Source organism: Calypte anna, chromosome 2 (genome assembly GCF_003957555.1).
Source record: "Calypte anna isolate BGI_N300 chromosome 2, bCalAnn1_v1.p, whole genome shotgun sequence".
NCBI classification, from domain to species: Eukaryota; Metazoa; Chordata; class Aves; order Apodiformes; family Trochilidae; genus Calypte; species Calypte anna.
In genome coordinates, this window is record NC_044245.1 from 97,564,408 (window position 1) to 97,852,765 (window position 288,358).

General features: G+C 40.6%; 3 protein-coding genes across 14 annotated transcripts; 1 reads left to right on the forward strand and 2 right to left on the reverse strand.

Moving 5' to 3' along the window:
* Positions 1-904: 904 nt before the first annotated feature.
* RNMT (RNA guanine-7 methyltransferase) lies at positions 905-20,364 on the reverse strand. Of its 9 annotated transcripts, none has more exons than XM_030444237.1 (11): positions 19,909-19,971; positions 18,061-18,349; positions 15,810-15,942; positions 14,213-14,335; positions 12,810-12,925; positions 10,780-10,961; positions 10,029-10,193; positions 8,725-8,842; positions 6,812-6,913; positions 4,552-4,585; positions 905-2,710 (listed from the first exon to the last, which is right to left on the reverse strand). In XM_030444237.1, the coding sequence occupies exons 2-11, from the start codon at positions 18,331-18,333 to the stop codon at positions 2,673-2,675; spliced, it is 1,284 nt and encodes a 427-aa protein (XP_030300097.1). In that variant the 5' UTR covers positions 18,334-18,349; positions 19,909-19,971; the 3' UTR covers positions 905-2,672. The 9 variants fall into 9 exon arrangements, with proteins under 9 accessions (XP_030300097.1, XP_030300099.1, XP_030300098.1 ...); XM_030444239.1 differs by lacking the exon at positions 19,909-19,971 and adding an exon at positions 19,485-19,607 and having other exon boundaries at positions 1,140-2,710; XM_030444238.1 differs by lacking the exon at positions 19,909-19,971 and adding an exon at positions 19,014-19,204 and having other exon boundaries at positions 1,140-2,710.
* Positions 19,921-38,440, forward strand: FAM210A (family with sequence similarity 210 member A). 4 transcript variants are annotated; one of them, XM_030444247.1, is made up of 5 exons: positions 20,104-20,142; positions 31,089-31,198; positions 32,538-33,004; positions 35,143-35,254; positions 36,560-36,948. In XM_030444247.1, the coding sequence occupies exons 3-5, from the start codon at positions 32,562-32,564 to the stop codon at positions 36,824-36,826; spliced, it is 822 nt and encodes a 273-aa protein (XP_030300107.1). In that variant the 5' UTR covers positions 20,104-20,142; positions 31,089-31,198; positions 32,538-32,561; the 3' UTR covers positions 36,827-36,948. The 4 variants fall into 4 exon arrangements, with proteins under 4 accessions (XP_030300109.1, XP_030300107.1, XP_030300106.1 ...); XM_030444246.1 differs by having other exon boundaries at positions 20,111-20,289; positions 36,560-38,440; XM_030444249.1 differs by lacking the exons at positions 20,104-20,142; positions 31,089-31,198 and adding an exon at positions 19,921-19,998.
* An 8,823-nt stretch (positions 38,441-47,263) lies between these two features.
* Positions 47,264-236,366, reverse strand: LDLRAD4 (low density lipoprotein receptor class A domain containing 4). Its single transcript, XM_030445600.1, is given in 6 exon segments — positions 47,264-57,346; positions 58,527-58,555; positions 58,558-58,579; positions 69,724-69,878; positions 199,465-199,605; positions 235,931-236,366. Coding segments are annotated over 6 exon segments (933 nt in total). The 5' UTR covers positions 235,971-236,366; the 3' UTR covers positions 47,264-56,800.
* Positions 236,367-288,358: the final 51,992 nt, after the last annotated feature.

The window sequence follows — 288,358 nt, forward strand, 5'->3', positions numbered from 1 at the left end:
ACCTTTCTAGAAGAGGTGCCTCAGTCCTCTGATCATCTCAGTGGGTCCTCCTCTGGACTCACTCCAGAAGCTCCATGTCCTTTTTATGTTGGAAGTCCCAGACCAGACACAATACTCCCGGTGGGGTCTCCTAACAGCAGAAGGGGAGAAGCACCTCCCTTGGCCTGTTGGCCACGCTAAGTCCATTCACTGAAGGGAAGTCGTGCTTGAACAACCCAATAAACTTCTGATTAAATAAATGTCTGGCTTGGCATATGAGGGGAGAGCAGTGGATATAGGACATATGTGACTTCAGGGAGGCTTTTTACATCACCTTGGATGGGCACACAGTGGCGTGGATTGACAACTGGCTGAGCAGCTGGTCACAGAGTGGTGATCAGTGAAACAAAGGCTATCTGTAGGCCACTACCTAGCCCTGTAAACCCTGTCAATATTGGGTCCTAACACGTTCAAAATCCAGCAGCGTCTCACAGGGAAAGGCTGATGGAACTGGGACTGTTTAGCCTGGAGGGGAGAGGGCTCAGGGTGGATATTTTACCAAAGGGTACAAACACCTGCAGGGGGTGGTGGTGTACAGATGGAACAAGAGTGTCCAGTCATGTCCAGTGAGAGGAGCAGTGGCAGTGAGCATGAACTGACACGCAGCACATTCCCTGTGAACATCAGGAAACGCTTTTGTACTGCAAGAGTCACCTAACATCACAGATTGCCCAGGGAGACTGCAGAGTCTGTCCTGGGAAACAGTCCAAATCCACCTGACATTGGTCCTGAACAACTGGTTCTAAGTGACCCTGCTTGAGCCCAAGAGTTAGACTAGATGACCTCCACAGGTTCTTTTCAATCTCAACTATTATGTGATTCTGTGATATGATAAAATTTGCTTGAAAGAGGAAAGAGACTTCACTGTATTTCCCTGCTTTTTATTGTTCTGACTTCTTCCAAAAATAGCATAACAATGTACTTGAATGAAACTTGATACAAGAAAACTAACAAAACTAGCTTTGACACACACAAATTTCAATGAAACGTGGCAGTGCTTCTATAGTGTTGGCATTTTCCAGCTGGTTTAATGAGTACTGATTCTAGCAGACAAGACTGTTGTTTTCTTAATTTAAACAGCAGGACTGTGATTCTATTGCTTTGGTGAAGGGTTTAGGTGTTCTTCTATACAACAACAACAACAACAAAAATAATCAGGAGTCATGGAGCAAAGATAATGACCTAACTACAGAGGAAAGGTAATACAACTACAGACTCAAATCATCTGAACATTTAACTCTGTAACAGACATGTTATTTCCAAGGCTTAGCATAGCTTTTCAAAATACTCATCAACATTTCATTATTTCATCTCTGTGTAAACTATGCTAAGCAACAGCAGGAAACAGCTGCCGTAAGCCCAAGAAGAGAGGGAAAATATGAAGTACTCAGGCCTTCAAGTAGTGGTTGGCACATTAAAAGCACAGCAAACACCATGTCAGAAATTTCTAGGCCACCTTTAAAACAGGTTAGGAACTGTTCTGCCTGTAGGTATCATCAGATTACACTCCCAAATAAATTACTTGGCTCTAATTAGGGATTTGCTGTCCACATGCACTGGGGTGTGTTCACACATACAAAGCCCTCCCTCCCAGAGTGAACTTCAAGTCTCCTCAAACGTAACACAGACTCCCCTTTTAGATTATGATCTAAAAAGCATCATGTGATGATGTTCCTGATGCCTTAAAGACTGTAGTGAGGTCCCCATCGTCACTAATAGCTCACCCTTCTGCCGATCCCTTTGGAATTTTATGTAACAAGTAAAAAACACATCCTAAGATTTGTCTAGGAAGTTTCAGGAGACATTAAAACTACTAAAAAGTCAGAACAGTCTTTAATACAATAGAAAATTATTAGTAATTAAGTTCAGCAGCTGTTATTGATCACCACATAGTCATACTCGGAAAAACAATGTAAAGGTTTAAAACTTTAGAAATTCAGTTCTTTCAGGGCAGTTCTGTTCAGAACAAACTCATTTAATCTTGAAAGCACCATCAACTGACACTACATATCAGCAAGCACGAAAAACAAGAACATCATGGGACCTACCCACGCAAACTAAATCTTGAATACCACACTAAGGTAGATTTACACTGCAGGCTTGAGTACAGCAGCACAGAGGTACTCAAAATGAATCAGGTATTGCTACTTAGCTCTGCATGCAATGTAGACATACCCTATATGTTTGAATGTATCTCAGTAATTAATTGAGCTCTGCACTACAATTTTTAGGCCCTCATTCTGCACTACCAATATCAGCAGTCCTTTTTCCATCAACTTCACAAAGTGCAGGGTCAGGCTTGTAATCACAAACATATTTCTACTAACAAAACATTTTTTCTAACATAAAGTTGTGTCAAGTTTAAACATGAGTTTTGAGAGCATGCAGACCGCTTACAAATGTTTCAAAAGACTGGTTCGGAATCTTTCTTATATATACACACACAAGTCCATCTGTCACAGACAGGCAATGTAATTCAGAATCATGAGCTTGCTCTAGTTTTTGGTAGTGTCCTGCACACTTCTGATAATTAAAAAATAAAAAATAAAAAAATAGTTGCCACAATGGATTTCTGACCATTCCAACTTGCACACGGGTATGATCTCTTCTTGCTGCATTCATTACATCAAGTTTCACTGTTGCTTCTCAAATGCAAATACCAAGTAAATACCTAAGAAAGAAAATGAAGTAAAGCTTCAGCTTCCTTTGTCACTCCATACAAATCTTCAAAAGGTAAACAAGTTCATACTCTGTCCAAACAACCAGTTAGCAGGTTTCTGAAATTCTAAAAACTGCTCTAGTTTCCAGTGAATAGCTCTAGCATTCAATTCCAGCACAGTTTTAAACATTTTTTTCACAACAAAGCTAAGAAAGCACAGAAGTAAAATATTTTAAATACTGTTAATATGTTTAATGCAACACTAACTTCAGTAAGAGTATTACTGAAATGTTGTTCATAAATTAGTATGCTGCATATAATTAACCTCCACTGGTACATAAAATGTCATATGCAGCTAAATTTAAAGACTACTTCACGCATGCATTAATGGACACTTAAGGGTGAAATTATCAACTTCATTTTTAATTAAAAAGTGAATAAACTCGCAGTACAAAAGTATTAATGTTGCTTTCTTAAAATATCAAAGGCAAAGATATATTTACAAGCACTAGATGGCATTTCCCCAGTTCCAGAACAGATGATTCTAGAAATGCATATTCATATAGTCTACACCAGCATCCTTGGGAATACTTATTTGGTATAAAACCAATGCCAGCTACATCAGAAATTCTTATGATTCATACCAAACAGACAAAATACACCAGTTTCCTGGTGTAATTTATGGATTTCCACTTTTACTCAGCTTTTGTTTTCATGGATGAGGTGCCACAGCTATACTGCAAATAAGTCAAGACAAGGCTCAGAGATAAAGCAAAGTGAAGTTCCATGTAATAAGCAAGCTGTGCTTATACCCTAATTATTTTAAGTTCTGTAATCCAAATCTCTCTGAAAAAAAAGAGACTACTTAGAAAATACAGCCACCACTGAAATTTTAAAGCTATAATTAAAAAAAACCCTTCTCAATTACATTATCATTTTACATAATACTTGTACATTACTGGAATCAATGTCTACCTTACAATTCATACCTTCAAAAAATAAATAATTTTAAAAATAAAAAACCTTAGCTAAATATTTTTATTCACTAATTAATGCATTAATTTTTTAAAAAAACCCTTTTTTTTTTCATTTTTAAACCAATAACACAACAATGGCCTGCAAAAATGTAAATGCTGGTTGGCTGCAGATACACAGAAGTAGTAATCTCTCTGAGAATCAATTTTTATCTTTAGAATTTCCAGTTCCTTGTATCTGAGTTTCACTAAACTCAATATTGGAAAAAAAACGATGTAAAAACTTCTCCATGGCACACAGTTCACAAAACCTTAAAACATGTTTAATAACAGCACATCCTTTTCCATGTCTGAGACATTGTTTTCTCCTCTCCTTAGAAAACATTCAACTACTTACTCCACCACCCATGCTTTAATTGTTTCTTCCTTAAACACCTACTGCCACAAGCAAAGAGTAAAAGCTTCAGTGTCTATGTTCCAGCTGGAGCTTGTTTTCTAGTGGACTGGTAGGAATAGAATATCCAAGTGCAACAAACAGAAGTATAGTATTTAATCCTCTAAGACTAAGAAAATAACCCTTTAACACTTGCATCCCCTCTTTATACATGCTAAGTAGGTTGTCACCTAAGTATTGTAGTCCAAAAGTTTGTGTGCTAGAAGCTACTTAAATCAAGCACAAATTCCACATATTTTACGCATTACCCTTCCAACTTCTTCACATTCATGCACATCATAATCTACACACAGGCATTTGAATCACACAAATAATAAAATCTTGTTATATTTAAAATTCAGACTTTCTTCTTTAACCAACAGATTATTTATACACTTCTCATATCAGTCATTCAGTCAATACTGAGTTTTCAAAACAATACTTACTTGTTGCTTCCCATTCAGATTTACTCAAGGTTCCCTAGAAGGGGAGACAAAAAAAAGAAAACAAAAAACAATTTCAATAATAAAACACTGAATTAACTCAGAATTAGAAATGTTTCCCAGACCAACTTCTAGGCACCCACACTGGCTGGCTATTTAGGGACAAGAAGAGCATTCTTGTAGATCACAGATACTTGTAACTCCAATAGGAAGGATGTTAGGTAATTGGAACACCCCAGGTAACAGAACACACCTGAATTACACAGGTATAGAGGAATGAGCCAACAGTCTGTTGGACTGGATACCTCTGCAATGCAGAGTGTGCTGGGTCCATCAGTGTCCACAGCAGTGTGACCTGACCTGGCTCAAGCTGCTAGCCAGCTGGAGATGCCCAACACTGTGAGCAAGTCAAAAAGAGGCACTGTATTGCAGTGCTGCCACCTTCCCCAGGAATACTGCCTGGCTCCACCTAACATCTCCCTGCAGCTCAGAAAAATTCTATCCATAGGAGACATATAACTCCCAACCCAGCTCAAACTGTGAGAAACAGGCTCCCTCAGAGTCCAAGAAACCTACTCCTAGTTCAGCCTTTCAGATGAAAACAGAGAAAGTGTGCAACTGAAAAGCTGCTGCCATCTACCTTACCAGTTAAGAAGCATGAGGCAAAAAGCACCTGTTTTTTTGCTCTACCCACTCTATCCATGTCCAGCTAATCCTCACTGGGAAGAGGCATGATTTACCCATACACTACCCACTGACCAAATGCTTGACCTTTTAAAGCCCTAGTAAAAAAATTCCTGTTCAAGATTTTGTCTTTGCCAGGTGACATGTCCCCTGACAAAAACAGTCTTTGATCTGACCTGACCATTCTCATGTTGTTAAGCTTATTTCTTCAAATAAGCATTTTTCTTCTTAAACTGTTTAGATTTCAAACACAGGACACAGGTTCCTTTTCCCTCTTGATGTAGGATTTACATGTATATACAGTAAAAGGAATATATCTTCAAGAATTCAGAACACAAACTGTAGATATACCAATGGTTAAAAGAAAAATCCAAACAAAAAAACTTCAAGCTGATCAGCCTCATGCTGTATCTGCAACTATGAAGTAGGGTGCCTTCTGTAACTGCATATGATTGTACTAAAACTGAATTCTTTATTCAAACTAGCCTTCAATTTTGGCTCTCTCTTGCCAAAAAGCCTCAACACATGAAACAAGCCTAATGTTTAGACTGAAATAGCCAATATTGTTTATCAGGAGCACAGTTCAGTTAAACCAAGCCTTTGCAAGTTTTCCATCCAGCTCAGTTCCCCAAACGCACATATGGAAGCAAACACAAAGCTATACATTACTAGCCTGAATAACCAGCCTGCCTACAGATGGCGAGGCAATAGCCAAATGGCAGCAGTTCCTGGGGAAAAGTGACAGCAGACATTGCCTGTCCTCCTGCAGACTTCTCAGGAACAGCAGCTGTGTGGGCTCCTGTCCATCATTCACACAACTCTTAAGACGAATACAGAAGAACACAAGGCTGGGAGGGGAGCAGCTGCAGACAATTCAGCATTGTCATGTACTGCTAAGGACAATGGAAGACAGAAAAATCCTTTGTAAAAACATGAGATGGACAGCAAGGCCAGAAAGGTGGCATGTGAATTAGAAGACTGGACAGGAAGTAGAAAAACATATTTAAAAATATCACATTTCTTTTAATTACAGAATTTGAACAGCATGTCATATTTAATAAAATTAAGGGCAGAAATACATGGATTTTGTTTTAAGAACTTAGTACTAGTCCAATTCTAGGAGCTCTCTTCAAAAATAGAGAAGACACAGCAGATTTTTACAAATAGCATTTAAAGAACTTTAATAATATTGGCTGAGAAGGGAGCTGGATTTTCTTCACCCAGAAAAAAGACAACAGAAAATCAGTGTTTAAGGTTTGAAATACATACATTTCTATGAAGAAAGTTTACAACTCTCCTATCAAAAGATTAAAGGAACAAAACTAAAGATGTCAAATGATAGTGTGCAGATTCAAAAATTCTTCAAATTAAGAAGAGTTTAATTAAGTGTATTTGATTCTTTGAATATGGGGTATAGATTAGATTAAGTCCTTAGCTCTGACTCTACAATTTTTCACATACACAGAGACATTCATGGCAATTTCAGTGCAGTTGAAATGAAGAAGGCACCACATGTCCACAAGATCAGGACCTCAATTTTTAGAGACCATTTGCTCTAGGGAAGTAAGAAGATGCTTACCAATGGTAACTTTGCCTTGCCATCTCTGATGAACTCTTTTGCATGCTCATAATCATCAGGTTTATCAGAAACAAGCCTGGAGTCACCAAATGCAGAATATGGCTGCAGAACATAGGAAAAACAAAGGACAAAATATTAATTGTGTAGTAACATATATTAATCACATCAATCAAGGGTTTTTCACAACAGACCAGAACTCAGGTCAGTACATACTAAGAGGATCTTGAATTTAGGTCTCTCCTTCATAGCACTTACAAGACCACATCTGATATTCCCCCTACTTTCCAGAAAATTAAACACCCAGGATTTATAAATTAACTTCCAATGTGTCTCCAAACCAGGGGAAACAGAATAACTACAAAAATTCTCTGTATACATGTCAGGCTGAACATTGCCTAGATACACTTTCCTTTACAACAGCATCTGAACAAACCAGCAACGCTTAAGCAGAAGCACTAACAAAGTAGCAGAATGCTTAAAATTCTTCAATAACACCCAGAAGCTGTAACAGAAGTTTACAACTGATTTTTCAAAATGAACATATACTTATTAAGGATTCCAGTTACTGCATAATGGTCTGTACTTAACAATGCAGTCCTCAGTTTCAAGTGGCCACTAATTTAAGACAACTCTAAGGACAAAGCTGATTTGTCAAAGGCTGTCACCATGATACTGTCAATGAGCCCATGCAAAAGCACTGTTCCTTTCAAGGGCAACAAGGACGGTCAAGACCACTTGCTGCCCACGTAACTCAGCTTAATAAATCACTGTATTGATAGTTGACTTGATAGTTTTATGCTGAAAAATTCTATTGTTTGATGGAGGAGGGAAGCATTGAGAACTGTGAGTAAAACCAAAGCCTCAGAGATGGCATTGAAAAGCTTCTCTGAAGATAATAAAGCAGAGAAAAAAAAAAAAACAACTGCACAACAGCTGTGAGAGACAGCAGCGAGGAAAACCATCAAACTACCCTGCAGACAGCAAGGCCAGGGAAAGAGGTGGAGGAGCTCCTCCAGGCACTAAAGACTCCCCTGCAGTCCCTGAAGAAGACTGTAGTGATGCAGACGGTTTCCTTGCAGCCTATAAAGGACTACAGTGGAGCAGATATCCACACTGCAGCCCGTGGAGGACACCACGGTGCAACAGGTAGACATGCACTAAAGCAAGCTGCAGCCTGTAGAGAGCTGTTCCTGGAGCAAGCTCCTGGCAGGAACCATGGCCCATGGAGAGGAGCCCAACCAGCACCAAGTTCCCTGGCAGAAGCTGCAACACTGTGACAAACCAACTGATGCTGGAGCAGTCTGTTCCTGAAGGACTGTACCCCATGGAGACGATGCACTCACAGTTGGTGAACAACTGCCTCTCAAGGGAGGAACTCCTGCCGGAGCAGGGGAAAAGTGTGAGGAGAAAGTAATAGCAGAGACAAAGTGTTAGGGAGTGATCACAACCCCTATTTCCCATCCCCCTGTGCTGCAAGGAAGGGAGAGGCAGTGGAAAGATTAGGAGTGAAGTTGAGCCTGGGAAGAATGAAAGGCTAGGGGCAAAGGTGTTTTTAGTTTTGTTTTTGTCTCTCACAATCCTACCCTTTTTCTTTTTTTACTTCTCTGAAATAAATTCATCTTCAAGTTTAGTTTATCCTGTGATAGTAACTGCTAAGCAATTTCCCTGTTTTCATCTTCACTCTTAATTTCTTTTTCCTATTTTCTCCACCCATCCTGTTGGAAAGGGGCAATGAGAAAGCAGGTTGGTGGGTATCAGGCACCCACGCAAGGCCAATCCCACCACACCAGCCACAGGAGTTTTAGTTCTTCTTCTGGTAGCCCTTAATGAACTGCACAATGTTCACAACAAAAATATCTGTTGCACTCATAATAAGTAAGATGTAAAATATTATTTAAAAAAACTATGTTTACCTCCAAAGCCTGCATTCTTCTTAGCAGCATTTTATGCTCTTCGTTCTTTATTTTTTCTTCATAGAATTCCCGAAATGTCATTTTATAGACTAGTTTCATGCCATGCTTCTTTGCCATTCTGTAAAAACAGTCTTAATTAGGGAAGCTGCAAAATAAATACGGTTTTATTTTCAAAGGAACAATTTCAGGCTACAGTGACATCTTATGGTACTCACTAGAATTACAGCCTTCCTAGAATTCTTTTTTTTTTCTAATGAAGAAATTTAGATTTAAAAAAACACACTACCACCATACAGTACTTTTTTGAATTAGGACAACACCACCTACACAGAAGGCACTCATTACAAACACTTCAATAAAAAAATAGCTCTTCTGTCATGACAGAGAAGTTATTAAGTTCCACTTGAACTCCCAGATGGACATTCTTCCTACAATATCATCACCCTGACACATTAGCTGTTACAGATGTATTTACAGAACCTATTTGTACTCAATTTTATGCCTTACATGTCAATTATATGTAGACACTGTGGTCATACAACACCAGAGGTCTGCCAGTGATGTATGTTGCTATGGTTCAGAGAGAACTACAAACAAAGTATGTGAAAATATTCATGGGAAGGGAAAGCTTTATCATAGAATAATAGAATCATCATGGTTGGGAAGGGCCTTCAAGATCATCAAGTCCAGGCATCAGCCCTACACCATCTTAGATACTAAATCATCTCCCAAAGCACCATGTCTACCCATTTCTTCTAATACTCCAAGGGATGACAACTCCAACACCTCCCTGGACAACTGGTTCCAATGCCTCACCACTCTTTCAGTGAAAAAATTTTTCCTAATATCTAATCTGAACCTCCCCTGGTGCAACTTGAACCCATTTCACTCTAGTCCTAATATTGTTTAACAATCATGCCAAGCTTGAAGGCCAGAAAAAAAAAACAACATGAAAACGTGTATACTTCAGGAGACATGCTGGGAAAGAGAAATTTGAATTCACACAGAGGTAACAGCAAAATAGGAAACTAAAGGTTTGCACACACAACCAACATATCAGTAGAGACGTTGTTCTTTGAGACCTAGCTTAAGTCTCCACAGCTGCTGACCAGAGCACCTTCAAAGCAGTGCAATGGACAGCTGTGGATGGAAATGCAAATCTCTTCAGTTCAAGCAACAATAAGAACTGAAAAATACAGGAAGAAAGCCTAAGTATAATTTTCTGTAAGTATTAGGTAACGACAAACAAAAGTTTATTATGTTTCACAGCTTTCATTGTACAACTAATTAAAAAATTAACTTACTCTTCCAGTAATGGAAAATAAACCAAGAACTCGGGAACATCAACCACTTCTTCTAAGTGGAAATCATACTTGCAGCCAAACAAGGGATATTCTCCCTTCTTTTCAAATTTAACATTATACACCTCATTCCCAAATGAATTTGTTTCAGAAGCTTCCAGACGCTTTCTATAAAATGATATAAATAAACATTAATTGACCAGTGTATAATTTATCAGGCATATAAAATGATGAGTAAGAAGTCTGAAAGTGTTTCTCCCTGTATTCAGTGATTTCTGTAGTTTCCCAGGTCCCTTATCTAATAAGGCAATGAAACAATGAAATTAAGAGAAGAAGAGTAATAGGTTTTAATAGTTTATCATTCCTACACAACATACCAAGGACTAAACAGACCCAGAAAATTAACCTTTAGTCCAGACACAGTCTACATGGACAACTTGCACTTCTTGGAAAAAACACAGCAAAACCCTGACAGTTGTTTCACAGGCTGTAGCTACTCTACCACTATTTGAGTTTCTTCAGAAGGTTTATAACATGAAGATCTACATAGCAGGAGAGCTGAAGGTGGAAGACAACAATTGGTAAAAATTTAGCTGTTTGAATAAAGTTTGTGAGATTTTCCTGACTAGAATCCAAAATCATTGCAAAAAACTTGCTTTTTTATCCACAAACATATTGGAGCACAGTAGGAATGACTATCACTAAATAATGCTTCACACTTCTGAAAGACTAACAGGAATATAAAAGTACTTACACAAGTTCAAAGCTATTTGGAGTTGTTCCAATGAAATATCCTCCAGGAGAGAGGTTCCCACAAGCATTTTTAAGCATCATGTCAGCCTGCTCATATGTCTCAAATGAGTAATGGTAAACAAATTGACAGCTGCAAATGTCAAAGCGCATATCTGGATCATTGTATTTGGAAGATAAGAGATCCTGAAACAGATTTTAAAAAGTTTGTAACAAAAGCTACAAAACCAAGCATGATTCACTGAAATCTTCCAAGAAATAAGCTACTCCCATAATTCTCTTAGCTTTTCCTTTCATGCCTCCATCCCTTCACAAGTTCCACAACAAGATAAAAAAGGTAAGAAAAAGTTCTCTGCTACACAGAAAACCATACACAACATTTAGAAACAAGAATACACATCCACATTTCAAAATTACTATGTCCTCAAATTCTACTCATATTAAGTAACACCACTGCATATGAAAGGCCAAAACCCAAAGCTAGTTACCTAACAGTATCCAGAGATATTTTACTGCTGAGGTTTTATAACTGGCCACTGTTTAGCTGGAAACAATTATTATAGTAAAATGAATTTTCAGTTTACCAAGTCTCTGTAATGAGAACTGACCCCTGAACATGTAATTGAAAGGAGATGGGGCTGCTTTAAATACAAAAATTTGCCCACCAACCAAGCTGTGCTGGTCTTTATTCTCACACACGTGTATATGCACACCAACATACTCCTCCCCACTCCAGACCAAGTTACAAGTACCTCTGAAGGACCTGGAGCCCTTGGATATATCAGGTTGAAGCTTGCCACAGTTTGGCCCTGTACTCAGCTCCTGTGTTATTTATGATGGCTACTAGTATTGTATAAAAGGAGCCTGATCAAGAAGAGTAACAGAGCTGCTAAGTTCTCCACAAGAAAAATTATATGCATTCCATACTTAAAATATTTCATATTAACAGTTCTCCCAGACTTCCCACCCACCCACTCCGGCCTCTACCAGTTCATGCCACATGCTGCCAACGTTCTTTATGTGGCAAGACAAAAATGGACATGTACCCATAGCAATTTTATCGCTTCGTTTACTCCACCTCCACCTTTTGAGAGATAGAGGAAACTGAGAAACAAAGGTGGGTGGAACTGGACAAGCTGTGAGGAGATTTTCCATTATGTACACAATGATGATAGAAATACAAAGTCAGGGAGATGAACTCCTGTGTGCATGTAAGACTGAACTGTAATAGCAACACGAAAATATCCCTGGCTATGGTTCTCTTCTCTCTATCTATCATGACTGTACTTTTGAGCCAAGAGGGGTGACCTGGAGCCTGCAACTGACTGCATTCCTCAGAAAACTCAACAAAGAATTCAAGACAAAACCCTACAAGGCTGGGAAGAACAGTTTCAGCCCTTCCACAGATATACTTGGAATCAGGCAGGCTCTGTTCCTCAGCCTTCATCAACAGGGCACTCTCAAGACTGAATTTCCAGGAACCAAAAGCAGTATTCGTGACAAGATGATCTCCTAAGGCTCAACAATGTTGCCAGTACCATCTCAGACAGTCTCAGAAATCTCTTCTATCACACAAGATTTAAAGATAGGCATTACAGTAATTAAAATGCTGCTACAAAAAAATACTGGGATAAGCAGAACACACAAGTCAGATCGGAAAATGTGCCTTATTCATTACATCATAAAAAAACACTTTCAGCAAGACTGTTTCCACTATCCCATCCTGGCTCCCAGAACTCCAGAAAGAAGTGGTCATTCCCTTCCCCTTATCAAGTGAAACAATCTGAAAGAACCAGAACTATTATCTGAAAAGGACATTCAGTCTTCAGACATTCAGAATGCTACATTGCAAATAAGTAACAAAACACATTTAACTTTATCTCAGTAACCAGTATGGTTCATTCTTCTGATAATATAACAGTCTGATCTTAAAAATATATGTTCCCTAAAAATTAAGCACTAGCATCACTTCCTATACTTGCTTAACACGAGAATATCAAATCTCCAAAGTATTATAAAGCATATGAACTGTACCTTGGTACTATCTGCTTGTATAAATTCTGCATCAAAAATATGTTCATTATAACGACATCGAGCTTTCATGTCTTCATATCGCTGCTTGCACTGCTGCACTGAAATGTCAGCAATATCTACATATAGAAAGAAATGTTTTGGTTTAAAAAGCATGCAAACTGCTCCCCAGACAAGAAAATTGAAACGATTACTAGAGTGCAGTGGATCCATTATGACATGGATAAAAGTTCATCTTCAGTTACTTTAATTTCCAATTTGTAGCAAAAGAATTTAATTTGCAGGAGGTTTTTGGGATTGTAACTCTGGCATTTCAGGTTTCACTTCAGACAAAAGCTGCAACCTGAAGACTTTATAAAGCTCCCATCCTCCCAAGTGCAGAGCAAGCCTCCAAAATTTCAGGTCATCAGTACTAAGTGCTGTTAGGATTAAGTGTCTAGTATGCATTAGCTAAACCAGTTCAGCTCTCAGAGTTTCATGAACAGTACTGTTCTCTTCTTACAAACATAAAAGGTGTTGAAATGCAATTATTTGTGAAATAAGCTGATATACTGCATTTTGGTTTAAAGGCTGTTCCTCTCAGGCATAGAATGAATAATCTTTAAAATAACAATATGCAATAATTTTATATAACATTGTAAGCAAATTCATTAACTGTTTTTGACACCTGTGAATGGAAGAAGAAAGATGAGACAGAACTGTAAAATCCCAGAATATCCAGAATAATTACTACTAAAGCAATTTTAGAAAATTATAGTATTTATTAAATCCAAAGGCAAGTAATGCTTCCTGTAATTATACCTGGGATGCTTTTTGGGAGAAGGAAGATACCATTCCCAACATCTAAGCAAACTATTTAAAAGACAAATGATTTAATCAGCTTTCAGCTCATCTGTTTCCTGAGTCTGGAAGTCTTTGGCTGCCTCTAACATCCAAGACCATTTTTTTCAAACCACTTTGGGGTTTAATTTTATAATGCAACTTTTAAGTGCATATTTTCAGAAGATTTAAAAACACTACAAGAGAAATAGGAAAAAATATATAAAATTTTAAAATTCAGTCTTCTACCCAGTATTACACTTGCCCTAAGTCAATCTATGTTAAATGTGTTTCTTTACTGACAGTAGCTTTTACTGAGTTGTTGTTTGGTTTTTTTTTTTACTTTTTTTTTCAGTTCACAGAGGTGAACTGAAAGCTCTTTACACAGAATATCAATAGTTCTTATATTTATACTGGCAATCAAGTGGATGTCCTCAGGTTACAAGACAAAAGAAAACTTTTTGACAAAAGATGCATCAATACATTCTTGAGCCTACTGAAAAAGGAAATAAGAGACTGGAGATGTGCTTGGTTTGCCTCGCAAAACACTGGTGTACTTTCACGGGAGAGTTACTGTATCTTCTTACCAGTACAGACAAGTTTCTTAATTCTTCCTTTTTTCCATTTCAGTAAGTCTCCACCTTTGCCACATCCTAGATCTAAAACAGCTATATCATTCTTTTTCCGTCGTACCCGGTCTATAAATTCACCTAGAAAAAAGAAAACAGAAAATATATACAGAGATCTCTGTAATTCATTTGTATTGTAAATCACTTGTATTGATTCCCAAAGGACCAAAATTATTTGAGAATTTTAAAACACCTCAGAACTTATTTTGCCTGTAAGTCTTCTTGACATTACAGACTTAAACCACTAATGATGAAAGGAGCCACCAACTCCTAAAACTATGGAGAACATGGGAAGGTAATTATTATTTTGTGTGTTTAATGTGCTTTGCATGTGATGTGACTGGAGCTCTGAACTGTCTCCCTGAGAGACAAAGGCAAAACTGCAGATCACTAAACAAGCAGCCAAGTAAATGGGGAAACAGGGTTCCCTTTCATTACCGTAATAATGAAGGCAGATGTTATTTCACAGCATGGGAAAGTCTTTTGCAAGAGTAAAAGTGAATTAAATTAATCAGCAACTTTTCCTTGCAATCACCTTACAAACAAGCATAACACATTTCACTCAGCCTCTCCTAGGCCTTGCAATAACACAAGCTACTTTTTTGCTGCCTTTTTACCCTACATACACCAATTTCATTTTCACTTCTATCTCCACTCTGTCTAGGTTATCTCTGTTCTGACTGATGTTGGCATAGTACGCAAAACGTATCAGCATGCTAGCAACTTTTCTTCACAGTAAGAGACCTGAAAAATGGATACAGCTGCTATGGAATTTATGATGAGTGAAGAGCTTCAATGGAGGATCTAGGAACAGCTTTAAAAAAATATATAAATATTGCTTCTAGCTGCTTTGCCACAACACAAAAAGCAGCACATTAAGATAAATAGTGCCAATGCCTCCTGGCACAGATCCCTGTTCATTAATCTGTGGTGCTGTGCTGATAATTCTTTTCCTTGTTTGTAGAAATCTCACAGTTTTGTTTCCTCACTTTGGAACTGATTTGTGAGATAGCAGACCTTGCCTTTTATAAAAAGCTGCTGATTCTTCAAAAACTACACCCTCTAGTTTTTCATCTTTTTAAACTGGTGACTATGGGTAATACAGAAATCATTTGTGCGTTCCAGTTTCCTACAGAATTGCTTAATCTAGACCCAAGGACACAGTGCTTTGGGAAAACAGATATGAAATTATTTAAAATAGATCTGAATAACAAGAACAGTTCAATCTTACAAGTACAGATAGATTCTTTATGATTTAAAGCTATAACTTTCTCTTTAGAAATGTCATGAAGAACAGGTTCCAGTATGACCTTTTAGGATTTTTCAGGCCAGATGGTCATTAAAACTTTAGCCTATATTGTGCACTACAACAACATAAAATACTATCACAAAGGTTCAAAATAAAAATATAGATATTTTATTACACTTGAAAATCTTACTAAATATTCAGAGACAAAGTGTCATATTCAATATCAGGAAGCAGAAAAAAGTCACATTTTTATTTTAAAATTATTACGTTTTATTAAACTCTACGTATTCAACTAAGAAAACTTACCAATGAGAACACTTTTTGTCCAATTATTAAAGTTTCGGAGGTAGAATATGCGAGACTGGCTACGTTTTTCCAATCCAACTTCTTGAAGTTCATTATAATGTGCAGCTACAGCTTGCCCGTGGCCTATCACATGCTGTAGAAATGAGGGGAAAAATAGATTCATGCAGTGAATGCTTTTTATTAGTTATTCATTTCATCAAAAGACATGTTTTCACTTTAAGGATTTAAGAAAGTAAACAAGTAATCCTATGAAAATCTCTATTACTATATATAATTAAAACATTTCAAGATCTGTCCTGGTACAGATGTCTGTATTTCAATTATTACAGAGACAACTCCCTTAAAAATTTAATCCCCTTTTCAGCTAATCCAAGTAATTTCTGATGGATGATGCCCAACACCTTTCCTTCACAGAAATACTTAGTTCTTTGATGCTGCAACCACTCTCAGAGTAAGTTTAAATCCCCTTAAGCCTGGGACTAAAGAGGAGGATATTCCTCCTGGGTGAGTATTCTTTTATCTCTAAACTTCTTCAAACACCCTGTTTCAGAAATTCAGTTTATATCCAAAAGAAATGTATAAACTGACAATTTTAAGAAAAATGACAGCTAGCTGATGTCACATAAAGCCCTTAGCTGGTAATCACACTGCCAGAGCTTCAAACAGGCCATGGTAAAAAGAGAGTCATGATTTGACAACAGTCATTTAATGCTTAGCAGTAAGGTAAATAAATGTCTCTGTTTCAGCCTTAAATAGTTAAAGATTTCCAACCCCATGTGACACAGAGAAGCAGTCTACATGCAAGTATTATGCTCTGCTCCACCTTGAAAATAATCTTCAATTATATACATAAAATTAAATTATAAATAAAAAGCAACAGAACACAGAGAACAAACACAACTTCTATGAGGCCCAAAAGTGTTTGAAACAACAGTACAAACCAGAATGTAGAATTCTCAGTTCTAACTCAAACATGACAAAGCCTTAGTCAGTAGGAGTTCACACAGCAACTAAAAGCACTCCCAACAGCTGACCACAAAAGCCAACATCTCATTATTCCAATAGCAGTTCCTCAAGGGAAATGAAGGTTTGACTGATTTCCATATACTACCTGAAGTCTTCAGCGTTTCCAGTAATTTTGGTAACCTTCAGAATGAACAAAGACACACTTGTCTGGAATTGTTATGACCCTATCGTCTGTTTAGTACCACACTCAGCTGACTTGATACAAACAAGTATTTCTACCATTTCTAGTCTTTTTTTTTTAGGGTAAGCACAGATGGCTCCCTGAATGGCCACTAAAGGTGATGCAGGCTATAATGGCTGATGTGCTGTGTATGTGGGACACTGGTACAGCCCATTAAAGCATTTCAGCTGCTGCAAGCACAGCTGAAAAGAGCCACCAGCAGTAACATCTACATTGCAGCTGTGTTGAATTCAATCACTGCTTGACAGCCTTAAGCTATACAAAACCAATGTATTTTTTGTCCATCGAAACCTTATCCTAGGGCTACCTTATTAAAAAGGGTTAAAAGTTTTTCTACCACAACAAAGGGCCCTCCTTAGTTTACCAGATTGCTTAGCCACAGATTAACATCCTGGAAAAACTGTGAACAGAGAAATAAACGACATTTTCAAATTACACTTAAATATCCAAAAACGTCAAAATCAGACTGGATATTACAGCATCAGTATCTACATGCTCTCACATAATAATCAGCATCATCTAAAATATTACCCCTTTCATATTGGAATTATATCACAGAGGATTCAGTTTGTAGCATTTTCTCACTTATACAAAACCTTACTGAGGAATTAGAAGACATAACTACCTTATGCAATATATATACATATATAGGGAAGAATTATCTCATGCACAGATAACTATACAACCACACAGAACACCACCACAGAAAGCATCCCAAACCAAGACATGTGACTTGGACTAATGCCAGCAGATCCTGCACTACACCACCAGCTTGCTACCGTGTAGGCAATGGAACGACAATCTTAGACCTAGACTAAGCGTGAGCTGAGACCAGTTTTCTTAACATTCTAATTACTACACCCCTTTAATTACTAGCCAACATAACTTCTGCAGCTGTTATATTGCTAGGAAGCTAACACTAAAGTTTGATATTTGGTGTTTCATGATGATTCTTACATGTTTACCATCAATATTTTCAACCTTTTCTTTAGCTGAGGCTTTGAAACAAATATTGGAACAGAACTCAAAATAAATAACACTTACTAGTTTCTGAGGAGGTTCATCTTCATCATCTAACTTCTTCCTTTTTAATCGGCCACCCTGATTACCATTATCAACTTCTTTGTCATTTTCAGTGGAGTGCACTGTACCTGAAGTTGAACTATCACCTTCTCCACCTGAATATAACTGATTATCTGAATCTGCCTCTAAAGTATGTGGGGTTTTTTCCACTTCTTCATCCAAACTCTTCTCTTCTTGCCGTTCTTCTGTCTTGGTTAAATCAGCCATTTTTGACAAGTTAGTCTCCTTGTCCATTGATCAGAATGGAAACCTATAGAAGGGAAAAAAAATTCCAATTAATTGTAGCGTTGAATTTCACTTACTCATATTTATGCTCATGACTTTCAACCATAATACTGCCATTATAATAACACGCCTTTTCCCTAGAGAACAGATAGATTTCACATTTTACTAGCTATTACATAAAAAACGTATAATAAAACATGAGGAATATGAACATACTCTCATTATACCATCAAGTTAAAAGTTTCCTTTTCATGTTTGAGTCTCTTAGCTGTCTTTACTGACTGGACTACAAAGTATTACTGGTTTTGATCCTGTAATCTCCCTTTTTCCCCTCTCCATAAAAAGTAAGCTAGAAATCACTTTATGTTTAGAAATACAAGCTGACAGAGTTCATCAAGTCAGTAACTTCAGTATTTAAACTCTTATGTTTTCAAATGGATGCCCTCAAAGAAAAAAATCAAGGTGGTTCTTAAGTGCAAATTTTCACATCAGCTGAAGAGTTTCAGGTTTGCCCAGAATATCCACTATGCCTCAAGCCTAACCTAACACTAGGAGTCTTCAGCTCTACTTGGCTATGTCTCCACAAACATCTATACATGCTGTAGAACGGTAAATCACAGCTATAAGGCTCATCAGTCTCCAGCACATCCCAGTCTTCTCTACACCATCATCAGAAGTAGGGTACATACTTTTTACTGAGGTAAAGGAGAGAATAATTTGTCGCAACTTCTTCTAAAAGTGGCCTATTTCAGGGTAACAAGTGCGCTCCACCGTGGCCAGGCTTCACTCGCCTAAGGGCCAAAAAATACACAGAACAGCTCTCCTCAAAACCGACAGTCTCAAACTATAACTTATAGCAATAACTTTTCCACCACCATGCAACAGCCTCTGACTCACGCCTCCAAAGAACTCCCTTTCTCATTCTCCCTCGGCTGCTCCCAGCACTTCACCAGCTGCTTTTAAGGCCTAAATTGAGAAACCGCAGCCAGCTGCGGCGCAGGAGGGGGAGCTGGGGTGGAGGGGTGGCAGCGCCTTCGGCAGAAGGAGCGGAGAATTCAAAGGGCTCGCGGACCAGGAAGGGCGAAGAACCGACAGAGGCTGCGGCGACGCCGCCCGCCCCGGTAACGGCCTGGGCCCCTCAGGACTTCCAACTGACTTACGCCGGGCTGCGATGCGGGAGGCAGCGCGTCCCGAGGCCGGCAGGCAGGGACCCCGCGGCAGGGCGCCGCTGGGGCCGCAGGAGCCCACGAGGCCCGACCCTACCGCACCGAGGGGCGAATCCCGCGCCACCGCGCAGCCGCCCGCCGGGTCCCCGGCGCAGCCGTTACCGATTGGCGACGGCCATTGGAGCACCGCGCGCCGCCGCCGCCGCCGCCCCCCTCTCCTCTCTCAGCCCCTCCCACCCGCGAGGCCGAGGTCCCGAGGCCCGCCTCCCGCAGCACGCGCAGGGGAGAGCCCCACGCCACCCGCCCGCTCCCGCGTCTCCCGGTGGTCCCTATATCCCCTCCCCCGGACCCTTCATTCCGGCCCGGCCCGCGACCCCGCCGCCGCGCCGGGCCGCCCGGGAAGGCGCACGGCACTCACCGAGCCGAAGCCTGCGCCATCCTGTTTGCGGAAGTGACGCCACGGCGGCACGCACGCCGTTAGGAGAGGAAAGCGTCACGTCCGGGGAAGGTGAAGGCGGAGGGCAGGGCGCTGCGCTCGCGTGAAACGTGACGGGGCTCGGCTAGAGGCGGGGGAAGACTACAAGCCCCAGAAGGCCCCGCGGCGGGGCGGGGGTGCCCGCGCCTGCCCAGTGGGGTCCTGCCGGGCCTCAAGGTGATGGTGGGGACGGGCGGCGCTGCACGTTGCCCTCCCGCGCACACAGGGCGGGTAGGGGGGAGGTGAGGAGAGCGGGGACCGTTGGTCAACCGGCGGTCGGCGCCTCTCCGGGCCCGTGAGGAGGAGCGGTGGCTTGGCCACAAGGTACCTGCTGGGTGTGGACGAATCGGGGGTTGTCGGTGGGGCGGACTCCTCCCGGAGCTCCCCTGGACGGGATGTGGTGGGGAGGGGGCGCGGCCGCTGACGTTCAAGGGACGGCGGTGGCGCCTGGTGGACAGCGGCAGAACCTCTGGGCGCCGGGCAGGGTCGCCCGCCGCCTTTAATTGCCCCCCACCCCCGGCTTCTTTTGCTGCCGCGGTCCTGGGCGATTGGGTCGTGATAGACCCGCGGCAGTCGGTGGCCGGGAAGGACGGTCCGCACAGAGGCGCCGGGGCGGAATGCCTTCTTGGGGCTCCCTGCCGCCTTCTGGGCTGTTTTGTCTAACGCCAGTTCTGCCGCCGTCTCGTCTGAGGGGAAAAATGTCGGCCGCGCGTCTCCTGACAGTTACGCTGTTGAAGGGCCGTGGTTCGGGCATGTTCCTTACCATGTTTCTTTCCCGGGACAACTGATTTTCTGCACGTCTTGACTTTTAAGACTACTTACAGTGTCTCTACAGATATTTTCTTGCCTAATGGACGTTTTGTACGGTTTTTGGTGACCCGCCTGTGGCACGTGACAAATGCGAGCAATGTGCTGGCTCCCCTCAGGAGGGGAATCTCAGAACCGAGAAATCCGGTTTTTGCTCCTCTTATCTTTGCGCTGGTACAATTACATTTTCTTGATCCTGAGCTTTCAGCCCCCTTTTTCGCTTCCACTAGCCCTTTTTTTCATATGGACTGGTTTTGCAGGCCCATGAATTCACAAGGGGCAGTGGCTGGCTGAATGAAGCACAAACCTCTTAACAAGGTTGCATATAGTTACGATTCTTGTTAGTAATCTCCTTCTGGTAATTATCTCTGAGAGTTATCCAGGGAGTCAGACTATGGAAAGTTGTAAATGGTTTAGATAAGGCTGTTAGATCATGTAGGACATTTATACTTTCAAGTCAAATGTGGGTTTATATCAGATACTATAAAATACAAGTTCAGCCTTGTTCATCTCCATATCTGAAATCCCTACTACAAGCTGGCCCACAAGAGGAAACATGAATTTGGACACAATGAAGTGTCCTAGAATTCTTTACCAAATCTAATTCTTAAGCAGGCTCCACCTGAAAGTGTTCCTCAGTTTACCTAAACCCCACTGTATTACTGCTGTTACAAGTATAATCATAAAATGCTTTTCCAAAGTTTTGGTGCTTTAGGATGAGAGGTTAAGGAACGGATTTCTAATTTGGAATGTGTCGTGCTGCCTGTGCCATTAGTTTATGTGACTTGCAGCAGCTGCTGTGTGGGAAATGCATGCAAAGAGGGTATGTCTCCCCCGATGGGACTGACAGCAAATGTTTATGTCCTTTTCTGTTCAAAGGCTGCTTGAGGTAAAAGGGGTATGACTGGCCTCTGTGGCTACATTATTGAATTGCACTAGCAGCTCGAGAAGCACTTCCATCAGGGAGGAAAAAAAAAAACGTTGGATGGTTTGGGTAGGTGGATATCAGATGGCTTGCACATGGCAAAAACTGAGTAGGCAAATTCAGACTGTTAAGGGCATGTTAGGTATGTGAGAAGTTAAAGATTGGTCTAGCACGACTGTCTGCAGATCTACTTATCAGACTATAGCAGCTGGTTAGAACAGGTTCAATCTGCTTTTTTTTTTTTTAAAGGATCTCTGTCATTATCATAGAATAATTTGGGTTGGAAAGGACCTCTGAAGGTTATCTAGTCCAACCCCCCTGCAGTAAGCAGGAGCACCCTCACCTAGATCAGGTTGCTCAGAGCCTCATCAAGCCTTACCTTGAATATCTCCGGGGATGAGGCCTCAGATACTACCCTGGGCAACCTCTTCCGTTTTTCCACCACCCTCGTGGCATGGTAAAGAATTTTTTCTTAACATCTAATCTAAATCTGTTCTTCTCTAATTTAAAACAATTGCCCCCTCATCCTATCACTACAAGCCCTTATCAACGATCCATCTCCAGCCTTCCTGTAGGCCCCCTTCAGGTACTGGAAGGATTACCCTGCTTAAATGATCTTTTCTCTTGGTAAACTGACTTAGCTCTGTGTGTGTGCTTAGAGGCATTGCTAAGGAATTGAAGTGTGTTTTTCCAAGACAGAGAGTTCTCAATGTCTCCTTATCTCAAATAACAGCCCTCAGTTTACATCTTGACACATTTCTGGATTTGTAAGGCATTCTGACTGGCCTTGAAGATAAGGCCGTAACAAATTCAATTACAGAAGCAGAAAGAGCACTGATTTTTAAAATTTAAAACTACTAGCTTAACCCATAACATTCCCTGAATTAATTTAGTTTTGCAGATTGGGAAGAAGATCCAACATAGTTTTTGTTGCTGTTGGTACGCTGTGAGCACAGATCTTAGAGGATGAACTTCGAAAATCGGATACTGAAGCAAGTTCAACATCAGTCACCAATATTTCATTATTAAGAATGGAATAAAACAACTAGAAGAACTGTAGTCTGGGCCCAAAACATGATTGAAGTTTTCCAGAACAGTAAAGTATCATCACAATAGATCATAAGGATTTTACCTTGATACTCTGATAGGTGGCTACCTAGTTCTATCACTTGAGGTCAAGGATCAGCCTCAGGGGCAAGGATTATTAATGACTACAGTACATCTAGCACATTATTTGACTTGAGACAAATAGCTTGTGTGGTATGGCAATAATAAGGAAAAAAGGATATGGGTCAGGTTACAGGACTCTTTCTTAATTTTTAAATATTGTATTGTGATACCTCAAAAAACTACAGTCCCTAACAGGACTAAATGTCCCTGCCATTATGGTACCATTACAGTAAGAGTAGAAAGTTACTATTCAGTTAAAAAATCCTTATTATCTATTGTGATACTTTCCTAAATTTCATTGGTCTTATGACTACACTACAAGTGTGTTAAGTCAAATATATTCTGCTCATATTAAGACTTTGTCACTTCAAACTCTAAGGAAAATTACGGTTTAGTCAGGTGTTGGTAGCCAGGGTGGTGTGCCTAGTTATGTCAGTCCTCCCACCTTTTGTCTGTCTTGGTAAGTAAGCAGTCAGTTCTTCTTGAAGGCACTGGATTATGCAATAGGGCTTTACCCTCATAGATGTCTAGACTTCTGCAGAGCAAGAAGCCGTGATCTAAACAGGTCTGGTCCTTTCTAGACCATTTACTTCCATCACTCAATTCTCCCTGCATCATCCTCAAACTAGCTACCCATTGCATGCCATGACATTGATCCTTCTAAACAAAGACATCTGAATGGTAAAACTCAAACTTACTCTGTGCACATTGGAAAATGAAGGTGCTGCTTAGCTGGCATGTAGATTTTAATGTCATGGATCTACTGAGCTTTTCCAAAACCTAACCTTGACTAACTTTATATAAAAAACAAAACAAGAAGTTGTGTGACTGTGATTGTCTTTGTAGGGCATCATAGCAGATGATCCTCTACAACTCTGGGAACTTGTGTAGCCTATGCATGTGGAGTGGGATGAGGGGGGGGAATGGGGGTTAATACAGTCAGGTGCTCATGAACAAATTATGTAACAGCAGTAGTTTTTTCAAATTGATTGGATTTTTGTTCTAAATAAAAAGATTAGATAGAGTGGCTTTAAGATCCTATAAGTTTGTTCCAAAAGTGGTTGTGGAACAGTTGAAGAGGATGTTGAGTTGGATCTTGTAATTGTAGTGGTAGCACCTAAACTCAGTGTGTACCAGCCAGTTAAGTATTGATATTTTGTGTATTTAAACGCATATTTTGCTGGTCTTAAAATTTGATGGCATCTTTTACTTCCCACTCTCTCAGGCCATAGGATAGTACTTTCTGATGGTGCGGTGTTTCTGTGCTGTTTGTCACATTTCATAGAATGCAGTGTGCTTTCCGAGGTGGCAGTGTTGTAGTCACAGGATTCCTTTCTCCATTTGACTACAGCAGTCTAGCAAATCTGCTACTTCAGACTGAGCAGGAGTATTATTAAGGTGCTATTACTGAAGTCCTGTCAGAGTTGCTTCTGCTGTAAAGAGACAGCTACCAGGGTCTGATGCTCTTTCAGACACTTGGAGATGGTGTCATTTTGTTGTTACCATGGCTGTCAACATTAGCAATCATGTCCTCTATGCAGAAGATTCTATGTAAGGCATTAAATTGAATAGTGGGCAAGAAAGTTTATCCACTCCTGTATCAAGACTTGACAAAAATAATACTTCTTGTGTAAGAACAGTTCACATTCATTTGTAGGGATGTAGAGAAGAGCATTTACTAAAAACTAGATGAAAAGTGTGGTTTTGAGCATGTGTGTGTTCTGTAAATGTTATGATCATCCTCTTCACACATAATTTTTCAATATATTCTGATTGATACTACACATATTTCCCCATATGGACAAGTTTCAATTCACAACAGAGAATTCAACGCTTACTTTGAATATTTAGAAAAGAATTCTACTGAAAGTGAATGTCTGCCAATAGTAATTCTGCTGAAAAATGAACGCTCAGTATTTTTGCTGGGAAAAATGTCAGCTTTTCAGTGTTTGAAAATGTAAAATAAATGTGATGGGAGAATAAAAAAAAACTCAAACTTAATTTTTCCACTGTAAAATCTGTGAATTATTTTATTTCAAATTATTTTGGTTGGGGTTTTGGACATTTTTTTTTCAGTTTATGATTGGTTTACATTTATTCCTACTTTGTAAGGCTTCAGAGCTTTTCCTTGAATGTGTTTGGTGTTGGTTTTTTTTTAAAGTCTTATGAGCAGTTTGGGTGAACTGATGGGTGAAAGACTTGTTACTTGGTTAAGATTAAGTGTTTTGTAATATTTTGACTTAACATAATTTGCATTTAAGATACAATTTCCAGTACTGTCCATTACAGTTGGGTTACAGAATCCAAATCATGAATAGCGGGCAGTCTTGAGTAAGCTCAAGTTCAGTTTTGTCTGCAGCCTTCTTTTGTTTTTGATCACTCTGGTAGTGAAGAGAGATGTGCGCATCTGCTCTAACCTCTGAAGACAGGCAGCAGAACCTGATGAAAGAAATACCTGAATCCTGAACATAGAATTACTAGTCATGTTTCTAATCCTTTCCAGCATGTGTAAAAATGTAGTTAAAACTTTTGAGATGCTCAGTGAAAGCTGAAAGAGGTGAGCAGTCTGACAGAAGTTCAGTGAACTATCAGGAGTGGAGATCCTAAGAGATTCTCAAACAATATTTTGGTTAAGTTAAGAAAGCCTATCCATGTTTTTATTTATTTGTTGGTGTTTAATATCTAACCCCTCAGCAGTTCAGTTGTGGGTTTTTTGTTGTTTTGTTTTGTGTTATTTTTCTGAGGGTGTTCAAAGCCACGTGGAAGAAACTACTCACTTGAGTCTTGCTTATGTGAGTTACCTTTTACAGCCCCTTTTAGTTATTTAGCAGAAGTTTCCTACTGCTTTGTATACCACACCACTGCACACCCACATCCACACACCTCCATCTTAACAGCCCTCTGGCTGAAAACCCTCTGACAGAAAACCACAGCTGTTTTGAGAGGAGTGAACTAATGATCCATTGGGAAATACAGGACAACACAGGCTCCTAGGGGTTGCTTGGCAAAGTTATGTAATGAGTGGAATAGAAAGCACCAAAAATTAGATCCCATGTTGATGATTAACTTGAAATGTAACATTCAGAAAGACAAAATTATAATCGGGACTACAGCCCATGCTTTACATGAATAAAGGGCTTTCTTAACCCTTTTAGTATAGGTGTATATGCCTGTTTTATAGATAACATCTAAAAGCATAACTTCCTAACTTACTGCAGAAGTGACAAATGACCAAAAAATAAAATTGGTACTTTAAAGGACATTTTTCCCCCTCCCTTGACATGTGCCTGTTATAGAAGAGGCAGGGGTGCTGTGGGACCAACACAGAAAATGATCCAGCAAATTCACACTTGTCAAAAAAAAAATCTTTGGAGAGTGAAAATCTTCAGTAATATTGAGTAAATAAGAGGTGTACTTACGTGAAAATTCAGTAGGGGGCACAAGGAAACTTTAAATTCCAAGAACGAGAGGTAGCTGTTCAGCACTGCAAACTAGGTAAATAGTTTAAAGATGGAATAGAATTATTAAGGTTGGAAAAGGCCTCCTAGATCATCAACCATCAGCCCAACACCACCAGCCAACTAAACCATGTCCTCAAGTGCTACGTCCACGTCTTTTTAATAGCATCGGTTATTAAAGCCACAGTTCTGAAGAGCAGAATGCACTATCCATAATTGTGATGCTTTGTTTTAGACGAATTAAAGAGAGAACATTCACGCTTTCGTGTAATGCCTCTCTGTGTGCAAGCTTAAGATCTAATGCCTTCCAAAACAGGAAAATGGGGATACCAGTGTCATGTTGACTGGATGCAGATGAGCTGTCAAGCCTTCTGTTTAGCCTTCCAAATCTATAACTTAACACATTGGCACTATATTACGTTCTTCTGCTTTATTTGCCTACTGAACCAATGTTCAGACTTACTAATCTCTACAAGAACTTTTTTTTCTTCCTAAAGCTACTTTTTGTTGTGCTTTCTAGTACTTAAGTATCAGAAGATTGTGGTAGTGAAGATTGCTGCATTTGTAAGGACCCTGTGAGAGTTTATTTTACTTTCTTGACTTAACAAAATTTGTTTCAGCTAAAGTAGTTAAGATAAAATAAGGGTTAAAAAGTTGTTGGCTTGTCTCCACTTACATCAGTATTGAACTGCAGTAATATGATCATTTTAAAAATAATAGCATTTACTAAATGAAGATGTAGAGATTAATGGAGGTGCAAAAGGGTTAATGTTTTAGGATAGTTTGTCTACAAGAATTTCCTCTTTATAATGTAATGATTTTTTAACCAAGATTTTAATAAATTTCACAATGACTTACTTTGCTATGCTGCCTTTAACCTAAAATGTGGTGTTAGTTTTTTTAGACAGCTCTGGATGGTAGGTAAGATTAAACAGCTAGTGATGCCCAAACTTCAAATTATAACTGAGTTTCTTAGTTATATATGAATAGCAGATTGTATTTGGGACACTGCAAAAGTCAAAATATGAATTCTAAATGCTCATCTATACACTCTGAAAGTACTAATACATAGAATGAAAAGTCCCTATAAACTGTCTTTTTCCTGCCCATAGGTAGAAACTACATGCTATGCTGAACCATTTCAGTTACTAAGGTTTCTAGTTATATTTTACATTGAGTTTAGGAAAAACAGTGATACTTTGTGTGAATAGTACTATTATTTAAATTATTTTCAAATGGGGTTTTGTTTATTAGCTTGGCAAGGTGCTTTTTTTGAAAGTATGCTGTCAGTAAGTCCTTGAAAAGAACAATTTAAATCTGAAAACAATTTTTCATAATTTTAAATTATATTTAGTAAAAATGTAAGCAATACAGGGGGGGGGTTATTAGTGTGAGCTGTTTGGATGAGATGTACTGCTTTTTATGTACTCTGAAAGCTGAGCTGGAAAGGATTTCTGAAAACTTGTCCTTTCAAAATTCTTCTGTAGTTTGTTTTTTTTTTTTTAACAGTAACGGAACAAGTAAAAATACTTTAAATTAATCCATATTTACAGACTGTCTTGAGTGAAAATAAGCCATTATAGTCTACCTATACTAAACCTGCAATTCCCTCCGGTGCTTTCCGACCTCTTTCACAAAAGAATTTATATTAACATTTTTGCCATCCTCTATACACCTTCATTTTTAAATCTAATTTATGTGGTAGCTCAAAAAAAGGCAATTGTAGCAGAGTAATTGTTTCTATACAAATGACCCTGATGAAAGTTTCATTTGGCAGCCTCTCTGCCATGATTTCTCTTCCTAACAAGACATCTAGAGCAGCCTTTGCTGTACCTGTATTGGTCTAGGTTGTTACTTTTTTGTTCCCATCATCCTGTTTTTCTTTTTGCATAAAATATTAGCACACATCCAAAAACCATGAATTCGTGCTAGTCACACAGACCAACTGTGACATGAAAAGCATCTGAACCTTTGTTGTCCTGGGGAACAAAAGCAAGTCTGATCTCTACTTCCTAGTAATTATTTGAAGGCAAATTTATCAGGGCAATGCAAGAGTTAGGGTACTCTTGCAGTACATCAGGTTTATGCCAAAGCTGATCTAAATTATATCAGAACTACAAAAGTTTCCTAAAAAAAAAACCCCTCTAGCACTGTAACTGGAAGCTGATCTATACTTTTCCTCCAGAGGCCACTAGAGCACTCCATTTATGTCATAGGGATTATTTAATAGCTTGTTGCAGGACAGACGTGCCCTCATGAACTGAAGGGATGTCCAAGAATCCTAACCAGGAGTATGTCCTGAATAGCCAAACTCTCTCTGCTCAGTTTACAGCCAGCTGGAGATACTACTAAATGGTTAGCCAGCATATGACAGCACTGAAGAGTACACCTTATTCCAGAAGTGTTTGTAGATTGTTTCATAGTTTCTTACTTGCATTCTGTTCAGTTACTGACCACATGCAGAGAACTGCTGTATTTATCCTGACAGCTGCACTTTTATCCTTGAAGTATTTTTAAGAGAAAGCTAATGTAGAAATCTAAGATGCTTTAAAGCACCTTCTGCCCTAGCCCACCTCCTACTCCACCTGCAAAATTCTCATGCCACAGACCATCTGCTTGGTATCTGAAGCTTCTAGCTTCTGTCCTTTTTTATGCCTTTGCAGCATTGTGCAGCAGCACAAAAAGAAGGAAATACACTAAAATGAAGAAAAAACTTTTAAAAAATATTTACATTTGATAATATTTAGGTTTACTGTCCTTACTTCCTTAAAATGTTAGTGGTTTTAACAACCAAAGTTACAGGGATAATTGTAAAGCCTGTATAGTTCCAGTATTTCCGTAACAAAAGTATTTTACTTAGAGAATAAAACTGTGTCTTGAAACCATCAGCTTTCTCCTGTTGCCTCTTGAGTACACAGGGTACTAGGAACTTGTTTTCACTGACTGCATGTTAAAGGGCAGATTTCTCTGCTCATCTTATGTTTTAAAGAGATCAAACAAACTACTTGCAGTTTTGTATTTGTTTTGATCTCCATCTGCACTTTCAGTTGTCTGTCCTGTTTAAGATTTGTTTGCAATGTTGAGCCAAGTTATTAAAATACTACAATTGGGCAGCTCCACCCATCATTCCTTTAACATAACTCATTTCTTTAAAATTAATTTACAGAGAGTATGTCATATTAATCTTATTTTATTGATTTGCCTTGAGAAAAGCCCATTAGCTAATGAGTTCCGAGTCCATGTGAGGATAAAGGAACAATAAAATTGTGGCAGGTCTAATCAGTGGACCTGGTGATTCCTCTGCTTTAAAGCCATTGGTGAGATTCAATTTTTGTTTCATAGGGTGCACCTAACTGTGCACAGAGGCCTTGAAAGTAATGTTCTGATCACAGCTATGTTGGTTACTGACTGACGAGTGCTGAACACACAGTAGCGACCCATTGCTTCTTCACACCCCCTGAGAAGCCATTTCATACCCCAGTGTTCTGCAGCCGTTGCAATGAATCAAAGGTGTGGTACTGGTGTTACTGTTGTGCTGTCAGTAGGTGCTGTAAGACAGCAAAACCTACTGAAAAATGCCACTATATATTCACTATATAGAATGGGAAAATTCAGAAAGACTTGTTCAGTTTCTTCTTTCTCTGTACAGAAGAATGAACTCCTATCAAGGCTGTTGAAATGCAGATTCCTGTTAATACTAATGAAGCAAAATCAAAGTGCTGAGTATGTTTTTTCCCCTGTCTGTATGATAACAATTTTCAAACCTTGTTTGGAACAGGTATTTTCAGTAGGGTACCATGCACTGAAAACATATGAACAGTGCAAGTCTGACTCAAGAGCTTTCAAATTCCCACAGATGGATAGGTATCCTTTGCTGAGTCTGCTGCCTGTTGTGAAAATCTATTTATGGTAGATAATCAGTATTGTGTATTGGTGAGATGAGAAAACAGTCCTATCTCTCAGGGAAGAAGTAAGTGGCAATAGACCAGCAATGCAGTTGTCTTCTTCCAGTTTGTTGTTACAATGTCTATAAATCAGTAGTATATGACAGTGCTGTCTTAACACTTGATAGTTGCTGAGTATTTTCACTACTTTTTGACAATCAGTTGCATTTGGATCTAAGACGTCAGCAAGAACCTTTGCTTCGCGTAAAACCAGAAATATGCAAGCAGTTGCTGCTTCCAGTGAATTCCTAGAGAAGATTGAGTGGTTGAGAGGAAGTACCTGTAGCTGATTTACTGCTCTTGTAAGCATCAGTACTTCCACTAAGTTTGTAACTCAATGGGAGTGAGTAACTTCTTGCTTATATCAAGACAAGGGTTCCTTTTTCCCTATTGATACAATACCTCTTCTTCTTGTGGAGTTCAACAAAAGTGTCTGCTTCACATGCAAGGCAGAGATTCCCAGGGAGTTTAAAAACATTCCTTCAGTATTTCTTCCATATCAAACACTGTAATTCCAGTAATTGAAGTTAATTAAAGCACCTTAATGTAAAAATGTCTAGAAAACATACAGGCAGGAATATCCCAACAGATGCATTTGGGCTATGAAACTTTTTTTTAAGGAGAGAAACAGTAATTCATAGTTCATGAATTTCTGAGTTACAAGGATAAATATCTCCCATTAACATGTCAGTATCCAAAGGGGAATTTATATCAATAATTTCTTCAACCAGCAAGGGTTCAGGCTGACCAAAAATCTTCATACTGTCAGTTTTCTGTTGTGGCTGTTTCTCTAAATATGTCTTTTTTCTACTTTGGCAGAGTTATCAGTATGTTTGAAAGGTGGAGAACTAGTGTGAGAGTTGCAGCTTTTTGAAGATACAAAGCTTGTACTTTTTTTTTTTCTCCCATATCTGGAAATTAATAAGAGGGTACGTATGGCTTGTTTTAAATTCTGCCTGTGTTATGAATTATTACTAATTTTTCAGCAGCTTAGACAATTTCACTATCAAAAAGCCTGATTTAAATATATCTGAAGCTATAGGTGAAAGGGAAGCAGACATAAAGACAGCAGTGGCGTTTCAATTAAACTTGCATGATTTCTACTTTGGATCAAGAATTGTTAAGAAAATTAAAAACATAAAATCATCAGACTCAGAAGTTGGCATTTAACTGAATTAGCTGGCACTTGTTACGTAAAATCAGTTGGTGACACTTTTTTCAGAGGGAAGGGAAATCAGTTCTGTAACTTGTAGTCATTGTATAAAGGAAGGGATAGAGTATTTCATTCAGTAGTTCAAAGCATGTACTTGAGATCTGGTAGTGGTGTGGGAATTACTTCTGGAGGTCTATATGTGCCAAACAAGATTGCTGTCTTGTGGGGAGTCGTTCTGTAATTCTTCTGAACTGTCAGGAGTAACTGTTAATCATAAGCTGTAAAATCATAAAGTTAACAAAGTTGTCCACAGTTTTAAACATTCTTTGCATTGTAATATTTCTGAAATTGCAGTTCAGTTTTGCTTCTGCTAATACATGACATTAAACAGTACCATTGCCCTTTATAACAGATATAAGCTGGCAGGCTTTTATAGGTTGCCTTGTTACTATTAAGCTTACTGAATATTGATTGATTATGTATTATTATTGAATTTGTTTTTACTGTAAAAACTTTGATCCTCAGCTCAAAATAGTATAGAACATGAAAAATTATACCAAAATGAAGAATATATTTACACCAAAAATTAATTTTAATTGCACCTCTGAGTTCATACTACATTTATATAGGCTCAAAGGAGCACTCAAACTATCAGTTGCTACTAGAAGTGAAGTTTCAGGGGTAACTTTTTAACACTTGTGCCATATGATGCAGATAAAAGCAGGAGATAGCACTAAACATATAAAATGTTTTTAGAGAATAGAATGAGCGTTTTAGCTGTGAGGAGCAGAGTGTGTTAACTAAAGGGCCCATTTTAGTTCAGTGTTAAAAAAATGAGATCTAAAATCAATTGTTTAATTTTAGAAGGTAACAGTTTCTGCAAAGTGAGATAAGGAGAACCTTTTAAAGTAAAAGGATATAAATCAATTTAAAATTTGAGCATTCCAGATGTCATTGGAGCAGACAGAAATTAGATTCTTGAAATGGACTGCCCAGAGAATCACGATGTAGATGAGACTTCAGATGTTTACAGTTGGATGTGGTGATCTTAGAGGTCTTCCTGCGTTTCTTGAAATCAGTTTGTTTATTCTTTTCTTCTTGTTTCTTCTCTACAGAAATTTCAGCCACACTTCATCAAAATGCAGCGGAGTCTGCTACATACTGCATCTCAGCTGGCGCATGGGACATGTTTGGTTTTTCCTCACTCTAGTATCTTCCAGTGCTTAAGAGGACAGTCCTTGTCTGATGTTGGATGCAAAGTGATTTTGGCACTGGACACTCCTAAACGATGTCTTCATGCAGGTGCAGTGCACTTTGCCTCAAAGAAAAGTACTTCATCACAACCAGCAGACACTCCTCACAAAGCACCAGAAGAGAGAAATCCTTTGACTTTGGCAACTGATACACCCAAGCAGGGCCCTGTAGAGTCACTTTCTTCAGAACCTGATCCATTAGAAGACAAATCAATTAGTCTCGTTCAGAGATTCAAGAAAACTTTTAAACAGTATGGAAAAGTCATGATTCCAGTGCATCTTCTGACTTCCACTGTATGGTTTGGATCCTTTTACTATGCAGCCATGAAGTAAGTTGGTATTTTGCTGGAGTGCCCGATACTGCTGCTAAATTGAGACTGCCCTTCAGAAGTCAGATAAATTATTACATGTTAAAAAGTGCCTCTATATGTAATAGGGAAATGAGGCTACATTCTTAACTGAAGCATAAGATGAATATTGAAAGTATATAGAATTAATGAGTGTCAGGTACATACTGCTATCATGTAGTTATTGCTGTGTATGAGATAGGTTGCTAACATTTCAAGGAATGCTCATCTCAAAATATGCATGGATGTAAACATGCATATTAATTGAAATCAATAGTAACAAGGTAGTGATAAGGATTTGGAATCCTGATTATGATTTTTTAGGTGAGATCTCTGTAGACCTGTTCTTTTTTCACTGTTGTACTTCAGGAGTATTTCACCACTTCCTCTCCCCCTTCCATCCCCAATCCTCCATCACTGGCCTTTAATGTTACTCACTTCATTCTGAGCTCCTCGCAAGTCATGTGTACGTTTTCCTTTTTTAATTCCTTTTTCCTGTCTTTCCTGCTATTGACTGAAAAAAATTGCTACTTTAGGCCAGACTTTCTAAATGGAAATCAAATATTTTTGTGGCTAAAAAAAGAGATAAATTAAGTATTCTAATTTTAGGGGTTTTGCAGCTATAGCGTGTGCCGGATGTTGTAATGGAAAATGGTATTAGAGAAAAAAACCCAAAACTTCATACCAACTATGACTTGCTAGTTCAGATGGAAGAGGTTTTGCCTGTCTGCAAGTGGTTTGCTAAATATGAGTAAATATTTATCCATGGCTTGCTAGTGTTGTATATTTAGTAGTAGAAAGCTTGAAACAACCATGTTTGTGGCAGCAAGGATGGGGCTTTGACATCAGAATGCCTTGCCACACAAGTGTTTGTTTTAGTTACTCTAACCAGCTGGCATCATTGCCCTTTCTAGTAGCTATAGATCCAAATGTCACTCTATATTTAGCTGGTGTCAGAGGAATAAAGGTCTTGAGCTATAAAAATATTTTGCTTTGGATTAATTCAGGTTGATGCTTACATCGAGATATTTCAGAACGAGTGAAGATTACTTTTCTTGAAACACTGAAGTTAGCTGCTAAAATAGGTATTTGACTGATAAAAACAACTGAAATATTCAACTAGAAACTAATTATAACAAAGCTTCAGTTTCTCATGCAACAGGAGCATCAACCTCTTGAAGCAGAAAAATAATTTCCAGAATGACTGCTCATGATACAAGACTGAGCAGTTGTGGTTTATGAAATAACAGTTAATGCTGTCTTTCGGATCTTACTAGTTCTCCATTTTCTGCTCAGGGGAGAGGCCATCAAATTGTAGGTTCTAGTGACTGTTGGTAAATGAGAGCCTGTTATTGTTCCTCATGCTAAAGTGATCACATGCGTAGAAGAATGCTTTAAATATTAGGTAGAAATGGGTAATGATACTAATAATACAACTTCTCTAAATAGAAGTCACATCTTCTATAACTGCATGTAGCTTTCTCCTGTCATATAAAGACAGGCTGTCTTTTAATTTGGTGCTGATGTTAGCTTCCCTGGCTTTCAAAGAGAAAGAGCTTGTGATAGGAGTTCTCCCCACCCATTTTGCCACCTTACTTTGACAAGGTACAACAACTGGATACAAAACCCCTGAAGTCTTGTCCGTATGGCATGTTGCTTCCTTTTCTTTTGCCACATTCCATTTGTTTGGTATATGAATGGAGGACACTGAAGTACGTATTCTGTGTTTCTGGGCATGTTGCAGATTAATTCAAAATTTTAAAAAGAAAAAAATAATAATTTTAGGCAAAACAGAATATGAAGTTGAACCTGCGTAACTGGAACCTGAGTAGCTGTCTTACCACCATTGTATCTGTTTACCTCCAAACATAATAAACTGAGGCACAGGTAAGTTAGTAGCTACTCAGCTGAACAGGGATCAGATAAATGGGTCACCTCTTGGAATGGTGAAAAGAACAGTATTTTCCTGTATGTACAGAAGTATAAATCCTGTAAGTATATTTTTTAGATTAAGAAATACTTTGCAATGAAAGTACAAAGTTGATGTAGTAGCGTACACAGAAATCACTGTTCAGGTTTCAAGGTCCAATTCACGTTGCCAATTCTTTTCTCTTTTATAGAGGAGTGAATGTTGTTCCATTCCTAGAGCTGATTGGCTTACCAGACAGCATAACAGACATCCTGAAAAATTCTCAGAGTGGAAATGCACTAACTGCATATGCACTGTATAAAGTAAGTATAATTACAGGTTGTAAATAAGATTTAAATCTTGCTTGGTGAACTAAACAAGATTTATTTTTTTGCAGCAGAAAGAATTAATGTTGTTTTTTCTTTGTTAGCTACGTGGGCATTTGTTTGTGTTGTAAAAATACTCACGTGAAAGTTGATATGAGCTCAGTGTTCCATTACGGAGTCTATCTGCATTTCTCAATTAACTTTTGTTTGCTGCAGAACTATGGTCTACCTGAGAGATTTAATTACAATTAAGTTATTCCTCTGTATCGCTGACATAATTAATAGGTATAAAGAGGTAGAGTCTAAACACCTCATGATTTCCAGATAGAAGTACAGTTATTTTTATCCTAGAGGATTCAGTAGTCTGTCTTCCTACCGTAATTCTCCATCATAGCCAAATACTTCATTGTCTGTTTGAAACAATTACTTACATTCTGGTTTGGACCTCTTTTTATTGCTTTGTATGTATACCATCTATGTTTGGAAAACTTCAAAACATGTCGGATCTTGTATAGCAAAGTACTGTATTTACTTCAGATGCCACTCATCTGTGTTTTTCCCAAATGTGATGTGCTTATCTGTTATTTAAAAGGGTTCTTTTCCTAAATAAAATGTGAAAGCACTTCTCTTACCAATTATTCCCATGTCTAAAGGAGACCAGTAAATAAATATGGTTAAATACAAAGATTTGTACAAAGCTTTGTACAAATACAAAGCCTTTATCAAAGCTGGGAGATCTAGCAGTGTTGGAAGAATCTTTCAAGATGTGAAAATACTAGAATAGCTTGCAAAGGTTGTGCAGGCTTTATCCTTGCAGATCTGAAAGGAAAGGTTAGAATATCAAACTTGGTTTGTTGTGTCTTAGGTTAGGTGACCTCTTAAGATCTCCTTCAGCTCTCGTTTTTTACATGTGAGTTCCAGTTTTGGACTGAACAATGTCAACACTCTTGTAAATTTTAGAATTTAAAGCATATCTTGTCAGTATTTCCTCTTTGTTTATATGGCTCAGTGTTCACATACTGCTTGTTCTTAATTGAATTGGATGCCCAATGCTCATCCCACTAGCTGCACAGGGATGTGTCTGTTTTTAATGGAGGTCTTAACACCTTTGGCTTTGTCAAAAGGGAGCTTGAAGTAAAGGGGATAAATTTCTGGGGTTTAGCTTATTTTTTTATAAATAGAAGACTTTTTAATATCTGATACTGGTTAGAATTAATTTTCAATATTAAAAATACCTTTTGCTAGATAGTATTGTCCTGTTTTATTTATTATTGATGTGGTGTGTTCTTTGGTTTCTTTAAGATTGCAACTCCTGCCAGATACACTGTGACTCTGGGAGGAACATCCTTCGCTGTACAGTATCTACGTAAGCATGGCTACATGTCCACACCACCACCAGTAAAGGAGTATATACAAGATAGGATGGAGGAAACTAAGGATAAAATTACAGAGAAGATGGAGGAAACTAAGGATAAAATTACAGAGAAGATGGAGGAAACTAAGGATAAAATTACAGAGAAGATACAAGAAACCAAAGATAAAGTTTCATTTAAAAAGATAAAGGACTAGGAGAGATGTTTAATTTTTGGATATATAAAACTTAGCACTTTAACCCTTTGTGAGGCAGGATATACAAAGTGCACTTCCAAGCATTTTTCCTTTTTTTTCTTCTTCTTTGTCTGGAGACTACACCACTTGCTCTGTGGATTTAAAAATTCTGTATACCAAGGTCAAAGTGCCCTGGGAGCGAGATTGTGACAAAATTTCAGTTTACAGAAGGAAAAGTCTCCGATAAGAAGTTCACATGTCCATTGGTAACAGTGTTAACAGTAACTCTTCCCCCTTTCTTTTTTAATCCTCCCAAATCCTTAAAATGAAGATTGCTTCTTCCAAAAGCCTCTACTTTATTCTTCTTCTATTGTAGTGCACAGCCATTATTCCATTAGACTGAATCCTCCATTACATGAGAATGAAGATTTATCTACTGGGAAAGGTAACATATTTTGGTTTACAGAGTATGTGGACCTGGGCCTGTTGAATCGTGATCATCTCAACTTGGAGGCAGACCATTGTCCCTGGTACTGCACATAAAGGAATCAATGTATGAGCTACTTAGGCTGAGTGAATTGATGATGGCTGCATTGACATCAGCTGAGCTGGGATACTTGACAGGCTGAGGCTATGAATCTTCCTTGGACTGTTTATCTTTTCAGAAATCTAAACTGAAAGATATAGTTAGTAGCTTGAGTACTATGGAGTATGAGTTAATCAGAGTAGCCATACGGGCAAGTATACTTCATTTCCTAAAGCTGATTTATAGTAGACCGTTATTAAATGAAATTAATCAATAATTGTATATTAAAAACTAAGGTTTTTTTAACATTATGTTAATGTTTACACAGCTGTTCTATTTCATTTTTCGAACAACAAAACTGAAAGAGAAGTTTACTTGAGAAATCAGTATACTAATAGGCTTTTTAAATATGTGCAAAGTTAAACACAAGTTCTTCCTCCTATTCTGGAATCCCTCAGACTTCAGTATAGAAAAATTTAACTAAAATAAAAGTAACTCTGAGACAATGATCACAGACTACCAAACTTTTTTCCCCTGTAGATTTTCCTATGCCAAGCAGATACTTATGCATAGCTGAAGACTGAAATGCTGTCTCGGAGATGTCATAAAGGACTAAACTTGGAACTGGTCTATTTGACTGGGCAGGCAAACATCTCTCATGGTTTTATTCAAGTGTAGGGTAAATTGAAGTGTTGGCTTTTTTTCCCATTTCCATTACTGACCTCACTTTGTAGCAACTCTGCATGTGTATCTTACAGGTGTTTTATTTCAGGGAGTTATGGGAAGCAACAGAGTTGGACCCTGAGCATTGTAATTGACTGGAGTAAAAGAATATAGTTGGTAAAAGTATCAGCTCTGCCCCATTCTTACGTTTTCAGTCAAGTCACTGAGGGCCTCTCCATGTTTGAGTTGTACTTCATCAGCTTAATTGTACAGGGTTGATTACATACTTGTCTGCCTCTGTCCACGTGTCAAGTAGTAATTACAGTCTTATGCCTACCTCACAGGGATGTTGTGAGGAATAATCATTGTATATTCAGTGCCCTCAAGACATAAAGTGCCATATTTCTGATAGATATTATTAAAAAATAATTCTGTGATGAACACTACTCTAGGGTTGAAGTTAATAGATGATATTCTTTTTCTCTGCTTTAGCACACTTTCCCTTACTGTCCCTGTGCACGTGTTCTTCTGATGCTGACATTTGGTTTCCTATTTTCACAGGGAGCAGTGCCTTACAGAAGATTCCTGTAATCTTCTCAGTCTGGGGCCAGATGTGGGAACCTCTGGGTGCAGCTCAGAGGATCCATCTTTTCTTTGTATATGGCAGGGGTGTGTTGGTATCCCAGGGTGAATCGGTAGCCCCAAGGTGTGTTAGAACTTCTTTGTTAGTCACACACACCCTGTTAGTGGCCCCATCTTTTTGCCCTTCCTGGTGTCTGGTTGGCATGTGGTTCATTGCCACCAACGCTAAGTACAGAAGCTCTCTCTGAACTGTGTGTAGCAGACTGTTCTATGGAGCCATTTCTGCATCTGCAGGAGCAGATCATGGTGGCAATTGGCAAACGCCTCACCTCTATGCTGTTTGGCCAATTTAGCAGCATGAACAACCTTGGCTGGTTTCTAGGGCTTCTGCATCCTCCACCCAGCAAGCAAAGCACACAATTATGTGCACTGCTTTACACAGAGCAGGAGGGGAAATTGTCAAAGCTTTGAAAATCCAGTGTGGAGAGGCAAATATGTGGTTGTTCTGATGACCTTGTCTCAGGTTTGCATCATCTGCAATTAATACGTTGTCTCATTAGTGCAGAGACCAGCTGAGGAGTTCCTGGGCCACCCAGGGAATGAATAGCTTTAGTCCACTGGGTGCCCAGCACGTAGCCAGCCAACACTGCAAATTAACACTGTAGGATGAAGTTGACTTTCATTCTTGTATCTGATAACTTAATTGCCAGAGCTTTTGCCTCAATACCCGGCTGCAGTTCCCAGTGCTGATGGGTCCCTGTGGCTGGAAGCTGATGTCCATACCCCTGGGGTGAGGCAGTGCATCCAGGCTGCACTCACAGGCTGGGTGCTTGCATCAAGGAAGTGCCTCTGGCCAACACCGGGTCTCCTCTCACTGGTGCCCAAGCCACCATAGTTGCCACAACCCATGTGGCAAGGGGAGCCTTTGGCAGCACAGAAGGAGCAGAGGAGCTGGTGCCACGGCCTGGGAAAATGAGCAGTTTGTCTGCAGCGGGCTTTGAGTTTGTCAAGAAGAGATCCAACTGAGGGAGTGCTCAGCAGAGCTCCTCCCAGGGGCATGCTGAGAGTCCTGGGTGAGGTGAAGATCCCAGGCAGAAGCCCTAGAGTACATTTCATTGCATACAGGACAATCCAGTCAGTGCTAGCTGTGGAGTCTCATCCCTCCTTTCCCTGGCAGCTCAGTCTCCTCATGGAAAAGTGCTGTCTCTTTACCTCTCGTTTAGGCCCTGGGGGGGGTGGTTCCCTCTATCTCTTTGCAAAGCCATCAGAAATCCAGTGACACCAGGACCAAGGCATCTGCCACCACACAGACAGCAAAGGAATGGCTGCTTTGGTGACTTATGCCACTTCTCTCTGCCTCAAACCCTCCACCACTGCAGAGCATCACATCCTCCCCCCAGGATAGGTGCCTGCCAAAGCAGAAGCTGAAGTAGCAGCCAAGCAAGACCTGGAGCTAAGGATGGTGCTGGAGCCAGAACCAAAGCAGCAATGTGAAAAGATTCCAGAGCAGAAGTAGTGGTTTGGGATGGGGCTGAAGATGCAGCTTGTGTAAGGGCCTGTGCCAAGTGACCACTGAAGCAGGGGTTCAAGGCAAAGTCATGATGCAAGGTGACACCAGAGCTGAAGTGGTAGTTGGAACAAGAGCTGGAGGCAAAGTCTGGCTGGAGGCAAAATAATGCCCCAATGAGGAGCAGAACCAAAGACAAGACCCAGTCAGGGTCAAGGACAAAGTTTTCAGGCCAAACACTGTTAGGAGCTGAAGTCACAGCTGAAGATGCCTCAAGAACCCAAGCAGAAACTTGAGGTTGTGCCAGAGCAAAATCATTGCCCAAGATGGGAGAGGACCTGAAGATTTATTCCAATATCTTGACAAAGTTAAGGCTTGATTGGGTACTAGTTCCAAAGCTGCATCCTGACCATAAAGCACAGATGGCACTGCTGCTGATGTTCAATTCATGATGGATTTGGAGTTGAAATCATAGCCTGACAGAAGTCTGGAATTGAATTGGTAGCACAGTCTAGAATAGGACAGGACCTGAAGTCATTTCCCAAACAGGGGCAGGAGCTGGGACCAGAGCTGAAGCCCTGATCCAGTACTGGGCCAGAGGCAGAGTCATGGCCTGATATTGGACAGTAGCTGAAAATGTGGCTTCCAAGGCAGTCGCTGCTGGTCCAAACATGGAAGAGGGATGAAATCACTGTCCAAGAAGGAGAGAGGGCCAAAGCTGCAGCCTGGTAACAGGCTAGAGCCAAAGCTGCAGCCTGAAATGGGGTGGAACAAAAGTCATGATCCAAGCAAAGGCCACAGCTGAACTGGTCTCAAACTAGAGAGAAAGATGTGGGCAGTGAGATGGCCAGAGCCATAGCTTCATAAAGGCCTGGAGCTGAAATAGCAGCCAAAACATCTGCCAGTCACAATAGTCTCCCTAGCAGGGAGCCAAAGATGTGATCTGGTAGCAAGCCAGTGGCAAAGTAGCTGCCTCAAGTGGAACCAGAACTGAAGTGCACCCTGAGCAGGGACCAACATCAAGCCAGAGGTTGTCATAGCCCAACAGAGGGGCAGAACTAAAACTGCAATCAGGTATCAGGCTGGAGTCACATTGGCCCAAAACAGGGATGAACCCAAATCTGTGGCCTGAGTAATGACTGGAGCCAGAGTTGTGGAGTAAGATGTGGCTGGAGATGAAGTCACAACCCAAGATGGGCCCAGAGCCAAAGCCAAATCACAGAAGCCTCCTGAGGAGAGTCCAGAGCCTAAGTCTGGCCAGGGCCAAAGTAGCCACCTGAGCAATGGCCAAAACCAAAGTTGTGGCCAAAGATGAGACCAGAGCCAAATTTCAGAGCAAGATGGGGCCAAGGAAAAGTCTTTGCCCAATATTGGGTAATACCAGGCAGAAGCCAGAGTCACAGACTGAGATGGGGCGGAGCAGAAGTCGAGGATCAAACAGAGGTCAAAGTAGGCATAAAAGCAATGGCTGCATCTGAAGAAAAGTTCAAAGCCAGGGCCACTAAAAATAATGGCATGAACAAGGGCCAGAGCCACTTGCAGTCAAGTTTCTGCCAGAGCTGAAGGTGCAGCCTAGATAGGGGTTGAAGCCACACTTTTCCCACAAGAAGGGCTGGAGCCAAAGTCAAAAAAACACATTTTTTCTGATTGTGTTGCCTTCAGGGTGTCAGCTTAGAGCATTGTGCTGCATTTGTCCTTGTTCATTACTTACCATCAGCAACAATAATAATTAGAGAATCATAATTATCCCCTGGCAATTATCTGGCTATTTTCATGAAGAAGATCTTAAGAGGAACACATCCTGATTCCATAAGCCCTCAGGGCAATATGCAACGTTAAGTTTGGGCCTGAGGTTGATGAATTGATTGGACAATCCCAGAGAAGGGACCACAGTGGAGGATATACAGACTTGTTTAGGAATAGAAAAAAAAGAAAAAAAAAGCCAGGCCTGATGCAGCAGGGGAAGAGTTTCATGAATGGATGTAATTAGAGATTTTTAGCTGTTTCTCAGTGTGACCAAGTAGCCAAGAAGAGCTGAAACTGCAGTGAGAGGAAACCCTTAGTGCTTTTAAAAAGTTTTTCTTTATGTTTTATTTTTTAAAAGGTGCTGTTTAAAAAACAAAACCAAGCAAACAGAAGTCAGCAAATCTTGTACTTCTTCTATGCAGACCTGGTAAAACTGACAGCTGCCCAGGTGCCAGATGGAGACTTCCCTGTAACTTGGTGCAGCTCTGTGGGTGCTCAGAGGGAATTTGCTCCTCACAGACACAGCCACAGGGGTACTGACTGTCTCAACACTGCTCACCTCTGAAGATGAAGCATCATTTCTCTAAACCTCATTCAGTACCTTAAAGAGCAGTCCTGCACGGGAAAACAGAGGCTCAGGCAATCCCCTGTGTCTGGGAAAGCAGAACATGGATGAGCTGAGGCAGACAGCTCTGGGTGCTGCTGGCAAGATCTCATTTGCAGCCTCTGGGCCTCAGCAGCCCTGTGTGGCAATGGACCAGCCCATAGAAGGGCTCAGCTGCTGCCAGCCACTGGTGTGATCATGTTGGGTCACCAGTGGAATAAATCCAGGTTCAGCATAGCTGGGACCTGATTACATGTGCCACGGTGTACTAACATAAGTAAACTATGTTAGTTTACTAACAAAGTATGTAGTAACATTCTCATGTTTCTCAATCATCCTGAAGTTTTGGAGGCAACTCTATTGGCAGTCTGGCTTGTTGCAGAATCAGATAGTCTGTGTCCTCCTCCTTTTAAGCTTGTGCTGAATAAAGCAGGCCATGCTCTTTTGCCATCAGAATAGAGTCATGAAGCTGAAGTAATTTTCACTTGAGATGCTGCCTTGACTTCATTAGAATTGCAGTTGCCATCCTACTCCTAATCTAAACAGCCTGTACTAAATACACAAGCTGCAATTCTACAATTCTACCACATGCTCTTTTTTTTTTTTTTTAATTCCTTCATATGGGTTTGCTCATAAATGCCAAAAGAGTTGCTGGAGAGCTCATAAGGATGTGGATCCTGAAGAGTAAAAGAGAAGATGGGAGATGGGAAGTGATGCTGTACTTGCTCTTCATGCTGAATAGGATGTGTGGTGAGTGGTGCTGAGTGCCACCAGCTGCCACCAAGAGCAAATGAGAGCTGATTCAGAGCTTCTGTCCCACCAAAGCAGGTGTCTGCACACAGCCTTCAGTGACTTCCTAGATGTGGCTGCTTTAATGCAGAAGAAAGAATTTTAGTCAGGGAATAGAAAATTTGCAGCCTTGGCTGACTGATGGCTGATGCTTCAGTTCACCACTTACCTGAGTTTAATGTTTATCCTAGATTAGCTTGGAAAAGCCATGAATATAAAGACAACACACCATGACTTTGTATAAGGAGAACCCCCAAGTTCTGCCTAATGTCACTATCAGTATATTTTATATTGCTGGGTTGTTGTGCAGCAGTCATCTATCTGAACAATATATACATCTCTGCACACTGCATACAGTCTGCTTTAAAAAACCCATAATTGCCAGTGTGCAAGCATCACTTAAATTACAGCTGCACAATTCACCTGAGAACAGTTTTACCACAGCCAGGTATTTTACTTCTTCTGTGTTACTGTGAGATGCTGATCTTTGTGTACCCGATACCATTTTCCTGACAGAGGGTAATTTTACAGTGAAATGGCTCTCTCTCTCCCCTAGCTTATGGTCAGAGTGAGCATGCATATTTTCTTATCTGCAGGTCTAATATGAGCAGAATATACAGCACATTTTCTTCAGGTGAGAGGGCTTGCATGTTGGGTAGCTAATGGGGTTATCACTCAGCCATAGGGCTTTTAACATGCGCCAGAGCACCTCTCACTGAGAAGCTGTGACACCTCACACTGCACCAGCACCCACCCAAAACAAATACGGGCAAAGTAATTCTCGGTGCTTTTGATCTGCAGAAGGAAGGGGCCAGAGGAACCAGACTGACTTTGCAGTCAGTCAGTCAAGCCTTACCTGTTGGGCTTTTCCTGACAAAACATCAGTGAAAGTCACCAGATCATCAGCTTTTTCCCCGAGAGCTATAAAGTTTGCAGCTGTAAGCAAATTTTATAGCAATTAACAATCCTAACCCCATTGTCTGGGAAGAGCCACCTCCTATAGGATTTGCTGTTGCCATAAACCCTGCTGAATGACTATGCAAGCACAATCCTGTTTTTATATTCAACTTATATGGCTTCTTCACCAAGTAAAGCCAACTAGGGCAATCTTGCCTCAGCTTATGAAATATTCACAGCATTGTAACACAGTTTTGGCTGGATGCATAGACACAGGGACATGAAATAAGCTGGAACATTCTCACTGCTTCCTGATAAAAAAGGATTTTTTTATTTATTTTTTTTTTCTCCTAAGAGATTCTTGCTGCCCAGGGTTAAATGTAGGTCAAGCTGTCTGAGCCCATGTCTGTGGCACGGAGTGGGATTAAACCGGAATTTTCCACTTGACTGTCAATCACTGTAATGTCTGCAAATGTTAAATTAATCTGAAGTGATCTGATGTTGGCATCTAAAGGAGTTTCTGGGGCTCAAGGATGGCATTTTGGCCTCCATGAAAAAGATGCCCTCTTTCTCTGGAAGAGGGATGGCTGCATCCTGGCCGTTTGCTGAAATCCCTGTATGAGACAGTAGAACCTGAGTGTGAGAAGTGAGCAGGGACTGGACCTGCAACTCCCAAGTGGAGGGACACAGAAGGGTGGCAGCAGGAAGGTTCCTCCCAGCACAGACTGCGCTGTGACCGACCGTGTCCTTCTTAACATCTTTCTTCATCCTGAAAATATTAAAGGGTATAAAATATATTACAGTAAGCATTTTACGGTTTACATATTAGTCCCTTTTCATTCAGGAGAACAAGCCTCCAACATGCTACCCCTCCGGATGTAGTTAGAACATCCAGCAGGATCCCAGCAGAGCTGCCTTTGGCATAGCACATGATGGACATCAGTGAGAGATGATGCAGTCCTGCCAATTTAAGTAATGTACTCAGGGCAGCTTGGAGCACCAAACGTAAGCAGTAACAGGCAGTTTGATAGCAGCAAGTACAGCACAGAGTTTTTCCCTTGGGTTTTGAAACATTCTGAGGACAAGTAATGTTACTGACAATACAGGATACTGAGAAATTCAGCTCATCCGTTTCTCCACATGCGAAAGAGAATTCCGTATCTCAGCTCTAATACCTCTTCTCAGCAGCAATCCTCTGGCAGTCAGTCTGGAAAAAATAACGTAGAAAACAAGAAACAATAACAAAAATCATGCAAGTTTTTATCTTCTGTGCAATGCAGACTGCACAAAAGCAGGGCAGCACCACAGTAGAAGTGAGCTCTTAGGACAGGATTCAGCAGTAAGGTTTTTAAAATGTGCATTTTAATTAGAGCTCCTTTAAAGCACAACTGATCAAAACAGTGATAATGAGAGAAGCCTAATTAATTTCTGTCTAAGTAAAGTCTCATTACAGAGTGGTCTTAGGAAAAAAAGGGCTTGGGTTGTTAAAAACAGGGTGTTTGTAATGAGACGCAATACTGCTGGGAGCCTGGAAGCCAGACCCAGAGGTTTCACAGGACTGCAGCAGCCACTGTATTAATCTTTTAACAGGAAAAAGTAACCCTACTGAGATGAGACATCCCATTTGTAGCTGAGTTCTGAGTTGCAACCATTGGCAGAGATATTAAAACACAATCAAACAGAATGGCATATTACAAAACAAATATAAATACAATTAAAACCAGATTAAGTAAAAGATCAAAAGAAAATGCGGCTTCCAGGGAGTTCAGGGTTCAGGCAGCAGAGGAGGAGCGGCAGCTTGGAGATTTGGAGCACTTCTAAGGACTAAAGAACTAGTGGTTTTCTAAGTACTAAAGAATTAAAATGCTGTAGATGGGGAACAGCTAACTCAGGGTGGTTATAGGAAAAGAAAATGGCTGCATTTGATCCAAAAATAAGTATTGCAAAACTTAAAGGGCCAAGCCATTTGAAAAGGACAGCAGCAAAGGGAACAACCCCTGGTTGCTGTCTGAGGCTGATGTAAAGGCTGCTTTCTAACCAGAGGACCAGAACTGGGCTGGGACTGCTGTGGTTCCACAACAGACCCTCTCCTTCTTGAAAAGATCTCTGAGAAAGCCCCCGGCTGGAATGAAATGAAATAAAAACCTCCCTCTAAGCATCGCATCTCCACTCTGGAGGGATCAAGCTCCAGCAAGCACAGGGACAGGTACAAAATGAAGTACAGGAGAACGGTTTTATTAATAGTCATGCTAAATAAAGCACCACTTTATACTTAAATGGAAATTAACTGCTAAGAAATTACAGAATTAACTGCGTTTAAGAAAAAAACAAATCTTTCCTAGTTTTGTTAAGCTTTATTACAGCAAAGTGACAGGTACCAACCACAGATAGTTTGATCTACCTTGCAAAGATGAGTATTACCAAAGACAAGTGTCTTTCATGGGACCCTTTTGTCTAGTTTCTCACTAACTGCAGCATCCCTCTCTTCCACCCCAATACTGGACCACAACTGCTCTTGTTCTAAGTGCTGGCCCAAGCATGCCTCAGGTTTCTTAAGCCAGGCTGTGCTTCCTCCTCCCACAAGCCACATCTTGAATCTTCCTCTTTTTTAACCAATTTTTGCAACGCAATGATGTGAGGCCACTGCTCATCCCCCTGCTGCCCAGGCAGCACTGCTGTGCCAGAGGCAGTCACCAGCGCCCAGTGCTTTAAATGGGATTGAGGGGGTTGTTACCTTCGAAGAACTGGGATCAAGAGCCACTGAGTTGAAGTGCTTGGGCTTAACTCCAGTGTGTGACAGGCAGGTGCTGTAACAGCCTCCTCCTTCTCCAGACCATCCCATGGCATAGGTAGGGCAGGAACACCTCAGATCATCCCAGTATTCATCACCAAAGGGTGAGGGTCAGAACACTGATATAAAATCCTCATCAGACATCTGTTTCCCGGGGCCCTCTCACATCTTTTAAGGAATCAGAGGATGGACACAATCCTTAATGATCAGCTACCTGGTGCCTAGCAGCAAACCAGCATGGGAAAATTACAAGTCTTTGTTTTACATAAGGCCACTCTAGTGTTTGACCTTTCTCATTGTTGGTTTGGTTTTTTTTTCACTTCAAAGAGAAAATAAATTCAACAGGAGACAAATGCATTTCATGATTTTTAATAATTTTGTGCCATGGTTTAACCACAGCATATTAAGAACAAGCATAAAATCTGTATTTAAAACTAACAACAGCACTTAGAGCAACATCTTCCTTTAAAAGTATTGCAATAAACAGACCTTAGGTCTAAAAACTAGGACATCACCATTTGCTCAATTAAAAGAGTCAGATACACAACAGTTGAAATATTTTCTTGTATATAACTGGGAGTTACTGTGGAAAATTAAACAACAAATTAATTGTCTTAAAAGGAAAGTAAAATTTAAAAATAAAATAGTAAAGCAAGCCAGGTTTGTCATAGCATCACATGAACAGCTATTGAGAAGTTCCAATACAGTTGTAAAAAGACTTACTGTTTTTAATAGGTTTTGTGGGTTTTTTAGCAACAATAAAATTTAAAAGAAAGATTAAATACTGTTGATAGTGCTGTACATATTTCAGGATAGCTTGAAACAAACCGGACAAAAATAAAAGATGTGTCAAAAACGTGATCTTGAAAGCCACAAAGTTGGAAATACAAAAAGATCCATACAGCAATAAAGCATTTTACACTGTAAAATAACTAGCAAGAAACAACAAAGAAAGGGTCAACACTCTGAAAACAGGCATTTGATGGTTAATTTTAAGTGTAACAGCCTGACTGATGTACATACCATGGTGAAACGCTCTGAGCACAGCAGCACTGGGCAGTTTGTAGCTTTACAAAGATAAAACCCCCTATCAACACTTATGTAGTATTTGTACTGTAAGTAGAAAAACTTTGCTAAAGAATATTAAAGTGAAGTACTTGTTGTTTTTATTAGTAGTATTTTTGCTGTCCAGGTCTACAATGTCTGAGGCTCTCATAACTTCTGCTTAGACTTCTTCTAAAACTCTTGGCTGCCTGCTGTGCTTTGTGGGCAATGTGAGCACAGCTCTGGACACACTGGGTAAGCCAGGCTGCTCTCCCCACTCACTGCAGCTTCAAAGCAAGTCAGTGCCTCTCAAAGGAGACGTGCTTGTGTTTGGTCCACTCAATATGCAAGTTTTGTTCTGATAAATCCTACCCTGGATTCCTCCAGCAGGAGGTTTGCTCTGTACAGGCTTCCTAGTCAAGGCCTGGGGTTTTTTTTTTGTTTGTTTTCCTTCCTCCCTTCATGCACAGAAGTGGTACTGCAGTGCAAACCAAAACGTGAAGGTGGCCAGGCAAGGCAGACATCCAAAAACAATTCCTTATGCCTGGACAAACAATAAATGAGTTAAGAAATGAGAGTCAGGGAACATGTGTATTTCCTAATGGTACATGCTGACCGATGGAACAGCTCAATATATAGTGGGATGGACACAAGTTACCTGGGCCTGATGATGCAGAACTGGCCATAAAAAATTACACACATCTGAAAACAGGAAATAAAAGCAAAACCCAGAACAACCATGATCAACATTCAGATACAGGACTCCTGTGAGGGATTTTAAAAAATGTTTACAGACAAGCATGTAGCTGATATTTCAGGCTGACAGAAGTCGAGGACTGTGCTGCAAGGCACAATCCTTGTGTGTGATGGACCAGACCAGGAGTTCCCTCAAACCAGAGGAGGCCTCACCATTGACTTCACTGGGCCTCAGATAAAGACCCTTGAGTTTTATCATAGCCTTTAGCTAGTCATCTGAAAACAAAACCAACCAAAAATGCCATCTCAAATGTATCTCAACATGCTGCTACCTTACATCTGTGGTTAAAGCCTGACAAATATAAAAAAAGCTACATATAGACATGAATATCTACGAAAGATTAGTCGGTATCCGTCTGTGAGAGGAGCAGTTTGTCTGGGACCAATAAACTTCTGTATCACCCACCATCCTGGGAGAGTTAGAACAAACAGTTTAGAAAAATAAGTACAGCATCTGCAAGTCTCTACACTAGAACTTCATGTTGAGTTTTCCTGAGGTATTTTCTTTACCAAAGAGCCCGTGCCGAGAGCACAGGGGGGCACGGGGACGGACAGCCTAACGCGTGGAGATGTCCAGGCAGAATCACACTGCTGGGGGAGCCTGGCAAAAAGTTCCAGTGTCGAACAACTTTCCACACTGGTTCCTGCACTGGTTCTGCACAGGTTTTTCTCCATAATCCCAAATAAGAGCCTGGGTTAAGCCACTGTGCTGCCAGGGGCCAACGCAGCAGCAGCAGCAGCAGCGCTGCCGACTCAAAAGCTCCCGCTCAAACCCTGCACTTCGCTCGCTACCAACTCAAGGCTTTCCTTGTCTGCCTTCAAGGTTTGCACCCCTGCAGCCACAGAGGTCACCAGCACCAGAACCAGCACCAGCACCAGTGTGCACCCGCAGGATCAAGTACCAGCAGTGGGCATAGAGCAAGGGCTGGCTGGTGTCACAGAACTCTCCTTAGCCTAGCTTTGATCTGGCAGGGACAGTTTGGGCCACTTGCCACATGTCTGAGCTTCACTTCAAATCTAGGATGTGGATAAAGAGATTCCAAAGGTTTCAGACCATTTCTAAGTTTGTTTGTTTGTTTGTTTCAAAAAAGGTAATAAAGGATAATAATAAATAACGTATCTGCTGGAGATGTAGTAAATAATACTGGTCCAACTCAGCAATAGTGAGCCAGCAACCAAAAAGCATCTAGTTGCAAGGTTAAAGCTGTGCAGGTTTGAATGTTTTATGTTTTTATCTTTTTCCTAAAGTGACACATTTTTAAAAAAAACCAAACAACAAACAAAACAGATCTTCACAGCAAAGATGCATCAAACGACCAATTGCTATACAGGGGGCAGTCGAAAAGGATTTGTTCAAATTTTTTCCCTTATGGTATTATATTGATATTTAATAGGAAAATAAAATACATAGACTTTTTGTCATTTGTATGCATTCATTTGCAAATTCTTTTACAAAAAAAGGACCAAGCACAGGAGCTGGCATTCACAAAGTCTATGCCATTTTTTTGTGTGTGTTAAAACTGGTATAATCTATACATTATCTTACAGTATTAACATCTATTTGTTTCTGTATGTTTGTTTGTTCTACCCATTGGGTAGGATATGTGCATAATATATTCAAGTTATACACAGCACCGTACAAAGAAAAAACAAAACAAAACAAAACAGGAAAAGAGACAGACAACTGAAAAAGCACCATTTTAAGTGAGGCACAACAAAGGTGGGGGTGTAAGGCCTGATCCAAAGCCCCCTGAAGTGGACAAGAGCCTTCCTACTAACTTCACCAGGCTTTGGATCAGGCCCTCTCAAGTGCAAGGGGATTCCTATCTGCTCAGACCTGAACATGAGGCACCTTAGTTGCTTGCAAACTACCTACATGCAAACCTCCTCCAAATTATATCTAATATGGACAAATACAATTCATTAATAAAACTACCACAGCAGACAGACGAGCACAAGCCAAGGAGAGAAAGGAAGGAGAAAGGAGACAGCTCTGTCCCCAGTGAGGTTCTACACATAGGTTGTTTCAGAAAGCTCACACACCAAACCATTTAAAACAGCAGCAGCAGCAGCAGCGAAGAGATGACAGTCATCTCTAGCAGTAAATCACAGGAGAGAGAAGGGGGGGAGCATCTGGGTTATGAGTTTGTTTGCTTATTGTTAACCAACACAAAAAGGTAATCTCTTTTACAGCAAGAAAGCGGTGCTAGCAATGCCCAGGTTGCTTGTGTTCAGTCTGAAAAGTGAAGAGGCAAGGCAGAAGTAAGAGCCAGGTGAGACTTTGCAAAACTTCTCAACACAACCCCGTGCTCAGCTTTCCTTTCTGAAAGCAGCAGAAATACAGCAAGTGGTTACAAAAATGGCATTGGCGGCCTTGAAATTCATTTAATGTAAGTAGCTGGGATTTCAAGGGAACCCCAGCAGACTCCTCCACTGCATGTCTGGGGTACTGACTAGTGCAGGAAAACTCTTCATCCAAACTGAGCCATCACCTACACTTGGGTTGGCTGGGAAGAGGCAGTGCAGGTCTGATGCAGTTTTTGGAGGCTGAACTTAGGCTGAACTTCTGCCAATTCCCCAAGCAGAGCCTTATTAAGGAAATGATATTTTGCTGGTGCAAGTGTGCCCACTGGGGCTTTTGCCAGCATAGCAATGGCAACCACAGGTTGGTCAAAAGGTAATTTACACCTCTGATTAATGAGCACAGACCGGCAAACAATATATTAGGTATGAAAAAAAAGTTATTAAATCTTATCAACATTTTCAGCTGGGCAACTCTCAAACTTTAAACTCAATTTCCTGACAAAACATACAGAAAAGAGTCCTCCACCAGGACACCTCTATGTCCAACAAGTTCTCATCACAAGGAACTTGACCATACTCTGAAAGCCCTGAACAGGTCTCAAACCACCAGGAGTTCCTCTTTCCAGGGATTTAAACAATCAACACATTTAGAGCTAATTTAGGAGAAAAAATTAAATTGTGCTGGTTGGCAAACTGGCAACACAGTGCAGGAAAAGATCAGATATGTCTAAGTAAACTGTCTGCAACAACCTTTGTCTAAAAAGCAAAGATGTAATCAAAAGCCAGCCTTCATCTGAACCCACTGCATGAATGAACCACTTGGTTCTCAGCATCGGCTAGGTTTGAAAAAACATTCTTCTGAGATTCAGAGTACTGAGCTACCTTTCCTCTCTGTACATCAGAACACCAGGTCTACATTAGGGTTGCCCCAAAACCACGAGGATTTTTCAAAGTTCACCCAAAAGGACAGAGCTGTTGGATGGAGGATGTGCTAACGCACCAGGTCACAGGCAGCAAGAAACTTCCCTACTGATAAAACCAGAGCCATGACATCTACAGGACTGAAAAGTAAATATTCCTCATGCATCCAGCTGTTTGACAAATGAGCTGTCATCATTCCTGAGAGCACAATACAACAGCCATTTAGCACTTCTGGAAGGTGACTATGGAATAGTAACTAATATATAGATAATCAAGGATCCAGGAAGAAGTTTGGATGCAGGTATAGACACACATGTGCATGGACATGAGTGAATGGTAATGACCAAAGAGAACTTGTGAATAATCCTAAATACCTTCATATGTACCAGCAGGCCTATTGTCTCTACTTGGAGGAAGGAAAAAAAAGCAGGAGAAGTTTATCTATTTTCTTTGCCTATGAAGTCAGGTTACCTTAGCTACCATGAGTGTACAGGGCTCAGAGTCAGAGAAAGGTCAGGCATCAGTGTGCTCCAAACCATTCCTTACAGATCAAAGAGTCAGTTTTAAGTCCCAATATCTCACTACCTGGCAGGGCTAGAAACCAATTCTTCAGACAGTGCTGCTCCAGACAGCCTACACATGGGACTCTCCAGCAGGACAAGGCTTTCTTCCCTACTGCAAAGAAAGTGCATTCTTTCAGAAACAATGTCATCTCCTTTCCTGAAACACATTCACAGAAAAAAAAATAAAATCGCATATTAGAAAGAATGTATTCCTGCAACACAAAAAATTCAGAGATTTGGCATAACAGAAGCAGCTTCCAGCTAGGAAAAATGGGTGGGAGAATTGGGTAAGCAGTAATAAAAAGCCAAATGAAGCACAGCTTGACCCATAGTTCCTGCAGATTGCATGACTGCAGAAACACAAATGCCTTCCTTACTAGCCATCAAGAGCTTGCACATGGGACACGCATCCGAGTTTTAAAACTTAAAAAGGAAAAAGCCTACTCTAACAGTCACATCAGGCTGAAACTGGGTTAAGTTCATCAGTGACAAGAGTAGGAGTAGACTAAGAAAGTCTTTCCTGACAAAAACAACCTCTTAGGCAAAATACCGTGAATTCTGCACATGCCACACGTGAGAGGAAAGGGATCTGAACGCTGTTCTGGTGCCTGGGTGCTCTGCTTTCATGCCCTCACATCTTTCAAGCAGTGCCACACACGCAGAACCTGCTTGTACAGCAGGAAGGTGAACCCAGCCACAACCAGGCTAAATGCACATCCAGAATTAGATCCAAGTGCTCCGTCAGGAATCTGGGACAGAAACTTCTTTTCTGTTGCTAAACCCCCCTGCCTTTGCCTTATCCAGCCCTGCAAGATCACAGCAAAACACCAAAGATAGGGCATATTTAGCACCAACAAGAGAGCCATGCCAAGCCACATAAGGGGAGAGGAAACCTTTGCAGCAGGATAGAGGTCACAACGCTTTATCTCCTAAAGGTACATTTTTTAAAAAATTATCTTTTAACTCGAAAATTTCTGAAGCAGGGACATCACTAGACTGAATTTTGAGAAGACGGCTTACTGGGTAAAGGTCAGGAGATGCAACCAGAATTCAGGTTAATATGATCTATTAATACACTTATTTATATGATCAGTTTCTAAACCTGTATAGATTGCTAGTTCTAGCTAACGCTGATATTCCTTCTTTAAGCATCCTGCTCTGTAAGCAAGGGCACATTTCTCACTGCAACAAAAGCAGGAAAACATGCACGGTTGCAACATTGTACTACTGACGGCACCTCCATCAGGAATCACTGATACTCATCAGAAAATACCTCCTTGAAGACAGGCTCCCAAAACAAAAGTAGCAGACTGCAAGCCACCTACAGCAAGCAACAGGTGACCACACTTTCAGAGCTGAGAGGGATGCTGGCTGCAGGCTGGGTAGGAGAACAGGATGAGAGGGTGAAGAGGCAAGAGGAAATGCAACCATTAGGTGAGCAAATACTAAGTTCTTTTTAAACAAATCTTTTCTACAGAACTGGAACAGGCTACGTTTTCCATGCAAAGAAAAACTTCCTCAGTTAAGAAAAACTGTGAGAGAACAGTGTACATACAGCTCACACTGGGCAACGTTAATGGGAAATGTACAAATTCACTGGCATGCAGAGATGGCAAAAGCTGGCGATGAGCTGCCTGCAAACAAAGCATTTCCCAAGAGGTGACTTTGAAGGCAACTTCAAGGCTCCCTTTGCTGAGATCTGTGCATGGGGAAAAGTTGGTTATCAAGCAGCCCAAGCCCAGGGCCCAGCTGTTCTTGCCTGAAGGCTTCTTGGCTAAATAATCCTCATTTAGGCAACAACACAGTATCTGTGTAGGCACACACATTCTCCAACTTAAAAACTCATTTCTGAAGGACAAGAAGTCACTGAAGACCAAACCAAACAATTTCTGGTTTTGTCTTCTGTTTGGTTTTTTCTTTTCTTTTTTTTTCTTTTATTTTTTTTTAACAAAGAATTATGTTCGTAGGTTGTTTGTAAAAATCTAAATTCACAGCTTTTATTACCAGGAACCAGACACGACAAGAACCCTAGCTGACTGACAGCCACTTAGTCATCTCCTAAACACCTGTCCTGTGAGTCAGAGTGGGGAAAAAAAACAATGTTAATCCCATCATACAATCTCTATCTCTCCCTTCAAATACCACATAAATTAAAAGGCAGCTTTACTCTGCATTACCAGCATGACTCAGACAAAAAAAAAAAAATTACAGAGGCAAATGAGGCTGCAAACTCAGACTAAGAGTTACACAAACATCTTCTAAACCAGAATAAAGCCAAATTACTTTATGAAGAAAATAATCTACACTGAGGCCCATAAAACACACACACAGTCACACATACTGTTTTGGCATTAAAACTCTGCATAGATCAAAGATGCACTTCAGTTATCAGAGCCCCTGGTGTACAGAAGTCCTGCAGAAATCCAACCTCCAGCCACGGGATCGGGCGCCAGGGCACGGCGCTCCTCTACAGTGCACTCAGGGCACTCAGTGGCTGCTGCCCATAATTAAGCACAAGGCTTCAGAAAAGAGAAAAAAACCCCAAAAGATCCTTAAGTGAAAAGGTCTAGGACGCCCACCCACACGCACACACATATATATTAGGAACTGCTCAAGCTAAGACTCTAAAGGTTCTTACTTTAAGTCTGTTTCCAAAATGCATTTTAAGTGCAAGTTGTGCTTTTTCATGTGCTTGTGATGCCACTACCACCATCTGCAGACTGCCTTCCAGCCCCTGCGTGTGCTTTCACAGGGACACAGCCAGGGGAGAAACACCCCACGAGCCATCTGACAGGATGGGGAACGTTTCCCAACCACTCCTCAGACCAGCACAGCGAAACGAGGGCTTACAGACACTCCAGCTAACACAGGAGTCATCTCTACACACAAGCACGGTCCTGCTGGTACCAACACAGGGAGGGAGGGAGGGAAGGAAGAGGATTTCTGCAACAGGGCCCAGAGCAAAAATGTTTGCAGTGGGAATTACTGATGCTGCTGCCGTGCTGCTGCCAGGGAGGGCACAGAACGCAGCATCGGGGTCGCTCAGGGCGCTGCTGCGGAAACTTGCATGGGGCAGGGGGGTGATGGCTACGACAGCCCCTTGGCTGCAACAGGGTGAATCTCCAGGGCTGAACCCCAATATCTGAAGGGTGAAAAAGGGTGAAAAAAGCACAACCGTGTCTCACGTATCTTTAACAGCACTGCAGGGGAAAAAAACCCACCTTGCATTTTTAAACGATTTATTGCATAACGTCATGATATGTGACTAAATACATTTCAGGCTACAGTGAGGACAAAAATCTCTAAAACCATAAGTACTGGAGATACTGCAGTATGAAAAGAATCAGTAAAAATGAATGCATCTGGAATTCTGTTTTGCCGTTTACGAAACAAGTAAGTCTGTGCTGCAAAATAGCTAAACCATAAGTGATGGAAAATGCTGGGATTTCGTATTTGCCTTCTTCCGTCCAAAAGTCTCCAAGACACTTCATCGATGCACTGTTACTCAAATGCAAATTATTGCAAAGACAAGTTAAGTGTCCCTGTATTTCTTGATTTGTAGAAGTCTAGAGATGTTAGGCTAAGTCCTGTCCCCTTTTTCTAGCAAACCCGGGGGGAGGGGGGAAAACTCCTCCAGATTACTTCTGGGGCTCTATCATTATTCCACAGGTGAAAAGACAACATATAGAAGAACTTCACATAAAACAGTTCCCTCATATATATTTTTTTAAAAACATTAAGATAGTGCAACTTTTTAAAACACATTTATCACAACACAAATTAATTCCTTGCATTCATCTAAGTTCTCAACTTTATACCTTGGCACACAAAACAGGAATTTTGTTTCATATTAAAAAAAATCCACACACTGGGAAAAAAAAAAAAAAAAAAAAAGCAAACTGGCCAATCCTTCCCCCATTTATCTAGCAAAATCACGTTCCTCCTTCTGCCATTCAGTGAGTATAAAACAGGCTGTACAAGCCTCAATTCTGTGCTAAGTTAACTTTTAGAATTAAATAATTGAAATAGTTTATTAAAAAAAAAATAATATATTTCCCCCCCTCCCCCCGAAACACTGCTTGTAGACAAACTGAATGGAAGTTTGTATGTCTTTCAATCTGCTTTGCATGCAATCCCCCTGAAAGGAATCAGAAACAAAGAACTGGTTTGCACGTTTGGTTTTACTCGGTTGTACCACGTGAAACGTAACAACATTGTGCACCGGAGCAGGGGGTCGGTTCCTCCTCCAACGCTCTGCTCCCATCTCTTCTCTTCAGTTCACACACCTGGGCAGGTGGTGACTCACACCAGGTTCCCCCCTTTCCGGTCTTGGCCTTTGCTGGGGACTATTGTGCTCTCTGAATTGTTCTGCTGAAACTGATGAAGTCTGCTCCCCCTCTGCGAGGAAGGAGGCGTGTTGCTGTGCTGGTGATGGAAAAAAGAGGAGCCTGGGTAATGCCCCATGACCTCGCTGTACGTCGGGGGTGGTCCTTCCATCCTTCCATTACTGCTGTAGTTGGTTGCACTTATGCCCGAATTGCTGCTTGGTGGGCAGGGGCCCCCATTGTACATCGAGATGTCTATCAAGTCGCTATCAAAAATGGTTCGGTTGGGTGGTGCCCTGACAGACTCCCGGTTGAGTTCCATCTGCTGTTCTGGGTCCCGGAGCTGCAGGGTGCAGGGGCCTTGGTAGGGTGGTGGCTCTTCCCCATCGGAGAGGGAGATGGTTGGAGGAAGGTCAATCTCATGCTGCATGTAAGGGTAAGTGGGCTGGAAGCGACTGAAACGGTCCCGCTGCATAAAAGATGGGGCGGTAAACCTGTCCCTGGACCTTGGAGCATACATGATCTGAAATGGGAAGAGAGAGACAGGTGACTCCACACCTGAGCAAAAGCCCTGTGGCTGCTCCGTATTTACGAGGAGGGGATTAAACAGAGAAGGCTTCTCTTTGCCATCCAACTTAACAGATTAAAACCAGCAGATCTCGTGCACGCATGCTCACGCACACGTGGAAAGAAGAGGTGGGAGTTGGGGGAAGGGATCTAACAGGGTACCCTCAATAACAGCTTCACAAAGGGAGACCAAGACCTCACACAATTCCTTCTGACTTTAAAATATGCAGAGCTGAGAGAAAGCAAGTCTGCCTCTGTACACAGGAAACGTTTGCCATCCTGACAGTTAACTCGTCCTACAAAAATGCCCTGATGCTGAATTTCATCTGCAGCCCACTCAGAGTTAATGTTTTGTAAAGGCCTGGCATATCTTATGCCTTCACTACCAGGGTGTATCAGGTGTCCTCCTCCCTCCTCAATTCTCATCCAGAATTCATCCAGTCAGGACCTACAAAGCTTCTGCACTGCAAGTGCAAAAAAATGTCCCCAGCATATTAAGCCCTGCAAAAGATCAAGACTTTTTTAAGGGGAAGAGACACTCTGTGAGAAGCTATTGCTCCTCACTTGGGTCTATCCCAGAGACACACCAGCTTCTTAGATCTAGATGGATCAAAATGCTCTTCTCATTTTTTGATGTAGGCAGAGTCTTTAGCCCTGGCCCCTCACAGATCTAAGATCAACCAGCAGGCAGATTCCCTGTTGGACACAGGTGAGCTGGGACACTTGGAGCAACACACCCACAAATCATCACTGAGCTCAGGGATCTGTCAGGTTGGAAGACAGGAAACACTGGTGACGGGATATGTGTTGCAAATCCAGGAGAAACACAGGGAGAAGAGCAACTGGTCTTGCAGATTTCACTGGATAGTCAAATTACAGAGCCATCCCATGAGAAAGACACCTTCAGCCCTCACCTGTGATACAGGGAGCTGCAGCTGGACTTTTAATGAAAAATTTTCAAGCATTTAAGGAACAGCAGTTCAGGCAGGCCCAGATGTCCACATGAACCTGACTTTTGGGCTTCACCGGAAAAGCTTTACTTACTAAATTGATGCATGTTTTTGAGGTAAGCCAAACATACATTAACAGGAAAGAGAAAAGCTTATTCATGAAGATAGTAAGAAATCTAATTGTACCTCTGAAGCACCCTGGCGCGAAACTGAGCTTCTGAAGGCCACAAGCACCCTTCCTAGAATGTAGAAAAACACAACAAAAGAGAAAAAAAATTAATAGATAACATCACCATCCTACCTCAAGTACCACAACTTCTAAGGGCTGCTCCTGCCTAGGAAAAGGTGATAAACAAGTAATGTCCCACCCCTTGCTTTCCAGAACTAGAGCAACCAGCAGCTCTGTGCCCAGGAAAGTCAAGCTTGGTGCATTTTACAAGTGCTGGGGCAGCAGCCACAGCACCTGGGGTCACAGGCTGTGAGGGCAGAGGGAGCAGCTCACAGGTAGGAAAGCATGGCAGGAGTCAGAGAGGAGAGGAGACAGCCCAACACTGGCACACTGAGCAGGCACCATTCGCCTCTCAACCCAGGACAAGGCCATGCCAGCACAGTTGGCAGGTTCGATGGAGCTGACCTCCCAGCCAGGGTCCTGGTAATACACCAGAGACAAAACAGTTTGCAAAGAAACCTGGTGCCTGTAATCTCAGAGAAGTGACAGTCAAGCTAAACCCAAGTAGATTCTGGTCAAAAGTGTCAGTTGCCCAATTCTCCCCATAAACATTAATTAAACATCTCAGGTTTTGGTGACCGGTTCTCCTCTTCAGCTGCTTCCCCAAACACCTTCTCAGGCCAAAGTATTTTCTCTGTCATGCCTTGAAAGGTTGCTCTGACAGTGTACCAGCACTCAGGGCAGAATTAAAGGACGAAAAACAACATGTCTGTGTCAATTATTTTTCTTCTCAATTAACTGGCTTAGAGTAGCAGTAACTACTGCAATGGATTTATTTTATTGGGAAAAACCAACGCTGAAAAGGACATATCAGAGCAGCTATAAAGCACAGAACTTCAATCTTGGCACTGAAAGAAAAATCAAAACATCATATGGTCATGACCATTTCCTTGGTTTTATGATTTGAGACACAAGAAATTTCAGGATCAGGAAGGCAAATGCATGCTGTCCCCAAAAGCATGACCCTACATTTACTACTTTCATATCTTACTGGACTGGTTCTTCTCTGCATAGTGTATTTTTTAAGCATATTTCAGATATAAAAGGAGACCTAACTAGATGCCGACATCATGCCACTTGGAAACCAAAAGTAGTCAGTGATCTTGTCAGGACAGTCCACTACAGAGGAAAGCTGCTTTAAGAGGAATCTTCACACAGGATTCAGCTGTTAAAGGGAAACACTTTGAATAACAAAGATGGTCAATCACTTCTGTAACTTTACAGAGCAATGTATGCCCACCTGCAAAGGCTTGATACAACAGACACATCTTACATAGATTTATGTACTTCAGTGCCTATGTAAGGTTTTGTCCGTGGAAGAAACTAACTGCATATATACATGCATATACATATGTTCACTCACCTTGCCTTCCTTTCCACCCCTCCATCACCCAGATGCCTTCATTTTGAAATATCTGAGGGTGTATTTGCACAATTAGACAACCAGTTTTATCAGCAGCCAACCCAGAAGGCTCCAAGCCTGTTGCAATTGTTAACTAAAACATACTAGCCAAAGCTAAAGTGCTCAATTCACTGCCAGTAATCTACAGGCCATACACAACCCCATAGCAGGTTCCTGAGTGATGGTTTGAAAAATATGTCAGTGTGTAGCTTTATGCTTAATGCAACCACCTCAGCCTCCAGAAGTGAGGAAAAAAAAAAAAAAGGCAAAACCAATGACCTAATCCAGAAAGGAATCCAATCTACCACCTCCACTCATGTTACTTCTTCAACTCCCTTATGAAAAAGAGAGTTTCTGTTGTGGAAGTGGAAATGACAACTCCTACCCTGGGGCCTGTGGGCCCTAAGCCAGGAGAGTAAAAAGAGCTGAAGGAGATGATGCAGTATATGGAGAAAAACTCCCCATGCTGAGATGGTGCTGGACCTGCATGCCAGATGGAGCCTGGGCATGCATGCAGCCATATCCAAGAGGAACAGCTTGCTGGAAGAGCAGAGTCACCCCTGACTTCTACTGCTGATGCCTGAACCCCAGTACAGTAACAGACCCTGCCTGGAGGCACTGCAGGTACCAGGACCTCACTGAGTGTCACCAGGGTGCTGGGACAGTCGGGTCAGGACAATGAGAGCAAAGGATCCCAAAGCTCTCACCACTCTGGGCTAACTGCTTGGGGTGGTAAACAGCTTGGGATGCAAGTGAACTCCAAAGCTGTAAGATCCTTAGGATGCAAGAATGTGTAATAACATGGCCTCTGCAACAGTATGTCCTACAGCCCACCAGCAGCTACTCCCTTGCCTAAGGTTTCCTCTGGAGACAGCAGCAGGCTGAATAAATCATTTGGCAGCTGCCAACCCCCAGTAAGATCTCTATCCCAAGAGCCAAAGGAACTCCCCAAACAGATGGCCAGCAACATGTGCTCAGCATGCCCACGCTTGGAAAATACCATGTTCACACACCACGTGCAGACCAACCTCACCACACATACGCAGTCGGTCCAGTGCCACAGTACAGGATTCTCTCATCACCACTGAAATAAGCCCAGACTAACTGGGCCAATGTAGGAAAAGGCACTATACTCTGACTTAGTGCACAGGCAAGCCTTAAAACGGACAGCAAGAGAGGCAAGGAGAAAGGGTAGAAGCTGACAGAAAACTAGGTTTCCTGCACTCAGCTATAAAGGAACCCTTGAATCCCTCTAGTACACAAACTTATTGTACAGTGATCTGCAATGACAAATAAAACCGTGTAGAAGGGCCTCCTAAACTTTAGGAGAAGAGCAGTATGACAGCATGGGAAGATGAGTACAGAGAGGAAGAACAGCAAGACAGAAGGAAATTATGTACAACATGCCAGTGCTTAATTATGAATGGCTTCATGGAGTTTATAGATATTTAAGGTACACGACAGAACAGGAAAATCACTTATGCTTAGTATCAGACACTAGATAACCCTTATCCTTTTACATAGCACATATTTGATTAGGTGCCTCTGAGCCAGGTGCAGTAGTTCACTACTGAGCTGTGAAACTCTCCCTTCAGGCCTGGTCTGGGACCTGCTACCCCAGAGCAAAGGCAGACTCTGCTCAGGTCTGCTTGCAACCATGTACTCTTATGTACCCTTCTGCTAACATCCCCGTGCTACCAGAAACATTAGGAAATTAATAAAAATTTCACAACACTGAAGTGCTTTGCTGAAATGCTACAGGGTTTTTCTGCACCTTGCCTCCATTAGATAAACCCCATCTCTTCTATTGAAGGTGGCATCTGCCTGGAACAAGAGAACTTCAGCCCAACAAGTGCCTGCCTCATCTTCCCAAATTTGGCCTCTAAGCCATTCTGCCTTCCTGAAATTGCTGCATCAGTCACTGGAAACTTACTATCTGCCTTTCTCAAGTCTTTGTATCAGGGAAATGCCCCCTCCCCTGCACTGGGTAGATAGAACCTAACCTCAGAGTTGGTGCCCACCTACTACCACCCTTCTTGGGGTGATGGCAAGGGGTTGAGAGAAGAAGAAAGGAAAAACCTCAGTGTTGCAAAAGGAAAACAGGCCTGTAACTTTTTTTTCCCTGAAATGTCAATGCAAGTGATAATGTGCTGGGATTGCTGTGAACTATCTGGGGGTGACTCAGACTGCAGGAAAGTGTTATTTCTTGCCTTCTCTTTGTCCTTCTACTTACAGACCTTTGTCCGACAGCTGTTTCCCTGTGCTCAGATCAGTGAAAAGCAGGTAAGAACTGACAACATTGTATTTAGATTCCCCAATATAATTTCTCCCTTTATTATTCAAAACACCAGGGTAGATTTGCTTAACGATTAAAAAAAAAAAAGCCCAAACCCTTTCAACTTCATTTCACTCAGTGACTACTTGCCTTACAAGAGAGATATTACCAGGCACAGGCAGTACAGCTCAGCAGGACAGTGACCCAGCTGCCAGGCCTGGCACAGGCTCACAGCCCCAGTACCACACCCACTGGCACCCCGCAGACAGACGGCAAACCCAGCATTGGCAGCCCTGCTTGATGCCCCCTCCCACCAAATGCCTGGGGATTTGGACAAGTAGTTATCAGGTGTGTACAATCAAGGCTAAGCCTGAGCCAATGCAATCTACCTTTTTTTTTTTTTTTCCCAGTGGGCAATGTATCATTTACCTGCTTCTTGCACTGTTCTGAACACCGAGCCACCTCAACTTGCTCCTTCTTAGACTATGGGTCTTCAACCATGAGCATCACTACTTAAAAGTATCAGGGAGAGAAAGCTTAGACATTCATTCCCTATTATTATATTCAGTTCTCACATCATTAAGTTTTCAAATGAAAAAGGATAAGTCTTGATGATAAATCCCAGCTCCCACAAATAATACCCAAGCAAGAATAATCTTAGAGATCCAGATTTGTCTTTTGCTGACCTCAGCCATTCCTAGGTTTCACAATAATTTACAGAAATTACTTTTGTGATTAGGTTTTGAAATAACAGTACCATTTAATAAACCCAGCTGGGTGATTACTTAATTATCTTATGGTGATGATTATTTAGCTCAATATTCAGAGCTTAGAGGAGACTGGTTAAGCCGAAGATAACTTACCTAATTTGTATTTTACAAAGGTTAAACAGACTCTAGAATTGAACAGGTTAGGAATATGACTTTTTGAAGCCATTTTTAAACACTGTGCTTCCTGGAGCACTCAGTGTCATCCAATTACCTCAGCTGAGCATCAGGACATTGACACAGCAGGGAAGAAATTTACTGGAAGAACTTTTGCAGGTAAGAATCTACAGTGAAAAAGAAAAATTCCTCAAAATGTAATGAAGCAAATGCAACACTGTGCTGGCTTTGACCAGGATAGAGCTAATTTTCTTCACAACAGTTAGTATGAGGTTATGTTTTGGATCTGTGCTGAAAAGAGAGTTGATAATGCAGAGATGTTCTGGTTCTTTCTGATCAGTCCTTACACAGAGCCAAGGCCTTTTCTGCTTCTCACCCCACCCCACCAGGGAGCAGGCTGGGGGTGCACCAGAAGCTGGGGGGGGGGGACACAGTGGGGACAGCTGACTCCAACTATCCACAGGGATATCCCCCAGCATATGATGTCATGCCTAACAATAAGAGCCAGGGAAAAGAGAAGCAAGGATGTTGAGAGTGATGGTGTCTGTCTTCCCACATTACCCTTAGGCACGGAGCCCTGCTTGCCTGGGGCTGGCTGAACACCTGCCTCTTGATGGGAAGTGGTGAATGAATTCCTTGTTTTGTTTTGCTTTGCTTGTGTGTGTGGCTTTTGCTTTACCTATTAATCTGTCTTTAGCTCAACCCACAAGTTTTCTTACTTTTCTTACCCTTCAGATTCTCTCCCCCGTCCCATTGAGAAGAGAGTGAGCAAGAGGCTGGGTGGGCCTTAGAATCATACAGGGTTTAAACACAAGCAATCCCATATAATTCAAACTTTGCTTTTATTTATTGACTCTTCAGGAGATCTTTAGGTTTACTCCACTTTTCAGTTCCTAAGAATTAGAGTTCTGCCTGAACTGTGTTTCCTGAGAAACAGAAGTCCATTTTTCACTTTCTGAAATGCATTACAGACATTAAAAAAGGTCCCTTCCTTTTTTTTTCCCCTCGAATAAATGCAGATTATTATTATATTTTTAGGTATTTTTAATATATTTTCTATTTTTTATTTTCATGTATATGCATATATTTACACACACACCCCTGGAAACTGAAGTGTGTTCCGGATACCGGTGCAGTTTCCCATTTTGGCCCTAGGTGGCAGCGATACCTTACACCACATGGGAGCTGCTCTCTCAAAACGCTGCGGGAAGGCAGAGGGGCTCGTCCCTCCCTCTCTGGGTTGGTTCCTCCGGGCCTGGGTGACAAGAGGCCACCGCAGCTCCTTAGGATTGCAACATTTTCCTTGCCGAACACAAGCAAAGCAAAACTCTTGCGCTGTCCCCACCAGGATGACGAGTATTCCAGCAGGACTGCTCTTCCCTTTAAAAGCAGCGTTTCCCAAGGGCAGGAAAGGTTACAGCATCGGGCAGAGAGGTGCAGGGACTGCTAGAGAGAGATAATTATGGAGAGCACCAAACCTCTCACTTGCAGTCCGCCTCCCTACACTTAGAGCGATTATTTCTATTACTTAATGCTTTAAAACTTTTATTTTCCCAACTACGCAGCACTTTACTACTTTAAGTAATCCTCTTTTCATCCAAGTCAAGGAAATAAGTACTATTATCCTTCCTCCCTTATTTGGAGATGAAGCAAGTTGTCCAAGGTGACACACTGAGTCTGGAGCCACCCGAAGCCAGCGCTCCTCACTTTTAGTCCTACCCTGAGATTTCCTAGACAATCCTGCCCTTAAAAATTGTTCTGACTTCATTGTGGTCAGCTTCAAAGAGCAGCAGCCAGAGCATGCTGAGAGAGGAGAGGCAAACCCATGCCCCTCTTATGAGCAGAAGAGCACGGAGCACATCCAGCTCCCGAAAACTGCAAAGCAGGGTGGTCTGCAGCACTCAAGATCTCTCCCAGCTATAGACTGGGTTGTTGTTCCCACTTGGATTTTTCTTTCTTTTGCACATGCAAGGATATGAGAATGAGTGTACCAGGCATGCCAGCAGGGAACAGAAGGAATAATGCTAAGACCAGCAGGGAATAGTTTGAAAGGCCAACATTTAAAAGTCACAGACAAATCCCTGGAGGTGTCCACATTATTGAGTATTTTCTGTCACTCTCCTTACATGTTCCCCTTGTATTCAAAAAAGCTGTCAGAAGAAGGGTAGTATTTCTACAGTTGTGCTCCTGAAGCTTGGCATTTGAGATGGGCATTATCAATGCAGGTCCTAATGCAAGCTGATGAGCCCCACCAGTGATGCTGCCCTCACTGCTGGGAGGCAGGGGATGGTCAGGATGCTCACCCATCTTGCATGACGGGTGCAGGGATTTTGCTGCAAGGAGCAGACATGGGGCAGTGTTCAGTACTCCTTCAACATCTGCTTTATGAGAGGAAAAAAAAAAAACCACAAAGACAGAAGTCACCAGGTTGAGGAAGAATCAATTTAGCAACATCAGAAACTTGTTAAGCACCTCCCTGTAAATCATTTAATCTCTTTTCCCTCAACATCTCCCCCTGGAAATCACAGGTGATGACAGTAAGAGTTGATCATTGTAGAGCAAGACTTATCTTGGTTTTGTTCCAGCAAACAGGAGAGTGCCCAGGAGCTGCTTGGCCATGGCTACCTGCATTCCAGCAGGATGGTTGTGATTACCAGCAACACTGTCCTCCCAGTACATCAGTCTTCCCAAGGCACAGCCAGCAACACCACAACACACACCTCCCTGGGATGTCCAATGCACAGACTCTATACCCAAATGGCTGGGCCCCAAAAGTCACTCAGCACTGCCACTAGCATCAGCTGCTCCCACAGATGTTGTGTTGTCCTAGTGAAGCAGCCCTGGGCATGCTCCTGGTGTGCTCCACACCCTACATACAGCCTTCAAATCCCTCTCAGATGCTCTGCAAACCTTGCCTCACTCCCAGCTGTGAAGCCAAACACTGCTGATGGATCAGACAGCAGGGGGACACATTCAGTATTTTATCCATCATGACAGAGACACCATTCAATACCATCCACATTCATTTCAGGGTGCCACTGATGCCACCACAGTTGTCATTCAGCATCGTTCCATCTCTTGCAGTTATCCCCCCAAAGCCTTGTATTTCCCCTAATATTAAAACGGGCTTTGAATGTTTTAACAGACACACTAAGAGATGGCAGGGCTTGCTATGGGACAGCAAGCAGCATCCTCAGCAGCACTGCAGAGAAAGCATCCAATACTCCAGAGCACTCAAAGGTTGTTCTCCCCCTGCCATAATCTGTTTAAGGCCTCAGCACACCAACCAAGGTATTAAACAAAGAAGCAAAAAGCATGGGAAAGATTATACAATGAGATTTGCAGAAGGGATGGAAACATAAAAAGAAAAGAATAAAGATGAACATAAACTGGTGTCCACACAGGAAAACTCATTTACAGAACAAGAACATAACTACTACTTTTCAACACGTACTTATCAAAGAGCAACTTTTTTTTACTTTTTTCTGGGATCAGTCCTTTTCTGCCTTTTGAGTGTTACTAACATTTGTGATTCCAGTGATATTTCACCTCCTTTTTAATACAATGAGAACTTCAACATCCAGGCCTTTTTTTTTTTTTTTAAACATGAAGGAAGTTCAGCCAAAGAAACCCAAAAATATCTTTAGTACTTATTTTGGACACCTGACCCCATGAGTTTTCTATGTGTGAGGTTGGTAGTAAAGGCAGTAGATAATTTATCTGTTCATTTCTCCTATGCTTTCTAGAAGAATCAGAGTAAGGGAGACCATGTGTTTGGTAAGTTGGCCAGAAATATGTACAATTAGGCAAGAAATATGTACAACTTAGCCATAATTCAGCTGCTGGAAGGCATGATTATCTAGAAATCTGACAGGCTTGAAGAAAGAGAAAACTGAAGGTAATTAAAGGACAAAAAAGGCCCATTTGAATAGGAAAGGTATGATACTGCATCTTGATACACTTCTGAAATAACACAAAAGGAGGTTTACTTCATAGTCCACTACAGGAACTAGCCAACAGTCAGCTAATTTGCTTTACCATTTTCTTTTAAGACATATAGCTGAACTTTTGCTTTTTCCATTCACTATTTAAATCTGGTTTTAGACTCTATACACTGCTCAAAAAACAAAAGTATTCCTTTTGAAAAGAATCCACTTATTGATAGCTTTTGCACACAGAATAACGCCTGCTTGGTTAAAAAATAAATGTGCTTTAGAAGTGTATAAATAACCTGCATCTTACTGCTCACACAATCTATTTACCTTGTGCAACTCACTCTGCAGGGGACAGTGAGAACACACTGGTCCTTTCCAGTCTCACACCACAGAGCAAATGCATTACCTTCCCAACTCTCATGCACCACACTCTGCTTTTAAGGTTTGCACTGCACACAGCACAGAGTTTCTAGCAGAATTTCCTTCTAGTACCCAAGACTAATAAAAAACTTAAAACTCATTCATATTTGATGTCTGACTTTAGAGACCTTTGAAGTCTCATTCTCCACAAGTATGACTTCCTCTTAAAACAGCTTCAGCTTATCAGAAATGCTGATGAGTAATAGTGATGACAAACCTACAGCAGAGTTTTCGGTACAGTCAGTAACCACTTCTTGCCAACCCATCATCAATTCCCATGAAGTGCTCACTTGACTGTGATTATCATTACTTATAAGGGCACCATGAAATTGAAACTGAGACAGTGCTTTAAAAAAAAATTAAAAAAAAAAAATATATATATATATAAGAGCAGTTCTGGGTACTAAAGCAGCTCCCAAATCCTCACCACTGAACTGCATATTCTTCTTCACAAGAAAGTGATGTTTCCTCACTTGCCTCCAAGAGGAAAGGCACCACTTGCTCTGGTAACAGACAATACTAATGAACCATACAAAGGAAATAATGGGTTACTTCATGCATTTGACAGCTTACTGCAGCTTTAAAAGATTTGTGAAGATGAAAATCCATTTCCTTTATCTCAAATTATTTCATTTTAGGTACTTGTAGCAATTATAGCTAACATTTTTCAGGCAGAAATGTGGTTTTTGAATTACAGAATCCAATTCAATGCAACACTCAAATTAATCTAGCCCATTTTTCCAGCTCTGAAGTCTACGGGGTTAAGATTTGACAAGTTCCAGTTTCATCTGTAACCAAATGAGAGTTAATATTCCTGTGCTATTTAAGTGCTCAGGAATGAGACTACCTCCCCTTGAGGAGACACCTCCTCTCCTCCTCATGCAGGCTCCAGAGTAGAGGAGGGTACAAGGTATACATCCCAGTAAATGGGTGCAGGAGATGCAGTAAGGGAGAGCTTTGGGAACCCTGCATTCATCATGTTTTACAACTGGCTTTCAGGAGGGAGCTGCCAATTGCCAGGGCTGCAGCTCCACAGCAAGTGCTCAGGTGCACCCCTGGCCCCAGCATCCCTGCCAGCACTCCTTTTTTGCTCCCTGATCTGTCTGGAATCTAACTAAAAACCAAACCAAACAAAACAAACCCACACAAACAAACAAAAAAACCCAACAGTGAGTGTTCAGCCAGATCAGCCCCCCGAGGCCTCACACCACTACCTTGGCAGCTCCCTATGGAGGACAAAGTGGGAGGAAACATAGGACCAGGATGGAAAGAAAGGCAAGACTGCAGACTTACACCTGGTGTAAACTGTCTAAGGATCACACCTTCCAGCTACAATCAGACAACTTTTTTTGACAGCAAAATGAAATGGGACCCAAGGCTATTGCCAGGAACTGAATGCATGAAAAGGCCACCCTCCCAAATGGCCCCTTGGCCATTGCAGTCAGCAAAGAGACAAAGGGAAGAACTGCAGGCATATCGAAAAGCACGTCAGAAAAAGGACCTCCCTGCAACATCACAGTGTAGTATTCAGCTTGGGTGGGTGCCTCAAGGTCAGGGACACCCTATGGTTACCCTTGACAAGGGAGTACTGCATCCCACCCAGAAGACTCTTGGCTCACAAAGCAGGTTAGGTACCCATTTACTGTTGAGCTGATTAAAGAGTCTCAAAAAGTTTCAAGTGAGATTCAGGCTTAAGCCTTTGGCTCTGCAACAACACATTTAACCACTCCCTGTCCTTGCAGGGATCATTTTCCCACTATTTTCTTGCTGCTTAAGTAAAACAAACATTACACTTCTCTGGGCCCCTACTGGGCCAGTGTTCTGCATCTAGCAAACAGTTAATGCAGCTTCACAGAACAGTAACAGTGATAAAATTCCAGAATATTAGCAAATACATGGAAAGCAACAACAATGTATATTTCAAATCTTCATACATTCCCCTTCAAATTACAGCAACAGCAAACAGGATGTCACATTTGAGCCTCCAAATGCAAAACTAAATAAGGCTACATAAAACAGCAGGACCTAAATCCAAAGACAGCAGGTTTTAAATATATGTTCTGATTTTTTTTTTTCTTCTATTGACAAAAACAGCCGCAGCAAAAGACTACAGGGAGCATTAAAAGTGACACCAGAAGTTCTTCCAGCAGTTGCCTATACCAGAACTCCTCAAGAGGCTTTGCTGCAGACCCACAGAGCATAAGGAGAAGGAATTTGGTGAGAGGGTCTCATACTCACTGTCTGCAAAGTTTCTTCCTGTCGTCTGCTTTGGCTCTGCCGGTTGATAAAGGAGCGTGTCGAGAGTTTGTAATGGTTCAACAAGCAGATGATCACTACCACCATAACAGTTATAACCACAATTATGATGATGATTTGAACAAACTCCAGTTCAGCTAAAACAAAGAAAAAAAAGAAAAATATGTCAATCATGCACAGAATATTATCCATCAAAGCAATAACCTGAAAAACCCTCAGATGTACATCAGATTTATCTGGAGTAAGATGCTTCTGTTGTCCATGTCAAAGTTTTGTGAAGAAAATTGTGTTTTAAAAAATATGAAAGTTTTAATATTTATTTATATGAGATGCAGATATTTATATAAGATGCATGTCAAAGCTAAAACTTCTCTGCAGCCTTCATGGGTAATAAATTCTTCAGCATAAACACCAGAAACAAGCCTTTTCAATTATATAACAATTTCACTAGGGAAAAATACCAAACACCAAAACCCGAAAAACAACAACAAACAAAACCCAAAACAAAACTACACATAGAATTCACACTATTTTAATAGCCACCTGCAATGCCAATAGAGTCCAGGGGCTTCATAAGCTTCAAAGCAGAGGCAATGGAGAGAGGAATCAAGACACTGTATCTAGTAAACTATCCTTATTTTTGTATTAGATAAACAGCACGAGAATTACCAAAGTAAAGTGGAAAACAAACTTTTCTTCCTATTGAATCTACATGCAATGTCTTTTTCAATTACTTGCTTCTTTCCAACTAGAATAAAATTAACTTCACTAGGCCATTCCCATTCAGGTAAAAATCAAAAAAGCTATCTAGTACTCTAAAACAAGATACATTCCACAATAGTTAAAAATGAAACTGGGGCCTTGGCTGTTGCAAGAGATACAGTTACAATGAACTCTCCATCAGAGCCTGTCATCTTACCCAAAGTCCTGCCTATACCACAAATATTAAGTATATTTAGCAATGAGTCACTCTTGCACTCTTTTGGCTATACTGGAGCAGCAAGGATGAGCAACATAAGGGGGGGAAATTGCCCTTTGGTGTTAACACAGTTGCTGATATTTCTATGGAAACTGCATTGCTCACAGGGGATGCTCTCATCTTGAAAGACAACTCCAGTTAATGGGAGGAGGTCTTTGGTTGCTAGGCTGGGAGAAAAAGCAAAGCAGCAGGGTGGGTTGCTCAGTTTCAGCACCTTCCAAAAATGGCATTACTTTCAGGCACAAAAACACTAACTTTGGGGAAAAGACATTAAATGTCTGTTTTCAAAAGAAATAAGGGTAACAAAAATATAAAAAGACAAAACAAACATCAAAGAATACAAACTCTCCCCCATCTCTTTCACTCCTAGTCACCCTCAGCCCTCCCTGTAGCAGCATCACACTTACACAAACAGAACAGGACTAAGAAGCTGAGCCAGAAAACCCCCCTCACATAAAATCTGAAATGACCTGCAGTAGAACTAAGGGAAACCCAAGGCTGCGGCACTATTCTGAGATCCCTCACAAACAACACCTTAGGCTGCAGGAGCTGCAAGAGCACTCCGTGTCCAGTGGGGGCTGGTGCCAAGGTCCAGCTGTTTGTCACAAGACACCAGTGGGCACAGGCACACCACCATCTAAGTGCTGAGGTACTCTGATCATCTCAGTAGGAGTAACTAAACTGATTCCAGGGTAAGGAAAGAGTAAAGAGCAAAATAATACTCATAATTTCATTTTTCTTTGCTGTTTAGTATGACTCACTCATTGGTAAGACCACCAATATTTTCAGAAAATGTGATTAGTCAGTGCTTTGCTCTGCTTTTGCTATCAATCCCATATGCAGCAATGTTTGGGTTTTTTTCCTCTGTTGAGTAACTAGAAGCTAGCAATGTCAGCACCAAAACCTCAAAAAGCCCAAAGCATAGAATTAGTTAAAAACCAAACCCACCAGAACTGTGCTTAAGTAAAAAGTCCATTTTACTTGCCTCAGAAGCACAGAATACAGACTGGACACAGTTGACAACTGCTGCAATTCACATTCTGTGGCTACGAATTATCAAAGGGTTTCTTTACCCAAAACTTTTTTTTTTGGGGGGTGTCCATGAAATACATTACACTGGAAATTGAGAGACTGTTGCTAAAGACATGCAAAACAAACAATGTTGATTTAGGCTTTCCTAGAATGCAAAGATCACTGGAATAACATGTTACTTCTCTATCTGCCAAGAGCAGAGTTTTCTAAATTTATCAAGGTCCCACAGTGGTGGGGAATTGTACCTCTCCTTTAGAAATAAGGGATTGGGACAGTGAGCATTTCCCTCCGGAGGAATAATTCAGAAATGTTTTAGCCAAACATGGCTATGCAATACAAGAAAATAAATTAAAATCAAAGCCGCAGAAAACAGGTACGAGCACTCAGGATCCTGGAAAAACTCAGCTTTACAATACCAACACAAGTAAACACCCTACTGGCGTTCCACAGGATTTCCTCGCTGCAAACTGGAGGGAAAGGAAAAAGGAAGAGAATTTTTAAACTCTTTTTCCTCCTCCTGACTAGCCCTCATGCTACTCTTTAGGTCACTGACAGGGAAAAGCAAAGAGCAGCAGCTGCCACCTCCTCTATTTACCGGCACTTCTCAAGGCAAAGTGAACATTTTTTTCTGCGGGCTGCCGGCAGGCACGGAGTGACCCCGGGCTCCCCCTTCACCTCCTGCCCCGCTGCCCCAAAACGTGGTGGGAGCCAAGCACCGCCCTCCGGGTGGGCAGCTCCTCCTGCCGCCCCCTCTCCCTACAAATTAGCTGGGAAAGAGACTGGGGGGACCTTCGGGAAATTACATGGTTTTACCTCCTCAAGTCTGTCATGCTCATACACACCCCGTTTCTGCACAGAAAGAAAAAAATATTTATAATACTTCTCACACACACACACACACCCCGGAAAATATTTGTCACGGTAAACGCACAACATGGAAGAGGCAACTATGTAGTCAAATAATATATCACCTTCACAGAAGAGTACGGAAAAAAGAAATAATGATGTATATATAACTATCGTCAATCACTCAAGCAAAAGCGCCTGGACTAATCCCTGCTCCGCAGACAGCCTGCTCGGAACCCCCGGAGCCCCGGGCTCTGCCAGCCAGCGGGTTTCGCTCCGGTACCGCGGGGACGGGGCTGCAGTCCCTCCCCCTGGGGACACCCGGCCGGCCGAAGCGGGTACCTCTTTCCCACAACAGGTCTTTTAACCGTGCATCCTTCAGCGCTGTCCTGTTAAGCTGCTGCTGCTGCTGCTCACTGGACATGCTCGCCTCCGGCGGAGGGGGGGCTCAAGCCGCTCCGCCAGGCCCCCCGGCAGGCACCGCATCACCGGCAGCCCCGGGATCCATCCAGCGAGGGGACACCGTCCTGGGGCTGCCCGCTCAGCACCGCGTGGAGACTGACTGACTGACTGACAGACAGACAGACAGCCTGCCTCCTGTCCGCCCGTCCCTCCCTCCCTCTCTCTCCGGAGCTCAGACCGCAGCTCCCGACGGATCAGCTGCCGCCGAGAGCGGGCAGGGGAGGGTAGGGCACGGCAGGGCGGTGCACCGGGAGGGCTGGGCCGGCAGCGGGCGGGTCGGGCCAAGCCGGGCCAGGGCTGACACCGGCCGCTCCCGCCCTCCCCTCCCCGCCCCCCCCTCCTCTTGCTACGAGAGCCCCCGGCCGCGCGTGTGCGCACACGGACACCAGGGATGCGTATGGGCCCCCCTGTCGGCAGGGCCCCACCTGGATTCGTCTGGAACAAAATTAATTTTAAACAACACCCCAAAATAATAATTATTAGAAAAAAAAATCAACAGACGACACTTAAAAAAAAAAAAAAAAAAAAAAAAGAAGAAAGAAAAAAACCACCAAAAACACAAAACCCCCGCCGCGGCGCCGCGCTCCTCCCCAGGTCCCTCCGCGGGGCCTTGGAGGGGCAGAGGGAAGTGGAGGGGAAGGTCCGTACCTTACCCGCGCCGCCGCCGTCGCCGCCGCTCTTTAAGCCCGGCCCGGCCCGGCGGGCGCTCGGGGCGCCCCGGCCCTTCCGCCTGCCCCGGCCCCACCGCGACTGCGCATGCGCCGCCCCGCCCGCCCCCGCTTGGGTACCCGCCCCCCGTTTCCCCCCCCCCCCCCTCCCCGTCCCTCCGTCAGGGGCGCCCCCGCCGCCAGTCCCGGGGAGGGAGGTGCGGGGGGGGTGGGGGATGGGGGCAATCGAAGCGCCTTTCCGAGGAGTTATTTAATCATCCAGATTCCCTGTCAGTCCCGTTTCCACCCACTGGGAATGTCCCCGGCGAAGAAATCTCAGCCTTAGCTTCTCGTCTCCCTCCGGCGCCTTCAAGGATGCCACCACAAAAAAAAAAAAAAATACGTGGCGGCAGCAGAAACTCCGGCTGGGCGGCTGGGGTTGCGTTTTGCCAGGTTTTAGGGAGATTCGGGAAGGTATAAAATATATAGGGAGATGCATCCTACCGCAGTACTGCAAAACAATACCCACCATAAGAAACGATGCCTGTAACCTCAAGCAATCCACACGCACGAGAGTAGGGGGAAAGGAAAACACCGGAGATTTTGGGACTTGGGCTTCAGACTCTGATAGTTTCTTTAGCAAAGCTCCCCGGCTCTAGCACCGTCTGCCTTCCCCTTACCCCCTTTGCCCCTCCCAGCCCTGCCGCTCCCGGCTTGGCTGCTTTTCGGGGCAGATCGCTTCCCCATCCCAACCCGACAGACGGTCTGAGCACCACCACGAGGGCGGTAGCAGGGATTTCAAGGCTGCCCCCTCCGCTAGTGACCACAGCACCACGTCCCTCATGGGGACCATGTCCCTCAGCTCCCGGGATGTTCCTCCTACACCTGCTTCACCAGCACGGCCAAGCCCGCCTCCCGTTCCTCGTTACCTCTCTGGGTTAGGGCAGAGTCCCCAAAGCAGCGGGTAAAACCGGTGCGTGTTTGTGTCAGCAGGAAAAGCGAGTTCCCCCTCTGGTCTGCACTGAGCCAGGATTTGGGAGCTGCCGAGGAGCTGGGTGCCAGTGCTGGTGAGGCTCCAGGACCCACTTCCAGCATCCCTCCCCCTCACCACAGGGCCACAATGGTCCAAGCCCCCAGGACGAGCTCTGGGGCTGACCATGGAGACAGAGCCACTGATCCTCAAGCTTTTCAGATTTGCAAAACCCATGGACCAGTCTCCAAAAAGGATCCCTTGGCTCAAAGTCGAGGAGCCAAAGCCAGGAGAGGAAGGAGATTGAGAGGATTTGGCCTGCTTGTGGTCACACATCAGACTTGCACTAGGAAGAGTCAGGGGCTTAAAAATAGTAGGGAGGCACATCCTGGTATGTATTTATTTGTACACCACACACAGCAGAGCCCTCTTGACTGGCTACAGGCTATCCCCACTGCCTGGGCTTATGCAAATGTTGATGTTTAGGTCACACTGCAAGGTCTAAGGCCCCAGTCCAAACAGCTCCGTGAAGCTGGGGGACAGTGACTGTGGACTGTAAATAAACAACCTTTGAGAGTTCCTAGGTGAGCAGAATGATTTGAAATTATATGTCAATGGAATTGTTTTGTGCAAGCAGAGTATTAACCGATCTCAGCACCATTATCCTATGAGGAGAGGCTGAGGGAGCTGGGGCTGTCCAGCCTGGAGAAGAGGAGGCTCAGGGGAGACCTCATCACTCTCTACAACTCCCTGAAAGGAGGGTGTAGCCGGGGGGGGGGTTGCTCTCTTTTCCCAGGCAACTCTCAGCAAGACAAGAGGGCACGGTCTTAAGTTGTGCTGGGGGAGGTTTAGGTTGGATATTAGAAAGAATTTCTTTATCAGACATTGGAATGGGCTGCCCAGGGAAGTAGTGGATTCTCCATCCCTGGAGATATTTAAAAAGAGACTGGATGTGGCACTCAGTGCCATGGGCTGGTAACTGCAGCAGTAGTGGATCAAGGGTTGGACTTGATGATCTATGAGGTCCCTTCCAACCCAGCCAATTCTATGATTCTATGATTACCAGCACAGGGGAATAATTCTGTACGGACAGCAGATGTGGAGCACTTTCTGAAGTACCATCCCATTGTCCCTTGACTACTTGGAAGCAATTTATTCAACAGACTGGCCTTTTAAACATGTCTGTTGTATGGGCATGACCCACTTTGTGCGTACAGAATGAGAGATGGTTATCTTCCTGTTGCAAATTCTCCCTTGTCCAGGACTGAACTGTGAAACAAAGTTTCTGAGCCAAAGACTGACCCACATACATTATTCCCAAATCTCATGTTTAAAATGAAAAGTTGGTCTCAGACAAGCTTAAAGACTGGCCATGTGCTAGAAGGTGCATAATCTAGATGCACTGTGTTCTTGTGTTAATTGTGCAAGGCAAAGCAGCAGGCAAAAGCAACACAACCCCAAAGAAGCAAGTTTTGTGTAGGGTCTTAAGGCAGAAGAGGACAGTGTTTAAAGCCTCTAAATTACCATCCTGTTAAAGTGGTTCTTTACTCTGCATTAATAGGAAGGATTGTGACATTGATCTATGTTTTGTTTTGTTTTGTTTTTTAAATCACCCTTTGCAATCCTCAGTTAAAGAGCTCACTCCGAATCTTTCTTCCTAGAAAAACAAAGCGGCCCTTGATGTGCACAGTTGGTTGCACAGCCTGCACGGTCCATGTGCTGGCCACGCGTGTCCTGGTTTGTTTTCCTGTGCTGGAAGGATGGTTTGATCTGGGACACTGACTTATAACATGCTGTTTTAAAAGTAATAGCCCTAGCTCTGTTTACACTGGTGAGTGAGAAAATCAACTCATGAATTATCCCCACTGCAGTTCTATTAGTCCTCACACGCTGGCTCAACACAGGCAATTTACAGCCGTCTCCTCCAGCAGGGTTAAATGGTACAGTGAGGATAATATGCTGGCCTGAGGATAATATGTTTACCCGGGAGATTACGCTGCTGGTAGCTTCGATGCTCCCCTGCTGAAAAACAGGTACAGAATTTCCCAGTGCTGATGCATAAGGAATGAGAAACTCTGGGCAGGGAAAGGTAGTTGTAAATCTGAGGGTGATCATCAGCCCAAGCTACTCAAGACCATGGAAATATCCCAAAAGGGACACAGCAACCAGGGGGCCAAGAACCAGGAATTTCACACAGGTACCCATTATGTTGAGCACTGCTGTAACTTTCACTTATTAAGCTATAGCTTTCACTTATTTTAATCATTGACTAATCCCATCCTCCATTTAGTTCAATTAAAAAAGCGTAAACAAAATCAGATGCGCTGACAATACTGCAACCCCTTCCATCCTTCATTTTTATCATATTCCGTAGCTTTTTATTTTGAGCTCAGTTCTAATCAGTAGTTGTAAAAAGAAGCTATTTGAGTAAGAGAAAAGGCAAGAAAACATCACTGTGTTTTGAGGTTTTTTCAAATTCCATTGTTATTCAGAGTTCTCCCAGCAGTAATTGCAATTAGTACCTGGTACTGGACTCTGTGGAGACTCAGTGGTTGCAGCATGACTACACTGACTAAGCTCCCCATGGTTTCCAGGCAATTCCCAGCAAGTACAGGGAAGAATCATCCCTCATTATTAATATTCTTTTTTAGCCCATTCAAACAGGAGCTAGAAGAGTTGCACTAAGGACCACATTAAAAAAGCTGAGAGATCACATCATGCATTATCCTACCATAGGAACAGATGAAAGTTAAATGAGAGACAGAATTAGCATGGGTGCTAGAATCTGTGCATATGCAAGAATCCACCTCCAACACAAAACTGAAAGCCCTGTTGTAGAAATATAGGTTGCTAAAGAAGCTATTAGTGGTATTTTACACAGGAATAAAAATGTTCATTTTTTCACTCTTTGGAGTTACAGGGAGTCTCCTGCCAGGTGGATTATTCCCCCCATAAATCTCAACTGCCACAAACTCCATGGCAGACAGGAAGACAACAGGCACTTGACTGCAGATTAACAGACTATCAAGATTTTGTAGTACTTTCTTATTACAGTGTATGGAAAGACTTCAAAAAGCTGGACAGTACAGAAACTTTTCAAGATCACAGGAGAACTCAGAAACCCTGGTCTAAAATAAGAAGCCTAAGGGCTTCTCACAGAATAGAGATAAGAAGGGAAAGCAGAAGCAGGGTTACAATAAAGAACTAAAAATATAAGTAGAATGTGAAGAACTGTATTTTATTTCTGACATGAATATAATCAGCTGGCTTAGTGATATGAAGCTCTGCCTCACTGTCTAGTACCTGAAATAAAGGCTGAAGAAGGGAACCTCAAAAAGGCATATGAAGAGAGATGGGGGAGAAAGGGAATCAGCGTAATGCAAAATATGAAGTCAGTGATGACAGAAGAATAGTGCTTTTAAAGAACTACAATGCCAATATAAACTAATACAAACATTCAAAAGCAAATAAGGGAAATCCATCGATACTGAAAAATAGATCTACAAATAAACCAAAGGAATTTTCTTTGTTTCTTTTATCCTGCAGTTTTCTTATCATTTGTCTTGCAGCATTTACATATATGCTGTCTGGATGTATAATCATAAGGGAAATTAACCCTGGCTAACCCCATGCTGCAGCACGTTACAGAAATTGCTCTAGAGAAAACAACTCTAGGAATAAAGTGGGGGATGTTCAAACCATTGGAAATCAAGTGAGTCACAGACATGATAGGTCTGAAGGATGAGAAAATCTCTTTATGAGAACATGCCATTAAACATTACAATCAAGCATAAAATTGCTCTGCCACAGTATTTTGTTTTATTTGCATTGTTGAATTTCTCCTAACAATAATGGATAGTTTATAGCAGTAATGATTTATACAAAAGGAGCTGCGCAAATGCATCCCAAATGGGCGGCTTCTTTCTTAAGAATTGTAGACTCAGTTTCCTTCAGCTTGATCGCAAATCGGTGACTCACACAAATTTCACATCTGCCTTAGGATACAATGGTGCAGTTTCTAATGAGGTTTCGTGATGGATTAAGTTTCTATGGTGCAAGAGAGGAGCATAAACTTATGCTAATTTAAAAAAGCACACTGCGTTTCCACAAACTGCCATGGTGCAAAAACTTTGCCATTATCAATTGCCACCAGTATTTACTAAGTATTTACTAAGTTCACTACTTCTGGCTTCCACAGCCTTGCTTGAAATGACACATATTGTGTGCATACAATTTGCATATGTTCATGCACACAAACACAAGTTTTCCCCAATAAATCAATGTAATTGATCTAGAGATGGGGGCCACAGAGTAAGAGTATTTAAATTGGTCTGCAAAACACATTCACCTCACTTGCAGTACAGCACCAAAAGAGATGGGGACTGAACTTTTTGACAGGAAATCTTATTTGGAGTTGCTACAGTTTATAACTCACTTTAATAACAAAGTATTTTATTCCCAATCCCCAGCATTTAAAAAATGTTAAATTAGGCTCCCTCAAATCAGAAATCAGAAGAGTGGCATAAAACAACTCTTCAGGATACACCTTGGTCACATTTTTCCAGTGTTTCTTTGACCTTTGTCAAAATGAAGGTGTTCAACAACTCCCTTGACTCCAGCAGCTGAAGCATTAAGAAAGCCACTCAATTCACAGTAAAATCTTGAGAACTGACAACTCCGGGATTAGGAATCAGAATCAAGTCAAGACTTCTTAGGCCAACAAAAAAAAAAAATAAATAGGATAACTGCAGATATCACGTACCCAGCTCATAAGGGAAGCATCAGGAAGTTTCTAATGCACTTCTTTTCTGACTAGCATCCTAAGTGACTGTGAAGTCAATAATCCTCACATAGGAGATGTGAGGAGGAGATGGGAAAGTCCACAGAGAATGTTGGCTGTTGGATGCTTCCTGCAGTTTTTCCATAACCACTTATCAGGAGCCAGTTTTAACGCATCATCACAGGCATTCCTCGGCAAGCATTTCTGCCGCTTCCTTCAGGCTGGCAAATGAGTAAGACTTCCCCAAAATACATCCTCTAGAAAAGAGGGAATTAGGCGAGGGAGCTCGGCGCTCAATGGGAATTAGATACATCACTGCTGCTTGTGGAAAAGCAGACTTCTGAGTAAACCACCATTGAAATGACAACCACGTCGCAGAAGCTACCAGGCTATTTTTACCAAAGCAGAATATGTTATCTTTTCATTTTGTATAAAGGCAATAAAAATTCATAAGATTCATGCTCTGCATTTAAAGAGAAAAGCTTGGTAATACAGCATTCAGACCACATGGTTTTTCACATTACCATGAATGGTCTACATTCTCCAGTCTTTTGACATGTTCACAGGGATGGTGTTTACACTGACTCGCTCAGAGTACATCATATCACATTTTAATGATTCAGTTCGGCTCTGACAAAAGGAAACATCTGCCATAATTTTTTCTTTCGTGAACTTTATCACAATTAAAAATCTGACGTTTCACCAGCCTGTGTGCCAACTGAGAAGCACGCCAAGTTTGGCACTTCCTGATACATACAAATGCGTGCAGCATGAACAGCTAGTACCAACAGCACCAAGCCATCACTGACTTGTCAGTTCCCACCACAAAAGAGAAAAAAGATCACAGTTTGTGGGCAATAATTTCATAATCTTGATCTGGTTTCCATATGACAGAGTGCAAGAGAGAGAAAGCAAAAGAAAAAAAAGAACGCTTCACAGCTCTGTGTGATGACAACATAAGATTTCTATGTCTTGCCCTATTGCAGCCAGAAAAATATTAAAGCAGCATGTCAAAACTGGCAGAGCTTCTAAAAAACGATTTCCAAACATCAGTTGATGGACAGCACCCTAGAAACTCGATTCAAAGCTTAAATACGCATCTACTTTACATAAATGAGGCCAGTCCCACAATGTAATGACAGTATTCTTGTTTTCAGCAGAAATAATGGCATTACAAACTCAAGCCACTTCCAAGACACTGCACATACAATGGGAAGGCAGATGGATCATTTATTACAAAGACCACCAGCCTCTTGTACTTTGAATAAGGCTGGGGTCCCTCTTGTACCTCTGGGCAGTTCCAATGACACTGTCATTTCAGGGTGGAAACCAAGAGCCAGAAACACCACCATCAACTATGATACAACCACTGAGCAGGAGTAGCAGAGTCCCACTGCTCTGTGGGCTTTGGCATTACTGATCCCAGGCAGCTGGGGAGGGATGGACATCTCTGAACAGACTCCAGGAGAGGGCTGTGGTCTCAGCATAGGTTGAGGGCCACTTTCTAACACTGCTCCTCCACCTACTTCTTTTTTTCCTGTACTACCAGCATAATACTGGATTGAACAGAATACAGTTAAACTTGAAATGTCTCATAGGACAGGAGGACTTGAGGGACTGAACAAGAAAAGGAAGAGTGACCCTGCACACAGAACACACAAAACTGCCCCAAGTGTATGGCAGAGATGTTTATGGAGATGCATAATCTACTTGCTATGAGATCTGACTGAGATTCAGATTGTCTCCCCAGCTCTATCACAGACGTGCTAGTGACCTAGGGCAGGTCCCCTCAGCCCCACTGGATGTCCCTGCTCTCCTCCCTTGGTACCACGGCAGCACTTAAGCAGCACTTCAGCCTTCACATGCTGCCTGGTACCAGAACCATATGAAATTTGGGCTGCTAAGCCATTCATGAGGATGACTTTCAAGCTGCTAAATCACAAAAGTACATTTTCAAAATCTGCTCAGGACTGGCAAATGGGCAGGTGCCCTTTCCCAGTGAGCAAAAGGCTGGCCCTGAGCTGCTGCAATGGCGTTTTCCTGTGTGTGACAGCACAAAACAAAATTTGCTTGAAATCTCACCAGACACACTGGGAAGTGACAGCTAATGTATCTTACAGTTGGTTGGATGGTATTTTTGGACAGGAGGCTGCATTTCAAATTACTTCATCCTATGATGCCACTCTGTACAACTGTACATCTGACACTGTACTGACTCACAGTGCATAGCCCACTAAAGAGGTACCATTACACCCTGTCTGGGTGGGGTGAAACTTCCTGGGTCGATTTCCTTGTTGAAAAGGAAGTTTTGAGAGTGAGCAAGATACTCATTTTCAGGTTTAGAGTGAAACTGTGCTGTCCCAGGCGTGCTTGTAGGCACACAGAGAGCAGGAAAAGCACGTTCACTCCCTCTCACTTCTCTGTATTACCCCACTGGTGTAGCAAAGCTGATATTTCAAATTTGGTGTGGTCCTAGTTTTTTATTAAAAAACATGGTTTTCATTAAGGTAAAGGGTTAAAACCTGTTAAGCAGCCTCCAGGGCTTTCTGCACAGCCTAAGAGTGTAGGGATGCTCTTGGCACAGCACACCTTCCAGTCTGTCTCCAGGCAAGTACAAGGTGGACCAGCCATCCAGAGAAGAAAAGGGCACAGAAATATCTCCATCATCCCTTTTGGCCTGAGATCAGGGGTCTCTGACATCCATACTTCCAATCCACAAAGTCTGAAGCCAAAGCTGCAGAGAATCAGCCAGGCAAGTGCTTTACATGGCGGCCTTAAGATCTTCTGCCACGAGGACCACTGCACGTGTTTGTACAACAACTCAAGAAACAGCCTTGACTGCCCACCTATTAACTGTGGGAGGTGAGTCAGGTTTGCAATGCTGGCAGACAGGCTATTTTTACCACACTTAGGATGTGCTGTCACAACGGTAAATCCCAGCTGCAGACTTACCAAAAGCGCTAAGGGGATTTGTCCAGGATTTCAGGACGCCCGGCATCCTGACCTGCAGAGCAGCTCAGACCAGGCTTTTTTGCCATTCACAAGTCTCAGACAAACGATTCGTCAGAGTCTGCAGTTTGCCAGCACAGTGCACATTCAGCGAGTGTGCAGGTCTCAGATGCATCTGACATCCAGGGCATGTGCTGGCCACCTGCACACGGAATCTCAGCTCTCAAACGCACACGTTATGCACCAGATTGAACATCTACATGGGCATTTGCACCTCACCTCCTCTCCACGATGCCCAGACACACCAGACCATGACAACCACACTTAGAAGCTCCCTGTGGCATAAGGCAAAGCCCCTGCCCTCAGGTAGGGCAGAGTAGACTCCCCACAGAACACGCTACTCTTGTTTCTGTAGCCTCAACCGAGGGCAGCCCACAATTGCAATTAGTTCCCTCATAAAGTTTATCCCCTTCAGCAAGGTCTTCCCAGCCCACCTCTGTTCTCAAGAATCCAAGCCCCTGGCTGGGGTAGGTACACAAAAGGTGTCACAGGAGAAATCTCAGCGCACCCAGCACTTATGGCTTCGGAATGAAGTCTGAGAAACGTTGATGTATGACGCTAAAAACAATGAGGCTGACCTGCTGCTGGTAGCCTACCTGCCTGGTAACTCCTGCCTTGGAAGCTGCATGTCATTGTATTAGCACAGTTTTGCTAAGTTAATTAGCAAAACCCTTAGAGCACTCATCCTGGTTTTGTTTTGGTTTTTTTTAGACATGTCAAACAACTTTACCTTGTGTCAATATCTCTGGTTTCTGTTTTACATGTGGAAGATGGGAAGGAAGGGACTGCTCAAGCCAAGTTTGTACATATAAGGAACATGGATCTGCCATACAACCCAAACTGGCTCTCAGCTTGAATTTATCCTTTTTTGGGCAAAGAGCTTAGACATTTTGAATTTAAAAGGACTCTGGCATTCTTCTTTTATGTCCTCTCATATTTCTTGCTCTGAAAGCTCAGACTAGGACTTTTTGTTCGTTCTAAGTGACTTCCTCAAAGCCAGCTTAAACTGGAACACCTTTGAAAATTTTTGGGAAGGTGTCTTTTTGTTTTGTTTTGTTTTTTATTTTCAGGGGTAAGAGCTGCAGTCCTCAGTGTTAAATCTCAGAACTTCGAGGGTCTGTTTTTCCTGCTAAAAAAAAAAATTGCTCTTTTTTTTTAGCATTGTGAGAATTTTCATCACATAAAGAACTCTCTGAATCCCAGCTTCCAAGATGTTCATATTTTATTTTTTCTCCTACATTTCTGTATTTCTTTCTGCCTGAAACTGAAGTAGTTTTAGCTTCTCTATTGCCTACAGATTTTGTCATTTCTAACACGACAGTACTGTAACCTGCTTGTTTTCTCAGTGCATCTTTCAGCATCACTTGTACTTCACAGTGCAGATGTCTAATGCAGATCAAGGCAGGCGCTGCAGTATATTCTGTTCCAAAAGATATCCCCACCTCCTCATTTGTTTTGCAACACAGCTATCAAAGTATTAAATAAATAACATAATAGTTAGCATATATCCATTGTTTTACATATTCAGAGCGGTTTATAGATGTTACTTAACTTCTTCATGTGCTGCTCCTGTGAAACAGACACAGAGGTGATCATTTTATATGAATTGCAGCTACAAAGCAAGTCCACAGCTAAAGTAAATAATCACGTTGAAAGCCCTTAATTTGTGAGGCTAGACTAGATCCCATTTATAAGAAGCAACAATTAAAAAGAACTGCAGATCACCCCTTGCAAAGAAATTAAATGTAGGCTAAGCTTTGATGACTGCTTTTTCACCGTGAGCCTCTAGCCCAAATCCAAAGCCAGAGTTCTCTCTCTCTTAAAGCTCACACCCAGAGGCATGGCTCGCCGGTCAATTCAATCTTCAAAGTTTCCCATCTTTAACAATTTATTTTCAGGAACAAAGCTTGGAAAAGCTCCAAGAACCCCATGTGGGTTGGCAGCAGCTCCGGATGCTGTCTAGGTGTGTCTGGCTTGCCCAACTAACAACTCTTTCCTTTTCCTCCACTCAGAGCACACTTGTGTGCATTGTACTGCAGCAAGCCACCCATTAACTTCTTTTCCTTAAATCCTTAGAAGGCTATTGGTTTCTCCCACTAGATCCCCAGCTCTGTGTGCTGCCAGACACATTGGGGTTTAGCTGGTGGCTGAGAATTCGACAGCAAATGCACAGTTTAGGATTTACAGCTGGGAAAACAATTTCCCAGAATATCTGTATGAATGCAATGAAGAAATATGCCACATTATAATGGTGAGTATTCTTTCTCAAAATGGAAGTGTTAAACTTCAAGTACAGCTCTGTGTCTGAGATGAGCCAAGAAACATCTGAAATGAGTAACAGGCCTTGCTCAGCACCCTGCAGACTAAGCAGCCCCCTCCTTCCTGCTCCTCTTCCCTCTCTAGGTAGCCCCAGCACGGTGAAGACTCCTTTCTCAGCTATGCTTTTAAGCCAAACTGCCCTCAATACTGATTCCAGAACAGTTTTTCCCAGCACTGCTATCCTCAAACAGTTAAATCCTGAAATGTGTCCCTCTGAAGGTTATTAGAATCATGGTATCATTTAGATTGGAAAACACTTATAAGATCATTGAGTCCAAACTTAACCTCATTTTTCACATGCACACAGAGGGAAATAAACCCTAATATTAACCTAAGTAGCAAGAAATTCCCCCCTTCGCCACCCCCTCCTGTTTAAAGCTACAAGAATTAAATCCATAAGGGCATTTATAGAGAATGTCTTATTTAGGGAAGAAAACAAAAGTGACCGACACAATTATTTGCCTCTGCTGGTAAATAAATTTGTGTGGCTTACAACGTTTACCCTGGAGTACGGCTGAAAAATCCATTCCTGCTGCATTAGGAACCCGCCTCAATGACAAACTTCAGCTCCCTGCTCCAGCAAAGCTGATGTATTGACTAGACAGGTAGATATTAGGTGCTCCGACTGTCTGGATGCTATGGAAATCACGCCGCACGCATCTGACCGTTGTCAGCAGCAGAAGACAAGCGCCAGCCTCATTCTTATTCTAGCCAGGAAAAAGGCCTCATCTGCATTAGCCTTTTTACTGAAAGGCTGCCATATTTGTCAGTTCAGATGCGTGTAAGATAAGCTCTTTCCCCCTTATCTAATATTTCACCAGGCAGTGGAAACGAAGGATAAGCAGAACCTAATAGTCTATGTGGGCAGGAGATCTTGAATGCTGTCAAGCTCAGCGCCAGGCCTGGATGCTCTAGACAAGGGGAAGTTTACAGTACGAGTTAATCACATCATTTTGAAGAAAAAGTCACAGGGATTTTGAGAAACGGCTACGACTTATCCTGACTATGCAGCAAGCCAGCAGACAAGTGTAAAACCCTTAGTGCAGCATTATATTCAGTGCCTCTCCCTCCCTATAGTGTAGGTACTGCTCAGCTAAAATAGCAGCCCAGTCAAATGGGATTAAAGAAGGCAGCTGGAAAACCACTGCTTTCCCTAAGCAGCCAGAGGAAACAGAAGGACAGAAAGAAGCAAAATGGAAAACCAAATTCTGCATTCTTGCAATGTCCTGGCCTGATCAATTCCTTGCATGGCACCCAGAGGAGAAGCCAAAGTGCAGTCACAGCCTGGTTAACCTGTATTCTTCCCCTTTAAAAGTTTCCAAGTCTCATACAGAGTTGGTAGCAACCTGGTGAACAGATCAGAAAGGCTCTTACTCAGTCACAGAGCTCCCAGGCGAGCACGTATCTAACAGGCTTTTATGCTGCATAAAGTGGATACGACAGTGCTAAGTGAATTCTGAATAAAATTAAGATAGCCTGTTTCAGAGCTCACAAAGTCTGATTTAACAGCATGTCTGTTTAACAGATACACCATCTTAAACAGTAGTGACTATATGGTCACACTTCTCCATTTTAACGTGCTAACATGCGAATCAAACTGCATTTACACGGCAGTGCAGCCCCAGTCTAAGCTTTCAGTGTTGTTTTGGCCCACGCAGAATGGCCAAGCTACGCTACATCATTTGTGGGGTTTGTTTTTAACCGGCGAAAGTGGATTTTTCAAGACATAACTGTTAACAGGTGCCCTGCCAAAACGTAAGCCATGGTCTCCGAGGGACTGGGTACAAACACACGTTTGGAATGTGGTATCCAGCATCCCTCTGCTGCCCGTTCCCGATTCCCTGCCTGCACTTTAAACCCCTACGTAAGCGACACGGCGAATTGTGTCACGCGCACGGGCTCCCACCATCAGCGCAGCGCTTCATACCTCATCTGGTCACCAGTAATAATTTTGACCCTCCCTACAGTCAACAAAGCTTTGGCTGTCAACAGCAACAGTCCCAGGACAGCTGCTGTCAGCAGGGCTGCACTGCGCGTGACGGCAGCTCTGCCGTGTCACTCGTCTGCTCCCGCCGTGTGACGGCGGGGGGGATACAGAAAGTCACAAGAAACCTATTCCCAGGGAGTCAAGTGCTCCTTGGCGTCAGCACTGGCCATCAGCAGGCCAACTAGGGGAAGACTCATGTGGCATGTGAGCCTGCAAGGAAAACAAAGCCTACCCTGCGTCTAATTTTAGGCTTGGCAGTGTTAAGGATGTTCTAGGCCGTCTTTATCCTTGGCTTTTCCAACTCCTCTTGCCTTTAAGGTCATACCCTTAAAAGCAGTTGTGCTGCCTCTCCCCCCAGGTCTCTCCCCTTCCCCACACAAGCCCGGTGGGAGGGTGCCGCAGTGTAAAGCCCTAAGAAAGCCTGCCTCCCAGGGGGCTGGCAGGACCCCTCCCTCAGCAGAGACCTCCCAGCCTGCCAAAGCACAGGGATGATCCCTCACACTATCCCATCGCCAGCCAGCTGACGGATTTCAAACTGCACCTGTCCTTGGGTCAGCCCACAGCTTCTCTGCCTTTGCTCTCCCCAACCACTCCAATTAAGATGACCAGTTTCACATTACTGGGAAAGAACAGGGAACAGGAAAGTGCCAGGAGCCGATGCCATATGGAATCTTCTAGCTGGCCAACCTCCGTTTCCTTTTATAGACCCCTCAAACCCCAAAGCCTGTCCAACAGGACTCAGATATGCAGTCTCCATACAGGAGGCCATCACCATGAGGTTAACACCAGGCACCCTGCTCCCCATGAGCTGTAAACTCCCCGCTGTTGCATGCCAGGGGAGAGGAGCAGATGCTGGACTACACAATCCCAGCTGCCATGGGGAAGCTGCTTATCCTCCAGGTAACTCAAAGGCCAGTCACACCACCTAGGCACAGGCTCTCTCCAAATTGCAGCTGCAAAGAGTGTGCAGCAGCAATGCTGCCAAGTCTGTGCTCCCAGCCCCGATGTCTGACAGTGTGATGCCCCATCTTCAGGGAGTACAGAAATCCAGAATGGAGAGAAAGGCTATGGTGGCTTTTCAAAATATTTTTCCACTGCCGATTTCCTAAAATGAAACAGGGTTTTACTTAAAAACTGGAAGAAAACTTAAATAAGCTCATAGTGCCCCTTCACTCATTACAATATTCCACCTCTCCTGGTGTTTTCCACACCCAAACCAGAGAACACAGCAGGTTACCCATCACCACACCACTACTGGATCCCAGCCCTGGGGGTACCACGCAGCCTCCTGCCCACCTCTTGGTAGGGCTGAACAAATAGAGCCCCTTCTGGAGGAAAGCATCTTACATGAGGCCATATAACACAATCTCTTCATTTTATTTCACATTCCACCTGCCACTCTGAAGCTTGCACACAAATTAATAAGCTTATTTTATCTGCTTTTTAATAGTCCTTTTTCTTTTACAGGAGGAAGGGAGAATCCTTAATTAGACAGACATGGCTACTTAAAAACAGTCTCTAGCAAGTCCATTGTCTGATGAAACAACTGGGGCAGAATGGCTCTCTGTTAATGTTACATTTAGTCATTAAAAATGTGCATTTGTGATTCTAAAAGCTGCTAGAGGCAAAACGCAACAGAGATACATACTCGGATTTACATTCGGTTTCCAGCCTGGTAGACTCAGTGAAACTAAAATTAACATCTCTACCTTTCATATGCATTTATGGACAAACATACACTGACTAATAACCACTGCTGCTGTACAGATTTGAATCCCATCTCAGCAAAGCACTAAATGCCTTTTGAAAAACCTAAATAATTTAGCATCACAATAGTGTGAAGTGTGTAAACGCACTTTATATACAATTGCATCCAACTCTGAGGTACAGCACGGGGGTTGTCATCATCTTGAAGCAACAGCACGATGGCTTTGGGCTGGTAATAAACACAGCTAATAGATATATGGATCAAAATACCTGAACTAGACTGGAAACCATCACTTAATTGTAATAGTAAGATAGTCCAAATAAAAATAATATTAAAAAATAATACAAACTGTACAGTGGGATCATTAACTATGAGATCTACAAAGACCTTGGTTTCACATTTCATCCATGCTTGTTAACTAAAATTAGTTCATTCTCACCATTTATTTGCATTACAGGAACATAAAGTTCCTTCAGCCAAGAATCACAACTGCAGTGGAGTGAGCACTGAATAATTTGAAAAAGACAATCTTTATATCTACTGTCTTGAGGGCTGGAACTAAGACAATAAAGATGAATTGCTCATGAAACAGGAGGTGAGATTAAGGAGTGAAATGCTTACATTCACTGTACAAAATTCTGAGTATTCTTAGCTCAACAGCTGCCTAGCCAAAACAACCAAACCAAAACAAAAAACCCCACAAAAAACCAAAAAGCTCCAAAACAAAATGAAAAAACCCCAAAGCACAAATAACCCGGCCTGAAGGAAGCCTTTTTAGGATTTTGACAGCAAATATTACTTCCCATATATCAGGGACCATACACTGAATTACCAAGACAGCTTTCTGTTGCACTAGGACAATCTCCCACCAAGCCACATGAAACAAACAACAGCTAGGCTAAGGGAAATAGCAGTAAAAATTAGCACCCAGTTTATTTTCTGTATTCCAAATGCCTTCTGCTCTTTTTTTTTCCATAAAAGGCATAAAAAAACCCTAGATACTAACAGAAATAGAGCTGTTTTCTGTCTTCCAATTACCTATCTTTTGGTATTTTTGATGTCTCAAAAAACAGCACACACTGGGAAATAAAGGCTTAAAAAACCAAAAAAAGACAATCTGAAATGCTCATCTTAAATAAACACAAACTAACTAGATGGACACATAAATAAATGTAGTGACCATGCTAACCAAGAGTTTCCTTCACCACCAGCAAGGGGAAAAATACAAAGGGGAAGGGGGAAGGGAAAAAGGGAGGGAGGGAGGGAGGGAGGGAGGGAGGGAGGGAGGGAGGGAGGGAGGGAGGGAGGGAGGGAGGGAGGGAGGGAGGAAGGAAGGAAGGAAGGGAGGAAGGGAGGAAGGAAGGGAGGAAGGGAGGAAGGGAGGAAGGAAGGGAGAAGGGAGGAAGGAAGGAAGGAAGGAAGAAGGAAGGAAGGAAGGAAGGAAGGAAGGAAGGAAGGAAGGAAGGAAGGAAGGAAGGAAGGAAGGAAGGAAGGAAGGAAGGAAGGAAGGAAGGAAGGAAGGAAGGAAGGAAGGAAGGAAGGAAGGAAGGAAGGAAGGAAGGAAGGAAGGAAGGAAGGAAGGAAGGAAGGAAGGAAGGAAGGAAGGAAGGAAGGAAGGAAGGAAGGAAGGAAGGAAGGAAGGAAGGAAGGAAGGAAGGAAGGAAGGAAGGAAGGAAGGAAGGAAGGAAAATGCAGAAATGAATCAACAACAAACTAAGGTTCAACCTCAAAAAGTGGAACTCCCCCCATGAAGGTGAGGGACTATCTGAATATAAGTGGGTGAGATGAAACAAGCACCCACACAGGTGCTCTGAATTGATGCTCTAACTGTCTCATCTGACTTCACAGTTCAGAAGCTCCTGGCATACCACTGCCCTACCTGCAGCATCTCCACGCTGGAAAGAAAAGTCTTCATACCCAACTCATTTGTTAAAAACTGGCTCTTTAGGCTATTCTAAGACAATAATTTACAATGGCTAGATTCACTCTGTGCTTTGCTGCTGAGGAGAGCAGAAACAAACTCACTGTTCCTCTTCTACAGTGGTTTAAAAGCACAGCGCAATTTTCAAGGGCAGATCAAAGTTAGACTAATTATTTCCTTTCTGCATATCCTATAACTAAATGTAACAGGTCACTAGGGAAGGGTGAAACAAAAGATGAATGTATTTGCACACACTAACAACAAACACTAAGAAACAAGGACATTATTTATATAATAAAAAGATGCATAAGGGAAAACATCAAAGCCTGTTTTAAATATACAAACCCACAAATATATCACCAATGCTGCCTAAATAACTAGGGAAATAAACTGGCTGCTCTCTCTCCACACTTCAAATTAAACATAACTGCTGAGGCAGTTAAATCCTTAAAGAGCCTTTAGCACTACTGATCATGAAGGTTTGATAATCGTAGTATTGCCCACTTGAAGTTAATCCCAAGACTAAAAAAATACGTTTCCATTGTTTTCTGCTGTTCAGAAACATTTGAGTTGACTAAGGCAATACTTTTAAGATTTAGCTTGCAGTCAGGAAGACTAGAAACAGGCTTTTTCTTTTTTTCTTTTTTTTTTTTTTTTTAATTGAACGTGACATTCTTATTGATACAGGTCCAGGTATCAGAGTTTTGAATACTACAACTATCAGCAGAACTGAAGAGTGGTCAATTTGCCAGCTTCTGTTCTGCATGAACTCCCTTCTAGGAAACCTCAAGAAGGATATTTTGCTTAGGTTACTGTTCCTTTGTCCTTTTTCCAGGTCACTCCACCTGCTAGTTGATAAGTTTTTTTAGAGAGAAAAAGCACTGCGTAGCTCTTCTTTTTGGTCCATCTGTCTGGAACTGCAAAACCATTCTCTGTGGCATGTCCTTAAACATCCCTACTTCAACCATTGCTTCAAAATATCTACACAAGGTAAGATGACCCCAGCATACAAGGATTCTTTCTATTCCTAAAGAGAACACACAATACACAGCAGCATGTGCCAAGATTCAGGCAACTGTGCAGCTTCTGTAAAGACCCAATAAAGTCTTCACGATTCAAGAGAGCTTTTGGTGTTGGAGAAATACTGTTTCTTGTTTCAAGATCTTCCCCTGAAAAGCATGTTCCTGGGCAATATGCTTCTTTTATCCTCAAAGAGCGAAAGAGGTTCACTGGAGTAGAAAGGGGAACGAGCCTTTTGCAAGGCAGAGAACTGAGGGTCTTCAGCAAAAACCCTCTTGACCAGAAAGCTGGTACACAGGTAAAGTACCCAGGCGGGATGGAGGGATGGCCAGGGATGCAAGCAGCAAGTGCCCACTGCTGTCAGCTGAGCCTCAGGAAGCAGCAAAGTGTGAAGTCCTGTGAGAATAATACTTTGCATATTTATTGCTGTCTTCTTTCATTCTTGAAGCCTTAGGGAAGGCTGTTGCCTGGCTCACATCCAGGCAAGGTTGCACAGATCAGACCAAACGCTGACAGAGGACTACAGCCTGGCACGCAGAGGTCTGAACGGCACACCTCAGTGTCTGCACTAAAGCTCAGAGAAACCCCAAACTCCTTCTCCATTTCTACACGCAAATAAAGGGCCTTTTATTCGCTTGACAGTGCTCTTTATTTTTTTAATGTGTGCCCTTTTACTGTTCCTTGACTAAGAGGACAGATACAGGCATTTGTCACCCACACGGTACTTAAATGACTTTCAAACCTTTGTGTTAGCTTGTCATTTTTGGTAGCTTTCACACCTCTATTGAAACAAAGCTTAGACAAAACCTGAAAACTAAGGAACTCTCCAGACATGTCTAGACTCTCAGTTCAACAAGACACAATAATTTTGAACTCTCTAACCTTTATGGGAGGTGACCAAAGCCAGCTCAGACAGACTAAACTGACACACCGCCAGCTAATACCCCGAACACCTTAAAATGCAAATAGCTCTAATCTTATTAGAAATGATGCAATTCACCCTACTGCAACAGCAAGAGGAGGAAGAAAAAAAAATGCCACCGATAGCATAGGCTGCCATTCTCATCAGACAAACAAAACTGTAGGATTTACGAATTATTTCAATTCACAGCTAAAGAAGCTGGAGGATTAGGATTTTATTTTTTTTTTACTTAATCTGTATTGAGCCCGGTAACAGACTATATCTAGGCTATGCGTGGGAGGTGAAGAGCTGCCACCATCTCCCAAAGACATGACTAATAGAAGATTTGGTAAGTCAGGAAGACAATGCCAAGTCTTTCCTCATACTGTACAACTCAGATGAAAGCAAGTATGTAGGAAGATAGCTAGAACATGCCAGTGTAAGCTCATGCTGTACCCGCCACTATAAAACACGTACCTCACTAACTCAGAGGGAGCAGACAATGTAGAAACATAGCGAAAAAGGTAACTTTGCAAGCCAGAGCTGTCGTGTTCATAGAATCATAGAATCATAGAATTGGCTGGGTTGGAAGGGACCTCAGAGATCATCAAGTCCAACCCTTGAACCCTGCCTCAGTGCAGGATAGGAGGAAACCTACACCCTGTACAATAGAGAAGCAGGGCAGCTGTGAGCTGTTTTACTTGGAAGAGCACCCATGCCATCAGAATGTTGAGCCTTGCACACCACCTGATTCAAATTGCCTACAAGCTGCTCATTTATGACCTGTTAGAGCAGGGTCTCTGTTCCCAGTCATACAGGACTGGGTGCACACTCTGAACAGAGGGTGATTAAAGATTGGTGAAAAGTTTCTGATTCTGATGGGCTGCTTGTACCCAGCTGTGCTGGAAAAATAATGCTGCCTTGGGTTTCTTCATGCCCTTCCAGTGAAGGATTTCCAGATTCCTCCCACAGACTTCGGAAATCCTGAGTCTGGCCCTTAGTGGAAATGCCTTAGGTGAGGCTGCACGACTCCCAGCGTGTGCTTATTCACTTTTCTGGATATCAAATTCACTCCATTTCCATGTGCAGAAACTTATGACCAGCCAGGGCTATCGAAGTATTAAAATTTATATTGATAATAAACTGGTTCCTACCATGCAGTATCAGTGGACGAACTGTGCTGTGATAGAACAAAAGCTTTTCAGCCACATCAGCAACCAAAGGCATATGGGAGAAAGGACTGCTGGAGTTTTGGGAAGCTATTTACTGTGGTAATATGCAACTGGTGTAGAGCAGCATGTACAGAAGGAGTGTGGTAAGCTGACAGAAAGCAAGTAGCAAGCGTCTCTTTTACTGAGGCTTTGTTCAGCTGGGTTGCTTTATGCAACCACCATGGGAGCAAATTCACCATGGGAGGCATGAGGAAAAAGAGACTGATTTATCTTAAACCCTGTGGAGCTTCTTCATCAGTTTTGCAAAGACTGCAGCCCCAAAGCACAGATCCTATCACATGAAAGACCCGTCAAAAATAAAAACCTAATTGTTCCATAAACACTAGGGCATTACCAAACATACATTTGCCTCCAGATCATGGATTATTGTTAATTTAGGACAAATCTCCTTTCAATTGACAGCTCAGAGTATAACAAAATGAACCATACCACACAAAACCAAACGAACCAAAAGCCATACAGCCTACTATCCCAAACAGGCACATAAACCCATATTTCTGTCTATTCTGGATCATAAGAGCATAACTATGAATCTATTCTCAGACAAGCCTTCACATGCATTTAAAAAAACCCACACTGACCAATCTTCAGTACTGAAAACCCTGTTTTAAGTCAGGTCACAAAAGAAAGGATGGAACAGTCCCTACAAGTGAGCTGGGGTTTGCTGCTCCTCTGGTGCATTTGCAATGAGAGATCTGGTGACAGTCTGGCTAGTCATCAGACAAAGGGGCCAGCAAGAATGTCAGCAGCTAAGGGCGACCTGCAGGCAGGATCTGGAAAAAACCTCCAGGATGAAAGTGGGGAAACAGGGCAGACAGCTTGTGCCATGCTAGCTGGAAAGTGGCTCCCTGCAGTGGCTGGTGACCTCATGAAGAGAGTTTCAAAACCAGTGGGCAGCACAACCAGCTTGCTCTCTCAAGTTGCACTGGATCACAGAACAGATCAATTCCATTACCAAAAAATGAAATTCTATCACTGTGAGGCACTTTGAGTAATACCTACTCCTTGGTTTGTTTTTCCAGCTTACACAAGGGTCCAGCTGCCTGGAATTGCAGCTCTGCGGAGAACCTTGCGTGGCTACTGCTAGTTCAGTGCTACAAATTCCAGACTTTCATCGTCTCCAAATTAGTGCTGAGTGTCTTTGAAGTCCAAAAATAAGCCATCATTCCTGTTAGCATTCAGACTGCTTTGCAGAACTTCTTCCTCCAGGACCTGAGTGTTCATGTGTAACATGCTGGGTCTTTATGTTGGTTTTAGTCTCAGAATGAGCTGGCAAACAAAATGGGAAATCTGATTGTATGGTGGAGCACTGGGACAGCAAGGCAGGAGTTCCAGCAAGACAGGATTTTTTTTCACAGCCCTGCAGACTCCACAGAATTTAAACTCAGTTCAAATGGCAACACAGTTGGAACAGGATAGTGTAAAAAAGAGGGGGCAGGAGGGCTTCCAGTTACAAGCCCCACCTTTAAATTGCTAGAAAGATTCGGGTCAGTCATTCCAAGTCAATAATCTAAGACCCCTGGTGCAGAGCTTCACCCAAGGAAAGAATTTTGCTCACGTCTTTTGCTCCTCTTCTTTGGCTCTGGCCCCAGTACAGCACTGCTGACTCTCTAGCACCCATGATCTGGCATGTAGAGACAGGAAATCAGAGAGGCACCACACTACTGGGACCATATGTGGTGCCAGCAGAGAGACAAAGAGGCAGGAGATGAGATACCTCCTCCATAAGTCTCCATGGCCATGCCCAGTAAATCCATGTGGCAGAGCACCTCTGTGCCACAGAGAAGGAAAAGACCCTTAAAACCACAATCTTCTGCACACTGGAAGAGGAATTGGGCAATTTTGGACCATTTTCCTTCACAGTGGTAGCTCATTGAAGTTATTGAGCACAACAGAGAGATGGTAGATGGACCATAGCTGTTCTACATGGCATGCACAGCTGCATGTTGAAGCAACAAAATCAGAAAAACAACAGGGAACCATCCTGGCAGAGTGCAAAAGTGCTGTTACTGCTAGCTCTCCACCTCTGAAACCTCCCAGGCATGGCAAAGTGCAGAAGAAGCACAGTGAACACCAGATGAAGAAGAGGAGAGATTCAGGCACTCAGAAAGCCTCTATGATACAAAAAAATCTTTTTGTCCATATCTTAATATCCACATCTTATATCACCTTGCTAGCACCTGTGAAGGCTGTGTAAGTTATTCTTAGGCACAGCCCTACCCAGAACCACTGAATCCTTCAGGATGAAGGAGCCCTAGGAGGTGCCTTGTCCAACACTGTGCCCCAAGCCAGGTCAGCATGGAATCCAGATCAGGTTGCAACTTATATTCTGCTGATTAGACTGTCCAGAAGAAACATCCTTTAACTCAGAAGTACAAGGAGGGAACTGCACTAATTTAAATTAATTAATTTCTAAAAAAGACAAAATCAGTATTGGGTCTAAGTAAGGCCAGAAAGGGTTTTTGGAAACAGGCCACCTTGGTGATAGGAAATTCTTAGCATGAGAACATATAAGCGAGTTTGTAAGTTTATGCAGGTAACTGTCTCCTACCCCTACACAGCCTATTTGAACCAAGAGCTCCTCAGACAGTGGAGTTTAAGCCTGTCTCTGGAAGGAGCAAGCTACACCAGCAAAATTGTGTTTCTTTTTCTTTTTTTTTCTTTTCTTTTTTTTTTTTTTTAATAATTTCACCTACCTTCTTGTTTCTGCTGGCACAGCCAAATGTGTTAGGAGAGTGATTTACTCACAACCCTAGCTGACATACCATTTTCCAGTGCAGACTAAGCTGCAGTCATTAACTAAGAACTTCAGAGTCCGACGAGTTTAAAGGAGCTCCCCAACCAGTTCAGAAATACATGTCAAGTGATTTTTACAAGTATAGCAAACAAGTCACTGCTAACCTTTCCTTTGCAAATAAGACTTCTCTTTCAAAAGGTTCAATGCAATCATTGTGGTCCATTTTGGAAAAGCACCTTGTGACATTTAAGATTACCCCAAACTAACAGTTGCTGGAGGAGGGAGACAAGATTCTAGCAGTAAAACGTACAGCTTTACAGTCTGAGAAAGGCTGAGTACGTAAGTTTTTTTACCCTTGAATTTGCTTTAACACAGTGTGGATATTTTCACTACAAGCTGATACCTGAAAAACTCTCAAAAGTACTACAAAATCATGTTTTCAGATGTGCCAGCACAATAACAGCTCTGTTAATGGCCCACAAGCTGACAGTGACAAAACAGTGAATAGGAAAATTTTCTCTTTATTTAATTTAAACAGAGGAGTTCTCAAATTAGTCAGTAAGCTATGCTTGCACTACACCAAAGTAAGCAAAATTTCCAAATACAAAGAGGTTTGAAAGCTGTAACTGTCCTACACGCAGCATTCCCAAAATCCTCACTGGAGCACTACATTTTTTTAGGAAATAATTACGTGTGGTTTTGTTATTTTCCTTACTCTGCTCTCACTTCTGATTCCAGAGGGTTTGTTTTCCCTTGCCCCAAATGACCCATTGCCACTACCACAAGCTAAAATTACACGTAGCTGGCACAAACACTGAGAAATATGAAGATTCATTTTTAATCTGATTTGCTTTTAAAGGCAAACCAGCAGTTACTAATCGGTTGACCTACTTCTACTCTAATTCAGCAGATTTACACACACAACCCAAAAAACCGTCATCAGAAAAGAAAAACCACCTCAAAAACTTAACTGGGGTAGAAAAAGAGGTAAAGACGCCATTACCTACTAAATTCCTTGGGGAAAGAAAATTTGGTACTTAGCAAGAAGATTAACTGTAATAAAAAGAATAAAAGAAAGGAAAAGCTTAGGGAAAAGATCCAGCATGAGGATGGTATTTCCAAATTTTTTAAAGCTGCCACGCAACATTCTCAAGCTGAGAAAAACATGTTCCCTGCCCTCACAGAAACCCCACCACAGAGATGCCAGTGGCCATCTATCTCCTCTTCCAGTTCTTCATGTTCCACACCTCCCTCAAACCAGAGGCTGACTCTTCGAACCAAGGCGCCAAGCTTTCCTGCACGTCTGAAAGCGACTTGCCAGAACTGCTGCTTACAAAACACGTTCCCTCTTGGGATCAGCAGAAGTTTCTGTTTTAATACTATCAATTATTTTGACCTATTCGCCCTATTTTTGTTTGTTTGTTTGTTTTTGAAAAAAAAAAACCCAATGCTTACTCCTTTAGCAGGCCATAGAAAGAGCCTTATGGATTTCCCTTCCCTTTGCTGGAACAGATCCAGTGCTGGGGCTGGCGAGATGCCTATTGATTTCAGTGGGAAATGAGGATCAGGCCCAGTCCTGCAGATGTTACTTCATGCAAGTACTCGGCTCCACCCTTCATTTCTCACATCACTCCATGTTCTACCACTTAAAAAGAAAAACAGGGACAAACTGCATGACAGAGACCAGTGTTGCTGCACTTGGCCTCTCATGCCCTCTTGTTATTATTACATGCTGCCCCTCAAAGCCCTCTGTCCCTGCTTGGACAGGGACTGATAAATACAAAATTCTGCACCTACAGCTGCCAATGCTGGGCCGCTTACAAATGGATCTTAGTGGCAGCTACACACCGTTGGCCTTTGTTTGTTCAGAGATCGTGGCTCTTCTGCACTGTGGGAAGCCAAAAGTCACCAAAGTCATCTCAAATACTGTGGCATTTGTTCTTTTTCCTAAAATCCCAGCTCCTAGAGTCATGTTTCTCTTGAGAAACTTGGCTTTCAGTTAAAAACTAATCCTTCCGGGTTCCCATAATTGCAGAGGGCAGCCTGAAAATCTGGCTTTGGAGCTTCCCAAGAGGAAATAAAAAAGCCAGTAAACAAATAGAATGGACTGGAAGTTTTTCTTGGTTTGATGTAATTTGTTGGTTTTTCTCAACATCACTATTTTAAGCAATCCTCTTTTTTGGTTTTTTTTTTCTTTTTCTCTCTTTTTTTATGTCTTCACAAATTATTTTAGAATGCTTAGAATGGCAGTTTTGCTCTGAGCTAAATTTCTGATTCAGGACTGCCATCACTGGAAGATTAGAAAAGTTTCTTCACTTGTTTGTCAGCATTATCATTAATATATTTTTATATCTATTATTTTATTAGTAATGCTTTAAACCTTTTTTATTGGATTAAGGACAAACTTGGGAACAAAGCTCCGTTCCCAATCTAGAAACCCTCAAGGCAACTAAGAGTCTTGGGATCTCATTTTATGCTTATAATGCTGGTGTAGGAATTGTAAATTATATACCTGTGAGACACTCTAGGATTGGCGGAAAGAAAAGCTGACTGCTGCCCCTTGCAACTGGACGATTTATTGAATAGTGGTGTAATTGGGCTTCAGTTGCTGACCTGTGTGATGTGCACTGTCTCAGTATTTCCAACTCAAATAGGCATGACACTTCATTAGAAAATGTTCATCTTGCATTATCAAAAGTATTCTTCCTAAGCAGAACTGAAATAGAAAACAGGGATACATTTTATTTTTTATATATATATCTGCACAAACAAACCCTTTTTTTTTTCCTAACCACATTTTCTGCTTTCAAGAGAGCAAGATACGGCAGCTTGGATTTAAGAAGATAACCCTTTACAATGCTTTAAAGGAAATGAAAGAAAGAATTGTGTTTGCTTCACATCTACGTATTTTACGCACGTGGGTACGAAAGCATATCAGCTGCAACCCTCACTCTGCATTGTTGATTAAATACAATGACAAGAAAAAAGAATGAGACTTTCAGTGCAGCTGGGTCAGCTTGTGCCATGGGGACTCGTATCTGGCACTGGCACGGCCCAGCTGTGCTGAGTATCTTATGCCAATGTCACGACCCAGCTACTACAAACGAGCAGTGGTACAATCTCTAGCAACAGGCTGTCGGGGCTGTAAATACGCAGCCCTGTCTTGTTCCTGGCCACCTGGAACCCTGTTTGGCTGAGAAACGTCCCTGCTCCTCGGCTGGCACCGACTGGGACATCAATGCATCCCAGGATTTATGACTCTCCATGCTTCAACTGTTCACAGTAACCTTCCTCATAAAGCCCCCTCACATGGGCTGAGCTGATGGTGCCCGGTGCATAAGGGGGGAAATGCTTCCTCCAGCCCCAGAAAGAACCCCATACATCTCCCCCCTGCTTGCCCAGCCCCATCAGCCATCCTTCTCCATGACCTGCTGTCATGAAACAAGGTGCCTACAAAGAAATACTCATAAGAAGCTACTTCACATGGGGTTTTTTAGCAGGAATTTGTGCCTGAGGTCCATAAAACTCATGTGTTTTTTAATGAATTTTATCACCACTTCAAAATAAAAATGGCATTTACTTAGGGGTATTTTTTGTGTTTTTGTCTTGTTCTGTTTTGTTTTGTTTTGGTTTTTTTCAGAAGTGAAGGGCAGGAGGTTGCAGAATTGATTTTCAGCAGCAAGGAATTAAACTAACAAAAAATACCACAACAACTGTGCTGCACATTTTGAGGCAACTTAAATATAATACATTTTACCCTAGGTCTAATCCTGCCAACCCAATAGGAAAAGCAGAAGTTATGTTGGGGAAGTCAGGCTTGGAAACCTCGGCTGGACTGTTCTGCCCACCCCTCCTGGCTTTCTGGGTTCTTGCTTAAGCTTTATAAATTTCAGGTGAAAAAATATCACCTCAGTATCCTGGACCTTTATGGTAAAGGTAATGATGACTGAAGGAAAGTTACTTTGGTTTTGGTGCACAGGCAAGTGAGTGAGATTCAAGGATGTATTTCTGAGAAAAACAATAGCAATATGCACTGTGCTAGCTCATCATGTGATGGGAGAACCAGCAAGAGAGTTTGAGGAACTGCTTCTCCCATGAAAATAATAAGATGTTGCAGTCAGGATGCCTCAGCTAAGAGAAAAGATGGGACAAGAGAAAAGCACTAGGAGAACACAGTGCTATTGGGACTGACTCCCAACTTTCTACACCTAGAAAAGGTTCTCATGTGTTAACAGTAAAGTACGGACTTTTACTTAGGATTGTCATAAAGACCAAACAAACCCAAGAATAAGTCACATAAAAATTTAGAAATGACCAAGTCCTTTACTTCTCAACTCTGTCCCAAGGAGTTCAGGTCTACTTCAAGCATAAAACTCATTTGAGGCATTGAGACCCACTTCTCAATGGTGAAATTTTCTCCAATGTTGAAAGAAATGTAATTTGAGGGCAAAACAAAGACAACCAATTCTTCTGGAAAATAACTGCTACCTTTTGAAATGGTTGCAAAAAGTACCTGTTTGGGGTAGGCACATGATGTGTCTGCAACACAAAAAATAATGTATCAGTCCATGATGAGAAGTCAGGAACTGTCAGCTGACCTCACTGGGACTGCACAAAGATCATTCTCCCAAAAGGCAAATTTCAAATGTTCAGATGCTGAGTGAGTGCCTCTTGTGTTTGTTTGGGGTTTCTTAATGATGATTTATTATGATGCAGGAAGATCCAAATAAACTTTTCCTGGCTTGTTCTTCAATTTTAAACTTAAGAAGATCAGAAAAAAAAAAAAAATCATTTTTTCCATTCCCATAGAAGAGTTTTTTTATAGGTTCTCTGGAAAATGGTTACATTTAACTAAGTGTAGCCTTTCAAACAAATATTCCTTATGATTAAACTAGCATTCACAACATCACAGCCAAAACTTTGCAATAAGTACAAATTCTTTCTCCTTCAAACTGCCTAGCCTTCAGGATGTTCAAGTAGTAACAGTCTTGAGGACTTGAGGAACTGCAGAACTGTGCAGTTCTGTGAAAAAAAACAGCAAAAAGCCCTTACAAAAACATGACAAAACCCTTAAACCCCCCCCCCCCATTCTTTTTTCTCCTTTTATATGTGTATGTTTCATACCATCCAGATGTTTCTATGCAGAGAAATCTGAGAGTGTGTTCTCCCACACTTCCACATCTTCTTTCAGAATTTTTTTTTCCTGCTCTAGATGTTTCTTCTGGGAATGTGGGCATAATGAAGGAGAAGAGGACTCTTTATGTCCACATGGAAAATTGGACGCCAGTTCTGATTTCTCCCACAGTGGTTGGAATCAACAAAAATTGCAGTGAAAACAAACAAGTTATTCTGGTGGAAACTTCAGAGGGAAAAAAAAAATGCTATCGCCTCACTACAGAAATAGATCAGTGATGTATGTTCAGGCAGTGGCATTTTTCAACCATGCACTAAGAAGAATTCTCAGCTTGAATATTCCACAAATTCCTTAAGATCCTGATGTCTCTCCCTGGAACTAGCTCTTCATTAAATTTAGTGACTTCTTAAAACAAAAAATGCCAATACCACCTGCTACCATGAGTGAAAGTTATCTAGGTAACCTGGTCAAAAAAATTACACTGGAAACTTCCATGACATTTGGTGGGATAGTGGGTATTTTCTTGCACACTCCCATGCGCACGTAAAGGGAAAAAATACAACCTGTTTAAAGACAAATTCCTGTCTTCCTCTTACAGTCCTCCCCACCTCCCCAACCTGAAAATGTGATTTACCAGAAGGAGTTCACAATGCTGCTCTGGCTGAGAAAGTACACTGAGAACTTCACAGCAAGCCCAAAATAGCCTGAAAAGAGGAAATGGGTGGGGGTGAGTTTCTTTCTTCTGCTCACAAAGGACTTCACCAGCCGATACAGATCAAGTAAAAACAGTTCTGACATGCAGAGCAGCACTTGGTGACAGTCCTCCCCTCTTTTCCCAGTCTGGTCTATTTTAAGATCACATCACAGGAAACTTGGCAGCTACATGTTTCCGAAAGTTGCCCCTGCCACTTCCACAAGCTCAAATCGTTTGTAAGGGCACGGATGACAGCACAGAAAATTCTGAGGGAACAGAAAAGGTTCTGTTAGGCTACTGAAAGAATGTCATTTTAAAAAAGAAGACAATTATTGATAATTAAATGAAGCCAAAAAGAAACACAACAGTTACATTAGTCCTCCAAGAGCTGCTAGTACTTAAGATGGCCACCGTGCTTCTGCTCAAAGAAATAAGTTCTCCCCATCAAAAGATTCAGACATGTGAGCTGAACCTTGATCATTTTGTCAGGGGCTCTCACCGACCTTCTCAACGTTTTTCCAGAAAAATTCAATGTTGTCTATTACAAATAAAATAACAACACATGCAGACACAGAACCAGGGGGAATGAACAACGCACAATTGTTGCACATGAACCTCAATTCCCATTATGCATGGAAAAAGAGTACTGTTAATGATGTGGTCTGATTAGAGAAAGTAATGATAATTAAAATACTAACAAAAATGTAAAAGCACATAAACAATGCATGCTAATGCCTTCACCCTGCATTATAAAATCATCCATATGTACAAAAGCAGCAACAGGAGACAAAGCTTCTGAAACTAGGAAAATTAACTGTAATTATAACTGAGTAAAATTCTTTTAAAACCCAATGCTTTTATTATTTCATTACCAGATCTTTTACAGATGCTAAAGCTTCAAGATCCCCCTTGCTCAGAGAACTAAGTTTCTGAGTAACCTGAGCTCAAAAAATTGTGGAAAAAATAAATTCTGCAGAGGAAAGACATACTATTTAAGCTCAGTGGAATAAATCAGTCAAATAGATGTTTTTCCTCCTTTCCAGAAATAACTTATTTCTGGATATGGGAAGAACACTCTCATTCCCAAAAGCTAATCTTGATATAATTGTAAATAACTTAAAACACACGTCCTCAAGTTCAGCCCATACACTAATGTGTTTACTGGGCAGCAAGAGAAAGCTACTAAAAAGAAAAAAAATTACTGCATTTTCTATGAAGAGAGGAGGTGCAAGCCCTTGCCTCTTCATGTTGTGTAAAACTACAAAAAAGCATTCAGGGAATTTCATGTGGTTGGTATTTTGTCTTTTAGTGACATCCACTTTTAAAGGAAGGCCACCAGAGGAAAAGCGTATTAGAGCTCTTCTTGCAGAGCTCACTCACACCACCCATGCTGAATATCAGTGCCTCCTCACCCAAGGGCTCTCTGTTCAGCTTCCATGTACAAGTTAGACAGATTAGCTTAGATTGCTGTAAATAACTCCTGCTTGCTACTCTTGAGCCCTTTATTCCAGGCTGCTCTATATTCTTAAACTCTGCCTGAGTCACCTTCATATGTTATCCTCAGCACTCTGGGAAACTCAGGGTTTAGTAAACAGGTTAAGCAAATGCAAAGATTAGTCAGTATCATGTTTCAGATGGATGCAAGATGAGATTACACTGAAAGCAAATATATTAACAAAATTAAGGAAGAAACGTTTCCACAATCTTTGCACTCATCTAAATTAGCATGTGCTGCACAAAAAGAAATCATCTTTAAGTTTTGTGCTTGAGTCTTTTTGACCTTGGAATTGAAGACCAGTACTGCTACTACCAGTTTACTGGGCAAACTGTGCTTTTTGGTTGCCATAGAGGCTGGATGCCATGGACATTTTAAGTTCTGTATAACTTAAGGAAATTGGAAAGAACAGAGATTAAGGTGGCAGACAGATAATAATATTAGTTATGGAAGACAGAATAGCACAGCATACTTATATTTGCTCCTCAGTGTTTGTTAATTTGTATCTCTATAGCAAATGGCATGAAATCATTGTACTTAAGTACTCTTTGTACCACACAAAGGAACTAAGGCAAGTTAAAGCAAGCTCAACTAAGAATGAATGCTGACATTTAAGAAAGGCTCAAAACAGCATTTTTTCATTCATTTTATGGGTTCCCTCCCCTCAAACAAACACATCAGTGACACTAGGGCATAACAAGCCATCACCAGTTTGAACTGAAATCTTACTAGGGACAAAAACATCAGGTGGGAAGCAACATGATCCAACTAGTATGGCAATGGATAGAAAGTCTATAGAGGACTGGAAGCAATGTAGAACAAAGCAAAAAATTCTGTTCTTCTCTCTACCTCCAGTTGCAAGTCAGCCCAGCTCTTATATCTCCTTATTTCACCAGCCAGGAGATAGGCCATGACAGCATGACTGTAAAATCACTTTATAGACAATCGTAGAAAAATTCTGCACAAGAACTTCTTATATTTATGTTTTAAAAATAATCCTTCACATCAGCTGGCTTTACAGTCCTAGTTTCTACACATTATATGGTCCCTCAACATGAACATCTTCAGGTTCTGGCAAGTAGTCCAGCACCTCAGTGTTAGAGGCATAATCAATCATCTTGGATTGTTAAAATTCAGGATCCTCAGAAACGAGAAGGGGAGAGGAAAATATAGAATGATTTCACCCCTGAAAATTACTTCTTCTGACGAACAGTGAAAATACCTTGGATGTCAATCTGATCAAGCAGTACAGAAACTGGCTAAGTTTTCAGACTGAAGACCAACAGAAAATGTCTGGTGCCAGTATCCCAAATAACCCAGTCCTCTAACAGTTTTCTGATGCACTTGATCAGATGTAAGATAAGGTGTTTATAACAATAACAGAACCCACACAGCTGCATGCAGAGCTGAGAAAGATTTTCCAATTCAGTGGTATCAAGTAAGCAAACCCCACACTGGTGCTGCAGCACAGCACCCCACAGTGCCACACGCAGCCCACACACATTGTGTGACCGTAGCTAATTAAAGTTTCGGTGGATGTAAAAGGCAAAGGGTAATCAGGGAAACAAGTCCAGTGAGATGAACTCGCTGTCCTGAGCACCAGTTGAAGGCAAATGGCAAGGCCAAGAAGAAAACCCAAGGTCGTGTCTATATAGGGTTGTAAAAGCCTGACTTCTGGAGAAGCCATAGGTACAGTGCACTCCTGGCCTTCAATATGCAACACTCATTCCTTGTCTGCCCTTTCTTCCAAGCCATGCAGAACACTGTAATACCTCCTGAGCAACCTGGAGTGACATCTCATTATTTTTGTGGGGGTTTTTTTCCAGATTACGCACAGTATTTTCATGCAGTGGGACACATTTTCAAAGGTCTTTAGCATCCGGAAATGCTGAACCTTAAAAAGAGATCAGCACTTCTCATTTCCTGAATATGTAACAACATATCTACAGATCTGTCTCGTTTAAAAATCTAAACTGGGCAACCTCGCTGAAGGTTACATCAATACGTGCAATCGGAAGAAGTTAAGACTTGTTGAAAGCCTCCTCCTCCAATTAAAAATAAGAAAACAGGCTTAAAATATTGTTCTAGCTTTTAGATACTGCAAGTTGAAAAACACCGCCTATATCTCTCCTGGAACTCAAGGAAGTGCTCCTTCACAAATACTTGCCAGTTAAATTCTTGTAGGGATGCCACTTTGTACTACTAACTGGTATGCCTTAAGCTCCTTAGGTAGCTCAAGGCATACTCAGAGCCTATCAGTCTAGCGTTCACATATGTACACTTTAAAAAAAAAACAAAACAATTTTTCTGTGGTATGAGACTGCTTTTCAAAGATGCATGTCACTCTGTTTCCTGTTGACTACTCAGGAAACAGTGGATCCTCATCAACCCTGAAAACTAGGTCATACATGACTTTAGAACTGAGCTGACACTCACTGAGATGACATCTTCTGCACAGTTACAAAAGTCCAAGTCTTCCAATACCAAACAATGGCTCAGAAAAAGAACATGTTGCAAAGTTAAAATGCCCAGTACTCTGTCTACTCAAAATATTACAATAATAACAACCTAAGAATCTGTCTATCCAAAAATATTAAAAGAACAAAATCCTAAAAATCTGCCTAATTTTAATGTATTAGCAGTCATGTTGTAAAATGCAGCCTATCTTCCTAATGAAGCTATGTCTCAATGAGGTGAAGGATCAGTTCTGCAACTAGGAAGTGTTTATCAAGAAGAAAAGAGCCACTGATCTAAAAGACAAGGTATCAGTCATCCCACCAGCTCAGCCCTGGCGTATGTTGGCAGAAGCTGCAGGGGTGGCGTTTCTGTGCTGGAGAGGAGCAAGAGAAGGGGGAAGGCAGGTCCTGAAGGATACCTGTGCAAAGAGGCTCAGCTCTGGAAAGGGATGAGAAGGTACCTGGGGAGCAGGGACACTCCTCACTGAGCCGGGACTGAAGTGGTGAAACGCAATGCCTGCAGATGAGGAGCAAGGAATATCATCTGGTAAGCTAGGCTGGATGCCACCTGAATTTTGGATGGGTGATGTCTATCCACTCCACTTCAGCCTGTCCTGTTTGGATTACAGGATGTCAGTCTCCTGCTCACAGAAAACAGTTGGTAACACTGGGTCCTCACCACGGACTCGGCTTCTGGGGACTTTCTCTGCTTTTTCCTCTCAAGTTAGGGTTGTGGTGTGGAAGCATGGCAGCTCAGGCAGCTTGAAGAGCTGGTTGGAAGGCTTTGATATGAGGGGTAGAGAAAGGATCTGACCAAAACGTTACGAAATACCTACGTTTTAATAAAATCAATAATTGATTTCTTTATTAAACCATTAAAGGAACTGAATTTATGTTTATCTATTCCCGAGGTGATGGCTGGGTCCCTCCCTCTTTCTATGAACCCAGACATCAACTTTTATTTCTTCCCCGTTTTATTATCGAGCCCTTGAGAGAGCAGCCGGAGTGGGGGTGGGGCGGATGCCGCGGGCCGGCAGCCTCCCCTCTGGGGGTGAGGGGCAGCCCGGCTGTCCCGCCCGGCTGAGGAAACCCGAGGGCGGCGGGCCGGACCTTACACCCGCCCTTGGCTCGGCGCCGCCGGGGACACCTGCCGGACAGGACACCGGTCGCCAGGGAGACAGCGCCCCAAGGCCCCGGCCCGGCCTTCTCCGGCCCTGGCTTTTTCTGGAAACATGACAGCCGGCCCCGGGAGAGGGGAGGCGGGGGGGGAGGAAGAAGGCCGGGCCGGGGGGAAAGGGCGACAGGACGCGAAGGCGCGACATGGCGACGGTTGTTAAGGGAGTGACAACAGAGCCATCAACAGCGGGGAGGTGTGACGCCCCGGGTGTTTTATAGCCCCCCGATGATGTCAGGGAGCCGCGCTGGCCGCCGCGCACGGAAATAGCCGGGCCCCGCGAAACGCCGGGACATAAATCCGCCGGCGGGCCCCCAGCCAGCGGTTATTTTTGAACGGCCCGAGCAAGATAAAACTTGAATCGGGGTAGAATAGCTGATTTACAGCCGCTTTAAGGTCAATTAGCTCCGCGCTGCGCGAGGGTAAAAAGGGTTTTTTAGCGTGGAACGTGTCGAATTAGGGAGCTTGGCCCTGCTTCTACCACTGTGCCTCCCACAGCACTGCCCGACCCGACCCGACCCGGGTCGCCGCTGCAGGGAGCGGGTGCAGCCCTTGAGCAGGACCCAGAGGGAGATGGATTCGGCTTCCCGGACGCTGAGCAGCCTCTGGTACCCCCGGTGCTGGCCCGTGTTCTCTCACGGGCCGCGCTCCCTCCCAGGGCTGGCCGGCCCTCCTGGGCGACGAAACCGGCTTTGGGCTTCCCGGCTTCGGTCCTGAAATTCAGTGCCGCATCCCCTCGGAATGCTGTTTTGCTCGTTCCAACCGGGTCTTCTGGGAAAAGCCTCTGTACCTGAGCAGCAAGGATGGAGGAGAAAGCCCGGCTTGCTTAAGCTAAGGCTGCCACGCCATGCCTTAGAAAACACGGAAGGTGTGGAACCCCCCAGCTGCAAACATTAATGTGCTGAACTATAGATTGCCTTGCCAGTCAAAGTTCTGTTCCAAAGCAGCAACAATAATCTCCTACAATGCTGTGGCAAGGCCTGGAGTCATGTTTTATTTACTCTTTTTTTTAACTCTTGTTAAAATGGAAAACGAAATGCATTAGGAACATTTGTTAAGCCTTCAGAAGAGCAAAAGATTGAGCACCTTTAAAAAATAACAGTATTTTGAAACAAGTATAAACTTATCATAAGCTTCCTGAAGCACAGGCAGCATAAAGGCAGTATCACTGCAGAGAAGGTATCTGCTTTCAAGGGGATTTGCATTCTCATCAAATGCTGGACCAGGTCCAGACCATCCGGAGGATAACCACCCTCTAACCTCCCTGCAGAGACTTAGAGAGATGAGACTGAAGCAGTATCATTTCTGACAGAAATCAAATCCTGGCTACTGCACTGCTGGGAACACTATAGGCAAGAAGGAAAAAAAAATAATAGGGAGGAATTGGAATGAAAACAATTCTGGGGAGCTTCTTGTTGGAGGACCTGATGAGGGAACATGTGTTTACTAAAGGCATACAATAGTTAAGTGTTCTCTAGCATAAAATTTAATTTTAACAAAAGAAATGTATGAATGTTAAAGCTAACCAGTAATAAACCAGCTCAGTTACATGCACAGGTTAACCAAGCTAAATAGTATCTCTAGTCAAATTGTATGTAAAGCCATGGAGAGCACTCAAAAAATGCAATTTGTTCAAATTTCCATCAGTTCATACTTAGGCACAAGCATCTCAGAGGACAGGATAATTCCTAGCAATATGCCTCTAAAGATTCAAAAACAAGTGACCTTAATGGAAGCTTATGAATATTAGGATATTACATTATGAATGCTGGGTATATAGGTAGTACTCCCTTCTTGATGTAATGCACCCAGAGACACATACAAGAATATATCAGGGCAGACTGATAAACAGCTCCTAAGTATTCCCCAAATTGCCATACCCATCCTGCTGGAGTGGTAGAAACCTTTGTGCAGCCACATGGCACACTAGATCAGAAAAAAAATAAGCAATTCTTGAGCACCAGCAAAGCACAGGAGGCAGCACAAAAACAGGAGCAAAGTGATGGCACAAGGCAGTAAACTCTCAAACAGTTTTGCAAATATGCAAATAAATGACTAATCTTCATAAATTGCTTCCATGGGCGGTGAGTTCTAAGATTTTCCTACCAAAAAAAAAAAAAAAGCGTCTGAACATCTGAATTTTCTACAAGCATCTGAATTGTGTTGGACCTACAGAGACCCTTAGCCACGGCTGGACTGCTTGTGAAAATATGTCTAGACTACAAGAAAATGTAATGTTTTGAAATGTCCTAGTTGGCTCATTTTAGCTGTAATACTGACAATCCAAATTACAGATACGCCAGACCCAAATGACCGTCAGATACAGAATCACAACATTACAAAAGCATTAGATATAATTTATATGTCAATGGATACTTTAATTTGTACTTCTTCAAGTTACAGTTTAAAATACTTCTCACTAGACTCTTGGGTTTTGTAGCATTTGTAGCAGAAACATTAAGACTGGTCTGAAGAACATCTGAACAGAAATGTCTGCCAGTAAAAGCACCATGAAAGATGATAGAGCAAAGTTATGAAAAAAAACCCCCACAAACATTTTGGTAACCATGGACACGACTGACAGCAATCAAACAGGTAAGCACCAAGGAATGTGGTATTTGCTTCAAGACCAGGAAGCTTCTGCCCTAGGAAGTCCACAGCAGGGATAAGCAAAAGACCTGTGCTCTGAGAGGAGGATAGCAGTGAGGTTGCATCATGCTATATGGGCTGTTCTGCTTCCCGTGCTCCCAACAGGGAAGCTGACATCCACAGCAGGCAAACCTAGGGAACAGGCAGCAAACTAAGATTCACCTAAGCTGAGGTAAGCAAGGTTCAGAAGCAATATGACACAGTGTAATAATGTGCTTAACTGTCATATGATAGAGAAAATCCACCCCAAAAGTAGAGATGCATTAAGTCAAGTGACATGGTGAGAGCTGCCTGGGTGATGTCTCTTGTCCCCCAGGTGCACACAGCAGGTCCTGATCACTTCTTGGGTACGCATCTCTTTGAGACTAAAAGAATGGGAGTTGTGAGAGTGGGCATGAAATTGGTAAGAGAACAAGTGTGGGCTGAATCAGTTTTGTTTAAAACAGATATCACCTTCTCTTTCCATAATGTCTCACAGAGGGTTTTTTTGCATTAATTTCCTTGTTGCTATGATTAAAGCTGAGATTCTCAGATAATCGCAGAACCTCAGAGTTGAAACTTGCAGAAAACTGTGAAATACGCAATAAAATCACAAGAACTAGCAGGCAATACTGCAAATAAAACATTTTAACATGATAGCACATTAAATAAGGACAAGCCAATGATGGAGAATCCTAGTACCATTTATTTTACCTACTTAATAATTTTTAAACTATAATTTGCTCTTTAAATGTTTTAAGAGTGTTTTCTAAAACAAAAAAACCCACTTTCTTTTCTCTGTGTTTAAATACGCTCCTGGTGCTCTAGGAGATGCTCCATCAGCAGTGCAAGTTAGACCATGTTTAGGGTCTGAATGGATTTTAGTAATTTAATAGACAAGTTTTGCTGAAGAGAGAGGGGAATGAATATAAGGTAATTGTGGCCTGCCTCTAAAAATGGGACAGATTTAGCAGAGGGGACTACTTAAAACGTCAAAGAGACCTGTCAGTGGTAGTGCTTTGCCATCACATGTCTGTGTGGGTTCTTTCTCTGCCACCACGTGCACACAAAGCCAGGGGCGTTTGCCTAGGGAAGGCAGCTCTTCCTCTGATACAGAATCTGGGAGGTAATGCAGTTTCCTACTAGTATTTGAGCCACACATTAGAAAAGACAAGAAAAGGAAAAATAGAACAGAACGGAGCAATCTTATAGAGAGACAACCTGAAGCTATTCTAGATGTGAAAACCTGAAGCTATTCTAGATGTGAAAATTTCTCTCTTACTTATCTGAAAATAAATTGACTTTTATGCAGGAATGTTTCCTCTCAGAGATTTAGGGAAGGGGGGGCAAGTGACATATCAATACAACTCCAGCTGGGTAACCACTCTGCTAACACTATACTGGGAATCATCCCAGGACAATCCAGGTCTAAAATTGCTCTTTCTGTGCAAGCACACTTGATTCAATTATATGTGTCAGTCTTACCTAAATAGCTTGTACCAACACAAACCAACCTGTAATACAGACATATCTATACTGGTAAGAAGTTTCAGCTGTTCCCATGTGGGAATACTCTGATAGCAGACAGAGTACACCAATACTGAAATCAAACTATTTTCACAGTTTTCAAAGGAATTTGTTGCTGCAGAGGGCTGCAGAGGGCCTGCTTCTGAATGCTGGTTGCTCTTCAAGCTCTAGTTGCTGTTTTCTGGGATTTATGACTGAAAGGATTAAAACCAAAGAAAACTAAGATAGCTCTCCAAAGGACATTAATATCTCCTTCAAACTCTGTTTGCATTCTAGATCTTATTATTAAAGAAAAATATTCCTAAGGTAATAGATATAGCTTCCTCAATTTAAATTTTTAACTCATTATACAAATACCCAGTATCATAAAAAGAACAATCCACGCAAATGATAACTGTGTGATCATTTGCCTTATTTGCACATATATTTCAAGAGCAGCTGAAAATTCATGACATTGTAAATGTACGTGCATACTGCTGTTTTGCAAAGCTAATGCCCTGGAAACACTGAAATGCTCAACAGCATCAGTGGGAATTGAGGGCTCTCAGCATTTGGCAGAACAGAGCCCTTCCTACGTGTGGGTGCAAACATACTTGCTCGCACGCAGAGAAGTTTCTGAATAAAATGTGGATGGTGGGCAATGATTTCCTATTTGTCTAGACATTCTGTTAAATGACGTTCCCAGCTATGGTTTTAAGATTATAAATTAAGATGTGGTCGTTGATTTAAACGTAGCTATTTTCTAAAGATTCTGGTTCTCAGCAAACGATGAAAACGCATTCCCACAAAGCCAGCAGACCCATCACTGTATTAACACTCTCACACTCGCAGATAACCTTTAGGGAAGCTTCACCTGTTCATTCAGCAGCCATGAAAACGCCCGAGAAGCATATTAATTAATAGTGATTAAAAAAATTGAAGCCCTCAATCCTGTGTTCCTTTCAATCACCTACACCCTATGTTTTTAAAATGAAGAAACTACATTTGCAGTTTGCCCAGGAATTATTTTAAGGTCCTGGTGTCCCTTAGAATCTCTTCTCACGTCTTTAGATGTCTGCCTTTTCGCTTGCCTGGACTGAAATGTCTAGACATCCAAATTAAGGAGTGACCAATCACAGGCAAACTGATCCCTCTGCATACAAGGTCAGTGCTACAGAGGCAACACACACGCGCACACACACACACACACACACACAAGCACACATAGTTGCAGCCAGCACTGTGCAGGAGAGCTTTATTTGTTCACAAAAATATTGATGTTGCTAAGTGATACACAGGCGGTCACCGGCCCTAAGCCTTTGTGTTTGTTTGTTACTGTGTCTTCTTCCCCAAGTAAACAATGCAAGGCTGATGCAGAGATAGAAGTCTAAATTAAAGTAGCTATGGGATCTAATTTATTATGTCTGTGTGATACCAACCTGTTATTTTTTTCCCTGGTTTCGTTAAGTCAGAGGAAAAAAAATAAGGAGAAACTTGAAAACACATGTCCTGATTGGTCCCAGTCATCCTACTTTCCTTCAGTTAAATATTAAAAACAATTTAATTGCAAAGATCCTTCTACATCTTAAACTTGCTGGCAAACCAGATTTAAGGAAACTTTTTGAAGCTAAAAGAATGGTCCTGTATTAAATTCATACATCTAGTCAATTGGAATAAGGGGCAACCTGAAAACAGTATATTGTGGCACCACGTAATAAGCGTGGATACACTTCCTTATCTACAAATTCAGTCCAGTTCTGTCCAGTTCTAGAATGCAAGTTTCTAATAAAAAAAACCCAAACAAAACCAAAACAAAAGCCTTTTAAAAAATCCCCCCAACATAAACACCAGGACCCCCCTTTTTTAAGTCATCACAAATAATAAAAACTGTCTTTGGTGTTAGTAGGAATAGGTTTCTGGAAACACAAGTGTTTGTGACAGGGGTCCTTGTCTGAGTTCTCGAAATAAATTGGTTTTTTTGACTTCAGGGAGGGCAGAGCGTGGAGAAGCCAGGTTTCCATCATTACTTCATTTGTCTTCAAGGCTTCTAGGATGCTCTGGAAGAACTGTAGACTCCAACCTTGTGAGCCCTTCTGCTCTGACCAGCCCCCCTGTTAGGGTGTGCAGGTGAGATCCAAGGGAGCCCTGCAAATGTAGATCCCCCAGTGGTGCTGGGAGGGAATCGGCCTGGGAGCTTCCAGATTTCTGGATATTTTTACAGTCAACATGGCAGACCACTAAATTGCAAACCCTTTTTTCAACAGTAAAACATCTCAAAAAACTTTGCCATGTCATAACAGAGATGCCACTGGCATGAGGCTTCTGTCCCTCTCATCTACATGTACAACTACTGACACCTGGATCTACTGCTTACACATAATATATCATTAGGAAAACAGTGAGTGGATTTTTCTTCTAATTTATTTTATTTTAGCAAGATCCAAAGATGACTACCAATGGCAACTGGCTGTGGCAAGCACAGCTTGAGAAACATTTCAGAACTTTTTATCCCCTACGTGAACAGCAAAAGCCTGCAGAACAAAACAAAGATGAAAATTTACCAGAAAGTGATATAAAACAATAATATAGGTAACTCAGTTTTAGTTTTCCTCTAGGTTACTAGAAATTCTGTAATAAATCCCAAGACAGGTGTAAACTTCCGGTTTTAATTGTCATGTGCATACATGCTCCTCCCAAACTGCTTCTCTGTTTCTCTCTCTGAAACAACAGCAAGTTTACAACAGCGATTTTCTGCTGAATGACTGCATTTTAGAAGTCTTCACACATAACCATACCCAATGCAGTGGCTGCCTCAATCTGGTTTTGATTCAGTCAGGCGAGTCAAAGCCAGCGGCCATCAGTCCAGCAGGAGACTGAAGGGACAGGACAGCTCGGTCCTTCCCACCCTACATCAGTAATTTGCTGGATGAGTCACAGGCCCTCTCTGTCTCAGTTTGTCCATCTCTACAATGTTATTAGTAATGATACCTTTCAAGCAAAAAGTGCTGCTTTAAATTCCAAAGATCAAAGACCAGAAATCTTCCCGTTCTGGACCAAAGCAATACTGAGCTTTATTCTCAAGCTGCTTGGATGGCCCGCACTGGGAGTAAACCATTCCTGCAGTAATCATGAGGTAAATAGATTAACCCTTATGTACCAAATCAATATTTTCCATTAAAGCTTTATTTCTGCAGGTGAACTCTGGACAAATACTGTAGTTGTGGGGTGGAGAACGAAAAGGGAAAAGAGGGCACAAATAGAAGATATTTTCCTCAGAAAAGCTGTTTGTTAATTAAAAATAGTGTTTTCCATCAGACTTCTATTTGTAGGAAGAATGAGATGCTGCAGACAATGGACCTTAACCGTACTGACACTACTTCAAAGGACCTGACCTCAGCTACAGAGTGACTTCTCAGGAAATCAACATGGCCTGTGAAGAGCGCATTGCTTAATCACACGTGAGCTTATTTTACTTCTTCCCCATTTAAAAAGCATTTCACAACTCACTAAAATCGTGATTGTCCTACTGAAAGTTCACGCTTCTGATTTTGGCTGTCTGGAAGAGACAGCTTATTCACAAATGAACTTTGCAGGATAGAAAAATTATGAGGAAAAAAATACCAAGTCAGATGAGTGTAACTGGAAACTCAGATGTAAAGAATTCAAATATTTCAAAAGATATCTTGATAGGTATATTCCCACCTTATTCCAACCAAATAAGATTAGCACATATAACTGAGAATTTTATGCCTCAGAAGGCAGCCCTAATTGTGTTTCACACTGCTCTGAAGATGCCTGTAATATACGCTCATCTTTAATGTGGAATTTTATACCCTATTTATAGCATATAGGCTCTTTTTGATATTATTACTTTTCTGTGAAAGTTCTTTTGAAGTCAGGTAATTACCTTAAGTGAAATATTTAGTCTGTTGTGAGAACTGAACTATGAGATTTGTGTAGAACAAATAAGTCATCATGTAGCCCAGTATAAAGGTTTCTGAGCCACAGTGGGGATGGAACATTAATTACAAAGACAAAGCCAAGAATGCATTTTAAAAGTCATTTAAAGTGAGAGCTGATAAGTCTGTAAAGTGCTACATCTTCATGCGTGCGCCTGAAAAAACTATGTCAGATAAGGACTGAAAAACATAAAAATACGTCATTATTAACTATCCTTAGTAAAGCCACAGCTTTAGATTACCACAGAGCTTGCAAGAGTCAGGCCATAAATGTGAAGAGGTCAGGAGGAGTTACTGCAATGGCTAATAACAATCTGTGGTTCTTTCTCACCAACCAGAAATATTGGCTTGCAAATCTGTATTCTTCCCATGGTAGAAGAAAGTGTGTCTTCTTCTCTGCAAAGCCATAAGGTTTTTAGTAGGATTAATGACCTATGGCTACCATGCATCAATATACAAAGTTATGTCATTTTTGTATTGCATTCTGATCTAGGACTGCACCATGACTATTTTGTGTCTAGCAGGAGCATTTTCGAGAAATAGTAGTGAGAAGTCACCGGGGGGTCCCCTCTTCACCTCCTCAAACACAGTTCTTTGAAGCTACCTACAGTACAGGTTGTTAAAACACCACACCATATGGATCCAGAATTTGTCACACAAATGTTATCCCTAGTATGCAATGCATAATAAAACACGGAAAAATAAAACTTCAAGATGGAAGAGAGCCATATACACACACATGCACACGTATGCACACACAACAGGTGAGTCAGCCATTGCAGGATCACAAAGCCAATTCACTGTCATTTTTCACAGGTGGAACAAATTCACCTAGTTTACTGCATCCAGACAGGTTTCCCCAAGTGCAGGCACTTCAGTAATCTGAGAACTGAAACTGCAGATCCTATTATATTTTTTGCCAAAGCAAAAGTCTGGCTCCTTAATAAGAGTGCTTAGTAGAACTAACACACATTAAAACAGTCAGCAGGGAGTGTTGCAATTATATGCTTGCACAGTGATTCCCTCTGTGCCTACATCCAAGTATTTTTTCCTCTTATACAGACTTTCAGAAACTTTATCATGTTGCTGCAGTAAGAGAGACCTCCTCCCTTTTTCTTCATATGAGATGTTAGGCCATCAATTGAGTATCACCATTACTTCAGAGAGTAAAACAGAACTATTGCCTAAAATTACAGCCTAATTGAAGACATCAATACTGTAGTCTCATCCCCCAAAAATCACAGGTGGAGGAGAGACGTAGGACTAAAAAGGCAGCTGAGATATGTATCAATAAGGAGGTAAAAAGATGGAGGAACCACATCTAAGATGACTAAAGTATCTACATTGATGATATGAAATATTTTCCTTCACAAGACACAGACATGACATCAAATATGTTCTTTTCTGGAGGGGAAAAATGTTTGGACTAATAAGGGCACTCACAGGGAAGACAGGCTTACAATTAATCTCTATCGAGTCAGTCAGATGCAAAATTCACTCTGATTGCTGTGGGATTCTCTACATAAAGCCAAAGTCTACAGGGTCTACAGAGTGCTGCGAGCTCTCAGCATAATTCCTTCCATCTGAGTGAACAATGCTCACTGCTTTATAGGAGGCACTCCCCCATCTTGTAAAATTGGCTGCACATAACTAAATAACAATGTCTGCAATTCTCTTGCTTCATGCTCTTCCTTCCTGGAGTAACCTACTGAAGGGACTATGGCATATACATGAAAGGAACCAAACCAGCAGGAGGAAACTTTAGAAGGGAAGAGGAGGCATAGGAGGAAGGCTCTGAATCAATGGCTCAAAGAAGGATTGTGGTGGGAAGGGACCTCTGGAGGTCATCCTGCTCCAGCAGGGCAGTCCAGAGAAGAGCTGCCCAGGACTGTGTCTGTCTCCTTCTAGCCTTAACCTGGCAACTGAGAGGCTCTGTTCAAGGGGAATAACTGCATACATCTCAGCTGACCCCAGAGGTGCTACAAAACACAGTCCTACTCTAAATGAATCCCGCAGCTTATCTTTTATAAAATGTTCACCCTCTCTGTAAAGGTTTCCTGTTGGACCCTAATGGTGTTCGACATCAGCTGGCAGCTGTTCTGATGCCTTGTCAGAACTGTGTTCCCCACTGCTGTATCCTAGCACAGCAGAATCTCTCTACCAAAAAAGAGTATGCAAACAAACAAAAAAATATTACAAACATATTAAATATGAAGGAAAGCCACACCTATCATCGAGGTCTGCCCAAGTCAGTCTTTTTGCTATATTTATATCCTAATGTTCCAGGTTTGTTGGTCTATTAATTGCAAATTTGTTTGTGTGAGTCTCCTGCACATTCATTACGGTCTTTATACAGATACTCCTTGCAAATGCCTCGAGGTCACACTTAAAACCATGGTGTGAACTATGTCAGACATGAAGTTTGTGAACGAGCTGCTTCTTTCCAGGACAGTGGGTGATGTCTGCTTCTCTATGCAGAGCAATTCAGAAGTGAGGTGCAACCACAGGAGGCCTTTCCCCACCACTCAGCGTCAGCAGCCACCACGTCTCCTCACGGTCACGGCTGATTCCCACAAAATGGCATGGCACAATTTAATCTGAGCTTAATCTGAGATTTTAAATGATGACTCCTTTACTGACGCAAAAGTCTGCCAGCACGCTGCCTCGCTACACATCTCTCACCATCCACTCCTCTCCCGGTGCCTTTGCAATTTTCCCTGAATCAAAACATTGTTCTGCAAAACAAAGTTGCGATAACCTGACAATAAAGGTGGTGTTAGGTTGTGTGATCTACCCGAATCACAATTAAGGCAGCAAAAGAGCAAAACAGGAAAAAATTAGGGAAAGAAAAAAAAAAAAATTAGGACATTAATGAAAATCATAATTCGGTTTAAGATTTTTCAGTTCTGATGGTAGTGCTAACAGTGTTTTTGTTTAAAAACAATCTTAAAACAGACAAAAACCCTAAATCTTTAGGAAGGAATTTAAACTAAAATGGAAAATTACCACTGGCTGAATCAACACAACCCCTCAGTTTCACAAAATCTCCATTATCAAGTTGGAAAAAGAAGAAAGAAAATGACATTTACTGTAACCATGCATGAAGACTGAGAGAAAAGAACTAATCTTTTGCTGAAACCTGAGGAAAGGCAGATCTTCCTCTTCTTTTTATTATCATTATGGTTTCTACTACTTTGCCTGCTTGAGCCACTATTTTGTTTCTCCACCCAGAAGCATTCTGTGCAGAATCTCCCATGCTGCTGGATGCATCCCTGCCTGTCCACAGCCAGAGAGAAAACAGTTTAGTTGAGCAGTAAAGCGACAAGAGAGGCAGCAGCCTTCAGCAGCCGTGGGAACAACAATTCCTACAGACTAGAGGCTGGAATTTCAGAGGAAAATAACCTCAGCCACCGCAGCCGGGTCAGAGAGGGGGGCCCCAATGGCACTGGCTTGAGTTTTAAGGCAAAATGTTACTGTAGACATGCATGGACCTGACTTTAGCATCCTCTAAAGGGCCATAATAATGACAGCCACATACCTGCAAGAGGTAATAAAGCAAAGCAGGAATTTTGCCTGCACAAAATGTAAACATCAAAACAGATGGCGCAGTTATGTTAATCAGTTAATGTTTGCAGAGTGCTTTGAAGATGCAAAGCACCATAAAGGTACTAAATACTTAGAGTCTTGTCTAGACATCATCAAGCTCAGTTTTAGATTGCAACCTTTTCAGGACAAACAGTTCCTCTCTGTACATGTTTGCACTGTGCCTTCTGTAATGGGCTCCAGACTCAGGATGTATTCATAAGGGAGAAATAACAGAGGAGCAGCTCCTGGAAGCACAAGCCGACAGTGCTTGCAAAAGCAGCATGAAGTCACACAGCAGACTCGGGCTAAGTATCAGCAGGGAATCACATGGAAGTCAATATGTACTATACCAGAATTAAAATAAGCAAATCATTTATGTGTAGGGCAATATGTAAAATATGCATTCAAATACAAAGATAAAATTCTGGCATTTTTGATGTTTTGCCAGAGAAACAGGTAAAGACTGAGGCTGGTAGAACAGATAAACTTTTACCAAAGTTTCCCATAATATGGTAATTATTTACTGCACTAACAAACCAGGATGAGAAAAAACATCTTTGACAGAATATACTATGTAGGTAGACCTAACAGAGCTGTGAGAAGTGCAGTGTTAATCATCATCATGCACAGTCCAAGTATGGCATTTAACAAAGTGAGTTATGAACAATGAGATCACAAATTTTGTTGTGGTTTGGGAAAAATCCACCTAAGCCATTTCAAAACTCACACTTTTTATTTGCTCAAAGGAATGTGGCATGCAATAAAAGCAAACTCCAGAGACTTAAGTCTGCAATACGTGAACCTTCTGTATCAGACTGCCTTGCAACCTAAACGGAACCGTGCTATTCTGTTGTTAAGAAACCACAGAATTCAGAAAGAAACCTTTTCCTCTCACATTTCCCAGTCAGCTCAGACTGCAACTGGGGATACACAGAAGGTATAGACAGCTGAAACATGAAATCCTTATTCATACCCTAAAGATAGACACAAACTGACTACCCAGTCCATAGCCAGTGCTCCTGAGCATGGAACTGGAGTCAAGAGATTTCATTTCAGCCACTGGCTCCCAGCTAGGAGCAGTGTGGAGTCTGTATGTTCAGACCCAAGGGCAAAGCAGCTTCCCATTCCTCTGGAACAGCCCCAACAAGTCACTCCAAGGCAACACCAACCAGGCCCACAGGGGGAATGCCATCCCCCTTCTCTTGACCTTGAACAGAAGCTGAGCTTCTGTCTGGGGGCTGTAGTAGGGGCAGAAAAGACAGAGGGAAGAAAGGGGCGTTTGTGTCAAGAAAAATGCCCTAAAAATAAAATACCAGTTCTTTTTCAGATCAGAAATACACATTCGGAAATGTGTAAAGATGGTTTTATACCCATTCACACTTTTGGAGTATCCCCCAAAATCTACCTTTCTGCTCTGCCAGGGAAGCTTGTGAAGGGTCTGCTACTAGCTCACTGTTCCCATAAACAGCTGTATGACAGAGGTCTTACGCAGTAAATTTGCTCAAATACTAATGAGAGGTAAGGTTATTTTCTTGCTTTTGAAGTTTTGTTTTACTTGTTTTCTAGCCTTTTCCCTTCAGCTGTTAAAAAATTCATTCACAAGCAGAACAAAAGCCTTAATATCATTAGAGCTCTTATTTCTCAATTTGTTCTCAAATCATTTCTGTCACTGTCCCAAGAAGAAAACACTAATTGGAAAAGGATTAAAATAATAATAAAAAAGTACTCCTTTGTACTGACAAAGCACATTAAAAAGCAGTGCCAACACCATACTGACTTCTTTCTTTCTAGTGAGCATTGCCTCTCCCTCCATGTTTCAAAAAGCATGTATATATAATAAGCTCAATTTTCAGTCTCATCTTAACTGGGTTACCCTTTCCTTGCCCGTAAGTTTGCATATGCTCACATAATTATGGACTGAAATTTGCAAATACAATTACTTGCTGACACACTTCGTTATTTGAATGATAAAGTATTTGATTGTATCCAATGAAAACAAGATTAAGATGTGGAAGCAAACGTGTTTTAGCAAACCCAGTGTACTAACTTAAGCTTCTGTTGTTTTAGGGAAACATGATCCCCTAACAGCCTGTCTACACCCTGTAGTGAAGCATTGTCTAGAAATCTTGCATTAAAAGCACTACAGCCATATCACTGCATTACCACATTTGCAGTTGCTTGGTAAGAAATATAACTACATAGGAACAATCACCCTTTGTTTGTTTGTTTGTTTTTAAACAGAAAGGTTTCCATACATCAAGGATATATAGAGAAAGTATATTAATGGGGTCATAAAAAACTAAAAAAAAAAAGGTGCTGCTAAATGAAAATAATTTAGAATTCATATTCCATCTTGATATTTTTGAGTTCATTTCATATAATAAAACTTACTCATTTCTCTTCCAAAGAGAAAATTTCCAAAAAGGGTTAAAGCAGAACTTCTGATAAGAGCAGCTGTTGAGATACTGAAACACAGTTTAGCAAAACTAAGAGGTTTTCGATTAAGTTTAGTTAGGTTTGTCAGTGACATTTAAGCTATATTTATTTCTCATTAGTTTAAAGTTAGCCACCCTTTCCTGAACAAAATTCCATAGGAAATCCTTAAAACTGCACATTGTGCCTTTTCTGGGGTCTGGCACTCTCTCACCACAGCCTTGTAAGAGTTCTATCTGGATTTCCTAGTGTTCACCATAAATGCAGAGAACTAACCAGAAAACTCAGCTAGGGTTCAGCTGTACTTCAAGAAGATGTTATGACACAATACTTTCTTGATACTGAGCACAGAGGTGAAGATAGGGAAATTCCATTAGCAGCTCATTTTGGTTGGCATCTTTCAGGAAATAATGTGAAGGAGGGATAGGCAGCCTACTGATTACATTTTAAGATACTGTTCAGAAAATCTAGGGACAGAGAAAAAGTTACCAGTATACTTAGAAGCTTTATCAATAAGATCAGGAAGGAAAAAAAACTTTAAAAAATAATATGTTTGCCTATCTTTGAATATACTTTTATCTATGGAAAAAATACTCAGAGCCTGGAGGCATTTGTTTTAGGTCTTGAAGGTGGCACTGAATAGAAACACAGCCAAACACACAGAGATATTTAACAGAGGAATTTTATATGGAATCAATCAACATAACATGAGTTACCACTTCACACTAATCAGAAATTATGGCAGTGCTTGTTTCAGGGGAGCTTAAAGATTCCTACTTTTCTTTCTCTTCAATTTTATCTAGTTTCAAAGCCTTCATGCATCATGTGTTTAAGCTTTTCTTTGCAACTGAGACAGTGGAAAATTAACCTTCTTTTTTTATATAACGAGACTGAAATTCTTAAGTATTTCTATAATCAGTAGACTTGGAAAGCAGGGTTTAAGGAAAATACAAATCAATGCATGACTGTCGAGGAAAACTGCAAGAGCTGGTAGCCATAAACCAGCAATGACAACACACCACAAATTGGGTATTAACTCCAGGAAGAATCAAACAGCAAAATTCCAGTGAAGTCTTAAGCAGCATCAGATTCAAATTATAATCCAGGATGCCTGTCCCATGCTAGCAAAACCAGACATAAAGCACCATAAAAGTATGTAATTAGAGAATAGCTCAGTATTTACTGGTGCATTGGACACAAATGTTTATATCTGAGCGTCAACCTGACTTCTTTGTGTTTCAAAACCCCTACGTTACCATACTCAGTCATCCATATATAAGTACTCCAGCAGTCCAGGAGGAAGCCTACACTTCATTAGGTGTATTTACAGGACACATCCTACCAGTACTCAGTCCATTGCCACCAGAAAGAAGCACAACACTTTTCCACATGGGCTGCCAAGTGTTCCTCCTAAAACCAACCTGAACTCATGTTTGTATTCCAGACGTTTGTTCCCACTGGAGCTACACAGGATCAAAAGCTGTTTACTCCTTTGGCTTGGTAGGTTCTACACCAACAAGGTTTCAGGAAAATGTGCCAAAACTACCAATCAGGGCTTTCATGTTGTTGCTAGAGCCTAAGGAGGGATGACACAGTGTGTTTACAGCTTATACAGCTCTGAACTCTCCAGCTGGAGAAATACAGCATGATTGCAGTCCCCTGATTACAGCTTACATTTTTTAAATGTTCAGATGTTCTTTGCAGCCTTCCCATAGTATTCAATACATTTGACCATAAATTGCTCCAGAGTGCAAGTGAAAACAGTTGGAAAAATATCAAGCCTCTCTTTATACAGTGAGAATAAAAATACGAAAACATGGGCTGCATTCAGTGTGAAATACCTCTAAGTGGATTTCATAGAATCACAGAATGGTTTAGGTTGGAAGAGACCTTAAAGATCACCTCATTCCCACCCCTCCCATAGGCAGGGACACTTCCCATTAGATCAGGCTGCTCAAAGCCCCATCCTGACTCTACTTTCTACATTCAAAAGGCAACTTATTTTGGCATACAGAAATAAGAAATTGTGTCACCTCAGGTTACATTTTGTACCACAATTATCAGAAAATGCTGTTTTGGCCTATAGAAAAAAAATGTATTTTCAGACTTTCAACCACTTTTAAGTACTCTACAACAGTTTTGAGAGATAGACAAGTATATATTATTTTTTGCAGATGAGGCAACAAAGCAAAATTAAATTACTTCCCCGAGTCATTCTTAGACAGGGAGAAAAATTTAGAAGACTTGATCCTGTATCCTGTGATGTCCATTAATCAACATTCCAAAGACAGTACATAAGTATAAGCTATCACCATTATGTATGTTTGCACTGTAGCTACTATATGGCTGCATGAGTTGACTAAGACATAAGCTGATCTGCTTACTGGGTTGCTTTCCTGTTGGGTCAGCATTACAGTCTAGGTCACCACACAGCTGCAGGAGAACTGTCACAAGGAAGTGGGCAAGAACATGTGGCCGGAGGTAGAGCAAGACCAAGTGCAGACAGAGATAAAATTAGACATGGAAAGCAGACAGTGATCTTACAAAGGCTTCCATTTTAGCCACAGCGTGCTCTGTTGTTTTTGGTTCTTTTATTCATGCATAAAATCGTAGAAATACAGGGCTGAAGAATTCAGATAACTGGTGTAACCTCTTACTCTAAGGTAGGATCAAGCACAGGCAGATTGCCAGTGATGGATGGTTATCTAAGCTGCTCTCACCTCTAGTGAGGACACTGAATAAAGTAACTCTCAAGTAGCCATTGATAATGTTTTACCATCTCAGCAATAGAAAGGTCTTAAAGACTTTTAGCCTAAATGGCTCTGTGGCACAGCGAATCGATCTCTGCCTTCCTCTGGAAATTATGGAAAGCCATTGATCACCATCACTTAAACACTGACATTTTACACATACAAGACTTAAGTCCCTGCTAATTTTTTCAATTTTTTTCTCTATGGTGACCTATGTGAAATCTCTTTTCATTCAGAACTTTCTCTACTTGTGTTTTATATCTCTAAAAAGTGAGGAAACAAACTATGCACAGCATCCCACTGATGAGGCAGTACAAAACACAGCAGGAAAATTACTTCCATTGTCCAACTGTTAATCTATTCTTACAATGCAATGGAAAACTAAAATATCATTGAAGATGCTGAGTGAATTCCAACAATATATTTTTATATGGAGAATAAAATTAAATATGATGCAAAGAAGGTCTCTGCTTTACAGAGCTAGCTCATCTTTTGAAATACCATAATTACACACACATTCTCACACACATTATAATCTGACTAGCTGCCTTTGTGACCTACAAATTCTACTTGTTATGTACTTTTATTTATTCAACAATCTTTGTTTTTCAAAAATGCTGCATGCCATGACCATGGCACTGCAGTCACCAGACTGAGCTGGTACATCCTGGGTGTGATGGTAGTTGCATCTATCAATAACAGCAAAGACTGCCCTTTCAGATGGACATACCCACAGGAAAGAGCTCCTGCCAAACTACTCTTTCCAGTTCAGACACCAAGTCTGTGCTAGGCAAGTAAACAGTCACCTGAAGATGCTCTTTACCTCTCTGGCCACTTCAGAAGAGAGAAACCAAAAAGCAGAGAGCAAGGCGCCGAGTAGCAAGGCTCCCAATGAAAGGAAAAGATGTGGATAAAATTCCAAAAGCTTGCTGCTGTGGCGAGTGAACTTAACCAGGCAGTTGGAAGCAGGCTTTTCTATTTCTGTAGGGCTTCCCATATTGATACTGCCTGGGGTCAGAAGGACTTGCATACAAATCTTTCATTGTCAACTTCATCTCTTTCTTTCAAGGATGAACCTGAAAGATTTGACTGAGAACTGCAAGCTGCCAGAAGAATGGGAACCTGAGGAAGTACCTGCTTAAGCCACTGGGGTCATGGATTGATCAGTACTTGCTCTAATGCTCTTTTTTTCCAAAATTCTTTTCCTGCCAGGTAAGTTCTGGGAAATAGTTCACAATAGTGGAAAACACCTGTATTTTCACAGTTCAGGGCAGGAAAGCATGGCTGGAAGGCACCAGCAGGAAGTCATCAACATAGACTCAAATGTGAAACCCTTCTTCAGTCCCTTGGCCGGGCCTGAGAAATCACAAAGGAAACTGAGATATCAGTTAAAATAAGTCTACCATCTACCACTGTATTTTAAGAACCTGTAAATCCATTCATGTTGACTATCTGAACGTTGCAAACTACGTGTTTTTCCCTGGGATACTACAGCTACCAACACATGTTGGGCTTTGCTAAAATTGCCTCTTTTAACTCATCGTAACACAATCAATCTCTAATGTTTTTGCAAACCATGGCAATAGATATTCTTTAATTTCAACCAGCAGCTGTCAAAGCAGATCAATAAATTATCACAGCACTGAGCTCCCAAAAAAGGATGTAAATACATTTAACAACCAGCAGCATTAACACTTCTGCTTTCAACCAGTACCAAATACCTTTCACAAAATGTTTTTGTTATGAGTGCATCTGAAGAGAAGAAAGGCTTTAAAGGACACGTCTGAAATCCGTCTTTTTCCAAAGGATGTATCCATGCTCCCTGCTGCACTGCATCTCCCAGATGAATCAGCGATCCACAAATGCCAGCAGCTAACTGTCTTTCTCAAAACGAATGCAGTAATCAGTCTGATTAATTTAACATTTACTTATTTTAACATGAAAACTTTTAACTTTGGGAATACATGACAACTGATGGAAGTCACAGAAGCTTGTTATTCGTGTCTCTCTTAACTTATGGTATTTCTGTAATATACTCCCACTGTTAGCGTTCAAACTAATTCAGATTTATGAGTAGCAGGCATGTGGCACCTGACAAATTGCTGTTTGTGGTGCTGAGCTGAGGTTTCCAAGAGTCCCACTCACCTGGGCTCAGACCACAGGTAGCCACCACAACAATGTCAGCAATATCCAGTGTTTGTTTTTTCCTGTAGCATTGTTTTTCCATGCAGATACTTTCAGTGATGCTCAGAAATTTGGCCCTGCTAACAGTCATACTGCCAAAACCTTGGTGGTGGCAGGAAGATGCACAGAGCCAGAAGGCTCTCACAGACTTCACCAACAAAGCCACTGTCTTACTGAGTTATGCTCTTGAGAGGCAGCAACCTCTAAAACATCCCTTGAGCTTAGTACATGCAACATACTGAGGCAGCTTCCAACTTAAAAATTACACTAATAGAAAAGGCACAGAAAAAATCAACCTGAAGTATTGAAAGTGTTCTTGAATGAAGTTTGGATTAAAAATAAATCACATTTCTTTACATCATCAGGGTACCTGATGCTTCATCAAATTTGGAGTTCCTAAGTTTCACCAAATTTGTATAAAATGAAGCCAATTAGAGTCTCCTCCGTCTTTATTAAAAGTGACATTCTTTGATAAATGTATAAGCTGGTGTTTGGGAGAAAATTCCCTGAGGGAACATTTCTTGGAGAGATTTTATGCAAGTTGAGATGTGGAGAGGTGAGGCAAGCTCCACTGCCTCCTTACCCCTGAGACCATTCTCCTGGAATCTCTGGCTATAGCAAACCAGAGCCAGACCTTTACTGGTGCTGGAACTGAATGTCTCACATTCATGTCAACTCTGCCTTAAACTACCTTTCTGAAAAACAGAATTTACAGGGGAAGAACTGGTGTACATCCGCCTGCCATTTCAACTCCACCTGCAGCTGGGGTAAGCAGAAGTCACTGGGAAGGTATTAACACTACTGCAGCCAGGACTACTGCAGCTTACCCCATCAAGGATAAGCAAGAAATGACTAACAAAGGAGATATGAGTTGATGTGCTGTGCTGTGTCACTTGGAAAATCACATTTCTGCCTGTGTATAAATATAATTTTCAGTTTAAATAGACAGCTCTTGGGTATGACACAGGACTTAAATTCAGGGCAGGCTTAAACCCCAGGTGGTTGGATCAGGTTAATGTTCTGGCATCAATGCTCAGGGAGTTTGTGAGAAAGCAACTTCACTTTCAACCCCTGTTTCCCTCCCTTGCTCCATTCCTCCCTTCACCTTTGTTTAGTTGTTTCATTTTAGCACTTGGGAGCAAAGAGTGAAGTCTTCTGCACTGCTGCACAGTACACAGGTTGCCCAGCTATTTTATGGACTTCTTGTCTGTTCTGCCCTGCCTTGTTTCAGTTTCTACTATTGCACAGCACTCTAGTTTCTAGAGAGTTTCTTCTTCCATTTCTAATTGCAGAGCATGTAAAAAGTGCTAAGCTTTCAACAGCAACAAAAAATCACTGTCAAACCCAGAAAGAAATAAGAATTTGAAATGTTCTTCCTTTAAGCAGAAGTAAATGACTGGGGGGGAGAGCAAAGAATGATCAGAAGCTAACAAGAACTCCTTTTAGAACTGAAAGCACTTTTACCTAGAGCATGGAAAACTACCTCTGTGAGCTTTGAAGGAAATACTCGAGCCAGGGCCTCCCTGAGCATACCTGCCAGGCTGCAGAAGCAGCCTCTGCTCACATCTGTTGACACTTTCAAGCACCTGCTCAAAGTGGAAACTCCACCAAGTGTGCACAAGCCACATGCTTTGGGGTGAGCAGCAGCTCCCCACACAAGCCTCTGGTGGAGGATACCAGAGATCCAGTGACCTGGGAAAAAAACAGATTCATGTCCATTTCCAACTTGATCTCAGAAAAAAACCTTCTGATAGGTGCTTCACAGCAACTCATATGTTTTCCTGTTTTTGTTAAAGTTTTCTGTAAGCTCAACTGCTCTTGACTCAAACCCAAGCCCCCAGCCAAGGACTTTACAATGAACTATAGCTGAATACCTTGTATTACTTTAAATGTTTAGCATGCTCTGGAAACCTCATGCAAAGAGTAATGAATCCTGCTACTCTTACTACATTCTAACTGAGGAAAAGAAACCTAGAAAGAATTTTATTACAGTTTGATAAGGGGGGAGGTTCCTTAAAAGAGAGCAGCATAATTTTAAATGACATTTGTCTAGTAACTATTACCAGTGCAAGTGAATGGAAACACAATCAGGCTCAGCTGCAAAAAAAAAATAAATTTAAAAAAAAATATTGTGCTTTGCTATGGTCAGAAAACCTTCAAGCAAATTCTTTGTACGCTGGTGAGGAAGTCCTTTGGTTCTGCTTTAGTTCAAATACTCTTCATGCTCTGACACAGACCCAATAAATGTTGCTAAAAAAGTGACAGAAGGGAACTTGGAAAAAAAAAATTGCAAAAGTGTTTCTTGATTTTATTAACTTGGGCATTTATTTTTTGGAAAACACATAGAAATAATTATCCATGGTGACATTACCTCAGCTACATGTTCCTCCAAGAAGCTGAGCATCAGAGTCTGAGGAAAGTTCAAACTATTTCTCAAAGTAACCTCTTGTCCCTCTGGCACATTTCAGGGGACAGAACGTCTGGGTCACATAGAGAAGAAGGTGGAGTCCCTGTGAACCCTGACAGAGCCATGTTGAAAGCTGCATGGACTGCTAGAAATGAGGCAGCAAGGGGAGAGCAGGGAAGTACCACTGTACACGTCTCACAAAAGCATTTAACATTCTGTAAAGCTTCTATAATAAGACACATAGAATTGCCAGCCCCTGCAATTTTACTGCAAGTCTCATGATCCTCTATTTAAAGTCAAAGCTTTTGAAAACAACTGATCACCTTGGAATCAGCTTCCATTAAAGACAGCCTCCAGCAAAGGTTACAGAAAAGCCTGAAAAGCCCAAGTAGGCTGCAAAACCTCAGCAAAATAACCTCTTTCTTAAAGGCTCATGGTCTTTAAGGCAATAACGACTTTGACATGACTGGCTCATGACTTTGTTTAATAATTGGTGTTAGCCATATCAGAGAGGTAAAAATCCCAACAAAACCCACCTCAAAACTAAGCTTAAATTAATTCCTCAGCAGCATGAGAAAATTGAAAGCAGAAACTACTTTTGCACTGTCTTGCCTTTGTATATCCCTCAACAAAAAAAGCAATCATACTTCTCTAAATCAAAGGGTAATAACCAAACCCAGCAGAAATCCAGAAATATGTTTGGCTTCTGGAAGGAATGGTAACAAAAAGTGGAAGAAAATCTCTGATTCCAGAACAATAGCTGGAGCCTGGCAGTCAGCTGCAAAATAGGTGCAGCAACTTCAGAAACAGGAGATGTGGGAGCTGGTGCAAAAAAACAGATGGATGGTTTGCCAGGAAGGTTATTTTTTGCTGCTTCTACATCCATCCACACAAATTATAATATACATCCTGTGGATGTTGACTGTGAGGGAAGTGGGGCGAGAGGATCGGGCCATGGCCAGAGCAGTGAGAGAGAACTATCAACACTCATCAAAGGAGCTCAGATGGGAAAAAAACAGTCTCCAAATAGGCCAGATCAAGATAAGAGAGATGTAAGCTGTGAATAAACTACCACTTCCACCTTTGCTACATTTATCTCTTTCTTCATCATTATTTCTCCACTCCCCCCCCCACTCCTTCAGATCTCCATTTCCAAGTAAGACAGAACATTAAGATGCATGCTTTAATTTAAAAGGGAAGGCACAGAGGAAGAAATGAAGAGATGAAAGCAACCAGGCTTATTTCTCACTTGGAAGTTTTGTTTTTAGAGGGAGGAGGCTGGTCCGATTTGAGTAAACAGTGTTTTGTCAGAGTATCATTGCCATGAGCAGCAGCGGAGCATCTGCAGCCAAGAGAGCAGCTGAGCCTGCTGGCAAGAGCCATGCCAGAGACAGGAGCAAAGAACAGGGCAGGGAAGTTCCTCCTATCCAGCCCATTTAGCAAGTCACCACAGAAGAATGGAAACTGTTTTTCCCCAGGAAGAGTTCTGTTTACCTCTATTAGACACAGAGATGTGTATTCTTTTTTCAGTCCCCTCTGTCCAAAGCAGCTTCTTTTTAAAGCTGCTATCATGCCAGATACTGCTAAACATAAAAACCCATACTTTTTCTATTTCAGATGGGAATTAAAGATAACTATAATCATACAAAGAATTTCTGGAGAGTGTCAACCAATCCCTGTTGAGTCTATCCCTGCTAAATTTGCCGCATGGAAATAATTTAGAGGTGGAAAGCCAGCCAGGCAACTCACAGGAGACTTGTAGTCCACATTTTTCTAGATTTTGTTTAAAGTCTTGCTTCCCATTTGTTTTTAATATACCAAGGATTCTGCCCAGACCTGCTAAGCTCTGCACTGCTTTTGTTCATTCAGTTTAAAATCTGTTCCACAGACACCAGAAACAAACAAACAGGGAAAAAAAAAAGTTTTGGGGAATGGAGCACAGCTGCCATTAAAACTGCATCAAGCTTTCTAAAAGACAGTTTCACTGGCTCAACACACCTCTAGACAGCGACCACAAAGCAGAAGGTTAGCAAGCCCAGTCTTCCTCAAAGTGACCCTGTATTTAAATGGTCAGAGGGAAACACGGATGTATTCCTTAAAATTGAGGCATTGGATTCACGTGGATATCATCCCTGAGCCCAACAGCAGGGTCTGACTGCAGAAGGGAGAAGAGAGCAGGACTGGGCAGTGGAATTTAATCTGACCTTTCATCCACCTGTCCTGCAGTGAGCAAAGCAAGAACAGGTCAGCTAAGAAGGGCCAGAGCCCCTACAAAACCTAATTGTGGCAGCTACCTCCTTGTACTGATGTTGTTAACTACTTCTGAAGCTTTGGCAGATGTTTCCACTTTGGGCAATCCTTGTCCCAGGTCTTACCCCTTCTCCCTCCAAGTGCTGAGCTGGTCTGGAGGGAAGGCTGCAGATGCAGCAGTTTGCTGCAGCAACTGAGGACTTGGCAGGGGGTTGGCCCAGGCTGCAGAGATGCTTCTGCTGTTCAAGTGCAGCTTAGTAAGGCTTCTGTAAGATGTTTTTGCTTCACTAGCAATTGATCGAAGCAGTCACTGATAAAGGACAGAGAACTTTCCACTGTGGAGACAACCAGATAATTATTAGTTTACTGGACTCTGTAGCCATTTAGAAGAACTGGGATGGTGCCATACTTAAGCTCTGAAGTCAGGCTGATGTGTTACTTGTATAGTGTACACTTATGCAATAACACTGTATAGACTGATAAATCACTGCATGGAATGTATTTATATGTGCCTGCTGAAATATATACTACCACAGTGAAGCCTTGCATACAAATGTAAATATTTAACAGCCAAATTGGGCTAAGTCTCCCTGTATATCAAAATATTTTTCTCTCAAGGACTTTACTTAAAATTTACTTGTAACACACCAAATAAATATTACTCCCTGTTTTACAGAACCTGCGGTTTGCTGGTGATTAATATTTGTTTACTGGAGACTGTATGGACTATGTGAAGCTGAGAGCTACCAGCCTCTCTATATACACAGTAGTCCTCAGAGGAATGTGGTACCCTCTTCAGTATTTCCTGAAGAGTCTCAGCCCTGCCCTGTGCTTCAGAAGTGTGAGGATGAGGTAGAGGTAGCACAGAACAGTGCTGTCACACATGGCACAGCAGGGTACACAACACAGACATGCTGTGCCCTACCAAGAACAGATAAGGCAGAAAACAATTTTCAGGTAAGCAGATAAAAGCATACAAAGGCATGTGTTGCATAAAACTTTTCAAAAGATGGTGTGTAGCGAGATATGAAATCAAATTAATGGCCAACATGATATTGTGTAAGCATAATTATCAAGATGATGGGATGTCTTAAGGTAATTTAAGGAATATTAACAGGTTCATAAATCTTGTCAGATAGATTTATCAGATTGGAATATTTTGAAAAGCTCACTAAACAAGCTCTGACTTTAGAAAGAGGAAGATTAGACTGCTGTTGCACATCTCCTACAAAAACAAAACAGAAAGGTCAAAGCAGTGTGTCTGACATAAATTGCACTTGGAAATTTCATTACGGATTGGCACGCACTCTATTCACAGCATCATCTAAAGTTACCTTCAGCCAGGAAGCAAAAGATAAAAGGTTCTTCAATATTCAACTGCATATCAGAAAAGGAAAACCGTATCTCAAGTGCAAAGCCCTCCAAAATGCTCAGGAAAATTAATTCCATCTATGTAAATTAGGCTCAAGTCAAAGGAATATTTAAGGACGAGTCTACTTCCCACAGGACCCAGCCATGCTTCCCAGGCACGGATCATGTCCTTACTCAGCACATAGCTTCAGCTTCTAGAACACACGTGCAACTCCTTTTAGTCTGAGCTACACAGACAAAATTAAGCATGCTGTAACTTAAAGAATAGTGTTATCAAATTAATTCTTCAGCATAATTGTAACTGTAGTTGATATAAGATTCAATTTTGTCAGTAAATATCAAAAGAATTTGAGAATATCCTAGACAACTGTTGAATCCTCTAGTAAGAAAACAACTTATGTCATAGACAATTTAGGTTAACATCAATGCACACTATACTAGGACCTCTCTGATGCAACAGATTTTATTCCTTTCCATGTTATGCTGTCAACAAATATGTTTCAAGCCTTATTATTTACATTGTAAACCAAAAATAACTGAGTGCATCATAGTTGCTACAAAATCACAGAAGTTAGAAACATCTATACCAATGCTTTTCTTCCAAAACAAAGCTGAGTATACTTCATCCTGGACATCCATAACTTCTTGGGTGAAGCTTCTGCCCTTAGGGTAAAGAACTGGTTTTTGATTTAACCCTTTCTATCAGTTTTCCTTACAAACACGTTTTTTTATTCACCTAAGATATTCAGTGAGTCAATACTAATTAGAATCAATAATTTGTGAGACAGCTTGAGTCAGGTGTTTTGCACAGTTTGAGAGTCTTCTGCTATGAAATCTGGCCACATGATTTAACAAGCTAACAACCCTAAGTGAAAGGTAGAACCCTCTTGCAGGTTCTGCTAATTTATCCCACCCTGCCTCAACTTCACAGATTCAAAACAGATCCATATGTTGTCAGCATTAATATTTGATAGTTATTTTAGGCACAAAAAACACCCTATAAGCACATTCACTGTGCACAGAGCCCTGACATTCTAGGACTCTGCAATCTTTACAAATCCTGACACTAAACAACTTACAATTTGATCAAATCTAAACCTTGGCTTTCCAGGCCTTGAGAAATAGTGTTGACTACTTTCATGAAAGGAAATACTTTTCCTTGCAATATGCAGATGATGGTAGAATTGGCTGTTCTAAGCTGCTGAGGGTAAGAATTTCACAAAGAGTATGATGACATCTGTACAGATCAGAAGGCTGTCCAGGGTTACAGCAGTTAAAGATTCAGTAGGAGTATTAAGCATCTGACTTCTGGGTGTAAACCAATCATGATGACAATGTTAGCATTCAGCTAACATTGAACACAGGATTTATTTTTTTATCTCTTAAATATTCTTCCAAAACCAGAATGGTTCACTTCTGGGCAACTAGGGAGCATTTTCCCTCTCATCCAGCTGTTTGGTTGTGCCAAGGATGTTGCAGGAAGTGTGTTTATCTCTGTAAGACCAACACAGGATCAGTCCTGGCTGCAATGAGAGAGAGACAAGTGCTGATCACCTCTCCAGTGATGGGATGAGCTCACAGTGGGAACACAACACGACGTGGCCCTGGCACCCACTAGAGAGGGTCCCACTAGCCTTGCACTGGGAAGGGGGAGCACACCACACAGATCATGCTGGGCCATCAGGGCTTAGCAGCTCCTGCTCAGTCTAAACCCTTCAGGACACCGTGCTGTAATTGAGCAAGAGGGTGGCTTGGCCCAGCCAGAGAGGCCAGCCCTGAGCTGAGCTGCTGTGCCTTGAAGATTGTAGAGCTGGAGGAATTCAGCAAACTAAGACCACCCCTGTCCTCCTGCATGGCAGCAGCCTAGTGCTGCCAGGGCACACGAGCCAGCTCAGTGCAGGTGACACTTGGTCACACTGCTGAAATACTCTGGAAGAGAGTTCAGCTATTCCTATACAGGGGTTCCTGTGAGGTAAAAAAAAAAAAAAATCTTTGAGCCAGAAGTGGCTCTTCTTGGTTCCTCTAAATCTGCCATACAGGTAGCTGAGACTGACTGTCTTTCTCAGGGTGCAGGACTTCACTATTCCTTATCCACAACCTATTCAAACTGCCTCGTTGCACACCCCCTCCTCCTGCATCCATTGATTCTACCATGTACTGAAATCTCCATCTTTCATCTTCTCTTAGGTGCTTATGGAAGAGCTGTACAAGCAGCACACTAAATGATTTACACGATTCATCAGGGATGGAGAGGGATTTACAAGGAAAACCGTGTCATTGATCTAGACAGATGGCTGTACTGCAGGGGTTATGGCTAAGGAAAAGGCTGCGGAGATGAATCAGAAAAGGGAGGCTCAGACTTTACAAGAGACTCCTATGCAAAGAGTTGGTAGGGACTGCTGGGCTGGGGCACAACCTATGTAAGAGGCCATCCAGTTAATTGTAAGGCTGGGTCACTGGGCAAACAGGCAGGCAAAGGACCGGGGGGGTTGCTCGTTAGAGGTTAATAGTTCCAGTATGCAAAGTGTGATAAATGAGCCTTGTTGCAGAGAAGGCTGCTAGCAAAGGCTCCCTTGAGTACAAGAAGGCACAAGCAAAAGAGAGAAAGGCTACAAGGAAACTTCCAGGAGGTATAAGTGAGAACAATACCCTAAGCTCATTGTTGCCAAGCTTCTGCAGACACAACAGCAAGGGAGACTTCTGAGAAGAATACTGTGAATGCCCAGAGGATGTTTACAGGAGCATCCTTGAAAGAGCATTGGTGTTGAAAAGAAAAAGCTAAGGGAAGTCTGCCCATGTCACTCTTTTATTCTAATCCTTCCATCAGCTCCCCTTCCTCTATAACAAAATCTCTAACACATAAATTGCTTGCCTTTGCTCTCAAAACTGATTCATTTCCTACCTATCATATCTCATTTCTCACTGAAATATCAGCTCCTGTCTCTGATCAACCAGTGATGCCAACATTCATCACCAGCTTCAGTGACAAACTGGGACAACAGCCTTTGCAGGAGCATTTGCCATGGATATGGGCAAGACTGCATTTGTCAGGACAAGGGAAAAGTACATGGGAGTAGTTAAAACAAAAAACTGAATTTTAGCAACGTGAGAAGGTGGATGGAAACAGAAGATGTTTTGAAAAAAAAATCTAATTTGTCTGAGACTCTTCTCAGACTCTTCTTGCAGCTGCGTTTAATTCCACATACTGTATCCCAAAACCAAAACAAGAATGTGGTCTAAGGCTCTTGTGACTTTCTGCAGCATTTCCTTGCTATTGGCTTCATGTGAAAAACGCCGTTGTTTTCCAAAGGAAAGCTCAGCTACCCAATTAATGATAATGAAAGGCAGCAAAACAATCATATAGACGAAACAGAGAATTCAAAAGCTTAACAAGCACTCCTATTAAAAGCAGGCTAGTCATTGTAAATAAAGGGTTGTTTTGATTTAATTTCTACATTCCTTCACCTTTATTCAGACCCATGCTATGTATCAATTTAACCACATTGTTTAAAGTGCAGTAGCTGCAGACACACTGCATGGGAACGGAAAACAGAACACATTAGTACTTGCAAGTTTGAAATTCAGGTTTAAAATTAAAAAATACACATTAGTGAATAACTGAGTGACCACGATGCTATTTTTATGCAGTCCAGCATGTCATATTCTATGGATCACAGACTATCACAAAGTGGTTGAGGTAGGAAGGGGGCTCTGGATGTCAGCTCGTCCAACCCCTCTGCTCAAGCAGAGAAAGTCTGGCTCCATCTTCTTTGCTCTCCTCAGACTTCATGGCATGACTCAGATCTCACTCATTCTCATGCTAATAGTTCTGCTGGTTTGCACTGTTACACCCGTTTCACATCAATGGTAAATTAATCCAAGAGAAACCTCAATTGCTCATGCCTGTTTGTTTGTTTTTTCCTTTACCAGCTCCCTCCTTCCACAGACACAAATGACGGAGTACAGGAGGATGTGATATTTCTGAAAAATGCACAGACAAGTGAGAGGGCCAGGGACATCTTCTGCTGTGTGCATGCCTCATGGCTGAAATGCAGCAGCAGTTCCTCTGAACTGGCCACAGCTTTTCCCAAAGAGCCAGCTGAAGAAGAGAAAACAAATGACAGAAGGAAAGAGAATGGCTGATGATGAGCCTGTGTGCTGAACTAGGCTGAACTTGGCTTAGTTACTTCACATATATGTAGTGAAATGAGGCAACCAGGCTCCACTAATTACCAGGTAGTGGGCATGAGCTTGTGTTAAGCCCACCTGTGCCTGATCAGGGCGGGCTCCAACTGTGCATGAGCAGGACCAGGGGGCCAATAAAAGATCACCATTAGGGTGAGGCTTGAACCCACTCCTTTTATTGGCCCCCTAATCCTGCTCATGGGCAGTGGGGGCCCACCTTTATCAGGCACAGGTGGGCTTAACACAAGCTCATGCCCACTCCCTGGCAATTAGTGGCACCTGGTTGCCTCCTTTCACTACACATACACATCAGGATGTGTGGGTTTGCAGGGTTCAACATGTTATGGATTCCCAGTTTCAATTCAGCCTACACCAGTCTTCAAGTTCCACATAGTCCCCACTGTACAGGCTTCAACAATTTGTATATTCATAAGTGAGATATGAGATTCATCTCAACCAGACAGCTCTAAGACTACTGAAGAGACAGCATTTGGGAGTTTGAGAGATCCGCAGAGCATTTCATGTTAAAAGAAGAGAGATGCCAAGCACACTACTGCAACACTCAGCCAGGACTAAATATTAACTCAACCTATCATTTTATCAAAAATTTCTAACATATACTAATCAGAATTAGTGTGAGGAGCAAGAAAATTATCATCAACTCACCATAAACCACAGTAGGCCAACAAAAGTACTTCAGTTGGGGATGAGAAATCATTTGCTGAAACTCTTTGTACAGTCAGCAGTTTATAGGGTTTCCCTTCCCCCCCCAAATCATACACATCTGATGATGATAATTACTCTAATCTGCCAGAATGGACCTGACATAGCAGCTATTACCAATGAAGCGCAAAGCCTTTTACAAGATGAAAACCAGGGAAGCTATCAAATCCTTCAGGGCTGGCAAGATGCCAGGTGATGATGGGTCGCCCTCAAGGTTCTGTAAAGCCCATCGAGACCAGGTGGGTCCAATCTAACAGGCAGCATTTCAGGAAATGGGAAAAAAAAAAAAAACCACAAACAAGTTTTTGCTGTCAGTCTCACAAAGCTATTGGTTCTTTGATAGACAGAGACTTCCAGAAAAGCAATGAGATGCCACAGACAATGGACACAATATCATAATTTAGGCAGACCAATCACTGCAAGAATAGTTACCTAGTTTTATAGATCAGTTTGCCTTTAAGAGCTATGCTAAAGTATAGGAGAACTTTAAAACCATATTAACTGCAAGAAAGTAGTTATTTACACAAATGTAAAATCATGTCTTGGTTGATGGAGAAAGTGGGGGATCTCTTGGACATCATGGAAGAGTGGCTGGCTAATAAAAGAATTTTTGACTGGGTAGAAAGAACTTTTCAAAACTCCTGAAGGATATGCACAGTTATTTTACCACGTCTGCTTTCCTTTTGGACAAGCACATGGAAAAAAAAACCCCAAAACCAACCTTTAAGAAATTGTTATTTCTCTACCATTTAAAGGACTTGAAAATACTGCTCACTCTATTATTTCCACTTGAAGTTTCTCCTGGGAAAAAAATGAAAAGAAATGCACCAAAAAGGCATTAGTATGAGCAATCAAGTCCATAAAAATTATACGATGCTGAAAGAACGCTGCAGCCACTCCAATGTTCTGTTATTGATATTTAAAGGTCGGTTTGCTGAATCTGAAGATCTTCAAATTAACCAAGTATTTAATGTCACTGCTCTGCATTCCTGGGTTAACCAAATCTGAATGATAATTTAAACTGAACAAAATAAAGCATGACCTGAATTAGGTAATGGATGATGAGGTACAATTAACATTACTGTTCAAAATAATGGGTCAGATTCTCTTCGCCATAGAATTTCTGCTTGGTTCAGCAGGAAGGAAGGTCAGAAAAACAATTACAGCTCCCTACTTATTTGTCCAGCCTTGAAACACAGACAAGCCTCAAGTTTGCTTTAACATGCAGCAGAAGAAAAAACTCCTTGAAACATACTCTGTCAGCTAAAGAGAGTTGGAGTATTTAAACCACAGCTTCTCCCTGTCTCCACCACACTGCCTGAAGATTCTCATGTCCTAGGACATGGTGAGGGTGGCATCAAGAGTAACTGTCTTAGAAGATGAATCCTCAAGATGTATCTCAGAAGATTTACAGTAATTTACTGAAGGTAAATGTGAGGAAAGGAAAAATAAATTTAAAAATCCTATTCATTACATAGACAAAAGTAATATTTACAGAAAAAAACTGGATTTTGCGGTGCTGTAACTATGTTGCGGTGCAATTTGGGTGCTTATAGCACTGCAACAGCCTAAAAACTGAAAGAAACATACCAAGATAATAAGGAAATAAAAATCCAACTGGTTTGAATTCAATATAAAGCAAGTGGCTGCCTGAGAAAATACTGAAAACTGGATTAAAAACATGAAACTGCAAGCTTTTATATCTTTCATCCTTCTTTTACTTCTAAAACCAGACAGTAATACTCTTTGAGAAGACACAGAGGATATAAGCACGCATTACACCAAACAAATTCAGCTCTGGCTGCTAAATCAAGCTGAACTCAACAACCCATGGACAGGTAACACAAACCTGTGCTCCTTTTCTCCTCAGGAAGTCTTCATATACTACCAAGAATACTTTTATCTGCTAAGAAACACAGAGCCACAAGATGTGGCTTTAATAGAACTTTCTTCTTTCTTCAAATACAGAGTAAACAGTGCCACGGTTCTCAGTGATCTAATAAAGTGCATTTTGCACCAATGTTCTGAAGACAGCTTAACCGGAAAAAAAATGATTCATACACATTCACAAAGCAATTTTACACTTCTTTTGGGAGCCTCTATTTGTATGGCAAAAATGCATGAGATAAGATCTTGGAAAAATCAAAGACTACTACACAATCTTTATTTTAATAAGGTTTAGATTTTGAAAGCAAAGTATTTTGTAAATTATTGTGATGACACACACACACACACATTTTTCCTCTTTTCCTCTCCCCAACCATTTAACTTTTGCAATATATGCATGAGATGCATTTCTAATATAGCACCATTCTCTGAACAAAAGAAAGATAATTTGACTTAGAGGTGAGGTTGAGATAACTCAGCCACACTTTAAGAAAATAAAAGAAGCAAAAAAAAAAAGGTGGGAGGTGGGTAAAGATTCTAAGGCATCATAAAAAGCAGCACTTCTAGAAAGCACAAAAACTTGGAGACTAAGTTTAACATGAAATCTGTGTGTTTAAAGACTGTGGAAACACACAGTTGACAGAACAGAAACACCTTAATTCTGCTCTGTAGGGATGCCATTTATTCCACCTCCTCTCCCCCCTAATATCCCCACAAAAACAAAACCTCATGAAATGCTTATGGGGGGGTGGTGAATCTACTTTATTCATACTGAATTCACAGTTCTTTTTACAGTATATTAAGGAGATCACCTATGAAAACAACTAGATGATGATTAAGTGTATGTGCATGGTAAAAGTGGTTGAAAAACTGGAATGCTCTTCCCTCATTCCTGCTTTTTTAAAAGCTGAGTCTGAACACCATATATAATTAAGTGGTGGTCAAGTGTTAACCAAATTAATACTTTGGTATCTATACTTCTAGATGACTGAAAAGAAATTGTGGTAATTATCTGCAGTCATTCTCAGCACAGAGCTTCTCATGACCAAAGGTAACACCTCAGAGTTAAGGGTGAAGGCATAAGATGCTGTAATTGCCACTGCCTCACACTAGAGTATTGATTTTTAATATAAATGGTCTTTAGGATGCTGGAGAGCCATTCAGTTGTTGCGTTTTTTGGTTTTTTTAAAATAAGTTCCTCATGCAGGATAACTGGAAGAACTGCACTTGAATTACCTTCATAGGCAGGAAAGGAAATCAAAAATAGAAATTAACATTCCAAGGAAATTTTTGCGTGTCCTGACTTAAGACCAAACTAGTTTAACAAATGTTTCATTTGCTTACTCACAGGCACCAGCTGAACAAAGCGGTAGTGCAGTAAGTTACATGGGAAGTTTGCTGAAGCTCAGGACACAGTTTGATGCTTCATTTCCACTTGGTAATAACAAGGAACTCCCTGGGTATTCCTGGGAAAAGAGTGCCCTGGAAAGGCACTCAGTGCTGAACTGTTTCTCAGCTTCCACAGCTAATTCATACCTGAAAGGCCCTAAATAATAGCTACAGAAGTGTTCCTGATGTGATTTAATATAATAAACAATTTGTGCTATGACAATATTATAATAAGGAATTTATTATGTTAAGGAATTTACTAAGCCCTTGATTTGCTAGCAGAAACATGTTTCTGGTATTAAGGAAAACTTCAGAGAAAGTCAACAGTTTTCTAAACAGTTCTTCCATATCATGCTGTTTATTGATGCAGATTCACACGTGCCTGTAACTCAGCAGGAATTACAAATGCCAAGGAACCAGCGTGTTTCCAATCAAGCTGCACTGCCAGTCAGAGAGCCCGTACCTACATGGGTCACTCCTGAAGAAGTTCATTTCCCTGAACCAGCATCAAACATTTTTCTGGCAAAGAAATACTGTCAATTATTGTTAAATACCACCCACCAACCATCCACAGCAGCCTCATCATCTTTGCTTAAAGGAAATGTCTGGTCTTACAGCAAACTACCCCCCGTGATCACTTGGGAGGGGTTATCCACTGCTGGCTCCTTTGGAGATTCTCTAAGTTGGACCATTCCTGATGATTACTAGGAACCAGGGTTCCTCCTGCGAGAGGAATTAACAAGCTGACAAGGGGTCCAAAGGAAGATGGAAATCCTGCTCCAGACAAAATCCTGCACTTACCATGGACTCTGCTCAAAGCCTGACATCTGCACAAGTCCCTCCCTCAGTGCCTCACTTGTGTCACTCCAGGCTGCACACTGACCCTGGTTTTGCTATTAATGATGCTTCTGCCTTCTCTCCTTTCTGATACTCGTGCCTGCCAATGTCTGAATGCCAGCAGGAGACCTAACCACTAAACCTGAGTCACCCAGACCCTGGGCACCTTGCTCCCAGCAGAAGTGCCACAGGGTTATATTTTTACTATGAGTCTGCACTAAATAACACAGCAAGATTGAGACTTCCAGAACAGTCTTTGAAATCCATTTGGAAATGACAAGTTACCAATACTGGGATTGCAAGCCCACAAATCCAGACAAGTGTTTTATAGACATTTTTGTGCTAGCTCTACTTTGTAATGAAGCTTCTCTTTCTCTGTGAAAAAGATGGAGAATTTAAACTTGAATGGATGGATATAGTAACTGTCAGGATCAACAGAGACTGAACCATTCAGTCTATCCCCAGGTAAATAACACTGATGTATATCAGAATTGTCTTCCATTTTAATGGCTATTTTTACCACCATTTTCTCAGCAATTAGCTAATTAATAAAAAAAAAAAAAAAAATCAGAAAAGGCCAGACACAAGGGAATAAACATTTCAACTGAGAAAAATCTCAGGAGCATTTAGACTTGTTTGCTGTTTATAGACTGTTGTCTTATAGGCTCACATTTTACCATCTCTCCCCTGTTTTACTTATCTGTGGTATACAAGCCACACTTCTGGACATGTGGTAGCATGATCCTCATCAGAATATGAAGGGAGGTGAGTTTTCCCTCAAACTCTCTAAGGTCCCATATCTTATAAAAGCTTGAAAATTTAATATTGTTAGAACTTCAAATCTGGTGAAGAAATCTGTCTCTAGAGCATCCTTAGAATCATTCTCTAGAGCAGTTAGTCAACAACAAAAGTACCTGAAATCATCTTCACCATTCACAATGTACCTTACCCTCCTAGACTGCTTTCAGTGCTAAGGTCCTTTACCTGGCATGTAGTTAATAGCAAAGATTACATCACAGAGAGAGAAATGATGCATCACCTAGAATCTGCTGGCAACTGCAGACTAGTATATATGATATTGTGCCTGAGTGACATAATTTTTGTGTAATATTGCTTTGATGTGCAAATAAAAAGGAAAAGGCATGGGATATAAAGGTCTGCTATCAAATGCAACTGTTGTCCTTCCCTGGAACTTCAGCAATAAGGATATTCCACCATTTTACTGTTTTAGTCATCAAATTTTAGTACACTTTTAGTAGCACTGTTTTCTCTCTAACGCTCTGGCACTTGGTGATTTGTAAGGTTCATTCAGCTTTGAGAAAAAAAAAAAGGTGCCAATTTTAATACCTGTTACAGTCCCTTCTGCTGCCTCTCCCTGTGCCTGAGACATACTGAGCCTAAAATACATTTAACAAATTGAAGAACACTATTACCAAGGTATGGATGCTATGAATAGCCACATATTGATGATATCATTGGCCTTGCAATAATGGCACCAGTTTTTTGTTTTCAGAACCAGAACTTTGACTTATCTTTTTTTTTTTTCTCTTTTGTCTTTTTTTTTTTTCCCCCTGTAGTCTAATGCTTCTTTCAATTGTACTTGTAGAGTTAATCCTTCTAGATTTTTAGCCAGGAGACTTTTTTTCAGTTCCAAAGAGCATCAGAGGAGACTAAAGATCTGTATTTCAAGCCTGAAATTACTGAACTGCAGGCGGTGTGATCCCACCTGCACATCCAGCCTCACATTTTTAATCTCAGACGCCTGATCACGCACCATTGTCTTTGCATAAAGCAGAGAGCAGACATTTTGACATTAAATTTGAGATGCTGCCCTTCAATTAAGTAGATGCGCTAAGCCAAAAGTCAGGTTGGAAAGCAGGGTGCCAGTATGATGTGGCATTTCACCTCTCCTTCCACACAGTCCTTCCCTGCTAATGCACTGAGGCTTTATGTAACTGCATTACAACATTACATAATGTGCATGAACACGTAACAGTGTGCACGGCTGAATCAAGTAAGTGCGGGCATTAATACTGGTCTAAGAATAATTTTTTCTAATGGTTTGGGAGTTAAAAACTCTAGAGTCCAACTTTAATGACGATTACCTGCAGAACAGAGGAAAACATGCACTATCTTTTCCTCACTCCATCTGCCACTTTTAAAAAAGGGGGGAGGGGAATACAATGTATCCCATTTTGACAGCGTCATCATGGTAGTTATATTTCTATAAGTGAATTATATTAGGAGCTTGGAGATAAAAAAATGTTTCGATTATACTTGTTACACAGTCACATTCAGCACATCATTGTTTGTCTGCAGATCTGCTCTGCTACTTGTGCAAAGTGCACCGACTTGCACAAGGTTAAGGCGCATTAGAACTTCTGGCCTGAGATCCAAAAAAATTTCAGAAGGCTGGAAGTGATTCTTACTCACAGAGATATGCAAAGTCACAGGTATGTATGACCATCAAAATGCATGCACATACCTGTATCTACTCACATGTGCCTTTCACAACGTTTCTAGCACTACACAAACACTCCTACCTGTTCTCAAACACTGCACAACCCAGAAAAAAACTACGAGAGGAAGCAGCTTCAGCTTCCACTGATGCTAAACTCTACGACCCCAGTCTTTGGGGAATTCGTTAAATCTTCTTGTAAGCAAACAGTCTTTTATTTGAGCAAGGATAGTGATGGAGGGCATTCCACACACAGCTGTGTGTACCCAGAGACAGCTACATGCTGTGAGTAGATGGAGAAATGTGAACACTTTTAAGATTCTGCAAATCATTAATTTTCGATAAAGGCTTTATGAAAAGTATGTACCCTTCTCCTTACTTAATCTTCCACTCAATATCCACCTATTAATTCAAGTTAGACTATTTTTAAGCAGCTCTTGGGGTACATTCCACAGAGACTTGCAAAGAGAAAATAAAGCCCAAATAATGTAATGAATCACCAGACTTAAAACAACACAGTGAGAAAAACAAAATCAACATTTTGGCATCCTGGTCAGCCCTTTAGCAGAGCAAAATTCTCCAAGGTCTCTTGCCTTTGTGCTGCATTCTTACTAGGACTTTTGAAATACATCATCCACTTTTGGTTAGAACTAAGATTTGTTTCAGTAACAAAATAGAATTTTCAGAATTATCCATCATGGAAACAAAAAAGAAAAACGTCTTAAAAAAAACCAAAAAAACAAAAAAACAAAAAACAAAAAAAACAACCAAAAAAACCCCCAACAACTCAGAAAACCTTGGGACAACCCAGAAAACCATGCACTAACACGACCACCACCTTAATGGTGAGTAAAAGCTAAGCATTTAGTACATATATTTTTACCTAAGCATATAGGACACTGCAAAGCCATTTTCATAAGACTCTGTTTCCAGTACTTCTTGTACTTCCTGTCATCCTTTCTGACAGTTTTTTAAAACACAAAGAAAAAAGCCTACTAATACAACTTTAACCTATTGTCCTCCAGTATCTGAGTTACTTTCAAATCCAAACTGTTTTCAACTACCAGATACAGAAATATGAACAAAAAAGAAAAACCTATAGTAGATTCTGTGAACCAAAAAGCAGTCCTCTGGAACTACACCTTAGTAAGAAAAAAGAACCCTTGGACTCTCACATCACACCCCTTTCCTCAAATTCAAAATGACCGGAATACAGTATTTTGCTCCTAAATTCTCAATTCTAATCCATCTTTAATCAGTAATAATGGAAATCAGTTGCCAGTTGAAGGTTTTTTGGCTCATGTCAAACCAATCTAAGGTCCCAGTCTAGCTCCTGGAGAAAATGTGACCACAACATAGCCCATGACAACTGATACAACTTGGCAAGTTCCTTTCTTGGCTGATTTGCAAAGACAAGAAAGAAGCGGATGTGAAAGGGGAAGCACCTCTGAGCTTTTGCAGGCAACAGCAACTCTGCCTTGTTGAAATGTTGATGAAACATGTAGGAAAGCCTATATGGCTGTTACACAAACTACTTTGCTGTTGGAGAGCAAGCAGCTCTGAAGACACCAACATGGCACTTTCATTTGCTCTACATGTTCCTCAAAAGAAACATTAAAATCACACACAGGTCTGTGAACATAACTAGTAACATCTGATTTCCCAGAGCCGGCTGGCTGGATTGCTGATGTTCAGTAAGATGCAAACACTAAAAAAAGTCCTTCCAGTAGCTGGAACATCCATACCATCCCTCTTTCTTACAAACTCTCCTGTTGTCAAGGAACTGAGCACTTTGTGCAGCTTTTCAATCAATGAGCTCACTAATAAGGCCTTTCTCTGTCACCTGCTTCTCATTTTTGAAGGAACCATCACATCTCCAACACCTGTTCCTCTTTTGGGCAACCACTGGATCCAAAGTTGTTGGGGGGTGGGGTGAGAAGTATTGAAGCAAACAGGCAAATGAATGTCTACATGCACACGTTCATGAGCACACACAGGAATGAACACACAATGTTCTCAGTCACTGGAGCCTTATTTCTTTTGGAATTAAAATAGGGAATATCTTGCAATAGTTTTTGTGCATAATATTTCTCCTTTACTTCTTAGTGACTGAGTCATTAGTAGAAAATACCCAGAGCTTAACAGCATCTGATAAACACCATACTCAGCTAAGAAAGTAGTTTGAGCTTTGTGGAGAAAGTCAGCCAGAGGTACCAGCACAGTGGAGATGCAAGCCCAGCAGCCCTGTCCCCAGGGAGAGCAGCCCAGCATCTCTCCCTGTGGCTGGAGGAGACACTTGTCCCTCATCTCTGCTGGATCTCAGACAACAGTGCTGAGCACCGACAACACAGAGTGCACCATGGGCAGTGCTGCACCCTCTGACACCAAACACCAGCACGACAGCAGCTGTGAATCAGCTGAACATCCAGGTGTGTTGAGGATCCTGCCTCTTCTCTTGCAGTCCCCCTGCAGATTTGGATGCCACTGGCAGAGCGGAGTAAGCAGAGACCAAGCAGTCTCTTCAAAGAGCTGAGCTCTCCCTGTTCCACTTGTGTCTGCGAAACACATAAGGATATATAAATCCATGCCATTCAACAACACACAGAAAACTCTTCTCTTACAAAAGACACAAAAGAAACACTTTAAGTTTGTGTTCTAATGTAATAGGCCAAGAGACTCTGTTTATTTGGAGTTGCAATTTTATCACTAACACAACAAGGAATTGGCAAAATCAGGTTACCAATATCTGAAGCAGAACATGATCTGAACTGCCGAGAGGTGGATGACAACAGTAAGCTGAGGAACTGAATTACAGTGCCTACCATTTGACAACTGCTCATGGTACCACTATTATTAAAAAACAAAAAGCAAGCTCTGCACTTTATTTTTCCCTTGACTGATCTGTATTTTACATGTTTATGTAAGTTAAACAGGATAGCTGTTATGCTTTAATGGCATCATATCCTAGGGTAAATATCATTACAGAGTAAGATCACAGAATTTTTATGGAAGTGGGAGAATAGAATAAAAAAAATCTAAGCCAAGGAAACTTAGAGAGATCACAGTATAGGGTGGGGAGCAGAGGCTTAGGAGTTTATAATCATCATCTGAGAGGATATATCTGCTTAATGCAGAGATCACACCGTTCCTTCAGAGGATCTAGGAGTTCAAGGCCATTAAGAATATATATTAAAGAGGAAGTAGCTTCATTTGCCACCAGGTATATAGCACCAGAGCTGTTCCATCATGTTGATACAGGCAGAAATTGCTGATAAGATAAGGTACTCTCAAACCTGCCATACCTCCCTGCTAGCAACCTGCTACATTTCCGATTTAGACAAAGATATAAATGGTCAGGGTTGAAAAAGAAGTCACAGGACTTCTAGATCCTTCTCTTTTTTGAGTAGAAGCAACAGTGTTTGCTGAAGAGAAGTGTTGTAACCAATGGTTTAATCATTTTTTGATCCAAGCCCTGGGATTTAAAAGGAAAATTTATTTTAGGACATACTGAAAAAAACCCTTTTCAGTCTTGCATGGTTACTTGCCAAAGAGCAGCACAGGCTGTGCTGGCACAGTACATGGCTACTGAAACAACATAACATTGTCTGTCAAATCATAAGCAATGATGTTCTTGCTTTTGTCTTAAGTGAGGAAATATTCTGGGGAAAAAGAAAAAATTTATGTTCATTCTTTGGTTTTGCCTTTAGAATCCACTTTGGTTTTCCCTTGAGAAAAACTTAAGAGAGCAGAGTCACAACCCAATGCCTATCCTTCTCATCTACAGATGACAGAATGGAAAATACCACTTTATTTTAAAAAATGAGCTTCTTTTTTCCATCTTTCACTGGTCCTTTGTGCCTGCAGGAACGAGGGCTATGGAGATGACTTCTTCAAACTCATGTTTAGAGTCCTGGTGCTTCTCCTGTCTGACAAGATAATGCTTGCATACTTTGATAACTCAGGCAGCTTAATCTTCTACAATGCTAGTTGGCCCTGATGGTATGAAAGATTAAATTCTTAAATCAAGAAACCAAATGACTTCTACAATTTAGCTGCAAATTATCATCCAGAAATATCTCAGTGGTCTACTTGTCCTTTCATAAAGAGGACAATCTGACATTGCAAATCTTTTACCACTTAAACAACCTGTCTGAAACGTGTTCAAGGTCTTTTGACTGTCAAACCAGGCTGAATCACTAGCAACAGGAGCGTGCTCTTTTTTGACTATGAAGTATTAAAAACACAGGAATGATGTAGTTTTATTATCTTTTATATTGCTGAGGAAAAAACCCCCAAAAAACAACAACAGCTAGGTCAGAGACCTCTCTCAGATACTTTGACAAAATGCAGAACTTAGACATAGTTTACTGAGACCATGCAAACATCCTTTTCCTTCTCTGTAGGGCCATAAGCTCCTACTGTTCCCTTGAGCAATGTCAGGACACTGACTTTTTGCTGATGGTATTTCTTTTATGCTACTGCCTCTTCAAGCCTCACTATAAGGTGGTGCTAATGTTTCCATGAATTTAGTGAAAACAACAACAAATTCCTCATAATCGAGGTTCAGCAACTGGATCCCTAGTAATTGTGTGAGCTTTCTCTACCATTGCTATCAGAAATATTCACTGTCACTTAATCAAAATTATTTCCTTACAAATTAAAAAGTTCCGCTCTACCAGTAATTGAAGAGTGGAGAATCAGTGTCCAGGTGTCCATTTCTGTGCTTTAATAGTATCTTTATCACTGCTGCTAAAAGAGATGGGATTTTATTTTTTTTTTTTTAAAAGAGGATACATAGGATTTTCTTCTTTAGGATACATAGGAGATGGCAACTTGCTGCTATTTACCAACAGACAACTAACCTTCTTGAAAGGAACTCAGCCATTTAGCAGGTCTCCTGGTGCAGGACTCTGCATCTCTACTCCCCATGCCATTTCCAGGAGAGCACTCCATATTTCAGCAATATGCTTTCTCACAATTAGGACCAGAAACTGTGAGAAGAAGGAAAGTTACTACCAGAGCTTGGCCATGTGGAAGACTGGGTCTGGCAGAAGCCACGTGTGGCTTCTTCAGCAGGACAGAAGAAGGTGGAAGATGTCCATCAATACAGGGTTTTTTTTTCATGAGGTAGTTCCTCACCATTTTCAACAAGCTGAGTGTAATGCAGTTTAGGAATGCATCCAGTGATCAAAATGTGTAAGAAATCTACTGTATAAATACTATCCATGTGCATAATAGTTTCAGATGTATGAACATCAGAACAGAAGAACAAGAGGCTTAATGTCACTGTGATTTTTCTCCGTGTCTTCCAGTTGCAGTAAGCAATGGATCCAAATGAAGAAAAAGCAGAGGTGGCTGGGTGGCCAGCTATGTACAGATTGATGTGTAAATGGCAAAATACCAGAGTGCCAGCACCAAGGTAGAGGAGTGACTTACAGAACATCCACAGGTCTTGAATGCACAAAGGCATTACTGTGAGGACTTCAACAAATCAGTAACAGTGATACTGTACTTTGGACTCCTTGAATCTTGCTATGGAAAAACAAGTAGCAGTAGCCAAGCAGGTGGAGAGTATGATGCTTTTTTAAAGGTGCTGCAACAAAATCAACTATTGCTGTTGTTGGGGATTTTTTCCCTCCACTTTTTTTTTTTTTTCCCCCCCATTACTGTTTTTATGACTACTTGTCTATGACTACTTGTCAGACTACCTGTCTGAAATATATTAGGAGTCTTAATTTTTAAAGGAATGTACAGCATGCTGAGAGTCTGTGATAGAAGACACTCTGCACAGTCCAACTACCATAATTATGCTATGATTTTACGCCCAGCAGGAAACTTATGATTCGCCACCCAGGAACAAAGCTAAAGAAATGATCTAAGGTAGCCAATTAAAGTTTTCATAAAGAAACCCTCATCTATACTCAAAACCCAAAATCTCCTTTTATAGCACAATCCTCTTAGCACTTATCTCTCCCTTCCTCATTAAACTAGTTTCACCTAGCTGGCACTGACACACGCAGAGACAGGGAGGGAGATGCACGCACGTACATCCGCACTTCATTTTCCCCCCTCCTGCTCTTGACCTTTCTGATTTGGCTCAGCACTTCCACTAGCCCAACAGACTGGCCAATCTCCCCTGCAACGTGCCCTTCGAGATGAAAAACATAGTTTGATAATGCATGGTGACAAACCTTGCAGGGAGCACGCGGGTGAGCGCAAGAGAGAGAAAGCGCTGAGGGAAATCGCTCCTAACCAGGATCTGCTGCTGCACAGCTAATCAGGCAGGTATTCAGTTGTTCACTCCTGCAGACTTGCTTAGCATAGAAATAGGCTGTCTGCCCAGGAAGATGAGGTAATGTCTAGGTTTAATGCCAATCTCTGTAACTGGCAGGACACATCGGGTAAATATTTCTGCTGCAGGAGACCACATTAATTTGATTTTGCTACCAATTTTCATTGTTGTTATTATTTCTATCCCTATGAATATGCATGAGTTTACCTGCTAGGGCTGAGGATGTGGGGGGGGGGGAAATAGGGCTCCCTCCAGGTGAGGCTGCCTCCATGGTGGAGCACTGCTCTCCCCTCATTGCTGCCCCCTCTTTGTCCCCTCATCTTTTTTTGCTGAAAGACCAGGCATTTGTCTGCTCACTTCTCTGCTCCATTTATGGAGTATTAGATCCACTTTTCCACTCACAGCATATGTTTTGTTCCTCTTTATTGTACCCCAAAGCTCACCTTCCATTCAGTACTGCAATACTGTGGAGATCCAAAAGTGCTTCTTCCACAGGCACTGCTTTACCTGTATATTAATGCAGCCTTCTCTTCTATCAAACTGACAAAAATAAACAATCCCCCCAAAATATCAAACCAAACTTCTCACAAAACACTGCCAAGCAAGTATGCAGTGGTCTTTTCATCCTCCTTGCTCTTTTCCCAAGAAGAAAAGATCTTGAAATGTCGAAGTGATTTGGGGGCAAAAGGTTTCCTGGCAAAGGAGGACACGGACTTATCATCTGAGAATAGGGTTGCAAAAAAGGATTCCCCCAAAGTGACTCGTTCTTGGCCATAATCACTCTCTTATTTGCCTGTTGGCAGGAAAAAAATCAACTATCTGTACCTTAGAAAAACAAAATTTCCCCCAAACTTTGCCCAATATGCTACATTTTCAGTTTCTGGATTATATGCTTTTGAGCTCCACAATCTACTTGAAAACAATATCCTGAGGGCACAACAGTGCTCATTGTAGACTCATATTTGCTTAGAAACAGAGACAAGGGCAAAAATTTGGTTTTGGCAAATATAAAAATATTCAGAGTCTTAATGTTGCCTTTAGCTAAATTTAAAAGCCTCAAATATAAATACAAACTGGTATTTTCCTCCTTTTTCATGAGGTCTCTCCAGAAGAGTAGATTCCAACCACCTACACAGTATCCATGTTAGTTCCTTTAAATCTTCAGGTTTCTCAGCATAATGAGTACAATCTCACTTTCAAAGTTACCACACTCCAAGAGAGCTGCATCCAAACTTGCTGCAGTCTGGGAAGATTGCAACAGCAACGTGCTCAGGCAAAAAGTCCCTCTGCTCTGAGGGGTCTGTGAGCCCTGGCTGTGGGAACAGGCTCACATCACTGCCCTGCCCCCCCATAGGAACCAGTCTGCAAGTCCCCAGCTTAGGTCCAACATGCAGATGTCTGCATCTGGCATTTAAAAATACTAATTTGTATTGTGCACAATCGTATGAATGTTGAGGAAAATCAAATATGCTCATTTTCTTCCATTCAGAAGTTTAATGTGCTTAAAACAATCTTCCCATTATTAAAATTGAATAAAATCTTTGAAAACTGATAGCAAATCCCTTGCATTAAAACTACTTTTTTCCTTGTCTCACCTTTCATCTCTTGAATGTCAGCAATAGCATCAAAGAGGGTGAGGACATGTTTGAGTTAATTCTTTTCCCTTTGATACCAGTATATAGACAAGCATTTCAGTTTAAAATCTGCTCCCACTTGTGATCAGCATCCACACACTGAAGACTGCGCTCCAGCTCTTCCCTTCTGTCCTTTGTGCTTCAGGACACGCTGTCTTCTCAAACTGTGCTGTTCCATTTGGTTCCACCAGAACCACCCCTTGCACCAGATTTTAATATTTAAAATACGCAGTCTACCACATGAAAGTAGTTATCTAGCTTCCTGGAGGTTTAACCAATTCAGGGAAGACATAATACAGACTTAGACACTTCTACTACATACACGGATTTCAATCACATTCTTTGTAGTTTCTCCTGAAGAAACTGCTCAGGCATCACGATTACATTACAAATTTGTTTCTGGCTCATCACTACCAGCAATTCAAAAACATGAAAGGAACGTTTTATGCTAAAAAAGGCTAAAATCTGCTGGAGGTGCAGAGGGTGTCACAGTTTCTTCCGGACAGCTCTTTATGGCAAAAAGCAAGGAGAACTAAAATTGAGGAAACTTATGCAAAACATCTGTCCGAAGTGAGGTCTGCATTCTTTCCTCCCACGTGCACTGGATACAAGTGGTATCTGACAAAACTGAGACAGAAAATGATCCAGAGACCTTTGTCAGAACTAGAAAGGAACGTGACTCTGTTTGGCAAGAACGTGGTGACTATTCCCAAGCAAACTACAAGACCGAGCACGAAGAAATAAGCCCATTTTCAGAGTTAGGCATGGGCAGACACAGAATTCCAACTTGGAAGGAAAAAAAAAATCTCCCCCTGCTATGAAGAAAAGCATAGCTAAAATGAAACCTTTAAGCTCCGTGTTACTGGGACCAATAAACGAGACTCTTTGCCCAGCAAGCCTCAGCTACGTGGGCTGACAAGACAGAAGTAATGAATGTGCTCTGCACATGGCTTTTCCTCATAAGGATATGTTCTCATATTCTTATCCAACTGAGCCCATGTCCAGGCTAAAAAAGACCAGCAGGAATTTGACAGATAACACACTAAAATGATTTTTCAAAATTCTGTAGCAGCAAAATGTATCTGTTTAAAGGTAGGCTGGGCATGCCTGCTGCAAATCAGTAATGGCATCTAAGTTCTGAACACTACCAGACTGTACTGTATACATCAAAGTGCTAACATCCTTCCTTACATGCTTCCATTTGCTGCCAAAAGCCCAACAAAACAGGTTCTCATATCTGGGTCCCTCAAGTTAACATCTTTTACAAGGGATAACTTCACTTTTTAAAAAATTGAATTATTTTTAGCAACTCCAATTTTAAGCTCTGATGTCACCAAGACAAAATAATCAAGGATGGATGCTTTTGAGTGCCAGTATTCTGATTGGTGATACTTCTGTCTTGTTCTCTAGAGTCACTCATTCTCTCCTCCTGTATGAAAAACTCCCTCAAGAGGTTCTTAGCAGAGATTTAGCCACATTCAGTTTCTACCCTGGAGACAAAGTCCAACGACCAGATTCAAAAAAAGCCATAATTGCAATGAGATTTCTGTTGCAACACTTGGCCTTTCCAAGGATTCTCAGGCTCTTTCAGTAAGTTTTCAGGATTATGTCAAGAAGGAACATTTTTCTCTGATTTTATTTTTAATAGAACAATTGCAGCTTCATAGCATGTAAAAAGGAAAGGGAGAAAGGTAGAAAAATAAAGGGTTCCAGCCATGAACCAGTTCTGGGGAGAGTTAACAGTCTGCACTGGGATGGGTGAAGTTTCATCCAAACATTGCTCTTGGGGTGTCCAGCCAAGCAAAGAAAAGAGAACAGGATAGACTGATGGGTATCCTAGATTCTCCGTAGCATGAAATATTTGTCATATTGTGGGTGCAAGCCTTGACAGCTGAAACAGCAAAGCTATGGTTAGGTCTCTGTGATCACTGGAGCAGCTGTGACAATCAGATGAGGTGGCAGACATGTGCCTTTAGGATGCAGGAGAAAAGAGACCTCTCTTCTTTGACACTATGTGAGAACTCAAAGCGGCACTCAGCAGCTGGAAAATGGATTGGGCCACTTTGTCATTACTGAGCAAAGGTTTTGATGACTGGAAAGGGAGGTCTGGTGGATTCTAGGAGGGCACAAGGAGAATTTAGTTTTAAAAAGCAAAAAACAAACTCAAGAGGATTTTGACAACAGGGTATACTAAGAGCACCTACCACAAAAGTCACTCAGCAAATCTCACACATACCTCTAGGCTGATGTGAACTTTCCACTCTTCCCTCCAATCTGCTGAAGAAATTCTCCCAAATCCCTGCAAGTGGTGACAAGTGCTCTTATTCCTGCTGGCTGCCAAACCTCCTTCCTCCCCCACCTGTTACAGTAGCAATGCAGGAGGAAGATGAAAGGGGAGGAAATTAAAGTCTCTAACATGGCTTTCCTGAATCCCAATCACTGAAAACCAGGCTGGTGCATCTTTTCCGGAAAGCAAAAAAGCTTCTCTGAAATTGACGTATATCATATTTATTGTGTTCTAATTGTGCATCTAACCACAGGACTAAAAAGAGTATTTTGCTCCCTTCAACTCAAACAGGAACTGGGAAGTTGAGGAGGATTAAGTGAATAGCAAACAAAGCTTTTACATTTTTTTTATTAAGTACTTACATTTTTTCCAACATAAGCTGCTGTGTACATAATATGTGTAAATTTTTTCTTCAAATTCCAAAATGAAACTAAATGTTTTCACACCTTAAACATTGAAATATTGAGATATTTTGAAAAAAAACCTTTACTAAATTTGACAGAAATTTGTGACAAGATTGAGTTAGCTCTGAACTTCATTTCTCAGCAAGCTTACACCTCACCTGCTTGGTTGTTCACACTCCTGTACAGCTTAGCTTCTCACTCAATCCTCAACAGTAATTCTGCCCTACCAATTACAGGTCAGACTCCATCAAAGTCCAGAGATCCATGAGAAAACTTGCACTGAGATTGGCCTACTGCTTTTCAGGGCATCAAGACATCATTCAGTTCCCACTGAACTCAGCACAAAGATTCAAAATTCAAATTGTTTCTTCAATTGTTAGCTAACTTTGTGGCAATTTTAAACAACAAACAACAAACACAAGGTATTCCCTAATTACTTCTTTCATGCAAAGCCACACATTTTGTTTAATGCTGAGGTTTTGCAAAAGCAAGAAAACTGATTTTCCACCCTTCTTAGAAATCCTACTGTGTGATCAATTGCCCCATATCCTTGATAAAAAAATAGTGAGTTGTTTCTTCTGGGGCACTCCTGAATCAAGAGGAAGATTCAGATTTTTAAAAGGCTTCTTCACATGGCTCTACCACCACAGCTGTCTAGAACTTCTAGAGTTATCATTTATCAATTCTTAAAGAAAATGCCTTGATTGCTCCTTTGCCATGTTCTCCCAGACCCTCTACTGTGTCCCTCTGATTCACACTCTGGCTAGCAGTGAAGGAAAAAAAACAGCTTTGCAGACTTTTTCACATAACTCATCTTTATGAACCAACACTGTTTCTGACAAGCCATTACCCACTAACTATGGCTATTACTGAAGGAAAGCCATTTTTCAACTACTTGCAAGTATACAGGAACAGCTTAAAAAAACCCTGACAAGAACATTGTATGCATCACTTCAAAACTTCACGCTAGCCTACATCATCCCCCAGCAATCTTAACTCTACAGAAAACAATCTTCCTTTTTTTTTTTCTGCTTAAAGTTGTGTAGTTTGCATACATACACTGTAAAACCAGGCTCTCTCCATAAGCAGAACAAATAAATTCATTGGAACTAGCAAGCCTAAAGTTGTTTCTTAGGCTGATGAATACAAGATATTTATTGAAACCAATCAAAAAACCATGTAGTATTGTTTCGGTCAACAAAAAGCTCTTCTTTTCAAAGGGACTTTGACAGTAAAGCCTTTAATTTCTTTTCCTTGCACCAGTCAATTAATTTTAAAAGTGTGACAGAAATTAATACTAGATCATTTTAGCCCTTTCTCCAATTCCACTCATCCTTTGACAGATCTGCGTTCCAAGCACCTGCCAGGGACAGGTAACGCATGCAGCAAGCGGCCGCAGAGATACCAACAGGAAAATAACAGCTTCAACAAAACCAGACTGACTGACTTGGCACCAATTCAGCTCAGTGAAGATCACATGAAGAAAAAAATTTCAATTACGACTTCAACCACCCACCCGTGCCCACTCGTGACACTGTTTGCTCACACCACCCACGCCGCAATGCACAGATCGGTTCCAAATCACCACCTCTAAGAGAAAAGAGACAAATGGAAAGTTCCTCAACCTTTCCAGAATAGTGGAGTTTAACATCAAAATACCTCCACATACAACATTACCTCCCTTGTTTCTAACCACATTTTGTTCCTGTACAGTTATAGACTATTTATATTATCAGTATCTGCTCACGATACCATCTTTTCTCTTGAATCTTCAGTAGAACATGGAATATGACATTAAGATCAAAGAGATCTGTTATACAAAGGTCTAACTTAGCCTTCTGAGGTAATTCCCACTGAGCAGAGATGGCTAAAACCAAGCCAGGCTTTCATCTGATGGAAATGCACCAAAAATTACTCTTTAAATACAGTGCATTTTAAGGTGCTGGTAAGTCTCAGAACTTTCACCGCTATGATACCTGCTTATTAAAACCATTTTTAAATACATTGAGCTTGTTAATGTGTTCATTTAAATCAAATGGTTTCCACTGAAGACAATCTACACTGTAATCCTGGCACTCAAACACTAGTAGCCCTTAGGGCCAGAAATTAGTCCTTTCAGTCTCTTGCATTCGGAAGGCTGCAACATCCCCAAATAACAGATCACTGTTGGATTGCTTTTTCTTTAACTTTGAGATATCCCCAAGAATACAGACAAGGGTTTTTATTTCCCGTTTTCACTGAATATAAGTTTTCCTGTCAGCCAAAGTGAAAGCTAGCACAGTTGGAATATAGTAAGTGTCAATATTTAATCTGGCCTTTCTTTTCCAATTTCTTAAACCGCAATGCATCATCTCAGCATGATTAATAACAACTCTTGTGTTGCTTTCCCTGAGCCGACCTGAGGTATTTTTGTTGCTAGGTAATGTTTTGTTTCGAGTTGTCCTCCCAACATGGGAAAGATTAAGAGATCTCAGATGGAACCAAAGATGGCATGCCAGCAATCACAGCTGAAAGACGCTCGCACTTGACATCTTGAGATGGGAACAACATGTCTATTGTTTGGAGCCATCAGTCCTTTGCTATAGTGCATGACAGACAAAACCACCTACCTTGTCAGGAATTAGGAACCTTGTCAAGAAGTAATTTGTACTGACTGGATAAACAAAAGGGGAATCTGTAGAAGCAGGTTCATAAAACAAACAAATGTCCTAGAAATGGTCCATATTCACCACTACATTCCAGAGCAGAAAGAAGCCCTCTATCTACTTTAAGTGGTCCCTGTAGGATCCAACATTAATAAAGAAATCTTGCACTGACCTCAAGCTTCCACAGCAGCTTTTATAAGAATACAGTGAGGTGCTGCCAAGGAAGCGGTTTAGCCAGAGAAAAGAGAGTTTTGGCCAAGACATTCCTCCATCTGACTAATCCTTGGCTTTCCAAGAGCCTGTTGGAGCCACTGGCAGCTGATTCAAAAAGCCTAACACCTTTTTAGACCCAACCTATATGAGATAATAATTCAGCAGCCCCAGATCAGGCAAACATGTAATAATGTTGCATACTTCCTCCAGACTTTAACTACTGCTTCGCTGGATGAGGGCACTTACTAAGAAACACTCTTTCTATGCAAGGATCAACATTCTTATCAGCATATTTTCAAGAATACACAGCCATATCTTGATCATCACTCTTATCAGCATATTTGCAAGAATACATAGCCATATCTCCAAGTTTTCCTGCAATACCCTTGGCAGAAATAAAGGAAGCCAGAATGACAGAAAAGTTATACTCCAAGATTACTGTGCTGTATTCTTTGCCAAAGGGTAATTTGTCAATGCAGCTGACAAATCAAAAAAGGGGAACAGTTTTAGCCAGCCCCAGAAAACAACAGAAGTGAAAAAAAATGCTTATTCCCTTACTGGATATATCACTATATCACCTGTAAGACACATAGGGGAAATATCAGGAAAGAAAAAGTAGTTCTTGCACTGATAAACCTAATTCCTTAATCCTCTATTATTTAAGACTATCTGAGTAAAAGAAAACACAGTTTGCTTCTCCCAGTTAACAAGCTCTTAGCACATTCTGGTGGCACCTAGGCTCCCATCAGGAGTCAGAGATTCTTTTGTGCTAGGCACTGTAAAAACGCTTCCTAAAAGGACAGACAGCCCCAAAGGCTTTATTATCTAGAATAAATAAATTACCATGAATTAAGAGCCAATTTTATAGCAGTGTGGGTAATTAAACACTGGAACAGGTTGCCAGGTGGTAGACTCCCCATCACAGAGTCTTGAAGACTGTATTTCTCACTTAAAAAATACAGTTCTAATTTATAGGAAAACCTAAATGGCTAACACTAACAGGGAGGGCCAAGCTGGATTATTACAATGATCAGTTCTTGCCCTTTAACCCACGAATTCCCCCTTTTTGATTTCTTACTGTGTTAAATCAAAGGCAGATAATTAATAGCACTGCACTCAGCTACTACCTATATTTACCATACTGCATAAGGCAACAGTGACAACCACACTTCAGAACTTCAGCCACTGGGCAGGAGATTTTCTCCTGCTGTGCATCTCAATGGTGTTTTCTTCTGCAAACTGGAGCACTGCCCCAAAGTGCTATGCCACAGCCAGAGTCAATGGGTAGGATGGAATGATGCTCTGTGGTAACACAAAGAATTTTACTTCTTCAGTGCCTAATCTGGTAGGTGGTATTTGGCTGTAAATGGTTATACTAGCAGTATCTCCTCAGATCTGAGACCCCAAAGGAATTTTCCTGCAGTGGCCTAATAATATTTTTGCTTTCTTTTTTAGCCCGGTGTGTGAATCACGGGGTTCAAGCCCTTATCTCAGTTTATCCAGATGAACGACTGAAACTTTTGATGTAACCTCTGTTCTGACCTCTTTTCTGAATGTGGCATGCAACAATTTAATCCAAATAAAAGCCCTGGAGTCAACATGAAGGACAGATGAAGGAAAATCTAAGACCTTTTAGAACACCAAATTAGATAACCTAATGAAGCCCTATGGTGAAGCCCTAAATTCTGTGAAGTCAATATAATGGCTTCTCCGTGGGAAAAGAGCAAGCCAAACCACTCTATTCTACCATATATAAGTGTTACTTTCAGTTTAATTAATACTGAACAGCTTAATCTTCATTATATATCTCACTGTGTCTGTGCAATTGCTTTAGCTACTTGGAAGCATTAAACTACTTGTCCCCAATCACTTCTTAATGAACAGCATTCTCCTGCTGCATGTCTGGGAGCTTCTCTCCCTTTCTCAGCCATAGTACAGACCACAGTGCACAGGTGGTCATAAACATTGTGTTCTACATCTATACATTATTCATATGAGCTACCATATTAACCAAAATCAGAAATGCAGAGCTACACTGAAATAAAATTGGTTTCTTCAAAACAGTATGCTGCTTGTGGATTAATACAAATCTCTATGAGACCTTTTGCTCCTGTAGGCTCCCAAAACCTTACTAGACTGGAACAGAGGGAAGGCAGCAATAAGAGCTTTGAGATTATGCTGCCTTTTGTTATTGCTGCTGCCTTAAGAAAGCTGGCAGCCTGCTTGCCACACCCCACACCCTTCCCACATTCCTGCCAGTTGTCCTGAGAAGTCAAGTCAAATTAACCTTAAAAACCTGAGGGAGTCGGCCTGCAGCTGTGGAAATACTAAAAGCAAGAAATGGTTGAGCCAGCAAAGTCACTCCAGTTCCTTAGGCAACAGCAAAGAGAAAAGGGAGTGGGTAAAAACCTTTAGGACCCAGAGGGACTTTGGGCATATATATGTGTGTGTGTGTGTGTGTGTATATACATGTATATACACACACACACACACACACACATATATTATACACACACACACATATGGATTTGTGCTTGAGGATTTGTGCTCCCTTCCTGAATCAGAGAGAGGAAACAGGTATGAGAAACTGATGTTTCAGGTTAAAAAACCCTGAAAAACCCAAGAAAAGCCACCACGCTCTAAGCTTATCAGTTTTTTCCTTCTTTGCTTGAAAGTCATTGACCAAGTATGACTTTCATTATGCTTCCATTCTAGATGAATTCCTGACACAATGCAAAGCACAGAGAAGACAAACCCACCCCTATCAAAGAAAAACAAAACCAAAACCCAACAACCCACATAAGCACCACTTTTTAAAGTATCTGCTTATACAACATTAGGAGAAGAATCATTTGTGTCCAAATGCCATGCAAAATGGCAGTGCTACCCAGAAACACTACCCAGTATAATCAATAAGACAGATTCTAACCTTCAGGGATATTTTAATCATCACAACCATCCACGGGTATCAGCTCAAATTATGTGTCCACCCCTAGAAAATTCTTCAAGAAGAGTTCACCATACTGGCACTAGTTTTAGGGCATGTATTCTACAATGTAACAAGCAGCTACAAGTCTAAGAGGACAGCAACATTTCCCAAATGGCACAGGCATGCCACCCTCCTATAAAACATAAATAAAAATCTATGTCAAAATCAGTGCAGGGGCTAAAGCTTTATGCAGAGCAGACATTTCCCTGGTAATCACCATCTGCGTAGAGCCTGGCTGAACACTGCAGAAGGAAGATGTAAGGTACCTTCTGTCCCACGGATTTTATGTTGGTTTCAAGCCTGAGTAAACTCCATCGATGCAAAGCACAGCTTTGCCTCAAAACCAAAAAAACCCGACACAAACCAATCCACCCTGCGTCCTACTCGAGAGAGTTACACCTGAGTTACACAGCCTCTCTCTGGTCTAGAAGGGAGCAAGGAGCAAGAACAGACAGCTCTGGAGAAGGAACCTTCAGGACACTCTCCATAGGAGCACAGTTATACAGACCTGACCCATCTCACCTCTGTAGCCAAGCTACCTGCACTGCAGTTTACTCTAACAGCCATCTTAACAAAAAAAGAAAACCACACCAAAAAACCCAACAACCCAATCCAAACAAAACCCCCTTCAGTCACAGATAGGCATCATCAACTTAATATAACCCTATCACTGCTTTCCAAATTTGAGAGATGAAAGGCTTCTCTTTCAAAAAGCTATGAGACAGCAAATTAAATGTTGTGATAAAAGAAGTTTCTGATCAGCAGGTGCCTCCTGTGCTGGCAGCAGGCAAAGATACTTCTACCTGTCAGCAAACAAGGCAGCTCCCAAACAATGAGGGCTCCCACCCTGGGGGCTCTGCCAGAAACAACATGATCCACCATGATCAAGCAGCTGGCAGCCCATGGCGTTATGTGTAGAGATCGTTCAAAGGTCACCAATCATTTACTTTGTGGTTAAAAGCCAAAATGAGACTATGCCCACCCAATAAACACACACACACAAGGATGCCAACTTGTCTGGAGGAATAACCACTCATGCTGCTGGTGCTGGCAGGCAGGTGTGGAGCCTGAAGAAGGAGGTCGGCACATCTGCACAACCCCAGCTTGGCAGAAACCCCAAACATCCCCATTGCCAGTTTTATGGCGCATGTGTTGCATTTTGTGCATTTTTTGTGCAGGTCAAGTGGTGCCACCTGAACTAACTCAGTGTACCCAAAGCAGTGCTGCTGCTTCTTCCCTTGCCTTGGGGATTCCAGTAGGCAGGTACTGCAGCATGAGAGTTCTCTTATGCAGATCAGCATAAGAGTTCTTACACAGAAAACCTAATCAGTACATACCTAAAATGTGGGCAGTCCTCATTGCTGTCGGAGAAAGCACTACAAAAAGCTCACTTCACACAGGCCCCAAAGATATTGTTTAAAAAAAAAAAAAAAGCAAAAAGAAATCCCTCAGGCTAAGACCTACAGAAAGTATGCAAAGAGGGGCTGAAACAAGATCCTTTGCAATTTTCTTTGTCACTTGAAAACATCATTTCTACAATGATGTGGAAAGATAAATAAATAAATAACAAATAACCATCTGAGGGAGGGATATTACTTCACAGCAATACAACAAGGTACAACAGAATGAAAAATAATGCACTGTGCAAAACTGTCACAGATAAAACCATCCGGCATGCTGGCAAGTACCAAATGCTCAAGAACTCCAGGCCAGAAAACTCACAGATTTCTGAACAAGGCACCATCATGTCCTGAAACCTCCTCCATCATCCCGATGTGTTGACAAGAGAAATTCACAGGTAGCTGTTAGGCCGTGACTCCGTTGCTGGCGAGGAGCAGGATTTACGTCTTGCTGTTACCTCCTCCAGCTCCTCTTGCCTCCCCTTCCCACCCATTCCCTCAGGAATGGCCCACACTGCTGCATCCCCGCCAGTCGCTGCAGTGGGCAGGACACCGGTCCTGCATTTGGCCTAACATGCACTTGACCCAAGCCAATGCACTGACTCACCAGTGATGTAGTATTGATTGTGTATCTTTAATAAAGAGTAATAGAGTAATAAGAGTAATAAGGAATGCAGGGTGCTACGATGCTCAATCTTGGGTCATTTCTGTCTTTCTTCTGCTTTTCCACCACCAGCTCTCCTCTCTTCAAGGGATTCTGTAAGGTCTCTTCTAACTAGAGAGCTTATGTTTAAATAAAATCCAGAAGAAGCTTTTGGTTAAAGACCAAGTTGTTTGGGGCAAATATTATTTGTCCCTGACATAGACACCACTAATAATCATTCTTCTACTGTTTGTGATGCCCCTGTACCCCTCAGCAACACACATCTCACACATAACTCCTGACGCCAGTTTAGGGAAGCCAGCACCCCCAGAAAAATAATCCCGCTCTGGTAGCTAAGGATCAGATCAGTTAAGTGTATCAAAGTGCTTCTGGGAAACCCTCTCTCTGTGAATTATTGGGAGGCAGGTTCTGAGTTTTCTAAATAATTTCAGATGTAGCCTCTGGGGTTCTTATTGGCAATCAAAGGCAGACAGTACTGGTAAAAAAAAAAAAAAAAGTAACACTTTTTAGGACCATACTCATACTATTACCAAATGCCTTTTAAAAACAACCAGTGCTTCAAGTTTGTTGCCATCACAACACCAGGAAAACAAATGTCACACCTCACACCAACTAATAATGAGCTGACTTCACCTAGTCAGTGGACAGACATTTGTGTGGCCCCAAGAATATCCCACTGTTCACCCTACACCAGCCAAAGGCACCATATGGCCTACTATATTGGTGTCATATCTAATTTCTGGAATTATGTAGGGCACTCTCTCAGTGAAGTAGGTTGCTATGATATTTTGGATGCAAAGGTCTTCCACTCTGGGAGACCTGAATCAAACTTGCATGTAAGCACAGTGCTTGTTGCTATGACATAACTGCAAGCTTGTTTATGTTATGAATACTGTGTAATGAAGTCTGCATGCAGTCTCCTCTATTCTGGGATTGAAAGTACTTTGACTTATGAATTATGGCAAACATTTTCAGTCTGGGTATCTGCTGTCACAGGAGCTATTTGGAAGGCAGTGGGGCAGAAAGGCGTGTACAAGGGGAAGGTGCTCAAGGACATGATCAAAGGAACAAGAGTACTACTCAAAAAGCAAACCCACCAAAATAAAAAGGTGCATGAGGTAATGTGTTCCTTAGATTCCCCTCTGCTTAAGGCAAGGCTATTCCTAGTAAACACCCACCCCTCTCCAAACTGCTAACTGTGCATGACAGTCACTGATCTGACTCAGTACATACACAGGTCCCTGAATACACATAACTGAATTTGAGACAGTACACCAAGTCATCATTACTCCCTCCCTTCTCCATGGCTGGCACTGCCACCTAGCCCTCCCAAACAAGAATGGTATTGTTGGAGTAGGAAAAGGTAGGATGACCTTCGACCTTGCCCAGTGAATTTGCTCTTCGACCCCACTGCAAAAAAATGTTTGAGTTCCCAGGCATGTGTCATGAGCATCATGCACCCAAGTGAGGCAGCAAAGGGAGCAGCTCTGTTCTTACAAGATGTTCTTGAGTACTGCTCAGAAGTTTCTGAAATGGGTTAACATTTTCTTTTCTAACCTGTATACTCTCATTCCCAGAATACTGATATGAAAATGGAGCAATTGTCCTTCTCCAGCTGATTCGATTACAAGGGCAGTAAATGTCTCCATGGGTAGATTCACCCAGAGGAATCTTGGCACTGTTTTTTCCCTGCACTGCATCAACCCAGGTTTTTTTACTCTTTAAAGAGACGTCTGCAAGTTTGTTTTAAACAAAGCTTCAAAAATCATGAAATATTTCAGGTGGGATGTGGAGAAATAAAAAAAAAAAAAAAAAAAAAAAAGCAAGAGAAAGAGAGAGACACTTAAGTAGAGGCTATTTAAGTGTGATACTACAGTTTTAAGACAGAATTTTTTAGAAGCATGGGAAGAGCATCACTTGAGAGTGGAGTATGCAGAGACAAAGCATTTATTGCTCTACCTGAGAGCATAACAATTTAGCTGGGCTTCTGCTCTCAGAATGGAGCCAAAACATTGATTTCCTAAAACTGAGCTATGTTACAAAACTTCGTTTCACAAGTACCAGTAATTTTTTTTCCTCCAGAACTTCAGAAAAGGGTTTTAAAGTATCTTCCTTGAGTTCGCAACAAAAGGCAGTGAACTAAATATACACTCTGTGCAGGAAAAAAAGCTGGGTGCCAAAGGCCAGAGAACTGTATAAAATAGTCTGCAAAATGGAGGTTACAAAGGGATTAACTGCACTACACGCTCCAGTAGGGAGAAAGAAAGGAGGGGCTAAAAAAAGAAAAAAAAAGTCAGATTATCTAAGGACCGACCATCACTCAGACTTACTTCAGTTTGGAAACCCAATTCAAACATTACTCAATGGCTCTCTCGCAATTGTAGACAACACCACTGAAAAGCCAAACCCCAGTCACTGCTTTCTTTCCAACATTACACACAACCACACTTGACCAAGCACTCTCTGTTTCTCCAATAAACATCTTCCCAAAGATGCTTCTGCTATCAACTGCAGAAAAAAACCTATCTGCACTTCTGGATATTCAAGGTAGGGAGCCAAAATTGTGAGAAGGTTTTAAAGGACCACCAACTCTTAAGTTACTGTACCCTCACTGCAAGGTGGCTGCAATTCAAGGCTGTTGAATATTGATCCTCTCTCCAAGAAGATTAACCCATCTGAGAACAAAGCACCAACAAACTGCACTGAGAAAGTTTTATGTGCAAGTGGGAGAAAGCTGAGGGCAATACCAGAGAAACCAAGTTATGACAGAACCTGGAGTGCTGAGAAGGTTGTATCCAAACCAAAAGAAAAAACATTTATCATTGTTATACCCATTTTTATAGAGGAAATAAACACACAGAGGACCTTTGACAACAGTTAGAAAATGAAGAGAAAATTGTTACGAGAGGCTAAGTAAACCAGAAAGCATTCACCAGCACAGATTTGCATTCAACCAGAGGAAAATCAAAACAAAACATAGAGGTAGGGCAAGTTCAGATCCAGAGGAGTGCCTGAAGTCCCCATAAAGTATTGACGTACACCAACTGAAGTGCATTTAAGAGAATACCAATAGCTTAAAGCTACTCTGTCATATTTTTTCAAAGTCAAACTAGAAAGCTACCTTACTTCAGCACTTATCTTTATGAAGAAGGCTCTGCACCATCTCCAGTGATTTGCATATTGTCTGCATTGTTTGCCAAATGCGATCAACAACATCTCAAGGCCATTTAAAATTGGTAACATGCTATATCTGTTTTAAATTAGCTGAGCAGGTGTATATAGTTTCTTAGGAAAAGTGTTTTGACTTAAGCAGCAAGAGTGAAGCCTTTAGCAAAATAATAATAATTGGAAGATAAGCATGCATTTAAAAAACAAAAACAAAGCAAGGGAACAACCACAAGCCGTAAGTCAGAGTGAGCAAAGTAAAAAAGCACGAAAGTGTATTTTGCTTTCAGCCTCTTGCAGGAGAAATCATGAGAGGTTCTGAGTGTTTATTTGCTAGGGACAGCAGTTACACAAGGCACCCTTCCTCTCCTGCTGCCTTACGTAAGCTTGTCCGTCTAGACACAAGCTCGTCTTTGACAGAACATGCTGGTCCTACATTTTTCCCAGGACTTTCCTCACCATCTGGAAGCTACACAGGAACAACAATGCACTTGACGATGACTCTGCCTCCCTTCAGATGCTTATATAAAAACTCAGGGCTTTAAAGTATTCAGTGGAGGACAAAATAAGTAAAAAAACCACCTGCTTGGATTTAATTTCTTACTTCAGTGATATTTCCAAGGGGTTGATCTGTCATGCCAACAATAGATAAGAATCAATATTCCTCAGTTACTTCTGCAAATAGAAAACAGAATCTGGATCAGCCTAGAAAATAAACACACAGAAAGGGAAAAAAAAGGAAAAGAGAGGTAATAAAGGACAAGAAAACTACACACAGGCAGGATATATAAAACCTGTTTCATATAAAACACCTTCTATACCCCACACATTTTTCAAGTCTTCCTGGCAATAACGAATGGCATTTTGTTCTTAGGGGAATAACACAGTCTAAATCAATGACATGTTGAATTCTAATACAAGAATGCACTAAAAGTAATAATTGGGTTTGGTTGAGGTCACAATAATACCTTGGATAGACAAGCTAAAATTGCATCTTTTACTGGAGTTCTGAGAAAAGCTGGCATTTTAATAATTTTTAAGGCAAAATTAAGGCAGAGGAGTCTCCATTAGATGACAGGAATTAGTAGTTCATGTACCAAAATTTGTTCTCCTTTTAATAAAAAAATGTAGATACACACAAAAGGAAAATGGCACAGTCAATATTCCTGGACACTGAAAGTTTGTTTTCTGGTAGTAAACAAATACAAACAAAAGATAATAAAGTTGATCTAATGCTTTCTTAAAGTTGGCCATGCTTTCAACTTTTCTCTGGCCATGGTTTGACCAATACTTGCCCATCTTGATCCAGTGACCTGACACTAGTAGGCCTGTGTACAAGAAGATGCAGCACAGGACTACAGACAGAAGATGCAGTTTTGCATACCTAAACATACTTCAAACACTAAGCAAATTTCAATACCAAATGGGTTTCTGAAAATTATCCTCTGGAGCCTTTGCAAAGCAAGGAAAATGTCATTTGAGATTAGCCATAAAATAAACAAATAAAAAAATAAGTAAGAGAGAAAAAAAGTATGCTGTAGCTATAAATGGCTTGTTAGTGGAGTTCAGGAGCAGGGCAGTCTTTTGGCAGAAGGACTAGGATGGGATGATGAGGTATTTGCTCAACCAAGAAAAAAAAATGATAGTGTTTAATAAAATACATATTAAAAAGATATTCAACATGGTTCATAGTAACCCTATAATCTCAAGAATCTTCTGCAGTGACGGAGGAGGACTGAAAGGAGGAGCAAAAAGTATTACATTCTGATGTATATGTAATGAAAAACACCCTTGGCTTTTGTAAGAAGCCAGTTAAAAACTGGCATCTCCCAAGATTCCTCCTCTTTGATGTCACTGCCAACATGATCCATACTAAATGAAGAAGCAGAGCTTACACTATATATCTGTCAGTAAGAGTCAGGAGAGGCGTAGGGAGAGGCATCAGGAAGGAACATCATGACACTCTCACTCATGTCATTTTTGCAAATCAAGGCAGAGCTTGCTATAAAAGGAAGAGAAGGACAGAAAGCCATCAACTCTGTGTGAAAGAGCTGTTAAGTAATGGGTGAATAATGCAGAACAATACAATTTAACAAAATGCCATTGTTCACTAACCCTGGCAGGGTGTATGCACGCATACACATGCATGCGGCTCTCCTGGTGGCCAAGAGGAAGAAAAGGGTGTGAGTGTTGAATGCCAACATGGGACTTTCATCACCCACCCCAAGTTGCCAGCATTCATAACAGCTGTGATTCTGGGTCCTTATAATCGCTCCATTCTAGATTAAGTAATATTCTCAGCATAGCGGTCTCAGGAGAATAAGGAAATTAAGGGAAAAAAGAGTCAAGTGGCCCTGTACCAGGAGTGTAAACAACCCAGCCATGGACACACTGGCCCATTCATTCTCCCTGGCAATTCTGCAGCTGCACAGCAGCCAGGGTACAGTCAGTACCTGCCACCATAAGGAAATGTGGAGAAATGTATTTGAGGAACAATAAAACTGAAGTCACATAAGTGACGGATGGACCTTAGTTTTCCTGCATTAGGTAGAAAAAAAACCAGAACAAAACAAAACAAAAGCAAAACAGCGATGAAACGCTGAGATCTGAATGTTCATGGGACTTAAGAGAGACAAAAAGCTGAATATACCCCGTTATCAGCATCAGTTTGAACAGTGCTAAAATTGTTGCAAGGAGATAGCTTTTGAACAGCATGCATGTGATCTCACCTCTGTGTTCATTGTACAAGTGTCCATACCACACAGCCATCAGCCCAGCTGCCACTCTTACTGTTTCAGCAAAAGAAGTCAATACTTCAGCCTGATCTGAAGACCAAATACATAAAAGGTATTTGCTGCTGAGACACTAATGCTGGGCAAGCTCATGGCAGCAGTGTCCATATGCTCTTCTTACTGCCAACAAGTGCTCAAAAATATGAGTATGATAGCCTGAAATTTCACATTTGGCATAAAAACAGGCATTTACTTTAATAAATAATGAAGTGCAAGGTTTTCTTTCCTTCTAATTTTGTAGCACTTAAAGTGCAGAAGCATTTTTCAGGAATGTTAGGAAGGCACTCCTCAAACCTAAAAGCTGAAATCCTTGTGAAAAATCCTGTGATGCTAGCAGACAGGCTTTCAAGGAGAAAAGAAGCAAATACCATGAGACAGGAACAAAATCAGAAAGTTAGCAATGCTTTTGCATAAGCAGCTTCAAGATCGTCATACAAAGAAAAAAAAAGGTCAGCAATGAATATTCTTCTTGCCTAAAGTCCAGAGTTCAAAGACAACAACTTTACTTTAAGTAAGGACATCTCAGCCCTTGTACAAGAAGTGAATGACTTATACACCTTGCAAAATATGTGATTTTCAGACTAGAATTTCACATTGCCATTGTAGGTTTAGAAGGAAGATTGCAGTTCTGCATGGAATCACACAACTGAGTTACCTGCTACTTTACCTGCTCTCACTGGAAAAAAAAAAAAAGGTTAAAAAAAAAAAGTAAAAAAGCACTTCTATTTGGGAAGGAACTACCTGTAGCTCAAACAGGCTTTTAGTTTTGTAAACAAATTTCTTATTCAAGTGCCAAATTATCAGAAAGTGATACACCACACCTAGATGAACATGACTGCTCTGGGGACCATCAGATCTCTGTCTGCACGCCACACAGCACAATACCAGCTTCCCTCAGTAGATCGAAAGCAACTCATTCTTCTTCACTCTTAATACTTCTTCAGTCTGACAAATTCAAAACCTGTAAACCTCAATTAAATATCCCACTATTGTAGAGAGCTGACATCTTTTCCCAACTGAAGATGTGCTACGCCTCGGCTACCCTACATCTCTCTGACTCATCACTGGAAAATCTGCAGTTTCACGCGGTAGTGTCTCTTTAAGTAACTGTTTTTCTCAGTTTCATTAAGTTGTGTATTTAAGTAGCATTTCTCCACTGCAGAGTCGAGGGACTACTGTAATTTATTCCTCAGTGATTTCTCATGGCACAGACAGAAGTGCTTCCAGAGAGAGGAGGCAGGTGGGCAGCAAGTTTGTAAGGCAGCGTGGATCATCACCATCCCCGTGGGAGCTGCTCTAATGTATAAACTCCTCACCGAGAAGGGTGGACACAAAGAAACTCCCAAGCACCAACCCAGAGGCTCTCTGTTGCTCACTTGTTGATGCAACTGACTTAATTCACAAGGAGATTCACTGACACAGACCAATTTGGTTCTCCCCCTCCCCACCTGAGCGCTGTCACTGTTTTGTTAGTGAACAAAAGTCCAACTATGGTCTGATCAGTTACTGGCAAGTCCACCTCTTCCCCTGCTCTCCTGACAGATTCTTACCCCTGTAAGTTTGTTCCCTGTCAGGCCCAGAATGTACTAGAAAATAATATGGAAAATGCAGAAGGGAGAGGAAAAATACGAGAATAAACATGCAAACGTGGTGGAAAAGCAATGAGTGGCCACTACTGGCTTTCATAAAAGCCTGAGGGACAGCAGGATCCAGCTACCCTGTGCTTGCTTTCTCCTACAGACCACCTTGAGACTGCTTCCCATTTACCACCTTGCTTGATCCCCAAGTGCCACCCAGCTCTGGCACCCTGAGGCTTCCCCAGTGGCCCTCTTGCAGCTCGGTATCTGACCCACAGATTTGAGCTTTAATATTACTGCAGAAAGAGGTTTGAGTCTGAGCTGGATTGACATCCTTTAGCAGCTGGGCTGCAGCTTGGCTTCTCCAATCTCCACTTCTGCTTCTCTCAGCCCACGCAGGTATCTCTGTGCCCGTCACAATTAGATCTCCAAATTGCGACGCAGGCAGCGCAGTGACAAATCTCCCTCTGAGCCTTTACACTCCCCTCAGCCTGTGCCAGATCCAGCCAGGCATGTGAGATGCGAATGCTTTCACACCTACATGTTTTGTTTAATCAACCACAGATGCTCAGATTGATTGAGCAGTGATTTGCATAGATTAGCGTGATGTCAGTATTTATAACACAGGAGGAATATCGTGCCAAAATCCACCCCTGAGGAGCTATCTACTCATGAACTGAACAGTAATTGCATAGATCTTACAGTAAAAAAAGAAGGTAAAATTTAAAAATTGAGATCTTCAAGTCAGATTTTTCAGATTTCCTCAATCTTCTCCCCTCTTGCAGGTTTCTTTCTTCCTGTCTACCTGGTGACATGGTCCTCCTTTACCTTTTGTACAACAATTACAATAGCTGTCAAGGACATCACTGTGATCAGATCTACCCAAAATGAAGATCACATATGCTACAAAGTAGGTATTTCTACACATTTTAATTAGTACCTTCCTTGGAGCTAGCTGTGGGTAAAAATCATCATTTTTCCTATTAAAATCTTCATGTTTTAATGCAAAAGTGAAACATAGAATGGAAATTCTTTTAAAAGTTCAGGTTAAAAGCAGTTAAGAGTTGTCCAAAAGAGGTCTGAAGTCTCTAGGAGTTTTTTGCTTAAAAAATTGTAATTTTTAAAGAAGACTTAATTTCATACAAATAGAAATTGTTAGCACTTCCAAACAGCACTAAACATTTTTCTCCTGGCCTAAATTACAGACAGATACAAGATTCCCTTTTGTATTTTAGTAATTTGCACAGTGACTACCTCTATTTAAAATTAATTTTTAAAAAGCCCCAGAATATGTAACTCAAAAGGATGAGCAAGAGAATTAAACTAAGTGCTGCATGCTCTTCTGGAATTCAATTTAAACATTTCATTGAAATATAGTGAAATGCAGTGAAAACAAATTACTTTAGACAGGCAGTAATCCCCATTTTATTGTGTAGGATAATAATACCTGTTTTATGGCCAGCTCTAGTAAACATCTCTGAAAACAGCAGAGCAGAGACCTTCACTTGCCATGTGAAACAGTTACCATGACCAAATGATGAAAGGACAGTCAGCTGTCATGAGATGCAAGTACTACAAACAGCAACACAAACCCCAGGTACTTCAAAGAGTAAATCACATCTCTTTTTGCAGAACTGCAGAGAGACTGCCAATATTACCATCACTGTACTGACACACACATAAAACTAAGGTGTTTTTTTTACATGGAATTTCAAAATAACATAAGGTGTATACTTTGGGAGTCACCTATTTCACTGCCAGATTTAAAGGACCAATATTTCTTCTCTTTTTCTTTCAAAATAACATCCTCAGACCAGTCCCCAGACTTCACAGGACCAGGAGGCACCAGGACCACTGAATGCAGCTCAGGCATTACTGACATGGCACATCAGCTACAAGTTCTTTTCTTCGCTGGTTTGTTTTCTTGGAGGATGAAAAATCGTTTCCAGACCACTGAAAACTAGCTTGGGGTTGAAATACCCATTTAACTTGTTTTGAAACATAAATGTGACTTGTACTCTGGTAAGACTGACTAGGAGACTCAATTATGCATCAGATTATTTTTATAATGTTAAGAGAAATACTCATCTAACCGTTCCTGGCATTAAATTATTTTTTAACATATACTACTGACTGATTTTACCGCTCTTCTTGAAGACATTTTGTTACCAAGATATTTGTTTGTTTCCTTGCTTTTCCTCAAGCATTTTTCTGAGTAGCAAATTTCAAAAGGTGGCCTTAGCTGGCAATAAAATTATCTTTTTCATCCTATTAATTTTCATTGAATATCTGCATGTGCTGATGAATCCCCCCAGTGCTTCCATTAGAAAAAGCAAAGCCATTAAACAATGAAAAGTGAAGAAAATGTGAACAAAAAATTCAACATCAAAATCCTCAAAAACACAGGCTTGTCCTTGAACATGAGGACATTTAGAAGGTGCACAAAGTCTTGAGGAAAATACAGCCAGGCTACAATGATGCCAGTGGAAAAGGCATGCACCCTCTGTTTCTGAAGTACATGAATATGCACTTTCCTCTCTATAAAATAACCAATGTACTGTTTGGAGACTGCAAAGCGATAATTAATGTACAAGGTTAAAGAGAGAGGAAAAGAAAGAAACATCTTTAAAGGATGCAGCAAGAGAATTTTCTGCCTAAGGCTACATTAGCCAAAATAAGAATGTCCACTGTACAATATCTAATTTCATGCATGAATGCTGCTCTGGGCCACAGCTCTGTGCTCTCTCCCTTCGAAGCTGCCCCATTCACCCCACTACCCTAGCCTAAAAAATTGCTATTTATAAACTGCTTGGAAAACCAGTGTCCCAAAAGCCTCATAGATTTTATAAATAAATGTGTCTGTCTAACCTGATGTTGAATTTATACCATTTTTCAAACAAGAGGAATAAACAAGATGATGCACAAGGCCATTACCTTCGGATTCAGGCAGAATGGAGAGGAGTGTTATTGACAGATGAAAAATTGCTCCTATTTTTGCCAGTAAAATTAGGAACTCTGCTGCAACAAAACAAAAACTCCCAATTTCCATTAAAATATTGTTTCCCTTTAATAACAGAATAATAGAATAATGTTCATTTTAGGGAAATCACCCTCAGGGCCAATTAAGGTCTGGTTTATCAAGACAAAAACTGTTGGGATTTTTTCTATTTCAGTTTAGGAACGGCAAAATTGTTCAAATATGTTGTATTTTAGATCCTGGGGGACTGAAGTCTGTGCTGAAATAAGATAAGGGCTGATGAGAACAACAGCTCCAGGGCTGGCTTACACAGGACAGTGTCAGAACATATATGAGCAATGAAATACCTTGGAGTTACTTATCCACATTAGCATGGCATTTTCCTAGGCTAATACGATCATGCTTCTGACACCCAAAAAGTTAGCTTGGCTATCTCAGCAATCATGACTGCATCCACATGGACACATCTTCTGATGTTATGTTGTGTAAACATACTTATTCACCATGCAAAGCCATCAGCAGACAGTCTGCAAAGGCAAATCAGGTAGAACATAAAAGGGAAGGCAAAATAAATCCAGTACCAACTTGCTCTATGCACCTGCAGAATTACCACGACTGCAAGAGAGATAAGCTGCAAATAACAGTTTTATCTGTCTAGACTAAAGGTTTAGGTTGGCTTGCAATCAACTGCTTCAAATAAAGCAAATCTCTAAGACAGAAAGATGAAAAAGGAATGAGGAAAATCAGTATATGAAAACTTATTTAAAGATACGGCGTGTCATGGAATCACCGAGTGGAATGTTTGGGCTTGGAAGAGACTTCTAGAGGTCATCTGGTCTAACACGTCACACCCTCCCACCCCAAGGAGGGCCTCCCACAGCCAGTGACCCAGACTGTGTGAAGGCAGCTTCTGAATTATCCCGAGGACAGAGACTTCACAACCTCCCTGGGCAACCTGTGCCAGTGCTCAGTCACCCTCACAGTGAAAAATTGTTTCCTGATGTTGAGGGGGAACCTCCTGTGTTTCATTTTATGCCCACTGCCTCTGGTCCTGTCACTGGGCACCACTTGAAAGAGCCTTGCTCCATCCTCTTCCTAGGTGTTTATATCCCCTGATGAGACCTGTCTGATCTTTCTCTTCTTCAGACTGAACAGAGCCAGGTCTCTCAGCCTCTCCTCATAGGAGAGATGCTCCAGTCCCTTCATCATTATAGTGGCCCTTGTTGGGACTCTCTCCAGTATATCCACATCTCTCTTGTACTGGGGAGCCCTAAGACACTTTTGCCAAAAGACATTTTCTCTGTCTGAAAGCAGTAGATTTCTCCAAAGTCAAGGCAGTGAATAGTGAAGATTTACTTCAGAGGGCTCATGTAACCTACTTTCTCACCAAAGTTATTCAGGTTTTCTTTTTGTTGTAAGAGGTCCATACTACTATTAGGCCCACCAAAAACCCCATTGAAGTCTGTAAACAACAACCATTTTTATGCATACCAGAGACTGAACTATACATATCTTTTTCACACAATTTATAGCTGCCCTCTAGAAAAGGCTTGAAAACTACTAAAAAAGAAAGTTTATTAAATTGTTTACTGCTCAGATACATTCTGGAGCAAAAATAAATGCCTTGCCAGCTGGTGTTCCTGTGCTCTCTGCAAAGAAGCAGTATTCGACACTTATCTCATAGGACCCAAAATTCTTCTTTCTGCCTTTTTTTCCCCCTATGCTGTCAAGCTTTTTCCTAACATTTCCTCTTCTGAAAAGCTAGATCAGTAAATAAATTCTTAATCTAGATGCTTGCACAATGTCATGAACATCGTAGGAGAGCACAAAATCATCTTATCTACCCCTCACTGCCCAGGGCTGTTTGGAAACAAACCATCACAGTCCCACACCTGAAGCCCCTCGTACCCAACCTTCTTTAAAAGGGTAACTGCTCTAACCCTTGAAAAACTGCAAGTTCAGTTTCTGAAGACTGAATGAAGAAGGGGGGGAGGAAACAGGAGAAAGAATTAAAAAATAATTTTAAAAAAGCATCTGCTCTGAGTCCTCTATCAGGAAGGAAGTAACTTGATAAAGGATTGTTAAAACCCACAATTTTAATGAAACCAAAGACAGGACATCAGCTTTTAAACAGCTCCTCTGCACATTTTTTTCCAGTCTATGTTAGGAAAAAATAACAGCAAGAATGTGTTAATCCTGTTCTGGCTTACTAGTAAGTTATTTATAATACAGTTCAAAATTTTGGAAGGTTATATTAGGGAGTAAGAGCTCTATTGTCTATTGTTTTCCAGCCAGGTGCAGGAAACTCAAGTACAGCCAACAGACTTACTGAAACAAAAAAACCCCAAAACCCCAAACCAACCCCAGACCTCTGGTTTGGAGAACTTGCTTTCTTCCTTTTTGTTTTTTTACATTTTTGGGGGGAGTTCTTTTGGTTTGGTTTTTTGTGACATGTTTTAGTGAATGGATATATAAATTACTATCTATGAAACATAAATTGAGGCCCTCCATCTGCCTATGTCTTCTATAAATGCCAGTTACTAACAGAGGCTCACCTTTGAAGAGAAACTCAGAACTTACCTTAAAATTGTTTGATCTTGCTAGCTGATTTAAGACACATAATTTATAGCAGTTTTGATAGGGAAAGGGAAGCTTTTTCCAATAGTTTGGCCTCCACTCCTCAAAGCAGAGACAAGAAATCTTGTTTTGTTGAACAAACAATTAACAGAAAATTGTCTGTGCTAGTCTTCTTTTTATACTTAGTTTTGTTGTTCTTGCAGAACAGAAAGTCACCTCTTGAAGACTCATCCCATCTCACTAGGGAGGGCATTCTCCACATCTTGAAAGAGCTGGAGAAATTCAAGCAAAACAGTTGCTTGAACTATGAATGAGAAAGGAGTCTATTATTTTAATCTAAATGAAATAATGCTGACTTCAGCAAACAGATAGCAAATGTGATACCTTTCTCCATCAGCAGACTGTTGAACAATCACAAGGCATTAATTATTACACAGCTGCCAATTCTGAACTGGATGCTTTTCTGACCTTGCACAGTAACAGCCAGAAATTCGCTTGATTTTGGCTTAAGATCAGGCAGCCCAACACAAAGCCTGTGTCTGGGAAAGTTGTATTTATGTACCATTTATCTGTTGCTCCCCACAGAAAATTCATTACCCAGTTTTCCTTCCTGCTTAACCTTAAGCTGGACTTCCAAAAAAGTATGAAATTCCGCTTACACAGTGTTCTTTATAATTAGACACAAACTGTTCAGTAAGTTCAATTATAACATTTTCTGCTGTGGCATCTAAAAATGCTGGATATTAATAACAGCTTTAGTCATTCTGAACATGTGCTATATTACCACAATTCTATTCCATGTTTTAAAGTCCTCTGAGCAGAAAGAATAAAAAAATCAATATATTCATTGTTACTATACAAGTAGCCATCATTCCAGGCATTTTGGGGCTGCAACAGTCTTACAGTGTTTAAAATATTCCTATCAATTAAGTTTTCATACATGCTGTTCAGTACTGCAAAGCTTGCTTTATAAGAGATTATATTACCACATATTAATTAAAAATTAAATGCTATACGTTATTTCATGTTAAGATGACTTTTATTGTACATATATTACACAATACTAACACAATACATTAAGTATGTGCCTATGTGACTTCACATACATATATGCACATAAAACAGGAAAAAGAGATGTTGAGATCCCTGAAAGTCCTAGACTATTCAGTTTAAATGCTTAAGTACAAATCTAACAGAAACATAATTGCAACACAAATACACATCATCACACAAAGCTAAAACAACCTACCAAACCACTGGTGTTACTAAAAGAGCTTGTAACACATGGTAAGACACTAGTTTTATGCTCCTGAAGCATTTCCTAAATCAATATATATTTTCAACCTAGTATAGTCATCGAGGGAACTTTGTTGTCTTTACTTTTTGAGTACACATCATCTTGGTTTTGCTCTCACAATTGCCTCAAATCTTTTTCCTTGAATTCTGCTGCCTTCCACATTTTCCATATTTCCTTCTTTGGTCATTCACTGGCATTTGTCAACAAAATTCACCCACTAACCTGCTTGCTGATGTTGACATTTTCCAGGAATATGTGCGTCAGTGTACAAGGAACTTAAATAAAACAAACAAACAAACAAAATGCAGGTTTCCTGGAAGATGCTAAATTAGAAGTCTCTTATGCAAAATATCTTCATCTATACAAAGACCAAGCTCCGAGGGTAATGTCCTGCAAGATAGACTTGAGCACTGCCCTTTGCTCTTTCATGTCCAGTGGCTTTTCCATAGGCCTGGTATTAGGATTTTTGTATGGCACTGCTGGTATTCAGGAGGATGTTTTGCTTTGGTAAGCACTTCTGATGGTTACACAGAGTAATGGATCACTGTATGCTAGAGAGCCCTTTTATTAACAGGGAACTCTTGCTCCCTGGATTTTTAAATTTGCTTCAGGAGTGGCTGGGCTTTCCCCCCCTTTATTTCCCTTCTATGCAGTTTCATTTATTGCTGACTCTGATAATTAACAACTCTTTGAGAGCCAGCTTTGTTTTCCTGCTTTTCAGCATACCTGTCTATCATTTTCCTCCAAACCGTGTACTTCAGGTTGAAGAAAGGTGTTTGCACAGGTGCCAAGAACAAAATGCCCAATCTGAAGCTGCTGAGTACTTCTGAAAATAGTTGGAACTTGTGGATGATTACAGTGAAAGTGAGGGACACAATGACCAAACCTGACAGATTTCTATTTCCAGCAAAGAATTTACACCCTAGCTAACACTGTTGCACTCACTCTACAGAACATAACCACACCTCCATTATGAAAAAGTTTTCATTGCTACTTGATGCACAATTTATCAATTTAGGGCATTTGGATACTACTATGTTGAAACAGCTTCAAAATCCTCATAAAAAAAGTTTTTAGCCGTCCTGTTTAGCTCAGAAAACATACAGCCTTAACACCAACCTTTTTTTACAAAGTCTTACTTTATGTCACATTTTCCTTTAACATATGCTAACCTGACCAGAACTACTAGGTTTTTTTAAGCTATAAAGTCTCAGGATATAAATCCAAACAAAAGCAATAAATTCTGAGGGCTCAGACAACACAGCTCCAATGATAATTTTGGGGCACTTCACACAGAAGGATCATTAGAAGATTAGTTTCACTATAACCATTCTTTGTAAAAGCATACATTGTTGGTTTTTTTTTCCCAGTACAGTTATCCAAAACTAAAGTAAAGTAAATAAAAATAAGTGTAAATTCAGTTTTGATACAGTGGGTAATGAAAAAAAAAAACAACAAACCCAGAAGAAAATGTAACTTGAACATAATGAAGTGCAGCTACACTATCAAGAGGTGAAAGATGACACTTTTCTCAGGCAGAAAAACTAGTCTGTGCTAGGTCAACTTAGAAAAAACCAAAACCCCACACTATATTGCCTTGCAATCAGTTGAAGGAGGCAGATCTGAAGAGAGAAATTAAATCCAAACAACCAAGATGCAATAGTCTTTCAAGAAAAGAACAAAGGAAGAAATCGATTGTGCTCATGTTATTGAAAATAGTGAAGAACTTAATGAAACTCATTCCCAGGGTTCTTTTCTGCACTGAATGAGTAAAACCTACTGAACCAGAACACTCTGATGGAGGTATGGCGTACAAATGTACAAATCCAGTTTTGGATGAGCAATGAACAGGACCAAATTCCAACGGTATATGAAAGCAAAAAATTTCAGATACAAAAATTAGTTTTTTGCAAAACAGGGGAAAGCAACAACTACTGTTTCAGCAGAATTAGGAAAACGAGTCCAAAAGCTGCTGTTGAAGATCCACATGGCTTCATTCAACAGTGGACTTTTCAAATTATTCAATAGTTTAACATTAATGTTTGATATTAAATATACTATCAAATATAAAATGTGTCATTAATTTCAGCAAGTGCAGTTACTTAGAAGAGACTTAACTCACAAGTAAAATTACTAGAAAGAATATTGGTTCTATCCTGGCTCAAACTGGGACACAGCATTAAGTATTATTGTAAATAATTATTAAGTTAATTAAAATTAACTTAATTTTAACTAAAATTAGTTCACTAGCTTGTTTATAGTAGTATATCATTTATGTTGACTGTTGTCCTTACGCATAAATGAATTTCATCTGACCCTCTCTTAAAATATTCGGGGATTTTTTTTACCCTCTTTTTCTCTCACGCCCTTTTCAACTTTGCAGTTTAACTGATACATGTTTCTAAGAATACATTCCATCCTGGAGAATTTAACTAAAAATTCTGAGTAAACCCTGTTTCTGAGAAGACCTATAACACACCAAATTTCAGTTGAGCTTCATTTCCCTTCAGTTCAAATCCCTTCTTTAGCTTGCTGTAACATTTGACTTATCACTGGGAACACACAAAGTTTATATTATGTTTTGTGGAAAAAATCTGTAGAACTCTGCCGAAGTTAATACAGACACAAATGACCTTCTCCAAAAAATTTCTTAAGCTTCCAGAAAATAGCTCTTTGTGATAAACCGAGCATTTTTCAAGCAGAATTCCAGCCCTATCGAGCTCTTCAACAAACATAACCCCTTCCAGCTCACTGTGGAGACTACCTCTTACTGGGGAGATAATATAAATAAGTTTAAAGAATAAAAATATGTTTATAAAGAAGATATTAGTCTTTTAAAGTGGGAAGTGCAAGTTAAGACAGTAGTACATTCATGCAAAGTAACCCTGTGATCTGCCATGGGTCTATAAAATCCAGACTTTGACCCTGAACTGGTTCCTGAAAACTCCGACAGCAGCTGGGGGGATGTTTTCAAAGAACAGGAGAGTGGGAAAAGAAAGAAGAGAGAAGGGAGACAAGAGAAGGGAGCCAAACTGACAGGTCATTTTTTCATTAAACTTCTCATGGCTCAAAACCTGGCATGTAACACAGGGCAGGATAAAAATCCAGCAGATACAGCACTGAATACTTCTTTGTTCATTTCATTCTAATATATTTTGCCACAAAGAACAGAAGCAATACTGTTAGACTGGAATACGTCACCAAACTTGATCCTTTCATCCAAAACTGAAGTCTAAATGACTCCTTTGATCTACTTCGCTCATTCGTTGTCTGTCCCTCTCCCAAGTGTCTGAATCAAAGCAAGGAAGCTCAAAGCTGTCAAATGTCCAGGTGTCAGTAGACATCGCAAGACCCACACTTTGAACAGAAGGAAGTGGATTGATTTGGTTAAAATGGTTTTGGAAGGCAAAACATCAAAAGACAGCAGGAAGCAAGGACTAGGAGGGGAGACCTCTGGCTGGTTCCAGCCTTGGTGCCAACTGAAATGAAGGGAAATGAAGGCAGATCTAATGAGCCCCTTTCACTGCTTTCCTTAGCCATGTCCAGCTGAAACAGCAGGCACGATTCAGTGAAGGAAAGCAGCTTACTAAAGTTTAGTACTCAAGTGCAAGCATGAATACAAGTCACACTATTGTTTTCAAGATGTTTATTTTCAGCATCACTTTCAGTTGTCACTGTATCCGTTCCCTAAGAGTATCATTATCCTAAAATCAGCAATTCCTTACATTATTCTCTCCCAACTTAGAACTTCCTGAAATTTATCCAACATACAGATATGCTGTGACGTGCATTAACCACATCAAGACACATTTTAAAAGAGCCCTCTCTATATTACAAGATACCAATTTGCTACTCTGAATATCCATACTAGAAGTTCTGCCTGGATGCATTCTGTGTGTCTAGTTCTCAGTTTCTTTTGATATTAAAATGAAAAGTAGTAACCCCTTGTACTGTATTTGCTGAAGTAAATGAAGACATGAATTAACTTTGTTCAAGTTACAAACACAAGTAGGATTAAAGCACAGCTTCCTCCACGTTCATGCTGCTTAACCCTCCTTATCACCAATGACTGTAAGAATCTTCCACCTTCTCTTTCCCCTATTCCTCAGCCACATCAGCAAAGCCAATGCAGCTGCAGCTAAACTGGAGCCCTGCATACACTGCCAGGTCCCTGGTATTTGCCAGTCAACCACAGGTCTGAAATGCAGTATGCTTGAACCACTTTCTTTGTTTTTTTTCTTTTTGTTCCTTCAAGTTGAAATATTCTCTGTATTTAATACTTAGGAAAGTAACAGACAGGGTGAATAATTTGATATCCAGCAGGGCTAAAACAACAAAGTTCCTGTGGACTCAGTTAATGCATATAGTTTCAATGCAAGGTTCTTCCCATCCAGCACTACCAAAGGGCTCCATGCAACTCCACTCACACAACATTTTCATCACTGCCTAATTTAGAAGTGAAAAGAATGATGCCATGTAAGAAAGAACGAGGTCTACTTTCACCACTAACCTGAGCTGAGACACCACATATAAGCAATTAGGACATTAATCCTGTACCATTTAATTTCCCAATTGCTTTTACCAGTTTTTAAAGCAATGAATGACTGCTTCTCCACAAGGAGACCAGAGGATGTGATCTACCTTGGCCTCAGAAAGGTTTTTGACACAGTCTCCCGTAACATCCTCGTGAGTAAGCTCAGGAAGTGTGGGACAAAAAAACAGACAGTGAGATGGATTAAAAACTGGATACACAATATAGCCCGAAGAGTGGTGATCCTTTGTGCACAGTCCAACTGGAGACCTGTGATCAGTGGAGTCACCCAAGGATCAGTTCTGGGTCCAGTCCTGTTCAATATCTTTATCAATGACCTTGATGGTGGGACAGTGTCTTCTCAGCAAGTTTGCTGATGACACAAAGCTGGGAGGAGTGGCTGACACCCCAGAAGGCTGTGCTGCCATTCAGAGGGACCCAGACAGGCTGGAGAGTTAGGCAGGGAAAAATTTAATGAATTGCAACAAGGGCAAGTGTAGAGTCTTACATCTGGGTAGGAACAACCCCAAGAACCAGTACAGGTTGGGGACTGAGCTGTTGGAGAGTAGTGAAGGGGAAAGGGACCTGCGGATGCTGGTGGATGGAAGGATGACCATGAGCCAGCAATGTGCCCTTGTGGCCAAGAAGGCCAGTGGCATCCTGGAGGCATCCTGGTTCCCCTCCCCCTCTACTCAGCCCTGGTAACACCACATCTGGAATATTGTGTCCAGTTCCGGGCCCCTCAGTTCAAGAAGGACAGGGAACTGCTTGCAAGAGTACAATGCAGACCCTCCAAGGTGATTAAGGGAGTGGAACATCTCCCTGATGAGGAAAGATTGAGGGGTGACCTCATTAATATATGTAAAGGGTGAGTGCCAGGAGGACGGAGCCAGGCTCTTTTCTGTTATGTCCAAGGACAGGACAAGGGCAATGGGTACACGCTTGAGCATAGGAAGATCCATATAAATTTAAGAAAACACATTTTCACTGTGAGGGTGATAGAGCACTGGCCCAGGCTGCCAGGGAGGTTGTGGAGTCTCCTTCCCTGGAGACATTCAAAGCCCACCTGGATGTGTGCCCGTGTGACCCTGCTGTAGGTGACCCTGCTCTAGCAGGGGGGTTGGACTACATCATTTTCTTCATGAAAATACAAGTACAATCAGGTAATCTAAATACCCTGTATCTAAACAAATGGAAATCTGTGGTGCTTGACCTGGAGCAACATTCTTTCTACTAATGTGCAGACATGGAACAGCCGAATACAAACCTGGCACCATGAACCTCAGGACTGACCATTAGGTTTTTACCTACACAGTTCCTGCAGAAATAGTAGGAACCAAAAACCCCCAGAAGTTACAATAAACTGACTTCAAGGCAACCAGCAGGATGAGTGGTTGGAAACACATACACACACAGTGAGTTCTGGAAAGCAACAGCTACTCTAGGCAGGGCGATGTCTTTGGGAAATCCAGCAACTTTTTCTTCCCACAACCTGCCACACCTCCTGCTTTCTTCTCACCAACTGACTCGTCAGGCAGCCTCGCTCTGCCTACCCCAAGTTAACCATCTTCCAGCCTCTCCACCAAATCTCACCCTATCTGCGTGCTCTCAGACTAGTATTGTCCTTGTTTCTCCATCCTTTAGGGACACACCTAGAAGGCCCTTTAGCTGCTTTTGCTAGAGACTGTCATTCTTCCAGTATGTCACTGTAGTATTTTGTGGAAGTCTCAAGACTTCTAAGGTCAGCTAAAAGGATCTCCTCCAGGCCAAGTACACTGTAAACATAAATGTAACAAATTAAAAGCTCTGTCAGAATATCATTATTCCTATAAGAGTGGAAATATAGTCCACAATTGCAGTGCAGGGTTTCATGCCCATGAAATACAGTATTTTATCAATGCCTGCCTTCAATAGGCTACGGCTGCCAAGAGCTGGAAGCCTCAGCAAACAGCCTGAGAAGGAATCAAATGGAGGCTACAAAGTCAAGATGTTGCTTTGATTCCTATCTTTAAAAAAATATTGACAAAATTCACAGGCCAGTGGTAGGATTCAAAGGCCAGAGCTGATGGCTTCAGGAGGTCAAGTGACTCAATCCCATGCAAAAAAATACCTCTGCAACTGAAAGGATTAGATGCTTGCTCCTATTTATATCCAAGTACCTTTAAAAGACCATCTTCTATCTCAGCCCTCTACCAAAGAAGAAAAAAAGCCACCCAACACTATGCCACAGTCTTCAAACACTTGTATATTTATAGCTGCTCTCATTTCAGTTAAATTTCACAGTGTTTATGGTCAGCAAGCTCTCCCTCAGAGTACTCTACTTCCTGCAGAGCAATGCACCATTGGTGTGGAAATATTACGCCATGTGGAATATAAGAGTCTCTTTAAAGATAAAAAGTTTAGGAATGCATGTTATCACCTATACCTGTCCACTTGTAACACTTAAATCACTGGTTTCCAAAACCCAGTTCCCATGCCTTTGCCCCTGTTTCCCCCAGAGTAATGTTTTATCACTATGATTCACACAGAGATGCAGCTTCATGCACAAGAGCAGAAAACACAAAGTAATTTTCTGATCTTTTTTTTTTTTTTTTTTTTTTTTAGCTGAGATAGGCAGATGACTAAGAAAATCCCCAAAACTCCATTTCTTTTACAGGCTCATGCAATGAACACAGATTTTTAAATCTCAAAAAGCTATTTCACATCTGGAGATTTCTAACAGTTGGTGGCCCCACCCTGAAATCAGATTTTCTCTGGAAAATCACCTCTGGAGGTGGTTTTTTCCCCTCTTTGGTGGACAACTATAATTAATTAGAAGAGAGGTGTGTGTGTGTCTGTCTGTCTGTCTGCACCTATGAATAATGGAATGAGACACAGCTGGCAAAACTAGCAAAGCATAAATGTAATGTCTTGACCACTTGCTGCTATTACAAAATCCTGTGGCATTTTTCCCTTGTGTTTTAGTCTTGCAATGGGGATAATTACATTCTTACTTAAATTCTTATTTTTAATAGCTCCTATGGTCACACATAGAAAAATATTTGTGTCTAGCTCCTACTTAAGTGACTTAACTGCTGTTGAAATCAGGGACAAACATACTTTTTGCATATGGCTTATATATGGCATAATTAAAGGAAATAATTTCTATGAAGAGCCTAAGCAGTCTGTAATTTAGTAAGTTAAATTTTCTGTTTGGCTAAAATTTTCTGCAATAGTCACTAGTTACCCACCTAGGTAGAATATGCTATAAAGTCTATTATTGCTCCTGTTATGTCAGAGACCATCAGGATTGTGAAAAACAGACTATGAAAGTAAGGTCTTGACAGTGAAATAATACATCAGTTTCCTCAGTTGAGAAGCCAAAACTTAGTAGTATAATAAAATCTAATTGGTATGGTTCAAACAAGCAGTGAAGTTCAGTTATCCCTACAGAATGGAAAAAAGAAATTATGATTATTACTACCACCTAATCCAGATCAGCATATTGTGAAGTACAGCAGAATTTTCTATCTGTGGGTGCAATTCAAAGACCTCTGAAATGCTTTTTGTTTTGTTTTGGTTTTTTGCATAAACATTTTTGTACACAGTTATTAGTTTGACAAATGATGTCTTTATAGAATCCATAATAGCATGTGTTACCAAATATATAACTGAAGTATTCCAGGCAATATGGAGAAACAGTTATGCTCATGTAGAAATTAGGCTTTCCAACAGAGCTCTCTAAAGCCCCATTTGTACTTGACAGACATGCCTGTTGTTTCATTTTATTTTTTGTTAGCCAACAAATATCTCATCTGTATTCTGCAAAACACACCTTTCAACTCAGGGAGGAAAAACAATGTTCCAGCATTCTGCGGAGAGGGAAGATAAGGAGGAGGAGAAGCAGAGGGAGCAAAGAGGGATTATTTCCCAGTTACCTGGAAGATTAGAAGCACTATTCTAATTCACAGGCTTTTTGATATGGATAAAGAATGATGTTTTTTTCAAGAAAGGGTGAGAAACGTTTTATAAATACAGAAGCTGGATCAGAGAAAAGTCATCTCTGTTTACCATCTGGCAGCAAATTTGGAGTTGCTCTTTCTGGTCTACAGATCTGTCTTTTACCTGGAATACAGTGCAGTATAGAGCAGTACATAATTTATAACCCCAGTGTGGCAACACTAATTGAGTTGTCTGTTACTGCCTGTTCCTATAATGATAGGTAGGGCTGAAACATATCACAGATCTGGACTTCTCAAAAGAAGACTAGAATACATATGCATAAGTGTGCATACAAGCCTGTATTTTTAGGACATACAGCAACTGGAAATACTAATACTCTGCACTGAAGTTCTTACAGATAATACAATAAAATACAAACTTTAGATAGACTGCAATAGTTTTCCTCAGAAGCCATTTACCATGTAGGCAATATTACCATGTACTTCCCCCAGCTATGGCAGTTCAGGTATTGTCTGCTCTTCACTGATGCTTCATTGAAAAAGGTACCCTGAGAATCATCAAGTGGGTACTTAAAATTGTTAACAGGGCACACACTGGGTTCACTTGCATGACAGGAAGCAAAATGAAGGAGTCAGGTTTCCTCTCCAGTGTTAAGCCAGCGCTGCCCCTTCAAGGGTAGAAAAAGCTGATGGCCCTACACTTAGAGTCATCTACACCAAGAAATTAATCTGTTGTCAAAAGGAAGTTCTACGTATCTCACTTTTAAAATTATTTTAATCGAAGCATGTTACTTATGGCACTGTGAAGAGATTAAGACAAGTGTGAAACCCAGATGCAGGACCGCATTCAAGTAATCACACTAACACCAGTGTTATTCAATATTCCAGCCACTAATTAGCAGATGGATGGTATCTGGGTAATAGCTGGCTGGGGCATATATGGCCACACATCTATTTCCCACCTCTCTGCATCACTCTGCATGTTCACAGCCTACACACATTTCTCTCTCAAAGTTGTAATTAATGGATAGCTTGTGTTGCAAGAAGCAAAGAAACTGTTATCACCTCCTGCAAAAAGAGGAGATCTACAAATGTCACCTATTGCTGCTGAACATCTAAGTATGGAATTCGGTTACATTATGCTTAAGGAGTGGATCTTCCTCAGGTATCTGGATTCTTTAATACCAGAGCCTAATGGACAGAAGGGCTGTAGGAAGCTTCAAAGAATCAAACACCAGTCCATATTGCAACACATTTAGTTCTCAACCTTGCTTGCTTAAACTGGCTTCCTCTGCAATTCCTAGCACACATTTCCCATCAGTGTGCTCTGCTGTGCTGGGGGTGTGCTCAATGCCCCTCCCAGGGCGAGAGCCTGGTGTGCAATAAGTAATCTAGCACAGGCTTGCAGAGATGCCACAGTTTTCACTTGTTGAGCAACTCAATGTGCCAGCCTTGCCAGTTAACCACCTTCTATGAAAAACAGGTCCACAAGACAGTCTGGATTTCTGCTTTATAAGAAGAGAGGGAAGGCTGTTACGTGCACTATCAGTAATTACTTCAGTCATGGAAACTGCACGTAAGGACTTTGATCATAGCTGCACACCAACTGTGGCTGTTCCAAGCCACTTGCTAGAGACTTCAGTTTCACACCACACGAGAACCTTCATGATGTCCCTCCTGGATGAGGATGTTCAGTTCTCAAAAAAATAAAGGAAATGTCATCTCAAGCTCTCAACTCAATTTTACAGTGAGAAATAAGTTCAACGCCTAAAACTTTGGCTTTGCACATTTCCTAACCACTTCTCTCCATACAGATCACAGACAAGTGGACTCAGTGTTCTGAAGCTTCCTTTCTTTATATATGGACGAATTCTTGCTTCAGCAACTCTGCCCTGTGATGACACACATCACAGCCCAGAGACAGAATGTATGGAAAAAATCCTTTTTTTAACAGCTTTTAATTGCACTGAGTGATCTTCTAATCTTATAACACAGAAAAAGGATTCTGACCCAACTTCTGTTCAACACCCATAGTTCTGTATATCTTTCCCTACTCTTAACCTAGACTCAAAAGTAAACAAGTCCAACCTTTTTGATCTCTCTTCATATCAAAGTCTGTTCACTATTTCTTTCTGCTGTTTTCCTATGTTTTCTACAACCACAGCATGTTCTGAAGCACTCTAGATAAAGGTGAAATGTTGATTTATTTAGCAGCACCATAACATTTCACATCCTATTTTTATTGATTCAAAATATCTTCTCTGACCACAACTATATTTTCTAAAGAAGTTTTCATTCAGCCCTACATAGCGATGCTTTGGTCCTTTTCCTTAAATTACCCAATTAATTAGGATCCAATAAACTGTACTAATAGCACGTCCTTTGCCCTCCAGTATGAATTACTTTGCATTAATCAAGATTGAATTTCATCCATCATTCTGTTGACTGCTGACCTCATTTGATTAAATCCTTCTGATATTCCTCTTCAGTCTTCACTAACACACAACCGAGTATCATTATATTGCATTACATTCACCATTTTTAAAGATATTCTGCTCCAATTATAGAATTAAATTTGACTGATGAAACTCACTCCTATTCTCTCTAGTCACATTTTAATGCAAATTGACTTTTTATGTACATACAAAGAAATTATGTCAGATATCCATTTCCTTGCTCTTAGATGTTGACACGTGAGTTAGAATGATACATTTATTCATATTGGACAGTATGTGCTAATATAACATCAAGCACATATTTTCTAAACTTTTTAAAATTCTCATTATCAGCTTTTAATCGTATTTTTTCTAGTACAATACCGCTTTTTCTGAGTTGTTTCAGCTTAACATCTCCTTGCATGTTTTTAACCGTGTAAAAAATTTAAACTTTTATTATTTCTGCAAGCAGATGAGTATCATTATCTCAATTTCATAAATAAAGAAACTAAGGAAGAAAACCATTGACTATTTCATCAGGATTGCACAGGAAGTCTATTAGAAATGCCAAGCAAACTTGGAATAGTTAGCAAAACCTATTCACCAGTCACCAAATCTTCCATTCTTCATATCAGTTCAAGTCCTTCCTTCAGTTTTCTACCATCAGTGGAATTCATTGTCCTCATATATTATCTAATAGGCTTGTCAAAAGGGGCTGTGGAAAGTAAATGCATTTGCTGGAGGAGCACTGCCAGCCCCAAATAAATACTGATGGCCAGTTGACTGACCATCTACATTGTCATAGCCTATCAAAAGTGACAGGTATTCATCCAGTGAGAGCTGCTGCTTATTACAAACAAAAGCCACATGCACCTTTCATCCTGATAATTAAAACAAACAAGCCAGTATCCTTGTCAGAGAGGGGGGAAAAAAAAAACCATAATGATGTTTGAATGAACATATGATTGCAACATAATGATTCCCAACAATGCCTACCAAATGTTTCACTGGTATGAATGGTAATTTCTTCAGGAATATCTGATTCAGCTGGAAAGAAATCAGGTTCATTTCCTACTGAAATGGCTGAAAGGTTCTGCAAGATAGCGGCATCAGTCTTGGCATTAGCTGCAAGTTAGCTGAATGTGAAGGAAAAGAATGAATATGTGAAGTACCATGAGATGGGTGGTCAGGCTGAGGTATTGGGGGTGGAATACAGGTGACTGTGTTCTCCAGGAGACCACCAAGTCTCCACTGGAAAACAAAGGGAGATAACCCTTACCATCAGACTGTGGCTCTACTGCTTCTCAAAGCAGATGTGTAATTCTGGACAAAAAGTTAGGCTTTGAAACCAACAACAATAAAATGATCTAAAATGCAAAGCATGAAACATCCAAAGACTGAGATACTGATCCCCACAGCACAGGGGTGCACTCAATCTCACAGACTCCCCTATTTGAATGAAGACAACCCTAGCCCAACCAGTCATAGCCACACGGATTTGTTTATACACATTTACAGTCACTATCTAAGATCACAAAAACCATTCTAAATCTCAGTAAAATATAAAAGAAAGGGAGATTGTCTTGGAGGACTCTGCTGCCAGGACCGCAATAATATCACCATCAGCCCCCACACATTTGTTGTTACATGCAGCACAAGTGCTGGATGAACATCTGCACTGTAAAAATTCAGCCCATTAGCCTCCTTCAGCTTGTTAGCATATTTTAATGCTGTGATGACAGCTTTCTATTTCTATCAAGGTGCTACTAGGTGCCAGACTCAGTATTCACATAGTGCGTCATTATTATCTCTACACCCCTCGAGTCCTTAAGCTGTCTTACTTTTATGAAGCTGTTACATAGCAAAACTGGAACAGAGGCAAAGAGGTAGAAGAAATCTGAGATGGAAAGAGGAAGCTACCACTGCATCAATACTGCTGGAAAGATAAGTAGAGCTGTGATCTTATCATGTATGGTTGGATTAATGCTGTGTAACATGCATCTCCCTCTAGCCTCTCAGACTGTGTTCCCAAGTTATAGGAAAGTCATTGATCACATACAAAAGATAAGTGATTTAACAGCTCACTTTCCTGAGCTGTTTTCCCTTGGCTCCTAACAGTGTCTCAGTACGAACACTTGGTCATCTGCCTAATTTATGGCCTATATGGAACGTGAAAAAAATATTTCAGTCTTGATTTTAACCGTAAACCTGTAATTAAAAGAGTGCGGATTTTTAAACAAAGAAATACCAATTTTTGTTTTCATAGGAGCTCAGGTGCAGATCTTTCTATGTTGTTGATATTTTTCTTAATGCTAATCAGTCTGTATTCACTCCTTAGGCTTGCATACAACATGCATGTAAATAAAAACAAAATGACTATAAGCTTGCTGTAATATACAGACACATACCCCCACAGTATTGGATGCCTCTGTGCTACAGTCACAGGTAGCAACTGTATTCTACACACAGTAGGCTTTGTGTGTGCACTTCCTTTTTTAAACATCAAAGCCAAATTTAAACCTACTTTCATTGCAAGATGAAGCTGGTCCAATATTAAATATAAAGATGTCATACACTCACAAAATCCTGACCAAAAAAACCCAACACCACTTTGAAAAAACAGTACTCTTAGAGAAATTAAAAATATCTGCTCTTCACAAAATAAGTGAAAAGACCAAGGGAATGAGTCTTTCAGTTTTACATGAAATCAGCACTTTCAAACTTGTATCCTACGTTCAAAATGCCTACACATGAAAAGTATGTGCTGAATGCAGAAGAAACCAACATGCCCACACATCTACTGGTTATGAAGGGTTGATGGATCTTCTCTCATTCTTACAATTATGAAATGAGATTTTTTTTTCTTTATCTCAGTTCCTGCTCTTCCTAAACGCCAAATCCTCTCAGGAGGCCAGAAATCCCACGTTCCTCATGCAGAGCAGCATAGCATTCCTCAAAGGAACCAGGTCTACCGGGAAAAGCACAACTGTTCATCTAATTTGGACTCTTTCTCTTAGCATCTGCAACTGGGCAGTGCCAGATTCAGTACTGGGCTAGCTGGGCATCTTTCAATCTGATGCAAAAGAGCTGTTCCTATGAACCTTTTCAACTAGCTAACATTATTCCAATAAAGCCTCATGTCTGAAGCCAAACAGGACTTTGTTCTTGAAATGTTATATCACACTCTGCTAGCATGGGTTCATTCCAAACGAGAGAACAGCCATGAGAGACCCCTTCTGATGCTTCATTCTTCTATTTTTCTGTAATAAAAAGTGGCAAACAATATTTTCAAAATGGGGGAGAAGGTAAAAAACAACAATTAGGCCTTAATTACCAAACTCTCCTGTATTCTGGGAAAGGTCTTTAAACAAATGTTTTAGTGAGGCAAGGACTAAGGCATTTAATAACACCACTGTTTAATGGAAACCTTAAACCAATCAAGGATAAACCACCACTGAATAGTTGCTTGTAATGCTCTCTGCTTTGTGCTGGCAGAAGGCATTTGCACAAAGACAAGTGAGGGAGCAACAATGGGCAGCACTGACTTGTGCCAGTTTCAAGCACTTGCAAAACTGTGGAGAAAACTGGGGAGCTGCACACAAATGACCAAAGCAACATGCTTTGGTTATACACATTTCTGGTCCCATGATATGGAAAAACTTTTTTTTTTTCACACAATACAGATCACAGAGATCACCAAAAAGCAGATTACTTTCTGCATCAATACGATGATACATGTTAACCTTAGACAATTTTTTCAGTGTCCATTTATTAATTCCAAAACATAGAAGCAAATTCCTAATTCATCTTCAGATCAGCTTTACATCACAATACAAGGTTATGAATCTGCTTAAGAAAAAATAAGGTGGTACATTTCTTCAGGGAGATGGAGAGTTCTTGGAGGTAAAGGGTCAGATATGCACCTGCAGAATGAAAAGCAATTAAATATCACTGTCTGCAGCACTCTTAGAGAAGGAAAGTTGCCTGGTTTGACACTGTGACTCTATTTTGTGAGGTTATTCTCCTAAAGCTTTAAACTATATGAAAACAGAGGTAATCTTCATGCTACCTAAGCACCCGACCATCTTCCAATGGTGTGCAAAAGAAATACTTTGTAGCTGCTCCTCTAGGCTTTTAATAGCCAAGTGCAATCACAGGACAAATGCAGTGCTCCTAATAAGCATTTACCAGTGATAACCCATCTGAATGAATGACAAGGAGAGTGATGGTTTTTAAAATTCATACACCAGACTTTCAGTACTGCATTTGAAACTTGCACAGATGCAGCCAGCAAGCTCCTAGCGCACTGTACAGTGTGACCCCTGCAAAGGAAAACGTAGAGAGGAAAGACAGCAATGAACAGTACTTACTAATGTGGACTGAAAATAAAATCAACAAAAGCTGCTCAGTTCCACTCCATTTCAGTAGGTTTGAGCACCTACTAGTTGCACGTGAAAAAATTTATGAAAACAATTATCTCACAGTTTATGCTCTTCTCTCCAGGGGGAGAATTGTGCCTGTGGTAGGATACTGTGCTTCAGTTTTAGTACTTCGGTTTTAGGTCTGCATTTATGAAGCATTTTTGTTACTGTGCTTTTCTGGTGGAGAAAACAGTTTGATAAAGGGGGCCCTCAGAGTCTACAGGAGATTATATCCCTTCCTCATACCCATCCCTCAAGGAGCTTCTGTCTCTTGCAGAGCCAAATATACCTACAGAAAGTAACATCACGCCTGTCACTACTGCTCTGATTTCCAGATTTCCAGCCTGAAGTTTAGCATTCTCTCAGAGACATAAAGATCAGTCTTTGAAGATTTTAATACACTCTACACTCTCAGCACTTCAAATTTCTTTTTTTTTTTTTTCCCCCATCTCTAAGAAATCAGCAGCAGGAAAAGGAAACATGAGAAAGCAAAAGCACTACCAAGCATAATTGTACAAAACTGTAATGTTCAGTAGTAGATGAAGTTTCCTAAAAGCTAACTGGAGTTGAAGGAGGGGTGAATGAAATGTGTATGAAGAACAAACACAAACCGTTTTAACAAATGTCACTTCTAGATCTTGATTAAAGGTGATACAACTGACTTACACACCTTGCAAGTGAATAATACAGCACTTCAGAGCTATTGAAATTTCCACATTTTCATCTGAAGGGCACTGTAAGCTTTTATTTCTTTTCTCATCAAATGTAAAAATATGATTAATGTTAAGCTGGAAACTTTGTGAAATGGAAATTCCTTACCAGGAGCTGAGTTCAGCCCTGTTAGTAAGCAGATGCAAATACCTGATGTTGTACCAGCGTATTTCATGGTTGTTAGTGCCCATGTACATGTGTGTCTGCCTTGTCAGAGCTGCTGATGCTGGAAGGCTCCAGATGGAGAAGGGTAAGCTCTAGCATTACTGAATTCTACTGCAGTTTTATTAAAGAATTAATGGGACCAGCATTCTACTCCAAGAAACACAGTATTTAAAAAAAAACATGGGAAAACACAAAAATCACCTTAACTTTTTTTTTTTTTTTCAGATTTTCAAGCTCATATTAACTGCTGACATTCCATGATGTACTTTAAAATTACGGAAAGATGAAATTATTTCAAAACAAGCACAGAGCCTGCTTTTAGCATTTGAAGAAATAAGACTGTATTACAGGCTGAAAACCAACTGGATTTTCTATATAAAAGTACCCATCTAGTATTTAGTTACTTATACAGAAAAATAAAATTCAGAATGCTGTGGCTTATTCTGTAATTAAAAACCAACAGAAAGCCTCTTGCTTTTTAAGTAAGCTAGCGTGTGTATCAAATTAAGATTTTGTTTTAACTCCACCAGTCAAAAAAATATTTATTGCTGTCTACATCAAAAGTTTTCATTTCCTTGTTGTGTTTAGTGTCAGAGAAAGGACACATAACAGCATGAGAAATCTACTAAATAGTGCAAGATATGCCCCTGGTTATGCAAGACACAGGTCGCCCCTGGTTCCAACCTGCAGGCAGCCCCATGTAACCTCATCTTAACAGGCAGGGACATATGGAGCTCCAGGTAGGGAGAAAAGATGAATCCTTCTGAACAAGTGGGCCAAATCAAGCGAAAGCAAGCAAGTAAATAAGCATTTAAGTGTATAGTGTGAATAAGTAAGCCAATCAATAAATATAGGTGATGGAGCAGTTTTGTGCCTGTGCTGTATGGCCAGATGCTGGCACTCCCAATCCACCCCCCCCCTTTCGAGATCTATACTTCCAGCTAAATAACCCCGCTGTCCCTGGGCAGATGCAGCTGAAATCAATAGCACCGTAACACCATCCCTCTCCTCTTCCCCCTAAAGCCTCGTAATCGCCCGGTTTCGGCTGAGATCGGTTCTGACGGGCTCCCAGCACCAGCGGGGCCTCGCCTCCTCCCCGCCGGGGTAGGCTCAGCCCGGATCGCTCCCTGACCAGAGGGGAACGCGTCCCGGCTTTCCCCAGTCACTTAAGCCGGCGTCTCACTGCTTGTCCTTAGAGACCACAGCTCCACTCAGGCAGAGAGCGTCTAGACAGTATTCATGATCCATCTGTCTGGCACAGCCAGGCTGATGACAAACTCTATTAGACCCGAAACAATTTTTTTTTTTTTTTCCGCTCTTCCCTCCTCCCATCTCCCTTTTCCTCCGAGAAGCAGTAATCTGACACTGAAAATTACTATCATTGTTGCAATGCTCAAAATAGCAGTGCCAGACTTTCATTAACATCAACGCTAGACTGCTAAATATTTAAAGAAATGGATAAATTTCACCTGAAGTGGGACAGCCCGGCACACATGAAAGCAGAATCACAATCAAGATGTAAATCTAAGCGGTTGTTTTTATCTGTGCAAATTTGGTGTCACAGTCAGAGGGGGATGCCAAAGGTCTCTTAAAACAAAATATTTTCCTTTGATTGAGCTTTGTGTTTTTAAAACAGAATCATTCTCCAGCCCCCTGCAGGGCTCAGAGCTGACAGAAGTAGGAGGGGGTGGTGAAAGGGAGAGCTACATATTTGATTTGTTTGGGTTTTTTTACCTTGCAGAGGAAAATGAACTCCTACAGCAAACTCTTCTATGCCAAAACAGCCATGACACATCACCTCCATCAATGCTGACAACTTGAAATTCGATGAAGACATAATTTTCACATGACAAGAAGGACTTGTTCTCCCTTATTTAATTCTTCTTTAAATTCTCAAGCATCTCAATATTTGGGTTTCATATACCCATGAACACATACAGATCACAGCAGAGGTAACTACCTGTAATATTTTCCACTAAGCAATTAAAGAACTAAAATCCCCACCACCTCAACCCTTCTCAATTAGACATGACTTGGATACCGCACCCAGCAAGCAGACAACAGACTACACTTTCCCATTTCAAAATCTGATTTACTTTTAGCAGGACAAGGCAGGCTGATCATTTGTTATGAAACAAAGGGAAATGTTTGAACAAATGAACTGTGTCCTGCTAGAAGCAGGCACATTGTTTCAATTCCTCGGAGTCCAAATTTTGCGGGTCACGTGGAGCGGCAAGCTGCCGCCAAGGCCAAGGCTGCAATGTTTAAAATGCTCCTCTTCATCTCATTTTTCCTATCATGGCTCTGCGCTGTTAAACGCACCCTTGACCTCCAACTAGCGTTAAAAGAACAGTCATCTCCATTATCTCGATCAATAAGTCTTCATAGCTGATGAAAATAAAAACAGTAAGTGGACGTACCGAAAGCAAGCTGGCACGGGCTGCTTTGCAAGAAGCTACCGGTGGGGAAATGTGTAGTAACCTCGGAGCATCCTCACTGAGGAGGGGGAGGGATGCTCCAACACGTGTCACCAAACGTGTTAAAAATCCCACTGCAAACTGAGCAAGCTGTTACCTTCACATGTTTGGATTAAACACCTTAGCATGTATTTTAACCAGCTTGCTGGACTGCAGCTTGTGCTGTCTCAAACCAGCCTCTAACAAACCGTGGATGTGGTACAGATTTTCCACAACTGCCCTCCTACTTCTCTGTGCTACACAGACTAAATTGACCACATAGCAGGATAAGGAATCCCTACCTACAAGTCAGCAGAGGAAAATTATCAAAACTGAAGGGCTGCAGAAATACACATTTTGGTTATCTTTTACACATGAGGTATCTTATTTAGTTCAGAATCAACATTTAAAAGACCGAATCAAGAGCCTTCACAATGGAACCAGATATGAGTAGGAAGGAGAGAAGAACACCAGGCCTGGGAGAATTAAACTCCTATAACATAGCAAGAAATCATTTGCTATCATTACAAGATCCACAGAGCAGGTCACCCACAAAAAGAAATCTTTCTATAGCACTGCTCATGCAACTTAACTAAACTAAACAATAACTGCAACGAGACATTCTGGATTTGGCTGCTGGCAAGAACACAAATGAGAAATGCTTCAGTAGCCAGGAAATATGGGCTATGGCTAACATGCCACATACTGCTTAAATAAGCTAAAGCATACCTTCCATACAAAATGTATTTGTTTAGACATCATTTGGGGGCTGTCTATGTGTTACTGTGAAAAGCTATTAATACTGTTTCTACCACAGGAGGATGGAAAGTTTGAATACAGCATAAGATTCTTCGAAGAAAGAGCAGAGAGGAAGGCATGTGACAGTAGCACCAACATACCCTAGGTAAAGACGGGAGTAGTCCCAGGGAGAAACAGGGCACCCTGCTCAGATGTAAACCAGCACACACGTACACATGGCTCCTTCAACAGTTTCCTTCCCATTCAAGAACTGTGCAGAAGCAAGAAAAGAGCTGATACGTAACACTTGCCAGAAAAATTCCTGCTTTAAATTTCCTTAAGTGATGCTTTTTTGTAGCACTCATTTTCATCTTATTGAGCTGTATTACTGTCTGGTCACTAATTGGAGGCCAATGAAGGAATGCACTTCTCTGTTGGAAAGTAGCTTCATCAGCTGGGACATATCAAGCTTGTATACTCTGGTATACTCTGGTACAGATATCCATTAAAATCATATAGCAAAAGCATGCACAAGCTTCTTAACTTGTCATCCCGGTAAGGCCTAGGGACCTCACTTCAACAAGAATTCTAGAAACATTTTTTCAAGGGTGGTATAACCCAATACAACCATAATAATGCCATTATCATGATGATGCTCTTTCCTATTACCAATTGGCATTGATTTCTACCATGTAGCAGCCTGTTTAATAGCCAGTACATGATAAATATCAGTAATCCTCATTTTTTTTAACAACTCTTAATGGCTGTATTATTTTTCCATTAGCTTTGATCTTCTTTTCTCTCTATTTCACTATTAGGACCCTGTTTCACTGGGGTTTTGTTTTGGTTTGTTTGGTTTTTTTTTTTATTTAAAATAGAAGTCCCTTTATTTAAAAACCCTTGTTGCACAGTCCCTATTGCAAAGAAAAAGTACAGTCACTATTGATACCCCTAAATGCAACAAATACTGAACTGCTCTCATGGCCACAATGTAAACAAAAAGTTAAACACTTCTGAATGCCCCTATCAATAAATGAAACACTTCCTCTACAAACTCCTCATTTGCAATGTTGTCACAAAACCAGCAAATACAGTTCTTGAAGGACAGCACAGAACTAGTCACCTCTTCACTCAGCAGTGGGGAGGTCTGAAGTAGCAGGAGTATTGGACACTGCATTTCAGAAGGAATACAGAAAAAATTAATAAATATTACATATTTAAGGAAACATAATTAATGTGAAAGAACTTGGGTTTGTTTGTTTTGGTTTTTTTAACCTTTCCAGAAGGTAACTGACAGATGGGTGGTAACAGCCCTCATATGTGTAAGAGGCTGATTTGAGAAGGAAGCAAAGTATTTTTTGCCAGATTCACCAAAATGTAAGAGAAATGCTGCCACCTTGACCTGCAGGACTTTACAGAATCACGAAACAAGCCAAGAGAAGTTCTGCATAAGCAGTAGGAAACGTACCACAGCAGGTTTTTTAGAGACACATTTTTTGAGTTTGGTCTGGATAAACCTTACACTGTAGGAGGCAAGGGGGATAAGCAGCCAAACTGACTGGCACTGCCCTCCTCCAGTCATGCCTGGCTTTGTGCTCACAACCTACTGCAACACCTGGAGAGACAAGGTGTTCACAGGGGAAGAGGTATGTACATCCTGGATCAAGCAAGTAATGACTTCTACAGTCCAAAGGCCTTTTGAAGGGAAGGGCAGCACATGGTGCCGAAGTACTGATGTGATTACTGCACGGGGGGACACTGAAAAACCACTGGTGCACCAGCTATCAGACCTCAAGCTGAAGAGGGCTTAGGGATTTCCACCTAGGAGCTTCACCTAGGAACTTGCAGGTCACCACCATTGCACTGCAGCTGCACAGGGCCACATCTGCAATGTTTCAGTTGCTGCTTGTCACTGAAGTCCTTCCCTCCATCTGCTACCATGGTGTTTTTTATGGCTCCTTTTGGACAAATGATGGTGCTGGCTTGGTTTAAGAGAAGAGCTGTACAGTATTTCAGTCAAAAAAATTCTTCTAGTTGAACTTTGAAGATATGCTTACAAGTTTCACAAGCACAAGTAATAAGCTGTAAGTTTTCTACAACCTAAGTTCATAGGCAAATATATGTGATATTTTGATCCGGACCCATCACTAAAGTCTATGGCTAGTCATGGGGCTCTGTAAAAAATTCCACTTGATTTTGTGAACAAATCAAAACAAAACTAAAATGGAATAACACAAAAGCATATGCAAGCCATTATTATTTCAAAATCTCTGAAATCACTGCAGAGGTTTGAAAGCACACGATTTAAAAACATCTACAGTACATTTAGAGACATGTTCATTTGGAGGTTAGAGGACAGAGGAAGATGTTTATCCAACATCTGATTTCATCTTCTATTATGAATCCATTCCAGCAATTTCTATCCTGCTTAATGGCACATGCATGCATTACAAAAATTACAGATACATGCTGCTTATAACTCCTATTATTAAAAAGATAACAACACAGATATTCCTAAGCCATAGTCACAACCAGGAGTAAAACAGCACGCTGAGGGATGTCAATATGGCAGAAAAAAAAAAAAAACAACTACAAGACATTTGGAAAGCCATAACATAACAGCACTTCCATTGTACTTGTAGACCAGAAGCATTATTGGAAAATTTCTCCCCCATCCATCCAGATGGCTCAACTGTGGTTTAAAAAGAAATTATTGCAGAATATAAGAAAACAAAAATCAAAGTTGGATTCCAGCATACATCTCTGAAAGCAAAGCACTAGGCGAACGATTCTGGTAATAATCCCTAGCACTCTGTGGGAGATATTTATGCATCACAGAATAGCAACTAAAGCTATTTTAAATATATACCTAAAAAAGCTCAGTGAACTACCAAATGATGCTGATCTCAGCAATACAAAAATGTATTTGCTTAACAGGAATGATGACTGGAAAGATTACAACTTTCTGACAGTCTTAATAGCATATAAAGATTGTCACACAGGCAAAGTATAAAATTGTGTTTAGAACCTCAGAGAAACAACTTATTTAAACATTTATATACTACGATATCTTTCTCAGAAGCCACATATGATCCACATGTTTATAACCTCAATGTCTGCAGAACAAATTCCCTTTGCATAACTACAATTTTCCAGGTTTACAAACGGAAAGAAAGCATGTTACAAATCACTGCTGGTTCAGAGAAAAGTGGTATTTACTTCCTCTGCTGCATCCCCTTGGACACCATACTGCAGACCAAGTTTCTAAACAGACTGATTTCTGAGGTAAACAGACATATTCAACATACATACATACATACATACATACAAGGATGCAGACAAAGTGCCAGTACTTACAGCTAAAGATGCCTGGAGGTGGATGCTCTGTTACAAGCAGACAGTTCTCTTCATCACTGTTATCCCCACAATCATTCTGCTGGTTACAAATCAATGAGCCAAGATACAAGCATTTACCACTGGCGCAGGTGAATTTGCACTCTGAAAAACAAAAGATAAACCAAACTAAATTTGTGAGGAACTAAATGTTTATCTTCTTCACTGCTACAATGACTGATATGAAAGGAAGTATTTTTCAAGCAGATGCTACCATGGTGAATGGATCTTTGGCATTTCAACACTGAAATAAATAATATAGTATTTGCAGCATTGTACATATACATACATATGTGACACTTTCCAAATCACCAGAATCAATCCACCAGTAAATCAGATTTGAAATTTTTGGAAATTAAACTTTTCTTTCTAAAAAACCAGACAATATATTTTTGCAGTTTGTGTTGATCACAGTGCACTTCGGGCAAAGACCGTGTTCTCATACATGTTTGTGTGGCACCCTGCATGCTTGGGGCAAGACAGCATTATGAATTAAACCAGAAATTGTCCCACATTAAAAGAAGTATTGCACAAAGTAAAGCAGCAACAGTATAGTTTTTAAACAGAACAACCCTGTCCAGACACAGACAGTTACTCCTTAACTACCCTCCCAAAGCCAATTTGCCAGTCTCCCAACTAATTGCAACCAAGCACTCAGTGTCTGCACACAGAACTTTCACACATCAGTTTGCTTTACTTTGCTTTACAATGTTGGTAAGCTTCTAAAACCTCTATTAAGTGTCTGAATGCTATATGCAGGCGTGCTGTATTTTTTACATTTTATTCATAACAAAAAATTGAACATTTTCCCCTAAATATGATTCCACCATGGGAACAATTCCTGTGAGACTACGTGTTTAAAAAAAGACTTTGTTACCTCAACTTCCTTCTTACTTTTCTCCCTTTCTCTGCAAAAGGATGCATCCTGGATAACTACCCCTGTGTAAGATACCTCACTAGACTGACCTCTAGCTCTTAAAAAAAAGATGTCAAGGAAAAACTCCCTGTCTCATCTCTCTATCAAGGTTTACACTGACAGGAGAGCTATGCAGTTAGCCCTTCTGACAGGGATGACATAACTTCTATCCTTGGCCTTTTGTTTACTGCTAAAGATTCCATAAGTGGTGGCTTTCTGTGGGAATTACAGGCCAGTGCTTTCTCATTTTGGATGTTTTTTCTTCAATTTTCAGAGCCCACTCAGCCCGGGCTTCAGTCTGACTGCGTTGTCCTCTCTCTAAAGCTGTAATACCTCAATATTTAAATAAGGCATTAAATGCTAAAGATGTCTGCTATGGTAGATGACTGATAATTAAAATTCCATTGCCCTTCTGCTAAACGGATCATTTAAATGTCACTTCTAGAAACAAAGCTTTACAGTAAGTATTTGAGATGTAATTAAGAAATGTTCACAAAAACGGACATGCAATTATAAAAAGCTTCCTTACTAAGCTTGTTCCAAAGTTAAATACATGACACATACAGAGCAGAGGACATAATATATATAGACAATTTATAATTTAATTATTACACTTCCAGCATGTTGATAAATTCTAGTGATTGTCATTCACAAGCAGAGGCGAACTAGACAGCATTAGAAACACTCACGAGTAGTTTATTAAAGCAGTGGCATTCCCTGAACCCTGGGCTTCCCTAAGGCTACAGTTTGTAGCTGGTTCTGCTCCAGAGAGATAATCTCTGGTCCTTCACAGCACAGAGACAGCATTTCTTCATCTTCAACAGTATTAACAAGAGACTTTCCTTTAATCCTAAGAGTACTTGGACTTAGGCTGAACCTAAGGCTGAATGATGGGACCTCTAATTCTAAAAAGGCCCTGAAACAGTTACTTAGGTGTGATATTTACCCACGCATACCTGATGTATAACATAATCACAGCAATAGGGAAGGAGAGTAAAAACAAAATGGGAAAAGGAACAAAATATTTTTTCTTTGCAGGTTTGCTATGCAGCTTAAAGTTATTTGTGAACTTCACTCTAAACACTTTTCATCAAGACGAATAACATTTTGGTACAACACAGCAAGAATCTGCTGCTGAAAAAATATATGAATCAACATGTGTAAGATATAAAATGCCACTTTGAAACATAAATAAAAGTCATAAAATGCTATGCAAGGGAAGAAAATAATTTCCTATGGAAAAAAATATTTCACTCTGTCAAACTGCTTGGTCCTCAAAATGTAAGCTTTTTGTCCAACCCTGTAGTACTTGAGCTATTCAAACAACGCATCAAAATACTGTAAAAAAAAAGTGGTTTTTCCCTGTTCTTTTGTCTCACTGTCCTCTGCTACAACACAGACCTGAAGAGGCATTTAAGGGGCTTAGGTTTTCTGGTTTGAATATATAGTGTAAAATAAAAGAGTAAGCCTTTGAAATGCAAAGAACTAAGAAGGTCATTAACAGTTACTTTTGGATAGAGAGTTAAAAGATCTGTCTCCATATTAATAATCTGGTAATTACAACACTTGAGGACTCATTTCTGCAACTTAATGAAGTAAGAAAAGGGAACAAGAAAAAAAACAAAGCTGCCTTGGAGGATTAGAAAAGTTGGCATGAAAGGGTTCAAACTTTCCAGGTATATTAAAAGAGGAATATAATACAGGGTGAAATTACGAGTGATAATGGACATACTGCTTCAATTTGAAAGACAAATACCAAAAACCATATTGCTTTAAGTTAGAATATTTGGCACGTTACTTTGGCCTCAGTATTTACTCTTCTTTCCTGTGCCTCTGTGTTGAGTCCTAATACAAGGCTCTCCATGCTTTCCCCATCACTGATTAAAATGCTCAAGAAAGATGTCAACTGAAAAGCAATTAAACCTAAGAACTTTGGGGTTCTCTTTGCCACCATATTACACTGTCTTCAGACAAAAGAGAAAAGGAAGTATTAAATTTTTAGTAGTTCTACTCAAGACTTTAAAGTTCTGGTTTTAAACATTACCATAAGAGGATGAGACTCAGCTCTTGTGAAACCCCACCCCCAACATACTACATGGACCTCTTGGAGCAAGTCCAGAGGAGGGCCACAAAGAAAATAGAATCATAGAATCATAGAATCATAGAATTGGCTGGGTTGGAAGGGACCTCAGAGATCATCGAGTCCAACCCTTGAACCACCGTTGCGGTTGCTAGACCATGGCACTGAGTGCCACATCCAGTCTTTTTTTAAATATCTCCAGGGACGGAGAATCCACCACTTCAGTGGGCAGCCCATTCCAATGACGGATCACTCTTTCCGTAAAGAAATTCTTTCTAATATCTAACCTAAACTTCCCCTGGCACAACTTAAGTCCATGCCCTCTTGTCTTGTTGAAAGTCGTTTGGTAAAAGAGCCCAACCCCCACCTGGCTACACCCTCCTTTCAGGGAGTTGTAGAGAGCGATGAGGTCTCCCCTGAGCCGCCTCTTCTTCAGGCTGAACAACCCCAGCTCTCTCAGCCTCTCCTCGTAGGGTCTATGCTCGAGTCCCTTCACCAGCCTGGTTGCCCTCCTTTGGACCTGCTCCAGGACCTCGATATCCTTCCTGAACTGGGGGGCCCAGAACTGGACACAGTACTCCAGGTGTGGCCTCACGAGGGCTGAGTACAGGGGCAGAATCACACAGAATCAGAGGGGCTGGAGCACCTCTCCTATGAAGACAGACTGAGAAGGCTTGCTCAGTCTGGAGAAGAGGAGGCTCTGATGAGATCTTATAGAGGTCCCCCAGAACTTGAAGGGGCCTACTGGAAAACTGGAGAGGGACTTCTTAGAAGGGGGAATGTAGTGATAGGACAAGAGGCAATGGCTTTAAGAGATAAGTGGGGAGTTTTAGGTAAGACATGAGGAAGAAATTCTTTAGTGTGAGGGTGGTGAAACACCGGCACAGGTTGCACAGGGAGGCTGTGGATGGCCCTTCCCTTAAACAGTTCAAGGCCAGGTTGGATGGGGCTTTGAGCAGCCTGACCTAGTGGGAGGTGTCCTTGCCTATACAGGGGGGGTTGGAACTAGATGAGACCAAAATAAGGTTGGTAACACACCAGTGTTTTGGCTATTGCTGAGCATGTGCTTGCATAGCATTGAGGCTTCCTTTTTTTCTCACTTGGCTACACCCAGGCAGTAGGCAAGAGGTGAGCAATAGGCTGGGAGGGGACATGGCCAGGACTGCTGACCACTGCTGACCAAAGGGATCCTCCATGCCAAATAGCCTCATGCTCAGCAATTAAAAAAAAAAAAAAAAAAAAAAAAAAAAAAAAAGGGAGGCTTGTCTTCCTGGTCTTCCTGTTGCTTGGACACTGGCTGGGCATCAGTCTACTTGTGGAAAGTGGCAACTGCCTTTGCATGACTTTTTTCTCCTCTTTCCTTCAGTTCATAAACTGCCCTTCAGCCATCACCCTTCCTGTTCTTCCCCTTCCCACATGTCAGTAGCATACTGCTCACATGTTCAAAGTTGATATAAACATGTATAAACTCTCTACATACAAATACCCATTAATGTAGGACTGCATTTGTACTCAATATTAATTGAAGGGTATGTTTCAGCTCCAACAGTGTAAGATGGGTTTGTTTCAAGATACAAAAAAAATCCTCTGATCAGAGTTTTTTTATTGTGAAAAGTAAGATCTGCTGCATTGGGTCAGCTTATTTTACACTTTCTGTGCCTACTCAACAAGATAATCTTATCTTTGCATTCAGCTTAATTCTTTTAGACTTCATTTACACTTGACTTCATCCATATGAAGAGCATTCCCATTGTTTTGTCATCCTACTTACTGTAGGGCATTTTTAATTATAGCTAAGTGCTGTTTGTTTTTGTAATGCAAGTCTAACCACAGGCCAAGAAAAAAAAAAAGTGACAAAATGTCATATTGAAAAAATATGGGGGTTTAGGCCACTGTTACGATGCATGTCACAGCTATTTATTTAACGGGTCTGAGATTATTATCTGACTCAGGGGCAGAATTCTATTCCATCCATTCAAATAAAAAATAAAAAACTATATACACAGCCAGTGATCTTAGACTGCTGTGGCTGAACTGCAGTAACACAGTTCAAATGCACAAAACGAAAGCCTAAGTCACAACTGGGATTTAACCAGCATGTAAAAGCACTCTCCCAAAATCCAGCACAGCCAGCAGAGGGTGATCAAATATCCTGCTGGTGTCATGTAAGTAGACTGAAAAAATCTTTGCCTCCAGATGCATCCAGATCTCCAGAATAAAAGCCTAATTTGTTATGTAAAGACTCCATTTTAAGTATGCCATCATACTTCTTCATACTTTTGTTCCTATTGCAACATCTAGCAGACTGAAAGAAAATATGTTTAGAAGGCATCATCACCTGTTATGAGGGTAATAAGAGGCAGGAGTAACAAATTGGGGAGGGTGGAAGGAAGCACACTTTGCTCGAGATTAAAGCAATATAGACTACAAATACGAGAGTCAGTACAATAAAACCCTGCTCAATCTCTGATAAACATCTGTGTATCATTTTTAATATTGTAGATTGCAGCTTTATAATGGGAAGTAAATCATAAATAGGAGGCAGTGTACACAAGGAACATGTTTATTTGGGAAAAAGCTTGGTTAGTAAGGAAGATGGCAGGCTGCCATGCGATCTTACAAACCTCCATTGGTGCAGGGAAGAGAGGGATAAACAGGTCTTTACAAAACAAATGCTTCATAAAAAGAATGCCAAGAAGAATCCCGGCAAAAATGAAAGCAGATCAGCTTATGCCAAGCAGGAAGCAGAGCTGTAAGCCACAGTCCCAGACCTGTCCATGCTACCCACAGCCTCGCAGGACTGGAGTCTGTTCTCAGAGCCACGCAACATGGAGACCGAGAGACTTCCTCTGCCCAGAGGAGATTACAGCCTTAAAACCAGGCTGACTGAAAGAAGAGTGTTAGTGATTCAAAACCAGTCTCATTTGCTGAGCTGCTGCCCTCTTGCAGTCCCCCATGCTCACTTGCTTATCCAGCAATTATATTGTCATCTTCTTCTTAAGGCAAAGCCCGAAGCTATGCCCTCTAACCAGTAACTATTTATGTCAGTAGCTAAAGGAAGCAAACACAATATTCTTGTACCCAGATAGTGAAATCTGCTTTTCAGTTCACCAGTTCAGGGCATCAGGACATTTTACTGAGCTTCCCTTCATTAATAGCCTGAATGAAATTACACTAGACCTTGTGGGGACAACTGAAAGACCCCTTTTATTTCAAGACTTGTCAGCGATGCTGGTTTTTGTCTGTGATTTTTTTTTACCATATATACCCATTTCCAGTGTGAAAAGAAAAAGAAAGGTCTCCTCCTGAAGTCCATTGGGGAATTATGAAAAGAGCTTTCACCCCTGCTAGAAACTTTTTTTTTGCTCAAACACCATCCTGTCTCCAGGATGCCTCACGGTGAGCACCAGCAGCTCCTCTGCTCAGGTCTCTTCCAGAATGAGGAGACAAGTTTGTGTCACAGCACTCATCTCAAACAGGTAAGTTTCTCCAAGGTGATCACAATCACACTCACCCAAATCAGCAGTTTTGCAACCACAGGAAAAGGCCAATAAAAAAAAGCTGCCTTTATTGGCCACCTTCATGGATAAGCTTTTCCATTTATCAGTTTAGGCAGCAACACTGTATGAGACTACAGGTTTGTATTTTCTGTCCTAAGATTCACTTGCTTTTCTTGACCTGGCAATAATCTGCCCATTTCACAGCATAGAAATGCCAGAACTTCTCAACAAAACTCAAGAATTGTGTTCCCTGCCCTGCACTCATGTAAGGCCTCCTTTACATCCCCAATAAAGCAGCCTGACCTCCTCTCAGGCCACAAAGCTTCTGCAGTGATGTGTGCCCCCCCAGCACTACAGGCTCTGCTCTCTCCTGCTGAGGGACTCGTGTCAGTGCCAACAACTCAAACAAATCCCAGCCTTGACTTTGACCCACGAGGGGCTTGGGTCAGAGCCCACAAGAAAGGACACAGCACCCCAGCAGATGAGGATGAGGAACACCTTCACTGCAGCTACCGAGAAGGCATGACCTACAAGAGATGCTTCCCACCAGCCACGACAAGGCTTCATGTTTCTCTTTGCCCAATGCAGTGGCAAAGCTGGGTCCACGCTCCGGCGTTGCTGGGGCCACCCCCAGACCCATGTCCCAGCCCAGCACCTCCCCCCAGCCCCACACCCAGCCCAGGGCTGCCCCAGGGGCTCTGCTCATCTCCTGCCTGGGGCAGTGGGATGGGGGCCATGGCTGCCAGGCCCTGCCCTGACGGACCCAGGGGAGCCCCCACCTCCCCGTGACATTTCTACACAAGCACAAGCAGAGCTTTCCTAATCAGGGATGGGGAAGGCACATTGGTGACTCAGCTAATGAGACTCTCATTTTCAGTTGTGAAATTACATGAGGAGACGATTAAAAATACATTAAATATGTACCTTATAATTTTTGTCGAGCACAATGTCATTATCATGGCCAAGTGCAGATGAAGTAAAGGGTATGTGCAAATGAGATTTTCCTAATACCCAGTCCTCCTTAATCATAATTCAAAGAAATTCAGAATTATGGTAAATATTTTAAAATTATCTTGGTTGCTTTTCATCTTCAGAAATCTTTAATAATCACAAGCAGTGTCACTTACCCAGTTTGTAGAGTGCTGCATACATAAAGGAATACAAAATAAAAAATCATGTTACTGTAGCAGCTTCTTGTTTTTTCTTTGGAATATTGTTTGCATAGCAAATAGCTCAAGACTAGAACATTTTCTCAGGTAACATCATACCCTTGGAATCCAGACAAATATAGACTAAAATGTGTCATTTCAGAGATGCATTGCAAAGTTTGGATTGCAGTTCATAAAAATGGGCCCAGCAGAAGACACAACAGTTACTGCAACACCAAGGACTATCTGGGGGCTGGGGGAAATGGGATGATTGGTGGGAAAAAGTGCTGTCTTTGTGTTCTCTGTTATTAAATTAGGTCAGATTACTAAAGACTGTGACCCCTGTACAGCAGGAACTGTTTTCAGTTAGCTCTCCTAGGAGGTACTGGAATACAGATTTAATACTATTCTCATCTGCAACTCTGTAATATTACTGAAGCAATAAGGGGTCTGAGAACACATCTGAGAACTTGACTTTCCCTAAAAGTAATGCACAATGCAGGCAAGGGTTTGCCGTATTTCAGGTGGCTTTTCAGAAGATGTCAACATAATACTGGTGAAAGTATTTTTTTTTAACACATCTTTCTGTGCACGCTGTGCAGAAAATGTAAGAGAAATTACTGGTTTTACAACGTATCAAGATGCAGAACAGTGACAGAACTTCTGCTGTAATGTAAATTCCAAATTTTAATGGATAAGAGAGTTCTCCTTTCATTTCTCAGTGACATTTGAATTGTGCAATGCACACTAATGTGAGCAATTACAAGTTTTTTATCATCTGTAACAGTTTCTCCAACCCACACCTGCAGAGATTTGTATGTTTCCGTAGTAAATAACTTGTCACTACCAGGTTTTGCAATTTAAAAGCAACTTCTCTTTCAGTCCAGTTACCTAAAAAGTGTCTAATTCAGGTCACTGTGCCTCAGTATCACATAACAAAAAATAAAAGCAAAATAATGCATATAGTACAGCCAAAGAGATTGCTCCCAATGTTTTTCATTATAGAGTACCTAAATGTTTTTACAAATCATTATTATTTATTTCTTCAGTGGTTATTCAGCTCTACCTAAAAAATCAGTCAGACATTCTATTCACCTTTGTACCTTTTCCAGAAGGCTGGGGTTTTATGGCTACACCTTTTAAACAATAAAGAAAATAATGTTTTTCCTATTAGAAAACTCCTCTTTCTGCACCTTGCCTCTCTCTTAAGTCAATTTCCATAAACACTCCCTCCAAAATATGTATTGTGTTGCAAGCTGTATACAGAGTTCCACCTGTATGCATTTTCATAGAGCAGAGCTGGCAGTCATTTGGCTTGCCTAATGTTTTCTGCTAGAAACATCTTGCAGAATCCCTCCCATGTTTGCTGCAGGCAGCAGGTTTGTGATGCTGAGAGGGAAGAACTGCCCCAGGCTACGGAAATGCTTTTCTTCATCCCAGGAAATTCTCTTCTGCTTTTACAGAAATAAAAAAATTTTTTTTTAAATGCAGTTAGATCTTCCACTGTCTGCATCAGGAGAATCTATGGTAGCTTTCCAAATAACTAAAAGGTGTAGACACTGTGAGACTCCAGCAATACAGCCTGGAGTTTGGGAGGAGCAGCCCAAACCGTACTGGGAGAGCAGGGGCAGCAGCAGAGTGACTGTGGTGGGGAAAGGTGAACTCTGCTCCCCCACACTCACGCAGGATTTCCCTTTCACTTCCAGGTATCCGTGCTGCCAAGTACAGCCACTACTACAACAACCAGATGCTCCTCTTCTGTCTGCCAGTACTCCCAATGTGCAGTGCACAGGACAGACAGACAAGAGGGAAGAAATGTGAATGCTCAATGGAGAGTAAAGTCAAGAGGGAAGTCAGTATTTCATGGTCTGAGAGGGTCTGATCTAGCAACCTAAGCAGCATGGTTTCAATAATGATTCATACTGCAACTCTGCAATTTTGTTTAAGCATTACCCTGTTAATATTTGCATATATTTGACCACATAGCAGCTATTTAACCAAGATTTTTCATCATTTCCCTGGCCAAAGTGCTAACAAAGCAGACTGATAGTGCAGAAAACACTAATACAGGCATCCCAAAGAAATTTCTGCTGTCTAAGTCTTTCTGCTGTTGCAACAGTATAATTTTAAATGTGCATTTAGGGCAGGGCATTTCTGGTTGTGAACATACGATTGACATGACACTGGATGGTGCTGGGTCTACCCATGCACCATGCAGTACCCTGGGAAACTTTACAGAACAGAAAACCAAAGTGAAAGGTTTTCCTTCCCCATTCAACTTTGCAGATACTCTGTGTGTTAAGTGAAAAAGGACTAATAAAAAGGCACAAGCCTGACATGATGCAAGACTTGTCTATGAATAGAACCTTTAGTTCACAAGCTCACACAAGAACCCCCATATAACCCAATGCTTTTTGTTGTCACTGCTGCCCAAGAAGGGGGGACAGCCTTCCTCCACCATCAGCTGCAGTTCCCATCCATGTGTGGCAACTCCTCTGGAAGGAGACATAGAAACCAAGGAGGTTTTCAGTGGGCCCCACTAAATCAGGCAGTCCTCCTGACCCAAGCACCACCCCACTGACTAAACAGTGGGCCAGCATGGAGGGCAGAGACTGGAACAGGACACTGAGGGAGGAAGGAGGGTGCTTGGGTTTGACTGTGAGGGCTCTCAGCCCAGCTGAGAACCATCTTCACCTCTTCCAAAATTCACACAGAGGGCTGGTGCCAACTGTACCAGCACACCTGAAAAACGCCCACCTGCCACACATGTGTACATATCTGACCCAGGCTTGAGAGACCACTGATGGATTAAGCTCCCTTTACTGACAAAACATGCATCACATTTGTGAGCCAAGCAGCCTTTGCTCTCTAAACCACACCGTAAAATCCTGACACACTGTCTCAAGCCCTGGGCTTTTCTGGACATTATTTCTGCCTTTGGTTTATCTTCATATAGTGGGCTGGAGACTACAGAGATTGACATGCACATCAGCCATGTGTTGCCTTGAGATGGCAACATCTGTCAGAGACAGGGTAGGCTATAACCATTTCAGCCACCTAATTTTAATCTTCCACTGTGTATCTGTTGGAAGCCCAGCAGAATTCTTTGGGTGGGGAGGAGAGATGGGCAACAGGACAAATTTCTGGTTAAAGCCCAAGATATCAAGTATATCGATGACAAGTTAAAGCATATTAAAAATTGTACAAGTGATGCACTGAACACAGAGAATCACCCAAAGTTGTACCAGTCAGAGCATAAACAGCTGGAGCACTGGTAAGCCAGGAGCAGCTAATTGTATTTTAACTGTGGGTCAGTAGTTGGTCACATTGTACTAGCTCATTATTACTAATCTGTTCACAGACAGTGAAAATTTTCTGGTTTCATAAGCCAACATAATTAAACTCAGACCAGTTTCATAGTGCTGGTCTCTCCTCAGAAGATTTCAGGTAGAGAGCTCACAGGAAAGAGAAAAAGCCAGCTAACACAGCACACTAATTTTCATACAGAAAAAAAGACGCAAAATATTTGTTAAGAGCTTCCTTGTGTTCTACCAGCATCCTTCTAATTTAGAACCATAGAATCATCATGGTTGGAAAGTACCTTTAAGATCAGAGGCCAACCATCAGTCCCTCATCACCTTAACCACTAAATCATCTCCCAAAGGGCCACATCTACCCATTTTTAAAATATCTCCAGGGATGGTGACTCCGCCACCTCCCTGGGCAACCTGTTCCAATGCCTCACCCCTCTTTCAATGAAGAAATTTTCCCTAATATCTAATCTGAACCTGCACTAGTGCAACTTGAACCCATTACCTCTTGTCTTATCACTGCTCACTGGGGAGAAAAGGCCAACACGTGCCTCACTACATCCTCCTTTCAGGCAGCTGCAGAGGGCAATGAGGTCTCCCCTCAATCTCCTCCAGGATTTATAGCCCCAGTTCCTTCAGCCTTTCCTCATGAGACCTGTTCTCCAGACCCCTAATCAGCCTAGCTGCCCTTCTCTGTACCCTCTCCAGCACCTCCACGTCCTTCCTATACTGTGGAGCCCAAAACTGCCTCACCAAGGCTGAGTACAAGAGCAAGATCACCCCTCTGGCCCTGCTTGTCACACTGTTCCTGATATAGGCCAGGATGCCATTTGGCAAATTTAGGGTCCTTCAGCTTACAAAATCATGATCCAATACTACAAAAAAACATCTAAATAGGTTAGTTTTCATTATCATTAGGAAACATTCCTTTAAAACATGTGTTACTCCTGAATGTTAACATAGAAAAAATACATCTCAAGAGAGGTGATCATTCCAAAATCCAGCCTGCAGATTAGAAATTTTTTATGATTTGCAGTCACCATGTTCAGAAAATAAGAATAATCACACAACCTCATGAAAGAAAAAAGAAGTTCAGAAGCTATCAAGATAAGGTAAAGAGCAATCTGGTACACAAATATTTGGGGATCAAATTCAAAAGTGAGAATAACTTTACAGTAGTGAAACACAGGGCTCCCTGATTTTTCCTTAGCCCCATTAAAGTCTCAGCTATTTACTGATACATAATGAAGGTTTCAATTAAGTAAACACTGTGAACATGCTAGTATGTTTTAATAAGTCTGTGCATCAAACCTGTTGTTTCATCTGAGCTGAGATGTGCCTTCCAGTGTGCGAACACTGCCTACACTCCTTCAGCTATGGCTTACATAAACCCTCTGTGTTACAGTGTATCAGGAACAAACTAGACAGAGAAGTTGTAATTAACAGCAGTGGGAAAATAATACTGAAATATGTCATTATACACTGTATGCAATAACTCTGTGTTGGAGTTGACAGCAAGTTGCTTAGTGTGCTCTACTACTTGAGAGGCAGAAAACAGAGGCAGAGATGGCAGGACAATGCACCCTGATAAAAGGTCACTGGAATGGGCAGGAAGACACTTTCAGAGTTATAGGAAATACAATAAATTCCTCAAGAGACATGTGTAAGGGTTTTGAGGAGGTTACTGATTTTAAACAAAAGCTGTTCCCTCTGATACTTACTGGTACATGGTGTAAGGACTCAACAGCCTTTCAAATGGGATTAGCCAGCTAAAAGAGATGACCATGTTTATTTAAATACAAACAGATATGCATGTATAACAATTAGGACTTCTGGTCTTCAGCATATATTGCACCTGCTAAATGGTAGCATATATGAGAGAGAAGAACACTGTTTTGGTTTAAATACATTTTCTAGATTTCCAAACATCACCTCTCACACTCAAAGCTTAAGATACAGAATGAAAAAATCTCCTTCTGCAAGCACACATTAAGAATACTGTTAATAAGAAGACAATTTTGTTGTCTTGTGACTAAAACAGCAAAGTTATCTGCTTAGTCTTCTTCAGAAGCAAAGCTGTGACAGAACTGGTATTGCTGGACTAGAAGGATGCAGTTTTGTTCTCTGTTACATCTCAAGAAACTAAATCATCACTTTTTTATTTTCATGGGGATTTCTAGGGAACATAACTGTAGTATATTGTTCTTTGCAACACTTTAATTAGTAAGTCAGGGCACACATTTTAAAATGCCAGACATTAGAGAGACACTCACAAAGGAATGACTCAAAAGAAGAATTCTATTTCTGATTTCCGAACAGCACATTAGAGTCCTTCAGAGAATGACCATTCTGCAGCTTTTTAGAAGTGTATTTACATCAGACAAAATTTGCTTAGAAAAAAAATTCTATTTAATGACAAAGATAGAAGGAACTCACATACTTGAGACTGTCTACAAAACCAACAAAAACTATAAGCATCAAAGAAATAGCCAATGGTTATGGCAGGCTAGGTGCCTTTCTAACAATACACTGATTTTCAGTGGGTCTGTCTCTTTTTTGACACCTTGGGGGCTAATCACACGTATTTTAATGACAGTGTTTATACTGCGGATTATACTTTGAAGCATACTTTGCTTCACTGAATTGAACTCCTAAATATATATTTCAAATGTCTTGCTCGCTCTTTGATACTAAACATGATCTATGTAGACCAAAACTGTATAAAGACACTATGCATTTATAGGGAGAGATACAGGAAGGTGTAAAAGGAATATGGAAAAAAAGATACTAATGTTTTGTCCCTTCTGATTTTTTTAAACACTAAGTATTTCATCCTCTTTGTCATATCCCATGGAGAGGAAAAGTGAAGAAATATTACAAGTACCTACACAGGGAAAACTAAGCAACTGAGATGAGAGGAATAGTTCTTAAATCATTTTAAAACTCTCTAGATTACATCTTCAACTTAAATGAGGCTTCACATACTTATTTCACCTAAAGCTTGTTTGTATTAAATGCCTAGCAATCAGCAGACTGTATCTTGCCTTTTGCAAGTGATTTCAGCAAGTGACTCCCAACTTTTTCTCTCTCTCAAACCATGTATCAACAGCAAAACAAGGAAGGCATAACCTCATTAATGAAAGAAACATACCAGTTCTTTAATTTTAAAATAATTTCTTTCTTTGCAACATATAGGCAAATAGCTTATAAAGAAATAAAATAAAAGAAATAAAACCCAAGAACTAAAAATCCAATCTTTCCATATTCATTCCTTTGATTTGTACCATTATATGGACATATACAATCATATGACTATGTCTAAGAGTAAACTCAAAGTATAGGCATTGTAGGCCAAGTTTTGGAGCAAAATCTGTCCTAAGATACATAGTACTGACCCTGAGAATCCATTCAGGAATTAGTCTGTGAATTTTTTGTGCTCCTTAAATACAAGAACAATATAAATTTAAAAATGTCAGTGTGAAACTATCACAAAAGTGTCAGCTTATTTTATACTGAAATTTCCACTGATCAATAGGAAACACATTTTTTATTTTAAACAGAGTATAATCTGATTTTGAACCACTATATCAGCAATATTTTATATAACGTATAATGTGAATTAGGGAATGTATGGCAAAAAAGTACATTCTAAGCATATATGGAATACTTGGGCCAGTTTCCATTTTAATACTTGATGCCTGCATAGAAAACCAGCAGGCTAAACAAGAAGACTGGCCTCATATATATAATTTTCAGGAGAAAAGAGAGGCCAGATTGGTTGCTGTAAGAGAGAGAAGCCTGTACTACTGCACTATTACAATGGCAAAGTATGAGATACTAAAGTCTTATAAAGTACAGATGCTCTCCCAACATGAAGCAGCATGAAGGGAAAGCATAAGGCTGTGTACCAAAAGAGCAAAGGGGAAAAACCATTATGCTGTCTAAAGTAATAGTTCTGGAAAATTTTCCTTCTGAAAAGTCAGATTTTCCAAGATTTTGAAACAAAAATATTATAATTATTATTTTTGATGCAGTCCTCCCCCAGCCTATATGACAAGCTATTGGCTTTTTTTTTCATATTTAGAGCTGAGATGATGACGATTATTATTATTATCACCACTGCCATTGTGAAATGATCCAGGTATGTACAGCTTGTGACAACTAAGAAGGAGGTGCTAATAAACTCGGTAACACAATCATATATCTCAGTGTTGAGAAGAATCTCTACTGATTAACAATTGTAAAAATTCTCTAGTCCATGAGTGTTATTCATTTCTCTTATCTGTACAAATTTTCTCAATGGAAAAGAGTGTTTTAACTGTGCCACCCAGACAGCTATTAGATGAGATACAATGCTCTTCCTCACTTCCACTTAATCCAAATATTTATCCCTATCAAAGAAAAAGTAAAACTAAACACTTCCATGTCTCATCTTGCATGAAAAGCCCTTCTTCTGTTCAGATATGGTTTTCAACCATCTACAAAAACAATTATGTCAGTATATAACCAGCACTCCTGCAGCTGCAGAGCTTTACCTTGTTTCTCTTTAATTTCCCGTGGCAGATACTGCATCTCAAGAAGAAAACCTAAGCAATGTTTTCTTAGAAGACTAATCCATTTTCTTCCTATATCCTTAATTTCATTCAGGATCTAGTCTCTGTACTCTGTGAAGACAGTAATAAAGCTAAGATTCACTACAAGACTGCAAGGATCAAGATTTCAAAGAGAAAGGAAGAATGATTGTAAACTTCTTGCACCAAAACATGAGGATATCTTTGTCTCCAGTGATGTATCACACAACTATATCAAATTTTAAAAGTCAGATAAATGAAAATGCTTTATCTCTGCATGAATGAAAAGAGTACTAGCAGGGTATATGAGGCATCATAAGGGTGGGAAGCTGACATGAGTTCTGTCTAAAATATTGTGCATCACAGCCTAGGTCAATTGTCCATGACCTTGTCACCTCGCCACCCTGGAGGCCTGTCATTTCATGATGGCTTTGGGATAGTTCAGAATGAAAAAAAAAATTACATGGTTAAATTACTAATTTATAAGAAAGATGTGAAGGTTTGAAAGAACTGGTCTGAGGCTTACACTGCAGCCTTGACAAATAGGCTGAGTTCCCAGCACCTTGAGAAAGGTTTTAAAGAACAAAATGCACAATTAGCAGGCAACTGAATGTACTTTGGTTTATTAGACTATTCCCCAATCTGTGAGGGAAATAATTTTAAGAGGACCTACAAGTGAACAGAGACCAGTAACTCTTGGCTTAAATTGCTATTAAAACCTGAAGAACCATTTTATTTTATTTTATTGCCAGTTCAACCACTACTGCCAATGGGTCAAGGGCTCAAATTCACTTTCATTTGACATTGTGTCTTCCATTCCTAACACAGTGGTGATAATATGTCTCTCAAAAGCCCTGTTTCAATAGGACTGTAATAGGACCATAACAAGACTTTCAATAGGATGTAGAACTACACCTCAAAACAAGGACCACATGCTCCTGTGACTGCATGCCAAGCCCTTGCCAACCAATGCCCCCCAGCAGTGCCCAATACTGCTGGCAAGGAGTGTCCCCTGCAGTAGCAATCGTATTTTGTGCAGATATATTTGCAGCACAAGACAGATCCTAGTGCCTCTCCCAGTTCCCCTATTCCAGAAAAATGAAGAGGATAATTAAGCATGTCTGGGGATTTATTGAGCTGGCAGATTTAGTACTGAAGGAGAGCACCTTGTGCAGTAAGCAAGGTCTGATGAATGCGATGTTACCTGCAGGAGCAAAAGGAGACAGCCTGACTTGCATGTCAGCTTCTCCTCTTGCGTACAGAGATTTTCCTACTGTCCCTTACCATGCAGAAAACACCCTTATGGTACACAAGTTTTATGACTAAACAAAATTGGTTAGGTTGTAATTTTGCTGGCAATACCAGTTAGATTCTAAAAATTCACTTCATATGTATGTTTTTTCCTTTTACCACGGACAGAAAACAGACATTGGGATTGTGAGACTAAAATTAATTCAGGTTAAAAAATATTCAGAACTATTTTTAAAGGAATCATCCCACACATGCAAAAATTATTACTAATCACATGAATCATAGAATCATAGAATTGGCTGGGTTGGAAGGGACCTCAGAGATCATCAAGTCCAACCCTTGATCCACTACCGCTGCGGTTACCAGCCCATGGCACTGAGTGCCACATCCAGTCTCTTTTTAAATATCTCCAGGGACGGAGAATCCACTACTTCCCGGGGAAAGCCAGAAGATTTTGTGCCTGAGCTGTTGAATTGGCATAGCTGCTTTTTGGATTCCATCTAGAAATAATGCATATTTTATACAAATGTCACACAAAAACTGGCTCCATTGCACTTAGCATGAAAACCCAACATTGTAGTAATTGATGAAAGGTACATAGTTGGTATCAGCAACATTATTTGGCAATGTAAAAATCATTAGATGGAAAATTGCAGAGAAACCTCAACTTTAAGCTACTTAGAAGTTTGTAGAAGTTCTCAGCCTATCTGCACTTTGCATCTTAGACACATCTTCCTAAAAAATGGTACTTCTAGGTTTTTCATAGGCATTTATTTCCTGTTTAAATGTGAAATCTACCACGTGTTTGCCTTAAAACTAGTTTCAGAAAATTTTACAAGCTTTCAGGTTAGTAGTTGAATAATAAAAGAAAAAATGCTACCACAGAGTAAAAAAAAAAGTGCTATTTTAGTATTGAAACCTTCTTTCTTAGGAAAAGATAGAGTTTTACGGAGCATTAGTGGGAGAACTTTAAATGCAAAATGTGCTTAAGTAGAGGAAAAAAAAAACAACAAAAAAACAAGCAGGCAAAAAACCCTACATGTTCTCTATGTATTATTTAAAAAAACAGAATATATGAGAGAATAATACATGATGCTAAAGCCCAAGAAATCCAGGATTTTCAAGATTCCCAACCTATTTCTACTCCTAACTAGTAATAATAACTCTTCTGCCACTTCTGTCATCACTTTACATACATTTGTATCACAAATAATTGCATACTTTGCACACAGGGGAAAAGACAGATACCCTGGGAGAAGTACAGAGTAGTCAAAGAAGCAAGAGATCATGTTAGGAAAACAAAAGCACTGAGAGAACTGGATCTGGCAACGGGGGTTCAGGACAACAGGAAAAATTTCTATAGGCCTCTCAATGATAAGAGGAAGACCAGGGAAACGTGGGCCCACTCCAGAAGGAAGCAGGAGAGCTGGTCACCCAAGATGTAGTGAAGGCTGAGATACTAAATGACTGCTTTGCCTCTGTCTTCACCAGCAAGGACTCTGGTGACACCTTCCATGGTGCAGAAGCTAAAGGCAGAGACTGGGAAAAGGAAGACCCTGCCACTGTAATTGAAAAGCAGGTTCAAGACCACCTAAAGAATGTGAAGGTGAACAAGTCCATGGGACCTGATGGGATTCACCCACGGCTCCTGAAAGAACTGGTGGATGAAGGCGCAAAGCCACTGTCCAACATATTCAAAAAGTCATGGCAGTCTGGCAGAGTTACTGCTGACTGGAAAATAGGAATACAACCCCCATTTTCAAATATGGAAAAAAGGACTCAGGGAACTACAGGCCAGTCAGTCTCACTTCTGTGCCTGGCAAGATCATGGAGCATTCTCCTGAAGGCTCTGCTAAGGCTAACAAAGGGGTGACTGCTGACAGCCACCACGGCTTCACTAAGGGCAAGTCCTGCCTGACTGAGTTGGTGGCCTTTTACGATGGGGTCACAGGATTGGGGTACAAAGGCAGAGCAGCAAACATGAATCTACTTGTACCTGTACAAAGCATTCGACACTGTCCCACACAACATTCTGATCTCTAAACTGGAATGTTATAGATTTGACGGGTGGACCACTCGTTGGATAAGGAACTGGCCAGATGGTTGCATCCAAAGAGTTCTGATCAGTGGCTCAGTGGCCAAATGGAGAGGTGTGACAAGGGGTGCTCCTCAGGGTTAACACTCAGACCAGTGCTGCTTAACATCTCTGTTGGCTACACGGACAGTGGAATCAAATGCACCCTCAGCAAGTGTGCTGATGACACCAAGCTGGGTGGTGAAGTCAACATGCTAGAGGGAAGGGATTGCATCCAGAGGGACCTTGACAGGCTGGAGAAGTGGACTCATGCAAATTGCAGGAAGTTCAACAAGGCCAAGTGCAAGGTTCTGCACCTGGGCCACAGCAATCCCATGCACAAATCCAGGTTGGGAGGAGAAAAATTATGGTCAGCTCTGAGGAGAAGGACTTGGGGACTGTGGCGGGCCAGAAGCTTAACACGAGCCATTATTGTGAGCTTGCAGCCCAGAAAGCCAACTGGGTCCTGGGCTGCATCAAAAGAATCACAGGCAGCCAGCCAAGGGAGGTGATTCTCCTTCTCTACTTTTCTGTTGTGAGACCCCATGTGGAGTATTCTGTTCAGTTCTGGAGTCCCCAGCATAAGAAGGATGTAGAGCTTCTGAAATGTGTCCAGAGGAGAGCCACTAAAATTATTAGAGGGCTGGAGCACCTTCCCTATGGAGACAGGCTAAAGAAGAATGGGTTGTTCAGCCTGAAGAAGAGTATGCCACAAGGTACAGCAACCTTCCCATATCTAAAGGGGGCCTACAAGATAGCTGGCGTAGGGCTTTTTACATGGGTGTGTAGTGAGAGGACAAGGGGAAATGGTTTCAAATTTGAACAGGGGAGATTCAGATTAAACATTAGGAAGATATTCTTTAATTTGAGGGTGGTGAGACACTGGAACAGGCTGCCCAAGGAAGCTGTGGCTGCCCTCTCCCTGAAATGTTCAAGGCAAGGTTGGATGGGGCCTTTAACAACCTGGTCTAGTGGGAGGTGTCCCTGCCCATGCAGGGGGGTTGGAACTGGATGATCTTTAAGGTCCCTTCCAACCCAAACCATTCTGTGATTCTAAGACTCTATGGAAGTCTGCAAAGGCATAAGCAGAGCCCTTTAGACAGTCTGATGACAGAAAGTTTCTAACTAAAGATAAATATGAATCATGATTTTCTAATAAGGCTTCTTACCTCTCCTCTAGAAAGAAAAACAGTGGCCTTAACAAAAAACAAAAAAATATTGTTCCTCACAATACGGGTTCTTCACTCAAAATGCATACATCAGTCCATACACAGGGAGAAGGGATCTTCCAGTAACTTAATCCTTAGCACAGCTCTTCCACAGAAATCACTACAGTCAGCATAGCCAGGTCTTGGCAGGACCAATGGAGCTATCACAGGCCAGTGTCTGGGGTTGTCAGCTGAAGCAAGAGGTGACAATGGTTTCCAGTAAAGCTTCCTGTTTGACCACTGCTTCCCTCTCCACTGGAAAGAGGCAGAAGGCCACAAAGCAAATTTCTGAGGCTACCATCTGGACTGCAACCCCTGAGAGGAGGTGGTGAGTCTTATCCAAAGCCTCTTCTCTTTTGGATTGGTCATCAGAGAGAGGTGAGAAAGGCAGAATATGCAAAGAGCAGCTGAGAGGGAGGTAATTGTCTTCTGCGTATGGAATCCATTGTATACACTGCCACCAGTCCCAAAAAGATTCCTTTGGCAAAATTACTAGTGGAGTGTAGGCAAAGCTCTGAGAGGAGCAAGGGATCAGGAGGAAGAAGGTACATTCAAACTGACAGAAAACTGCAAATGCTACAAAGAAAGTGACTTATCTGTTCTAGAAAATCTCCCCTCACAAGGATGCAAAGCTGCATGGAGCACAGCTGAAGCCAAAGAGATTTGACTAAGAAGCACGAAACCAAGCCTTAAATGGATTGTTCGAATACATCACGCCATGAAATAAATACCAGAGTATGTGGTGAAGTCTCAGGGGATGGGAACAACATAACCTGAAAAACAAATCACAGGCTCAACTGCTTTGGGAGGTTTTTAGCACAACTCAACTTGAGCTTAGGTAGAAGAGTCAGCCCTTCTGGCTATACCCAAAGTAAGAAAACATGAGGACAAAATTTGGCACAAAGTGAAATGGCTGAAAGTAAGGTTACCTCAGACAGTTCAAAGAAAAAAAGGTATGTGTCCTAAATGGCAAAGGCTGAAATTACAAAGCTGTGGTTTATTTCAGACATGGCAGTTTAATCAAGGCAAGCTTTATAAAGGAAAAGGTTATCTTTTAATTGATCAACAAAAGATACAAATGGAAAAAACAGGCAATGTTTGGAGCACGCAGACCTGTCATTCAGGATCCTTTTCAGAGACCTGAAGAAGGGGTTTTAAAGCACACAGCTTGTCTGTTTTCTCCAACGAAATCAGATGGTCTAATAAAAGAAATTACCACTCCCTGTAATCTCTGTCTTGCAAGAATTACGAATACAGAGATGTATAGTTCAACGTCAAATATTTCACAGCAAATGGAACAGCTCTTCTCAGTAACAACAATACCCATGAGGTCATCAGAGATACTATGTCTTCCAGTGTCAGCGTAAGTCATTACGGGGAAACTGAATCTCAAATATTTAACAATAAAGCCTAGCAGAATAAATCTAAAGATAAACATTACATTTGACACATTATGTAGCCATGAACCTGCTAATATCAGTTTCTGAACTCTAAATCATATGTAAGTTACTCTTCATGACACCTAGAACTGTAGGTCAGGAGCAGATGCAGAGAAGTTAAATAATCATTCCAAATTTCAGCTACATCGTAAGAAGTAAAATCCAGACTCATCTTTTTTTCCCAGGGAAATCACTCCAAGAAAAACCACCTAAGTCTTATTACTACTGAGAACAGAAAATCAAAGCTATGTCGTATCTTCAGACTGATAATCAACTTCTGATGAAGTTTACTTTAGCATTTGTTCCTTCAGTTTCTCTTCTATTATCATTTTCTAATATAAACTATTTGCTATTTTAAGGATGCAGTTTCAGTTCTCCTTAATTCTTTCTAGTACACAAATTCTGACAGCTAAATTTAACCAACTATTACCTGTCTACAATACAGAAGTCCAATGACACATTATAACTCCTGTAAATACTATGGAGTCTACTTCTGCTGTAAAACTTGCCAGAAGGAAAAAAAAAAAACCACAACAAAGCTGCAGAACAAACTGGAAGTAACACAGACAGGAAAGGAAGGGAGAGGGTTTTTGTATCACTTACACTAGAAGACTGAGTCATTTGAAATCAACAAAGAAAAAAGTAGTAGGTAAGAATTTCATAACATTAAAACATGTGCACAGTTATGAGAAAATTATTTTCAGAGTGGACCAGAGCAGTAATGAATCTTCTGCTTGCACTAAGGGCATTTCTGTGTTTTTAACATTACAAGACTTGAAATACTCCTTTCTAAATGAACTGGACATACTATTCAATTCTGTCTCTTCTAGTAGATATGTTCAGCAAAACTAAGTATTCTTAAAAACCACTGAAGCATTATTAACATGGGATCTCTTGTGTGATTTATAAAAAGACTACCTTGTTCTTTATTTAATTTCTAACTTCCAAAGAATAATCTCAAAAGATTCAAGTACAATGAAAGCAGGGCCTACTGCAGCAGAATACACAAATATTTCACAACTTATTCTCAGAGTTCAAGTTGCACTTTTAAAACTCTCATAGGAGTCATAAAATATTGACAGTGTTACACAGTCCTAATCAATAAAATAATGCTTAAGGTTATAATTTTGAAATGCCTTTGTTAAATGGTTTCTACTAAAACTCAGGGAAAATATAATTACCATTTGCATCTCTATAAAGAAGTACAGAAAGCCTGGGGACACATGCATGGGATAATAGCAAAGACAAGAGGAAGGAAAATGGGAATGCACTAAGAATTTATTTATCAATATCTTGGAACCCATTTCTTGGCATCATCTAATGTCTACACAGTCTCACATTAATCTAACATTTAGGAACACTAGACTTAAAATACTCTTCTCAAAAATTAGTACAGTTCTTTCCCAGCTGAAACTGATTTAAGATGGTCACTTTAAGGATAAGATTTGCTTCACCATGTTTCCTGTACAATTATTTCAAGTTTTTTCTAACCCAATATCATTAGAACTTCAGCGTGGTTGTAAAGACAGTAATCACAGTTAAAGGAATTAAATAACCACTGTATGCACATCTAATTTTATCTTCAGCTTTACTTTCTGCAACCATCAGGCTCTGATGTCCTTCTTCCATCTCTCCATGAACATCCTTTCCAGGTGGCAGACTCAAGCATGTTATTTCTGTCAGGGTGAAATCCTGCAAGTTCACATTGATTTTAGATATTGTCTCTAGATCTCACTTCTCTTATTTCTCTCATTCAGGATGCATCCAACATTCCATTACATCTTCATTATGTCACAGGTACTGAACATGTAGAAAAAAAAAGGAGCAGCAGCAGCATCCCTAGTCTTTTGTTGGCAAGTATCAGCTACACTGGTGGAAAAAAACACTGTCGTGTGAGCTGAAGCACAGTGCCACAAATGGAGACAACAGGGGATTTTGGTTCACAATGCTGACTGAATGCAAAATGCTAACACAACAACAAATTTCACTTGCATTGCCCTTGGATTTTCTCTCCACTAGCTATCCATGACTGGTTCTAATGGTGTTTTGCTTATGTAGCAGAAGATGGCCTTCAGCAAACTGAAGAACCTTGAATGTTCATATAAAGATTTCCTGGAGATAAAGGGCTCATATGGCTGAATACTTGTGGTTTTTGGTATCTTGCTTGTTTGCTTTCCAAACAGACCACTAGTTGTAGCATGAAATATGATCTCTCCACAAAATCTGCCTTCTCTCCTCCAGAGAAAGCAAGTTGCATAAAAAACACATTTTTGAGGCTCTTCAAAATACATCTCAAAGACACCACATAAGCCTGATTCATGCATGTACAAAGCAACAAAGCAATGAGCCTGCCAGCATTACATTAATGAACATCATATTCTGCATTAAAAGATCCTTGAAAAAGAAGTGAAACTAACATGGACAGCTTTATTTGTATTCACCTCACTAAATTTTGCTCCCATAAATTTCAATAAGCCTCCTCTCTAGATGACAATTCAATGACAGATAATTTTTTTAAGACCTCAAGTAATATCCCATATCCTTCAAGAAGTCTTGCATCCCAGCACCCCCTTTTTCCCAATGGACAATTAATGCTTGCAGATGGGAAGGGCTGTTTGTATCACATATTTTATGGGCAGCTGTAATTCTTTCCAGCAACGCTGGCATAAAGCAGGACTCCAGTTTCCACAAGACATCCTACTGACTTATGTTCTTCTCCTCATGGAAGCAAGCAAAGAGAACAAAGGTACAAGACAGAAAATAGAATATAGCGCAGTAGGTACACTGCTGACTTGGAGATAAAAATAAATATGTTAGTACTCGTGGTTATCATCTCACTCTTCATACTGAATTCAGATTCAGAGGCTGCAGCTTTAGTTTTCAGGTCTGACAAACCTTCTAGCTCATTTCATGTAAATATTTCATCCGTGCCTTAGTTGCACACCTGTAAATGCAGGACAGTACTTCTTTCTGCTTCTGTTTTGCCTTAAGAGACTGTCCAAAAGCCATCAAGCCAATGCTATGTCACGTTTTCCATGCATACATTAACAGAAGGCACTGAATAAAAACACTTTCATGAAGCATATTTGCCTTTACTGTTAGTGTACCCCTATTATTTTTATTACAAAGAATCTCTCCAACAGCTTCTATAAACAGGTCTGGTGTAGGCACAAAAGCTCTGCAGGGTGGGGGGTGAAAAGGATCTTTAATTCACAAACGCCATTAACATCCTGAGTTAAGACCAGTGAAGTTTTTCTAAACTTCCTCTTCCATTGCCATAGCAGGTTATGTCTCTCTCCAAATTCTTACTCTGAGCAAATGGGAGAAGGTATTATCTCTTTCTTCTGAAATAAACTAATCAAGTATAATAAAGCTCAGAAAGGGGGAAAATGGAGACACATGCACAAATTCCAATTTTTTCATTTAAATCAAGGACTGAGTACACAGCCAGGTTGTGAAACTGTCTTCAGTCAGTATAAATTACTGGTTTCTATGGTTTAAGCCTCCAGGATAAACAGACAATTCTTGAGCAATTCATATCCAAGTAAGTCTTCCAGGATTTTCTGAAGCCAGTAGTTCAGCCTGGGTCCTCCTCCTAACCCCTCAGGGTAAATACACCTACAACACACAGCATTGTCAGCAATTAAATGGCATTTAATGAAGCCATTTTACCCACTAACAGAAACAAGCTTTTCCACAGAGAAATGAAGATGCTGCTTAGATGCTGGCTGTGGAGTAGGATCCTTCTTGCATGTTTTCATAATGAAAAATCCTCATTGTTAACTCCTCAAACAAAGCTTTGTCTTTATGACCCTTAAACCCTTTATAACCCTTAAATGAGAACTGAGTGAGCTCCTAGTGAACAAAGCAAGAAAGCTAAGGACACAAAGAGTCTGCAATAGGACAGAAAATTTTAAGAAATAAAATCAAAACCCACAGTGCATGAAAGACATACTGCTCAATCTGTTCCTGTTAACAGATTATTAATACCAGCATCAGAGAGCATGGAAACAGACCCATGGTTGTGAGGAGCAGAGCACCCTGCTTGCTATCCACACGTACATACAGATGCTTAAACCTTTGGAAAACAGACCTTGATGGTTTTCTAAAAAAGCCTAGGGTATTAGCTGCCCAACAACTGGGTATGTTTTAATGTCAAATTGTAGTAGGGTGACTACAGGCACGGACTGAAGTAGGATAGGGAAGAATTTTGCTTTTGTAACAAAACTCGAGTTTCTGGACCCCACATACAAAAAGCTCATGGGCCCGAAGTCTCCTCTGTTCAGAGATCATCAGTTTTCACAGCACTACACAAGCACAGCTTTGGAAAAGATGAAGCAGTGCTAATACAGATGTATCAGAATATTGTGTTATGCTCTCTTCCAGGGAAAAATAATAGTATCTTGGGTGTTTGTGAGAGGCTGGCAAGGCTTGAAGGTTACACCCTATTAGCAAGTAATGATCCTACTAGAAACCAAACACTCTGCCTGTTCACAGTTGCTGAGGGCTGAGCAGAAACTAGAGATGGTGGGAGTATCCCTCTGAAAAGGGTTTGGAGTAGAGGTTGGGCAGTCCCCAGGATGGAAACCTTGAGAAGTGGTGTGGGGTGCATGTTTGTGTGGATCATGTTGCTCCATAATGAAGTGGTTGTGTGAGGAAAGCCAAACCCTGGAGATGGGAGATTTAGATGACAGAGACGGAACACGTACACTCCTAGAAAGGCTCAATAGGACTGCATCCAACCAGGAACAGCTTTGCTCTGAACAAAACCCAAACCAAACAGCAACAATAAAAGGCCTGAGAAGTAAATTAATCCCCATAAACCCTGGCCTCTTTTCCTAAAAAGTATAAGGTCTTAAGCATTAGAGAAGTAAATGTAGCATATAATTCTGTATGCATGGTATTGCTTTCTCCTCAATAACTTTTAGGCTTTTTACCCCCACATTCATCCTGCAACATCAAATATTTTTACTTCTCTGTTTCCAGACTGCAAGTTCTTATTTGTAAAGGCACCACTACAGTATCCAACAAAGAAACATAATGTTAATTCATCCTATTTATTTCATGGTAAAATAAAACTGACAGGATACCAACTCAAACGGCCTGTTTGACCTTACAGAAAAAACCATGCAACAAAACATTAGACCAGAACTTCGCCTCACGCTATACCCTCAGAACACCAGCGCCTGGAGCTGAGTGCAGGGGAACCACCCGCATAATTTTTGCAAAAGAAAATCATGTTTTGGCTAACATCGCTCATTTTTCTACTTCACTCACTGTACCTCCTCATCTTCCAAAAGGGCGCAGCTCACTGCTTCAGCACCTTGGCAATGATCTGGGGTTTGCCCTTGCTCTTGTAGCGCTTTTGGATGTCTAAGGAAAGGCGCTTCCACACCGCCTCCCGCCGCTGCCTTCAGCCGAGGCGGCAGCGCGGCTCCCGCCGCCAACATGGCCCAGTCCCCGGGCCTCCCCCTGCGGGCGAGGGGGGACAGGGAGTCGCCTTCCCCCTTCTGCCTCCAGGGGGTTCCGGCTGCCCAAAGCTGCCCGAGGCCCGCATCCGAGCGGTTCGGCAGAACCGAGCTCGCCTCCTGCGCTCGGCTCATGGCCGCCATCGCTGCCCCGGCCCCCGGCCCGTGTGAGGCCCTGAGGCGCCATCGGCGGCAGCGCTGCCCTCGGCCCCCACGAGGCCTTCCCGGCGCTGAGCCTGGGCCAGCCACGGGCATTGCCTCAAGGGCCCGTCCCACAGCTTCTCTTTAAAACACCTACCAAACAACCCCCCCTATCTAATTAATTAACAAGGATTAACGAAAACCACTACCAATTTAACAATCAGTTTTTACCCCCTTAATTTTCCCGGTTTTACTTGATGGACTGATATTAATTTTCTCCATTCAAAACGTCTGCCTTTTTATTATGATTAAATACTGGAATGTACCAAAATTTATTGTCAGATTCAGCCTGGAACTGGCCATTTGGCAGATGAAGTTGTACCATGCAAGGGCACTGTGACATGTACAATTGAGAAATGAGAAATGGCAGAGGGGCACTGCCAAAGAACCATCGGCTCTGCAAATGACAGTGCTATGCCTGAGTATCATCTCCTAAAAATGGTTATCAAAAGCTAGGATCCAGGCTCAACATCCTTCCTGAACACGCTGGAGCAATCTCTCCCATAACTTTGTGAAGGAGAAATTAGCCATTTCCAGCAATACACTATTTCATAAAATAATTTTGAATATAGCATTGGCCATGACATTTCTTTAAGTTTGAACCTTCTTTCACCCTGGCTTACACAATGCACAGCCTTTTCATTTGGGCTCTGGACTAGATGTTTTTAGAACAAGTGGACCATGCACACATTTGATAGACAAGACTACACTGAAGACTAGACTGAAAATTAAAGGACTGTAAAATACAATTTAAATTATACCAATGAAAATTTAATTTAAAATTAAAAATTTAAGTAAAGTAATTCTGGATTGGAATAATAGTTTTAGGATAGAGCTTGATGTGAATGCAGTTACATGATCCAGTAGCCTGCAGTTATCAAGGAACTGAATGTCAGGACTGTGGAGGTTCCTTCTTGGAGCCCAATGTCTTCCAGGAGGTTCACAGCACACCACACCATTGCATTTCCTTTGGAGTCCTCTTGGATTCTTTTCTGCCTTTTTCTGTTTCCACATTCACTGAGCTCCAGGTGGCTTCACACAGCAAGGCCATCTTCTGGAAGTGCCAGCCACCCCAATTCTCCCACCCTCCTCCTTAGCAAATGGCAAGTATATAGTACTTCTTCAAATCAAACAAACATGGTGGTCGTCTATAAGCACGGAGGTTGTCTATCCCAGCTAAATAAAAATTTGACAGGAGAAACATTTAAAATACTTAATCCCTCAACCTGTGTGAAATGACCCTCTATTTGCACAGGGGCAGCCACAGTTCAATTAGCGAAGGCAATACTTGTCCAGTTACAAATTAAACAGTCCTTCAACCAGATCTTTGAAGAGAACTGTTTTCTTGAGAAAAAACGCACAATGTTTCATGTACACAAATTTTGGGATCTAAACTTAAAAGCTGACCTCCTGGATTTGAAGAGCAACCTAAAGCAGAAAGCATTGCTGTTCTAATCGTTGATCTTAAGAACAGAAAAACTAGGTTGTGACCAAAAGCTATCGCTCTCACATGGCACCTCCACTCGTGAATTGATTTTCACAGTTTCTCGCTCTCCTCTGATTTTATTAAAGCATTTAACCCAGAAGAGGAGACTTCCAAGCTAGGCAATATTATAGTTCAAACTGTTTCACCAAATGCTGCTTACTGAGTGTTAACTTATTTAGACAGTAGGCTATTAGAGACTGAGGTTGTATCTTCCTCCGTGTATTTTTGCTGCAAATACTTTCTGTACTCCAGAAATTGCAAACTCAAAATATCTAAGGGAATACAGTGGAACGTGATTTGTTAATGTGTACTGAGTAAGGGGCGTTGCAAAATGCAATCTGTTTCTCTCAGGAACTAAGAGACAGTAAGAGTTGTCCATGAGTGACATAGTAACCTTGGAAATTCATAAAGTAAGAATACATCTGTTAAGAAAATAGCAGAGAATTTAGATGGGTCAGACCAACTTCAAGAGGTAGATAAAAACATAACTGGAACAGAGGGGGGTGAGAAAGTTTTCCTACATATTCAAGTTGTATTTTTTAAATGAAATGTTTATCTGTAATTGAAAATCATGCAAATAATTAGAGCAGTAATGTGGGAGACCTGTGTTAATATATAAATGAGTTTTCAACTGCTTTTAATGTTAATTAATATACTTATTAGAAGATGTTTCAAACCTGTTTTGCTGATTTGCATTGAGCTTCAATTATAATTCTGAGGAAGAAGGCAACTTTGAGCAGCATATAGAGCAGTCTATTATTTGATGCTAAATAAATTGCAGTTGCAGTTTTATTGATAATAAAGAAAATAACATCAAAGAGCAGTTGCTTCAGCTTTGCCCCATTTTTTATTACTCTTAACAATAAGGTTTTAAATATGCTTACTATCCAAGAGTGCTAAAAGCTTTTCTTAAAATACTTGCATACTCTACAGAATGAATGCAGTATTTCTGTAACATTAAAATATTCCTATGCAAGTTACACAGACATAGAAACATATGTCACACCCCCAAAAATAATATGTTAAAAGAAGGTCAGGCTAGAAGGAATGTAATGGAACAACAGTCCAGCAAAAAGAGAGTTAAGACTTTAAACATGTAAGATTCTTAATTTATCATCTGTAAGTTATTCCAAGAGCTCAACAGAATTTACTTCACTGGGAAGACACATTAGTGCAGGTGGGTTACTGACTTTAAAAATGTACATCTATTATCCAGGGAGTAAGCAATAACAACATAACTGAAAAGTAAGGCTGGATGTGCTCTCACGAAGTCCATTCCCCTGCCCCAGGGCTAGATCAGCTCTACATAAACCATTCCTGACAGATATTTGTCTAGCTTGTTCTGAAAAACCTTCAGTGACAGAGACTTTGCAACCTCCCCAGGCAATCAGCTGCAGTTCTTAACTATCCTTACCATTAGATAGATTTTTCTAATGTCTAACCTCAGCCTCCCAACCACAGTGAGCTCGTCTGTTACTTCATACTCTGCCCCAGCAAAGCTGAAAAACAGTTCCTATTACCTTCCTCTTTACATGAAATTTCCATATACTTTTAAATGGTTATCACATCTTCCCTCACTCTTCCATTCTCTAAATGAGTAATGGCCAACTGGGTCATATGCAATCTGCTGGACCAATTTACCTGGTCTACCATGTAATCCCCTCGAGGAGCCTCCCTATTCTGAAACTACTACCACCAGACTACTACCACCACTACAGACATCTCCACCCAAAAAAACAGCAGCCAAGCAGCACAAGATGCAGAGAGAGAAGCCAAGCTGAGCAAGCAACAGGCTCTCAGTCTTCCTGCAAAGAAATCATGAGGAGGAGTCCCCGTGGAAGGATGTGAGGTGAGGGGAGATGAGGAGAGGAAGGGTGGAGCCTAGAAAAGGGGAAGAGGCTTTTAAACAGCTTGGAATTAATTTGTAGTGAGTAGGTATGGAAGTAGGAGAGGTCCTGGAAAAAAAGAAGGTGAAGGAGAGTGGTGAAAAACAGACAGGTGACCAGAGCAGTAGGAAATCTGGAAGAAAAGTGAGACCAGACATATAAACAGGGAGGGATGGAGGCAGCTCAGTACAGAGAGAGGGAATTTGTGTACTCATGGGAGAAGAGGTGAGGAGAGGTTGGGAAAGAATGAAATACAGGACAAGAGATGTGGTAGAAGTCCTCAGTGCCAGGAGGATAATGGAAAGGAGGTGTGGGGACTGGAGAAGCTACACCAAGCTGTGTTCTTATAAGCATGAGGATCTCCTAGCAGATTACTTCAGTTTCTCTGCTAATGTAGTGCCTGGGGCACTATCAGCCAAGCTGAGGAGATGCTCCTTGAGAGTAACTTGGCCTCTCTGGATGTGGCCCAAGGTCAAGCTTGGTTGACAATGACCTTGAAGCGTCTGCAAAGGATTATGGAAAGATTTGAGGGTGCCATCACTTCCACAGGGAAAGGTGTGAGGGAGAAGATATGGAGCTATGACAGAATGGGATCAGAAGGTGACAGGAAAAGTCAGTACTAGACTGAAGGGCAGGGGCCCACTGCACGAAGCAATCTCTTACTATTTATTCTGGTTTCCACAGTGCCAGAGTTAATAATCCCTCCAGCAGTGCTGAGGGTCACAGGGCAGAAATGCCTCCAAGTCAGTCCAGGTCTGACAGTGCTTGTGCTGAGACAGAGTTAATAAAATCCTGATGGACCTAAACTTACCTTTCAAGGTCATATACTGATTCCTAATGCATCCCATAGTATTCCCCTTATCCTTTAATCACCCTGGATGTCCCTGTGCCACACAATCTCCAGTGCTGGAGAGCTGATTTCAGAAACCAACTGTTCTCCTAAGCTGGCACCAAAAACACACACTGGTGAAGGAAGTAACTACTTTCAAAAACAGGCTTTGGCTGTCCAGGATCCTCACCACTATTACTCAGGCACTGGTGCAGCACTGAGAGTAGCCCAGGCACAAGGTGTAGTTCTTGATGGCAGCAAGAAGTGTGCAAGTGAGGTGCTTCTTCTGACTGCCACTCCAAAGCACTGCGGGACCATGGCCACATCTGGCCATGTAGCTCAGTGCATAAGACACATACCTGAGCACAAATGCTTCACAAATGCACACTGCTTCAAAGGAACCTAGAAAAAAACATCTTCAGAAAGTTTCAGAATTACTGCTCTGCTCTGAAAAAGACCACTTTTTTTCAAGTCTCGGGTCATGTTGTCTAGACCTCTGGCCTTTTCTTTTGCTTTTCTCTGGATTCTTTCAACAGGCCCAAAGAGCACTGCTCAGAGCAGAAATAGTACACCAGCCACACCAAATGCTAAGTAGAGGGGAAAAATACTCTTGCATGTCTTGCATCCAGACCCCTGTCCATATATTCTAGCATAACATTTATGGCATAGTATTGTTGATTCATAGCCATTTTCTGAACTCTTGCAACTGCCCATCTGTTTTTCTGCAGACCTGCTGCCTCACCAGTTATTCTACATTTTTATTTGCATGGATGATTATTCCTGTCCAACCACAATTTAGAACTTGTCCTGATTAACTGCATCATATTTATTTTAGATCAGCTTTCTAATATACCACATTAATTTTGAATTCTAATCCTGTGCTCAGAGGGTTTACATCCTCTCCCTGGTTGGAATCATCTGGAAATCTTGCATGCAGATTCTATCATCTAAGTCTTTAATTAAAATATTGAATATTTTCAGGCAGTCCAGGACAGAATCCCACTTGACAAATCCTTCTAGTCTGACTATGAATCACTAGCAATTATTCTGAAAACAGCTTTCCAGCCAACTGTGTGCCCACCTTGTAGCCCATATTGCCACCTTGTTCATGAAAGGATAAAAAGCTTTTCAATGATCAAGATATATTACCACTCTACTTACAGGGAAATTAGGCTCCACTGACAAGGTACCTCCTAGAAAAAAAAGCCTTTGCAAATTAATTTATCATATTATTAACTACAGGCCATTTATTTAAAAAACAAACAAACAAACAAACAACTAGGTGATTATTTGATTCAAATTTGCTCTCCCACCCCCGAATTTGAGATAAACTATCTGCATCAATGAAGAAAAAAAAGAGACTCAGAAAAGTTTGCATGCAGGTCCAGTGTTTGCTCTTTCACAGCTTTTTAGAACCTAGACTGTCCTCCAAATGTGCTCCAGTGTAAACCACTAATTGCTCAGACATTGCTTCAACTTATGTTGCAGAGATAATTTAATAAGCTCCATCTTGGCTTAAAATACCTCCCATCCTATCTCATTAGTTCATAATCAGTTATGTTCCTGATCTAGATGGAATTTTTACCTCTTTCAAAGTAGCAGTCCTTTTCTTGCCACCTCATTACAGGTCACCCTTTTTGGCAAAGAATTATGCAAAAGAAAAGTCATTAACTACTTGATCCTCTTTGCATTGTAAGATCATGAGTTTTGTCATTCCCTTTCAATTAGTAGTCCAGAAACTCAGTCATCCTCTTATTATTACTGAGAATATAGCATGTTTCCTGGTTACCATGTCCTTCCTTACTTGTACTTAGTTTTGTCCTTTGGCATACATGACTTGGCCCTTGCATTCTTCTAATGTTCTTTTACAGCCATTTCTAGCAGCAAATCTAGTTTCTACCTTCCTCAATTTTCACATCATGCAATTTTGTCTCTTCTTACACTTCTTTACTGAAACAGCCTTTATTTGTGTTTTTACTATTCTATTGTGACTGGAAGAAACAGTTCATTCCTTTAGAAATTGCCAGCCTCCCTGAAATTCTTAGGTTTGTTTCCCAAGAAATGTGACTTATCCATTCAATGAGCTGAATGTAATCTACTTTCTTGCATATTATTGCTCTTTTTCTGAAGTTCTCCCTTTCATTTTCTGAAGATTAAGATCACTTTTTCATGATTGCTATCACTCAAATTGCCTTTTCACCATCATATGCTCAGCAGTCTCTTTCCTAATCAAGCCTACAAGCACTTCCTTTCCATTGCCCTTTCCACATTCCGTAATCCTGAACCTATTATACTTGCATGATCTACTTAAATGAGTATTTAGCCAGTAAAATGAAACAGCTCTAACCATAAGCTACTGTTTGCTAATATATGCTAAAGTGATAGGATGAACCTATTTCTTGGAACAAAAGCCATCAGCAAAAAGGGGTAGCTTTGGCATCTGTGCCAGTGAGCATTCAGACAGTATCAAAATATCTATTAGTCTTAGCTGTAAACCTTTCCAGGTGGCAGTGATCACCAAGGTGGAAAGGAGGTTTATGAAATATCCCCAAGGTGGCTACGCAGAGGAATTGCCCTCCCAGGTTTCTTTCTTTTGCCAGCACTCTTTTCAACTATAAATTGAAATGATTACTTTGATTGTTGCAATAGCTGCAATCACTTAGCATGGCTACATTCAGTGCTAACACTGCACAGGTTTCAGATATCAAAGCTTTTTCTGTATAAATTAGCTCTCCTCTGCAGGCACTCATGCCCCCTGTCCCACTAGCAGCGAGTGTTTTCTCCTACAGTGGAACTCAAATAAAACAAAAGGAACTGTATAGCAAGGAATATAGGAGCAACCATATGCACCTGCCATTATGCTTAACTCTTAAATTAGCATAAAGCTGTTCCACAAATTTCTCTAAAAAATCTACAGCTACCCACTGCTTACTGTTCAATGCATTATATAAATCTAAGTAGCAAGAAAAGTAAAACAAACAGAAGTCCTTGGAAGAAGCAGAGCTCCTTGCCTTCTCCTCATATAAAGCAATGATATTTCCACCTGTTTCCTTTACAGATCTCCTGCTAATTTCCTTTACAAGTCTCTGAACGTATGGTGCTACTTAACTCAATGTTTAATAATTCTTAGTACAGCTGTCAAGATTTGAAAATGTTTATTAACATCTTTACCCAAAATAATGTAAGAATTCCTTATGAGAGACCAAGCAACCTTCACAATGTTCAAGTCTCTAGAATAAGTCTGAATCTGCTGAGTTGTCACCACAATCTGAGTGTTACCCAGGGTCTCCAAGGACCTCTTTTGCATCTCCCTGACATTTATGCAGCCCTATTTTCCAGGTGTCTTCCACCCAGCAGTAGTCACAAGGTTACCAGCCTTCTGACACTCCACAGTGCAAGAGCCCTGATCATAGTGCCAACAGCCCCTTTCTTCTGGGAGCAAAGAGACAGCAGATGCCACAGCAGAAAAGTGGTGTAAAGATGGAAAGAAAATAATATAATATCACAAGAGTGGAATATTATAGTAAGGTTTTCTGCAAAGGAGAGAGCCACAGAAGGCAAGGTATGTAAGGAAGAGAACAGATATCCACACAGGAGGAATTCTGATGGAGAGCAAACATGTGGCAAAAATTCCTAGGCATGAGCTAAGGGCTGACAGAGTGCAGTGAGGAAGAAGATGCACAAACAGGACAAGAAGGGAGGTGGGGTAGGAGTGTGCTGCTGCTACTCAGGCAAAGGCAGGAGAGCCCTGCAGTAGACCCAAACTTCACATCTCCCACCAGTACAGCAGAACATGTGAAGAAAAGCTTCCTGTTTCCTCTCCTTCAGGACACATCTCACTGACACGCACAGAAATCGTGCTGTAAATCAAAACAACGTGAGGCAATGGGAGGCAGCTGAAACCTGAATTACTACTCCAAAACAAGGTGCTGGTGTGGACAGACAGACACAGAGGTGCCACCCCACAGGAGCCAGAAGGGTAGGACCAGCTTCTGAAGGTGGGTCTGCTTTGGAAAAGGACAAAGTCAGAGCTTGTCTACAGGGAAATGAACAGTTTTGCTGTTCCTTCCTAGGAAAAGCTTGTAGAAAAGCAAGCAGCCCAGGATAAAGCAGCCTGAGACATAAAAATATCTTCCCATACATACAAGCCACAATCCAGTAATCTTCTTATATCAGCAAAAAATGTAAAATGGAAAAATAAACATCTTGCACACTGACTTTCACTGTGGTATTAATCCATTATCTAGACCTACTAAAGCAAGAGGAACATCCAGTTGATTTTCTACCCGTTTCTCACAGAGTCTCAGCTGGCCAGCACATGTGGAAACAAAGCAGCAGTATCTTCTGGTTCTTGTTTCCTTTTCCCACCTCTCAAAATTAGAAACCAGTCCAGACAGGGAAAGCACTGAATGAACTCCAACAGACTTTACACTAGAGGGAGCTTTCCTCAGTGAGACACATCACCTTCGCAATCCCTTTCTCATTACGTTATTAGGTATCTATCTACACTGGACTCAGGTGAAACAGTTATTGTTAAACCTTCTGGTTTTGCCAGTTTAAGTGAAGCACATCAGTGCTGCTGGGCAGAAGGCAGTACAAGGAGAAGGTATCTGTCAAGTTCTGTCCAAAGATAGGTTCTCACTGACAAGATAAAGCTCAGTGTTGACATGTTTCTGAGAAGCTTCCCAATACAAACCATTGCCCACCCTGTGCCCTCGCCAAATTCCCAGACTGAACACAAGAACAACTTGACAGATTATGTTTTATAGTGAACCCAGGAGGCCGCTCATTGTTAAGCTGTTAATGAGAGGAAAGCTGAGTTACACTTTCCCTCAGGTGTGGGAATGTGGCCATCCATTTCCGAGGGCCTGCAATACGGATATCTGCATTACTTACTGTTAGTACAAGCACAGAACTACTCCTCAAGAGAAATGTTTTAAAATATTATTCAAACTGAAAGTACTACAAGGCACTAACAACAACCAAGACCTAGTCAATTTATTTTCTAAACTCCAGTAAGCTGCCCCAAAACTACTAGGTGAACCAGAACAGAAGACCTTACCTGTGAAAGCATTTGTGGCCTGAAAACCAGCTTCCTGCATACTGCTTTCCCAGTGAAGCCTGAGATTCCCGTCTTAACCTGTCTGTACTTGAGACTACTGTGGAGCTTGGAGCTGTCAAGTCACTTCCATCTTAGCTTGTCAGAGTCCATTTCTCTTTTCATTCCCGTATTTGGCACCATCCAGTTCCCACCTGATCCCAGGTCTTCTGATCCACAGGCAGAGGGGATGTGCACTGAAACTAAGCAGGAAGCGTTGGACAGTCCCATCAACCAGCCAGCCAGAGGATCTGGGCCATGATGAATGTGGAAATGAAGCAAATCACCTGCCAAGACTTTATTTCCCTTTTACAATTAAGTCCTAATCCTCTGCTCATCCAGCACCATTTTTTCAGGTCTCGGCCAGTGGTGGTGATCAATTGTCTCTCCTCTCTTGTGTTCCTCTTCCCTCAGGCACGCTGACTGAGAAATTAAAAAAGAAGAGATTATGTTTCCGGATGACCTGTAGCAACACTAAAATTAACATACTCCAGGGAACAAAAACCCAAAACACATTATCAGGGATTGATTGTATACATTAAAGGAGATCTTCAGAAGGCAAATTCTGTGATTTTGCTGAGATGCAAAGTGTGACCACACAGCTCTTTGAAGTGCAAAGAGGAACAGTGCTGAGGGTGTCATATGCATCTCTGAGAACATGATATGATTTACATTTCAAAAGCCATATTTAGCAGAGATGGGGGCAGCAATACAATAACAAAATTACAGTTAAAAGGGAAAAGGAAAAATACTCAAGGCTCTCAAGTCTAGCCTATCCAAAACCATAGTGAGATTATTAGCATTTCATATCATTGCTTCCCTTCTTTTGTGGAGCAGGAAAAGAGAGCACTGTCTGCCAACACTCAATATGCTGTTCTAACAGTCTTCTTGAGGTTAAAAATCTTTCTATGTCTTGCAGTTGAATATCTATTTAAAATTTCAATTGTAACATAGATGACACAATCTGGATGTCTTCAGACATTTGGTAAGGTTAAAAACAACTACAGGCTATACAACAGAATGGTGGTTAAATTTTTCTTGATAGTACTATTTCTGCGTAGTGCAGACATCTGCAGCTCATTGAAAACTAGAATTGTTGCATATCCAGCTTTTAAAAACCAAGATACATGTGGGTTTTATGGGGCGAAGGCCAACAGCAGTCAGGTACATGTTTAGGGAGATTATTTTAGAAAACAAGGAAGAAAGAAAAGAGCCCTTGGAGGAGATCCTAAACACTCCCCAGCTACCCTATTCCTTCATGTAAGGATGCTTGGTTCACTATGTCCCAGTTTCAGTGTCACAGGCAGGTTGAAACTACATCTGTGAAGATCTTATGATCTATTAATGGATTTTAGCTATATGAACCTAGACAGAGCTTGCAATACAGGGCTAGTCTAGAAGTCCATCAGAGAGTGACTGACCCATATCAGAGAGTGCCAGTGTCACGGTCAGTCCCAGCATCTGCTGCTTCAGAGAACTGAGCAAGACTGGGCTCAGTGGCCACCCCGTTCCCCAGCCCCCCTTCACCCTTTAGCCTGGCCTGCAAGATCCAGAGATCAGCTTATACCCTGAAGCATAAGGCTGAATATCCCAGATGGCCCAAAGCTGCAGAGAAGATTCTCCTCCTCCTTGGGGCATCTGCTCTGCAGGCACCACTGAGTGCAGAGCCAGCTGCCCTCTTGGGGGCACTTCTTGGGGGACAAAAAGGATCTCTTCTCAGGTGTGTCACTGAAATCAAGCAAGCCTGACACCCGATGAGTGTTGTTTTCCTTGGAATCACAACACACTGAATGAAAGCAAGCTGCTAACAAAGACAAATTTGCTGTCTTAATGATGTTGTTGCTTTTTTGCCCTCAATGCTGTTATGCCAGCATTACTGCAGAACACAGGGTTTTTTTCTCAAAAGGCAGTGCAGGACAGACTGATGAGTTACTCATACCCTAATCTAGTAATTTGCATTCAAATCAAGGCTACAGGACAGATCTAAGATGTTTTCCTTGTTTCTCACCTAAACATCTCAATATACCAGCTCTATAAAACTACTAACCATTCCATATGAGGTTGTATTATTCTAAAACACATACAGCTGAGCAAGTATAATATACGTACACTGCAGCACATAGTTCTTTTGGTTCTTAATGTTGTGCCATCCTATAATGAATACAGATGAATGTTGCACTAATTTCTCAAGTTTTGTTTTTAAAGGCCCGAGTTTCTCTTATAAATACCAGAGCAGGTCCCTGTTTACGTTCATATTTTCCAGCTTGGAAGTTTTGATTTTTGTTTGTAAATCTATGATCTTGATGCCTTTTACTTTCAGCATTTTAATATCTCTACCCAATGTAGACATGCTCAAGAGATGTGTATTAATAACTTAGCATCCGGGGAAATTCTCCTATTGTTGGATCTTTGTATTGGATATAATTGACTTCTATTTTTTTAAATAATAAAATACTTCTACTTTCTGGCAAATTAATTTTTAGTTAAGAGAAGAGTTATTTTCTACATCTTCAATATTTGTGCTAAACTAGTTAAGAACTTAGCAGTGCTGACTAAACTCTGTGATGCAGGCACTTCCAGCAAGCACTGCTTCTTCAAATAAAAAGGTGTAATTTTAACAACATTGCAGGACACTGAAACATAGAGTTCATTCTGACCTTAAAATTTAAAAAGTAGTGCACTACATCAGGTTAAAGGCCTCCATTAAGGACTTCAGTGAAAGACAATACTAATACCACTTCATAGTCATAAGTGAGCACTTTCTGTCACTGTAAAAGCACTCTCCTTCACTGGCAGATAATGAACTTGGAGGTGGAGGGCAGGATGCAAGTTAGGAAATGGAGCAGGCTGCTGGGGCAGGCCTGACCAGTGTTCAGTGCTTGTTGGGCCTCTTCACAACTCAAAACCTAGGTGAGTACCTGCAAAATGCCTCCCACTTACTGCTAAGCAGCCTGTTTCATGAGTATTTTCAGCGGGCAGACCTTTCATCCGTCACATTTGCACAGCAACTTCAGGTGTCTCAGATTCCGAATGCATCCAGGTTTGATGACAAAGCAGCCCAGCCAATAGTAAAGCAAATCATGAGAGTGGCTAATTCCATTTTTAACAGCATACATGCTGTTAAACTATGCTATGACCTTTCTACCCTATCTTACATTATCCTGAAATTTTCCATTAAACATGAACTGATGTTTACAGAGAGTAGGTCTGTGCTTGTTTCCTAACAGGATGGTGTGTTTGCATGGACAGAATGGGTCAGGACCTCTGCTGCCACACTTGTGTGGCTCAGCCAACTCCAGGGAAGCTATGCATTTATTCTTTTACACCAGTCTGATGCAGAAATCCTGAACTAACCTGCTTAAAGAACCAAAAAGTAAAAATATGTATCTCAAAAAGAGGGTGGATAGTGTAGCTATAACTACAATAAGGTGCAATCTTTGAAGTAACTATTTTATTTTTCACAACCTGCAGAGACCCCAGTGGAAAAACATCCCGTTAAACCAATCAGATGGTAAAGAGAAAATATAGGCTAGGCACAGACATTTTCTCTTTGCTCCATCTATTAACTCCTTTCCAACTGCAACAGGACCTCTGCTTCCACTTCTGCTTTCATTCATCCACTAATGTGTTACGTGAGTCTCAGAAGGAAACCAAAGCAAAACATTGTGTTTTTTAAACATGTATAGCTGTGCTATAGAGATTTTCAGCTACTGTGCACTCACATGATTGAACACCTAGAAAAAAATCAAATCCATTTGTTTTCAACCTCTCCGCTTTTCTCAGATTTGGTCCTGGGAAAAACACTACCATTCAAACCTCCCAGGAATTGCTAACAAAATATTTTTACTATTTAATACCTTATGCAAGTTTTGTGTTCTTGTGGTATATTTAGCTATTCAGCCTGCTATTCCTTTTTTTCTAAACACTGGAAGATGGAGTATTAAAGAGCCACTGTAAAAAAGACTCTGCAAGAGAAAAATAGCCAATGAAGCATCATTAAAACCCACAATAGTATCTATGTTTCATGAAGAATCGGGCAATCACCAGTCAGCACCAAGCCTCAAGGAACTTGCACTGAAAGAATCAGTGAAACTCTGCTTTTTCCAAGGCTGGTATCTCTGCAACATCTCAAAAAACTCAAAAGTACTGGCAGATACCTACATGCTGCATCTTGGGTTTTTTTGTTTTCAGGGTTTTCTTTCCATTTCCTTTCACTATACCAAGTGTTTCTCTGCCATGTGCTGTTGGTTCCCACCAAGGCATTAGGAAATCATGGGGTCTGTTGCCACAAGGGCTGTGGCCATGAGAAGCATTTCCTGTGAAAGCCCTCGGTACAAGACATCCTAAAGCACAGCTTTTCACTAAGGTGTTTTAACAAATTTTGCAACAGGAGTATCTGTAGAGCAAGCCCAAGCCCACACATTCACATTTTTTCAGAAAGTCACCGAACAGCTTGTGAGCTGTGTTTTAATTTAACTTCATCACGGGAGGACTCGCTGCTTGAATTTCTATCCTTCACATGAAAGAAGTGTGACAGGGGAAGGATCCTGAGCCACAGTCACCCTGCTCTGGCTGCTCTCCCTGCAGAAGGAAGGTGCCCAAGAGAGGCCGACCCCAGCTACAACTTGGCCACCCCAGACACCCACCCCATACCCTGTGGCCAAAAACAGGAGAGAAGCAATACTGGCTGAGCCAGCAGCATGACTCCAGCTCAGCAGATTTAAGCATGTTTCCAAATTCAAGGAAAAAAGCAATCTGTCTGAAGCCAGGAGAAATATTCAACTATCCACGTGTTTAAACGCTTTGCTGAAGTATAGCCTAAACGTCCCTGTAAGTTAAGCAGCACAGACTTTGATATATGTTTAAGAAGTTTCTGGCTGGAAAAACACTTCCAACATTTTGTTTTTATAAAATGGCATTGGCAAAAGTATCTATTAAAGTTTGCTAAAGCAGTTTAAAATGAAGCATATGTGCACATATATAGCTCACCTCTCCATCCCCTTTTGGATTCAGTTTTCTGGGCTTTGGTTTTGCTTCTCATAGAGACTTCTAAACCAGGTATTAATATCTGCTAGTTATACTTACACCTACTCTTTTTTAGATGGTAAGGCCTGCATTTTGTTGCCTGATCCTCATTTATTTTATTTACTTTGATCTGTAATTTGCTTTCCTTCTACAATGACACCACACCAGTGCTAAGTAAACCCTAGTTCTTGGGAAACTCAAAGACCTCTTTAAAAAAATTCAAGGCAACTTTCACAGGAGACCATATACAAATCAAACTGAAAACCAGATGTTTAAAATATGTTTATCTAATTGGATCATTCTCACACATACATATATATCATTTGTTTTCACTTTCTGTCTTCAGTATTTGTATAGATCAGTTGTGACATTTTAAACAGCTGCTCTCCTGGTGCATTTCAGTGACATGCAAAATGAGTTTGCATGTTATGCATATTTATAATTCCTACAGAAACCTTTAGATACTCTTCAGGTTGTTGAGGAATCATGTCCAAAGCCTCTTTTCCCTTCCTTTTTGTTACAGCACTCCCTGAGCTGGGGCAAAGAGACAACATCCAAAGCCAGGTGTGGTTTTTTCTGCATTAGTTGAAGCAGGAAACAGGTCCTGAGAAAGGGCATGTTGACAAAATCAAGCATCTTTTTTTCTAGCCTGTTAAGAAAATGTTCTTGGAAGCAAAACATAACTCCAACAGCACACACTACAAAACCCACTACAGACAAGGCCCAGTTAAAGAAAAAGGACAAATGATTTAGTACAGGCATTTCTCCTCCTCTTATTTCTTTTTGGAGTGAAGCAATGAGCTGAAATAATGGTATCAAAATCATCCTGTTTAGTACCTTCCTGCCAAAGTGAATAGCCTCTGGTTGCAAGATAGCAAGGAGTATTTCACTTGCAGAAATCCTATAAATAACTAAAAACATGAAGAAGCATGCCACATTTCCATTAATGTTGTTAAGTGAAAGAATTTATTTTGGTCCTCTATTTTCTATCTCTGTGAACAAACTAAAGAGCCACACGTTTTACCATAGCAGTGATGACAGAATGCAGTAAAATCCCAGTGGAAAAGTTTACTGAGATCTCTGTGACAAGCTATTGGGTTTAGATGAGATAATTATTGGGAGAAATAGTACAAGCCGTGTTATGCAGAGCAATTGAGAAGATTGCATTGTTTATTTTTGGACCTTAATAAAACTGTAATTAACAGAAGTTGTCAAGAGAAGTCATTAATCACACTGCTCTGTGAACATGACCAAACAGAGAAAAACCTGAGCTATAAATTTTATTTGTAAAAATAACAAAAAAGTAGCGTAAGCAGAAGCCACTGTTAATTAATCTTTTTTCCAAAGCAACACAGGGTCAGTATTTGAATTTGCAGAAGGCTAGAAAAAGCAGAAATTACACTGAGCAGACAAGAGATAAGATCACAGGTTTTTGACTGGTGTCCCTGTGAATCTTGTGAGAAATGAGCAGTTGCCAGAAACCAAGGGAATTCTGCATATCTCGAGACTTTGAGTATCCAACATCCAACTAGAATCCAATGGGCATTTTAGCATCCCTGCACAGCAGCAGAGGGACTGTAGTTGTGAGTCATGGCTGCAGAACCTGACATCCCAGATAGGCAGTGGTGGGACAGGCAAGTCACTGGTTTCACTCCGCTGTGACACGTAGGATGCACAAGCTGAGAGGAAGCACCTTAGGAGAAGACAACCTGGCCACTCCAGAGCATTATCGACGTGGAGCTAAGCACAAGATGAGAGAGATGCTTCTCTCATCCTCCTCTTCCTCATCAACTCACTGCTGCTTCAACAAAATGTTGCCTCTACCTTCCTGGCACTTTACCTTGAGAACCCACCGCACAGACACAAGCACAAACCCTTCATTTTCCACACGTGCATCATGTTTCCTAGCTTTTCCCCAGCAAATACAAGCTTCCCAGTTTCTTTACCTACATTTTTAGGTATAATATGAACACATGATCTCTACTGACAAACTCTGCAAAAGAGAAGTGAACAGGCAGCACATTTTTCTTGCAGAAAGTGAGTTATTCCAGCCACCTCCATCATCCCTACGGGAACCAGCAGCATCATCCCTCTCTCAACCTGAGGGCATTGCACCAGCCAGGGAAAGAGGTGCACAGCCAAAACCAACCTCTCTCACTGAACTGGTCAGAGCAGAGAAAAAATCCTAACATACAAAATGAAGATAAAGACACACGAATCAACCTCGATCATAAAAAGCAGCCTGTGTGGATCTAGTCAAGCTGTGCTTCATTTCTGAAGGCAGAAACATCTGCACTCTGCTCTGGAAAGGAAATGCATAATACAGTATCACACACTTGAACATCTCAAGCAGTAGAATGGCAGAATTCTCCCACTGAACATATTTGGGATTATGGAAGTAAACATATACGGAAGCCTGAAAATTCAGGTTGATAGGATTTACCCAACATTATTTCAACTTCTGTCAAAGAACTTGGTATGAATGAAAAAGCACAATACAGGCTCATTTTGGCAAATGCAAAATGCAGAAGAGAAAAATGAACTTGTGCAAACTGTGATGAAAAAATGAACTGGTGCTGAAGAAACACTTGGGGCATGGAAGCTGTTGGAGAATGTAAATACTACCTGTACAGCACTTGGGTTTGCTATGTATGTCACAGGGGAGCAAGGCTGCTCAGACACTCTCAAAAAGAATATAGCATTCTATACACTTGGCCTATAACCAAAGAAAATTGTCTTTTGCTAAAGATTAGAACATGAGCTATACAACTGAATTAGCATAAACTGACATCATATTAATTGAAGAAGCACAGATAAAAGTTTCATAATGTTCTGGAAGGCTGTACCAGTCAGTTCTATGAAGTCCATCTGCTGTGAGCAGCAGCCATTCAGGAGGGTAAGGAATGTAGAAAGGCTCACTAGCATTTTATACACATTACTACACAAAGGCAGTGGTAATTCGCAGCAAATCAAGCTATGCCACAATAATTCATCTGGTTTGTTTATAGTCTCTCAGGAGCCAATGTCACCTAAGTGCTGCACAAAGAAATGAAAATAAAACAGTGTCCAGACAAGCAAGACACAGTTTAATGAAACTGTAGACAGCCCCATGCACATCAGCTGCAGGGTGTTGCCAGTGCTACTGGGGGAAATACAGGAGATGGGCATTCTGCAGTACAGCTGCAGTTGGTGCAAGAGGTCAGCCTTGGGTATGCCTCTTCTAACCTAAAGGTTTGCAACTATTTCAGACTGCCTATATAGATCATGTACTGCATTTTACTTCCAGTACTGCAGAAAACTTGGAGAGATGCATGACTGTATCCAGAAAGCACCCTTGTTAAAACAAATCCTTAAAACTTCTCCTATGGAACTGGACCAGATTTTAGATGACTGAAAAATCCTGATGTTTGCTGATCTATATTCTAGGAGTTTTTATTTTAGTATTAAAACACAACAATCTACATGAACCAATAGAATTGTACTCTCCTGTTTGCCACATTGAAGTCCAGGACTGTGGCTTGCCCAACATCTAACAAAGCCAGCAAGTTGAAATTGTATCTCCAATCATTATACTACAGATCAGCTCTGAACTCAGTGCAACAAACCAGAGGCCTTAACATGGTCTCCAGATGATCTGCTTTCCAGAGCATCTACTTGAATTTTATCCTCTGAATGACATTAGATAACAACTGGATTAATATGGAGCCTGAATCAGAAACCCTATCCAAGTGGCAGTTTCACTTGTGGCCCTCATGGTTTTGCCCATTCCAAGCCAAGGAAAATGAATTCTGCTTTGTTTACATATAAAGAAGACACCATGAAAATAAGTGCTCCATCAGCATTTAAATGTGTGTACTTCTGATCCCCAAAGTCAATAGGGGAAAAGTAATTGTCACATCAATTCTTAGTGACAACTAACCATAAAATTTGACTCCAACTTTCAACCCAGAAAAGGAACAAAATAACAGTTTAGCATTTCTCATGTTTTTCTTGGACAAGGAGGACTGGACTTTGTATTTTTGGGCAGGTTACCTGATCTCTCTAGGCTACCCATCCCATTAGTAAAGTGGATATTTGGATTAAGCTAGAAAACGCCTCAGGAATAGACGTGCTACTGGTAAAACGGAGACATAAAAGCTAAAGCAGAAATTTGATTAATTTGATTATGCGAGTTCTCCAGCGAGTGTTTCATTCTGCAAATCCAAACCAACTCTACCAGCATTGTAAAGTCATGCCAAATAAACCCTTTAACCAAGCAAGATGTCAGTGATTCTTTATTTCCAGGCCATACCAGCAATATAGATTCTCTCTTAACTCTGTCTTTCTTCAAAAAGCTGTTGGAAAAAAATTCACAAACTAAAACAAAATTCAAAGGGAGAGCACAGCTGGGAAGCAGCATCCTGAGGTGATCAAGTAAATCTCGTTTTCCAGAGAACTACACAGTTCATTCTCTCAAATCTCTCATTACTCAACATACAAAAGCAAAGTGGCTATTTTTTGTCCTTGAAGGACAGCTTTTTACATAAATGAACTGCATAAATGCATGGGAAGTTATGCTGTTATCAGTTAAATCTGTGAAATTCCCCTAGCTGAGAAGTTCATGTTTAGTGTGGATATAAGAGCAGAATTTTGACTCCCTTATATCATCTGTAATTCAGGAAGCATTTCTAAACCCAATTGGCAAAAGCAAACAATTCATCAAGAACACCAGGTATGTGTTTCTTCCATCTAGTGTCCTTACTGTTTTCTACCAACATTTTTAATAACATATATTTTAATATATCATTGTCATACTTCAGAACCATTCTTGCTATTTTCATATACAGGGTCTGGATGCAACTGTTAGCAATTCAACACTGACAGAACTTTCTGTAATACCTGGCAGGAAAATCTACTCTAAGGTTTTTGACCAAACAACTCAAAATTTGGTATTTTTATCAAGGAAAATAGAGCTGTCTTGTTTCTCTCAAGCAAACATCTGTTTTGATGTTTTGAGAACATCAGCTGTTCTCCTCTCATACTATGCATGCATTCAGGAAAATCTGACCTCTCTGACCTTGTTTTGTGTTTTACAATATCCTCTTAAGTGCATAATGTTTACTTCCAAACACCCATAAGATTATGTGTGGTCTTTCAAGCCTACCTGCCAGTCTTCTCCCTTCACAACCCTATGCCAATAAAGATACAGATTCCAACAGGAAGGGCCTACAGAGAAACAATTTATAAGTAATTGTGAATTGTAGTTAAAGCTTCACAGCTACAAATGGAAACACTGCAATCTCATATTAGAAGAAAATAATGATCTCTGAAGATGAACAAACATTATCTTTGTTCACCCATGGAGTTACAGCTTTGCATTTCCCAGCTGTTAACTTGCCATCAGTCTTACCATAAGAAGAAAGAATACTTTGCACTTTTTTTAAAATTTCTTTTTAAACAAGTGGAAAATGTAATGAGAGACTGACTTTGTGACATTGATAATTAAGCTTCCAATATCATGGAACGTTTTCTAATAGGAGCATCTGCTTTCTGCATTGCAGCCCAACAGCTAAGAAAGTGTTGGTCTTAATAATAAAATATAATAGGGAAGCAAACATCTTGGGAAGAAAGATGCACAGAAGAGGAGAAACTGTCTTTTGACAGATTCAAGAAACAGCAAAACTCATCCAAATAAAGTGCAGTTTTTCTGTCAAGGAAGCAGCTGGAACTAATGATGCTGATGATTCTTATTCTGCTCTATCCTGCTGCAAGACACAAACCTATTTAGAGGAAACAGAGGGGAAAACAGGAAAAAAATTCCACCTGTATTCATCTACCAAACAGTTAAAAGCTCCTGACAGCACAAGCCATACCCATGCCCGAGGAACAGGCAGATGGGTGTATAGAAGTTCTTTCTGCTAACAGAGCTGGCAGAAAAGGGCTTCATATCAACACTTCAAATACTGAAAAGAGAATACAGGACAGAAATAAACCAAGAAACACTAAGATCCCAGAAGAGTTAAATAGCTAGAATTTTGGATCAACAATTTGAGCATCTTACATAACACAGTTGATCATATGGTACTCAGTCACTCATGCATCAAGAGCAGAAACTGGGTTAACCACAAAATTTCTCAGAAACAAACTGCAACCTTGATTTTTAAACACTTCTAAATGTGCCAAATACTTTGATACACTCTTCAAATCTAATTACCATCAAACTAAATACCTACGCTTTGCATTCCTTCTAAATGCAAAATCCATGGGGCTGGATGCTGATCCTGCAAGCATCCTCCCTCCCTTTCTGTAAGGGTGTGCAGTATTTCTTCACACAGCTGACTTCAGAGAACATGCAACTCTCAGAAAACCTCTCTGATGGGAGGATGGTCATCCCAGGACTCACAGGGAAACTGGAGTTTCCCACAGGGCAATGGTACACAGACCCGACTGCATTATCCCACCTCCAGCCTAAAGGGATCCATACCCCATGCCCCACGGGTCACTGCTCTGCTCTGCAGACAAGGAGTGAGGGTTGCTGTCACCAAGGGGGTGACAGAAGAGAACTGCACACAGGTCTGTCTTCTTATGGCAAGTAGAAGAATTACTTGTTTCCTTTACAGTTTTGGAGGGAATAAGTTGTTATTCAGTACACGTATACGCAAGCAAGACTGATCCTGATTTAACTAGGCATTATTCTGAATTTGCCCAACTCCTCTAGCTTAACACTCATCACCTTGGGTTTGTTGGTGTTCTTTGTTTTTAAATAACATGCAAGAAAGAAAGATCAATGTATAAAGAATGCTCCCTAGCATGATGACAGAACCCAAACCATCCAACCCTGGAATGCTAATTCAGCACACATTACAGATTTGTAATGAGCCATTTTCAAGCATGCATATTTTCCTGACTTTAAAACTCAATTACCAACACAATGTCAAAGGTTTTGCTCCTCTTAGATCACATTACACACCAAAATACATTGAGATAAAGCCTAGTTTCTACCCATTGAGACTTTATGGCTAGACTGAAGCTCTGCATTTATTTTTAGAGTTCAAAAAAGACTCTGAGCCCTTTTATTAAAAACATACAGAACAGACAAGGGGAAAAAAAATAGCAAATATGCATTTGCAGACAGAACTATTTGGATTTTTAACAAATAGCCAAACCAAATTTACCTTGTGGCCAGAAGCAAGCATCAAAAATGCCAGCTCAGAGAGCTTATTTCTTTTAGTAACACTATCACTTTGGGAAACTATTAAAATAGCACAAGCTTAAAAGCAGCATTGGCAAAAACTGAATACAGTTCAACCCCGGTTTCCATCTAAATGCCTTTTTTGCACACATATGCTTTGCCTTCCATTACTCAGCTGCATAATGTAAACCACCAAATGGCACTTACAACAAATCTGAACTGACAATGCCAAATTTTAATGGAAGCACGTAAGAGCAGTTGGCCAATGGATAAGCATTTTATAGGGAAGTGTGTAGTGCTCACAGCTAGAATAAATCTTCACCCCTACAGGGGAGAAGGGATCTAGTTTGCTCCTTTCCTTTTAATCCTTCCTTAAAAAAACTGACAAATGTGCAAAATTTTTTAAAAACCTAACAATACCACAACTATTTTTCTGGTCTAAAACAAACTTTCTGTTCAAAGCCCATGGACAGTCTAACAAGTGATGACTTGAGTAAAAACAAAAAAAAAGTTATTTTCTCTTAGTGAATAAAACTACATTCCTTCTCCCAGTTCAGAGGAGCTTTCTTGCAGCCTCTTTATATGGCAGGCTTTATATGACAGTCTGAGAGTGCAATTGATCTCTCATCATTGGAAAAGCTATGCAAAGCATTGCTGAAAATTCTCTGCATATGTGTACATACTTATGTGTAAATGTCTTTGTATAAAAGATGTAATAAGTAAATGTCTTTTGTATAAAGCCCTCTATGCAAACCATGCCTGCAATATAGGTACTTTTAGAGGACCTGATGGTATCAATGCAGACATTCTTTTGCTAAGGAGAACACTAAAACTAAAAACAAACAAAGAAACAAACAAAACCAAAAAAACCCCCAAACAAATAGAAAAACACTATGGAAGAGAGGTAAAGGAGACCTACAAAAATATCAGGAGGTAAACACAGCATTCAAATTAAAATCTGTTAGTGGTACCTGAAATCTAACTTTTAAAATTAAGATTTATCTGTTATTCCCATTAGCTGGATGAAAAGCTCCCTACTAGCCTATTATACCACTTCCCTGTAGGAAAGCATGTGCATCACAGTTAAGACTGAACAGGGACAGTGCAAGGTGGCCTTCAGCCACAGCACAGCTGAAAAACATTTGCTTATATTTGGTCTTATGAAGACAAAAAGGTCAGCTGAGATGGAAGAGGGTCACTGTGTCTCTGTTCCCAAATGGTTCTTGACTCCTTGGATGAGCTCATCAGCAAAACATCACTATTGAAACAGTTATTTCATCCATGCAGAACTAAATGTCAAGATTATGGATGACACTAAAAAGTCACAGCCTTCATCTCTTCCCCAAATGTGTTATCATGGAATCATAGAATGGTTTGGGTTGGAAGGAACATTAAAGATCATCCAGATCCAACCCCCTGCATGGGCAGGGACACCTCCCACAGGACCAGGTTGCCCAAGGCCCCATCCAACCTGGCCTTGAACACTTCCAGGGAGGGGGCAGCCACAATGCCTCTGGGCAACCTGTGCCAGTGTCTCACCACCCTCACAGTAAAGAATTATTCCTAATGTCTAACCTAAATCTACCCTTTTCAGTTTAAAACCATCACCCTTTCTCCTGTCACTACATGCCCTTATTAAAAGTCCCTCTGCAGTTTTCTTGTAGCCTCCCTTCATTATGTAATGTAAATAAATGTATTTATTTCTGTAACCCAGTTGAACCGCATACAGCAGCAGTAAACTTACAGTTTTGTATCCTTATTGAAGTTTTTAACTTCAAAATTCACTTATCATCTATAAAGTACACCATTTAACAAATGCCAAAAAAACCCCAAGCACCCTTATAATGGTGAAAAACCCTGTAAAACATAACTGCTGCGCCTCTTTCCCTTGGGAATACTGAAGATGCCAGGCAAATGCCCTCTGCTCACATCATTAAAACAAACAAAGCCATTGCCATGAAATCATTCACTGTGCAAAAACTTTATAAGCTCTTCTATTATCTTTTATAGCTTAATTTGAAAACTAAGAATCTCTAGAGTGCTTTGTAGCACATTAATAAGAGACACTTTGCTTTATAAAGTTTATCATTATTACTGTACTGCCTGAGTCAGCTCATTGCAGTCGAATTTAGTTTTTTCCAAAAAAAAAAAATTTCCTTGAACTCAGACTTGAATTTTTCAGGGAATGACAAAGATGGTGGTGGTTCTCATGGTCTTTTTCACAGGACTGTTGTGTCATTTTCAGTAGCGTTTTAAGAGCCCATCATTAATAAAACTGCTGAAAAATTCTTCTCTGAAGCCATTAGACATTATAGGCTTGACTGTGCTCCTATTTTCCTCACTAAAATCAGCAGCCTCTGAAGACTGCTACTAGAAATTAAGAAAACAATGCTGAAAGTTGCAGCCAGCAAACAAGGGAACTTTTCATCTCCTGGGTGATCTTTTAAAGAAACTCCAGCATTTCATACTCTGGCTATTTAAATACTTCACAGCTTGAATAAATCTTTATCCAAAAGCTGAAAATTATCTAGATTTAGTCATTTGTAGGGTTTGAGGACAGACATGTAGAAATACAGACCAGCAGCAGAGGCCACAGGGATACCAGCACCATCACCAGCATTGCAATGTCCCTAAAGATGAGATCTCTACAAAAATCTCTGTGCCAGTAAATGTGCTAAAACAAAGGTGCATTGGCATAAAGGTTCACAATTGGGATGGCTTATTTTAGTCCCTGAAGCACTGCTTTTTCTGGAGTCAACTTTTGCATCAACTTTCCTGAGGCTGGTGGGGCTCACTATAGGAATCCTTTGCTGGGTGTCAATGTCTGGGGGAGAAATGCAGGTGAGATCCAGTTCCTCACCAAACTCTGCCAGGAGGGATCCATGGGGATATCAGCAGTGGAAATCTGATGTTTCTGGAGCTCACCTCAAAGATTTCCATCCAGATGTGGAGCATAACCTGTAACTCAGCATGAGGCACCTGGTGAAACTCTCCCATCATGACGAGAGCATTTCAGAAGCACACTGCAATGCTTTTACCTCCGTTTTCCTAAAGTACAGCATTGCACATTTCTGATGGATTCATGGACAATGTGCAACTCTCAGATCTGGGGCTGAACTGGTGAACAAACTATCTCAAGCAAATCAAGAACACAAATTGGTTCTGAAATCATGCTTCATTTTATTAACTAATAGACTGGTGTTACTCATCCATGTGTTTGCTTTTTTTCTTAAAGTATATAAACTGCATTGTATCCCAACTCATTAACCATGCTGATTTTTTCCCAAAAGAGGTACAAGAAGAGACTGAAAGCACATGCAGGTTTGCTAGACTGCTGAAGGTAAATAGTTTTTTTTATGGTGAAAAGCATTATTTAAATTTACATTTATTCATAGAACTTATTTGAACAGAATTTAATTACTCCATTAGTTCTTAAAACCAACTACCACAGCAAATAAATTATTGCTTAAATATGGTTCTGTGGAATTAATATTCTCCATTTAGTCTCCAGAATATTAACTCATTTTCAAGTGTAAAAATCCCTATACAACACAACTAGAAAATCTCACTGAGATAATTTGAGAGATATGTAAACGCAAAGATTTTTTGCCTTTATTCCTGCCCAGATCCTTGCATACTCAAGAGAATGCTGTCAGTTGATTTCACAATATTAAGAAACCACCCAAAGTTTTCAAAATGCAATTAAACTAATGCACAGCCAATTAAAATTAGAAACAAAAGCTAAAAAGGTGATCTTTCTAGCTCAAGTCTGACCAGACTTGCAAAATTTCCCTATGGGCCCTGCATACCCTCAAAGATTGGAGTCATAAAAACCTCATGTTGATAAAAGCATGTAGAAATATTTTTCTCAGATTATATTCTTGAAGACACAGTACAGAGAACATCATTAAGATTTTCAAATCAGATTCCTAAAACTGTGTCATGCCCAGACAATTTGGGATTATGCATTAAGATAATCAAGCTAAAGGGTTTCACAGCAGAATTCAAGACAACCCAAGTCCTACTGTACCCGGAGTTCAGCAGCCCAGAAGCTCAAACCTTTTCATACTCACCTTGTCCTCCCACAACTCCCCAGCACAGCATTTATTTTAGAGAATTTATTATTTTTCTCACAGCCCAGGATAAAAACGTCTTCAGAAATGAAATTTGCACGTCTGGTACTGCTTTTTCTCTTTGTCCTCTACATACGGTCTCAATCTGTTAAGAACCTGATCTGACAGGAGAACCATGTACCTTCTCCTGGAGTTCCTCATTACATCAGTTTGATGTAGGTACACCAGGTGAGACAAGCATTGTTTTATGAGTATTTATTGGTAACACTAGAAAGTTAAGAAGCAAAAACCAAATTTTTGCCAAATTTCTAAATAAGCTTCTCAAGAAACTCTCACCAGACTTTTTCACAAATGAAAAATATGCTATTTATTAATCCCATTATTGGAATCTGTGGAGCCATTTTGGCTAAAATAAAACATACTGAAACATAACATGGAAAACTTCAGTCCAGAAGTTAATGACATGTGAAGTGATAAGCAGATGAAAGCAATCATACAATACCAAATATTTAATAAAGAGCAGTATCTAGATTACACAATTTTTTTTAAGTTTGTGCATGAGTATAGTTCATACACACTCACTTCCCACTTTTGGAAGCATGAAATCCAGCACAGCTTCCATGGAAAACTTCTATAAGAAGTGTGTCGGCTAATAGCTAAAACTTTATTTAATAACAGAGAAATGAATGCCAAGAATATGACTATAAAACCTTAAATAGTAAGTTAGGTTGTTACCAAGACATTATTCTTACAGGAACATGCACAACCCATCCAGTCAGATCAGAAGGGAGTGCAGCAGGACATGGTCTGGAAGCAAAAGTATTTCTTAAACCTCTGTGATATACCAGAAGCAGGATTTAGAAGGATGCTGACATGCAAAAGTTGCCTTGCTAGCCTTCTTTACTCCTAGCAAGGCCAAATATAAATTTTAGCACAAAGGAAAAAAAATCACCCTACCTTATTATGCATATTTTTAACTAAAAGATTGATCAGGCTTTTGGAGTTCACTTAAGTCAATTTTTAGCCAACATGAGGGGGAAAAAACACCAAAGAATCTCAAATAAATTATTTTCTCAACCAGGAATGTCATAACCAAACAACCAATAGCAGAGTCTATTAAACCCAGTTGCTAACTGCCTAATCCTACAACCAAATATGATTTGTGAATTATGGCCTTGCTATTTTAAACCAGAAGTCTGATTAACAGCTTTCAGGTTAGTGTTTAAGCTCACAAAATTAAGTGAAATGCAGTTAAATGAGCAAGTCCCTTCATGTTAAGGAGGATGAAAATATTTTTCTTACAGAAAGTACAGCCTCTGGCTGTCTTCAAATTATAGGAAAACTCCAAATTATAGGAAACCCAATATTCAAATAAAACACAGTCCCATGCATGTTACTAAAGATCCAGTGAAGACCATCTGAAATTGCCTAGAGGTAAAATGCTTAACTAAAACCACTTTGAGGTGAAATAGGCAACCTTCTCTCCAATTGTAAAACTACATGGAATGGGCTGTCCACTGAAGTAGTGGATTCTCCGTCCCTGGAGATATTTAAAAAGAGACTGGATGTGGCACTCAGTGCCATGGTCTAGCAACCGCAACGGTGGTTCAAGGGTTGGACTTGATGATCTCTGAGGTCCCTTCCAACCCAGCCAATTCTATGATTCTACCTCCTGACAGCTCTCTAGGAGGGGTACAAGAGTTAAGACACACAATTCAGTTTCAAAGGGTATGATCTCTCAGGGTTCGTAGAACTCTGTTTTAGATCAATTATGAAAGAAATTAGCAGCAGAGATGAAGCTAAGTCAAGAAAGGAGAGGAAGAACCAAGCCACAATGGTTTGTAACAGACAATGGCTAAAATACTGCCAAGAAAATATATTTTACCAAAAAAACTACAGGACAATCCCCAGTAAAAGCTACTTTCTCAAACCGGGGTGAACAGCAGAAATAACTGTAATGAGGATTACTTTCTGTCCTTGTTTGCTGATCAAGCTGCCTCATCTTCCTCTCTGCTGAGACAGAGTCTGTTCTCTCCACACAGCCGGGAGAAATGAAGTTTGGCTATTCAAAAAAGCCAGAAATTCTCTCTTATTAAAATATGAAAGAACCAACCCAGAAAGCATCAGTCTCTCTCTTGTTTCTACTTACAAGCTGAGAAATTTTTTTTAGCCTTTCATTGAGAAAGCAGAGGGAAAACAGAGGAGGGCTTTCTCTCCCCACCTCAGCTGCTGATTTCCACTCAGCAGAGGGACCAGGGGGTCAGGGCCTCCTCCTGCCTCCAGCTTCAGACTGGTTTGATTCCTTCACTCCTCTGCATAAACTCATGGGGTTGTCTGGGCAGGTTTGGTCCACATATCCATGGGACTGCTTTTGGGAAAGAAGCTCCTCTCTCAAGCACGTTACAACTATAGGAGTCATGCAGTCCCAGCTGGACACAGCAGGGCCCACTTCCCTGTCTAAGGAATGGTGTGTGATTCCCAAGCCCACCCCTCAAAGCAGGGGTGATGGCAGAGGCCTGGTGGGCAGGCTGCTCCTCCCTGCCTCTCCAGGGCAAGCTGATGGCAGGGTTCTGGTCTGCCTTAGGAAGTGTTTGAGTTGAGAGCTTAAGAACAAACTGCAAAAGATTTCTTTCACTGCTGCAGTCTCACTGATGGGTTGGGTTACATTTCACCTGAAGTACTGCATCCAGCTCTGGAGCCCTCAATAAAGGAAGGACATGGAGCTGATGGAGAAGGTCCAGAGGAGGGCTGGACCAGGGGGCTGGAACATCTCTCCTAAAAAGATAGGCTGAGGGAACGGGGGTTATTCAGCCTGGAGAAGAAAAGGCTCCTGTGAGATCCAATAGCCCCTTCCAGTATGTGAAGGGGACCTGCAGGAAGTCTGGAGATGGACTGTATACAAGGGTCTGTAAGTGACAGAATGAGAGGCAATGGTTTTGAAGTACAGAAGAACAGATTTAGATTGGATGTTAAGAAAAAATTCTTTACCATGAGGGTGGTGGAAAAACGGAAGAGGTTGCCCAGGGTAGCATCTGAGGCCTCATCCCTGGAGATATTCAAGGTAAGGCTTGACGAGGCTCTGAGTAACCTGATCTAGGTGAGGGTGCTCCTGCTTACTGCAGGGGGGTTGGACTAGATACCCTTTAGAGGTCCTTTCCAACCCAAATTATTCTGTGATTCTCCATAACCCTGTATATACATTGTATGGGAGCTGATAGCTCTCCCTTCATCAGAAGAAAACAAGGAGACAGCATCTCCACTTTACTTTTAAGTCTTTTTGTAAGTTGCTATGCAGCACAAATTAAAAAGGAAAAAGTATGTTGCCAAATCATTTTCAAACTAAGTAAGGTGGGCTCTTGTTTTTCAAAATTCAGTTACCTGGATGGGAATAATATGAACACCTCATCTATTTAGGGTCAACACTTTCATTACTTTGGGTCAAAGACCTACTTTATCCTGTCAACAGAAACCTAAATGAACACAGAGAGGCTGTTAAACTGAGGGGGTGTCTATTAAGTGTGTTACCAATTGTTTTTATGAACACTGAAAACAATTAATTTCTATTAACAAACTCACTCTGTTTTAACTTAGTAATATTGCCTGAAGAGATGTGACTTGGTCTGAAGAAAAATAAGAACATTTTATTTTAATAAGAATATGAAATTTATGAGAAACACATATACTTTTTCAAATATCAGTTATGTTTCTCGTTTATTTTTTAACCTTGCACTGGATTTCAAGTGTCCTGTGTTTCAGTGAAATTCTATCCCCACCTCATTCATGGGAATTTTGCTAATAACTTCAGTCTGAACTGAATTTTACCTGGGGGAGCTGTATTAATTTCACCATTTTGTAAGTAAGTAAACCCAAGAGCATTATGCCTTACACAGTGAGGACATACTTGAAGAAATCAATAAATCTTCCATATTATACATTTTTCCAAGCTTGTCTTGGAAAAAAGAATGTGTACATACTTACATACCTGAATACTTTAGGGCAGCCACTGTGTATATTCACTTCAGTTTTCAGCCAGAGGTCAGAATAAACTCCTTTGCTTTGTTTCCTCATAATCAAACACAAATCTTTCTAAAAAGTCTGATCAGATTTCATCTGACCATAATGCAGGTTTGCACAACTACATTACTTAAAACTCCTGCCACAAATTACTAGTTCACATTCACTATGGAAACAGACTTTCAGTTCACTTGAGAAATAACTAAGTCATAAGGATTTAACTCCCCACGCTGTTCAGTCAAAATAATTATTCAAAGCATACAAAGGGTTGGTGCTGAGCGAGTTAACAGTCAGGCTGAAGTATTCCCTTTGGCTGTAGAACAGACATCTCAGATGCACCAAAGATACATTTCCTCACACAGTCCCCTTTATTGCTCATTTGGAAAGACTATCTCTAGAATAAGATGAGACTTCAGACACTCATTTGGTTCCCCACTCCTATATTGGCTTTTCCAATAGAAGCACTGATTACTGGTAGATAATAATGATTTTCTAATGTGAACATCTGTGCAACAGAAAAGAGACTGAGATCAAATTAAGAGCATGTATTTCACCATTAGGCAGGTATCAAATAGTGAAGATTTTTTTTTTTACTGCCAATAAACTTGGCTAAATTCTTACCAAATATTTAGTCATGGAAGTACCAAAAGCATTTAAAAATCCATGAGTGAGAAGCTCTTCAACATCCTTTTGAAACTAAAAAAGCATTTTTTTAAACTAAATAATCAAAATACTTTTAGGCAAAGCTCTAACTGACATCTGAACATATAGAACTTCAAATTTTCTAAGTTACTGGTCTCACTACAACAATAACTCAGCCATATTGCCTGCGAGTAGCAATTAATTAAATTTAATAAGGAACTCTATGAGTTTTTCCTCTTTCTAAAATCCTAGCCAGGACCCTTAACAATGTTGCTTTCCTTATTCCAATTTTCAGATGTTTAAAAATCCAATTGAACAAAATCATCTTCAATGTTGGAAAAATCCCAATGCATAAAAATTCACTTAAGTGCTCTATTAAACAAACCAACCAAAGCTACGTGGCAGAGGAAATGTCAGTTTTTAACAAGCTACTGAATACCTCCTTCCCAGCAACAGAAATATAATTTATTGTTAAGCTTTTACCCATCACTAAACTCTGAATCAGGCATTCACCAAGGATTAAAAAGCAAACACTAGAAAAAATGGTGTGCTGACAACTCTCTATTCACTTCTATGTGCGCAGAAGATTTTTCCCTTTCTCCTTGTAGTGGAGGCTGATCTTAAAAAGCTTGAAATTATTTTCCTATCTTTCATATTTGAATATGAGACTACATCATATGACAGAAAGCCAAGGAAAAAATTAAAGCATTATAAAAGCCCATAGTACCTACCTAAATTCCTGGCAACTAGAGCACAAGTGATAAATGGGAAACCAGCAAAATTTTTCCAACTGTCTTCTACAGAAACCTATTACCTGAAAATACAGTACAAAAAATAGTGCCAGCTGCTTTTGGAAAAAAAGGAGATCAAAGACAGTCTTTAAAGGACTAACATCACCAATTACTGGCATGTGAGTAAGAAAGTTAAAAAGTAATTTATCATGTAAAACCATAAAAGAATATTACCAAGACAGGCAGCAGGCTACCTCACATACATTTGGAAGGTTAATGCAATCAGCGAGAAAAATTCATCAGACTAGAAAGCTATTATTCTAGTGTATTACATGTTTACATTGTGATTACTCTAATCTGTTGTTTTTAAAACTCTCATCTGCTTCCTCATTTGTACTTATCATTATCAATGCCATCAACGTAATGCTAAAATAGAAAAGCTCAACTAGCTTTGTGGAATTAGCACAGAAAGCACTATAGCCACCTGAATTTGTTTGGTGTGTTTTGATTTGGGAAAAAATGCACAATAAATAGGAAAAAATGACAAACCCTAACCAACTTTAAACAGCTGGATTAATTTGTACCTGTAAGTACTCCCCTTCCTGAGTAATGCTTAGTTTTGCTGCAAATCAGGTCCAAATTCTGAGGTTTTCATGCCAAATTCTACTGGGAAATCCTACATCAGATTTTAAAACCTCTTTTTCAAATTCCAGGTGCAACCTCATCACTTTCCACTCATTCTTTGAAGGAAGGAAGAAAAAAAAGAAAAAAAAAAAAAAAAAAAGAAGAAAAAAAGTCTACAATCCTGATTAAGACCTGTATTTACAAAACCTGCTTATAAAGGAGATCACTCCTAACTGAGACCAAGAAAGAGTTCCAGATACTTAGAGCCTAACACAGAGACTCCCCAGAATGAAAGGTCAGCGATCCCTGAGTTCCCACCAGACACCCAGGACTGGCAGAGCTTTCCAGCAGTGAGTACCCTGGGAAGCATGCCCTGGGAAGAACACCCTCACAGACAGCCAGACAGAATCCTCTTCCCTCACCACCTTCACCAGGGGGCTTCAGGGGCTCCTGAAGCATCTCCACTCCCCTGCCATCCCACCAAACAATGATACTTACACCTTACAAGAATTACTTGCAAAAGAGAGAGCCTCATATACACAGTTTTCTACCAGCAATGCTGAGAAACAAAGAGGGAAAAAGCAGCTGAGTATTTTTTGGCCATTTTCCCTCATGTTGGAAGCTTGCGTGCTGCTTTCAGCAGGGACCCTCTCTTGCCTATTCAGTTTGGGGATCAGCGTGCCAGCAGTACTCAGTAAATAAAAAAAATTTACGCCAAATTGCACACGTTATTTGCAGCTCAATAAAAAATAATGCTGGGTCTTTGACACATGTTTATATAACACCTAATATAAAAGGGTTGTTACCTTCTCATGAATAAATATGCAGCGCAGGCAGAAGTCTGGAAGTGTTTTCTAACTAAGAAAATAAAAAGTCCAAACTCCCAATTTTTCTTAAGGATTTTAGACCTAGGGTTCAAGTTTGGGACCATACCCAGTTAAAACTAAGTAGACTTGTTAAAATAAACAAAGCAAATACATTTTGAGAGGCAATGATCTTGACTGATTGGGTGTGTTTGTTTATGCTTTCACAGAATTTGGTAATCTGCAAAAAGTGTCTCAGCTAATGCAAGACAGGTTCAGCCACCTGGAAACAACCACTATTTTAATATATATTAATAATGCTCAAACAATAAACAGTACCCTTTCCTATTGCTTCCAGTAGTTACTGTAGAGTTTTATAAAGCCTGTTCTTACAGCTCCTTTTTATCATGCACTACAGTGCTTACACTTGGAAAATTAATGTTACAGTATTTTAATCTTTATTGTTCTCTACAGTTTGGAGTGACCTGTCTCTTCAACTTTAAAAATAACCCAAACACTCTGTATGCTTAATTTGCTATCACCATAGCAATACTTTTTAAAGGAGGAGTCAAATTCTTACTCCAAAATGAAATGCTTTTTTATTTTTCCCCCCCATTAAGTGTCTTCTTGTGGCACTAAAGCACTGGGTGATTTTTTCATTCAAAAATCCCTTTCTTCTTAATACAGATTTCATTACAGTAATCATAATAAACCTTTCTTTAACATAAAACACTAGGTCTTATATACAATGTGTTTACAAAATTACTACCTTGTTAATTGTTTTGCTCTGTGGAGCAGGCTTTAGCTATGACACTGAGTCTGTCATTCCCATCAATTCAGTGATTCATCTGCCTTTCCTACACTTATCTTACAACCTGTCTTTCCTAATTTTTTGTTTAACTTGTCTCTGTTTGGGTACTCCTCTCCTTTAGATACTGAACCGGACCTTTTCCTTTCCTCTGTAAAAGGTCTTATGTTTGAAGAGGTCACTTCTGTAATGATTACCGTTTCCTACAAAAGAAAACTAGAGCTAATTGTCATATAATTACAAAGAGTTAAATTCACTACAGTGTTAAAATATATGATTCAGGAAAAAAAAGGCACACAGGTGCAGCAGTTGGTACTTTTGGAAATCTAAGTTGGTACTTTCTGACTTTTAAGCTTCGCTGCTTTGCTCACAGCCACCAGAAATAGCCCAGGATGAAATGGAACAAAGAATTTTTCAGATGGATAAAGGGCTAGCCTTGAAGATCCAGAACAGTTTAAAAACCCTACCCTCCAGACTCTGGGGTATCTGTGTTATTGCAAGTTTTGGTAGCAGTGGCAGGCAGATGTGTAGAATCTGATTCAGCCTGGCTCCTGCCTTTTCAGTGGGACAACATGTTGTCTCAGGAGAAGTTTTTTGCATCATTGACGTCACTGGAAGTGACAGCTACAGAAGTAAATGTATCCATAACTACAGGCCAGGCCTGAATTAGGGTTATATTCCCATGCAAAGGAAGGAACTCCAGGAAAGGTCAGTAAATTAGTTATGAAGTTGACTTGATTGTTTTATGTATGCATGAATACGCTGGTTTAATGAACCTTCCTTACACAGGCTACCGGATGTTTGTTTTGTTCAGCTACTGGAGGTTCTTTATAATAAACATTTCTTCTTTTCCAGAAATTTGGATTTTTCGTGGCTATTGTACTTACATAACCTAGAAACAGAAGTCTGTACTGCCTGCTTAATTTTCTTTCTTCTCTTCCTTACAGATACTGTTTTATCAACTTTAAGATTCAAAACCACCATCCTACTTCTCTCACTCTGTTATTGTGTATAGTTCATTCTTTTACATTTAAACTAAAAGACATGTGAAAGACAACACCCATAATTCTAGGTTTTCAAACCCCGGAACACTAAAAGCATTTCCCATGTGGCTGGCTGGCAATCATTGAATTCACAGGGTAACCTGATGATGGCACAAGAGGTCAATCACGTTACCTTTTTTTAATAATCTTGGCATCACAGAAGATAAAAACTTTCAGACATTTCTGACATCATAAATCCAATGGACAAGAGTACACTGCTTTCAGCTTTCAGCTTCATTACTTCATCAATGTGAAATACAGGCTACCTACTTCCACTTAACTAAAGACACTACTGCACAGTATCTCATTAAAAGTAATACTTACATTATCTTATCTTTTTTTTTTTAAGTTGAGACATTTTATCTACCCGAGCATGTATGCTTTATACAAAAAAATTTAAAAGTATTTTTTCAGAGTTCAGAATCAGTTCAATAGAATTCTGTCTTGCACTGCATTCATTGAATGTCTCTTTGCCTGAAAATTGTTGTCCCAAAACAGAGCAGTTACTTGCAAGAGCATCTACTGTGTCAAACTTGGAACAATCCAGGCTCTATCCCACAAACACCTTTACACCGCTCAGTTTTACACATCCTTTATATGCCCTAAATCCCTGCCTAACACCCATTAAATGCCCCAGGCTAAGGTCAGTCAGAGAGAACTACAGAGGAACTGAAGTCTCAAGAGACTTGTTTCAGAAACATGACGGTGATTCGCATCACTTTTTACTGGCCACCACAAAGTCAGAAAAGACTTTCTGCTTTCCACACAGACAAGCACTACTAGATTTTCAACTGGATTATGGATTACAAAGCAATGAATCCTGACAAGATCACTTTTGAAGTTAAATTTCAAAGATACACTTAGGATACCAAGGATTTCGATATTACAATAAATATTTTGCAAAGAAAATTCTAAGCACTGAAGCCCCTGAACATGTTATTATTTTCTTCCTTCTAATATTAAAGCTACTGGAAGAGTAGGGGGTGAGGAATAAGGCAAAACATACATTTCTCTTTCATATATTGCAGCTAAAACAGACCTTAGGGGGACACAGTACTGCCCATGTGCCTCTCTGATGCTGCAGCAGAACAGAATAATGGTTGGAGAGTTCAGGAGAGATGTCAAAATTATCCAAACGTCCAAGGGTAAAATGTTTTACAGTAGAAATAATACCATCAAAGGCCATAACTAATATTACCTTGCTAGTCACAGGAGATTTCTCACTAACCTTTTGTCACCTGAAATGGCAACTGAGAAGCACAAACCTTTTGGTCAGGAACACAGAAGATGGATAACTGCAATAACATGAGAAGAGCTTCTGAAGATGAACAGAAGGAACAGATGTGTAGCAGGTGTCTGCTCTCTGCTTATAAAATTACAGTTTTTCAGGGTCACCACTAAAAAAACACAACCTTGAAGCAGAACATAAATCCTGAGAAGGTCCCCATGTCAAGCGTTCAAACATCAAGTGTAAGACTTCATGCATTTGTTGTTTCTTTATTAGATAAAGCCAAGGGATGAATAATTTCCTTGCTATTTTAGGGAGTGATTAAATACAGAAGGCAGGTTGTAGTAGTCTTGGAAGACATAATATATGGAGATTGTAAACCCCACGAAGGCTTTTTGCTTCTCTCACTGACGAGTGTCTGAGATTAGGGTTCTCTAAGTTTAGTCTCTGAGTTTAAGAAGGATATTGAGGTCCTGGAGCAGGTCCAAAGGAGGGCAACCAGGCTGGTGAAGGGACTCGAGCACAGACCCTATGAGGAGAGGCTGAGGGAGCTGGGGCTGTTCAGCCTGAAGAAGAGGAGGCTCAGAGGAGACCTTATCACTCTCTACAACTCCCTGAAAGGAGGGTGTAGCCAGGTGGGGGTTGGTCTCTTTTGTCAGGCAACTCTCAGCAAGACAAGAGGGCATGGTCTTAAGTTGTGCCAGGGGAAGTTTAGGTTAGATATTAGAAAGAATTTCTTTACAGAGAGAGTGATCAAGCATTGGAATGGGCTGCCCAGGGAAGTAGTGGATTCTCCATCCCTGGAGATATTTAAAAAGAGACTGGATGTGGCACTCAGTGCCATGGTCTGGTAACTGCAGCAGTAGTGGATCAAGGGTTGGACTTGATGATCTGTGAGGTCCCTTCCAACCCAGCCAATTCTATGATTCTATGATTCTATGATTCTATGATTCTATGATTCTACAATGACATCCAGCCAAGTGCAACACTCCCACACCTTCCCTTCCAGCAAGGCCCATGAAAGATCAACACCAAGATCTGAGCCACAAGCTGTCTAGCCTCAGTTGTGCTCAGTAAGAACTGAACCCATTATAAACTACCAAGAACCAAGCCACCTGACACATCTTTATCACAGATCACACAGAATCACACAGAACTGTCATGGTTGGAAAAGACCTCTAAGATCACTGAGTCCAGTCATCAACATCCCCTCCCCCAGTAAGATAAATATTTTTTATCTATATCTGTAATGCCATGCCCAATGGTGCATCTCCTGAAGTGCCACATCTACATAGTTTTTAAATACCTCCAGGAATGGTGATTCCACCACCTCCCTGTGAGTCCATTCCAATGCTTAACTACTCTTCTCAGTAAATAAATTCTTCCTAGTACCTAGTCTAAGCCCCCCTGGTGCAGCTTCGGGCCATTTCCTCTAGTCCTATCATTATTTACTTGAGAGCAGAGGCCAGCACCTGCCTCCCTATTGCACCTCCCTGTGCCCATCAAAGATCTGCCACACATTTGAGTTTCTCTAGACCCCTCTAGGCACATTAACCAGCAGGAGACCACAAGTGAAGAAGCAGAATGCTCCTTGTTCCCACATGATATCAACTCTACAAAGACTTTGGATGAATTCTATGTCATGAAAGAAGCTGTTTTGAAATTCTATACAAAGCGCTGATACAGATATTATGTTAAGATAAGTATGCCTGGACTACCCAAAGCAGGTGGTGTACTTCTCCTTACTGAAGAAACACTGACTGTCTACATGGAGACTATACATATCATGACCAAGTTAATGCATTTCTTAACTAGCAACAGAAGACAGGACAATGCACACCACAGACAGCTTTGGCTGTAATACTGACCCCATACCCAGTGACCACATGATGATGTAAAATGTTATCAGGTGCTGGCTAGTGTCAAAATGAAAACCCTAGGCCTTACAGTCACTGTACATTGACCCACAAAAAGACAGCATGGCCTTCCTAGCATTTGCTTTTTATTTTTTAACTTACGTTTTTCGTAAGTCGTCTCTAAATGCACATGCACAAATCCACTTATATTTCAGCTTCCCTTCAGTGCCCCTGGCAGAAAGTTACAAGCACAAAATACCCATAAGCTTTTAGAAGCCTCTTTCACCTGCTGAAAAGATCATCTCCTCCTTGAACTGACACCAGGCTAACAGAGATCAAAAATCATTCAACAGCATCTTCAACAGCTACTTTTCACTGTAAGTCAACAGGGCAGACTTAGAAGCAAGGGAGGAAGTTTTCAAAATAAATGGATAGCATTCTGTAAGACACTTTCCAGTCAGAGGTGGTAAGAATGACTAACAACTTCCCAGCACTTAACAAAACCTATGTTTCAGCTAGTTTTCCCGCTCAGTAATAAGGCAGTAAGTTGTGTTCTTACACACACGGCAGAGGTGCATGGTGAGATCCTGGGCTTCAATGGCTAAGAACAAAAACTCCCCAATCAAAGGGAAGAAAAGTGTTTTTCGGAGCAGAAAGCTTATGCAGAAAAGTTTCAGCAGCTCAGAAACTTCCTGCTGGCTGGCTGAGCACAGTAAGATGAATCAGAGTTTTCTGCAGAAGAGATCTTTTTCTCTTCCCAGACAAAATTCAGACTTTTCTCCTCTCTGAGTCTGTTTTGGAGGAATGGGCTCTTTGCCAATATAGAACTGGCTGCCTATAACTTTGTGACAACATAACTGGGGAAAAGGGAAAATCACCAATATTAATGTAGAAGTGGAATAGAAATGCATGTACGTGATGATAGTAGTGAGTACACAGATTTCTTGGCTGTGAAAGATCTTCTGAAAGGCAATCCCAAAGCATTTATCATTGTAAATATTTCTCTACAGAAAACTCACAGATATCTAGGGATGATTCAATTAAAGGGTTTCATGGTAAGTTGTTAGCAGAAAAACATGACAGCCAGCATCAAACTCTCCATCTGCTGGAATAATACTGACCACAAACACCCATGCTACCACATACAGCATTACCTAAAATATTTTTCCATCCCACATGTACTCCAGTTGTTTTTCTCCCCACTAAAACACAAGCTAGAGAGCTGCATTCCTGCAGCAAACAGCAAGAACAAACAGCTGGCTTCTTCATCAAAAACACCACACTGCCAGGTAAAAGCATCCACATTTCATATTTTCAGACACAAATGCATTTGACTCTTACTCACTGCTAGAATCCAAGCTTACAATACAACACACAATCACATAGACTTTAATCAAACAATTATAAGACATGTTTTGGGTTGTTTTGGGTTTTTTTTTTTATTCTTGCTATTTATTTGTTAGTAACATCCCCACTTCCCAGGTCAGGTCTGTTTACCATTACTATGACTGCAAAAAAAGCTGCCAGCAAACAAGTACAAAGATGCTAAAGCTACGGGAAAGTGTAAGCTTTCTGCAGCCACTTAAACAAGACTTTGCTTCATACTGCGACTTAAACAGGACACTTTCACCCCAACTCAACTAAATTGATCAATTTGAAGTTAATTCTTTTTTTCTTTTTCTTTTTCTTTTTCTTTTTTTTTTTTTAATAGGCCAGCCCCGGTCCAAACAATTTTCAGTTGTAACTTACCAGAAGCAAAGATTTTAGTCCCCTGTGAATGGAAAAGCAGCTAGTAATTGAAAACAAATTAACCTATTTCCAACTCTGTCAAAGTCATATTACTTCATTCTCCAAAAAAATCTTTACAATAAGCACACAAATCCTGGTAACATTTAAAGCAGGGATGGGAGAGGAAAACTGGGTAAAGGGAGAGCTTTTGCATTGCTTGGCTGTTGTGCTTTGGTAAACTGACATCATTAATTTCCAGGGTGGGTTGTGAGGTAGTTAATTCCTAAGTGCTAGCAGAAGAAATGTAGGCAGACAAAACTAATTTCATACATCTGTTGGATTGACATTTCAAATATCAATAAGCTACCTTTACCCTGAGAATAACATACTTATTTCTGCTGGTACTGCAACTTTGTTGAGCAATTATCTGACCAGGGATCAACAGCGGAAAAAAAAAAAACAAAATTAAGCATTCTGATCAGTCATTGCCCTCCATTAACTTGTAATGCAAACAGCCACATTTGCCTTCATGGACATATCAGATATTTCATGGGTGTATTGTGGAAGTATACTAGCTATCCTGTCATCTTGGTAATCCTGATCAAATTATTCCCCACTTATGACAGAAAAACTACAACTGCTTACAGCAGAGATACAAAAGGATGAACATTGCAGCGAAAGAATCACCTATATTTGGAAAATATGCCATAATTTACTTTTATTTTTCAAATACTACCTTCACCTTTGACTGAATAAAGGCAAAAGAAGGCAGGCAGCAGATTTACGAAACTCAAATACAAACCCCACTATTTATTACTAGTCTGGAAGACATTAAGAAGAAGGACATAAATCTTTAGTTCAGGTCTGGTTAAAAGATGTCCTGGCTTGTCATTAAAGAAGAGATTTTCTGAGAGGCTTGAAGACAGTCTTCAAAGCTAAGCACAAAAGTGGGCATTCAGACAACTCTTTTCCTTCCCTGAATCTGCGTGGGCTCGTTTGACCTTTGGCAGCCCATGTAAGTCAGTGTATCAAGAAGAGTAACTAAATTAGGGTACTCAGTCTAAAACATTAAAGCCTAACAGAGATGCTGAATATCCCATAGTTCAAACCTGAGTGAGCACGAGGTAAAGAGCACAGGATTTCTCTTTAAGTCAAAGCCTCCCTCTGAAGCTTGGCACCAGGAACTGATGCCCAAAATAGACTCTGTGAAAAATGTTAGCCTGAATTTCCCTTTCCCTCAGCCTGAGCTCTTCAAACTGTCATCTGATGTGAGGTAGAAAGGGAAATTATAAAGTGTATTATTAAATACTTTAGATGTTGCCTGGAAAGAGGAAAGTTTTATTTTGTGAAAAGCTGTAGTTCCTGTAGTGGCTTGGCTGCAGAGGCTCGGTAGTTAAATGAAGTAAAAAGAAAGCTGACAGCAAAAAGAAAAGTAGGGTATCATCCTGACCACTTGCACTGAGCTCCATCTATTCTGTGACAGACAGCTTTTCACCTCTGTACAATAGGCCTGGCAACTTGAATTTGCCATCCTGCTCTATTCATAATTGGGGTGTCAAGTAAGGATGTAGGGACATGTATCTATACCAAGCATTTTCCTTTCCTTCCCTTTATATTTCTGTTCACAACAAACTGAAACCAAATTAAGGACTCCTAATTTAAATCACAATTTTGTATTTTTCCTTATGGCATGACTTTTCAATTCAGACAGTAATTTAGTGGTCATTCAGAAATCATACTAATAGCTCTGGCTACTAAAATGCAGGAAAAAGATATTCAGCATGGTGACAGAGAAAGGAAATAAAACTGGAATTCAAACCAGTCAAAGAACAGGGAAAAAAAACAGAAAGAAGCAGAAGTATATTGGTTTTACATTTCATTACCTGTTTTTTTTTTAGAAGTTGGGGGGTTTTGGTTTGTTCTTTTTATGCTTAGCCATTAGTGATACTGGACCCAGAATAACAGGACCCAAGCTCTTATAGAACAGTATTTGTAATTAAATAAGGCATGAAACTATTTTCCACTACATCAAGGTGAACCAAGGAGCGAGTGCATTTTTCAGCTCCACATTGCTTCTCAGAAGAACAAATGGTGACTAAATCCCTGCATTAGATCTTGCTAGTTCCCAGAATCACAGGAGTCAAACCAAAAGCAGGCTCCTGCAGACACTGTGCCCATCAGGTCTCTGCTGCTCTCAACCTGGGCTGCTCACAGGAGGGCATTTCCAAAACACATACCCACCTCATTGCAGGCCAGTGGAGTCTTAAAATACATGTACTATATTTAAATATTTCCAGTGCTATTTATTATGAGGATGAGGAATGACTCTACATGAATAAGAAAACAGTATTGCCATATTCATACATCCTTGGGATAATTCAACTTTACAGTTTTGACATGTGTAACTTATTAGACTCTTAAGAATGTAAAAACACCATTGGCATTTTTCATATTGCAAGTGTCTGGTAGATAATGGCCGTGCAGATTTTATTCAGAATGGCGTGAGTAAACTTGCCAAACTTTCATTATCACTCCTTCGGAAACTCTGAGGGGGTCTATTAAATTGGCATTTTGTTTGACATGTACACAGAATGTGCCTAGCATGCAGAACAAGCATGGCAATAAACCTTTCCTTAACAGCTGTGTTATTTTAGCTAATGATAAACATGTATCTAAGGCCACGTATCACCACAACTTAAACTGGTGGGGAAAGACTCGTTGCTCCATGAAAAGAGAGGCCATTGCCATGGAAAGGAAGTCCTTTATTTATTCTCAACTATGCAATTAATTATCTCACCCATAAACACAGCCTAATGCACAAACTGTTGTCTAAATTAAGTTCATGATCTTTGTAGCTTATATTATGTCCCTGACCTTACTGCATCTATTCTGACAAATTCCTGCCCGTGGGCGCGTGGATGCGCTTATCACTGATCTCAGCTGAAGCTGTGATTGAATAACTAAGAGAAGAGTTGATTTTCCAGAAAGTTTCTTTATGGTCTAAGAGTTTCAGGGGCCAAAAAGGCTCTTTTTGTCATCATTGTAGCTCATGCCATTCTGACTATATCCAAAATGAAAAAAATATGGACATGTGAAATGCAGATGTTAACGAGCAAAAAAGCATATTGATTTGGTCAAGCCATTTAATTTTGACAAACTGCCAAAAAAACAATAAGAGAATCACAAACCTGAAATATTGGAGATTTCAGCAGCAGCCTACAATGAACAGGGAGATAATGAGTCCCTGTCAACCTCTAGGAAGGGATCGATTCTCTCCATGGAACTGCAATGACTGGGAATTCCAGACAGTGCCCTTCAATTTTCTCTGAAATCTTTTCTTTACAGAGCAAACAAACACAAGATAATAACCTTTAAACTTTCCACAGCCATTCATAAGCAGATGCATTACTACAGAAGAGCAGATGATGTTCAATATTTGTCTCTGTTCAGTAGGTGGTACTTTGTGTATCACAATACTCCATCTTTCAAAAGGCACAGGCTGCAATGACACTTAAAAAAATAAAAAGAAATTAATCAGGGTGCCTCAAAAGCATTTTCTAGATTATCTGTGACTCAGAGATGGAGCTGTACGTATCCCACTTTTCCAGTGAAAACTAAATTAATCACATAATCAACTGAGTCTGATTTCAAGATTTAAAAAGTCACTAAATATTGGAGAAAACACTGCAAAAACTAATATCTACATTTCAAAATGGTAAAAATGCCTTTGTTTCCAACATTTTTTAAAAAAATATTATTAAATTTGCATCAAATTTTAAAACATTTTCTTTTTATTTACTTGCAATCTATCTAATTTTGGTCTTCAGAAATACCTGCAGTAAAATAAACTGTGACAGAGCTTTTAAAGAGCATGTGACTGCAACACTACTGGTCTCTACAGATGTGCTAACTATGTATTTTTAAACATCCTCAAAATTAAGTTAATAGCTACATAAAAGCAGGATTTTTTCAAAACAAACTTTGACATATCCATCTTCACAGAATTAAAAAGGTATTCTACTCATAAATATTTGCTAAATGGCTTCTAATTCCTTGAAACCAACAGCATTCAGACTATGTTTAGACTTCATCATCTTCCATTATAATTGAATCATATTATTCTATGGGAGACAGAAAAAGAATAGAAGAGGCAAATGCTGCTACATTACCCTCCATATTATTTTTTACAGTAATTTGCAGTACACCATCAGTAAACACACTGCTTTACAGACCACATAAGAGAGGTCATTACCCCAGAGAGCTTACAGCTACAGCAAACAAATCAAGTACAATCACCCTGCCATTCGAAGGAGATACAAGGACACTCCTTCTCAATCTATTAGTGTACCATCATCATTAGAGAGATCTTTAAACCACTCTTCCCATCCCCAAGTCAAACAGCACCAAAAGCTGACACAAAGGGACACATATTCTTCTCCTTGCCTTTCCTTACCCATAAGGTGCACCTTGAAACACTGGACAGGTGCACATCCACTCACTTCTCCATCACGGGCACAGAAAGGAAGGTATGGAAACACACTGACTGGCAGACACAGGGGAACTGGTTCCTGTCAAAAAAGTCCACTGAAATCCAAGAGCACAAGCTGGGCCCCAGACTCTGCTGTTCTCCTGCTCTTCATGTTACCCTGTCATGCCCTTTCTTTTTGAACTCTTGCTGGCTACATCTTTGCTCTGACATTTTGCAGTTGCCCACCAAAAACACCACTCAGGGGGAAGAACTGAAGGAAAACAGAAGTATTATTACCTCACACATGAGAAACAGGATATGAGCTCATAAGAACACAGATAGAGATGTTTATTTATACTGTGGGCTACATACTAAGGCTTCCTTTCAAGTTTACTTCTTCTTAAACTGAATTTCTTCTCTGACATCATCAGATCTGAAAAACAGCCAATATAAGGTGTGACCAAGTATGACACTCATTTACTTTCTTTTCCTTTCCTAGTGTCTCCTTTTCTTTAATTTTTCGATCAGCAACAAGCATCTTCATTGAGTCCTTCTGAAGCTACCATCATCCTCCTCTTACAAGAAGCATGAATTACTAGATAGTTTCCAATGCAGGTTGAGCAGCAGTGCCTGAAAGAAACAAGTCTAATAATTTTGCTCTCAATAAGCTCCTTCAAAAAGGCAAAAATTTTTTTTTTCTATGATTGAAAAAAACCTCAGTCCTCAGCACTCTCTACTGAGCTGTGCACCCTTTTCAATGCAAAGAATCTGTGCCTCCATAACCCAGGAGATTTCCTTATGCATCATCATCACACTCTTCCCAATACTTATGAGTTAGACACTTAATAAATCCATCACCTGCTACTGCCTACATGTTACCAGGATTTTTTTCCCCTACATCTAACAACCAAAGGAAGCTGGAAAAAACCTGTGACAGGACAAATACAACCTTCCACAGGCAGGACACGTTTAAAGCTCCAGGCACATCTGTCAGCTCAGAGGTCATTGGCAAAAGGTGCTCAGGGAGGTCACCTTGGCCACAAGCAGACACATCCAGGAAGCACAGGGATGGGGAAAAAGGTGCAGCAAGCAACTTAGTGTATGAAAAAAAAAAATAATGCTCAGTCTAGAAATAAAATGCTTTCTCAAGCTTAAATTTTAATACTATTTTTCCTTCCACCACCACCCCAATCTTGTCCCTCTTTTCTACTTAAAAACCTACTGGAGGAGTTTGCCTTTTATCTAAGTGAGGAAAAAAAAAAAGAAAAGCAGTGTAAACTCCAGTAAGAATAAGGTCAAAATGCTGAATATCTCACATCAGTCAATTCCAAATACTAATACATAGGAAGAAATTGTTACTCAAAAAGTTGTTCTTTTTTTAAATTAATTCTGGTGGCCACTGTCAGATTTATCAAATATTACCGTTTCATTTAAAATTAATTTACATAGATAATCACTTTCTATACCCACTGAAGACTAAATTGATTTGATATTATTAATGATTACAAACAAAAGGGTGTCTAACAATTATCATTATTTTCTTTAAATTATCACTATATGATAATTAACAAGGCATCAGCACATTGTACACTGGCAACTGCTTACCCATTCACTAAAAAATTGTTCATCTCTTATCCGTGCATGATTATAAATCCGAATATAAAACAGAACATTATTTTCACACTTTCTGCTGATCCATGCTCCTAGCCTGCACTACAAGCAAAAAATTACTGAGGATCTTTTCTGTGGGTAACTGAAGAAACTGTTTGGAAGAGTTAATATTGAGGCTGGCTTTTAAGACACATATTGCATCTCCCTAATAAGTCACAATCATAATGCTAAAGGAGGAGGGAAGACAATTTACCAAGTGTATATATAATCTTGGCTGAATTACCAGCATACTGAAATGAAAAGAGGAAGCTGATGAAATGCAGGAAAAAATAACCACATGTAGGTACAGAATAAAATAACTCAGCTTGATAATATGGGAAAGTAACTAAGCACTTGGAAAGGTAAATTACTGCAGGAGCAAAGTTTTCCTGGAGTACATTTCAATGGATCAAATGGCCTATATAAGGTAGAAGTGTCCTACTTTCAGAACACCTAAATATTCCTTTTTGTACATGGTATCTTGCTAGTCAAATGTAGAACCACCAGGATAACTTTAACATACATATACATAGTGTGTGTATGTGTGTGTATATAATATATATATATATATATATACACACTTACACTACCTCAAATTTTGCCTTCAATTTACTTTTGTAAATTCAACCCATTTGCAGCATCTTTGTTCTGAATGGTATCAAGCCTGTACTCCTTTAGCAAGTTGCTGGGTTTTTTTAAATCTAATTTATTCTCCTGTTAGACAACATGCTTTAAAAACTTAGCAAGTGAAAATAAGTGGCATCTTTTTTCTGCTGACAGATACCTAGTTAGGTTTATCATGTTTTCCAATGCAGGATTTAGCAAGACTTTAAGAAAAAAATGTATTATTCTATGTAGTTACACTGCTACACACTGCTAGGAAGATATTTCATTTCCTTTTACTATAAACTAAGGTCAGGTTTTGTTTTGTTGCTGTTCTAAATTTGTAAACATTTTTAAATGTTATGTTTACCAAATTTTGAGGTGATTGATAGTGTGATCAAACAGTCACCTGTGAGGCACCATTCTTGGTGTACAAAGAAACACCAAGTAATGTGAATTATCTATCTTTATGCCTCAGTGAACTCCAGGAGGACTGGACTACAATATTAAGGACCAGGAGGAGAAGGGGATTTGGCTCCGTTTCATTTTTACTTTGAAAGCTTATACACACAACTAAGTTGTCAAAAATCAAGCCTTGGCTTTGACTTCAGACTCTCAGCCCTTCAGAAGGTTGAGGCCCAAGCCCTGATGCAAGCACTGCTCTCTGCAAATGCCAGTGAAGGGGGTTCTGGAGCAGTGGAAAACAGAGCACTGGAGATGCTGGCTGCTCTTCCACTGGGTTTTCTTGCAACAGGAGACTTCAAAGATAGAGCACAAGCAAAGCAAGCATCCAAGTGCCTCAGAAAGAACATTTGGCAGCTGAAACTAAATATCACAGGAATAACAGTGCACAGCACTGCCCTAACATGCTGTAAGGACAGGAAGGAATTTACCTAGGCTTTATTTACATATAGATAAGAGGACTGTCATGTAGGAAGTCAGGTGCCTTGCAGTTTCTCTGGTAGCTAAGGCAGCTGGTACCTTCTCTGTGAGAATGAACTTGCTGTCAGTAGTGAAGCAGCAGAAATGATCCTCATGACCACACATGATGCCTCAAAAAGAAGCAGACAAGAAGATGTAAACCTAAGATACCAGACTTGGAAGGACAAGACCTACCAGTCTTAAGCAGTTACAGGAATGGAAAAAACAAAGCCAAATCAAAACGCTGTAACCCCAGTCAGTGGCTTTCCTAACTTCAACAGCCATGGTGCAAATGAACAACAGGCAAAGCATAAGCTTGACAGATGAACTTACACCTATCTTTTAAATATCTAGCAATTAAAAAACACTGAAAAAACATTACTTAAATATATTCAGAAACGCAGACTCAACATTCTTTTCCATTTTAAGCAAAAAATCTAGAGAATGGGCCATTCTGGTGAACCAGAACTTCTAAACTAAACAAGAGGGGTCAAGGAACAGCTCTTTGGGAAGAACCAAAAAAGGAAACAAAAGGAGGAAGAGCATTTCCTCTTGACAGAGCTTTGCCTCAGCCTGCAGTCCCCAAGTTGTAGAGATGAGATAAACCTTTTCCTCACTAAATAAGAAACATCTTCCTCACAGGAGAAAAGCCGCACAACCAAATCACCTAGAACACGGATACCGAAGTCCAAAATTAAAACAGTTTGCACATGCACAGAGGACACTTTGAACATAAGTAAGTCCAGGACAGGAGGTTATCTATGAGTACAAATGTCCAGCAAGACACTAAAAATAGCTGACAAGTCTGGTATATTGTGTTACTGCTAGAAGTCATTTGAAGATTATTTTTTGTTAGCTATGTTAACAAGTTTAAGTTTCACATGTTTTATGAGAAGTGTGCAAGCATAACCAGGTACCAAATGAAATTGCAAGAGCATAGCAACAGGTAAGCTACTTCAAATTATATTTTAGTTGCTCGTATTTAATTATTTATGTACACAAATGATACGCTACACATAAAATGACATAAATGTTAATGACATGAAATGTTAAAAACCTAGGAGGCAAAAAGGCATAAGGTTTTAGAGGTTTATTTAAGGTTGGTGCATCAAGCATGGCATTGCTAGCCAGTCGAGGGAGGTGATTGTCCCACTTTACTCTGCACTGGTGTGGCACAATCTTGAGTACTGTGTGCAGTTTTGGGTGCCACAGTACAAAAAGGACATAGAGAGTGTCCAGAGGAGGGCAGTGAGCTTGGTTCTTGGTCTGTTCAGACTGGAGAAAAGGAGACTGAGGGGAGACCTCATTGCAGCTCAGTAGGGAAGGAGGAGGAGCAGGCACTGACCTCTTTGGCAGCCAACGATAGGACCTGAGGGAATGGTAGGAAAATGTGCTGGGGGAAATTCAGCTTAGATACTAGGAAAAGGTTTTACACCCAGGGGGTGTTTGAGCAGTGGAACAGGCTCCCCAGGGAAGCAGTTATGGCACCAAGCCTGCCTGAGTTCAAGAAGCATTTGAATGAGGCTCTCAGGCACATGGCGTGATTCTTGGGGTGCCCTACACAGGGACAGGAGTTGGACGTGATGATCCTGATGGGTTGCTTCCAACTCAGCAGACTGTATAATGATTCTATGATTTTATGATTCTATGAAATAGGAAGAGAGAGACGAACATTACTGCACAATGTAAGATGAAAAAAATAAATGTATGATTGTAGTTGTATTTTTTAATTATGTAAAAATGTCCATCCATTAGCCATTAACTTTTCTTGGCAAATGGTCATACGCAACTACCAGCACCTGTTCCAAGAAACTGAAGCATTTTTCTCATTAGAAGGTAAAGAAACAAAGGAAGATTGGAAATGAGAATAGGGCAATTCCCAGAGGAGGTAACACATTTTGGAGAAGACTGCAGTAGGCAAAACTTGAAATCAGGCAGCCTTACCAACTCAAAGAGCCACTTTTCAGGCTTTAAAGCTTTTAATGTTCGCTCCTCTTTCCTGCTGTCTGAATTTAGACACTATCAGCCCTGTTGATTTTAGCCTTTAAACCCTGGATTTTGAGATTACAAAGAATAACAGAACTTTTTAGAGTGGACTCCAGCCCCACGTGAGAAGGGCACCCAAGTTAACTGCAACAGACATGACCTTTATCAAGCATTTTATTCACCCCCTGCTTGTAGGTGCTTTGACACATTAGCACTTTGCAAGATCTCCAGGCAATATTTTATCAGCAGGGCCCATCCAGGCATAATGTGTGCTTTCACAGTGCATTAGCATATCCAGAGGAGGAACACTGTGGACTGCAATGGCCTAGGACAGACTTGAAGTGTGAAACAACATTACTGACATTCTCATTGACATCCAGGAGCTCTTCTGTGTTTCCAAAATTCATCAGCGTCTAAAATCCAGGACCATATGAGAAACCATCCACGAGAAACTAATTTCCAGAGCAGCTTAGCTAGTAGTACCTTAATCTCTGACCTGCTCATAGCCTTGTATTCTGAACAGTTTATCATCTGAATTTTTTCCTTATTATCTTGCATATTAAGAAAATATTTGTCTATATTCTAAATACAAGCCGAATGCTGAAGTTTAAAAAGAAATCAAACCTATTTGACAATGTAAGTGAAAACCCTACTTCTCATATTGCATCTGTACTGACCAGAAATAACCCCAGTGAACTCAAGACAGCACAGGTATACAAAGAGACAGAATCTGGTCCAAAGAGAAACATAACCCTTCCTACACAAGGGTAAGACAGCAAAATAAAGAGACAATGAACCAATATTTAAAAGATTATTCCTCTTTAACTACTGACCAGTTTTGCACTTGATGTATCTGGTGGTCACTGAATCCTAGTCAGGTCACTGAATCCCTGAGAAAGGGATTCCCCCATTGCACTTTCAAGGTCATCTTGCCAACAAGGAAGGACAGCTTAAATCAAAACCAGCAACCTACAGTTCCTTCAAACTGTTCTGTAGCACAGTCACTTGGGATGTAAAACTAGACACAGATCTAGCTTGATATTATGAAAAATAAGCATTTCAAGCTGCTTCACACTACAGCTTTCAAATTTTAGTAATTAGTGTTTTTTTTCTCTTTCCCATTTTAATAAACATAGCTGATGAGCAGAAATTTGGGTTACTAACCATCCTCACGCCCTTCTTCCTGGGCACTTTTGCAAATGTCTAATTGGCTTGACCAGTTTATGAAACACACTGAAGGTGCTCCAAAGGAAATATCTGTTTTGTATTCATTGCCACATTTTTGTCAGATGTAAGACACAACAGACTTCCCTGCTTTAAAAAGGAAGGACAAGAGGGATTCTTCACCTTTGAAGTATTAGCCTAAGAAATTTGATTTGACAACTACAATTCTGAGATCTGCTCTTCCAGGGCTGGATGTGACTTTTTCAAGGATATGCATTAGTCGGAACCTAAGAGAGTTGTTTCAAATACTAGATGCTAAACAAGCCTAAAGAATTTCATCTTACAAACAGGGGGAATCAAACTGGATTAATTTTGTCCCAGATGTAACAGCACTTCCCAAAGGACTCTCATCAAGAATCTACCCCTTTAGTTTAACATTCTTATGTTAAGAATGCCTGTTATCTTAAGCCTCCTATTAGAAAACACAGGTTTTATTAAAAGGCATTTCTATCACCATATTGTAGCACAGTCTTTTTAACTCAATTATGCAGTCATAAAGAATCATGTTTACATTATAAAAGTTTGGCTCGTGTTACATAGAGAAACAAACCTGCATACATCAATTTCAGAATAAATATTGCAAGTTAACGTTCCATCTTCTTTGTTCTGCATCTTTTTTTAAAAGATTTAGCATTAAAGTAATGAAGAAGTTTATGTCTTATATATAACATGCCACTTACACTGATCTGTATTCCCTCCCCAAAACATCAACAAAAGGAGCCGTGGGTCACTGAGCCAAAAAATTAAATGTTGAAATGTACATCCAACAGCATTACCCTTCACTAGCAGATATCCTGTGGAAAAATAATGAAACAAATTCAACTTCAATGTCTAGCCAAAAGAAAACATTCAGAAAATAATGAGGTGAAATTCAGTTCCACTCTTCAGGATGAAAGGTATCTTGTTACAGCTTCGTCTTTTCGTAATGTCTGCTTGAGCATAGCTAGAACATGTGGAGAAAATTTATGGCATTTTATCATGGTTGGCTTGGGGGAAGGAAAACGTTTCTCTGTGAGGTCAGTCAGAGGAAATTATTAGCTTTTTGCCTTCAGTTCTTCAACACACATTCTCTTCTACTGCTAACATCTCAGTCATTTTGCCTACAGAAAACTGACTGGCCAAAGCAGTACTAAATTAAAGTTAGTTTGTGCTATAAATGGGCACTTCAGTGGAAAGTGCACTGTTTTTCCCAGGTTTGAATATAACACAGTCAAATTCCAGTCCACATTTGAGCAGGAGGCCTGCACCTGATGAGCTTTAAGGTCTATATATGTATCAAACTGATGTACTCTAAAGGAAAATGCAGTATTTCTAATTGTGCTTCCCTAATAATACTATAGTAATATCCTACTTAACAGGCTCTTTGAGGGGAGAAAGAAGCAAAAGAAGAAGAAAAAAGAAGAAGGAAAAAAAAAAATAACACTTGGGGAAAAATAATAACACTAAGTAACAAAGGTGATAACAGAAAGATCAAACCTATGCCACCATCCAGTTCTTCCCCGTTCCAAGCCAAGTTCTAATCCCTGTTCTATCCCTGCTCTAATTCAAGAGAATTCCTGCATCTTGTATTGAACAAAGCTGTGAGCAACACTGTACTTGTTTCAAGAAGATTTAGAATAACTGCTGGCAAACAAGCTGATAGCTTGAATGGCTGCAAACACAAAAACACAAGTGTCTTATAGTCACTGAAATAGGAAAAAGCTGGAAGACATCATATGAAATGTGAGGTAGCTACAGAGAAAACAGGGAAAATAGGTACATGTATTTGTAGCTCAAATACTTTCACTAAAAAAAATATCTGGGCCTGGTGCTTTCTAACTGCAAGAGGGTGCATTAATGAGAATATTTATATTAAAACAAGAGTTTCTACTAATGCACTGAAGAACAACAGAGAAAAACAATGAAGGAAACAGGAATGAAAACACATTTATACTCAGCATCATCTGAACAATGATGACAAATAATAAAGTTAAACTTTTGCTAAGGCACAGCAAGACAAGCTACCAAAACGAATAAGGGTAACTAGAAACAAGGATCTGCATGTATGAAAACCAGTTCACCATCACCACTAACCTGCTTTGGTTGGCCAAACAGCTACACCCTCCTATAAAATCCCAACCAGACTGATCTTTTTACTAGATTTTTTCAGAGGATAAGACCTTTAGCAGCAGTTGATTATAGCTGATACAAATACTTCCAGTTTTCAAAAGAAAAAGAAAATCAAAAATCTCTTTTGCAATTAGTAAATAGTTCAGTATAAAATATTAATGTACCATCAAAGGCCTGATTATTCAGAATTCTTTGAAATGTGAAGTTCATTTTGTACTAAGCATGCTTATTTTAGTTTAAGAAAGCAGACTGTTTAAAAGTCAGCAACTGAAAACTTAAATGAAACTAAACTAAAAAAATGATATAACTTTATTTCTTTTTAAATCCTGTACTTCCAGTGTGTCTCTCTTTAATTTAACTTCATCCTCAACATCATAATTTCAGGACAAATACCTCACGCTAAAACTTATACTCTTAATTTTCCAAGATTACTTCTCAGCATCACCTTTTTGTAAATTCTGTTAATGTAAAACTGAGAGTGCATGGGGAAGGCTGTTGTTACAACCTGAAACACTTCACCAGAGAAGAGAAGCTCAGTGAGCCCTTAGAACTTCCCAGCAGCTGCAGCTTCAGTCTCAGTAAAACAGGAGACATGCACTGAGGACAAGAGATTGATCTAAGAAAAAACACATGTGCAAGTGCTTCTCAGAGTTTTGAGTTAAGGGGAAAAAAAGAAATGTTCAGTAAAGCAAACAAGTCAAAAACACAGATAAAAACTAGAAAGCTAGTAACGGTTTTTCTGCTTTTAAGTTTTTCTAAGAGAAGAGTAGAATTAAAGCAAGAGCATTCAGATTTACCTATCTACATCTAAAAGAGCTCCTTCAGAACCATGAAACCTCTATCAAGTGATAATTTGTTGAGTGTGCTCTAGCACTGCAATTTATAGTTAATTACAGCTCCACAGTTATTCCTTATTTAAGCTGTAATGCTCTCCAGGCAGAAGGCATCTCAGAAGGTTTATTGCATACCAAGGGATAAAATCCATGCTTCTTCAATCACTAGAAGAGCAGCAAAATATCCCATGTAGTCAATGCTGTTTATTGAAATGGCATTTTGAAATATTACTTTCATATACTTTGAGTGAAATTCATACATCAGATGAAATCAATGAAGAGTTAATCAAAAGTTTAATATGCATCTAGAGTCTAAGCCTGTGATAATAATTTACTATCATTGAAAATGCAATCAATTTCATAGATGATAAACAAGGGGGCAAAGGGTAATATTATCATAAAAACATAGCAATTGCCATGTTAAATCCTTTGGGATTCTTTAAATCCTGCTATACTAGACACAATTTTCCTAATCCAATAACTTTAGACAACAGCCATTCTGGATGTTTCAGGACCAAATAAAGACCCATATACAAGTATAAAGACATTTCCTACTTCACTGAGCTCTGTTTTAGACATTTGTCAAGCCTTGATAAACAAGGTTTTGTGGCCCTTCCAATGAAAACTCTTGGCATTTTTGTAATAATTGACATTATCTGTCAATATTTCCCTCTCCAATTAAGTGTATTGTTGAGAGTACAACATGATCCACACATATAAGGTATGGAAGACATACATTGCTCAAATTAATGCATTCAGCTGATGAGTTGGACAAAATTAAAACATCTGGTAACAATGATGAAGACTTCCAAGTTTAAAAAAACCTCCAATGACATTTTACAGTTCTTCAAGACTCCAATTTCTTCCAAATAATGAATATGCACTGAGCTGCATGTAACACAAAAAAACCTCTCAGAAGCCCAACTTAAGAGTGAAACACATCTTCAGTAATGGAGACAAAAAGTAGAAAGCTAAAACCAAAAACAAATAAGAAAAGCATAAAATCTCCTAACAAATCAGGAAAAACATTTCCCACTCCTTATCACCTAGGCTACATTAATCCTTCCTGCTCTAAGCCAAACCTTGTTTTAAAGGGACTGTTCTATCATTAAGGAATGGTCAGTCAAGCTGTGCTTCACCACAAGGCACACTGTGTTTAAAAAAAAAAAAAAAACAGGTATTGTGAATTATCCTTAGAAAGATGACAAATCTCATGAGGTCTAGACAAAGCCATGCAACCAAGTAAGGTAACTTTAAAAAGAATTAACTGCTTCATAACAAAATAATAAGTTAATATAAAAATATATCATCAATTTATTTAAAAAATAATAGCACACTAAGTGCAAATCTCCATCTTGAAACTATGATGGCTACCGGATTTCTATTTTGTGCTGAAGTCCAAAATGGGAGTTTCCTAATCTGCAAGCCAAGTTGCATAGGAAAATGAGAAAATTTTGGTTGCCTGTAATATACATCTGTTATAATTTAAAACTAAAAATGTATGCTGACAAAATACCAGATACCATAGAATGGTTTGGGTTGGAAGGGAAGGGACCTTAAAGATCATCTCGTTCCAACCCCCCTCCCATGGGCAAGGACACCTCCCACGAGGACCAGGTTGCTCAGAGCCTCATCCAGCCTGGCCTTGAACACTTCCAGGGAGGGGGCATCCACAAGTTCTCTGGGCAACCTGTGCCAGTGTCTCACCACCCCTCACACTGAAGAATTTCTTCCTAATATCTAGCCTAAAACTACCATCTTCCCTCCTCATCCTTCTTAAAAGGACTTCTGGCCCTCTCCAGTTTTTCTAAAAGCCCTGGGAGGTTCTGGAAGGCCACTACATGTAGTGAAATGAGGCAACCAGGTGCCACTAATTGCCAGGCAGTGGGCATGAGCTTGTGTCAAGCCCACCTGTGCCTAATTAGGGTGGGCCCTCACTGCGCATGAGCAGGACCAGGGGGCCAATAAGAGGTGAGGCCTGAGACACAGGCTCAGCTCAGTCCTGAGCAAGCCAGCAGAGAGATCAGCTGCTCTTGGAGCAACAGCACTGATCCAGGCTAGTCAGCCCTGAGGGCTATAGGCTTAGAGCACTACTTGTGAGTCTCTGCTGGAACACCTGGTTGGACCTTGAAGCACTGTTCCCTAGAAGAGGTTCGTCTTGCTACAACTACATGAACTACATGATCTCCCTAGAGCCTTCTCTTCTCCAGGCTGAACAACCCCAAGTGTCTCAGCCTTCCATCATAGGAGAGGTGCTCCAGCCCTCTGATCATCTCCATGGCCCTCCTGTGAACTCACTCCAGCAGCTCCATGTCTGTCTTATGTGGGGGTGCTCAGAACTGGGCACAGTACTCCAGGTGGTGTCCCATGAGAGTGGAGTAGAAGGAGAGAATCGCCTCCATTGACCTGCTGGTCACTCTTCATTTGGTACAGTCTGGCATTAACACCCACCATAAAGAATATAGAGGAGGGGACAGGAACACCCCAAGCTACCACATCCTATCTGCTGTTGTTACATAGCCATTGCTTTATAAGCAAGTAATTTCCATTTCCAAAGACTGAACAAAAAGCACACAAACTTCATCAGAAGTTATTAAATAAACACACAATGGAGTAGTTAAACTTTGTGGCATCATGAATTTTCAATATTCTGCTTTTCCTTCCCCCAAAAGCAAACTGAAAAATGTGTGGATATGAATCAATAAATAATTTTTCATATGCATAGTATGATGACCAAATATTCAAGAAAGCCTGAAATTTACTGGGCCGACTGCAGGAAATCTTATTTCAGCCATGCATATTTAAATTGCTCCCTTCTTTACTAGCATTAATAAAAGTGTTGATGCTTCTAAGACTTCTGTACAAAAAAAGAGAAGCTAACTTGTAGGGCCACTGACTGGAGCCACCCTTAAAGGGCCCTAGAGGAAAGCTGAAGAAGGATTTCCTACAAGGGGATGTACTGATAGGATGAAGGTTAGTCATTTTCAAAGTGGAAGAGGGTAGATTTAGATTAGACATTTGGAAGAAAATTCTTCCCTGTGAGGGTGGTGAGACAAGGGAACAGTTTGCTCAGGGAGGCTGAGGATGCCCCTCACTGAAAGTTTCAACGCCAGGTTGGATGGGGCTTGGAACAACCTGTTCTACCAGGGGGTGTACCTGCCCATGGAAAGGGGTTGGAATTAGATGATCTTTGAGGTCCCTTTCTAATCCAAACCCGTTCTATCATTTTATAATTCTATTCTACGAGTTAGGAGCAGCAAAGATACCAGAGGTACGTCTGGCACTAGAAACATGGATGTGAATTTGATTTTGAAGATGATCCTTTGTTAGGTGGAAATTTTATTTTTGCAGTCCAGTGGTGAACACCGGACCTCATAGCAAATTTAGGGAATCAGCTCTGTAATACAGTTAGACAATATTTTTCTACTGCAATCACAATATCCTGTGCTTTTAAGAATTAAACAAGGATAGGTCGTACAATTGAAAATGTTCACAATTTGGGCAAGACTCAATGACAAGATCTTTCCAATCACTAATCTATTATATACAATATCTGTAACTTTGATAGAGTGGTTTCAGCTCACTCATGATTATAATTCAGCTTTATCTTCTAGAAGAGTTCATGAGCTCTAGCTTACAAAAATCAGTGAGAAAAAGCCACAAAAAAAAAGAGGAAGAGGAAGCAAAACTGGGAACCTGTCAAGACTTCTCTCTCATCTGGTCAGGAAACAATTTCTCTGCAGTTTAAGAACTCCTTCAGATTTCATTTAAGGATGTCAGTATTGAAATTCTGGAATAAAAACACGTGTATTTTTACAGCTAGGAAGAGGAGGAGACAGAAAAAATACTTTGGTTCTAATCACAACCTTTGAAAATTAGCTGCAGAGGGACCTTGGACAAGAAGCCTTTTATGCCTGCTTTCTCATAGGTCATCAAATATCATTGTTATTTCTCCAATTTTTGAATCTATCTACTCCTTCCTCATCAAATATCATACCTTGAAAAAAGTGGGACCAGGAAAGTATTTCTTAAGTCTTCAGACCCTGACACCAGCCAGCTGAAGACTCTTAAAATTCCTCTGCATTTGCAGATATTTGATGAAAGTTTGATCTGTCTTTAGTTCAGTCAGGAATCTGAAAGGATGCTGAGGCTTAGCCCCATGTTCTGATTATTCCTGAATCTGAATAATCCTCCAGGCATAACCTAGAAAACATTCACTCTCTGAATCTCCTCTTCTCCAACTTTTCTTATTATGGGGAAAACTTTTTTTCCCATAAGTCTGATCCCTCTCAGGTATTTAATGGGTGATTTAGAAGAAATAAAAGGATGAGTAGAAAAAGGCTCCTACCCTTCATATCACAGTGGACTGCACAAGATCAGGACAAAAGCCCGCATTGCAGCACAATGCTATCAAAACTTCAGGCCCTTCAAAGGCTGAAGTATTGCCTTCCTATCACTGGAGGAGGTGAGAGCTTGAAAAAAAAAAAAAAAATCATGCAACCTAACCAGACTGAGAACAGTGGGCTTGGGAGTAAGTGTTCAATCAGCAAGGATGCTGGCAGAGCAGATGAAAATAAAATGCTTTCAGAACCTTTCACAATCTATTATTCCTGGATCAAGTTCTCAGCTTCAGATGGTTTTCTGCCACTTTGAACTACACCTTAATGTAGCTACCTCTTCAAATGGTATTGAATATATCAGACACAAAGAAAATCTACACAAGGCATCTGAAAAAACCCCACAACTACATATGAATCAAAGCACATGTGTTGTTGCCATTCAGCACAGACCCAGGATGTGTTCCCCATGGAAAAAAGTTTATTTAGAGGACTCAAATCTGCTCCACAATGTAAAGGAGAACATCCTGTGTAAGGAAACCATAAGCCACAAGTGGAAGAACTAACAGACATACATCAGTATATACCACAAACCTCAAAAAAACCTCACTTCCAAGTCCGTCATGCGACATTTCTTTCTCAACAAGACCTGACAGTCAGAGTACAACTACATTCATGTCCCTTGTGACATGCCAGCTTCCAGGATATATTTCTCTTTCACTCTGACTCATTGTTTCCATTTTCTATCAGGACCTTCAGATCCCACAGGCAAAAAAGCAGGCATGTATGAGCCAAACAAATTTTGAGTCGAAAGACAACTGGTACGAAATGAACTTCAGAAATGCAAGTTCAGAGGAAGTTGGGCAAAATCAGTGGTTTGACTATCTTCAAAAAAGAGACTATAAGCCTTCCTGGGGGAAAGCTTCTCCATAGTTACTAAACCAGCAATCTGAGCATTGACTCACTGTTAAAAGTACCCTCAACATAAAAACAGAGTACAAAAGCTTCTCAAAAGAAGAAATTTCAATGACCAAAAATGAGGACAAGAAGAGGCTCCACTAGCACACAGAAGTTCACTGCCACTGATCTATTTTACTAGTGAGGGAATGACAGAAAGAAGTATTGAAAAAAATCAAACAGCTCTTTAACATGGACCAAATAACATTACAGCAACTAGTAAATTGGTGATAGTGCTTCTCCAGCAAGAGGAAGGATCAATACAGCTGACAGTCAGCATTACAGTTAGAGATCAGAGGACTGTCTATATCCTTTCAAATTTTGCTAGGCTTTAAAAATTGATCTGAAATTTTTAAAGATGAGTCTCTGCCTAAAGTATTAATTTTTCAAGTATTTTAATCTCAGTTAGAACAACTCAGATGCTTCATGAAGGAGGACAAAGAAAGACAATATTGTTTGGCTCTTCCTAAAAAGACTTTTTAAAGAAATGTTTCATAGACTGATGCTTGCAAGACAGAGTCTAGGGTAGTTTTGGATAAGGAAAATACCTTCTATGACCCTCTTTCTGGATACAGCTGTCATGTCTTTGAAAAGACACAGGTTGCTCGTGTCCTCTGAAATGTAGCCAGAGTATTGCAGCTGAAGTCTCTAAAGAGTCTGGTCTGACAGAGCATCCCTTATTTCCTGCCCCACAAGGATGTATCACTGTAGAAACAGACACCACCACAACCATTTTGGCAAAGCAGCCAAAGGAAGAAAGGAGAAATCACAACTATGGCTTCCTCCTCTAATCACCATGACAATTTTTCATAAGAAACTACAATTTTGCTAATATACAGAGTAAGGAATCTTTCTCTTAAAGAAGAGGAGGCAACAGCAGTGGTGGAATGTTTCTACCACTGGAGTCCAAAATTATATTTAAACAATTAAAAGATTTCAAGTGTGGGAAAAGTACCATATACTTTATCAGAGTGCAACACTTTAGTGCATCTCTATCAAAAGTAATGATATTGTGCTTTGCCATTTTTCTTAGGATTCACAGCATTGAAGAAATACAATATATATTCCAATCACCAAACTACCACAAGGATAAAAAGCAAAGTAACTACCAATAACACTGGTGCATCATAGAGAAGGCTAAAGAATAACAAGGACAGTAGGGAGAGTAAGCTTACTATGTATCTCCAACTTTTCTTTCCTCACTTTTATGAGGAGTCAATGAGTATGAAAAATGTTCTTATCATTTTCCCTAACAGAGAAAACTTGAAGTACTAGCACAGTAAATAACAGAGACAAACAGGCTATGAACAAAGACACTGCCATAAACCTGGCACTGTCAAAGCTGCATGGTGTCTTTTGGTTTAATACTTTATTTACTATAGCAAGTTTTCCTAATAACATACAGCAAGACTCCTACATCTCCATTATGATGGCTTATTAAATCAGCACAGGTGAATATTAAGATTTTCCTATGGCATTAAACAAAAAAACTCAAAATGGTAATTGAAAAAATAAAAGCAATATTTGACACAGAAAAAGGATGAGTTTTGGGAAATGTTGCCTCATAATGTAAACCATAGTTAAAGTACATGGAATAGTAATTAATCCTGATCCATGAAACTCACTGAAAGTTGAATTAGATGCTCATAAATTTAGGTATTGCCTGAACAGTCAGGCCTTTTCATCAAGAATGTTGGAGGAGATGAAGAGAAATTCTTTCCATTATGCAATTTAAAAAACCCCAACCAAACAACAACAAAAAAACAACCCCAAAACCAACAACAAAAAAACCCTGAGCACAAACCATTTTGTTTTCCCAAGCTCATTAAATGCAATCTTGAAACAGCTGTCCAACCTTCAAAGAGAATTACTACGTAAAACTTCCCTGCAGTTTTTTGTCTTACTTTCAAGTAATTTTTCAACTGATTTCATTTAAAACTTACTAATTGAAAACATTAGATGAGCCAAGAAAACAATGTGATGCAGCACAAAATCATGCTAAACCAATTAAACAGCATACAGTTGTCAACACATCTATTCTTTGAAAAACAGTTTTCTCCATATCAAGTATCTATGAAATCTTGGGGATTTTTTTCTTAAAATTCCCTGTTCTTTATCTGCACTGCTGAATTTGAAAGAATTATCCTTAGCTTCAAAATAGCTCATTTTTATCAGACTGGTTTCAGTTTCAGGATGGCAACTGTGTGGTAACTGCTTCTGTTTTTGTTGTTTTCCATTTCCAAACATTTGCTTTGATCCCCTTGGTCTTGCTGGTGGAGCAGTCGCCTCACACATAGAGTCTCTCTTTGAAGCCTTCCAGCAGAGCCAAGAAAGAAGCAGGCTGTGACAGCAAGCTCAGTATTCTGTGGTTATGCAACAGATTAGATCATTATCAACAAAACTGGATGCCTCCAGCAGAGAACATAAATGGGGAATGCAAGAGCAAGTTTTTCTTCACTTTTTCAACTAAAGACAGCTGCTGCTTGGGCAGTCTGCAAGGCGGAAAAAGTTAGCTGGAATTAGGAGCTGGTTGTATCAGGGAAGATTGCTCTTTGGTGAAAAGCTTTGTAAGAAATATTACTGTCACATTTATCATTCAGTTCTGTTCCTCCCTTGGCAGGAAAGTTTTCCTATTCATTGTGCAACACGAAAGAAATATCTGGCTCAAACCGATGCCAGTAATTTAAGAAGTCTGGTTGAGCCACATAAGAATCAAGTGAATTACACTCCCCACAGATCACTGATTATGTGCCAACGGGATGCAGGAGATTCTGGGTTCTCACAAACCTACAGAGAGAATCTGTGCATCTTACCTACATTTGCCCATAGTCTGTGCACATGGGTATCCCACGCATCTGTCACACTTCTCTCTTTTCTAGCTGCTCCAACAACTTTTACACCAGCAATTACATAAACTGGTTTTTAAGAATGCTTCAGTTCTTAGTTTCACTTCAGCTAAAGAATAAAGTATCTACTAATATGTCATGAAGATATGGATTTTCAGTCTTCGTATGAAGCAGAAAAATAGATTTTTATATTTTAATTTCTTCCATAAATGCCTTGTACGGCTCCATCACTGTGCAACTGTCACAGCCATTTGTGTTTTCCTTACAGATAATTGGGAAAGAAGTGTTACACTGCATGGAACAAATCCCTTGAGTAAAGTTCTGACAATGAACATATAGTGAGAAGGAGAGATTACGTAATATCAAACAGATTAAACCATGTATTGTTTGTATGCAAGACTTGAGTCACTGAGGCTAACAAATGCATGCAAATGTAAACAGAGGTTTTGAGAAGCCTAACTAAAAGCTTTTATATTTTTTACAAAAGACATCAAAAGTATTTAGATCTTGGACACAGGAATAAGTACAAAAGTTTAATATAGAAAAAACTATATAGTAGCTCTTAATAAGAGAAACTATGCTTTACTGTGTTATATTAAAAGATACATGCTACATTAAAAATAATGTTACTCAAGAAAATAAGTATTACTAACTAAGGCAGTATTACATGACCAGTGTAATTTGTTTATAAATGCATATTATCATTGGATAG

Coding starts and splice junctions, on each gene's coding strand:
- RNMT (XM_030444237.1), bottom strand. CDS start 18,333: ATGGACAAGGAGACTAACTTGTCAAAAATGGCTGATTTAACCAAGACA. Junction 6,914..8,724: donor GAAGAATGCAGGCTTTGGAG/GTAAACATAGTT, acceptor TATGTTCTGCAG/CCATATTCTGCATTTGGTGA. Junction 4,586..6,811: donor GCAAGGCAAAGTTACCATTG/GTAAGCATCTTC, acceptor CTCCCCTTCTAG/GGAACCTTGAGTAAATCTGA.
- FAM210A (XM_030444249.1), top strand. CDS start 32,562: ATGCAGCGGAGTCTGCTACATACTGCATCTCAGCTGGCGCATGGGACA. Junction 33,005..35,142: donor TTTTACTATGCAGCCATGAA/GTAAGTTGGTAT, acceptor TCTCTTTTATAG/AGGAGTGAATGTTGTTCCAT. Junction 35,255..36,559: donor CTGCATATGCACTGTATAAA/GTAAGTATAATT, acceptor GGTTTCTTTAAG/ATTGCAACTCCTGCCAGATA.